The 216997-nt window shown below is 35.7% G+C and overlaps 3 protein-coding genes, 2 non-coding genes and 1 pseudogene across 7 annotated transcripts; 3 read left to right on the top strand and 3 right to left on the bottom strand.

Annotated features, from left to right (window-relative positions):
• Positions 1-7040: 7040 nt before the first annotated feature.
• On the top strand, positions 7041-72691 carry Cltc (clathrin heavy chain). 2 transcript variants are annotated; one of them, XM_076871215.1, is made up of 33 exons: positions 7041-7466; positions 28353-28560; positions 31688-31956; positions 32959-33120; positions 35862-35975; positions 36401-36574; positions 37864-38061; positions 39886-40086; positions 43278-43430; positions 44081-44203; positions 45020-45157; positions 45367-45531; positions 45647-45827; positions 47610-47773; positions 52847-52972; positions 53618-53760; positions 55290-55524; positions 57592-57714; positions 59234-59379; positions 59632-59815; positions 60003-60195; positions 60838-60995; positions 61213-61377; positions 61498-61605; positions 61887-62054; positions 62200-62349; positions 62566-62697; positions 62813-62923; positions 64153-64323; positions 64636-64857; positions 66041-66061; positions 69728-69803; positions 71657-72691. In XM_076871215.1, the coding sequence occupies exons 1-33, from the start codon at positions 7425-7427 to the stop codon at positions 71779-71781; spliced, it is 5049 nt and encodes a 1682-aa protein (XP_076727330.1). In that variant the 5' UTR covers positions 7041-7424; the 3' UTR covers positions 71782-72691. The 2 variants fall into 2 exon arrangements, with proteins under 2 accessions (XP_076727330.1, XP_076727331.1); XM_076871216.1 differs by lacking the exon at positions 66041-66061 and having other exon boundaries at positions 7042-7466.
• On the bottom strand, positions 15862-15964 carry LOC143411117 (small nucleolar RNA U13). The gene has a single exon (XR_013092825.1). It is a non-coding gene; the product is annotated as a small nucleolar RNA U13 (small nucleolar RNA).
• A 4324-nt stretch (positions 72692-77015) lies between the features above and the next one.
• Positions 77016-84769, bottom strand: Ptrh2 (peptidyl-tRNA hydrolase 2). 2 transcript variants are annotated; one of them, XM_076869372.1, is made up of 3 exons: positions 84522-84769; positions 80178-80226; positions 77016-77702 (listed from the first exon to the last, which is right to left on the bottom strand). In XM_076869372.1, the coding sequence occupies exons 2-3, from the start codon at positions 80223-80225 to the stop codon at positions 77163-77165; spliced, it is 588 nt and encodes a 195-aa protein (XP_076725487.1). In that variant the 5' UTR covers position 80226; positions 84522-84769; the 3' UTR covers positions 77016-77162. The 2 variants fall into 2 exon arrangements, with proteins under 2 accessions (XP_076725487.1, XP_076725489.1); XM_076869374.1 differs by lacking the exon at positions 80178-80226.
• Positions 80203-80309, top strand: LOC143411033 (U6 spliceosomal RNA). The gene has a single exon (XR_013092763.1). It is a non-coding gene; the product is annotated as a U6 spliceosomal RNA (small nuclear RNA).
• On the top strand, positions 84624-201912 carry Vmp1 (vacuole membrane protein 1). Its single transcript, XM_076869371.1, has 12 exons — positions 84624-84898; positions 106009-106110; positions 108092-108227; positions 109194-109284; positions 111383-111493; positions 133423-133590; positions 140703-140834; positions 166704-166784; positions 171008-171124; positions 180123-180184; positions 197897-197999; positions 198958-201912. Exons 2-12 carry the CDS (start codon positions 106035-106037, stop codon positions 199099-199101), a joined length of 1221 nt encoding a protein of 406 aa, XP_076725486.1. The 5' UTR covers positions 84624-84898; positions 106009-106034; the 3' UTR covers positions 199102-201912.
• On the bottom strand, positions 174510-175159 carry LOC143409831 (heterogeneous nuclear ribonucleoprotein A3 pseudogene; annotated as a pseudogene).
• Positions 201913-216997: the final 15085 nt, after the last annotated feature.

The following is a 216997-nucleotide window of genomic DNA, read 5'->3' on the forward strand; positions in this document are numbered from 1 at the left end:
TGCTGAGACTGGCCCCAAACTTGTGATCCTTTTTTCCTTAGTCTCTGAATTGTTGGGATTATAGGCATGATTTTAACTTTGATTATTGGTTAGGTTTTTTTTTTTTCCCCTTCAATCGAGTTACTCTTACAATTCATAAGAATTTGATAGGGTGATACTTTCAAATATGTAAAATATCCTCATAAAATATGAGGATTTTTCATCAATTGCTTGAATCAATTTTATTGTTATGGTTGCCAGTTGGTGTTTATTTCAAAAATTCTATATTTATTTGTTGGTAGTATATTGTAAGGAAGATCCATTCTTTAAAGGATGAATCTCCAGTAAACAGACGGATGCTAGGAACAGAATGGATGAAGAATAAATTGGAAAGATTGGGAGGTATTTAAGAGGGCTGGCAAACAGTCCAGTTTATTTGGTACATAGAAGGGGTAGTAGGCTCAAAATGTCAGTTGAGGTCAAGCCAACCTTTTTGAACTATTCTGTGGGATATATAGATTTGTTAGAGGGAAATTACATCATTACAGTTTTTTGTTTGTTTTCGTTTGTTTTGGGTACTGGGGATCAAACCAGGGGTGCTTCCCCACTGAGCCACTACATCCCATCCCTTATTTTTTATTTTGAAACAGGGTCTCACTAAGTTGTTGATGCTTGCCTCAAACTTGGAATCCTCCTGTCTCAGCCTCCCAGGTTGCTGGGTGGCATGCACCACTGCACTCAGTGTTTTAAATTAATTGTGGCAATTCCCATTTTCATTGAGAATGCTCTAAGAGGAGTAGTATCAAAGGAATGCTTGATCTTATTAAGGCAAAAAGGTGGAAAGAGCCTTGAGAAAGGGTGGTGGTTTTGGAGGAGTTTGTTCTTAAAAGAATGTGAATTCACTTTCAAATGACTAAATCAAAATGAAAAATGTTATAATAGAAAAGCAGACATGGGACTTGGGTTGTAGCTCAATGGTAGAGTGCTGGCCTAGCACGTATGAGGCACTGTGTTTAATCCTCAGCACCACATAAAAATAAAATAAAGGTATTGTGTCCATCTACAACTAAAAAATATTTAAAAAAAAAGCAGACAAAGGACATGTTATTTCATCAAAAAGAAAATACAAATGGGCAGGAAATAAAAAATAATGAACCCTATTAATAATTAGGAAAATACAGATGAACAGTGAGACGCCATTCATTACCATCAGATTGTCAATAGTTAATATTCCTGAAAAGTATTGGTATAGGAGAATAAATTGCCATTATTTCACAGAACACGTTGGTAATATCTAACAAAGTTAAAGATGTGTACAACCTGTGACCCAGTAAGAAAGTGTAGATTTTAAGCTTCTTTATGGACTTATACATACTTTTCCTCATAAAATTTGATTCTTGGAGGTTTAGCATCAACTGTTTTTGTTTTTTGGTGGGTGGGGTACTGGGATTGAACCCAGAAATGCTTTACCACTAAACTACATTCCCAGCCCTTTTTATTTTTATTTTAAGACCTAGTCTTAAAATAAAAATAGGGCTGGGCTTGGTGGCATACACCTCTAATCCCAGTGGCGGAGGCTTAGGCAGGAAGATCTCAAGTTCAAAACCAGCCTCAGCAAAAGCAAGGCACTAAGCAACTCAGTGAGACCCTGTCTCTAAATAAAATACAAAATAGGGCTGGGGATATGGCTTAGTGCCCCAGTGCCCCTGAGTTCAACCCCCAGTACCAAAAACAAAAACAAAAAAGTTGCTTAGGGCCTTGCTAAATTGCCGAGGCTGGCTTCAAATTTATGATCCTTCTGCCTTATCCTCCCAAGTCACTGGGATTACAGGCATGTCTGGCTATAATCAACTGTTGTTATTAAATATAGCATTCATAAAAATGTTAAATATAGAATTCATTAAAATGCTAAGCATACCATTGTTTTTAGTAGTAAAATATTATAATATACATAGACATAATATGTCCACATGGCTAAAATATATAGGTATCAATTGGGAATGGTTGAGTAAATTGTGATAATGTTTTGTACAGCAGGGAAAATAATTTTTGAGGTTCCTGACACCTATTCCTAAACTTCTGCAGAATAGATGAACCAGTTCATATTTTTATGCAGTGTTATAAATGCACTGTACCCTTGAGTTCCCTCATATTCCAATAAGACAAAAAACAGTGCCTTATTGTTATCTTAATTTTCTTATTTAGATATTTAACACTTGTTTCATATGTTAAAACTGTCCATGGGAAATAATAAAATTATCTGGTTAATATTTGATAAAGCCAGATAGTAAATACTTCAGATTTTCAAGCTGTACAATATCTATTGTAACTTCCAGTTATTGTAGTAGGAGAGCAACCATAGACAATGCATAAATGAATGAAAATCACTTCGTTCCAATAACATTTTTATTAGAGAAAATGAAATTCAGATTTCATATAATTTATACATGTCAGGATTTTTTTTTTTTTTTTTTTTTTTTTTTGGTACCAGGGACTGAAACTGGGGCGCTTTACCACTGAGCCACATCCTCAGCTCATTTTTTATTTTTTAATTTTGAGACAGGGTCTTACTATGTTGCTGAGACTGGTCTCAAACTTTTAAATCTTCCTGCCTCAGCCTCCCAGTACCTTGGATTACAGACATATAGCATTGTACCTGGAAATAACCAGGTTTTTGGTTAGTTTTGCTTAATCTACTTTTATCAGTCATGACATGGTGAGGGTATTTTAAAAAATAATTTCTAATGTGTATTAAGTTTGGTACATATTCAGATTGGGCTAGGTTTGTTAGGTGTATTATACAAAAACTGTTCATTGTGAGGAACATGAAGCCTTTAAAATTCAGAATTACTTTTCCCATTATCAATCTGTTTTCTCAAAGCCTTTATAAAAATAATATAATGCCAAGTATTTATTTTTGTATTGTACTACTGAAAAATATTTGTCAAAGGTGCAAATTAGATTATAATTCCTTCAAGCTTTTATTTTTTATTTAGCCAAAACCTTATTTACCCAATGTCAGTCTTCAGCCATTCCAAGGAAAAATTTATTACCATTAATAAAGTATGTGCTTTGCTGTTGACACAACATTCCCAGAGTGTGAGGAGACTTGTTTATGGGTCATGCTTTGCTTTTAATTGGAGATGGAAAAAAAAAAGATAAAAAGTACATATTGAGAAATGGGGGTGGGAGATTAACAATCATTTTCACACTCTTAGCCTCATTGCCTTTTTGCTCTATTAATCTTTCCAGCTTCCCGTGACTTTTGGGATGGGAAAGTGATGTTGCAACTTGGCATCTGACTTCTTACTGGTCAGCAGGGTTAAATGCTTCTGGGTTTTTCTGTCCATATTGCTCTGTGATGACTATATTTGTTTGTTTGTTTGTTTGGGGTACTGGGAATTGAACTCAGGGGTGCTTTACCACTGAGCTGTATCCCCAACCCTTTCTATGTTTTGATACAGGGTCTTGCTATATTTAAACCAACTTTCCATAGATGGCTTTTTAAGGTAATGTCTTGAGCTGTTTCATTCCTCTCCTGGGATGTAATTTAACTTTTAGAAAATATGGGAGGAGCCTGTATAATGTGACCAATTTCCAGTTTGGATTCCCACAGGCTAATCTTGGCTTTTTTGGTTGGAACATGATAAAAAAAACTTGGTATAGTGTCGAAAGCCTGTAATCCTCATTTGGGAGGCTCAGCCAGGAAGATTGCAAGTTCAAGGCCAACCTCAGCAACATAGTGATAGCCTAACTCAAATAAATAAAATGGGCTCCTAGGTTCAATCCCTGGTAACAACAAAAAAAGCAAAATCTCATTAAAACAGAAAGGCCATTAAGGTTTATTCCCTTGCTTTCTAAATGATTCTTTCATTTTTTTCCATACTTTGTTGGGAGGTTGCCTATAATCTGTTTTGTACAGAGCCAAAATAACAGTGGACACTATGTTGACCAAGACCCAATCAATACTCATTTTTTTACTGGTTTATGATAGGCTTGCTGCTCTTTTATCTTGCTTGAAAAGATAAAGACCTAATCTAATTCTGCTGGGATTCCTATCAGTAGCCTTAAGGGGTGCTGAGATGATTCAGAGCTGCTGTTTAAATGGCAAAACCAGTTATCTTTAAATATATTTCTCATGGTTTGACTTGTAATTGCAATTGCAAATATTTGGTATAAAATATTAGTTTTGATGTTCTGCTTTCAGTATTTGATTTTGAATATCCAAGAGAGATGCCTTTGTGATTTTTGCAATGCAGCTAGCTCAAGTTTTGTGTGTATGTGTGTGTGTGTGTGTGTGTTTGTGGTACTGGGGATTGAACCCAGAAGCATTCTACAACTGAGCTGCATTCCCAGCCCACCCCTTCATCTTTTTTTTTTTTTTTTTTTTTTGAGACAGTGTCTCACTAAAGTGCTTGGGGTGGGAACTTGTGATCCTCCTCCTCAGTCTTTGGAGTAGCTGGGATTATCCACATGCATGCAGTTTAAGAGAAGGGGGACCTTGGTGCCAGGGCTTATTTAATATGAACAGCTAAAGAGAAGTCCTATAATAGGATTTTCTTGAGGTGTGAAGTGTCATTCTGTTGGGGATTTATACACATACACAAACACACATAATAGTTCCTGGCATAAAATACAAAATTAGTGGCACAATATAAGTTTCCTTTATAGATTTTGAGAAACTGGTACTCCTGGAAATAACAGACCAAGCAATACAGTTTTTGCTAATGAAACTTGCTGCAACTCACTACAAGGACCTACTGTTGATGAACATTGTGAAAAAAAATAGCTTAAAATTGAAAAAAACCTGACCAATTTATCTTATTAATATGGCTACCTTACTAAAACACTTTCTAAAACCGAAAGCCAAGGTGATTTGCAGCAGTCTGTTAGAAAAAAGTTTCTGGGTAGCAGGATTTGTTTTGTGGTTTATTAAGTTGTCAGAAAAATTCTGTCTTTTAACTTAAGGTAGTGCCTGATAACAATGCCATTCACATATTGCTAAGGAAACAAATTTTAACAGTGCTTCATCCTTTGGGGTATTTAAATCAGAGATTTGACAGCCTTTCTCCTGCCTCTACACTGTTAGCAAGGACAGCATATATCCATAAAAAGCATCTTTTATTACCCCCCTCTCAAGCTATAGATCTTTAATGTGGGGTTTTTAAAATCATCTGAACCTTATTTTTTCCTCTTGAAAAATGTTGCATTAATTGACTTTTAAGGGTACAGTGTTTTAAAATGATTTGGACTATCACAATCTTTTTTTCTTCCTGAATTTCTGAAAACAATGCATTCATTAGATTTCTAATGTGTGATGACACAGCAGGCATTTTAACAGAAACTTAGGGCACTTTTTGGTCAGATATTTCACACCAAATATGTAAGTTAAAATCAATTGCTTTTGGGATTCTAAATGTACTTCCAGTCTGTATGAAAAAGCAAGACACTTAATAATTTTGGGCCCATTCTTGATATAGCTCTTATATCCTAGATTCTGATATTGAAAATTTAAGGTACTGCATTACTCCAATAAACAATAACTCCCTTTGGATTTTAATATAAAGCAGCTATTATTAGACTGATATCAGAAAGGTCCTTCCAAATGTTGTAACACAGGACATCTTCAAGTGTTTGGCTTGACAAAGCAACATGAAATTTTGCAAGCATAACTTCACTCCTACAATATGGTGGCAAGGCTTTTCTTTGTAGAACAGTCTCTGACTGCCTTCTTACCTGCCAGATTGTTCTCAGATCCTCAATCTGAGAGACAGTGTTTGGGGAAAAATACTAAAAGCAACAAAAATGACTAAGCAAACTCCTTAAGGAAAAACTGCTTAACACACAAAATTATTGAATATCCAATAGGGTTTTACGTTCTTTAACTGAAAAAAAATTCTTGTGGACTTGAGTTTTTTTCCTCAAGGGCTTTTCTGGAGAAGAAAAAAAAATCTAATCAAGATGAAGGCACGGAATTAAATTATTTTGTCCTTTATTGGTATTATTATGAAATGTTATTACAGTTTATATTTTATCAAGAAAGAATTGGGAAGATTATTAAGTAATGCTGTAGATACCTTAATGCTGTTGGAAATACGATGATGCTCCGGCTTTGAGGTGCTTAAATTTCACACTGCTAACCTATGGACAGTGTTGAGGTGGTCCCACGGAAATTCACAGTTAATAATCCCTTTCCTTCAGGAAGACATTTCAGTCATCTTTAACCTAATTATATAAATCTGTGAGTTTCAACTTGGTGTAGCTAAAAAATCTGCTACATTTTTGGTGCAATCCTTCCGCGTTATTTTATGACAATTTTATAATAAATATTCTTAAATGCCAAGCTGATCACTAATAAACTAGTCTGATACTAGCCCACCAAAATGTCCGCAGAAAGCTAAGGCCAGCTTGAGATAGCTCACCGATGGCCTTCACTGTCCTTAGAGCTAATTATCTAAGTAACACCGAAGAGAACGCAGGTTCTACTTGGAATCCGCGCGTCAGGTTCTCCAACCGTCAGAAGGGCGTGTGTAAGGGCAGAGAGGATTTTAAACCCCATTTCATTCCCCCTCCCTGGGATGTAAGAAACCACCCACTGCATGAAACTAGGCGGGGGAGGAGTGCTGCACCAGCTGCCAGGGGAGCGCTCTGCGGCGAGGCCGTTTCCCTGAGTCACCGAGAGGGCGGGAGGCAGGGCCCATCTGCCCACGCCACGTCCTCTTCATCAGGGACTCAGTCGAAATATGCAGGGGCTGCAGGACAAGGAAGCAGCACCCGCCATGCCTTAAGGAGGCCGAACAACCACCTCATTCCCAGAAGACGCAGCATTTCGCTAGCACTGGCTCTCCATTCTGGCAGCAGTCAACCAACCCGTCACTGCCAGCATCACATGCACCTGGAAGTGCGTGGGTGGGACCTAAAGCGCCTACGGAAATGACGTCGGTCGCCCCGAGTCGCATGATGTGGCAAAATGCAAAAAAAGTGGGGGGAGGGAAAAACAGCAGACTGGGGAAAGTGATGATTCCAAAAAAGTAGTCCCTCCAGTTCCTCTTGCTCCCTCTTGTCGCATCAGCAAGGGAGGCTTTCGGCGCAGTGCGCCCCGAATTCCTGCGCCTGACAGCGAGGCGGCGCTCCGTGGAGGGGTACATAAATCGGAGAGGGTGAGGTGACTGGGCGGAGTTCAGTCGCGGGATCCTTCCGCAGGGCTCAGCCGTTTCCGGAGTCTGCGCTGCGCCCGGTTCCGCCATTGCGGCTCTCCCGGCCCCTGGAGCCTCCGCCCCCGACCCAAGCTCTTTCGTCTGCCTGCCAGTTTCCTGCGTCCCCGGAGAGTATCCTGCTGAGTCCAGCCTCCCCCTTCCCCCTCTCCTCCTCTCCCTCGGAGAGCCCGGGCAGCTACTGCCCCGCAGCCCCAGTGACAGGAGGAGACCATACCCCCCGACAGCGCCATGGCCCAGATTCTGCCAATTCGTTTTCAGGAGCATCTTCAGGTGCGGTTGGGACCAGGCTGGTGAGGGGTGTGGTGAGGTTGGTAGGAAGAAAGGAGGAAGCTGAAGTCTGGGCCCCAGCAGGATCAGATGGGGGGGGGGTTGGCTTGGCGTAGATGGAGGAAGGAGCACTATCTTTGAAAGCGTAAAGGGTTACGCTTTAGTTGGGCCTTAGTTGGAAATGACGAATCGGGGTGCAGAGGGCGCCGAGGGCAGGCCTGGGTTCCAGGGCCTCTGTCTTGTTTGCTGGATGCCAAGAACTGCGCAGACTAACTTCCCCCTCCCTAATTTACTCGGTTCATTCATTTGAGTTGGGGGGTAAAAGCAGGGGACTTTACTGCGTTTCTTCCGGAGCAAGAATTCTCATCACACTCTGGGCCAGTGCAGGGCTGTCACCTTCCATTGCTCTTTTCTTCCCTTTACCCCATCGTGTCTGCGCTCTGGAGTTGTGTGGCGGGTGGGTTGGGGAGGAACAGCCTTTTTTCTTCCTCCTTCTACGGCTCACAATTGAGAGAGGCACCTTCCCGGGGGAGGAGGGGATGGCTTTGACTTGTCTTTTGCCTTTCCTGAGACAGTAGCAGCAGAAGGTCACGAAAGGAACTGAAGGAGGATAAAATGGGGGAACGCATTTCTCCGGGCGGTGTCAATCTCATGAGTGCGTGGGGTCAAGGTCCCTAAGGGAACTCGCATTTTTTTTTTTTCTCTTTCTTGATTTCTTTGGAGGTGGTGTACCTCTTAACCCCTACTTGATTCTAGAAGGTAGGAAGAGTTATTCGGAAGTTATCTTGGGGCCTTCTGGAGTCTAGCAGGTAGTTGTGGGATTGTGGTATTGAATACTTCTCTCAGGGCTGGGTGAAATTGAACAGAGCCCTGGGGATAGAGCACACCTGCTTGCAGTCTTGCAGGGTTAGTTGATCTGTAACTGGCTTCTTTTTAGTAGGTTCTAGAGTTCTTCCCCAAGGCGTTTTATCCTGGAGACAACATGCCAAAGAACAACCTAGACAGGTGACCATTCCAGAGCTTCACTGAATTAAGCCTCTGCTGAACGTGTGATTTTTCTGGTTTAATCCTGATTTGTACTTTGGCTGGCTTAATTTATTCACATTAATTTGCTCCCACCCCCCACCCGAAATATCCCCTTAAGTCGGCCTGGTGTTGGGTTCAGTCATTTGAAGGACTAATTTCATGTTTGACATGACACGAATATTAACTTATTAGGCACTCTTATCATTGGAGCCATTTTTATTTACTTTTCCCCATTGGTATAACATACATAAAGGATTCTTGCTAATTAAAAGGTTTAATATTCAGTCTGTGAGTAAATAAACTTAGTTCTTTACAGATATTGCCACATTTGCTTGCACAAGCAAGAAGTTATTTTCCTTTAAGACTTGAAATGTAAAAAATATATCTTCACCTATATAATGAATTAAATGCAACTTTTTTCAGTTATCTCTAGTTTTCAAATAACTCATCTGACCTTGGCAAGGAAAACAAAGCTGGGGTTGGATAGCTAGTGTGTTTAGTCCTAGCATTTGGAGGAAGCTGAAACTGGAGGATTACTTGAGCCCAGGGGTTCCAGATCAGCATGGGCAACATAGGGAGATCCCCATCTCAAAAAACAAAGCAAAACAAAAACATTGTTTTGCAAGAATTTAAAAAATATTTAAGGAGTGAGTGAATATGGAGAAGTTATTTTTTGTGCTAAATTCAGGTTTAATTGTGGTTAAAATGGGGTGATGAATGAATGGGGGATTAGGGATTATGAAGGTAACATTTCCTGGATATGAAGGAAAAACACAGGTTTGTCCTCAAACTGAAGTGCATCTGAAGTATATTTCTGCAGACTAATATATGTAAACCATTAAAAAAAAAAGTTCAGCTGCTTTTTCCTTTTTTTTTTCCCCCCTTCAATGCTGGGGCTGGAACCCAGGGGTACTCTGTCACTGTGCTACAATCCCCTCCCTTTTTATTATTCATTTTGAGCAGTCTGGTTAAGTTGCCCAGGCTGGCCTCTAGCTTGCCTTGCCTTCCCTAGTCGCTACTACACTTGGCATAGTTTTTCGTTTCTATTAAAGAGGAGAGAAGAAAATGGTTAAATAGTCCCAAAGATTGGTATCCAGCCTTGTCACTAAATAAAGACAGATTTAACATAGGCCTGATTTTTTTAATTGAGGTTTCTGCAGGTCTTTGAGCAAAGCTATTTGCTATCAAATAATCTGAAGATTTTTAAGTATAAAGCAGCTTTGAACATACATTTGAATTGTGACATCCATTTTTTGGAATGCTAGGTCATTATTAAGCTTAGCTAGTATGACTGTGTGTTCCAGTAGATAGTGATTAATTGCACAGACACCCCCAAATCATCAGCTTCTTCTAGAATAATGCATTTTCTGACTTCACATTTTTATCTCCTCCCTTTTTAGAAATTAATAAGGATTATGTTAATTGGCATTTTAGGTCTTTGACTTCTGAGTCAGTTTGCTAAGAGCAGAAAATGTTCTGAAACACTTAGGACAAAAACTGGAAATAAAGCCTGGCGTGGTGGCACATGCCTGTACAATCTCAGCAGCTCTGGAGCCTGAGGCAGGAGGATCACAAGTTCCAAGTCAGCCTCAGCAAAAGCAAGGCACTAAGCAACTTGGGGAGATCCTGTTGTCAATAAAATACAAAATAGGAATAGGGATGTGGCTCAGTGGTCAAGTGCCAATGAGCTCAATCCCTGGTACCAAAACAACAACAACTATCTGGAAATGAGAAACTTGAGTGTAGATTTAGCTTGTGGAACTTCAAAAAGCAATCTGTAAATGAATTTATTTTTATGCCCTCTACCTACATTATCCAGCTGAAGAATCTATCACCAAGGCCTGAAACTACATTTTATGAATGTTATTTAAGTTATGAAGGAATTTTTTTTCATTAATGGATTTTAGGCAGTCAACAAATAATTGCGTATTTGGGCAAGATATTGCTGGAGTTGCAGATTCTGAACGAATCTTGGCTACATATAAAATATTGTCTGCAATTCTCAATCCTTGGTGTAGTCAGTGTCTTTATTGCCGGTTGACACACTCTGTAGTTCCTAGGCTCTCTTGAGTTTTCAGTTACAAATCTCACTCTTCCTCTTTTTTAAAAAAAGTGTTTTGTAGTTGTAGATGGACAGAATGCCTTTTTTATTTTTATGTGGTGCTAAGGATCAAACCCAGTGCCTCACACATGCTAGGCAAGTGCTCTGCCACTGAGCTACAACCCCAGCCCCTCTACTTTTCCTTTTGATGCATAAATGCAGGCATGAAATGTGTTGTTGGGTTGAATGGTAACGATTTTTGCTAAGATTAATTTAGCTTGCAAAGGGAAAGCAATGTTAAATATTACTGGGGCGTGTTACATGCTTAGCTGGACTGTCTGGAAGAGGCATACCATCTGGAATTATGCTGCAGTCCACCCTGGGAATAGCTTCCAAACTTAAGATACATTTTTCGTAATTTTTTTAATGGTCAGTTCACTCAGCTTAACGGGGTATGGCTGACTTTAGTGAAAGTACTTTCACTCTGATTAGGATGTAATTCAGGAACTGTGTGTGCTATAGGATCAAAGTCTTTTTCCACTTTAGTGTGTAGTGAATTTGATTTTAGGAAGCTTGAAACTTTGCTCTTGGAATAATTATTTCTGACCATAGTTATACCTTGTTTTCAGAGCTTCCATTTATATTTAGTCCTCAGCTTCTTTGTAAAAATTATTTATAAATTCTTATGTTCAACAGTATACAATACCTATTTGAATTAGATGTAACAGATGTATTTTTATCTGTGTTAGTGATGAGGTTCTTTGAAACTTCTGATCATTATTGTCCAGTAGAACTTTCTTTAAGTGATGGAAATGTCTATTAGTTACGTAGGGATATTGTGCACTTGAAATGTGTCTAGTGTTACTGAGAAACTCAATTTTTGCTTTTATTTCTTCATTTAAATTTTAATAGTCGTGTGTGTGTTGACAGCCAACATTGAATTGCACAATTGATGTAGGCCATAATGATGTGTTTTGTAGAACTGGCTACCCATGTTTATATACGTAGAACATTTTTTAGCTTCATCATCCAAGTATTAGTCAAATTCTGTCTCTTTTGGTAAGTGGTAATAATAAATGATTTCTAGTGAATGGGAGAGTTGTAGACTTCTTCATTGTCCTTTTTTTTTTTTTTTTTCCTTTCACAATACTTTTATTTATTTTTATATGATGCTGAGGATTGAACCTAAGGCCCCACACATGCTAGGCAAGCACTGTACCACTGAGTTACAGCCCCAGCCCAGAGCAGTAGCCTGCTGGATGTCTGGGTACTTTCAGATCTTCAATCAGTTCCCCCCAGACACCTTTCTTTTTTCTTTTATTACAATAAAGTTGAACTTTTTTTTGTTTTGTTTTTTAACTGGGGATTGAACTCAGGGACATTTAACCACCAAGCTACATCCCCACCTCTTTTTAAATATTTTATTTAGAGACAGGGTCTCATGGAGTTGTTAAAGTGCCTCCCTAAGTTGCTGAGGCTGGCTTTGAACTTTCGATCTTCCTGCCTTAGCCTCCCAAGCCACTGGGATTACAGGTTTGCGCCACCAAACTGGGTCCAGACACCTTTCTTAACAATTGAAGAAAGTGAGACTCCAAGTAATGTCCAGGGACCATGATATCAGAATGGGATTTGTACATGGGACTTCTAATACAAAATACTTCAAAGAAATGAAATGATTGTTTTTAAGAGACTGTATCCTAGTATGCTGTTTTTCTTTAGGGCTTTGGCCTAGAGACAGGATTCTTTCTGCTTTTTAAAATGTGGTAAATGATGTGATACAGTGGACAGGCCAGGCCAGGGGTTTGTTGAGACCAGTGCTAATAGAAAAATAATGAGAGCCTCATTTGTCATTTTAAATATTCTAGTGGTCACATTAAAAAGTAAAATGCAGGTGAGATTAATATTTTATTTAATTCATTATACCAGAATATCATTTCAATATGTAATCAGTATAAAATTTACTAATGGGCTGTTTTACATTTTTTTTTTTCTTTTGGTACCAGGGATTGATCCCAGGTGTGAGCCACATCCTGAGTCCTTTTGATTTTGTATTTTGAGACAGGGTTTCACCAAGTTGCTTAGGACCTTGCTAAATTGCTGAGGCTGACTTGGAACTTGTGATCTTTACACACACACAACACTCCAGGTGGGATTGCAGGCTTGCACCACTGTACCAGGGCTGTTTTACATTTCTTTTCTTTTTAATATTTTTTTTTTTAGTTGTAGTTGGACACATCATCTTTACTTCACTTATTTATTTTTTTTATGTGGTGCTGAGGATCGAATCCAGGGTCCTGCATATGCGAGGTGAGCACTCTACCGCTGAGCCACAATCCCAGCCCTGTTTTACATTTCTTTATACTAAATTCCAAAATCTGATTTTGTTACACTTAGAGAACATCTCAATTCAAACCCTGTTTTTATTTGAAATAGTTTGTGTTTAGAGCTCATTAAATTTACAGTTGAAAAAGCAGATTTATATGCCTAGGTTATTCCAAACATTTAAGTTTTCCAACAAATTAATCAATTTCTGTTATTTATTTGATTTTAATTAACTTAAAATCAGTCATAGTAGCTGCATTTCAGGTGCTCAGTACCTTGTGACTACATATGAGACAACACAGATTAGGACTTTTTGTTTCTTTTTCTATGTAAAATAGGCATGTTACCTCACAAAGTTAACATGAGGATATGAGATCATAAATGTGAAAGTACTTGGTGTAGTACTTTAGGAACATTAATTTTTAGCTGTATAACTTTTGCCCAATACATTTCATTTAAGCATCTCAATCAGTTGACAGTATTTTGTTTGTGGACCTGGATTAGACTCTAGAGTTAAAGTGGTAAATCAGAGTCTGTCTGCACCTTACTTCATGCTTACATTGATGTCTGATTGTGGATCTTTATGTATTTGAACATTTAATATCATACAAGATTTAATACAAATATTAATGTTTAAATAAATTGATGGCACTCTGAAATTATACTCCCCCAAACAAAATTTTAGTCTTGTATTATATTCCATGAGCTCTCATTGTGTGCCTTTGGTACTTTGTTTTGTTTGGGTGCTGGGAATTGAACCCAGAGGCAGTTTACTACTGAGCTACATTACTAGCCCCTATTTTATTTTACTATATTTTGAGACTGGATCTTGCTAATTTGCAGAGGCTAGCCTTGTACTTGGGATCCTCCTACCTTACCTTTTTGAGTTGCTGGGATTACAGGCATGTGCCACTGTACCTGGCCCTTTGGTACATTTTTAATTAGTATAATTATGTAAATGTTCTTTTAAGGTGGTAAAGTTTTAAGTGAATATTCTCACTTAGATGGGAAATAAATTCATAACTTTGTTTTAGCCCTATATGCTAGTATGAGGCTGTTTTTCTAAATTCATATATATACTGGGCTAAAACTACATAAGATCAACTTGTCTCATGAGCCAGTGCAGAGTGCATAGGTCTAGATGTCATCCACTATCCCCCAACCTATCATAGCTTTGGGATGGTGGGAAACTTGAATCTGAATGCATTATTCAAAACCCATCTGTCAGATGTGGATTTTGTGACTCTCTTATGTTGTGGTAGACATGATTTAAGATATTTTATCCTACTTTCAAGGGAATGACCACCAAATCTTAATTATCCTGAAATCTTTAAAATCAGAGTACATTTACCATTATATCTTTTTGAGTACCTACCGTACTGCTAAAAATAAAACATAAGCATTTTATGTTCATTTCCCATTTAATTAGCAAGAGAACCCCTTTTGGGTATGGTTCACCTTATTTTTTAATGGGGAATCTAAAGTTCATAACAAGTACCTTAAAAGTTAGTGGGTGTTAGGCTTTAATTGTTCTTTTAATTTGGCATAAATGCCTTTTTTGGTATGATCTGTGTAGTTTGAAGTGCAAAATATACCATAATTGTTCGTATCTATTCCATAATATTCCTTGATATACATATGCTATTAGTAGTTTGTTTTTAGGGCAGTATTTTTTATATTATGAGAAAACTGGGGGACAATGAATCAACAATTGACTTTGTTGTATGCCTTGAACAATTATATAGACAGTATCTTTAAAGGGCTTTATCCAAGTTCCCAGGGAAAAAATGTGCAGAATGATTAAGATCAGGTTAATTTGTAACCAGGATTATCTATATTACTCTCATAAGGCTGAACTTCTAGAACTTTTTTACAGACTTTAATGAGAAGAATCATCGTGTTTCATTTGAAGCCACTTGGGAAAGTAGGAATTTGCTTTCTCTTTTACAATTCATGTTTTTATGTTTATACTAATATAAAACTTGAATAGAACTCTGTGGAAGACAGTGAAAGTAGAATATGCTTGCCCAGTTTGAGTACCATGGTGCTAGAGGGGGAAATGGTTGCAAAGTTGGATGGTTGTGCTTGGAGGCATACTTCCAATAATATTAGTACTTCCTCTTCTGAATAACTAGGTAAATAAAGACTTGTCTCTAAAGTCTGAATAAAGGAGATTTTAAAGATGGTTTCTGAAAGAATAGGAAGCAAGTTCATTAAAACCACATTTCATCACATTTAAAAAATCTGTGCAGTGTGCAATTCTGGAAAATGTGTCAGATGTTTAAACTGGACTTTATTTGATTATGTCAAGTTTTTAGCTTGTTTCAGCTTTTTCATTTATTAAAATAGTACTTCTTGGTAGTTGTGTTATTAGTATAGATTTGTGTTTATAGCATAATACTTAGTTCATACAGAAACTTAAGTATTGGTTCATCCCCTCTGTCTTAAGGGAGTCTTCTTTTTTTTAAAATATATCTTTTAGTTTTAATTGGACTCAGTATCTTTATTCTACTTTTATGTGGTGCTGAGGATTGAACACAGTGCCTCAAGCATGCTAGGTGAGCACTCTACCACTGAGCCACAACCCCAGCCCTTGGGGAGTCTTCTTTTATCCGCTCCATGAACATAGATTCCATGCTAAAGGAAAAACCAAAATTAAAGTCTATCCAGTTATTGAAGTCATATTCTTGGAGTTACACCAGATTCTTTCCTCTTTCTCATTTTCTGCATCTAGAACATTCCTGGAGTACACTGGGGGTCCCAAGTAATTGCAGTTTTTGGTGACACTTGTCTCTTGAGACTGGGAATCATAACAAATGAAAAAATAGGAGCTGGTTAAGAGTTGCTTTCATTTATTTCTGATCAGCTGCTCATCTGAGGAAACCACGGAAGTAAAGCCAAAGACAGTTCATGTATGCTTAGCTTAGCAAACAGCTGATTTTGCATATGTCTTTCTGTGCTCTGTATTATTCTAGATTTAGCCATATTGAACTGTCTTTTATTTTTTCACATCACCTGTGTAATGTACTGACATTGTAACAAGATTTAGAGGGAGGCACATCTCACACACAGCATGAACACCCAATCGTCCATTCTTTTTTTTTTTTAATATTTTTTAGTTATACTTCTGCCTCCAAATTTCTGGGATTACAGGCCTGTAATCTTTTTATTTTGATTATTATTTTTTTTTTAATGTGGTGCTGAGGATCAAACCCAGGGTCTCTCATGTGCAAGGCAAGCACTCTACCGCTGAGCCACAACCCCAGCCCATAATCATCCATTCTTATGAACTAAACAGATCTAATAATTTCTTCCTCTGCGTATGGTCTCACATTTGCAACTGTTGGATGTCACAAACATCTTACATATTTCTTGAAAAGCATCTTGTCTCTAAAGTCTGAATAAAGGAGATTTTAAAGATGGTTTCTGAAAGAATAGGAAGCAAGTTCATTAAAACCACATTTCATCACATTTAAAAAATCTGTGCAGTGTGCAATTCTGGAAAATGTGTCAGATGTTTAAACTGGACTTTATTTGATTTATTTTTTTAGGGTATATTTCTGGAAATCATAGTTTATATCAAAAGATGAGTGGGAAAAACGCTCTCCTAATTGCAAATTTGATGCTTATTATAAAATTCCCATGATTACACCAAAATGAGTTTTTTAAAAAGCACTTTGGAATGGAGGTGACATTCTAGTACTAATGAAGACACTAATATAAAAAATGCATATGTAGAGAGTCTTTATTCATTTTCTCTTGCTGTAACTAAATATTTGAGACTGGGTAATAAAGACTAGAAGTTATTTGGCTTCTGTTTGTGGAGGCTGGGACCATGTAGTCATTTACTAGAAGATCATGTAGTCATTTACTCTGTATCTGGTAAGGATCTTCTAGTTGCATCATATCATGATGTAGGGCATCACATGGCAAAATAGAACAATTGAGCTAATTGTGGTCTCTCTCTCTTATAAAGCCACTAATGCCATCATGGGGACCCTACCCTCATGAACTCATTTAATTATTGTTGCCTTTTGAAGACCTCCAAATATTATTAGCATATGAATTTTGGGGGGATTCATCAAATCCCACAGCAAAGAGTTTGAATAAAATGGTTCTGAAACAAGAAAGTGGTTATTAATTTTGTAATTTTAATTGTTTATATAAACCAAGTCAGCTGATTACTTGAATTATAAATTAGCTTATCATGAAATAGACTTAATGATTACCCTAACCATTTGTAGTTTAAAGGATCCAAAAGCCCCCCTTTTCCCCTGTTTTTTAATGCTGGCGGTCAATCCCAGGGCCTCCCCCATGCTAAGCAATAACTCTACCTCTGACTTACCACCCCAAAAGTCTTTTTAATTGAGATAAAATTCATAAAAAAGTTAACCTTATTTATTTATTGATATTGGGCTTGAACCCAAGGGTACTTTATCAATGAGTCACATCCCCAGCCCTTTGTAATATTTATTTTGAGACAAGGTCTTGATCCTCCAGCTTCTGCCTCCAAATTGCTGGGATTATAGGCCTGTGCCACTATATTCAGCAAAATTCACTCCCACTTTAAAGTGAACAACAATTTAGTGTTATTTAGTACATTTACAATGTACCACTATCACCTTTACCTAGTTCCAGAACATTTTCATAGTCTGGAAAGGAAACACCTTACCCTTTGGCAGTCTTTTCATCCTTCTGTATCCTTAACTGATGTACAAATTCTGAATATTTTACATAAATGGAATTATACAACGTTTGACTTTTTGTTTCTAACTTCCTTCACTAAGCATAATTGAGGTTGATCCAGTGTACAGCACATCTTGAGTATAAGTATTATTATAGCTTAATAATACTCCATTGAATATATAGATCACATTTTCTTTTTTCTTTCCTTTCATCAGTTGATGGATATTTGAGTTGTTTCTGCTTTTTAGCTTTTGTGAATAGTGCTACTGTGATTATTTCTGTGCAATATTTTTGTTTGTTTTTGCTTTTGGTGTTGAGACTGAATTCAGGGCCTGGTTTTATGCTAGGCAAGTGCTTTATCACTTAACTACATCCCAGGCCTTTCTGTGTAAGTTCTTGGTTGAATCCTTGTTATTGGGTATTTTGGATCTGTGTGAGGGAGAGGAATTAATTGCTGGGTATATGATATGATAGAAATATCTGTGGCTGTTAATACTATCCATATTATAGCACTTTAAGCATATATAATATATCTCTGCGGCCTTTAGTATTAATGAAATATGATAGAAACAAAAATAACTGTAGAGTTAATGGATTGCAATAATAGAAAGTACAAAAAAAAAATCCTGATGGCAATTAAGAGCGGAATTGTTTCTTCATTGAGCAACATGGAAAGATGATTTAGATGATTTGAAGACTTCGTTTTTTAGATTTTGAATCCAGTGGTAAATCCCAGAGTTAAATGAAACAGAGGATGTGATAGAATATGTTACAAATTTAAGAATTAAAGAAACCAAAATAATTGGAATGGAAGCAATTTTCAGACAGTGGAAGAAAACTGTATTGATAGGAAGGAAGGAAAATTAAAAGGGACAGACTCGGGAAAATTTTAGTGCCATGAATTAAATTGTTAAATTAAATTTTAGTACCATGAATTTTGGATATATTTTGCTCCCTATCAGACATCCAGGGCACCCTGACTGAAAAAATCAAGGTGGTAGTCTTTTTACAACACGAAATTTTAGAGTGAAGCAAGTGTCTACATGATTTTGAAATGAAATGTTTTTTCTCATTTTTTTTAGAGGACATGAGCCACAGTTTGAACACTCTGGGATCCTTTGAACCTAAAACCTATTTTTTTCCCTGTAGATTTTTTTATCAGTAGTAATGACAAAGTTGCAATTTTAAGTTGCCAATAATAGATGCTTAACAGTGTTAATTGAAGACAAAATCATAATCTAATAATTTTAATGTTTATTCGGACTCCCTGAATTGTTAATATTAAATGGTTTTGAGATAGCCAATACCTCTTCATGCTCAGTGTTAATTATGTCATTTATTTGAACTTGAAATTTGTAGCATTTAAGTTCGCAAGAACATATTTCAGTAAGTCAGTTGTAAAATAAGATGGTTTTGATCGTGTAATTAGTAGCAGCTGGAAGGATGATAATGCTTTAAATGAGTAACCCAACTAGAAAAATGAGTGATACAGTAATACACTATCTAATTTCCTAGGAAGTCTGTCAGTATAGGTAGAAAATGCATGACTGTGTGCACCAGTGATAGAGATGAACTTAATGTAACACTAGGCTGTCACTTTAAAGTACAGTTGGGGACTGGGATTGTGGCTCAGTGGTAGAGTGCTTGTCTAACATGTGTGAGGAACTAGGTTCGATTCTTGGCACCACATACAAATAAATAAAATAAAGGTCCATCAACAACTAAAAAAAATAAATAAATAAATAAAAAGTACATCTTGTGCTGGGATTTGTGGCTCAGCCATAGAGCTCTCGTCTAGCATGGGCGGTACCCGGGTTCGATTCTCAGCACCACATAAAAATAAAGGCATTGTGTTGAGTCCATCTACAAAAAAGATATTCATATTCTCTCTCTCTCTCTCTCTCTCTCTCTCAAAAAAAAAAAAAGTACATCTTGGGAAGTTGTGTCATAGAATGAAGTTTCTTTAGGACCTTTAAGCTATAACTATAAGGAAACTGGACAGATATTTTAGTTACTCCTACCAGGAAACCAAGCCCTTGGTGTCTGCCCCAGGAGATTCAGATCATCCTTTGAAGGTCTTTATGTTAAATTAGCACTAAGTATTATAATTTGGAACCACTGAAGTAAGCCTTTTTTCTTTTCTTTTTTTTCCTTTTTTGCTACATTCTGCTCCCTACCACCAATATATAGTTGATTGCAACTCTGGTAGTAGCATTTGGTGGTTTTGTGTCCCCTGAACGGTGTTTATACGAATAAAGGCATAATCTTGGAAAGTCACACCCATCTCTATAGAGATTTGGGGCATAAAAACTTCCGTGTATTTCCCTAGATCGTGTTCAAAATTGATCTAACATTTTGTCTAGTTCTTGTGTTTAAAAAAAAAAAAAGATGTAAAATTTAAAGTTTTAAAAATTTCCAGTCAATAGTAGGTTATGAGTAGGAAAAGTTTTTTAGGTGTTTGAGTCTCCTGGTAGTTTATCAAAGCTAACAGTCTTAGAATCCATGTCTCTGGCTGTGATTTCTTTCTGAAGGGATTGCTTACAGTTTGGAGAGAGTGACAATCAGAAATTCTCTTTAGAGACAGTGATTCCTTCAAGGGCTAACAAGGAGAAGAAACAAATCTGTATGTTTAAGTGTGAGGTCAGCAAAGATTAAAGACATGTTTATTTTTTATGTGAAATCTGTGGTGCCCACAAAAAACAATGGCTGATATCCTGTTGATGGAAGAACTGAAGGAATGCTGCATTCTCAGCTTTTTTCTTCATTTCCTGTAGAATACAGTAACTGCAGTTTTTATTTGACACTCTGCTAAGTTTCCAGGAAGGGCTTAATAAAGTAACTCCAGCTTTTTTTCTTTCATTCTTTTAAAGTTCTAGGGATTGAACCCAGGAGGTACTCTACCACTTAGCTAATGTCCTCAACCCTTTTTATTTTTTATTTTGAGACAAGGTCTCACTGAATTGCACTTGCTGACTTCAAACTTCTGATCTCCTGACAGCCTCCTGAGTTGCTGAGATTACAGGCCTGTACCACCACCACTGCCCCTCTCCCTCATACACATGTACATTATGATTGATACCAGTAAAGGTAGCAGATTTATTTATTTACTTATTTGGTGCTGGGGATTGAACGTGGGCATTTTACCACCAAGCTACATCCTCAGTCCATTTTGGTTTTCATTTTCACTAAGTTGCTGAGGTTGGTCTTGAACTTGCAATCCTGCCTCAGCCTCCCAAGTTGCTACTGGGATTACACATGTGTGCCACCATTCCTCACTCTGTTTTGGAGTTTTTAAAAGACGTTTTGCTTAGGGACTGGGGTTGTAGCTCAGCGTTAGAGTGCTCGCCCATCACATGTGAGGCCCTGGGTTTGATCCTCAGCACCATATAAAAATAAATAAATAAGAAAGTATTGTGTATAACTACAACTAAAAAATAATAAATATTTTTAAAAAAGACGTTTTGCTGAATTAAATACTTGGGATAGGAACTTAAAACAAATCTTGAAGCACATACTTTAAAATTCCTGTATTGGGAGATAAAATTGTTGACCATTCACTGTATTGGTAACACCTATTGAGTTCTTTTGATACAAGAGTCACAGAAAAGATAACTGAAGCAGAACCATGCCTAGAACACTTGCAGAATAGCTTCATCTGAAATTCAGTAGCTTATAAAGACTTCCTTATATTTTTATTATTTGGATGAAACTAGAAGGAAAACTCTGGAAAGTATAAAGCCAAGCACTAAATGTGGAATATAAGTTCTTAGTAATGCTGTCACAAACACAAATTGAATGTATTTTAATTTTCAGTCAGTAGAGCTGGTAAATGAGCTCTTTTCCAAGTGTATTAGTCATTCATTAGGAGGCAAACTTGTATGGTAAACTTGCAGAGAAGCCAGTTTCTGATGAATTTATTTTTGTTTAGTCAGATGTAAGAACTGCTAGAGGAAATTAGTAAGCTGAGAGCAAATCTATCACTCCTTCAATTATGTAGTATTTATAGGTAGAAATACAGTTGTTTTTGATTGAGGTAGAGCCTTTTTGTGAATGGAAAGGTGTCTTTAGTCAGAGAATTGATAATTGAAAGATATTTAATACAATTGTATACATTAAGAAGGGTAAAAAGTTAGACATGGTGGTACACACCTATAATCCCAGCTTCTAGGGAAACTGAGGCAGGAGTGTCCCAAGTTTGAGGCCAGCCTGGGCAATTTTATCAAGACCCTGTCTCAAAAAAATGAAAAGGCCTGGGAATGTAGCTCAGTAGTAAAAACATCTCTGGTTAATATACAATACCCCCCTGCCCCCTTGTCCTAAGAGGAAAAAAAGGAAGTTGGGCAAAAAAATGCTAGCATAAGACAAAACCATATAAAGCCACACTATATTTATGGCCCATTTGGTCTTTTAACAGTATTTTCATAGTTTGATCACTAAGGTATTCTAATACATACTGACTCAGCACCCCTGGGTTTCCTTATTCTCTGGCATATCAGTGTTTTCCCATTCTTTAGGAACACATGAAGAAAGCAAACTAGTATGTATCGCCATACTATAGTCTTGAGTGCTAGATTATGGACAGGACAAAAATCCCTACAGTGCAGAGCAGTTCTGTGCTCCCACACTGATGTGTGTACTTGATGTGTGCCATATCACTTTAACTTTTCATTCAGCATTGAGGCATGACTTTATTCCTCCTCAAGCAAGAATGAACACTTTCCCTTTTCTGTTTACTGTAAATGTGACAGTAAATATTTTTTTTTGAAAATATTAATCTCTTCTTCAGTGAAAGGTCCCTCAATTTGGGCTTGTCTACTAGAACATTGTGATTAGATTCTTGTTATATAATTTTGTCAGGATGGATACCACAAAGTGATATTGTGTTCTTTTTAATGCATTAGTGTTGAGAAGCGCAGGCTGTCAATTTGAGTCATTGCTAGTGATTATAAAACTTTGGTCACTTTCATTGAGAAATTTCTCCACCACAAATTTTCTTTTCCCTTTGTAATAAGTATCTTGGGGCAGGGGGTGAGTGGAGATACCTTGACTGTGTAAGTATCTGTTACTCAAAATTTCATCCATTAGTTTTATTCCATTGATGATTATTTCTTGAAACAATTCTGATTGCCAGATAATGACTTCTTAAAAATTGCATCAGGGGCTGGGGATGTAGCTCAAGCGATAGCGCTCGCGTGGCGTGCGTGCGGCCAGGGTTCGATCTTCAGCACCACATACAAAGAAAGATGTTGTGTCCGCTGAAAACTAAAAAATAAATATTAAAGTTCTCTCTCTCTCTCCTCTCTCCTCTCTTCTCTCCTCTCTCTCTCTCTCAAAAAAAATTGCATCAGTGTTTCACTACTTTTAAGTTGACTTTCTTCTTTATGGGACAACTTTTCCTTCTCACTACTTTTTTCTTTCTGTTATTGGAGACTTATAGATTTTGTCTCTTTTAATTTATAATTGTCCTAAAATTAGTTTAGGGTATAGATTCTGTAAAGGAATGATGTCTTTCTGTGTAAGATGATTCTGGACTATAATTTTAGAAAGGCATGTTAATGATCAGTGTTGGTAGAAAATTTCATCCTTTTAATTTTTATTTGTTCTTTTTAGATATAGACATGTACCACTGTGGGGTATTGAACAGAAGTCTTCAGCTCTTTTGTAAATTGAGAAGAGACATACTGTGCCTGTATTCTATTTTGCCTTCTGTTTCTTGGTCTTGAGCGAAAAGAGAAATTTTGATAATACTGACCTTATCCTATTTGTTTTCATTAACTTCTTCTTCCAGCATAAGTTTTTGGAGACATATTTTCCAAGTTTGTAAAAAAGTTTTAGCAATACTGTTCTATGATGCCTTTCTAAAAATAAGAATTAAGATAGGGTTACTTAGCATGAAAATGGTGCATAGATTTGAAGATTCTGGTCTCACAATTTAATTAAAGAATAGAATTGGAAGTCTTAAAGTGTAATTTTCTCTGCAACTCTCCAAAACAGCATTTCAGTGTGTTGAGTAAGTTAAATTCCTAGAGACCACTAATCTTATATTATCAGTAATTAAAAGCAGTTCCCACCCAGAATTTTAACCAACCTTGTAGACAGCTGAATTAAGCAGATAATGAAATGGAAATGCAAAAAAAAAAAAAAAAAAAAAAAAAAAGGCTAACCTTGAGCTAGCCTAAAAGTACTGATATGTTCAATATCTGTTGAAGCCCTAAAAGTATGTCAGGCACTGTTCTTAGCATTTCACAAATCCTCACAACTTTTGAGAATAAGTCTTGTCACCCAGATATTTTGGATGAGGAAATAGATGCATAGACATATTGATTTGTCCATGGTCATTTTACTGACAAAACAGGGACCATATCCAAACATTTTGTTTCTTATGAGGAATCTACAAAAGCAATTAATTCTAGATGTCACTTGAACTTTATATTCAAAGTTATAAATTGGTACTATAATTGTCTACTTGAATGAAGAAGTTCTGTTTTATGGGCAGTTTGAAATACTATTTCCTAAAATAATCAGAAATGTAGTATATTGCAACCCCTTTCTTTCCTTGCATGTTAATCCAAATTGAGCAGGGAAGGAGAGGAGAGGGAAAAGGTAACATTTTTGTATGATGTGTAAAATGTAACTCCAGGGTACTCCAGAGTTTTGGCTTAGCTGATTAACAATAAATCTGTTTACTTAACCTTTTGGAAGCTAGGTTTATGCTGTCAAGTCCTAAAGTAATGCTACTTGCAGACCAAAATCTATATGGAAGCCAGATTATGTTATAAGGTTTATGTGCTTCTTCATAAAAAGAAGCAGTTGAGAAGCATTATCCTTTTGTGCATTGTAACATTAATGTTTCTTGAAAGGGGAGGATGGAAATACATACTTTTTATGTATTAGAGGATACCACTGATAGTTTTGTCTCTAATTGCTTGATGGAGAGAGAAATATTACTGGAAAGATGGGGTTGGATGGCTTTTCATAGTACTAAACTCATATAGTTTGAATATCTTACCATATGTATGTGGTAACTTTAAAAAAGCAATTTGTTTTCTTGAATTCAGGTTTATTGACTCCATATTCTCAGGACAGCAAAATAAAAGTTCTTTGAAGTTTTTTAAAAAGCTTTATTGTAGAAATTTCCAAGCATATCTCAAAATAGAATATCTCCAGCTTCCACAATAGTAACATTTTTGCCAATTGAGAGGATAAAAAAAGTGACTGTAGTTTGGATATTGTATGGTTTCTGGAAGATAGCTACAAATTTGTGACATACAAATTGCCCTCAAAATTTCAAAACGTGGTTTGTTCCACGTTCTGTAATTAGTTTCTGTGGTATAATTCATGTTCTGTGACACCTTTTTATAATAGACTAAAAGATCTTCATGGTTAGTATAGGCTGTTTGGAATACCAAACCTGTTTAAAAGTATTATGTTGCACTTTTTAAAAAGTTTTAATCAGGGGCTGGGGATGTGGCTCAAGCGGTAGTTTGCTCGCCTGGCATGCGTGCGGCCCAGGTTCGATCCTCAGCACCACATACAAACAAAGATGTTGTGTCTGCTGAAAACTAAAAAATAAAATATTAAAAAATTCTCTCTCTCTCTAAAAAGTTTTAATCAACCTGTGTTTTAATCAACTCTGAGGGTATACCTTAGCCAGAATTGTGATTAAGGATGATGGCTTGTCCTGTTACACTTGTTTTGGCATGTTTCTGTTTTGAATATATCACAGTGAAATATGGGGAGAATGGGTGAATACTCTGTGCATTCTGTCTCAAAATTAATACCAATAAGGGAAAAAGATCTTACCAACCTTATTTGAAGAGATGGAAAAATGTAACTTCCTTTTAACTGACAGGAATTTGAAGTTCCTCTCATTTCCTTTCCTAACAACAGTGGAAGGTTTTTTAGGAAGGAGCAGTTTCCTGTTTAGTTGTGTAGATGGCCATCACTTACATACGCTTTTTAATATGTTTAAACATTTAGTATTGTTTAGAGTTTGCCACTTAGCTCTTGTTTAGTGTTGAGTTTTTTTTTTACAATAAAGTATATTTGTCTATTTCACATAGGGGTGTTTTGAATAGTACTATTACATTCTTAATGGAGAAGACAAAAAAATTACATTTCCATAATTTTTTTTTTTTAATATTTATTTTTTAGTTTTCGGCGGACACAACATCTTTGTTTGTATGTGGTGCTGAGGATCGAACCCGGGCCGCACGCATGCCAGGCGAGCGCGCTACCACTTGAGCCACATCCCCAGCCCACATTTCCATAATTCTCTTGGTAGAATGTGTTTAAAGAGAAAGGAATATATAGATTGCAGAATTATAGGCAGTCCTACTCTATTATAAAATCAAATCTTTGCTTTTTCTGCAAGGAGAACACCTGAGATTAAAGGTCAGTGCTGTTACCACATGTTTTTCTACTGTATTTGTTTTTTTGGGGTTTTTTTGTTTGTTTGTTTTTACTGGGAATGTAGCAGAGAATTGGAAACAGGATGCTCAACTTTCTTTTTCTCTTCACTGGCTTTTTAGTAGTGGTTTCTTAGATTTGCCTTGAGTCTGCCTCTGAAGTTGCGGGTGGGGAATCATTTTTGATTGTAAGAATCATTTTTGAGTACAATTAATAGTATCTGTGGTTTACATTTGTACTTTGAATTTAATTTTGGTTTTTGATTAACACGGCTTTTCCTCTTGTCTTTTTGAACATTATAGGACTTAAGTATTGAAGCTGAAACTCAGAATTGTAGTAGGTGTAAGTTTGGTAGAGACTTTAAAACATACAGTTCTCAGAGTAGTTGAAAAGATAACTTGTTGCTTTTAGGGATATTGCTCTATGAACTCTGAGCCACTGGAATGTTTTCTCTGATTATTGGAAAGGTAACTATTTCCATTAAACCTTCAAGAGTCTAAGAACCCTCTACTCTGAAAAATTCAGGTATATACCTACCCTGAAATTATTCTGACAGCTTGGTTTATGATAGGCCTCCCTAAAGCCCACTGGCTATCTCTTTATATGTTTCGGGAACCATTTACATTTATCATTCTCCATTAGTTCTGGTGCTAAGAGTAAACATAAAATTTTAAGTCAGGAGTAAGTGAAAATTAATTCATAGTATTTTATTGTAACAATTCATTATAAATGATCCATTTCAGCTTATAGTTAGCTTGCATTGTAGCATATACTTAAGTTTGTAAAACTGGTTAATATTCTCCTTTATTACCATCTTTGTATTAATGATTAGACAGTTGTTTGACTCCTTGCGGGTGGAATTAAGTGATTGAGTAACTATACTTTATAACTGCTTAGGCCTATAGTCATTGAGGTCTAAGAGGTAAGTGAAAGTAAATCATAGCCTCTCAGGCTTAAGCTGTATCTTATTCAGATCGATCCTGGCCTGGTTTTTTTTGAGCAGTAATAGCAGAAGAGTTTGTCAAAAGAATTAGACAAAGTACAGTTAACCTTGGCTCAGTCAGTCTAGAGGTGATCTCTAGGGAGGGAAACTATTACTGAGGGACAAAGATGATGCAAAGATTTGATTTTTTTTTTTTTTTGGTATGTGTGCTTTTTCTTTTTTCCTTTTTGTATTTTGTGCCATGTTAATTTATTACCCAATGGAGGAAGGAAGTCTGGCCATGGATAATAAAAATAAAGGCTTCAGGTACCCTCTTTCAGTGGGACTTAATTTGTCCATACCACATTTAATCACCTAGCATATTAATGACCCACTCTGGTAGAGATACCTTCCAGTAATAAGTGAACTTAAGTTCTTACACACTTAGTTGGTTTTCAAAGACCTGCTATTTTTAGATATTTAGTGCCTTTTGAGTATATAAAGTAAATATAATTCCCTTATTTTTTCTTGTTAAAACCATTAAGTAACTCCCTCTGCCCACAGAACAAATTCAGGATTCTTACTGAGGTACTTTTAGTTTCTCAGTCTAGCTCTTGTCTCTTTATTTGCCACAGTCCTTTCATAGTTTACGTTCTTGTTGTGGCAAAAGTACATGTAACTCCCTTAGACACTAGTATCTCTGTGCCTTAGCACATGCTGCTTCTTTTGAGAATTCTCTTTAATTTTCTTCTGTGTCTTCCTTGAAGACATTACCTTAAGCTATGGGGTTATTTTCAAAAGAGCATCCCTTGTTATCTTTGTTTTGGCACTTTTGCACAGTATTGTAACTTGGTGTACTTGTCTACTCTTGGTAATCCAAGTTCCTCTAGATAAGAACTCTTTTAACATTCTAAATCTTTCACTATTCTGTAACTTTATTTACAGATACCTGAAGCCTAATGCAGGTGAAAAAGTAACTGTACTAAATGTTCAGGAAATTAAGAGAAGATAGGTTCTCCTGGGCATGGTGGCACGCTTGTAATTGCAGCAGTTTGGGGTGCTGATGTAGGAGGATTGCAAGTTCAAAGCTAGACTCGGCAACATAGAGAGACCCTAAGCAATTGAATGTGATTCAGTGGTTAAGCACCTGTGGTTTCAATCCCTGTTACTGGGAAAAAGAGTTCAGTAGTTCAAAGAAACATGATAACTTAAAATTCCTTGAGCCACAAATCTTAGAACTTTCTTTTAAAATCATCTCTATTTGTTCTACCTTTGTGTATAACTATGAAGTTATAATGAAACAATTGAATGCCATGTTTATGGGAAGATGTGAAGGTCCATTATTTGTCTATTAATTACCTCACTTAATGAAGTTGTCACCGTGCATTAATGGATAAGTGACGGTTTATAATGATAACAATATGTGAATGTCATTTTTTCTAACTAGTTTGGTAACGTGGTTTATTCATTTTTTTTTTTTTAGCTCCAGAACCTTGGTATCAACCCAGCAAATATTGGCTTCAGTACCCTGACTATGGAGTCAGACAAATTCATCTGCATTAGAGAAAAAGTAGGCGAGCAGGCTCAGGTGGTAATCATTGATATGAATGACCCAAGTAATCCAATTCGAAGACCGATTTCAGCAGACAGTGCCATCATGAATCCAGCTAGCAAAGTAATTGCATTGAAAGGTATAAAAGATTGTGAATTTCTTTCTTAAAACTCTTCCTATATATATTTTATGCAGTACAATAATTGGGGTTTTTTAGATGTATTGAATTAAATAAAAAGATATACAAAGTTAAGGCTAATACTGAACTTTCATGGTTTTTACTTGGGATATTTCTATGAAATGTTTTAGAATAGGTCAATTTGGAATGATTTTAAGTCTTAAATATACTTAAGTTTTATGATATATAAAACTGCTAAAAATATCTCTTTAGAGGAAATAAATTAGTAATATATTCTTTTTTTTTTTTATTAATTTTTATTGTAGGTTGTTCAAAACATTACATAGTTCTTGATAATAGTAATATATTCTAAGTAAAATATCCTTTACTATATTAGGAGCTAAACATTTCAAAATTTATTATGATAATCCGCTTGTTTTTTCATTTTTATATTTCAGAGTTTTGTTTCATTTAGATAATTAAGTTATAAACATGGTTTGAATTTACACTGATTGTTAAGTGTTGTGTATATAGGTAAATATTAAAATTTAGAAATCCAGAATTTGAGATCATTAAGACTAATTTTAGTTGTTACAAAAAGGAAATGTATAACCTATCATTCTAAACAGAGTTCAGTAGTTTTGACTATCTGGGAGCCTCTGTTATGATTAATCTTTTTTCTTTGAATTTTAAAATGAGAATGTACCTGACCCTTTATAATAGAAGTTTTGAAGAAAGTTAGGTCATTGGCATGAACATACTTTATACAAAGATATGAAAAATTGTGCTCTATATGTGTAATAAGAATTGTAATTCATTCCTCTGTCGTATATTTAAAAAAATAAAATCAATTTAAAAAATAAAGAAAGCTAGGTCAAGAACAATTAAATTGACTCCTGAAAAGGCATTTCATTGCTAGTTTTTTTGCTTTGTTGTTTTTCTCTTTGATAGTAGGAAGAATTCAACCATTGAGCCACATTCCCAGACCTTTTGTTTTTATTTTGAGACAAATTCTCAAGGCTTAGGGCCTCACTTAGTTGTTGAAACTGGTCTTGCTTTTTCCTCTACCTTCCAAGTCACTGGGATTTCAGGCATGTGCTATTGTGCCTAGCTTAGAGGTGTTGAACTTTTTATCCAAACTTTTCTTTATGACTTAAACTGTATATTTAGTAACACAGGTTAAGTATCTCTTATCTGAAATGCTCAGGACCAACACTTTCTAAGTTTTTTGAATTTTGGAATATGTTCATATACTTTACTGGTTAAGCATTCCTAATCCTAAATCCAAAATCAGAAATGTATCAAAATCCAAAACTTTCTGAGCTTCATTATGCTCAAAAAATTTCAGATATTGGAGCATTTTAGATTCTCAGATTAGGATGCTCAACCTGTAATACAGTTTTGAGGTAAATGGATAGTGAGAGTGTTCAAATGAGCATATTCAAACTAATAAGTAACCATGTGTATCTAATGCAAGAGTTGATCTCATCTTAAGGAAAGATGGTTCAGCTTTCACCTGGTACCAGAGGTTTTGTGACAGTTATCACTTTTTAATAGAAACAAAATGCTATATTTTACACTTTAAGGTATTAGACTCCCTTCAGTCTCCTTAAAGAATTTAAAGTGCTTAGCAGCTCTCAAAACTATTTTACAAGGCCATTGTTTAAATTTTTTCAATTCTTTACTATTTTTAATGTTACTGTTATCTTATCACATTTCTTAATGCTTTCTTATGTGTGCAGATGGTGAGTTATTTTAAATTAGATTGTATTAGTTATTGTCCTGTTCCATAAAAAGAATAAATTCAAAAGATTTTTAAAGCATTGTGAAATATATTATAGCTTTGTGCCTGTTTGTCCGAATTATGGAGTTGAGCTGTCATCCTTTGCCCCCTTCCTCAAATCATCCCACTTACATATATTTCAACCCCTATCATGTAAAAACAAAAGTCTAATAATGTGGGGGCTGGGGAAGGCAGCAAAAGAAAGTAAATCATTACAAAATACTGTTGTTCTCTGAAGCCAGTTTTAATCCTCATGGTTTCTTTTTATAAACAGGACTATAACTCTTACAATTTTTCAAGTCTGATTGTAATTTACATCTTATGTGGGATGGGAATAATATACTTTGTCTTATAGAAGTTTTTTTTCATATGTAGTAAGAAAAGTTGTGGTACAAAGCTATTACGCTTTGTCCCTTTCCCACCATCCACCTCCCTCCTTGTGTTACAGTTTTTTGTCCTTTAGAAGCCAGATTCTCTGTGGCTCAGGAATGGAGTTTTCCTTGGTCTCTAAGGATGAATCTGGATAGTGTAGTGATAGCTATGGCTTTGACCTCCATTAATTTCAATTAAATCAGTTTTGGGCTGTAATAGATTTTTGGATTACAATGATAAGTCCTTGCTTCTGACTCAGTGGACTTTTTAATACTCAAGGCAAATTTCATCCTCCTCCTTTAACTAAATGCTTGCTGTCTTAACTGGATGAAGCTTGAACTTTGTTCTTCTTACCTCTAGTATATTAACAGAACCTGAAACTTGTCCTCTTTTTGTTTCCCTCTCCTTTTCTCCAGCACCTTTACCTTCCCTTTGTATCTTCAATTAAATGTAGCATGCAATTCTCTTATGTGGTAACAAGGCAGAATTTTGAAGTAGATGCTCTTTTCAAAAATTAGTTCCCTTAAAATATAGTTGGATGAGAGATGACTGCATTTTTAAAAGTAGACATTTTTCTCTTTGTGTTTGTTAGATTTGCTTTGTCTATTATACATACAACTATCTTAGTATCTGTAAAACATACTTAATTACAAGTATGAAGGTTACCACTTTTGTTTTCCATCATTGTTATGAAAGCTGTTTTTTAGAATTGGTTTTAGTTGGGATTTAGAATCCTGTGGAAGTCATGCTTTCTGTTTAAATTGTGTTTTATTAGAGGTAATATAGTTTTTGCTTGAGAAGTAGCTGTAGATTGTTTGCTTAATCTCAGCTATTATCTTTAAAGGTCATTGTTCTATAAATATGACTTCTGTAATTGGTCATTAGTCTTATTATAGAACCACTTTGAAAATTACAGAGCTAGTGAAGCTAGGTATAATTTATCTTGAATGTTATTTTTTTTAAATGATTCATATTTTTTTTTTCTGTGTTTAGCTGGGAAAACTCTTCAGATATTTAACATTGAAATGAAAAGTAAAATGAAGGCCCATACCATGACCGATGATGTCACCTTTTGGAAATGGATTTCTTTGAATACGGTTGCTCTTGTTACGGATAATGCAGTTTATCATTGGAGTATGGAAGGAGAATCTCAACCAGTGAAAATGTTTGATCGCCATTCTAGCCTTGCAGGATGCCAGATTATCAATTATCGCACAGATGCAAAGCAGAAGTGGTTACTTCTAACTGGCATATCTGCACAGGTAACATTTTTCTAGTTTTTGATAAACAAAAGATTTATAGAGAACTATTTTGTCAGATGAAATTTATTTTGAAGTAGGTCTTTTCTACTTAGTCCTGTTAAATTTGACTGAAGACTTTTTTCTCACTTTTTTTTTTCTTTTTTATTGCAAATAGAGGTTGATGGCTTAACTCCTTTATGCTGACAGAATTTCAGAGCTCTTATTGTTTTAGCTCTTACTTGAAGATTAAATAGAAATTGACTTCAGTTAGCATGGCTTGGAACTTACTATAGAGTGAATATATACTCTTCTGCAGAATTAAGTTTTAAATATCTTTTGCATTAAGAGTATAGATCATGGTAAAATATAAGTCATATTTTAAACATATTAAGCTTTAATAAGGTAATATTCAGAGCTGGAGCTTTTTGTTTTGTATCGTACTGGGCATTGAACCCAGGGACACTTAACTTCTGAGGTACATTCCTAGCCCCTTTTTTTTTTTTTTTTTTTGAGAGAGAGAGTGAGGGGGCTGGAGAGAGAGAGAGAGAGAGAGAGAGAGAGAGAGAGAGAGAGAGAGAATATTTCAACATTTTATTTCTCAGCCTTTGGCAGAGACAACGTCTTTGTATGTGGTGCTGAGGATTGAACCCGGGCCGCACGCATGCCAGACGGGCGCGTTACCACTTGAGCCACATTCCCAGCCCTCCTAGCCCTTTTTATTTTTCATTTTGAGATAGGGTTTTGCTAAGTTGCTTAGGGCCTTCCCAAGTTATTGAGGCTGGCCTTGAACTTGTGATCCTCCTGCCTTAACCTTCTGAGTCTTTGAGATTAGACACATGCCACCACCACCTGGCTCTGAGCTGAATTTCAAGTTAAGATATGTTAAATCTACATTCAAAGACTAATAATGAATTATAAATTCTGCTGAAGATGATTTAAGTATTTAATTATTTCACTGTTGATGAATCTGGAACTTACTGATTCATTGGGTCCCCATACTTTATTTTCTTTGGTCTTTTATAGCAAAATCGTGTGGTGGGAGCTATGCAGCTGTATTCTGTAGATAGGAAAGTATCTCAGCCCATTGAAGGACATGCAGCTAGCTTTGCACAGTTTAAAATGGAAGGAAATGCAGAAGAGTCAACTTTATTTTGTTTTGCAGTACGAGGTCAAGCTGGAGGGAAGGTAAGATTTGTTGTTTTTTTTGGGGGGGGGTGGAGGGTGGGGGTTGAACCCAAGGGTGCATAACCACTGAACTACATCCCCAGCTCATATATATATATATATATATATATATATATATATCATACAGACAGACATGCGTATATATATTTTATTTAGAGACATGGTCTTGCTAAGTTGCTTTGTGCCTTGCTAAATTGCTGAGGCTGGCTTTGAACTCGAGATCCTCCTGCCTCAGCCACCCAAGCCGCTGGGATTACAGGCATGTGCCACTGCACCTGGCAAGATTTGTCTTAGCTAATTATTTTAGTGAGTCTTCCTGCTACTAATTGATTAGTCCTCTAAATTCAAAATAATCATCTCCCTTTCTTGTTAATCTGTTATTAATGTTCAGATTTGTGGTGACTTAGTATATCAAATACTTTATCTAGTGATATTTTTCTAAAATAATATTCTTCACAGTTTTTTTCTGTCAGCTGTTCTCATGCTTTATTTTGGTTTCTTTTATATGAAAGGCCTTACATTAGTGTTTGTTGACTTTACTCTGCATAGACTCATTAGGGTTGCTAAAATATTCATGTTTTTTAAACCAGAGTTGATTCCTTAAGTTGTACCCATGATCAGCCTTTTAAAATACCCTATGTGACTTTATAGATGGAATGTGGACCATGTTTTGAGTAACATTGCCTTAAGTTAGAGATTATCAACCTGGGCTATGTATTAGAATCAAATGGAAGTACTTTGTTTGAATTCTTAAGTTATAGAAAGCAGAAACAGGTCTGATTGACAGCACTGAAAATTTAGTAAAAGGATATTGGATACTTGATGGTAGCAAGGATGCCTGTACAACCAAGTTTGAAAAATGAGGAGAAATAAGGAAGAATGGACAGCAGTCAAGGTTCCAACCAAAAATTGTGCCACAGAACTTTAACACTTCTGTTTTTACTATGCCTTCACTGCTGGAACCCTGGAGAATCAGTTTGCCTGCCATTTCCTTTGCCAGAGCAGCAGTTCTAAAGTCTTAATAACTTCATGTCCTGAACTCCCTCTTTGAATTCCAGTGTAAGCAAAGTTACTTGTCTGCCTCTTAGCTCTGAGAAGAGTGGACCAAAAGTTTTGGGTAATTCTGCAAAGGAAGGCTGGCACTATTCGCTGTCCTTTCTGTAGCCAATCAAGAAGATTGTGTAGATTCTTGGCAAACCATAAATTACCTTTAACTTTAACTTTGTTAGAACATATGTCTTTTTCCCTGATTTTTTTAAAGAATTAAGATAGAGATTGCTTAAAATATGATCATCTACAGTCTCTCAATTGGGGAGGAAACAATTCTGCCTAAAATTTCTGAATTGAGGAATAATCCTACCTCAATATAATAAGGATAGAAAGCACTGATATTCAGATAAGAATTGATGGAATTTAAACCAGAAGACAAAATAGGTTTAGAAACTAGTTATTGTCCTTAGGATAGAAGGGTAGGGCATTTTTTTGAAAACTAGTACTGAAAAGTTTCAGTTATCATTTTAAGAATGTCTGGAAACCTATTTCTTGAGCCTGTTTACTTTCTACCTGTTCTATATTAGGAGTCTGCTAAGACTTCTTAAGAGGAGTGTATTGGGGATTGAACCCAGGGGTGCTTTACCACTGAACTATACCCCAGTCCTCTTTAATTTTTATTTTGAGATAGGGTCTTGCTAAGCTGCTGAGGCTGTCCTCAAACAACCTCAGCCTGCCGAGTTGCAGGGATCACGGTTGTGTGCCACCATTACTGGCTCTGCCATGATTTGAAGAGAGACACTAGTTTTTCAATTTGGCTAGTCAAAGATGAGAACTTGTAACTTTCATGTGGCATATCTTGGAAACTGAATTGTTTTTTGTTAGTATATTAAGAAAAACATAAAATAGTATCCTGTTGACATTGTTTTCTTTCTCTTGATGTACAGGATCATGCATTTTAAACCAAAATGTTTTATCTACTTCTATAGGATGTATATGAAGAGAGACCGCTTAGGTATATATTACTCTCCTGTGTTAGAGTAGGTACACAGCAGTAAATTAATAAATTAGATTTCTGTTTGGAAATACTAAATTACAATTGAAAATCATGAGAAAGTGTGTTTGTATGTAATGTATTACCATTCTGTGCCCTTTATTTCAAGGAGATTGAGGTGGGATTATTTCATATATTCAAAGTGTTTACTTTGAAATAATATAGATTCAAAGGGAGCTGCAAAGACAGTGTAGAGAGATACCCTTTGCCCTTTTCCCAGTTTCTTCTAATAGAGTTACATATTGCAAGACTGTAGTACAGTTAAAACAAAATAGGAATTCTACCGGTCTCTTTCATTTCCTCACAAGTAAATTCAAGATACATAGATACATAAATATTCTATCATTATAAAGATTTTCCTCATGACATTATAGTCCCCCTTCTCCCACCATTGCTAACTCGTGGCAAGTTTAATTCATTCTCCATCTATAGTTTTGTTACTTCAAGAATGTTATGTAAAAGGAATCATACAGTATTTGACTTTTTTAGATAGGCTCCCCACCCAGCCATTCACACCCTAGGCATAGTGTCTGTGAGAATTTTGTGTCCTTTTCCTATGGAGGAGTATTCCATGTATGGATGTCTCAATCACAGTTCACCTATAATAGGAAATTTTGGTTGTTTCCAGGTTGGGGCTTCAAGTCTGCTATGATCAACAGCTTAAAGATTTACATGAATTTCATTTTCTTTTGATCAGTTACATATCATTGAAGTTGGAACACCGCCTACAGGGAATCAACCCTTTCCAAAGAAGGCAGTAGATGTTTTCTTTCCTCCAGAAGCACAAAATGACTTTCCTGTTGCAATGCAGGTATCTTAATGTAAAACAAATGGGCTTTTAAAATCTCCCCTCTTACAAGAAATTGTTTAAAATATCATTTCACAGTTGATGCAATGTATGTGATGCTTTATTCTAAAATAAAGTTTATCAGTGAACTTTGTTTAATAAAAAACAAAATAACTTTTCCATGTAATATGTATTAAGTCGGGTTATCAGAATTGTCTTCTTTTTTGTCTTATAGATTTTATACTTGTTCATATGTTTTATGTAAGAGCTTGGGATATCCCACATTTAAATGTGCTATAAAATTGAGGGAAACCTTAAATATTACCTTTTCATTTTTCATATAAGCCTCTCCATTTTGGAGATGGAAGCATCTCCAAAATGGAATTGTACTAAACATTTTTTTTGTTAAATTCATTATTTTACTAAAGGGTTGGTTTTTCTTTTTACAGATCAGTGAAAAGCATGATGTTGTATTCTTGATTACTAAGTATGGTTATATCCACCTCTATGATCTTGAGACTGGTACCTGTATCTACATGAATAGAATCAGTGGAGAAACAATCTTTGTTACTGCACCTCATGAAGCTACAGCTGGAATAATTGGAGTAAACAGAAAGGGGCAGGTAAGGAAACTTTGAAACTTAAGCAATAAATAAAATAATACATTATCATTAGCTTTCTTTTCCCCTCTTGCCAATATTTAATAAGTATTGATGTTGTCAGGCTTCTCATTATAATGACATGAAATGGTACCTCATTGGTTTTTTTCATTTATTTATTTATTCTAATTAGTTATACATGACAATAGAAGAACTAGTTTCTAGAAATTTTCTAAAACAGTCTTGAAGAATAAAAGAGATGAAATTGTGGATTTGATGTTTGGTGAAGACTAAGGTAGTGATCAGTAGAAAGCATGAAGTACAGAGTGTTGAACTGAATTTGTTCTTTTTTTTTTCTTTTTTTTTTTTTTGGTGCTGGGGATTGAAACTAGAACCTTTCCAGTGCTTTGCATCTCTACCTCTAAGTTATACCTCCAAACCTCCTTAATTACTTCCTTTTAACAGTATGTTTTAATATAGAATAGAATGACATGTTGCAGATACAGGATAGCCTAGGTTTGAAGGATGGAGTTCTGACCTATGGAAATGAAAGAATCTCAGAGGTGAAAATGTCTTCATTTTTCTTCAAAGGAATAGTGAAACAGAGAAGACTATTAACCATTTATCTAGTGTACTGAATTCTTAAATATTTTTGACTTCTTGGGAAAGAAATTTCCCGTTTTCATTTATTCAACAGATATAAGGATGTGCTTGTGCTGAACACTGCCTATTGTTAGTAATATGGTTAACCAAAGACAAGCTCCTTTTCTCATGTGGACTACTGACTGAGAAATTGGTAATCAGTGTAATAGTTTGAGAAGAACTTTTAGGGATAGTATAAGTAGTTTATAAACTAGGGTGTGTGTGTAACCAGCTCTGCATTGGGAAGTAGGATGAATGGGCAGGAAAGGACTCTCTTTCTCTAGGGCAATTGACAATAATTTAGCTTTTGGGGCAAGTAGGGTAGTCAGCATTTCTGTGACAGTGGAGTTTTAAGGAAGATCAGGGATGAGTATACTGTTGTTAGGACCGAAGCAATTAGAAATTACATTTACTGATATTGTATTTATTGTGATACTACTATGTGTCTTACATTACGTTAGGTGCTTAAGGAATCTGTGATTCCTTCTCTTGTGCTCTTCCAACCATTGAGTCTAATTTGGCTGCTAGACATGAAAATATAATTTAAAAAATTACTGGAAAAAAATTTTAAACATAAAATTAAAAGGAATATACTTTAAATTTCCTCCCAGTGAGCCCCAGGTTTTATTTATATTCAAGGCTTCTTCAGAGTCATTTTCATTGAATTGCAGGTTCTGTCGGTGTGTGTGGAAGAAGAAAACATAATTCCTTACATCACCAATGTCCTACAAAATCCTGATTTGGCTTTGAGGATGGCTGTACGTAACAATTTAGCAGGTGCTGAAGAACTCTTTGCTCGGAAATTTAATGCTCTTTTTGCCCAGGGAAATTACTCAGAGGCTGCAAAGGTGGCTGCAAATGCACCAAAGGTAAATAGTCATGAGAATGAAATTGTATGATTGGGTTAAAATAAATATCCTATTTTTAATATTGCTAGAAGAGGAATCAGCTTTACACAGAGAAACTACTTTCAGTTTACATTTTCTTTTAGTAGTTAATTGTCAGTGCCTCCAGATTTGATTAGTGTTTTAAAACTCATGTTAGAAGGATTTATAGATCTAGGCAGTTACGATTTACATAGATGTAATAATGTTTAGTACTTATGTTTAATACTGTTTGAACTCAGATGGAAGCTTCTTATTTTATTCCTCAAAGTTGTGCCCTAAGCAGATTCTTTTTAATTTTAGAAGGTAGAGCAATCAGAAATTGGACTGAATGTATTCCAGTCTACCTTTATGTTGGTTTATGTTGGATGTTACCGTCCTGACTAGTATAAATTATGAAATTTGTACTTGATTTAATGTGAGCTTATTTAATAACTATAACTAATTCATGATTATGCTTATTCTTTTATATATTAATGTCATAATTTAGTATATTTCTGATTCTGAATAATTTTGTAACATCAAACCAGAGGTATGATAGACATTGATGTAATCTTTATAACAGTTGGTAAAGATTTGAAATTTAGTTTTAATAGATGAACTCATGCCTTTTTGAGTATTTTTTAATTAATTTTTTTATTATATATAATAGCAGAATGCATTACAATTCTTATTACACATATAGAGCACAATTTTTCATATCTCTGGTTGTATACAAAGTATATTCACACCATTTCGTGACTTCATTCATGTACTTTGGTTAATAATGTCCATCACATTCCACTATCATTTCTTAACCCACTGCTTCCTCCCTTCCCCTCCCACCCCTCTGCCCTATCTAGAGTTCGTCTATTCCTCCCATGATCCCCCTCCCTACCCTACTATGAATCAGCCTCCTTATATCAGAGAAAATATTTCGCATTTGGTTTTTTGGGATTGGCTAACTTCATGTAGCATTGTGTTCTCTGACTCCATCCATTTACCTGCAAATGCCATGATTTTATCCTCTCTTTTTGCCAAGTAATATTCCATTGTATGTATATGCCACATTTTTTTTATCCATTCATCTACTGAAGGGCATTTAGGTTGGTTCCAGTTTAGCATTGTGAATTGTGCTGCTGTAAACATTGATGTGGCTGTGTCCCTGTAGTATGCTGTTTTTTTTTTTTTTTTAGTATGCTGTTTTTATGTCCTTTGGGTATAGACCAAGGAGAGGGATAGCTGGGTCAAATGGTGGTTTTATTCCCAATTTTCCAAGAAATCTCCATACTGCTTTCCATATTGGCTGCACCAATTTGCAGTCCCACCAGCAGTGTATGAGTGTGCCTTTTTCCCCCACATCCTTGCCAACACTTATTGTTGTTTGTATTCATAATAGCTGCCGTTCTGACTGGAGTGAGATGAAATCTTAGAGTAGTTTTGATTTGCATTTATCTAATTGCTAGCAGTGATGAACATTTTTTCATATATTTGTTGATTGTATATCACCTTCTGAGAAGTTTATGTTCAGGTCCTTGGCCCATTTATTGACTGGGTTATTTGGTTTTTTTTGGTGCTTAGCTTTTTGATGAACTCATGCCTTTTAAGATTGACTCTATATAGGGGTCTGTGGCTGTGTCTCAGCACACTTGCCTGGCATGTGTGAGGCACTGGGTTCAATTCTCAGCACCACATATAAATAAACAAAATAAGGGTCTATCAACAAGTAAAAAAAAAAAATTAAAAAAAAAAAGAGAGAGAGAGGGATAGGATTGATTGTGTGTTATTTGAGCCACTTTGAGGTATCCTTAACATTTCTCCTTCTTAAAGGGAATACTTCGTACTCCAGACACCATCCGGCGATTCCAGAGTGTCCCAGCTCAGCCAGGACAGACTTCTCCTCTACTTCAGTACTTTGGAATCCTTTTGGACCAGGGACAGTTAAACAAATATGAATCCTTAGAGTTGTGTAGACCTGTACTTCAGCAAGGTCGGAAACAGCTTCTGGAGAAATGGTTGAAAGAAGATAAGGTATGTTAATTTGTATTGACATATTTCTACTTTGATTGGATTAAGTACAATGTTAACAAGTTAAAATCGTTTATGCTATACACCAAAATGTCTCTTTATTATTTATTGTTATAATAGAATAAGAAAATATATTGCTTAAAGTGCATGTATTTATTTCCTTTGAAAATCTATTTTTATGGATGTTTAGATGAGATATCTTTGTTTAGGTTTATAGTTAGAATTCAAGATTCTTGCTTGGTAGTTAAAATTACTGACCTGGAGTTCTTTGGCTCTAACAAAAGCTTAGGGCAAAATGCTTATTCCAGCATGTAGTCATATTTGTTAATGTATGTGAAATTCTTTTGAACATAGGAATATATTCTTTATCCTACATTCAACAACTGTATTCACAGTAATTCGAGCAATGCAAGTTGTCTTTTCTTTTAGAACTTCCAGAGTGTCATCAAAATTGTGATATTTGCTGCTGGTAAACACATGTAAAGAAAAACTGTTGTATAACGTGCTAGATCATACATATATTAATAAGAGAGCAAACCGATTAGCAATGAGATACTGTTTGATAGTGATTTCATGAAATGTAAATTGGTATTACATGAAAAAATATTTAACTTGGTTTTACATGGGAACTTTTTAAAAAATATTAACTGGCTTTAGGATTCTGTGGGATTTCTCTTTGCCTTTTAGATCTACCCAGTACTTAATTTCTCATTACACAGAGCATGTGAATATACTGTTTTTTAGAACACATTATTTCTTACGTGAAATAGTGACTGAGAAACAGACAACCACTACATGTTACTTATTTGTAAGACACCACACAAATTTAAGCAATCTATTACTACTATTAGTTTTTTTCATAGCACTATACAAAAAGCCTTTCTGCACCAAGTTGTAGTATTAAATTCCATGTTTTATGCCATTGTAGAGAAGTAAAGATAGCACTGTTCAAAACACACAAATAAGTTTAAAATTAATACCTTTCACCATTAGTGTATGTTGGTGGTAGTTTTACATTACTAATTCTAAGTCCTTGTTTCTTGACCCAACTTCTGGCAATCTTAGAGGATACTGGAGGATAGTACTTCAGGGTTGGGATGCTTGGACAAGAGTCTCTGCTGAAGAATAGTTACTAGCCACACTAGCGAGTATTTGAGGTCTGTCCTAATTGTTTAAGATAAGGGAGGATGGGAACAGCCAAGGTAACTGAGTTGACCTATGTAACAGCTTTTTGGGTGTCACTAAGTCTTTTTGTGAACAGTCACACAGGATTCATTTATTCCAAGAGAGCACTGGTCAACTCTTCTTTAGTTAGCATGTTCAGTTAAGATGTACAGACTCTGGTCTGGGCATGTAGCTTGGTGATAAAACACTTGCCTAGCATGCTCAAAGCACTGGGTTTGATTCCCAGTACCAGAGAAAAAGGAAAAGGATATAGGCTCTTATAGGCATTCTAATTTTCAGCAAAACATTTGGTTATGAGAGCTAGCCTCTGAAGTTATCATTAAAAGTAGAAAATCAACTTGCATATAAAACAAAACTTTTAGGAATCTGATTTCTAGATTGGGCAGCTAAGAAAGTTTGAATTATAGATGGGTATCTGGCTGTATATCACCTAAAAATTCTAAATTTTTATCTCTTTGACCTTGTAAAATTAGTGTCTTGCCTTGCAACTTTAAGTCTCCTTTTTTGGTATTAAGGATTTAACCCAGAGTTGTTTTACCACTGAGCTACATCCTCAGCCCTTTTTATTTTTTATTCTGAGACAGGGTCTCATTAAAGTTGATGAGGCTGGCTTTGAACTTGGCAATCCTCCTACCTCAGTGTCCTGAGTTGCTGGGTTTACAGGTGTGCACCACTGCACCCAGCACAGTTTTAATCCTAAATTCAAGAATGTGATGGAATTTAGGTCCTTCAGACATATAGGTTATACTTTAGTTTTAATAATGATCTTTGCAGTGATCTTGTTTTGTTCCTTCAATTTCAAATTTTCATTTGACATTACATTAAAAGTTATATTATTGGGCTGGGATATAGTTCAATGAGAGAATGTTTGCCTAGCATATACTAGGCCCTGGGTTCTATCACTAGCACTGCAGCATATGTGAGGTACTGGGTTCAATTCTCAGCACAACATATAAATAAATAAAGGTTTATCAACAACTAAAATAATTATTTTTTTTTTAAAAAGTTGCATCAGACTGTGGAACCAACCTAGATGCCCTTCAATAGACGAATGGATAAAAAAAATGTGGCATTTATACACAATGGAGTATTACTCTGCATTAAAAAATGACAAAATCATAGAATTTGCAGGGAAATGGATGGCATTAGAGCAGATTATGCTAAGTGAAGCTAGCCAATCCCTTAAAAACAAATGCCAAATGTCTTCTTTGATATAAGGAGAGTAACTAAGAACAGAGTAGGGACGAAGAGCATGAGAAGAAGATTAACATTAAACAGGGATGAGAGGTGGGAGGGAAAGGGAGAGAGAAGGGAAATTGCATGGAAACGGAAGGAGACCCTCAGGGGTATACAAAATTACATACAAGAGGAAGTGAGGGGAAAGGAGGAAAAATATAAGGGGGAGAAATGAATTACAGTAGAGTGGGTAGAGAGAGAAGAGGGGAGGGGAGGGGGGAGGGGGGATAGTAGAGGATAAGAAAGGCAGCAGAATACAACAGACACCAGAATGGCAATATGTAAATCAATGGTTGTGCAACTGATGTGATTCTGCAATCTGTATATGGGGTAAAAATGGGAGTTCATATCCCACTTGAATCAAAGTGTGAAATATGATATATCAAGAACTATGTAATGTTTTGAACAACCTACAATAAAAATTAATTTAAAAAAAAAGTTGCATCATTTTTTAGAAAATTGAGGTCACATAATCTAATTATCCTAATATTCTTAGTAGGTGTAAGGTTCTGTTGAAAGTAAAGTACTTACACTCCTAACAAGGTAGTTGTTAATATCTGTAAGTGTGAAGTTTGATGGGCAGTATTTCTAAGACATTGCTGTGAATGTAATATCAAGAGTGTTACCAGCCATAATCCCTGCATATTTATAATAATTCTAGGAAATTGAGTAATTAAGTCTATCATTAATTATTTATATAGGGAAATAGTATCAACTGTTCATTTATAAAACAGCTCATTGATCACTAACCAATATCTTTTTCCTTTGGACAGCTGGAATGTTCCGAAGAACTGGGTGATCTTGTAAAATCTGTGGACCCTACATTGGCACTTAGTGTGTACCTAAGGGCTAATGTCCCAAATAAAGTCATTCAGTGCTTTGCAGAAACAGGTCAAGTTCAGAAGATTGTTTTGTATGCTAAAAAAGTGAGTTCAATGAAACATTTTCAGCATAAATTCTTGAAATTATTAAGAGAAATCAGCCTATATTCTGTTACTTCAATGGTGAATTTCCTTAAATTTTGAATTACTTGGGAATGTATAAAAATCCTATCTGCAGTCTGATATGTAGAATTTACACTAACTGAAAATGTGAGAAAATGGAGATAATTACTCTTGCATGGCTTGTAAGAATTTAGGATAAGAGGAGTGTGTTTAACATGTCAGAACAAATGTTGCAATGGTCATTTGTTGAAAATGGATAAATGAATTATTAAATTTATAGTTATTCAGATATGTCAAAACCAAAGTTTAATTGAGCATTGTAAGTTATAAATGAATTTGTGCTTTCACTAATAGTTAGCAAGCTTTTGTTGTAGAAAATGCCTTTAAGGGGCTGGGGTTGTAGCTCAGTGGTAGAGCGCTTGCCTCGCATGCCTGAGGCTCTGGGTTTGGTCCCCAGCACCATGTAAAAATAAACAAATAAAAAAAAAATAATAATAAAGATATTGTGTCCATCTGCAACTAAAAAATATTAAAAAAAGAAAATATTAAAGATATTTAAAAATAATTAAAAAAAGAAAAATGCTATAAAAATGAAACTTGGCAGCAGGGTTTAACTCTTTGTCCCTTTTTAGGTTGGATATACTCCAGATTGGATCTTTCTGCTGAGAAATGTAATGCGTATCAGTCCAGATCAGGGACAGCAGTTTGCTCAAATGTTAGTTCAGGATGAAGAGCCTCTTGCTGATATCACACAGGTAATGGCATTCAAATATATTCTGTAGTTGACTGAGATGGAGAGTGAGGGGGGAATCTGACTTACACAACTTTGTAGAAAATGGACTAAATTTTCAGTTTGTGTATCTTAAACTTAATTAAGTATCTTAATAAAACAAAATTGGAGAAGAATAAAAACTCTGATTCAATTTATATGGTTTTAAAACATGCAAAACAAGTACCACTTATTCAGAGATATACTCGTATTTACTATATGATAAAACAGGCGAGTGGCTGCCACTGATCAGCAGGGAAAGAAGTGAGGCATGTAGAAAGTGCAAGTGAGTTCTGCATATTGTTTGTACTCTTGTATGTTTTTGAAATTTATAAAAATTTAAAATTCATTAGTTTGATATTCTGCTATTATATATTTTGAAATATTTCATAGATTAAAAAAAAAAACTAAAAGTAATTGAGTCTCCAAAGGGCAGATTTTATTTATTTATTCTTTTATTTTTTTGAAGAGCAGAGAGGAGAGGACAAAATTTTTTCTTAGAGTGTAATGTTATATTGCTAAATAATATTAAGTTTTTAATTTGAGATGGGGTCTTGCTAAGTGGCTGAGAATGAGCTCTTGGGATTACAGGCATGCACCACCATACTTGACTTAAATATGGTTTTTGTTCTGTGAGATTTTATACATAAAAAAGAGATGATGAACTGGGGATGTAGCTCAGTGCTAGATCACATGACTAAGGCCCTGGGTTCAATTCCCAGCACTGTCAAACTAAGATTGTGTTTAGTTTCATTCATGTTTTGTCAATAGTATCTTAAAGTCTTTTTGTTTTGTTCGGTAGATTGTGGACGTTTTCATGGAATACAATCTAATCCAGCAATGTACTGCATTCTTACTTGATGCTCTAAAGAATAATCGCCCATCTGAAGGTCCTTTACAGACACGATTGCTTGAGATGAACCTTATGCATGCACCTCAAGTATGTGCTTCATGCTATTTAGATGTTTACAACACCGTTTTAGTAATTATTCAGAGATTTATAAATTGTTATTTGAAGCTGTGAAGTACCAAGTCTTTTTCAAGAAAATTCAGCTAATTTTTTTTTTGTACTTTATTTTACCAGTTCACTGTTGAAATTACTAATATAAATGAGGTCTTAAAATGAACTCATCCTGTTTGTTTTTATAGGTTGCAGATGCTATTCTAGGGAATCAGATGTTCACACATTATGATCGGGCTCATATCGCTCAGCTTTGTGAAAAGGCTGGATTACTGCAGCGTGCATTAGAACACTTCACTGATTTATATGATATAAAGCGTGCAGTTGTTCATACTCATCTTCTTAACCCTGAGGTATTTCATTTCTTACCTGTTAATTAGTATGCTAAATATGTGTTTGTAGTACAACATAGTAATTTCATACTGCCTCAAGGTTCAGCATTATTAATTCATTTATTTTGTCTTCTAGTGGTTAGTGAATTACTTTGGGTCCTTATCAGTAGAAGACTCTCTAGAATGTCTCAGAGCCATGCTGTCTGCTAACATTCGTCAGAATCTGCAGATCTGTGTTCAGGTGGCTTCTAAGTATCATGAACAACTATCAACTCAATCTCTGATTGAACTTTTTGAATCTTTCAAAAGTTTTGAAGGTAAGTAGGAGTTTCTTAAAAATCACTTCAGATAGCCAGGAAGCGTTATGTTTATGCTTAAGCCACCTTCTAAATGCTTAATTTTATGGGACATTTTACTATTTAATTTTTATTCCTCTAAATAAATGTCAGATCCTATGGAGTGTGCAAGATTATCTGCCTGGATGCTTTATAGATGAACTAAAGACAGAATTTTAAGATACAAGTATACATTGACTTTGTCCTAACAGGATAAAATGAAAATACTAATGATTACTTATACTAATATTTCATGCTTATTTGTCTGATTCTCATAATAGCAAGTGATTCTAGCCAAGGACATTTTGTGACTTGCTACTACACAGCAAGACCTCTTAATCTTTAGTACTGTAGACATTCTTTGTTTTGTGGGGGCTGTCCTTGTATGTGGGAACATCCTTGGCTTCTACCCACTAGATGCCAGTACTATCGACTCCACCAGTTGTGACAAGCCAGGTAACCCCTAGATGATAACTAGTGCTGTATAGTATTAGTGTAATAACTGTTAGGTGGTTCTTGGTTCATTAGCTAAATTCTGCTCTCCAGTTAGCCTATTCTCTGCCCTCTTTCTAGTATTAGTGCTCTAGACAGAAAGGGTAAGAGTTTTCTTTGCTATCTCAGTTTCTGTATGTTTAATATGTACTAATTTACTCTTGGTACATTAGCCTGTAGCCACATATGGCTATTTAAATTTTGTCATTAACATAAACTTTAGTTTGTTCGTCACTCTAGCTATGCTCATTGGCCACATGGTTTTAGTGGCTACCACGTTGGACACTGGACAGCTTTATTTGTCATTGCAGAAAGTTTTTATGGACAGCACTGAATTAAACTCTTTTCAAACTACTTTTGTATTTTTTTGTTAACTGCGTATGGAAAAACACTTGGTATATGTCACTTCATTCAAAACTTCTCCTATGGATATAATTGGTTTGATAATAAGTAGCTGCCCCTAATACATTTGTAAACTATTAAGAAACATTGACTGGACATGGTGGCACATACCTGTAATCCCAGTGATGCCACAGTCTGAGGGAAGAGTATCACAAGTTTGAAGCCAGTCTCAGCAACTTAGTAAGACTGTCTCAATAAAAAATAAAAAGGACTGGGAATATAGCTTAGTGGTAAAGTTCCCCTGGGAACAATCAATCTATCAATCAATATTAAAATATGGGTGGAATTTTCTGCAGGGATTAAAATAACTGTTCCATTTTATCAAACTGGTAATTGGATTATTAGTGTTCTTACTAAGTTTTTTCCCCCTTTTTTGGGTTTATTTTAGTACTGGGGATTGAACCCAAGGATGCTTTATCACTGAGCCACATCCCCAGTCCTTTTTATTTTTCATTTTGAAATAGGGTCTTGCTAAGTTGCTGAGGTTGGCTTTGAATTTATGGTCTTCCTTCCTCAGCCTCCAAATTGCTGAGGTTACAGGCAAGAGTCATTGTATCTGACCTTATTGAGCTTTTTAAGCAATGGATTTATAGTTGAGTATTTAGCATAACAATGTTCAGAGCTTTATTTTTTATGGTACTAAGGATTCAACCCAGGGCTTCACACATGCTAGGTAAGCACTCTACAAATAAGCTATATCCCTACTCATTTAGTTCTTCATTTTGAAAGTTCCTTCTAATGTCAGGCTGGCTTGGAATGTGTGATCCTTCTTTCTCAAGTACACTATTTTTTTAATAGCTAAAATGTTTTTTAGTTCTGTCATTCTCAAAAATGCTTCTGTGCTTAATTTCAATTATTTGTCTCTTCAAGGTCTGTTTTATTTTCTGGGATCTATTGTTAACTTTAGTCAGGACCCAGATGTGCACTTTAAATATATTCAGGCGGCTTGCAAGACTGGGCAGATCAAAGAAGTTGAAAGAATCTGCAGAGAAAGCAACTGCTATGATCCTGAGAGAGTCAAGAATTTTCTCAAGGTAAGTGGGTTTTTTTTTTTTAGTAATGTGTCTTGTGGTTGTTTTGAAGATCAGCATTTCTACAGGATTTTGGTCATGGCGTTAAAATTCTTCTTTCCTCTAAATGTGAAATTCTTAGCATTGTCAAAATATGTGCTGGGTTATTTTCTAAGCCCTAATGCTCTGTGGTTTCTTTGAAATAGGGAAGGAAATTAGTGAGTGACCATCTGTTGAAAATTTTTTTTAAAAAAAGCATTGTCTCAAAGAACATTTCCTTTTTTTCTTTTTCATTTTTAATTTTTGGAAGAAAATTTTTGAAAAGTGGTTGATTACTTTCAATGTCATTTTAGAAAATCATTTAGGTTTCTTTTCAATATGAAAACCAGCTTGCTCTTGGTATCATTTTGAGGAGCCTCTATTTGTATATAAAAAAATCTGTTTATTTCTAGCTTCAAATCTGCCTGACTCTAGAAAATACAGTATTAATCATGTAATTAATAAATCAAAGGTAAGATCAAACCAAGAAAGCTCAGCTTTGTGACACATGAATTCACTCACAGAAAAGTAAAAACTCACTGCATTAACTCTTTAGAACATATCTAAGGGCAGTCAATTTTGTTTAATATTTAACTTAGCTTTTAGCATTTGTTTTATACCTATCAGTTACTTTGTGGGGGATGTAAAGTTTTAAATTTGGCAATATGTAGCTTTATAGTGTTACGGTTTCTTGGCCATCATGAATTTTATAGGGAATCTGGCAAGTATGATATGTTTGAACCCAGATTTTCTAGTTTCAAAAAAAAAAAAAATACTCCACAAGAAAGATTTTAATGCTTGATTCTTGATTTGTACACCTTAACACCTGTTTGTAAGAAGAGGCTTACTTCCTTTTTTTTTGAGTATCATTACTGTTTATTTTGTCGTTGTTAAAAAAAGAAAGCACTACCAGATGCTTACATGATTTCTTCTTTTTTAAAATGTAGCTCTCTGCTTTTAATGCTTCAATTTTAATTTCTTTAGTCGCTTAATATTTGAGTTATCATATATATTCAAGCAGAACTAAATTAACTATTACCATTTTTAGTTTTTACATTCTCTTTCTCTCCCTCTCCCTCCCTCCCTTCCTCCCTCCCCCTTGCCCCCCCCCCAGGGATTTAACCCAAAGGCACTTAACACAGAGCCACATCCCCAGCCCTATTTTGTACTTTATTTAGAGACAGAGTCTGAGTTGCTTAGCACCTCACTTTTTGCTGAGGCTGGCTTTGAATTCATGATCCTTCTGCCTCAGCCTCCTAAGCTGCTGGGATGGGATTACAGGCTCAGTTGCCTGGCTAGTTTTTACGTTCTTGAACTTCAAAAGAAATGCTTTGGAACTTGGCAGAACCGCCTGAGCCTATAATCAGTTACACTGGAAGCTGAGGCAGGAGGATTGGGAAATTTAGTGAGACCCTGCCTAAAAATAAAAAAGACTAGAGAAATATAGCTCACTGGTAGAGTGCCTTTGGATTCAGGCCCCATTATCATAAGAAAAAAGAAATAAAGAAATGCTCTGGCCTGGAATGGTATGGACCTGTAATCCCAGCTACTTGGGAGGCTGAGAACAGGAGAATTGTGAAATCAAGGCTAAAGAATTGTGAGTTAAAGGCCACTCACAAGAGTTAAAGGCAACACTATAAGACCTCATCTCAAAATGAAAGGAAATAAAACAAACAAAAAAACTGGGATGGGGCAATTTTTTGTTGCGTGGCCCATGAGATCTATTTAAATCAGTATTCCCCATCCACAATTGTGAATTTGGTGTCAGCCTGATATAGTAGGGGACTAAATGTGAATTATGAACCTTTGAACCATTCTGACCTGTTTTAGATTTTGTTTAATTAAGCTTTCTTCATTCAGAGTGTGTCTAGCTGTTCACCCATAAGCTGTAATTTTTCAAGTACCTACTCTAGATGTTTATAGTGATAATCATTATTAATAAACTATGTTGTTGGGCCTTGGAAATAAGATGGGGTCAGCCTACAATATTATTCCTATCTATTGGGTGAGTTTATTTCATTTTTTGTTCTTCCTTGAAAGAATTTTTATCTAGCTGAATTAGAAGTGAATCTAGTATTTTTTAAGTTTAAATAAATTGAGATGGTAGTTCAATGCTACTATTGTATTCAGCTTTACCCCATTAATGAGAATGAACTTAGACCCTTTATTCACTTCTCTTTATTGATCTGTTGTATACAGCTATGGTATCTCTCATTGTTACTATTAACTTAATGTTGGAGGTACCAACTACAGAAGAAATCATGTAAGCATCTGACAATTGGTGTTGTATGTAAACATTCTGTTATCATTAGAAAAATAATTCTCTAAACTTAATCTTAAATATTTGGGTATAAATTATGTGCTAGCCTCCAGGAATACAGAGACTGGTAGAATATAACCTCTCCTTCAATGTATCCTATGAGAACTGGGGCTCTAACTCATTGGTAGAGCACTTGCCTGGCATGTGCAGGGCCCTGGGTTAGATCCCCAGCAAACTGCTCCCCGCCAACCTTACCCCTACCCTGCAAGGTTAAAACACCGTATGAGCAGGACTAGACAGTCATTACCATCATTTGACTCATATCCTAAATTTATGGAACTGTAGCTCTCTTGCAGAAAGCATGGAGCTGTTCTTTAGACTCATTGTCTGCTCCTTGCTACCTTTGATTTATTTTCTACCATTCTTTGTCTCCTGGTTTTGAACGCTTTTCTGCCTCAAGACATTTGCTTTTATGCCCGAAGTCTGTCAAACAGTCTTTGATCTGTTTTTCATTGTAATGCCTGCCATGTGAAATATTCTCTTCTTACTAGAATGTAATTCCCTTGAGGAAACAACTCTGCTTTCATTGTTTATGCTATGTCTGCAGTGCCTAGAACAGAGTTTGGTATATAGCTACTCAGTAAATATTTGTTAATTGAACAAATTCATGTTTAAGAATCTGGATATATTTATATAATTTTTATTTTGATCTTAAAATCATTAACCATTATCAATGGAGATTAACCATTTAGTAGATAATTTTGAATATCAATAATATTACTTCCAGGGGCTGGGATTGTGGCTTAGAGGTATAGCGCTCGCCTAGCACGCGTGAGGCACAGATTTCGATCCTCAGCACCATATAAAAATAAAATAAAGATATGTGTCCATCTATAACTAAAATATAAATATAAAAAAATAATATTACTTCCATGAATTAAATCATGGGCAGATTTAGGCAATTGGGAAATATCCTATTTCTCATCTATTTTTTTTTCAATCTTAAATTTTCTTTTGGAATACAGTTACTTGTCTTTGCCACAGAAATCTATCTATCTATCTCTATCTCTCTCTCTCTCTCTCTCTCTCTCTCTCTCTCTCTCTCTCTCGGCACTGGGGATTGAACTCAGGGGCACTCAACCACTGAGCCACATCCCTAGCCCTATTTTGTATTTTATTTAGAGACAAGGTCTCACTGAGTTGCTTAGTGCCTCACTTTTGCTGGGGCTGGTTTGAACTCATGATCCTCCTGTCTCACTTTCCAAGTCACAGAAGTCTTAAAGACTCATTCACAAGAATAGAATAGCTAAATAATTTTAGATTTCTTGTGTTTTCCCCTAGTGATAAAGTATACAGTATTTCATATGTATATAAACAAGGTAAGGAATAAGACTAATGTGTTGATCCTCTTTTTATTTCCAGTACTTGGGATTAAACCTGGGACCTTGCACATGTTAGGCAAACACTGTACCACTGAGAAATATCCCCATATTGATCCACTTCTTGATGTTCATTTTCTCAGGGAGAACATGACTTAAATTTTTGTTTAGTTAGATGGAAATTCTAAAAATGATTCTTGGAGCTATTACTAGTACAAATTCTATAGTTTTAAACAAGTACTTGGTTTACACTTAATGCGAAAAATCGGTAACTGGACTTCACTTCCATTTATAGACACTTTTATTATTTAATTTTTCTTGGTGTTCTCTGAACACTTTCTAGACTAATTTTCATATAATTTACGATTGGGTGAATGTACCCTAGTCTTAACCACTTAACCTTGGAAATAATCTTAGTGGCTATCATTGGGGAAAGTCCTATCCTGCTTATTAGTTGTTCTACTTCTTGAGTAGACTGTTGTAGAGGAATCATCTATTGAGTAATGTTTCACTGTGTATAAATGAATTCCTGATAAAAACTATTGTTTTTTGTGCTGTTCCTTATATCTGTGGAATATAACAGGACATGTATCAGGTAAATGCCCAGTACAGGTCTTAACCTACCTGTCTATAACATCTTCTGTGTAAGTCTATAAATAGGATTGTAGCTTGATATTTGTAATGGTAAAGCAAATGGCAATTTAAAGATGTTTCTTTAAATGCTCTTTTTCTTTTCTTTTCTTTTCTTTTTTCCTTTTTATTATTATAGCAACATGTGATATACTTAATTCATGGCCTTTACCATCATGCTTCTCCTTGTTGGCTTTATTATAATAGTATTAGAGGCTGGCTATATAGCTTGGGGTTTGGGAGGGGTAAAAAAATAAATCACTGAAACAAATGTGAGCTATTTATGCCGTCTTTGTTTTTGTTTCTGACAGTGTGACTTTAGTGATGAAATCTGCCACCAAATTCAATTTAATTGTTAATTGCCATTAATAAAAGTCCCAGTGTGATGATTTTTATAAGCTGAGTTCCACTGATGGTTCACAAATTTTAATTTGTTGTTGTTGTTAGTATTATTTTGATAGAAGCATATGTGTGGAAAGGACCTGGTATTTTCCTGTGTGACTCTAAGTGTTGCTTAATAAAAATTTTTTGAAACTGGGACATGCACACTCAGCTATTGGGACATTTCCTCCTTCAACAGAAAAGCAACGTTTTTGTGAGCCTTTTCCATCAGCATAGAGCAGATTCTCACATTTACATAGATTTGTAACCTCGTACAAGAAAATTTATGCTTAGCTCAGTGGTAGGGCACTCGCCTAGCATGCGCGAGGCCCTGGGTTTGACCCCAGTACTAAAATTAAAAAGAAAGAAAGAAAGAAATTTTAAGTTTCTTTTTGTTTGTTTTTTCAGGAAGCAAAACTAACAGATCAGTTACCACTTATCATTGTGTGTGATCGATTTGACTTTGTCCATGACTTGGTGCTGTATTTATATAGAAATAATCTTCAAAAGTATATAGAGATATATGTACAGAAGGTAAGTAATACTTAGATAATTTAAAGGTATAATCTTAAAGTAGATTTTCTTTTAGTCTGGAAATCATACTTTTGAAACTTTGGGACCCATAACAACGTCTGCTAAAGTAGTTCTCAACATGTTTTCTCAGTAGAATCTTTTCTTAAAATGCAATTTTTTTGATCAAATTTTGTATATGCATGCCTTTTTAAATTTAAATTTACATACATTCCTCTATGGCTAGGTATCACCATAGAGGATCTAAACTCCAAACACAAGTTTTCAAACCATCTTAAATATAGACATTAGAAACTTTACCTAACTCTAGTAAAAGAAAGGCAGTTTGATATATTTGGAGCCTTTTTATTAGACAGTCTTCTGTTGTCATTCTTTGGCATTAACTTTTCTGTACTTATCATTTGGAGCAATACTTAAGGAGCTAGTTAACTAGGCCAACAGAATAGAAAAAATGCTTCCAGTACTTATTAAATCATAAAGTCTTTTTTAAGCTGGACTTCTTCCTGAATTCCTCTGTTTAATTGTGAAATTAAATTCATAGGTTATTACTGATTTTAAAAACTAAGCTTAAAAGGGGGAGATGGGTTTTAATTTTTTTAACTCATTTTCAATTTGCTTATTAACATGATGACTTTTTTTTAATCATAGGTTAATCCAAGTCGACTTCCTGTGGTTATTGGAGGATTACTTGATGTTGATTGCTCTGAAGATGTTATTAAAAACTTGATTCTTGTTGTGAGAGGTCAGTTCTCTACTGATGAGCTCGTTGCTGAAGTTGAGAAAAGAAACAGGTATAGTACCAATTTTATCCTTTGTAACTGAGATAAATGAGTAGTGTTTATAGCGTAGTATTAGAAATGTAGTTGGTCTGTTGCTTCATAACTACTCAACGACACATGGAGGATAAATCCGTAGAGATACCTAATTTAAAGATAAGCTAGCCAGTCTATTATAGTTGTCATATAGAAAATCTGTTAATTAGTTGGTCCCTTCTTTTTTTTTTTTTATGGTGCTGGGATCCAGCTATATCATTTGATTGTGTGTGTGTGTTTAATGTTAAACCATGTACTAAGCATCCTTTTAGGTAGATATAATGCCAATGTATTAAAAACTTTAGGTAGATATAATACCAATATTAATAACTAATTCTTCACTGATACAGTGTGGTGTTTTGTTTTTTAATATTTTTTTATAGTTGTACATGAACACAATACCTTTATTTTATTTATATGTTTTTATGTGGTACTGAGGATCGAATCCAGTGCCTGACACATGCTAGGCAAGAATTCTACCACTGAGCAACAACCCTAGCCCCAATGTGGTCTTTTTTCCAAGTATAAGACGATTTCAATTATAAAAAGATTTCCCCATGCCATTCTGGGTTTAAATTGATAATTAATACATAATACCTTCCTATAATAATATGAATTACAAAATTTTTTATTTTTTGGTACCAGGGATTGAACCCAGGAGTGCTTAACTACTGAACCACATCCCTAACCCTTTTTTATTTTTTATATTGAGACCAGGTCTCGCTAAATTGCTTAGAGCCTCACTAAGTTGCTGAGGCTGGCTTTGAACTTGGGTTTTTCTGCTTCAGCCTCCCAAGTCACTGGGATTATAGGTGTGTACCACTGCACCCAGTGATTTTTGCCTTTATTAATAGATTAATTATGTGCCTTTACCCTAGTGGTTATGTTCATTATAACTACATGAATTTGATGGCCAAAGTAATGGAACAATGTTTTTTCTCTGGCTGCTTTTAATATTTAAGCAGGACTATTGAAACATAAGGTGTAGCTTAGTGAAACCATGACCCTTGGCTGGAATGAACGTGTGACTGCTATAACTATTAAACCCTGAGATCCTAAATCTACCAGATTTTATTCCTAGTATGTATTTAGGGTACTACCCCCTTTGGCTCTAGGTAATGTTATACATTAATTGTGTTAAAATTGGAAAGAACTTCAGATAATCTGGCCTCCTCCTACAAATCCCCATCTCACCCCCATACTTTTTTTTTCCAAAGTCTATAGATAATTACATATAATACAAAGAAGTATGATTTTATATCCAGATGTAGGTGTATCTCATAGCTGATAGATTTAGGAGAGTGAAAAACAGTTTTATATACCTTTTTGTGCAATCTTGGACAGCTCAACCATTTCTTTAGTCTGAATTTCTCAATTTGTAATAGGATTGTTTAGAATTTAAAATAATGTATATGAAAGTACACTGTAATTCAAGATACTTATAGTCAGCATGTCAAGAGTGTGCTCTTTATATTATAGTATGTGTGGTTTTGTTTTGTTTTTACTAGATTGAAACTGCTTCTTCCTTGGCTTGAGGCCAGAATTCATGAGGGCTGTGAGGAGCCTGCCACTCACAATGCATTAGCCAAAATCTACATCGATAGTAATAACAACCCAGAGAGATTTCTTCGTGAAAATCCCTATTATGATAGTCGTGTTGTTGGAAAGTATTGTGAGAAGAGAGATCCACATCTGGCTTGTGTTGCTTACGAGCGTGGTCAGTGTGATTTGGAACTTATTAATGTGAGTATGGTCAGCTGAATGTGTGCAGAGAAGGCTGCATTCTTTTAACCTGCTACATAATATCACGCTAGCAAATTTGGGGAGTTTTTGGAGGAATTTTAAGTAATACAGAAACATTCTTGGGAGACAGGTAGTTTCTATTCAAACTTCATTTGGAAATTGTGCTGAACCTGAAAGTGCCTAAAATAGTAAAGTTTATATGCCCTTTATTTGTTTGGCTTTTTGATATTTTAACTGTGCTAGCTTTATCATTCATGTTTTAATACACTCGTAACACAGTATATGTATACACACACACACATAATTTCTTTAACAATATGAGAATAAGTTGTATGCATCGTGGCCTTGTACTCTTTTGATTATATTTCCTAAGAATAAGGATAATCTCTTTCACCACCTTGTAGATACTAGCTAGTCAATATGACATTTATAGAACACTTTGAAAAAAATCTGTTTTATTTCAGTTTTGTCAATTGACTAATAATGCCTGTTATCACAGTTTTTTCCTAGAGTTAGGATCACATATTGCATTTAGTTGTCATGTTTGTAAAAACAATAATCTTTTTTTCTAACTATGAACTTTTAAAAATTAATTGATTTTAAAGTGAATAGTAAGTGGCTACTAGTATATTCAGAAATGTTTTTTAATCATTACTTTTATCTAATTCTACCTTTTTATCTCTCAAAAAGAGATCCTGTATTTAGTAATCAGCTTTTCCACATTTCCTCCCTCAACCCCCAAACCCTGAAAGCCACCAAACCACGTTTAGTCTCTTATTTGCCTATTCTGTATGTTTATGTAAACATAAAGTCGTTTTTTAAAAGTAGAATATATTTCTCTCTGAGTTTCTATGATTTCTTGTGATTAAATTGAGATTATGCATTTCCATCCACAATGCTGCTTAAGTGAAGTTCGGTCTTTCTCATGCTGTTGCATCTAAAAGCACATGCTGTCCATTTGTCCCCTTTATGATATTCATTTTCATTAAGTTGTATCATGTCTGTTGTTCTTTTTATCTTGCAGCTTTGCGAGTAGACACTTGAGACTATCCCATTGCTCCCCTCTCCTCCCAATTTATTGTTGATTCTTGCTTAACCCACTCTTAATGTGTTGATTTGCAAAATGTAGATTTGAATTATAGCATTTTCTTCATATTTATATTGATCTTTTTTTATTCATGGACTCATAGATTTCCTGTTTTCTTCAGTGGGTTATAATCCATTAATGCTATTTATGTTGATGCTCAGATTGTCCCTGTTTTGGCCAAAGGAAACCTCTTTAATCTGTCTTCTTTGTTAATCTTTGTGTTATGGTCTCCTTGTTCTTTGAGCACATCCTTAATTTAATTTATTATTATTATTATTATTTTTTTAGTTTTCAGTGGACACAACATCTTTATTATTATTATTTTTTTTGTATGTGGTGCTGAGGATCGAACCCAGGGCCCCGTGCATGCCAGGCGAGAACGCGCTGCCGCTTGAGCCACATCCCCCGCCCCACATCCTTAATTTATGACATATGATACACCAGGCTCATGTAGTACCTTTCCCAGTCCTGGAATTAACCCTTTCTCAAGGAAACCCTCATCTCTTTTAATGGGGAATAGTATTAGAAACTAAGTTCTGGCTGTAGGTATATGTACTTAGGATCTTTCAGTGATTAGAGGTAAGAAATATGTACATTTATACTTGGAAAAATAAGCACATAAGAATAGCTAATAAAACAACTGTAGAGAAAGTATTAAAGGTGATTATCCCTATGAAATATTAGAGCATCTTAGAAAGCCTATGTAAAAAGTGCAGTACTGGTGTCTGCACAGACAGACTGGTAGAATAGAATCCAACAGTAAAGCTGCCAGAAATTATAACTGTTTGTTCTGTTCTTTCTACTGGTGGAATTTTTATAGGAAAAATTTGGGTGTGATTTATTCAAGATTATGTGTAAAAGTAGATTTCTTTTCCTATACAACAATAAAATTGGGTTTAAATTATTAGAAATAACTTTTAAAATCAAGTTTATTCTATAAAAAATCTTTACATTGAAATTAATCTTTCCTATCTCATTAGGTTTGCAACGAGAATTCCCTCTTCAAAAGTCTTTCCCGCTACCTGGTACGTCGAAAGGATCCAGAATTGTGGGGCAGTGTGCTGCTGGAAAGCAATCCTTACAGGAGACCCCTAATTGATCAGGTAAAATTGATAGATGTGGTTGATTTCATTTTTTAACTTTGTATAAAATCTTTTTCCTCATCATATATTCAAATATCGCAGATGGGTCATATTTAACTGTGAGAGAAGGCAATGAAAATAAAAGAAAATTGAACTGGATACAGGGCATGTGCCTATAATCACAGTGATTCAGGAGGCTGAGGAAGGACAATTGCAAATTTGAGACCAACCTCAACAAGTCAGTGAGATCATGTCTCAAAATTAAAGATAAAAAAAGGATGGGGGATGTACTTCAATGGTAGAATGCTTTGAGTTTACTCCCCAGTACTATAACTAAAGAAAAAAAGGGGGGCTGGGGATGTGGCTCAAGCGGTAGCGCGCTCGCCTGGCATGCGTGCAGCCCGGGTTCGATCCTCAGCACCACATACAAACAAAGATGTTGTGTCCACCGAGAACTAAAAAATAAATATTAAAAAATTCTCTCTCTCTCTCTCTCCCCCCCACTCTCTCTTTAAAAAAAAAAAAAGAAAAAAGAAAGAAAATTTAAGTTCTGCTACATATAAATATAAATTGACATAAACATATAATATTATATATGTTAAGAGAAATAAATCTCCAGAGACAAGATTTAATTATATAAAATTCAATTCATTGTAGTTAAAATGAAAATAATAAACATTAATATCTGAAAAGTTACCAAATGTATTGAAAGCATTCAAGACAATGATAGGTTAGCATAGGTTAGGATTGATAATAGAAACTCTGAGTCCCATTGAGTAGATGTTAAATCTCACTTATAATCATTGAAGAGCAAATGGAGCTCCATTATAAAATTCAAAACATTTTTAATGCCCCAATATTGAAGGTTATTATAATGTGTCATAAATTCTTCTGATAGAAGTATAAATATAATATTTTGAAAAAGAATAGAGGCTGTTAATTTTTTATTACTTCCCTAGGACCATTTGTAAGGAACATTCCCAGGTAGATAGAAACCTTCATGGAAAAAAAAAATACTCATTGCAGTATCTAGGTACTTGCAGCTAGCTAGAAATAGATGAATTAGTTACTTTATAATTCAACATCTTTGTAGTTAAATTATATGTAAGCATTAAAGTGATAACGATGAGTGTTAGTGTAGATAATGATTTAATCAGGGAAAAGGTAGAAATTATAAAATTAGGGTTATTTCCCCTGCCCCAGCAAAGTAGAATTATATATCATTCATGTAGGTTTGTTTAGAAAGATCCATGGTGAATTTAAAGGTATTTTCCCTTAATTCTTTCTATTTTACTTTTTCTGGTTAGAGGCCAATTTATTCAGTTTATTCTCTTTTCAATATTTTGTTTTGGTTATAGTTGGACACAATACCTTTTTTTTATTTACATGTGGTGCTGAGGTTTGAACCCAGTGCCTCGCACATACTAGGCAGGCACTGTACTGCTGAGCTCAACCTAACCTCCCCAATTTATTCTTATTAGTTAATATTTTTAATGTCCACCCTGATTTTTAGTATCTATTTTCCATATATTCTTTGTAGGTTGTACAGACAGCCTTATCTGAGACTCAGGACCCTGAAGAAGTATCAGTAACTGTCAAAGCTTTCATGACTGCAGACCTTCCTAATGAACTCATTGAGCTGCTGGAGAAAATTGTCCTTGATAACTCTGTATTCAGTGAACACAGGTATGTGCCTAAAATATAGCCAGGGTTCCACTGGCTATTTCTTTTAGTTTATTTACACCCTGTCCATTTTGGGAAGGAACTTAAAAACAGATGAGAGGAAAGTTGCCTGAATTCTCATTCTCCTGATAGTCTCACCCTTCACACCCTGCATTCTGAGACAGAAACCCTTGTAGAGCTACTGAAATTGTTCTCAATGACTGATAGGCTTTTTATGTAATCTGGGTTAAATCTCTTTTTTTTTTTCCACAAAAGGAATCTTCAAAACCTCCTTATTCTTACTGCAATTAAGGCTGACCGTACACGTGTTATGGAGTATATTAACCGCCTGGATAATTATGATGCCCCAGATATTGCCAATATTGCCATCAGTAATGAGCTCTTTGAAGAAGCATTTGCCATTTTCCGGAAGTTTGATGTCAACACTTCAGCAGTGCAGGTAACTTTTCAGATTGCAATCTCCAAGTTATTAAACATTATACCTTTTCTTGACTCCAAGTATGCATTGTTCTATGAGGGTGGGCTTTGTTTGCTGTGACAAAAGAAGAACATCAAAATGCTGACAGTTTAAATGTAATTGTTTTGGATAACATCCAGCTAACCATAATTCAAAAATGGTAACCTAGGTATTGATTGAACATATTGGAAACTTGGATCGCGCATATGAGTTTGCTGAACGCTGCAATGAACCTGCAGTCTGGAGTCAACTTGCAAAAGCCCAGTTGCAGAAAGGAATGGTGAAAGAAGCCATTGATTCTTACATCAAAGCGGATGATCCTTCATCCTACATGGAAGTTGTTCAGGCAGCCAATACTAGTGGTATGACTTACTATCTTTATGCATTTGATAAGAAATGATCTCAGAAAATGATTAAACTAAGCATTAAAATGTACTTGTCTCTTTTTAATTGTGTAGGAGCTGGGTATGCTTGGTTACTTTGTGAAAGTTTTTAGCCCTCCATCCTATTAGAGATGAACTTAAAACACCCACAGGATTCTGGGCATGGTGGTGCACACCTGTAATCCCAGTGAAGCAGGGGGAATCACAAGTTCAAAGCCAGTCTCAGCAACTTAGTGAGGCCCTAAGCAACTTAGTGAGAACCTGTCTCAAAATAAAATATTTAAAAAAGGCTGGGGATATAGCTTAGTGTGTAAGCACCCCTGGATTCAATCCCTGGTATAAAAAGAAAAAGACCCATGGGGAAGATTAATTTTGTTTCAAAATCTTCAGAAGTTCTAGTTTTATAACTAAGAGAAAGGGGAATTTAGCTGTTCATTTGGTCAGCGATAATATAGAAGTTGTAATAGAATTTTTGCAGTTTTAGATATAATGCACAATTTAGATTTAATCATTTTCTGTTTCCTTGAAAAGGAAATTAATAATAGTTTTCATTTATTTGGTCAAAAAGATAAGCAAGGATGTTAGTGTATGAACTTATTTTTTTTTTCTTTGTATACTTAGGAAACTGGGAAGAACTGGTGAAGTACTTGCAGATGGCCCGTAAGAAAGCTCGGGAATCCTATGTGGAGACAGAATTGATATTTGCACTGGCTAAAACAAACCGCCTTGCAGAGTTAGAAGAGTTCATCAATGGGCCAAATAATGCTCATATCCAGCAAGTGGGTTTCCGGATGAGATTTTTTTTTTTAAACAATGTAAAACTAAATAGTTGAACAACTTTATTAGCTTACTAGAAGAAACATATCATAGCTGAAGAATGCCATGGAAAAATCTTATAGGATAACAAATTGCTTTTCAGTATTAAGATGTGAATTTGGAAAGAGGATTGATATAAAGCTCCTAATGTACTGAAAATTGATTATCTCCCCACCTCAGGTTGGTGACCGTTGTTACGATGAGAAAATGTATGATGCTGCTAAATTGTTGTACAATAATGTTTCTAATTTTGGACGCTTGGCATCTACCCTCGTTCACTTGGGTGAATATCAGGCAGCTGTTGATGGAGCTAGAAAAGCTAATAGTACACGAACATGGAAAGAGGTAATCTAAATACAAGTTTGAAGAGTTAAGATATTATTTGAAAATGCTCTTTATACTGATTAGTTGAAATAACTAGCCATGTTTACATTTGAATTCACATTACATAACTGTTGTTTCTAGGTCTGCTTTGCCTGTGTAGATGGGAAAGAGTTCCGTCTTGCTCAGATGTGTGGGCTTCATATTGTAGTACATGCAGATGAATTAGAAGAACTTATCAACTACTATCAGGTAATGAACAAGATTTGAGGAAGGAGAGTGAGTGCCTAGGGATTGAACCCAGAGGCACTGAATGACTGAGCCACATCCCCAGCCTTTTTTTATTTATTTTTTTTATTTTGAGACAGGGTCTCCCTAAGTTGCGTAAAGCCTCACTAAATTGCTGAAGGTGGCCTTGAACTTGTGATCCTGCCTCAAGCCTCCCTAGTCATTGGGATTACATGAGTTTTTAAATATGAATTGAGACCCTTTGCCACAGACCTTATCTTTAATTGTATGTTTCTCTTGTTTAGGATCGTGGATATTTTGAAGAACTGATAACCATGTTGGAAGCAGCATTGGGACTTGAGCGAGCCCACATGGGCATGTTTACTGAATTAGCTATTCTGTATTCTAAGTTTAAGCCACAGAAAATGAGAGAGCATCTGGAGCTATTTTGGTCCAGAGTGAACATTCCTAAGGTAACCAGTCTTCACCATGGCAATTGTATAGCCAAAACTAATACTTTAAAATACATTTATTTATTTATTTATTTATTTATTTATTTATGGCTGTTGGCTGGAATGAGAGACCAATATTTTAAGCATTTAAGTTTTTCTTATGCAGGTGCTAAGAGCTGCAGAACAAGCTCACCTATGGGCAGAACTGGTGTTTTTGTATGACAAGTATGAAGAATATGATAATGCCATAATTACCATGATGAATCATCCAACAGATGCATGGAAAGAAGGGCAGTTCAAAGATATCATTACCAAGGTGTGTACCTTCTTCAGAGAGTAAAGGCTTCAGAAAGAGAATGATCCTCAGGAAAGAACTCTTACATGTGGATTTTTCCTGTTGTGGAGGGGTGGCAGCGGGGTACCATGATTGAACTCGGGGACACTCAACCACTGAGTCACATCCCCAGCCCTATTTTGTATTTTATTTAGAGACACGGTTTCACTGAGTTGCTTAGCATTTTTCCCGTTGTAGGTTGCCAATGTGGAACTATATTACAGAGCAATACAGTTCTACTTAGAATTCAAGCCTCTATTGTTAAATGATTTGCTGATGGTGCTGTCTCCACGGTTGGATCACACTCGTGCAGTCAATTATTTCAGCAAGGTAATAATTTTAAACCAAACTTCATTATCGGGAATTAAGACATCTGGGTAACTGTTATGCCTAGACTTCAACAATATGCTACCTTTATAGCAGACTTTTTTTTCTTTTCTTAAAGGTTAAACAGCTACCACTAGTGAAACCGTATTTGCGTTCAGTTCAGAACCACAACAACAAATCTGTGAATGAATCACTGAACAACCTCTTTATTACAGAAGAAGATTATCAGGTAAAACCTTTTGATTCTTGTACATACTCTCAAAACTCAGGTTATTATTAGCTTCCACAGTTAAATGCTACAGTGAAAATACTCTTTCTTTAGAATTGTAAACAATGAGTAGGCCTAGGGTCTGAATTTAATAAGGTTTTCAGGACTAATAAATCTGATAATTAAATGCCAAGTTCTCAGAATTAATTTAGATGGATCTTATGTATTTCTTTAGGAGAAAAAATGATTTGGTTACTTCACCTCTAACATCCAGATTACGGGTGTCAAAAAAGTCTGTGATCTCTTAATTACCCCATAAAACGTGTTTTTGGGCTAGGGATGTGGCTCAAGCGGTAATGCGCTCACCTGGCATGCGTGCGGCCTGGGTTTGATCCTCAGCACCATATACAAATAAAGATGTTGTGTCTGCCGAAAACTAAAAAATAAATATTAAAAATTCTCTCTTTCTATCACTCTCGCTCTCTTTAAAAAAAAAAAAGTGTTTGTAATTAATAATTTTTAAGTATTTGTTGCTCTTCTTGCCTAATGACTTATTAATATGTCTTTTTTAAAAATTTGTTTTAGTTGTAGTTGGTAAATAGTATTCTATATTTTGTTTTAATATCCACCTATTTATTTGTTTATTGAGAATTTTTTTAATATTTATTTTTTAGTTTTCAGTGGACACAACATCTTTATATTATTTATTTTTACGTGGTGTTGAAGATCGAACCCAGCGTCTTGCACGTTCTAGGCGAGCGCTCTACTACTGAGCCATAACCAACCCCAACCCCTAGTATGTCTTTTAATAAATTTTCTCCTGTGAAGGATTTCACATAAAATACAATAGGGTTAAGGTTAAATTAGTTTTTTTCTCATAGTTTTAGCATGATTTTCTTTGAGGCTCAGAGCCCATGCTCATCTCTAGCTGAATACCACATTGAGTTGTATCAGGAGTTTCCCTGGAGTATAAGTTCTTCCAAATTACATATTCTTCCTTCTGTATAGACAAATTAGTCTTGATACTGGAAACCCTGGAGAAAATTGCAGTAAATTTGAGGATCTGTTATAAAATTAAATTGAAGAGACTTCATTTCTGTACAAGTTTGTAGTTTGATTCTTGAATCTATGCCATCATATTACATGTTACCATCTAATAGTCTCCATGATAAAGAAGTATGGGGCATGAATGTTAAGCTAAAACACAACATAGATTTGACATGTGTGGCTTTTTTTTTTTTTTTTTAAAGGCTCTGCGAACATCAATAGATGCTTATGACAACTTTGACAATATTTCACTTGCTCAGCGTTTGGAAAAACATGAACTCATTGAGTTCAGAAGAATTGCTGCTTACCTCTTCAAAGGCAACAATCGTTGGAAGCAGAGTGTAGAGCTATGCAAGAAAGACAGCCTTTATAAGGTTGAAAAAGTTGGCGGGTGGGGCTGTTAATCCAACCCTAAAATGGTGTATTACAAGTGATTCTATAAAAGTATTAGTTTTATGCATATGAGATTTGACTTTATACCCCCACTTGAGGAGATGGTAATTAATATTAGTGCATTTCTTGGGTTGAGGGGCTTATTAAGGCCATACTTCTGTTAAAAAAAAAAAAATCAAAAATTTTTTGAGCCTATGCTCTTTCTTAGTTTTTAAGCTTCTATTGTATTACTTGGTTTACCTGTTCCTTATGTTTGGGTTTGATGTTTGACCTTCATTGTTTCCTTTGAATAGGATGCAATGCAGTATGCGTCTGAATCTAAAGATACTGAGTTGGCTGAAGAGCTCCTACAGTGGTTTTTGCAGGAAGAAAAAAGAGAGTGCTTTGGAGCTTGTCTCTTTACCTGTTATGATCTTTTAAGGCCAGATGTTGTCCTGGAAACTGCATGGAGGCACAATATCATGGATTTTGCCATGCCCTATTTCATCCAGGTCATGAAGGAATATTTGACCAAGGTAATGACTCTTAAGTGTATTCAAAACCAATTATCATGAGGATATGTAAAATTGTATGTGCAGGTTTTTCAAAAGTGTTTTGTCTAGTATTAAGTCATTTAGTTGATCATGAATACTCATGTTCTGTGTAATGTTTTTAATAGCTGACAAATGACATTGACTAGAAAGGGAGCCAAAAATTTGTCAGAATGTTTACCTTCAGTGTATTTCTTAGGGTAAATAGTATTCTATATTTTGTTTTAATATTCACTAATTTAAAAAATAGCATATTAAAATGAATTCCTATAACTTAGATGTCCATTAATATTATTATAGATTACCTTTTATTTGATTGATTCCTGACTTTATGTCTGTGCCTGTTTCCTATGAGGAAGGTGCATTTATATTCTTAATATCCTATTAATCTTATTAAAATTTGTATAGTTGAACTCCTAATTTTAAAATATCATAGGCTGGGTGTAATCCTAGCTCCTGGGGAGGCTGATGCAGGAGAATCTCAAATTCCTCAGGCCAGCCTGTCTCAAAATAAAAAAGGATTGAGAACATAGCTCAGTAGTAGAGTACATGCCTAGCATGTGTGTGATCCCCCTGGGTTCAATCCCTAGTACTGCCAAAAAGAAAAGATTTGAAAATAATCAATTTTGCCAAAGTAACACATGCTTAAAATCAAGAGTTTTACCTCTGATCTCTTTGCCTGCCTTATGAAATGGGGAAAAACACTATTAATAATCTATAGTATACTGAATTTTTCCATAGGATACCACCTAATTAGATGCCATTGTATTCAGTTAAATTTTTTAGATTTTTAAAGAATTAACATTTTATACAGAGAAAAAAGTTGCCTAATCTTAGCCAGAGGTGAGAATAGTTTCTTTTCTTATGCATAATGCCAACTTTTGAGACCTGGCTCTAAGCTGCTGTTAACCTAAGTGCTGTAAATTTTACTAGCTGATTAAGCTGCTTTCTTTCACACTTACTTTAGCATAAATTCTTCTGCAGTAAGCTCTGAAGTTAAAAAAGATTCTAAATTTTGCTTCCAGTATGCCCTTTATTTTCACTTTTCTCATACCTTTTTTAGTGATTAGATGTTTCTCCCCTAAACCTTTGTTGCTGATTCTACCTTTTTATGCTCGATATGGAATTTGGTTTTTTTCTAAGCTGCACCTTCTGAATTCCTTTGCAGGTTGATGCAATAAAGGAAAAGGTGAAAGTTGATTCTTTTCCATCTTTAAGTCTGGAGGACTAAGTCTAAGGAATTTGCATGATTTTTTTTCCTTCCTTTTCTACACTGCTGCTGCTGCTTTTTCCCCCCCAATAAATTTTCACTAAAGCCTCTGCAAGTCCCTTGAAACATAACTATAATAGAGCTCTAGGACATTAGTAGATGTTTGCTACTAATCGGCTAATAGGCTTTAGGAAGGGCAGGAGGCTAATCAGTAGTTGGTTCACAGTCTCTCTCTTAAAAATATTATTAAAAACTGAGCCTGGTGAGTTTCCATATTGATTCCAAACTATCAGGAAATTTCTTTTCCCTGTCAGGGTATCTGGGCCATAGTAGGACTTTCTTAATATTTGAAATAAATTAAAAGCAGCCTCTGGTTTTATTTTGTGAGCTTACCTGACAGTTGTTATGTATGTATATACATGCCCTAAAAGGCTTTTGGGTTTTTTGTTTTCTTTTTTGTTTTGGTGGGGGTTTGGTATTGAAGGACTGTGATCCAGTTTCTGATCTCTTGATTCTTACTAATTTTTTTGCTGAAAGTAGATACAAGAGATACTAGCTGCTTCCGAAGAGACTTTCCTCATGTTTCTCCAGGTGTCCAGTTCTATGGTGCTAGTCCATATTTAAGAGGAATCAAAAGCTTTTAATTATGAGCGCCAAGCTTGCTATAAATGTTGCTAAGCAACATGGTTTATTTCTGTTTATAATGAAGCAATATTAACTTCTTTCTATAATATAAAAAGCACACCTAAAGTTAACCTAAAATTTGCTCTCTTACTGATTAGTTGGCTTGTCCAAGAAGGCCAAATTTAGGCACCTTTTGGTTGCTGCTTCCTTCATTGGCTGGTCTCCATCCCAGTATAAACTAAACAAACTTATAAATTGTGGTTGGAAAAGGGTGGGAGAGTAAAGGAGAGTTGAAACAAATTTAAAAGAATTTGGGTGGGGGTAATGCCTTGGGCTTATGTTGAATCAAACTGGAGTCACCACTGGAACTTAGGGCAAACCTGAGTAAAATGCATTGTGTGTGAGACCCTTCAGCAGCTAGTAAGCAAGGCAGTTAGAAAGCGTGTGTGTGAAAAACAGGTAATTGAACTGCAGTGTTATGCATTGTTTTAAATCAAGCATGTATAAGTCATTGCAATTACATCATACTACTTTGAAACTCCTATAGCATTGCTGTGGGCTGTGTGTGTTTCTTGAGAGCCTGTATAGCACCAGTCATCTCCAGACCTCACTTCTTGCTTCAGTACTTTTGCCTTTTTTTCATGCACACATACACCAAAATAACTGACTGCATGTTAACTTTTCCTCTGCAGCATATTGCAGTCTTTGTGGAAAAGCCTTTTACATCTTAGTGAATTTAACAGTAGTGCAGATGGAACTGAATTCAGTGACATGCTTACCCATAATTTTTCTTTTTAAATCCAAGGATCAGAAACTTTTAACAAAAGCTTGTGCTCATAAAAGCCTTCTCTGTTTTTTCTCTTTTGAGCAATCTAAATTGGGTTAATAGAAACAAAAATTGGATGTTCCTGTTCCAGAGGCTGTCCCATTATATACAAAAATCAAATTTTTTGCGTAGCTTATGTTACTTCTTCAGGTCCCCCCCCTTCTTAAACTCCCCCCGTCCCATGCTGAGCTTGCCTATGTCTATGCCTGGACATTGTGATATTGCCATTTCTTCTAAGCCTTCCATGTAGGACCTCTTGCGTTCAGCATCCAACTCCAACACTGACTTTTAAATACGTGTTCACTTTAGATTCTTTCCCTTAAGAGTCTGCAAGTGTACTGATTTTTTTCGGTTGTTTTCTTTTTCTAAGAAGTCACTGATAGACATGCATGCATGTATTTTTCTATAAAAACCTCTGTAGTTCACTCTTGGATAATAATTAGCAAAATAATTAGCAAAAACCCATTTGACCTTTCATGGCACAGAACTGTGCTGTAAACTTTATAACTGAATAATTTTATGGCATTTTTGGATGCCAAACAGTGGATATTTCACATGGTCCTTAATGTTCCATGATTGTTATGAATTTGTCTTATATAAAATTAAAAACTATCATGTAGGCTATAAAATAGAATAATAGCATGCTAAAGCAAACTAATCCATCTTTCTAGGGTAGACAAACCACAGTTCATTTGAAGGACTGTGGAGTCTACTTTAAGCTTGTTTTTCTCAAACTTCCAGTTTGCTGACAAATTGAGATGGGTTAGACCCATATTGTATTTAATATGAAATAATGGAAATAAATATAAAACACTGTAATAACCTGTGACCTGTGTTAAGATTTAGACACTATTTTAATAGTTCCAAATAGACCAGAGTACTGCTTTAACATTTTTAAAACCTGGTTTTTATAACTTTTCCACTGAAGTCTGCATGTCTTTTTATTTATTTAATATTTTTTGGTGAGTGATTTTTTTTCATTATTTGCCTTCCTGTAGAAAATGCAGTGAACATTCATAAAAGTTTTCTCCCTACACTTTGCTCCTGAAGCTCACCTGTCATACTTATGAACTTGAAAACCACTAGTAATATATAACATTGAGATTTGAAATTTAGTGTTAGAGTATAACAACAAATAAACTATATAGCTTTGGTTGAGATACCAATTTTATATTTTAAGCTTTTAAATATAGTTTAAAAGATAAATGTAGTATAGTGTAAAAGACAATGGAAGTTGTATGGTATAGGAGATTCCCTAACTCCAGGTCATACGGTCACTTCTCTTTAGTTCATCACAGAATTACAGAATCAAATTGTGTTAGCCCTTGAAAGGAACTTTGTAGATTTTTTTTTTTTTTAAACCTTCTCATTAGAGAAGGAAACTTAAGAGCCAATGTGGTAATTTGCCAAAATCACAACTAGTAGTAGTTAGTAGAAGAATCTAAGTATTCCAACTCGTGTCTTTCATTGGTGCACTTGGATTCTTCTACAAAATTATTCTTATACTATCCACTTGATGTAGAGTAGCTAGTATGTAATAGCCATTCTTGACTTAATTAAAAGTAAAAATTTTCTTCTCAAAGAGGGGCAAAATCAGGCTATCCTAGTTATTTCTTTGGAAATAGCCATCTAGCATTAAAATGAACAGCCTGACTTTACACCAAAAGATTGAATATGGAGCCACATGAGTCTAAAGCTTCAGTCTGCACCTGTAACCCAAATCAGCAGAAGCTATGTACAATTGGCAAGAAAATAATTTATTCTGCACAAGTACTTGTCTAATCATTAGACAGATTTCACATTTTTGAATACTATGTCCTTTTGGGGAGAGAAGTCTTGCTGGTTCATGCGTTCATTATTATCTTTGATAGGGTATAAACTTCATTTGAAAAAGTGGTTCCTTCCTGTTTTCTCCCTCCCTCAGGCTGCATCCTAGCATGCCCAGTTTTAGCCTGGCGTGAGCTTTTATGGCATTTATAAATCCCTCCTTCCTGAGGGTTTATAATGACAGTGCTGAAAACCACCTTGACTGAAGTATGAACATTGCCATTGAATTTGAGGGGGCCTGAGAATGTTCTTTCTAGTCTGTTTTATTTTGACAGAATTTAACATACTAAGGCTTTTCCACTTTCTGCCATAAATCTAGGTTTATAATATTTTTGAGGTACTAATTGACGTAATCTGTTTTTCTCCAGGTGGATAAATTAGATGCTTCAGAATCACTGAGAAAAGAAGAAGAACAAGCTACAGAGACACAACCCATTGTTTATGGTAATCTTTTTCTTTTTAAGCTCAGAGATATACATTAGACAAACACTTATTCTTTAGAGACACTACTTCAAATAGAAATAAAACAAGCTTCTAACATGTAGAAGTTTTGCTAAGGAAAGGACTGTTTCTCCATACTGCCATTGTTTTTCTGAGGATAGTCTTAAAACAGGCATTAACATTTACTGAATATTTTAATTATACGAAATATCCCCAAAACATCCATTAACTATCATAATCTAGACTTTCCTTTGGCGTAGTTGCTAATTGAATACTTGTTCATGAGTTACTGAGAAAGAAATATGGAATTCAATTTTCAGAGGAGCAAAGGGTGATAGATAGAATGTGTCAAGGCTCTCTTTAATGTGCTTTGCATAAAGCACACATTCTTACTCTAAATTCAAACTGGGACAGTGGATGGGGTAGAGTTTCTCTTTGAGAACTTTCCAGAGATACAGGGTATTCAAAGTATCAAGTGATTATTTAAATCCATTTTAATTTCTTCTTATCCCTGTCTGTCTGGATCACTTCCCCTTTCCATTTCATACTTGGTAAATAGATTAATTTTCCACAATGAATTTGGAGATCTCATGCTACTAAGGAAAATGACTATATACAAATCACCTGGAACATTATTTCTTTTACTATAGATAAAAAAGTTTATGGGAAATTTAGGAGACAAGATAGTTTTGCTTAAGTTGGAAAAAGATAAAGTTAACATGGATTCTTAAGAGATGTTGCACAATGTTTGACAGAGATAGGAAATGACAGTAGGTATAAAAACAGGATGAATGTAATAATTTTGGAGGTACCTATTGAATTTGCCTGGCTTTCATGGTGTTTAAGAAGGCAATTGAAAATGGGTTAGAAAGCCGGGTGGGATGGCTCATGCCTATAATCCCAGCAGCTCGGGAAGCTGAGGCAGGAGGATCCTGAGTTCAAAGCCAGCCTGAATGAAAGCTAGGCCCTATGCAACTCAGTGAGACCCTGTCTCTAAATAAAATATAAAATAGGGCTGGGGATGTGGCTCAGCGGCCAAGTGCCCCTGAGTTCAGTCCCTGGAACCTAAAAAAAGGAAAATGGGTTAGAATTTCAAGATAGCCATCAGTATTAAGGTTAGAAATAAATTTTTGTAAACTGATTTTCAAAAAAAATTTTTTCTCTAAAGATAAACGTTGGTTGTAAACCACAAAAAAGAAAGACCCATTTATACTGTAGGTTTACATTCCAGTGGGAGATTATTTGTTTTGCAGGGGTAGGGAGAGGTGTTATATGTTTACTTAAGGCAAGTTCTTTATAGGTCATATTTTTAAATGTGGTTAACAACTATGTAAACTTCCTAAGAAAGAGTGTTAACACAGTGTTTGATAGAGGGTATATGCTCACATGTGTTTCATACCTAATATGGGTTTGAATGTCTTATTTTTTATTACCACCTCTAAATTAGAACTGGATTTTTTGCTAGAAATTTATTAGGTTTCATTATCAAACATTTTAAATCAGAAATTTAAATTTAACTTAAATTTAAATTTAAAAGTTGTTATGTTAAAATATGCCTGTTAAATTTTCCTATGCTAATTTTGTCACTCAATTTAATGTGCAAGTCTGACCCAATAGTGTCATATGTGCACGTGTATATTGCTTTTAATGATAGGAAGTTCTGACCCTCAGCCCTGCACTACTGGCTTTTCAGGCAGGACGCTTCTTTGGGTGAGATTGAATTCCAAATTATGCCAGTCGAAAGTTCCCCCACATAACTTTTTCTAAGTTGTAATTGTTTTGCTAGGGTGAGGGATATTGTAGTGATGTAGTCTTATAATGCTAAGTTTCTCCTGCTTTCTTTCTTTGCTTCTTAGGTCAGCCCCAGCTGATGCTGACAGCAGGACCCAGTGTTGCAGTCCCTCCCCAGGCACCTTTTGGTTATGGTTATACTGCACCACCATATGGGCAGCCACAGCCTGGTTTTGGATACAGCATGTGAGATGGAAAGCTGATCCTGTAGTCTCCTATTTTCATACTGAAACATCGTCTCTATTCACTTCTCAGTTTATAAATGGGGAAACTGGCAATGTGTTCTTGTAACCTTTATTTCATGAAGGACTACTTTATTTGTTTCTAACTATAAACTATGGATCACCTATGTTAAAACCTTATTTCACATTCCTCATCATTTTAGAATTTATTTTCCAAGGGGAATAGTATTCACGTGGGCTTTTCCCCCCCTCCTCATTCTTTGAAAAACTGCTTAATATTCAATCTATTGTGAAGAACCTGATTTGCACTCTGTAGTGTTTGAAGAAACAAAGAAACTCTAATATTGACTCTCTTAAATTTAGTGTATGTAAACAGCTTACAATATGTATTGTCTAAATGCATTTAAATCTTTTATTCAAAGAAAAGCTAAAGCAAAAAGACTGGTATGTGACCATACCATGCGAGACTGTCAAGGCCAACAAAGACAACACTAATCAGCATATCCTACATTGGATTGCAGTGCTCTCCAAATTATTTGAAAAATGCATACAGCAACTTGCCTGATTTTTTAAATGAGCATAAAGGCCCTTTAACCTATGCAGGTTTCCCCATTATGCATATAGAAAATGCTAGTGTGTTTTGCTCACTTCATATGTAACAGGTGCCCTTATGTTGTGCTGTATCCTGTGCTTTTTCTGTGGGACCATTCCATTCAGGAACAAAGAGCACCATGATTCCAATCTTGTGTGTATTTACTAACCCTTCCCCTGAGGTTTGTGTATGTTGGATATTGTGGTGTTTTAGATCACTGAGTGTACAGAAGAGAGAATTCAAACAAAATATTGCTGTTCTTCAGTTTTGTTTGTGGAATTTGAAATTACTCCAATTTAAAATAAATTACTGGACTGTGGAAATAACATGTAGAATCGCAGTTTTAATTAAATACCTCAAACTAAAAGAATGGTACTTTTTGTAGTGTCATACTGGATACTATGGTGCTGTATAAGAAGGTATAAGAGGAATGAGGGTTGGCAAGCGTGAAGGCATTGTGCATTATGTCATGTGTGTTCCTGGAGTTAATAATGTACGTGTAGTCTAAAGCACCAATCGCTACAATAATGGGCAACATTTCATCTGTCACCAACATTTTAACCAAGTGGCACTCTAGGTTTTTAATCTAAGCATTTCACTTAAGTAAACCACAGGTGTTAAGTTACATTAACTTGAAATAAAACTATATTTTACAAAGTAGTTAACATGCTGTTTCTCATCATGAACTCTTAAGGATTCCCAAATTATGGGTTGCTTGAATTTTTGTTTTTTTAACTGGTGTGTAAATCCAAGCTTTTTGTTTATGGCTGAGGATGTTCCTTTAAGTTTATTTCGTTGTCCCTTAAACTTCAATACTGCCCTCTGCCTAGCCTTGTATTGCTTTTTAACTCTGTTAGACAAATTATCATAAATTACACAGAAGTAAATGTATAGTATGTATTTATATATGCAACTGTGCTGGTGATTGAAATACAGGGCTTCATTCATACCAGGCTAGTGCTCTGTCACTGAGCTACATCCCCAGACAGTATGATTTTTTAAAATGTAAAATCCCGCACCCTCCCTTCTGAGCTCACCACTTCCACCTTTAACTTCCTATAGTAAATTCTAGTTTTGGCTAGTGAAAACATCTTGCTATTCAGTCCTGGCTGTACTAAGTTCCCAAATCTTTTCTTCCTCATTATCAAGACAGGAATAATGTTCCTTAGGATCTTGTTCTTTTTAGTCAAGATTTGTTGTTCTAGACCTTTCCTAAACTTGTGTTAATTGGCTTTTATCAGTGGAATGACTCTGACTCTGCTTTTGCCTTCCCTAACAGAAGAATTGAAAATACTTAGGAATTTTTTTTTCAACAACAACAAAAAGCCTTGCTTTGTGTGCTCTATCCTGATACTTAAACCATCCATAATAGGCTACATTAGAAACAGAAACTACTTTAATGTATGACTATTTAATGTCTAAATCCTCAGCTGAGATTCTGCATTTGTTTCCTTGTCTGTATATTATCACTAAGTACTTTTAAAAATTATTTGGCATACTATATCATAAAATGCCTAGCCCAAGATGACAATTTTAAGTGTATAATAAGTGGTAGGTGAATTGCAAATGAACTGTATTTTAAGCCAAGGATCTTTCCTAATCTTAGTATATCAAAGATGGTTTAGAAAAAAGAAGTGGAAACAATACAAGGGTACTAAAACTATCTCCTCTAAATGAACTTGAACAAGGCGAAACTAATGGGAAACCTCAAGTGGCCAACAAGTTTTCAGTGATCTTGTTTGGTATCCAGATATAGCCACTATTCAAACAAGTCTATGTAATTGTTGATAACTGTTTCAGTGTGGCTATTAATACAATAGCAAGACTGATGATCTTCAAATAGTGCTGCCTGACTTTTTTATAATTTAGTCATGCAGATATTCTAGATCCTTAGTATAATTATACAAATTGTTGAAGATCCAGGAAAAAAAAGTAACTTTGTCAGATCTATAGATATTTACTATTATTAGAAATAAAATAGAATTTTTAAAATATTAGTCTATTTCAATATAAATGTAATAAACTCATTGCATGTTAATATAAAAAAGTTATGCATTGGTTATTTGGAAAATACTGAGGTGTTTTTTTCCCTAATGTTGATATATTGTGAGAAACCCTGATCTCACCAGGAAAGTTTTGTTTTGAGGAAGGGGTTGTTAACTGTTTATACTAGGGACTGAACCTAGGGGTGGTCTGCTACTGAGCTACAGCCCCAGCATTTGTAGATTTTTTGAGACAGGGTCTAAATTGCCAAGTCTGGCCTCAAACTTGAGATCCTTATGCCTCAGCCCTGTGAGTGATTGGGTTTACAGGTACATACCACTATACGTGGCATGGGGCATTTTTTAGCAGTACTAGAGATTGAACCCAGGGCTTTGCACTGCTAGGCAAGGGCTCTACCACTGAACCACTCCTCCACCCTAGAAAGTTTGGGGAAGCTTGAAGGAGAGGCAGATACAAGTTTTTGAAAATACACTTGTTTTTCCTTGAAATGGGATGATTTTAGTGTATAAAGAAAGGTCTGCCCAACACCCAGGTTTAAACGTTTCCTTGTCTGTATATTAACACTAAGTACTTTTCAAAATTATTTGGCAGGTTATGTTTATATCATACAATGCCTAGACCAAGATGGCAATTTAGGCAAGTTGAGACCAGCCTCAGCAACGAGACCCTAAGCAACTTGGGACGTGTCTCAAAATAAAAATGTGGCACAGTGGTAAAGCCCCTCTGGATGTAGTCCCCAGTAGTTCCCTCTAAATCTTATTGCTTTTGTCATTTTCAGTTCAGGGAGAAAGAAAAATGTTTTGAGTATTATGAAAATAGTTTCAGCAAAGTAGACTGAGAACTCAAAGATTATAAGTCCTATAAAATATCTGGTACAGGTGAACTAGATAAGTAGCATGATACCCGATATTGCTAGAATTTCCTTACTGTTCATCCTAGGAATGTGCCGTGATTTATTAAGAGTCAACCTCCACAGGGCATCCTGTTGGGAATGCACTGCTTTCAATTTGAAGCAGAGTCTGAGGCAAGCCTCAGAAATAGCCGGAGCCAGAATCCTGCATTTAAGGATTGAGTTCAACTCCATTACATGTTGTTGCATCACTTTTGACTCTGGTATAAACATTGTTTAGAAACAGTTGCTATTGTGGCATAATTCAGTTGCAGTTTCTCCTGTGCTGTCATATGGTGCTGTAAACTTAAACACACCAAGTATTAGAACTTTGAAAACTGAATGTAATAGTGGAGTTCTGCCCAAAGGCTAGGAGCTGTAGTACACATTTCTAGCCCCAGCTGCTGGGGAAGCTGAGGCAGGAGAACCATCTGAACCTAGGAATTTGAGGACAGCCCAGGCAATGTAGTAAGACTGCATCTCAAAAAGAAGAGTTCTGCCCACATTCTACCAATGATCTTAAAGGTGTGCGGTCATGCTGTTAATGTTAGTTAACAGGGGAGAGGGAACAACTTAACATGGGCTTGTTACCAGAATTCTCCCTGGCATTATAATTTTTATGGATATACTGAATTTAGAAATTAATGGTAGAATCCTCCTGGGCTTTGGGGAAAAATGGGGGAGGGAGCGGCTTTGGAGAGTTGAGAACTTCGTATTTTGGGCAGCCGGTATGATGGTAATTACTAGAATTGTGGTTTAGGTACAAGGTTGAAAAAGGGAGTGGGAGAAATGTGCCCTTAATAACTAGTTGTCTAGATCCTTAAGTTCTAGAAGAAACACTGGGGTAACAAACTACATTTATTTTGCTCCATGAGGTCACTTCACAAGTTACAATGGTTTCACTGTTTGGAGAAAGGGATGGGAGAGTAATTTTACGACTTAGAACTACTGCTGAGAAACTTTGGCTAATATAGTGTGCATTGGGGGTGGGGGGGGTGTGGAGCATGTAACACAGCACAGGTGGGTTATATCAATGCTATAAAATTTCGGCTTCAATTGAAACACAAATTAAAAGTCCAGATGGGATGAGAGAATGTAGCTCAGTGGTAGAGCACTTGCCTAGCATTCGTGAGATCCTGGATTCAATCCCAAGTACCACAAAGCTTCTCTTAGATTCTAATAATTTAGATTTTTTTCTAACTGTGAGACTCTATTATGGGTGGCTATATCATAATATAGAACTAAAACAGGCTGTCAGTCATCCAAAAAGTAATAGCAGGGGAATGCGATTTGAATTCAGTGGAACTGAACTATCCAGCATAGTTTCAGAGAAGTGCTATCAAGACACAAAGAAATCTAACTATTCATAGGTAATGCTATTGCCCTTCCCTCACACCCACTACCCTCCCTCTCCCACACGGGGTAAATCTTATCCATCTGTTTTGTGGAAGGGGTTGGGGTTGGGGTTGGGGATATAACCTAGGACCTTGTGCATATAAGGCAAGCACTCTACCAACTGAGCTTATCCCCAGCCCCCTCATCTATTTTGAGATAATGTCTAAGTTGTCAAGGCTGGCCTTGAACTGGTGATCCTCCTGCCTCAGCCTCCCAAATCACCTTGTGTTACCCCCTTTTAATCTAACTTCATTGTGACCCATTTCTCTCCAATTTTTTTTTAGCACTTACTACTTGAATTATCAAGACCATTTAAACCAACAGTATTTTTTAAGCCCCAAACAATTCTAACTGCCCACTACTTAGCAGAAAAACACAAGAACAAATTTTATTTATTTCCATCTCAATATTTAAATTGGGGAAAGAAATTGAGCTTTTAATTTTAGAATTTGACAGGCTTCTAAAACTCTTGATAGGATCATCATCATCATCATCATGCAAAAGCCCATCTAGTAAAGTTTAAGGTGACCAGTAACTTTGTCAATTAAGTCTGCTGGTCCTGGCCCAATCCCAAGGACAGTTCGGGAACCTGGTTCAATCTGAGTACGTCCAGCATCTTGGATTAAACTTACAGTCAGTCCCAGCATTTTTGCATGGGTCAATAATTCAATCAGGGTTTTTTCATCAGGGGCTTTGACCACCACTTTGGGCTGGCCACAGTATTCCCACTCTTTGAGCATCTCAGGGTTTCTCCTTTGAATTTGCTTGTAGGCAGAAACAGCAGCATGAGAGCATTGGGCAGCAACTTTTCCTTTTCCCATCTTTAAATCATTTCGAACCACAAGAATCATTTTGTATTCCCCAGTCTCTCCCAAGATGCTTGCTTCAGTTCCGGTATCTGTGTGTGTCTGACTCGTTGAGTTTTCAGAGAGCATCCCAAAGCGTACTCGGAGGCCCCAGCCAAGGCAGATGCCACAAGCAACTCCAGCAGCCAGGCTCAGTATACCAGGATGAGCCAAGTATTCCATAACCAAAGATTTAGAGAACATCTTAAGAGAAAGAAAAGAAGTTATCACTACCTAAAGGAGGAAAGTTACATGCTTATTAGATAAACACCTTGGCTATGAGCAGCAAACAATATGTTAGAATTATGAGGTCATCAAGTAGAAAGTCAAAAATATATCTTGAATCTTTTGCATATACCCTGTTTCCACTCATCCCCTGTGTATTAGAAAAGATTCAAGCATATAAGTGAAACAGTTAAGGTCTGATATGAACACTATTTTCTGGTTCAAAAACTCTTGTTAATTCAATTTCCCTAAATCTGATGGAGAAAAGAAATGTTTTATACATTTACACAATATACCCAAAAGAAACCATACAGAACTAACCCCTTTTCTAGGAAGCTGCGCTTATTTGTGTCTTTGTAATACCAATCCCTCGGTGCCCCACTGACACAATACTGTGCCTAAGGTGAAATGCACTACTGATATTTACTGGGTATGTGCAAAGATACTAAAAATTCTGCAAATGGGCTAGGGTTGTAGCTCAGCGGTGGAGCACTTGCCTAGCATGTATGAGGCACTGAGTTCAATCAGCACCACATAAAAATAAAACAAAGGTACTGTGTTCATCTACACCAAAAAAAATTTTTTTTTTAAATCTTGCAAAGGTTAAGAGTTGTACTATCAAGCTGGGAGCACAGGCACACCTGTAATTTCAGCAGCTCAGGAAGCTGAGGCAGGAGGATCATGAGTTTAAAGCCAGCCTCAGCAACTTAGCAAGACCCTGTCTCAAGAGCTGAGGATGTGGCTCAGTGGTTAATCACCTCTTGGTTCAATTCATTATTAAAAAGAGAGTTGTACCATTGGACATTAGTAGAGGTAGATACGCCAGCAAAGCAGTACATCATATTTGAATCACCAAGAAAATAACCTACATCAGACTAAATTTGAAGCTGTTGGGTTCCTAATGCCAACGGTGCATAAGTATGAGCAACCATCAGTTTCTTTTCCTAGCATTTATATATAAGTTACCACATTCAAAATGCTTGAAAATAGTGTCCTTGGAATTATGTAGTACATAATCTACATGGCAAGGATAGCCCTTGAAATACTTATTTTATCATATCACAAAATTTCCTTTTATTCTTCATTTGGTTCAAGTAAGGATATTACATTAATATTTGGTAGAGCTCAGCGGTAGAGCACTTGCCTAGCACGTATGAGGCACTGAGTTCAAACAGCACCACATAAAAATAAAACGAAGGTACAGGGTCCATCTACAACTAAAAAAAAATTTTTTTTTAATCTTGCAAAGATTAAAAGCGTTGTACCATCAGGCCAGGAGCATACCTGTAATCCTGGCAGATTATATAGTATACCAAAGATTTTCATTTCAGGATACTACAGCAAATGTCAAATTATTTTAAAGATATAATTCATATGCCATAAAATTCTCTCTTTATGGGCTGGGGTTGTGGCTCAGTGGTAGAGTGCTTGCCTAGCATGCATGAGGTACTGGGTTCAATCCTCAGCACCACATAAAAAAAAAATAATAAAGATATTGTGTCTACCTGAAATTAAAAATAAATATTTAAAAAATTCACCCTTTGAAATCATACCATTTAGTGGTTTTTAATAAATCCACAAGGTTGTGTTACCATCACTATTTTCAGTGGCCCCCAAAGTAACCCCTTACCCATTAGCAGTCACTTCCTATTTCCCTCTGCCCTTGACAACCTTAGTGTCTTTGACAATCTCCTTTCTGGATTCACTTATTCTGGACATTTTATAAAAATGAAATTATACTATGCCAGGTGTGGTGGCACATACCTATAATCTCTACTATTCAGAAATCAGAAGCAAGAGGATCACAAGTTTGAGGTCAGCCTTAGCAACTTAGTGAGACCTTGTCTCAAAATACAAAATAAAAGGGCTGGGGATGTAACTCCATGGTAGAATGCCCCTGGGTTCAATCCTCAGTACCAAATAAATAAAAAAACAAAATCATGCAATGTATGGCATTTTATTTTGGCTTCTTTCATTTAGCATAACATTTATATTGCTGTATCTATATCTTGCTTTTAAAGGCTGGAGGTAAGGCCAAGGTACACTTAATATAAAAATTAAAACAACCTGATAACCCTGCATGTACAATCTCAAATTCAAACCCTGTTCCTGCAGGAATAAAACTTCCCTGAAATTGCTACTTAATGTTATAAAATGTACAACTATCTGAGTCCATTAGAATCTTCTTCAGATAGCTTCTGAAACATCTACCAAAAATCTTCTATATCCTTTTCTAGATTTACCTTCTTTTTGGGGGGTGGGGGGTGCTGGGGATGGAACCCAGGGCCTCATAAATGCTAGGCAAACACTCTACCACAAAGCTTCATCCCCAACCCTTTTTTATTTTTTATTTTAAGACAGGGTCTCACTAAGTTGGTCCAGGCTAGCCTCAAACTTGTGATCCTCTTGCTTCAGTTGTCCAATTAGCTGGAATTATAGGTATACACTACTTACCCGGTGTTTAAAGTGACTAACTTCTGTGGTCACTTTGGCAGCACACATACTAAAAATGGAACAATACAAAGAAAATTAGTATGGTCTCTATGCAAGGATGACATGCAAATCTGTGAAGTTTTCCATATTTTAAACATAATACCCAACTTCTATAGGCAAGAAAGCAGGAAAAAGAGGAGAATGCAGTGAGGAACCTATCTGCAGAAGAAAGATGTGGTCAATAGCACTTTATTTGACAAAGTAACCAAATATCACATATACCAGAATCAGTTCCTATTTGGAGAAGCAAACTGCTTTACACAGAAGATGGATAACAAACTAAAACCTCTACATCTGTGAAAGTTGTCAGAATCAAAATGAAGTTGCTTTGGTCAAAACTTTAGAAAATAAGCAAGTATAACAGGAACATAATGAAAGGGGAGAGCTCACGTACATATGCCTGATAAGAACCAAAACACAGAGTGCTGAAACAGCAAACCTGCATAAAAAAATACTTCAGCAAGGACATCTGCTCAGTAACTGCCTGTTCAACCTTGGACTGATATTACCCTTGTAGCCAAGAATTTCTGTTTCAAAACAATAATATGTGGGTTGGGGATATAGCTCAGTTGGTAAAGCACAAGGCCCTGGGTTCAATTCCCAGTATCAAAAAAACAAAAAATATATATACTCTCTTCATTTAGCCTCTAAAAATTTTTCCTTGCTTCAACCTCCTTGAATACACCACATGGTTTCCTGTGGCATGCACATTCCAATTGCAATATTCATTTCCAAATAAACACATTAAACTTCATAGAACCTCTTCCCATTATTTCTGCTTTTCCTTTTTGTTTGTTTTTTTGGTACTGGGGATCAAACCCAGGGACTCTGTACCTCTGAGCTACATCCTCAGTCCTTTTTCCTTATTTTGAAATAAGATTTAGGTAAAATACTGAAGCTGGCCTCAAACTCGTGATCCTCCTGCCTTAGTCTCTACAGTGGTTGGGATGATAGGTGTGTGCCACTGCACCCAACCCATTATCTCATTTTTGCTGCCATAAAAATAAAAGGAAGATATAAGCTTCATTTTACAGATGAGAAAAACGAGGATCAGAGAAGTTGCTTATCCACAGCATCTACAACAGGGGCAAAACTATACAACAGTGCCTGATTATAATAAAAAGCTTCTAAGTTGGGCTCCATTTGTGTACAATGTGTTAAAACACATTCTTCTGTCATGTATAACTAATCAGAACAAATTAAAAAAAAAAAACAAAAACTTTTCATCTTCTCAACTTCATCTAAACACACATACCAGTATGAGACAGTGAAAATAGAATGGCAAATATCCTAGAAACTTCCAAGTTTACTGCTTATGACCCACATCTCAATGGGATCTAATTATAAAATTAAGATGTTTTAATCTCTTAACCCAACTACCTCCTCTAAAATGTCTCTTTTTCCAGACACTTACTATGAACACATTAATAAAGCTCAGAACCTGAGACTTTTTTTTTTGTTGTTGTTATTTTTTTTTTTTTTTTTGGAGGGGGGTACCAGGGATTCAACTCAGGGGCACTCAGCACTAAGCCACATCCCCAGCCCTATTTTGTATTTTATTAGAGACAGGGTTTCATTGAGTTGCTTAGTGCCTTGCTTCTGCTAAGGCTGGCTTTGACTTACGATCCTCTTGCCTCAGCCTCCCAAACTGCTGGGATTACATGCATGTACACCATGCCCCGCTTTTTTAAAATATATTTTTTAGTTGTCAGTGAAACTTTTACTTAATTAGGTGCTGAGGATCGAACCCAGTGCCTCATACATGCTAAGCAAGTACTCTGCCATTGAGCTACAACTCCAGTCTGCCTGAAACTATTCTTAAGTCTCACAGATAATCATTAGCAATGACAGCACAGTAAACCAAGTATGCCCTATAAAACCTCCTCTTGGTGCCTTCTAATTACCTTGCCTGACTAAACATGTTCCACTGGTGCTCTTGCTCCCATTACCAAGTGAACCTTGTTCCACCCATTTATCTTACCCCACAGAATAGCATTTGCTAACCTAAAAACAAAAAAGAAAAAAAACCTTCCTGAATCTTCTTTGACCTTTAAACACTTTTCCTCTCTTTATCTCCAAACTTCAGTTTCAGATATCTATTTCTCCAAATCCTTGTACCTGGGAACCTCTCTTGCCCACTATTGAAAATTAGTAGGGGGGCTGGGGATGTGGCTCAAGCGGTAGCGCGCTCGCCTGGCATGTGTGTGGCCTGGGTTGGATCCTCAGCACCACATACAAGCAAAGATGTTGTGTCCGCTGATAACTAAATAAATATTAAAAATTCTCTCTCTCCCTCCCTCTCTCACTCTCTCTTAAAAAAAAAAAAAAGAAAAGAAAAGAAAATTAGTAGGAAACCAGATACTTCCTAATTGTCAAATGTAGTTGCTTCTTTTCAGGGCTCATCTTAAGGTTTCTGCAACTTATTGGTCACTTCTGAAACTTAAAACTTTCCTCCATTGAATTCTTTCACTCTATTATCATCCTACCTCTCAAGACAGCTTTTTTTTTTTTTTTAATGGTATAGAGGATTGAACCCAAGGGTGTTCTACTACTGAGCTATAGCCCCAGCCCTTGCCCTTTTTATTTTTTGAGACAGGGTCTCGCTAAATTGCCCAGGCTGGCTTCAAACTTGAAACCCTCCTACCTCAGCCTCCCAAGTCACTGGGATTACAGGCATGAGCCACCATACCCAGCTTCCTGACAGCTTTTTTGGTCCCCTTCTGAACTCTACATCCTCTGTTTGCTCCTGATATATGTACTGTATTACATAAGTCTACACATTTGGCCTTTTCAGTCTATGTCTCCAACATCCAATATAGAAGCCATTAGCCAAATGTTATTAAGGAAACTTTGATTAATTAAAACTAAATTAAAAATCAGTTCTTTAGTTGCACTAGCCATATTTGAAGTGCTTAATAACAACTTGAAGATGGCTAGTGACTACTCTGACATACAGTGAGTTAACAGAAAAAAAGTCACTGAAAAAAAGTTCTATTTGAATAGCACTGGTTTATATGTTCTCTTTCCATTCAATCCATCAAAATTCACTGAGGATTTACTGTGCTTCAGGCACTGTTCTGAAGCCTGGAGATGGGGGGGGGGGGAGTCCCACTCCTTATGGAGCTAACATTCTGGTGGGAAGGGACAGGCAATAAAGCTTGTCAGATGGAACAATCTCATTTATTCCCAAATCATCCTATGCACAGACTCCTAAAGCGTCTCCTTGGCTTCGAATTTGAACCTCCAATTTCTGCTAGATTTCATCACTTAAAAGACTATGAAATATTCTTTTCTTTATTTTTTTGGTAGTGCTGAGCAGCAAACCCAAGACCTTGTACATCCAAACTTTCTTTTCCTGTAGTCTTGATTTGAGTATCCTGCACTTTTCCTCCTCTTATGGTCCTCCAACATCCAGTCACTGAATCCTGTTTAAAACTTATGTTTTAAATCCATTCCAGGATTTCTACTTACAGTTCCTAATTATCTCTTGTCAAAGGCTTCCAAACTTAGCTTTTCTTGGCTCTTACTCTAGTTCATCCTAGCCCATATACCATTATAAATACACTTCTAAAACATTTTCAAAAATCATCAGCTAACCGCATAGAGAATAAAACAAATTCCTTAGCACCAACTCTTAAGTACTACACAATTCTGGTAACAGTCAACTTTTTCCTTTAACAACTGCTACTATATGTTGTACCATCCAGCAACATCAAATTTTTAAGTCCTTTCAAGGGGCAATCTCTCCCGAAATTATTTTCTAGTCTTCCCCATTTAAAATAAACACGCAAATAAAAATATCCTATTCACCTGGAAAGGCCCAGCTGAAACCACACTGTAAAGTCAGCACCATCCCCCAACCAGACTTAATTATTTCCCCTTCGAAGCTTCTGGGGCACTTATACAGCATGATCAAATACCTCTCCAGACATTATATGATACAGAAGAATAAAACTTTCGATTATATCCTTAGAAATCTTTTCTTTCCACAGCTTGAAACGCGTGAATACATAGCAGAGAGCGTGAGGCTTGCTCGCTATTTTCTCCCATTTGGAGAGAGTGCACCCATACTGCCGGAAACGCGTGGCTCTGTTGGAAAACTAGCAATTCCGGTTCCTAACCCTTCCCGGCATCTTGATTCCTTTTCTTCCAAAGGATGGCTTGCTGAACAGGCTCAGGGATCCAACGATCACCAGACGAAGATGTAAGCGGGTAGTCATGGAGTAACTTGGGATGAAACGTCCCAGCTGAAAAGAGAATGGAGAACGACATCCCCTTGCTTTGCCCTAGGAGGAACCGACCTACCTAAAACACTCTCCTTCACACACGCGCCTTCTTGTTCAATTCTGCGGATCTAACACACTTCTCGCGCGCGAACTACCTCTTCCGGGGCTTCAGGATAACTAGTTCCGGATCAAGAACCAAGAAGGATCAATCATCCTTCTCTCGTCACACCCGCAGGGGTCCGGACACAGAGTCGAACTGAAATACCGCGAGGATCAGCTGAGGTTGCCTAAAGGAGTAGGGAACGTTTCTCTTTAGGAGGCGGTCTCCGCTGGGTACCCGGACCGGAAGTGACGCGAGCGAGTTCCGGTTGGCCGGAGCCCCGCGGCGGGTGTGAGAGTCAGTCGAGAGCCGCTTCCAGGATCCTGAGATCTGTGGAGAAGCAGGAGTCGGAGTGGGTAGGTAAACGAAAGCGGGGAATTGGGCAAGGAAGCTTGAGACTATCCTCAGAGCTTGGCTTCTTCCGGAAGCTCTCCCACTTATTGCAGTTCTGGGGCCCGGCGGTTTTTACTTCCATGAGTGTTTTAGGTCTTGCTGGCTCTGGTTGTCTCAGTCTGGCGGTAGCCGGGTTATTTGGGACACCTCTCCATGGTTGGATACGGGACATTGAAACCAGGCACTGAACTCCCGACCGTTCGCTTTCCTCTCCACCTGGAAGCCATACTCGGCTTGTATGAAGAGCCCTCTTCCTGGGGTGTCCAGCACCCTGGAGTAAATGAAGAGGTTTTCCCTGCTGCCGACAGAGTTGCTTCTCAGGATCTTTCGGCTTGGTTCTTGCCCTCCTCCTCAACCAGTGGTGCATGATGTTAAATCTTTCCGCTCCTAAACAAAATCCAGGCATGCAAGTGCCATCTAAAGCCTTCGTGGTACAAAGTGGCCAAGGGAATGGCCTTCACTTCGTAGAGCCTTTGCTAAGGACCTTCTGAAATCTCCTTTTTCTTTCATGAAAAAATAGTTTTCTGCCTTTTCCAAATCCCTGACCCCCAATGCTTGTATTTCATTACATTGGAAGTACTTGCAGTAAAACATGAAGGTCGAAGATTTAAAGATTTATCTTTAAATCTTTTCTTTAAATCTTTGAGAAGCGTTATGTGGTCCTCTTGTCACACTGCTTTATTACTTAAGAACTTAAATAGATTTTACACAGTCATCTTTTATTTTTCTGCAACTTCATGTAAAAAATCTAATAATGTGCAGACTGGACACTCTTTATATATCTTGGCAACATCTTTTCTTTCCCTGTCTTTCCGTTCTCCTTTGGTGCTTGTCAGATTTTGTAGACAGATGGCATTGATCATTTGGAAATGCTTGTTTTTAAGTATTTCTAGTGTTGTAATGATAGATAATTTAATATTCCAACTGCTACTACCTATTAAATGTATTGACATTACAGTGTAGTTCTGTATTCTCAGCATAAATGATGGGAAGAAGCTACTATTTATTAGGTGGCATTTTATGCATTCTAGATTATGTTTGTATTGGAAAAGAGATGGTGAACCCAGACAAATGTGACCAATTCGTGTAAGTGTGAAATGACTAAAGTAGAAATCTTTCATGTTTTCTTTATCTATATTATATTATTGTAAATCACTAATGGTTTTCTTTTCTTTCTTTCTTTCTTTCTTTCTTTTTTTTTTTTTTTGAGGGATATATACTACTTGAATACACACAATTAATTATATGTTAGATTCCTGTAGCTCATTTTACAGAAGAAAAATACACATATAACCAGGTTTTTGAAGTACTTAAATAAATGGTTTGATGCATTTTTAACAGGTTATCTATACCTATTTTACTCAGTTTATTGTTTAATTCACATGCTGCTCTTATTTTTGAGTTAACAATTTTTTTTTCACAGTTGTCTTTGAAATGAGGTGTCAAGTTTTTTGACAGGTAGAATTATAAAAGTTCAATGTCCAATAAATTTACTTGTTGACTACATAAAGGTAAAATCTGTTCTTATATTCTTTCTGTTCAGTTCAATTGATGATTTGACTTTTCTCACATTACCAACTTCTTCCTGTGTTTGACTTGAATCACTGCTTTTTAGAATCTTGAAGATCAATAAACTTTAAACAAGGAGACCTGAATTGAAGTCTGGACTCCAACACTTATTGGGAAATTGTTGGCAGAATACCTGTCATTCTTAGCTGGCCTGTATTGTGTTAATAAAAGTACAGCTTACTTATTCTCATAGGTCTGTCACAGAATTTAGTGAGATAGTAAATGTGAAATCATGATATAAGTGAAAATATGGTAATACTGTCATTTTACTCAGCTGGAAGTATATCAGTGTAGAATTCTATTCCTTTGAGTAACTTTTAAAGTTGATGACTTGTACTGTGTCCTTTTGTTTATCTGAAAATATTATCACACACTTCTGAGACAATCTTTGCCCTACTTTTGAACAATAAAGCTAGCCAAGAACGGTTTTATACTCTGACCCATTGATTAAGTCATGTTGGTTAATAAGTAGGTGACTGAAAGGTGAGTATAGTTTTGCATTTGGAAGTTTAAATCTGATCTTTCTTGGTCATCCTGTATTGTCATGTGAGAATTTCCAAATACAGAAAAACCTAAAGTTTTTAGTTGCTTATATGTTATTAACTAAAGATTAGAAGTAGTTCCATGTTACTTACATTAAGAAACCTTATTATTTTACTAAAACCAATGTGAACATATAGTTAGATTCTTCACATTTATTTGAGGAGAAAATTAGGGCCTAGAATCAAGTAGCAGTTGGCTTGCCTGAGGTCAGTTGGCATAGGTAATACCAGAACCTGAACTGGGTTTAAGATCCTAAGTGTTCTTTGTATTCTGCTAAGGTTGTCTCCAAGCATCTTGGTATCACTTGGTAAAATTTCCTGGTTTGCAAGAAAATGTTTTCTTTTGTGCATTAAAGGGTACACACATACACATTAAAAAACTTATATTCCTTTTTAACTGGTAGAGTCTTATAAGTTGTAGGAAAACAAAGCTATTTGGCAAGATTTGCAGTGAAACAGATTAAGGAAAGAAAAAAGTACAACTTATTTACTCTCATAGAATACTTCAGAATGATTATTCTGATATTACACTTCGTTACTATCAGGTATTGAAATTTCTTTCTGGCAAGTGGAAATACAAGTCTTTATTGAGTGAATGTTATTAATGAGTCAGGGAAAGCTGTGTTAATTTGTTTGTTCCAGGTAAAAAAATTTCCCCAAGCTGTTGTGATTTTAATATTCCATTATGTTAATTATCTGTTATCTGTAGTCATTTCTGTAGCTATTTTGTTGTAGGTAAATAGCCACTGTAGAAGAGTACATTCTTTGTCTTGCTGGGAACTCTGTGTGGTTTATAGTCTTTCTCCTTTCCTACCCTCATGTCCTGTGTTTCTCTACCACTTTAGTGTAGAAATGAACTCTAGATTAACAAATCATGACAAATAGGATGAATTGAAGTCATAACTTTGTTGTGTTTGTGTTAGGGGCTGGGGATATAGCTCTGTTGGTAGAGTACTTTCCTCACATACACAAGGCCCTGGGTTCAGTCACTAGCACCACCACCAAAAAAAAGAATGGATTATTGTGTTTGTGTTAGGTGATAATCTACTTTCACAAAGATATACAAATATTTTTGAGAGTGAACTTTTGGAGGGGTGCTGGGGATTGAACCCAGAGAGCCTTGTGCTGCTAAGCATGGGCTCTACCACTGAGCCCTAAGAATATACTTTTAAAGAGCATATTGCATCAAGAAACTCCTTTTTTTAGTCTGGGTAAGTAACTTTAGATTAAGTTTGCTGAACTGAAGTGATGTTATGTAAACCCTTATATAAAGCTCATTTTAAAACATTTTGTTCTTAGCTGGGTACTGTAGTGCATGCCTATAATCCCAGCAATTTGGGAGTCTGAGGCAGGAGAACTGAAAATTCAAGGCTAGCCTCAACCTCAGCAATTTAGCAAGGCCTTAAACAATTTAGCAAGACCTGTCTCAAAATAAAACAAAAAGGGCTGGGGGAATGTGGCTCGGTAGTTAAGCAACCCTGGGTTTAATTCCTGGTACTAAAAAAGTAAATAAAACATTATGTTTCTTAAAAATTTGAACAAGGGATATTTTCTGTGTCATATTAAGAGGTCATATTTAAAGTTTTAGGCATATTTAAATTAAGCAAGGGCAATCCATTGAGTAATCCTATCCCAGCTAGTCCACTTAATGTTTATGTTTCTTTCTTTCTTTTTTTTTTTTTTTTTCAGTAGATAATTAAAATGTCTTCTTTTATTCTTGGGATTCTTTCCCTAAAACTTTGATCTTCATAGATGATTTGGAAGGATTCCACAGGTGGTTTTAAGAACTAGGAAGATAAAACCTTGGTTCAAATTCCAGCTCTATTACTGTGTGACTCCTGAGCTGGTTACTTAACCTCTTTCTATTTCAGTACCTTTATTGTTAGGGTTAAATGAATCAATTTAAGTAAAGTGCCTAATACATAGTTAAACATAATTATGATCATTGTCTTCATGTGACCCACTGAGCTGTTGCTAAGAACTCTTTCCCAACCCTATTTTGATAGCATATCTTTATGATGCTGCTTACTTATCCTTTGCTCATTATTAATGAACTTTCAGTAAATAGAGTATACATTTCATTTCATGAATATTTTACAACATATGTGAGATTCTTAACCAAAGGAGGCATTCTTGTAGCCATTCTCTTAACTTTTTTTTTTTTTAATTATCATTAACAGTTGACATTCTCTTTGTAAGCTGTAACAGAATTTGGCAATTGAAACCAATTCTTTGATATTTTATGATATCTTCTAGCACTTTCTTTGCATGGAAAGATCATTTTTTCCAGTGACATCTATTGCCTTATCTGTTCATTCACCCTTGCAATGAAGGAACATCTTGTATCCTAGGGCTTATACCAGGTTCTGGAGAAAACAATAGGAAATAAGAAATGTTATGAAGGAAACAAATAAGGTTTTGAGAGAGAGTTAACAATGTGGCTGTGTGCCTCTTTGGGGCTGGAGCACAAACAGACTTGGAATACAGTGAGACATGAGATAAGAAAGATATGCAGAGGTTATGTCATATCGAACTTTGCAGGTAATGGGAATGAGTTTGCTTTTGATTTTGAGTACAGTGGTAAATCATTCTACAGTTTTAAGTAGAGGAGTAATATGTTTCATAAGAACTTCTGCTCATGTGTGGAGGATGACTTGAAAGAGACAAGAATAGAAATGGAGAGAGAAATTAGGAGTGTACCAAAGTAATCCAAGTGGGAGATGAAAATGTCCTGGACTAGAGAGGTGGCAAAGAAGATGGAGAACAGGGTGTGGATACTAAATATATTTGAAATAGGACTTAGTCCTGGATTAGATGAGTGGTGAGGAAAAGAGAAGAGTCAAGAATGACTAAGCTTCTGGATTTAGTAACTGGGTGGGTGTTTGTGCCAGGTACTGGGAGAGAGAAAATTTGGGGAGAACCATGTTTGTTTGCTTGTTTGTTATAAGAAGGTGTGTAGGTATGTTAAATTTGAGATACTTGGGAATCATTCTAATGGTACTATTTTTTTTTTTTTTAATGGTGCTGGGGATTAACCCAGGGTCTTGTGTATGTGAGGCAAGCACTTTACCAACTGAGTTATATCCCCAGCTCCTCTATTATATACATAAATATCTACATAAATCTACAAATCAGAACCAGAAATACAAACTCAGGATATTTTAAACTGGAAACTGGATGAGTCACTTGGGGGGAGATAGGGAAAAGGAGAAGGCCCCAGTCAGGTAAAGGAAAAGGATCTGAACACAAAAAACTAATAAAGTGGTTACATCTAGTAGGAAGAGTACTGTAAGAGACAGAGGGGAGCAGGATTTTTTTTTCTAAGCTCATGAAAGTTTATATTTGGAATTCTTTTAAGAAATGGTCAGCTTTGTCAACTGCTGCTTTCTGCTCTAAATGAGGACAAAATAAAGTTGAGTAAAGTCAAATCGGTTCATCTGGCAAACCATTTCTTCACTCATTGTTAAGTATAGATCCTTGCAGAAATTTTCAGGATTCCCTTTAGGCAAAAGAATATCCAAGGTTTCCATGCCCTTCATAAATTCTTAAGATCTTTTATAGGAATTATAGTACAGTCATCCATTGATACTCACAGGGATTGGTTCCAGGATCCCCCCAGATACCCAGATGTATGGATGCATACAACCCATTGCATATCCTCCTATATAGTTTAAATAATTCCTAATACCTAATACAGTGTGTTATATGAATAGTTGTTAACCTGTGTTTTTTAGGGGATAATGCAAGAGAAAAAGTTTGTTCATATTCAGTACAGATGCAGGGTTTTTTTAAGGTTATTTTCTCTCTCTCTCTCTCTCTCTCTCTCTCTCTCTCTCTCTCTCCCTCCCTCTCTCTTTTTTTTAAAACTGGGGATTGAACTTGGGGGCACTCAAACACTGGGCCACATCCCCAGCCCTTTGTTTGTATTTTATTTAGAGGCAGGGTCTTACTGAGTTGCTTAGCTCCTCATTTTTACTTTTCATGCCTGTTATATAATGTCATACTTTTGCTGAGTCTGGCTTTGAACTCTCGATCCTCCTGCTTCAGCCTCTCCAGCTGCAGGGATTACAGGTGTGTGCCACCACGCCTGGCAGGATATTTTTAGTCATCAAATGGTTGATGATACAGAACTTGTGGAATAGTAGGACTGATTGTACTGGCTCCACTGGGGCAGAGCAGTGTTCTTCTTCAGTCCTTATGTAATCAGAAAGGGGTGTGGGGTCTCTATAAGATAGGTTTCTATTTTCTATGATTCAATTAATAAAACTTTGTTTAAAAATTATATGTGGGGGCTGGAGATATAGCTCATTGGTGGAATGCTCACCTAGTATGCACAATGCTGTGGGTTCAATCCCTAATACTGCCACCAAAAAAAAAAAGATTATATTCCATTGAAATATAAATATATATGTATTCCAAAATTATTTGTATTGCCTTTGAACTTTATTGTATAAGAAATTTTTATGGATTTTTTTTGTTTACAAAAATGACATCTTACTAAAATTGAAATCAATCTTGTATCTCTGCAAAACCCTAATTTTTAAATATTTAAGTTCATTAGTAACTTGAATAATTATGGGCAAATGAAACATACTAGGCATACTCTTACCTCAAAGTCTTTGCACTTCTTTTTCTACAGTGCTTTTCCCTATTTTTTCATGCCTGTTATATAATTTCAAATTCTCAAAGAGAAAGCTTTTCTGTCTAGTCTGTTGAAGATTACTATAGAAACATACATACACACACATGCACACACATTCATATACACACATTTAGCAACTGTATTTTTTACTGTAGCACTAATCACTATCTGTTTGAATATTTTTTATTTCTGCTGTGTCTCTAGCTCTTCCAAGTATGCCTAACATATAATATGCACTGAGTAAAAATTGCTAAAAGAGTAAAAAATTTTAACTGCTGAATAGTATTTCATTATGGTATGTAGCCATAATTTATTTCTTCTCTTGACAATAAACATTTAGGTGGTTTCTAATGTTTGCTGTTGTTACTTTCTTTCTTTTTTTTTTTTTTTTTTTTGGTACCAGGGATTGAACTCAGGGGCTTTCAACCACTGAGCCACATCCCCAGCCTTTTTTTGTATTTTATTTAGAGACAGTCTCACTGAGTTACCTAGTGCCTTGCTTTTGCTGAGGCTGGCTTTGAACTCGAGATCCTCCTGCCTCAGCCTCCCAAGCCACTGGTATTATAAGCTGTTGTTACTTTCAACTGTTCCGTCCTAAAGGCTGTGGCACTCTGGGCCTTCCGTAAAAGAGGCAGACTTGAGAACTCTGAAATTCTTTTAGGGTCACTTTTCCATTGTCTTGATTAATAGCACCTGGCTTCCTTTACCCTTACAAGTCTCCTTATCAAAAGTTTGCTTGGCCAGTGCAAGGTAATCCCAATTTGGGAGGCTAAGGCTGGAGCCAAGTTCAAGACCCATCTAAATTTAGTGAGGCGCTAAGCAATAAAAAGGACTGGGAATGTAACTTGGTTGTAAAGCTCCTCTGGGTTCAAACCCCAGTACCCTTAACCCCCCCCCCCACACACACACACACAAAAATGTTTGGCCACACTCTTTGTTTTATCTAAATTTTTTTTTAATATTTATTTTTTAGTTGTAGTTGGACAGAATACCTTTGTATTATTTATTTTTATTTTTACGTGGTGCTGAGCATCTAACCCAGGCCTTACATGTGCTAGGTGAGTGCTCTACCTCTGAGCCACAACCCCAGCCCCTTTAAATATGTTTTTTATTATTTTTTCTTCTTTTGGTATTGGGGATTGAACCCAGGGACATTTAACCACTGAACCACATCCCCAGCCCTTTTTATGTTTTATTTTGAGACAGAGTCTTACTAAGTTGCTTAGGGCCTTGCTGGGTTGCTTTGGACCTGCAGTCTTCCTGCCTTAGCCTCCTGAACTGTTGGAATTATAGTCGTGCACCTCCGCATCCAGCTCCCTATTTCTGACATCTTGTTTCTCATTTTCATCTGAGACTTCATCAGAATGGCCTTCACTGTCCAGCTATTCAAAGCCACTTTGGTGATTTCTGAGAAGAATCAGACTTTCTCTATAGCTCTTCTCTTCTGAGCCCTTACCAGAGTCACCCTTAATGTACTGTTCATCACAATCTCGGCTTTTATTTTTTTTTTTTCCTTTGGTACTGGTGATTGAACCCAGGGCCTACTACATACCAGGGAAGTGCTCTACCACTGAGCCATATTCCCAGCCCTTTCTTTGTGGGTGAGATAGCTTGTCATTAAGTTGCTCAGGCTGGCCTTGAACTTGTGATCTTCCTGTCTCAGCCTTGGAAGTATGGATGACGTGCATGTATGACCACACCTGTCCACAATGCAGACTTTTTCTAGTGTTCACTTCAAAACTGTTCCTGTGTCTACCAATTACCCAGTTCAAAAGCCACTTCTGCATTTTTAGGTATTTGTCATAGCGATTTATAAGTCAGTTTTACTGGATAATTTATAAAAAACAGAAATTTGTTTTTCACAGTTCTGAATATTGGGAAGTCCCAGATCTAGTTACACCTCTGTTTCCAAGACAAAAAAATGTGAACATTGTACTGTCAGGAAGGGAGGAATGCTGTGGCATTAACATGGCAGAAGGGCAAAAGTGAGTGGAATTTCTTCCATCGTAGACACCTTTATAAGAGCGAAACCCATTTCACAAGGAAGGAACCCTCATGGCCTAATTACCTCTTAAAACCCCACCTCTTAATACTTTCATATTGGCAGCACTTGAATTTTGAAGGAATAGAATTATATAACTGGGAATAGAATTATTAGCATAGAGTGTGTGCCAGTATTTGGCTTTATGGGTTGTTTCCTTAACTTTGGTATTTTCAATCATATTTCCTACTTTTTGCCAAAGGAATATATGTAAAAATGATGTGGTAGATATTAAAATTGAATGGTGGACTGCAGGATGGCCACAAATTCTTCATGTATTGTTTACATACCTGTTTTCAATGTGATTTTGTTTCTAGTGTCTATTTCTCTATCTGTTGAGTCTGTACTTTGTTACTTGCTTTGGCCAGTGCAGCATTGGCAAGAATGACACAGACACAGGCTCGAATAACATGTGCTTGACTTCTCTTATTGCTCTTTAGAGTGTTGAGCCCATATATAAAAAAAGCCTCAACTAACCAACTGGAAGAGAGGGGACCATGGAAAGCAATCCCAGCCAAGCGAGGTTTGTCAGCTCAAAAGCCAAGCTTGTCCAGACTAGAACCATCTAGCCCAACCCTCTGGGTCATGATAAATATATACTTTTTTTAAGTCACTAAGCCTTAAGACTAAGATGTTATACACTATTGGTACAAATTAATCTCATTGTGATTTTATGTGTATATGTGCAGGGAATTGAACCCAGGGCCTCACACATGCTGGGCAAGTGCTATACTGCTGTGCCACCTCCTCAGCTCCTCATTGTGATCTTGATGTATATTATTTGATTGTCAATGAGGGCAGGTTAGATATCTTAATTATTAGCCATACAGATTTCCTCCCCTATAACATGCTTCTTGAAGCTGGGCAATGGATTATACACACCTGTAATCCCAGCCACTCAGAAGGGTGAGGCAGGACGATAGCAAGTTTGAGGCTAGCCTAGACAATTTAGAAAGACTGTCTAAAAATAAAAAGGTCATGCACACACCTCTATGTCATTTGCCTATTTTAGTTTTATAGTTATTTGTCTTTTCTTAACATTATTGATTATTTAATCTGTTTTTACTTATCTTTTATCAGTAATATATTTCTCTGGTTTATCTTTTCATTTACTTAGGATACTTATGAGGAATTTTAAGTTTTAATTTCAGAGTTTTCCAATTGATCAGTCTTTTCATTTATGGATAACTTTTTGGTGAGTTTGAAGAAATCTTTTTCTGTCCTAAGACAGAAAGTTATTTATTTATTTTCCTACAAATTTTGCTTTAAACTTTTAGTAAATCCTTCACGTATATGAAATTAATTTTTTTTGCATGGTTCAAGTAGGGAATTCAAATTTTCTTACTTGAATAACTCATTTTTCTATGTCGTTTATCAAATAGTCTCTCTTATACCAACTGATCTATCTTGCCATGTCTGTAATATAGAGTTCCAAATACACAGGAACCTTTTTGTAGGCCCTCTTTTCTGATTCTTGGTCAGTTTGTTCTCCTGTATGCTGACACAACACACCCTTCCTTTATTATTATAGCATTGTGTGTATATATTTAAATGCTTTGTTTAAATATGCAAATATTTTCTCTTGTGGTTTGGCTTACCTTTTTAATTATTTTTTTAAAACACTGTATTTCAGAAGGTAAAAGTTTTTAGTTTGGATAAGGTTCAGCTTATCGATTATTTTCTTTTATGTTCATGTGTTTTATATCCTAAGAAATTTTTGTGTACTCCAAGGTTGCAAAGATTTTCCTCCTGTTTTTCTAGAGTCATTATAGTTTTAGTTTTTACCTCTAGGTGTATAATCCCTTTCAAAATAATTATTGTATATAACAAGATAAGGAAGGGCCAATGTTTGTTTTCTAAATAAGACTGGTCAGTTACCGTCTAAATTCCTTTGTACTTTTGTTGAAATTAGTTGTTCCTATATATATGGGTCTGTTTCTCTATTTTCTCTTCTGTTCCATTGATCTATGTCCATCTTTTTACCAAAACCACACCGTGGTGATTACTGTAACTTTATAGCAAGACTTGAAAGCATTTAATACAAATCCTCCAACTTTGTTCCTTATCCAGATTATCTTGGCTGTTCTAAGTTTTTGCATTTTTATATATAAATTTGAACTTACATTTTATTTGAAAGTCTAATCAAGGACATGAAGTGACATACCCAACATTCTTACAATCTCCCGATTCTAGTATTATTTCCACTATCCTAGTTCTTGACCTTACTCTTATTTCTCTCTTTTTGTGAAAACTGCATTGGTTATGAAAAACTGCCTGAGCATTTAGAAGTGGATTTAAGAATAAATGACAAACAGGATTTTCAACATGTAATTTTACAAGATGTATATTTTCTTCATAAAAATAAAATCATGTATTAAAAGAAAAGACAATAAAATGGTATTTTTACATATTGGAATTGGGATGAAGAAACCTTCTCTAAAACCTATCTTCTTTCAAAAAAAGAGATCCTAAAGTTTTCCAGGTTGTGTCTTTTTTTTTTTTTATTGGAATTTTTTTACTTGAAATTTCACTTAATTACAAATTGGGTATATACTTCAGTGGTAGACCATCTGTTAGTGATTAAACCCAGGGCATGTACCAGGCCCTGGGTTTAATCACTAATACCAGAAAACAAACAAACAAAAAACCCTACGTATTTGATCTGGAACAGTAGTCTTTTTAATGATTAGAAGCTTGTGATAAATTGAATGTACTTTACACTTGACTAAATTAAATTGAGGAACAGCTTAGGCCAAAAATATGTAACCTCCTAACCTGCAGACCCAGTTTTGGAAGATTTGTGGAGATTTTGAATCCTTGAAATTGTACCCTAATTTGAGGCTTTAATTTGTCTTAATTCCTCAAGATTTTAAAAAGTTCAAAAAGATTCAAGGAGTTTTTTCATACATTCCCATTCAAATCATCATGAATGCTCAGAAAATTCATTTTTTAACTGGTAAAATCATGTGATAGATACTGGTTTCTGGCTCAGAGTCATATGATCTGATAGCCACTCTGATATTGTGCATTGTGTTTGTGCAATGTGAGGCTGCCTAAAGCCTCATTGGTCAAGATATATTACATAGATTGTTTATTTAGTTTTTAAAAGTAAATTACAATCTTAATATTAATTGTTTTCAGAAAGTCTGGAGCTCTTTTGGAGTAGCAGACTGTACTAAATAAAGGTTACTGAAAAGTGTCATACTTAAGTTGGCTGTCCTTGTATGTCTTGCATGAAAAACAGTGTTATCATTAAGAAATCTGGCTTAATATTTTTATGAGAAAGTAGAATCCATTTGAATAGATTATTTTCTTAAAAGGAGGAATGTTCAGTTTATTTTTGAATGATATTGCCAAAAAAAATGAGAATCAATGGTTTCACTGCTCTTCTTTTTCCTTTCACCTGTTTAGCTCTTCCAACAACTGTTAAATTACTCAGGTAGTTGCTATTATTATGTCATATGTAAATGTTTGTGTTTTGCTTTGGGGAACTGAGTAATTTAGTTTCACATTGTTTTTGCATTACAAGTATGGCTAATGTTTAAAATGAATGGAGTATTATAGTCTTAGCACTGAATGTACAGCTTACAAAGAACCTTTGTGAGATGATTTTAGTAGTGCTTTCTAAGCATTTCTGCCAGAAACAAATAAAAATACCTCATATTTTAATGTTAATCTTTTATTTTAAATGCTTCAGCTCCTTTTAAAATCTGCTAGGTACAGCCTTTTGAAAAAGTATTTCTTGTGACTAGATCTGTGTTCTCGATGAAAATTATTTGATATTTGTGTTATACTTCTGTGCTATTTGTTTTCTCATCTACAAATAATTACAAATAATGTACAGTTTATTTTAACAGCCTATTCTTACAAACCATACATGTACTCTCACAACAAAGTAGGCTCCATTGAAAATTGAGAATAAATGTTAGGGGCTGGGGTTGTGGCTCAGTGGTAGAGCGCTTGCCTAGCATATGAGACGCACCCAGTTCGATCCTCAGCACCACATAAACATAAATAAAGAAAATAAAAATTGTGTCCATCTACAACTAAAAAAAAAGTTTTAAAAATTATATGTTAGATTCCTGTTTGAGTATATTTCATTCTTTTAAACAGACTAGGGATACTTTGGATTTTCTCCCAGATCTAGGAATCTGACCTTTCATGAATTATGTCATTGAATTGTGAAAAGCAGCTCTTCTTAAAAATGATGCTTTTAACTTACCCTAACTATGTAGAGTAGAACCCTTTTACCCTATAGTAATAATTAACAGATTGTCCTTTTGATACATTTCAAAATGTTTAGATGAATGAAAAATAATTCATTTTTATTATCCAATATAACAAACTAAGATTTTTCTGATTTTGTGGCTACATAGGTTGTGGGAACCAGTTATGAAGACTCTTGTATATTATAGAAGTTCAGAGAGCAAGTGACTAGGGCTGGTGATATAGCTCAGTTGGTAGAGTGCTTGCCTCACATAAATAAGACCCTGGGTTCAATCCCCAGCACCACAAAAAAAAAAATAAAAAGAAAGAAAGAAAGAAAAGAAAAAAAAGAAAGCAAGTGCATATCAGTGAACACTCAGAGAAGTATTTATATGATTATTTTGGGGCATTTGTGACAGTCATAAACTGGGCATGGAAAAAGGAACACTAAATGCCTGCCAGGTACTATGTGAGGCACTTATATATTATTTCTCTTGAAGTTGAGAAGCCAAATTACTGACAGTCTCAAAGTAAAACAAAAATACTTAAGGATGACATGAAAATTGTCAAGGAAATAATATGCAAATATGCTGAAATGTAAAAACTTGAATTACTTACCCAAGGAGACATGACTACTTGGTGGTGGTAGGATTTTTTTTTTTTTTTTTTTAATACTGGGGATTGAACTGAGAGGTACTTAATGACTGCGCCACATCCCTGGCCCTTGTTGTTTTTTTACTTTGAAACAGGGTCTAAGTTGATTAGGGCCTTGCTGAGTTGCTGAGGCTGGCTTTGAACTTGTGACCCTCCTGCCTCAACCTCCTAAAACACTGAGATTACAGGCATGCACCAGTGTGCCTAGAGAATTTTTTTAGCTATTAAAAAATTAAACTACTTTGAGCTGTGAAGGCAAATTGAATTAGAATAAGGTGGATGCATTTGGTCCTGAGTGTGGAATACGAGTGAGATACATAGTTAAAATGTGACTTGCCCTGATATGGCCTCAAATCAATTAGGATGTATTAACATTTTGAGGTATCACGTTGTCCCATTTCCCTGTAAAATGGGTCATTTTGTAATGTTGAAGATGATAATGAGATTAATAGTGTGTCAATGTTAGATTAAGTAACCACTTTTGCAATTTGAAAATAGGCAGCAAAGTATATAGTATTTCCTGAATAAAAATGGGCTGGACATGCCATTAAATCCTCCCAGGACATGTGGAACTTGGTATGTCAATTTCAGAGTCTAATCCTTAGTTTTATAGTTTAGAAATTTTAATTAGTAAACCTATAATTTAGTTTTATTGAACAAACTGTAGGATATAGAATTTTTCTAATCAGATTCATAAACCACATACCAGCTTACTAATATTGCAAAGAGAAGCATTCTGTAGATTGATCTTGTCCATTTCAAAATTCTCAGAAAAATTATTATTATTATTATTTGTATTGGAAATTGAACCAAGTGGTCTTCTACCACTGAGCCATATCCCCAGTCTTTTTTATTTTTTATTTTGAGACAGGGTCTCGCTAAGTTGCTTAGGTTCTCACTAAGTTCCTGAGGCTGGCTTTGAACTTGTGATCCTCCTTCCTCAGCCTCTTTAGTAGCTGGGATTACAGGCGTGCCCCACCACACCCAGCCTAAAAATAATATTAAATTTAGTTTTGGGGGAGAATAGTGTCAGTGTCAGCAATAGTTTTCACTATAATTAAGACCATTTGGTATCTGGACCCTGCCTCTAGATTTATCACTAATTTATCTTGTGACATTATCAAAGTCACTTTACCTCTGGGAGTTTATCTATGAATTATAAAGATAAGATAGATTTGAGTATTCCTTAAGATCCTTCCTATGATTCTGATTATTTTTACAGAATAATCAAAAAGCACTGTCCTTAATAAAGCCCTGTCATGTGGAACGTCATCTTGCTTTTGAAAGAAGAGAATTTTATTTCTCTCCATTTCTCTCTAGCAAATTTACTTTCTATTTTTGTTTAGGCCTATTCTGGACATTTCAAATAAGTGGGAATCATAACTTGCTATATTTTGTAACTGAATTTGTTCATGTAGTGTACTGTTTTCAAAATTCAACATTGCTGTAGCATGTGTTAGTACTCAATTTCTCTTTATGGCTAAATAATATTTCACTTTTTGAATATACCAAATTTTCTCTGTGTATTCATCAGTTGAATGGGGGGAATTCAATTCCCAATATAGAGTATTTAAGACTGAGAGAATAATGACATAATTATAACAGAGCGTAAACAGCACAGTAAGGAATCTGGACCAAGCTTTGAGGAACTCCAGGAAGTAGAGCAGGAAGAACTATCAAAGCCAGAGAAATACAAAGATAAACAGGAGAATATTTCAAGGAAAGCATTTCAATAAAATTAAGAGGCTCAGTAAGATGTGTCTTTTGTATTTGGCATTGTGGAAGTCATTAGTTGTTTTGTTGAAATAGAAGTCACATTGGGGCTGGGGTTGAGGTTCATTGGTAGAGTGGTCGCCTAGCAGGGGAGCTAGGTCCTGGGTTCAATCCTCAGGACCACATAAAAATAAATAAATAAAATAGAGATATATTTTTTTAAAAAAAAAAGTCATATTGCAATGGATTGGGTAGAGATTTGGTGATGAGGAAGTGGAGACTGTATATAGGCAACTCTTGAACTGTACCATGAAGGACTGAGAAATGGGAAGTATTAGATAATGCTTATCTTCTGGTGAGACTAAAGGAGGAAAGATACAGAGAGAACTATTTATAAAGAGAACTGAGGAGCTAAGTCCCTGAAAACATGAGAGGGGATGATATACAGAATGTATATTGCCACAATGGCCTTTGAGACATAGAGGACACTGCCATAGCTATAAAGAGAGAAAGAGTGCTAACATGGGTGAAGATATAAATATTTGAGTAGGTTTAGTAGTAAAAGTATTAGAGAATTCTCCTTCTGCTTTTGTGTTTAAAAAAAAAAAAAAGCCATTGGCAACTGAAAGTAAGAAAGGAGAAAATGAGGTAAAATGTTTGCAGATAGAGAACAAGGAGTGCAGTAGTTGTGAGAAAACTTATCAATTCAAAATTGAAATGTGACATCTCAAATAGTAAGTGGCACTTAAAGGGCACTATAGAATGAATAAGTGAAATTTAAATTGATTGTATAGTTGTATGATTTTTTTTTCCTCCAGCTGTGTTTGACTACTCAGACAGATCTACTTGTGAATATAGGTGGTGCCAGCTTGGTGGTGCATACCTGTAATCCCAGCTACTAGGGAGGCTGAGGCAGGAGGATCTTAAGTTTGGGGCCAGCTTTGGCAACTTAGTGAGACCCTGTCTCAAAATAAATAAAAATAAAAATGGCTAGGGCTATAGTTCAGTGACAGAGCACCCCTGGATTCATTTTCCAGTACCAAAGAAGGTGGAGAATGCAGGTGGTTCCAGGAGCACTGCAGTTTTGCAGAGTTTTCCTTTATGTGTGATCCAGGAAGAGGAGGCAATGGAATTACGTTTTCAAAGGAATTAAAAACAAGAAATAAAGTAAAATCCTTTTGGAAATGGTTAAAATGCAAGAGAAGGCAGGGTGTGCTTTTATTAGCTTAACTGTTTAGAACCCTAGTGGTTCTTTTATTTTTGTTTGTTTGACTCATAGTTGGTTCTAACCATCCTCAGTGGTCAAAAATGAAAAAAAATATTTTAATGCCTCCATACACTTAATTGTTCACTACCCCAGCAGTTTTTTCTTTTGCTTGTTTGACTTCATGTTCTAGTTCTTTCTTTTGGGAATTGCAAAAGTTTTTTTAAATTGTGAGTTTATTTCATTGTGAAGAAGTAGACTGATTATTTCTTACAAAATTCCAGACTATTATTTTATGTTTTCTGAGAGAATTTTAGAAAAGGAAATGTCAGTTAGCTGTTCTTTTTTAGTATCTTGTGCAAGAACATATTATTTCCTCAAATAAAAATGCCTGTTAAAATATCTTGAGAACAAAACTTTCAAATAATTGTGCAATACCATTGTTACAAATATGACCTCAAATGGACCCAAGTTGTTTTGGATAAAACTTTTATCTCTTAAAGATGACACTATGGGAAAGAGTAAATAGGAAGAAATGAGGTCAGTATCAGAGTGTTTTGTGGGATGGTAAGGTTTTAGGATATTTTTTCATACTGCAAACCCTTTTGTGCTGTTTTTATCTTTTCACCCCAAATTAATTACGTTTTACTTATTGTGATGTAGGTGAATGTTGTCTGTTCATCTCCAAAAGATATTATCTACAGGGGTTGGTTGTCTTTCTGACCAGACTCTGAGTCTTTTGAGGACAGGTTCTTCATCTTGCTCATTTATAAGCTCACTTCAGTGCCCATTATAGACTCTAGTAGATTGAACAGCAATGGCATCATGGGTATAGTAGCAGTGAGGCATGAGCTGTGAAGTTGTTTTTCTGGTTTAGGTAGTTACCAGGATTATTGTTTTATATATTTTTTACCCTTTTGATGTATTGGCATTTATAGTTACACATGTGTATACACACAAACATACTATAGTACATTGGTACACGCTATTTTATCCAAAATGTTCAAACTTTTAAAATCCTGTAATTATTTACTTCAGGTTAATTGAAACCTATGCTTTATTTCTTGGTGTATAATCACTTTTCAGCATTTTGGCTAAGATCAAGTATATTTTTTATATTTATTTGTATATAGAGAAATAAAGGCAGCAAAATAAAGGTATTCATAAATTGATTGCATCTAAAAGAGGAGACCCTCTTGCAGTGATGAGTGTATGTTCTTTGTTCATTTTTTAGTTTTTCACTTATTTTCCCGTATGAGGCATAAATTTTTGGAAGTATTTATAATTAAATGTTTAGTCAAGGAATAACATAGTAGCAGCTAACAAACCCATTTCTATATCATATTTAGTCAGCTAAATCTAGCATGATACCTAGCTCTTTAGTTATTATTGCTGAATTTAAGGTGTTGGGATGGAGCTTTGTGGTATGGCACTTGCCTAGCATATAGGAGGTCCTGGGTTTGACCCCCTAATACTGGGAGGAGAAATTGCTAAATTAGTAGATGAGCAAACAAAGCTACTCAAGTATCTTATTAAGTGACTTCTTGAGTTTCTTTCTTAATAATAACATCCTTCAAATTCATAAATCTGCCCTTGAATTCAGAACTGTCGCTCAATCAGCTTGTATAATAGGAATTTTTGAGCTAGTTGTTCATGAGAATCCTTTTAAGCGTGGAGCTACTATTAAACATAGAGATAATGAGCTGCTGGAGCTGGAGCTCATTGTAGAGCGCTTGCCACGCAAGTGTGAGGCACTGGGTTTGATCCTTAGCACCACATAAAAATAAACAGAATAAAGGCATTCTGTCCATCTACAACTACAAAAAAAAATTGAATATAGAGATAATGCAAGTTTCATACAAAAGTATACCATTCTTTTCCTATGAATATATCTGAAGATTTCAGTAGTTCCTGTTTATGACTTTTTTTTTCTTATATAGTATCATTGAAACAATTCACACACCATACAATCACTTATTTAAACTGTACATTTTAGGGCATGAGTATGACTCAGTGGTCATGAGAATGTCCTAGCATGCATGAGGCCCTGGATTTAGTCCCCAAAATGACAAAGAATTTAATTAATTGATTAAACTGTACAATTTAGTGGTTGATAACATATTTACCACATTCGATTTTAGGACATTTTTACAACCTCAGAAACTCACAACTTATTAGCAGCCACTTCACATCTCTCTCTCCATGTAATCTTTTTGTTGTGTTTATGCCTATTCTGGACATTTCATGTAAATGGAAATCATAGTGTTGTGTTTTGTTACTGACTTTGTTTACTTAGCATAGTATTCCCAAAGTTCATTATTGCTGTATCATATATTAGTACTTGATTTCTTTTGACAGCTGGATAATGTTTTATTGTTTTGGTGTACCACATTTTTAAAAAAATTTTTTAGTTGTAGATGGGCATAATACCTTTATTTTTTATTTTTACGTGGTTCTGGGGATCGAAACCAGTGCCTCACGTATGCTAGGCAAGCGCCATACCACTGAGCCACAAGCCTGGCCCCAAGTGTACCACATTTTTTTTTTTAAAGAGAGAGAGAGAGAATTTTTTTTTTAATATTTATTTTTTAGTTTTCGGCGGACACAACATCTTTGTTTGTATGTGGTGCTGAGGATCAAACCCAGTGCCGCATGCATGCCAGGCGAGCACGCTACTGCTTGAGCCACATCCCCAGCCCCTGTACCACATTTTTTATTTTATAATTATCAACTGATAATTATTTGGTATTATCCATCTTTTGACTATTCAGAACAATGCTGCTGTGAACATTCATGAACAGTTCGTAGATATAAGTGTTTATTTTACCTGCAAATGGAATCGCTGAGTCATATAGTAATTATTTTTTTTTATCTTTTGAGGAACTGCTAGAGTGTTTTCCAAAGCAACTTATCGTTTTACATTTCCTCCCATAGTGTATGAGGTTCAGAGAGGTTCAGATTTCTCCACATCATCACCAACATTTCTTGTTATCTCCCTTTCTTTCTTTTTTTTTAAATATTTTTTAGTTGTTGATGGACCTTTATTTTATTTATTTATATGTGGTGCTGAAAATTGAACCCAATGCCTCACACATGCTAGGCAAGCACTCTTCCACTGAGCTACAACCCCAGCTCTCCCTTTCTTAATTCTAATAGCAATTCTAACAGCTATCAGGATGTATCTCATTGTGTTTTAATTTGCATTTCCTTGTAGATAAAAGTCTTAGATATTTTTTAATACAGTTATTAACCATTGGCTTATTTTGGGGGGGAATATATATTCATATCCACTATTTTCAGATTGGATTTTTTAATGTTATTGAATTATATGAGTTCATTTTATATTTTCTGTTATTTGTTTGGTTTTTGTGGTATGGGGAATTGAACCAGGGTCTTGGGTTTGCAAGGCTAGAACTCTTCCACTGTCCTCAGCCTTTTCCTTATATATTTTGGATAGACGCTTATAAAATATATGCTTTGCAAATATTGTCTCCCATTCTGTGCATTGTCTTTACATTTTTGTGATGATGTCCTTTGAAGCACAAAAGGTTTAATTTTGATAACTATTGCCTTTAATAAAAATCTGAACAAGTTTTTAAGATTGTGCTAAGGACTTAGCATCATAACCTTTATTGAAGTGAGGTGCTCTTTGAAGGGAAAGATTTGTTTTATTACACCTAAAAATGAATGATACAGTCACAGGCAATTTGGTGTTTTGCATAGAATAATTTACATGTTGAATTACAGTGATTTAAAGTAAAAACACACCTATGATATGAAGTATAATAGAACTAGAGTACATTTTACAATCATAAACATAATTTTTTTAATCTTCTATGCCCATAACAAGTCCAAGATAATTCAGTAAAATTGTTTCTTATATACAACTATCTGTAGTCTTGGATCTATGTGTTAAAATTTGTGATTTGGTGTAATACATTTTATTGAAGTAATGATAAAAGTACTGTGAAAGATTAAATGCAAGAAAGTAAAAATTATGAAAAGGTAAATTTCAAATAATATATGACATTAAGAATTAGAAGGATGTAGACATATAATTTATCAATATTTGATGGTACTAATACTTGATATCCTTATTTGGTGAAAAATCACCTCCAATTTTTTAAAAATATTTTTTAATTATACATGGACACAGTATCTTTACTTATTTTTATGTGGTGCTGAAGATTTAACCCAGTGCCTCACATATATGAGGCAAGCACTCTGCCACTGAGCCCACAACCCCAGCCCTCACCTCCAAATTTTAATCTGGGAAATCACTGGAATAAGTATTTGGAAAAGACTGAAAACTACAACCTTTTATTATAGCTTATTTTAGGATTTCTATACAAATTGTTTAAAATTTTATAAATCTTGGTTGAAAAGGGTAAATAGCAAATGGGTTATTACTGCCTTGTTATTCCTGTATTCAGTTTTATTCTGTCTTGGGTGCAAAGCAAAAGAATATAATATATTGCTGGATTTTATTTTATGTTTATTAGCTCCTCAAGAGTTACTGATCTATGAAATGGCAGAGAATGGAAAAAATTGTGACCAGAGACGTGTAGCAATGAACAAGGAACAACATAATGGGAATTTCACAGGTATAGTATAGATGATGATAATAATGCCAAACCTGTTAATTGAATACTCAGTGTCTAACTCTTCTCAGAACTTTACATGTATTAACTCAATCCTTAAAATGAACCTGAGAAGTAATTTTTATTCCCTATTTTCCAGAAGAGAAAACTGAGGCACAGAATTGTTAACTAACTTGCCCAAGGTTGTATAAATGACAGATGGCAGAGCCTGATTTGTAACCAAGTATTTTGCCTTCAAATTTTGAATTTAAAGTACTTTGGATTATAATATAATGCTAAGTTTATACAATGTCTTCATAGAAAGTGAACTAATTTAGACTTACTCTAGTATGCACAAGAGCAGAAACTTGTATTCTGACAGTAAATAATTGCAGAAATGTTGTTTAGATTGGAACAGAAGCTGGCCAGGTGTGAAAGACTATACCTGTAATCCCAGAAATTTAGGAAGCTGAGGCTGGAGGACCACAAGTTTGAGGCCAGCCCAGGCAACTTAGTGAGACCCTGTCTCAAAATAAAAAATTTTAAAAGGCTAGAAATGTATCTCAGTGGTAGAGTTGCCCCTGGGGTGGGGCGGGGGGTGTGGGTATTAACACAGAAGCACCTAGCCTAAATGTGACACTTCCTAAAATGTTTAGTTCTAGTCCAAATTCAATGTCTGAAATTTTCAGTATGATTTTTTTTTTAAAGAGAGAGTGAGAGAGAGAGAGAGAGAGAGAGAGAGAGAGAGAATTTTTTAATATTTATTTTTTAGTTATTGGCAGACACAACATCTTTGTATGTGGTGCTGAGGATCGAACCCAGGCCAAACGCATGCCGAGCGCGCTACCACTTGAGCCACATCCCCAACCCAGTATGATTTATTTAGGACACCCTCTACTAAAGGTTCCTATATCTGTCAAGGGCTGGGGATGTAGCTTAGTAGTAGCGTGTTTGCCTGCCATGCACAAGGCCATGGATTAAATCCCCAGTATTAAAGAGGAAAAAAACTTTTACTATTTAATCACAGATACTGTCAGGTAGTGGAGTTTGCAAAGGGCAAGTACTTTTCTCACTTCAGTTTTTTTCTAGATAACTGATTAAAAAGTGGCAGCTATGGGTCTAGAGTTGTAGTTCACTGGTAGAACACATGCTTGATGTGCATTGGGTTCAAACCCCACCACCAAAAAGAAGAAAAAAGGCAACTATTATACTTCATCTCCTTTCTGAGCCCCTAGATATTGTTGATATATAGTTGCCATTTCTCAAGATTCTAGGACTTGTCAATGGTTACCTGGGACATGGGAAAAATGTTTTAATCCAATATATTTCCAAGCACTCATACTTTGTACCATTCCTCTTCTAGATGACTTAAAAGAATTTATAACCAATGTGATCCTGCAATCTGTACACGTGGGAAAAATAAGAATTCATACCCCATTTGAATCAAATGTATGATATATGATATGTCAAGATCATTGTATTGTTTTGAGCAACCAAGAAAAAAAAAGAATTTCCTGCAGAATTGCCATTAATCGAAAAAGAAGCGATAGGCAGATAGATACACAGACAAATGAAATGCCATTGAGCTTTAAATCATGGGAATCTACTATGGTCCTTAGCTTTCCTTAACAGCTTTCAGACAAACTCTTAGTGGGGCTACCTATATTAATATTAATTGTGTTCCAGAGGTTGCCTCCTCTAGAGAAGAGTTGGTTTCACCTAAACTGTTTAAATTTGTATGATCCACATGTAAATTACATTGTTTCGACTGTTGAGATTTTGTGGGGTTTGGTTTTTGTTGTTGGTGCTAGGGATGAACCCAGGCCCTCATATAAATTCACATGTGCTAATCTTCCACTGAGCTACATCCTCAGCTGTACTTTTGAGATTTTATGTGCAGTCTTTCAGATGTAGGATGGAGAGCTGGATGAATTTTTTTAAGTGATTCAAATAAGTAAGTATAAATGTTAGAATTTCTGTTTTAATTTCTGCTGTTGTTTTGCAGACCCCTCTTCAATAAATGAAAAGAAGAGGAGGGATCGGGAAGAAAGACAGAATATTGTCCTGTGGAGACAGCCACTCGTTACCTTGCAGTATTTTTTTCTGGAAATCCTTATAATCTTGAAGGAATGGACCTCAAAGTAAAGAGTCTTCTACTTTTTATATAAATGTTATTTTCTAATTTTAGAAATCCTCAATCATCTCCTACTCCCTGCCATCTGCTCCATCAAAATATATTAAGTTAAATTTAGAATATTATCATAAGAACATATTTAGTTCTCCCTTCTATAGTTTGAAGAAAAATAGGGAATTTAGTTTGAAGAAAAATTAGGTGATGAAATCCATTTGCTCAATGTATTACTATAGTTGCCCACTGTCTCATGTTGAGTCTTGCAAGGGAGAACACTGAAAATATTTTGGTTTTACCTTCAAGAGAAAACAGGCCTGTGTGTATTAGATATACTGATTCTAAATCAGGACAAGGTTCAGCGTTTGTGGCACTTTTACTGATAATTTGAGCCAATGAATAAAGACTCTGCCATGAATATATGTTCTATCTTTAAGTTAGTACCTGTAAACACTGCTTTGAGTATCATAGAGAGCAAGTTCAACTTTTACACATCTTATCATTTTCTTGCTTGCCCTTCCAAGTTAGCTGTACTATTATTATCTTACATTTTTATGGTGCTTAGAGTTGATAAAGCACTATAACATTTTTCATCTCATTTAATTCTAACATCAGCTCCATGAAGAAATTAAAATAAGTATATAATTTTGATTTTAAAATAAAAATAAAATTGTATTGGTTAAATGTCTTGCTAAACGTACAACGCTAATCATCTCTAAACCAGGTCCTCATAGCTCTGTTATCCTCAGCTCTATTATGCTTCTCTAAATTAGAAGTTGGGGGTATAAACAAGATCAGGCTTTAGGTAAAGGAAAGGTGGGGTTTATGATAAGAAATTGAGTTCCATGCCCATGTGTCTTCCCTTGACTCCTTTCTGCACCCTACTTCAACAAATTGTTTTAGGAATGATGCATCTGAAAGTAAGATGACTGAGGTTTTTTGTTTGTTTGTTTGTTTGTTTGTTTAATTTGTTTTTAAGATTATGGCATCGTCAAAGCATTGTGGTGTCTTTTTTACTGCTGCTTGCTGTGCTTATAGCTACATATTACATTGAAGGAGCACATCAACAGGTACGAGATTTAGCAATTATTTTTAGTTTACACATTGTCTAATTTCAGAAAATTTCAAAATGGGACTAATGTGGGTTTCGTAGATTTTGTACCCTCAAAATTTAGGTTCAGTTATGTATTTTTAATTTTATCTGATAACATATCTTTTGGGGGGATTGGTATCAGGGATTGAATTCAGAAGCCACTGAGCCACATCCCCAGCCCTGTTTTGTATTTTATTTAGAGACAGGGTCTTACTGAGTTGCTTAGCACCTCGATTTTGCTGAGGCTGGCCTGGAACTTGTAATCCTCCTGCTTCAGCCCCATGAGCTGTTGGGATTATAGGTGTGCATCATTGCACTGGGCCATAACTGATATCTTAATGTCTTAAGATCATAAACTAAAAATATTCTTATATTGTTTCATGGCTGTCAGTATTCTATTTGGTATCTCTGATTCCATATTACCTTCAAATTTTAAATGTATCTTTCCCGACTCTGTTCAGTAAAAGCAACATGAAACCTTTTATCTCTGCCAAAGTTTTTATATCTTCTATAAAACTTTTTATATTTTCTATGAAAGTTTTTTATATGGTTTGGGTTTGTGGCTCAGCAGTAGAGCACTCACCTAGTATGTTTAAGGCCCTGGGTTCGATCCTCTGCACCACATAAAAATAAATAAAATAAAGGTATTGTGACCAACTACAACTAAAAAATAAATATTTTAAAAAAATTTTTGTATAAAACTTTTACAGTCTGTCCAAACAGGCCTTTTCCTAAGTTGAAAGTTAGATTTTATACTTGTAATCCCAGCAGCTCAGGAGGCTGAGGCAGGAGGATTGCAAGTTCAAAGCCAGCCTCAGCAATTTAGCAAGGCCCCAGACAATTTAGACTCTGTTTCCAAAAAAAAAGGAAAGGAAAGGGCTAAGGATGTGGCTCAGTGGTTAAGTGCCATTGGGTTCAATCTCTGGTAACAAAAAAAGAAAGTTAGGTTTTATTTGTTTGGAAAGACAGGTTCCTCAGCCTCTGGTCTGCAGGTACATTACTGATGGGAAAACAGGACATTTTGTTATTAAAATAATAAATTTTATTAAAATAATAAAACATTGTTCAAATAGGAAATGGTCTAAAATGGAATCATTTCATACTTTAAAGCTCTTTACTTCTCAGGGAGTTCTTATAGTTTTAAATGTATTTCTTTAAATAATATTTAATCTTTGCAGTAAACTAGCTTGCTAAATTTTACTTTCCAAAAATGGGTAGATTTCTCTAGAAACAAGTTTGGAATTCTTTCAACAAATATGTCTCCCATTGCACTTTATTTTGTTCTTGTTTGGAAAGCATCTTGGCGGGGCATGATAGCACACACCTGTAATCCCAGTGAGTAGGGAGGCTGAATTAAAAGGATCCCAAATTCAAGGTCAGCCTGAACAGCTTAGTGAGACCCTGTCTTAAATATAAAATGAAAAAGAACTAGAAATGTAGTTCAGTGATGAGAGTGCTTGACTAGTGTGTGCAAGGTCCTGGATTCCATCCCCAGTACCTCAAAAAGAAGGGGAAAAGGCAAAGCATCTTGATCTTAAATACAGAAAATTTATATTACCCACATTTTTACTTGGGTAATCAAAAATGTCTTCTATTCACAAATATTATATAATTGCCTCCCTTTACCATTGTGTATTATGCTTTTTTAAAGTTTTATAAGTTTTCAATAGCTTTAAAATTCTTATTATCTTATTAGTAATTTGCTTTTTCCTTTGTCTTCTCAAAGGAAAAAGAAACAAGAGCTTTATTCCATCCAGATAGATAAAATTTTATTATCTTAGCTATTGCATACTAAAGAAATTAGGCCTCTGAAGAGTTTTTGTCTTAATATTTTCTTCCTAATTGAAACTTTATTGGTTTGCCTTATTGTGGTGGTAGTATATACATACCATATTTCTGTATCAAGAATTCAGATTTTTCCTATATCGTGTACTACCAGAGAAATGAAAAGTTGTTCTCCATTTGTGTACAATGAATCGAAATGAATTCTGCTGTCATGGATGACTAATTAGGACAAATTAAAAATAAATTTTAAAAAATAATTCAGATTTTTCTCCATTCTTTTTGTTTTTCAGTATGTGCAACGTATAGAGAAGCAATTTCTTTTGTATGCCTACTGGATAGGCTTGGGAATTTTGTCTTCTGTGGGACTTGGAACAGGGCTGCATACCTTTCTGCTTTATCTGGTAAGAATAACTTTTTTTAATGAGCAAAAAATGAAAGAGTTTTATCTCTCTTTTTTTTAAAATTATATTTATTTTTGAGTTTTAGGTGGACACAATATTTTATTTTTCTGTGGTGCTGAGGATAGAAACTAGTGCCTCACGTGTGCCAGGTGAGCGCGCTACCACTTGAGCCACATCCCCAGCCCGAGATTTATTGGTACTTTTATTTCAGAAGTTAAAAGTTCTAAGATCTGTATTACCTTTTTTTTTTTTTTTTTTTTTTTTAGCATTTTTATCCTCAAATCATTACTTAAAGATTGATTTGAATTTTGTTTTGAGTTTTCTTTTGAGTCAAGAACTTAAAAAGTGGAAAAAAAAAACACTTAAGCCAATAAAGTTTATTTAAATTAGTTCAGACAATTTTATTCCTTCTGGATTTTGGAATAATGATTCTCATGTCATACCATTAATTGTTGTTCTATTACTTGAAGTTAATTTCCATGTACAAAATTCTGTGTAAGGCCAGGCATGATGGTTCACGCCTGTAATCCCAGCAGCTCAGGAGTCTGAGGCAGGAGGAATGCAAAAGTGAGGCTCTAAGCACTTAGTGAGACCCTGTCTCTAAATAAAATACAAATTAGGGCTAGGAATATGATTCAGTAGCCAAGTCCTCCTGAGTTCAATCCCAGGTTACCCCCCCCCCCCAAAAAAAAAATTCTGTGTAAGAATTAAGATGGATTTGGACAGTTTATTTTCTATATTAATCAGCAACAGAGAGATTATGTCTTTTCTCATATCTTCAAACACCTTATGTACACTTAGACATTATTTTAATATTCTTTTTTAGTGGGGAGGCACCTGGGGATTGAACCCAGGGCCTTGTGCATCAAAGCAAGCACTTTACCAACTGACCTATGTCCCCAGTCCTTATTTTAGTATTCTTACTGAATATAATTGATAAAGTATTACATTTGTAGAACTAAATGCTTTTTAAACCCTTGAACCAAAATATAAAAGTGCCCTGTCTGAAAAAAAAAATTTTTTTCTAATTGAAATTAAACAGAGTAAAGGTAAGTTTTTCTTATCATTCACAAATATGCCAAAAATAATATTAGAACTAGGACTAGTGAGAAAAGAGTGAGCAAGACACCTAGGGCACAAATTTATTCATTTATCCACTTATCTATCTATCTATGTATCCATTCATTCATTCATTCAGGTGGTGCTGGGGATAGAACCCAGGGCTTTGGTGTGACAGGCAAGTGCTCTATTCCTGCACTATATATCCCCAACCCCTAGGGCACAATTAGGCAGGGTTATGCAAGTACAGGGTTGATGTGTAAGTGCCTCATTAAATTTCATGCCCTAGATGCCTTACTTGTTTCACTCTGTTCCTATACCTGAAAAATAAATTTAAAACAATTCCATATTTATAAATAGTTTGATCTTCATTGGGGAAAAACGAGTGAAAGGGTATCATGGTGAGACTGATTGCTGAATAAAGTTCATCACTGCAAACACGTGCAATCTCTAAAACTACAATGAATTCATTTCTGAAACAGGTATGATAAGTGTTAAGGAGTGATTGTTTGTCTGCTTGGTTCAGAAGAGTGCTGAATTAATGATGTGAAGAATACTTTAGAAATTAATCTATAATGATAATTTCTCCAAGTCTATAGGAATTTAAAAACTTGGGATTTTAAGTCAGGCGCAGCTTCACACATCTATTATCTCAACTACTCAGGAGGTTAAGGCAGGATGCTCTTGAGTTTGTGGCCAGTCTCCACAAAATACCAAGACCCCTATCTTAAAAAACTTGGAATTTTAGAATTATGTTCATGTTTGCTTGCTGATTTTAGCTGAAATAGGTACATAAATCCTAAATGACATAATTCATGTCATTGTTTCTTTTATAAGTACTACATTCTTAGTAACATAACATTACATTCATCTTTAGAATTTGTTAAGGGAGAAGCAAAAAGAAGAAATGGCAGATTACAGAATTCCTTTCTGTGCTTGTCTAGACCTGTTCTGAGATTTCTTGGGAAAACCAGATTAAGAAACTCATTTTACTGGGTGCGGTGGCTCACTCCTATCTATAATCCCAGCGGCTCAGGAGGCTGAGACAGGAGAATCCTGAGTTCAAAGCCAGCCTCAGCAATGGCAACGTGCTAAGCAACTCATTGAGACCTTGTTTCTAAATAAAATACAAAATAGGGCAAGGGGTGTGGCTCAGTGGTTCAGTGCCCCTAAGTTTAATCCCCAGTACCAAAAAAAAGAAACTCATTTCAGGGCTGGGAATGTGGTTCAGTGATCGTGTTTGCCTCATATGCATGAAGCCCTAGGCTCAATAATTATTATATATAATATCCATTAACTGTATATAAAATATATTACATATTAAAATATATTAAAATTACATATAAAAGCTTTGTGGTGTTAGCAGTACCAATAGTAAACGGAGATTCAGAATGGTTCAAATTACTTTTTTCATTTTTAGATAAACTGAATATTTTTTATTGTTCTTTCATCAGTAGCATTTTTCTGTGACTAGCATTTAAGATTCTTTCAAATACCCTAAAGTAAAGTGTATATAAAATAACCAAATCTGCATTTTATGGACATTTAATTCTGCCTTTTGTGTAGGAAATAGGTTGATACGTTATTAACTAAAGCCCACAGTTTATATTAGGGTTCACTGTGTTTATAGTTTTTAGGCTTTTGACAAATGAATGGTGTTTTTATGTGTGTATATATATATATATATATATATATATATATATATACATATACATATACATATACTATTATAGTATCATGTAGAATAGTTTAACTGCCCTAAAAATGTCCTGTGTCCCACCTATTTATTTCTACTCTCCTCTACACTCTTACCCCCATCTCCAAACTCCTAGCAAAATGCAGTTTCAATGTTTCATGGCTTGATACCTCATTTCTGGTGGTTTGTTTGGTTTTTTAGTTGTAGATGGACACATACCTTTATTTTATTTATTTAGTGGTGCTGAGGATCAAACCCAGTGCCTTACATATGCCAGGCAAGCACTCTACCACTGAGCCATAACTCCAGCCCCACCTAATTTCTTTTTATTGCTGTTATTCCATTTTGCAAATGTATTACCACAGTTGTTTATCTGTTTAGTTATTGAAGACATCTTGGTTGTTTTCAAGTTTTGGCAGTTATGAATAAAGCTGCTGTAAACATTTATGTGCAGGTTTTGTTTGGAATGATTTTTTTTTTTAACTCATTTGAGTAAATTCCTAGAAGTGTATTGGTGGAGCATGTGCATTCATTGCTGGTATGGAGAGGTTGTCCTTCATGTATTAACCTTATATCTTGCAACCTTATTATAATCATGTGAAAGTTCCAAGATTTTTTGACAGTTTTTTAAGATTTACTATGTAGATAGTCATCCTCTACAAAGACAGTTTTATTTCCTCCTTCTCAGTCTATATAATCTTTATTCCCATTTCTTATCTTGCTATATTAGTTCAGTTTCCAGTATGTTGCGATGGGCAAAAGGTTCGACTTATGCCATCCAGGGGGAGAAATAAAGAATGTCCAGGTGCTTCTGCCGTTGTCAGTGCTTTATTCACTCAAATCACTCAATACAATTTCACTCTATAGGTTCTTAATCAAGAAAATCGACAATCCTTAAATATTAAGCACTGCAATAGACATAATTAATTCACAGCAAACAATTCTAGATTAATTAAGTCTAAGCACTGCAAACACACTTAATCATGACAGGCTAATGACAGACATTTTCTCTGCATGCAAGTGTCAGTTCAAAAGTCTCAAGCCTTAGGCTTTAAGTCCAGCAGATGCATACTCACTCAGACCGTGGTTATCACATCAAGAACAAAAGTAGGCTTTTCCTGGAGTGGAGCTGATGGCCAGCTAAGCCATACAACTGTATATCACCAGGGTCAAGATGTGGCTGTAGAGTTTGAGAGCTGTGAGGACCACACAGAGTATTAGGCAAACGACAAGTGATGGGATGTCAGTACAGGTCTTCATTAGGCTCTCCAGCTTGTGTGCCTCAGTATCAGCTTGCTGAATGTCTGTTAATTTGCTCTATTATTTATATTAAGTTTTGGGGCTTTTGACCCCCCTTTCAATCCTTATCAGCTTCCACCGGATTTCTCAGTGAAATCATTTACCCTGGGGTTAAAAACATCTGATCCCGTGATCCCCACCCTGATTTATTGTGAAGCCAGAGGCTTCACTGTGAGTTTATCAGGGTGGGGGGAAGTGACTTGTTTGTGCCTGAGAGCCACACTGGAGGGTTCCATTAGCCAGCCTGTAAGACTGTAAAAACTGGAGTTTTTAAAATGGAGTTGCTTAGGCTCAGGCCTAAGGACATCCTCACACAGTATGATATTGAATAAGATGAGAGGGGCATCTTGCCTTGTTCTCAATCATAAGAGGAGACCTTCTACTTTCTCACCCTAAAGTATGTTAGCCTATGTTAGGTGAAGGTTTTTGTAGATTTTTTTTTATGAAATTGAGGAAGAACATCTCTATTCCTATTTTGCTGAGTTTCTTTTTTTTTTTTTTTTAATCATGAATCACTGTTGGAATTTGTAAAAAAACAAAACACTTTTCTTAAAAGAAGACTACAGCAATCAGAAGTAGATCAAAAGCCAATAAAGCACAAACAAGAAAATGAGTATATACAATTGGAGAGTAATCTGTTAAACTTCATTTAGTTATATACTGGTTTTGATTTTTCAGTTGATTTGTTGAGATGAAAATCAAATTACAAGAGGTTAACTACTACCAATAACAAAAAGCAGAAGCATCAGTGTCATGCTCTGTTATACTAATACTGCCTGAAGTCAGTTCTATTAATTTTAACCCTTTTCTATTTTTATGGTATCTGACCAATAGGAAGATTTTGTATTCTCACACTTTTGAACTCTAGCCATATTGTTTGCTTTGACCAGTGAAATATGATCATAAGTAATAATTTGCTTGGAATCTTTGGGTTGTTATTGTAGCATTGTCTAGTTTATCCTGGTAGATTAGCTAACATCAATTAAATATTTACTATGTGTTAGGCTCTGTGATCATATCTTTAGCATGAATAATCTCAGTTCTCCCAAAGAGCCAAGATAGTCAGTTAGTAACCAATGGTGTATCGAATAAGGGTAAATTATCAAATGTATGATGTGAATCTTGGCCAAGAATAGAAAAATAGGAAAGTAGAGGCAAAGCAGAGTCAAAGGTTTTAAATTTTTATTTGTGTTATTGCTATTCCAAATAATTTTTGACCAGATGTTTTTAATTTACTATTTTCTAGGTATAAATGGTGGACAGAATTTTATTCTTATAGATCACATTTCTTTTGTTTTATGTCTAGGAAATGTAATTGTATTTGGAAGTCTTAATTCTGCTTTCATTAATATAATCCTCATTTAGGGAAATGTGACAATAACATTCTCATGCCTACTTTTTTGTGCTGATGAAACAGATACCTCTGCCATTTATTCATATAACTCCTCAGTCCAGATACAAGTGACCATGTTAGAATAGTAGTCTGATCAGAAATATAGGCCTCCTTTTGACAATAATTTGAAGTAAAATGTGTGAAAAAGAAACCAGTTTTAACAAAGAGAAGAGATTTAGTCCATTCTTTTTCATGTTTCTCTTTACTGGAAATCATAGCCTTAAAAGTTTTTCATATTTTAAATTCACTGATTCCCCCAGTGTGGAAGTTCTTTTTTGGAAGTATCATTTAGTTAATTATAATTGATCATATACTAAATGGTCACCTACAAGAGTTGTATTTTGCGAGGCACAGTGCTCATGCGTGTAATCCCAGTGGCTTGGAAGGCTAAACCAGAAGGATTGAGAATTCAAAGCCAGGCTTAGCAACTTAGTGAGACCCTGTCTCTAAATAAAACATAAAAATGGGCTGTGGATATGACTTAGTGATTAAGAGAACCCCAGGTTTAGTCCTTGGAATAAAAAAAAAAAACAAGAGTTATATTTTCTGAAATTTTAGATACTTAAAATGGAAAAGTTATCTTGATTTTTCAATTTGTCTATAAAGTTGCACTCATTTTCAAATTTTTTTACAAAGTGTTGGGATTAGGGATTGAATACAGGGATATTATACCACTGAGCTGCATCTTAGTCTTTTTTATTTTTAGTAGGTTCACACTAAATTGCTGAGGCTCACCTCAAATTTGATCTTCCTGCCTCAGCCTCCCAAGCTGTGGGGATTACAGATGTGTGCCACCATTTATATTTTTAGGTATAATTGAAAGTTTGTAATTTGAAATTCAGATGTCCTGAAAGTCCTTATCACTTCTTTGAACATTAAAAGTAAGAATTAGTATTTGTTTGATCTGCATAAAATTTCATGACATCACCTGGCGAAAAATTGCTAGTTTGGACTACCATCAATTTTTTTTTTTTTTTTTTTTTTTTTTAGAAAGAGAGATTTTTTTTTTTTTTTTTTGGTAGATGGCCACAACACAGTGCCTTTTTGTTTATGTGGTGCTGAGAATCGAATCCAGGTCCTGCCCATGCTAGCGAGCGCTCTACCGCTGAGCCACAATCACAGCCCCTGCCATCAGATTTTGTCAGTTGATTTGAAGACAGCATAAATTTGTTTGCAAGACACCAGATATCTAGCCAGAAATGAAAAGTTAAATATTGTTTATGCCTAAATAATGGTTGATAACCAGCAAGAAGGTGACAAAGGGAAAGCAGTGGCTTTCTTTTCTACATTGCTCCAGGGTAGTTAGTTGGACCACTACATATCTGTTAATATTATTGATCAGCAAATGGCTTCAAAAAGTGTGCTAATTCACCTAGACATTATAATTGTTATTGTATGTCTGTGCAAATAAGCAATTTTTCTGGCAGAAAAGGACCTGTGATATTCTTCAGATTTTCCAAAGAGACTGTAATCAATAAAAGATTTAAAAATTACTTTTAGAAATTTTTTCTTCTTTTATCTGTATGTGGCTGCCACTAGGTGGCATTGCTAATATAACCAATATACTGTACTTTATTTGCAAGTTCCTTTCTGGATAAGTATATATTTGTTAGAATAGCTTCATTCAGAAACCAAACCATCAAATGGCTCTTCCTAGTTTGGAGACATATTGTATTATTTTTCTATATTCAACACCTACAAATTTTATGTACATCAGAGCAGTTAATACATGTGAGTGAAAATATTTACATAATAGTTTCCCACATTCATTAATAGTTCAGCAATTATCAGCCTTTTATCTATTGTAACATGTATTTCCACGAAGAACATAACTCGTAGCATGCCAAGACTCACGTATAATGCCAAACTGACTAACTTTCAATTGTGTCACTTTCTTTAAATTAAGAATATGCAAGTAGCCAGGTGCATGCGTGTAATCCCAGTGGCTTGGGAAGTTGATGCATCAGGATTGAAAGTTCAAAGCCAGCCTCAGTAAAATCGAGGCACTAAGCAACTGAGACCCTGTAGGTGCTCCAGAGTTCAATTCCCAGTACCAAAAAAAAAAAGCAATTGATCAAAAGTATTTTTGTGGGACTGGGGTTGTAGCTCAGTGGCAGAGCATTTGCCTCACATTTGTAAGGCACTGCGTTGGATCCTCAGCACCACATAAAAATAAACAAATAAAATAAAGGCATTCTGTTCATCTACAAAACTTTTAAAGAAAAACTATTTTGTTATTAAGCTAAAATCTTTCATTTCTTTCATGAGAGGAAATTGAGCATGTGGATTCACATAACAGGGTTTGAATGTCTACTCCATTATTAGCTTCATGATAGTTGACAGATTTCTTAACTTTTAAACCTCAGTTTATTCAATATAAATGGGGGTAATATTTACCTGAAAAGGTGGATAAAATTGTAAATATATGTTTAAAAGACATCAAAATTTGAAAGAAATTAAAAGAATAGTAAGGCCAATATCTAAGGTCAAAGAGGGTACTGAGAGGAGAGGCTGGCCAGGGATAGACCCTGACAAACCATACGGGCTTTAGATTACAACCCTAAAGGGTTACACTTTAAAAGAAAGGATGAACTAGATATAAATCAGCCGTAGTAAATACTGAAACTCAGGTTTAAATAATCTTATCTGCTTAGAATTGCTAATGGCCCAGACACTCACTAGACACAAACTTAAATCTGGAGGAGAATAAAATCATCCTAGGCTTTACATTATATTTTTTATATATATAGAGTCCCAGCACTCACAAAAAAGTAATCAGATATATAAGGACATAAACTAATTTCATCAAAAACAAAGCAAGAGAAAGGTTGAATGTGCATACATATAATGCCTAATGTTATTGGACATGTGCTTCAATCCAAAATTAGTATGTTCAAGTATTTTTTTTTTTTTTAATTTTTGTACTATTGGGAAGGTTTGATGGGGTTTTATTTGTTTCTTTGTTGGTGCTAGGGATTGAACCCCAGGAGTGCTTTACCACTTAGTTACATCTCCAGATCTTTTTATTTTTTTATTTTGAGACAAGGTCTCGCTAAGTTGCTTAACCAAATTGTTGAGTGTGGCTTTGAATTTGAAATCCTCCTGTTCCAGCCTTCCAAACTGCTGGAATTATAGGTTTGTGCTACCGTGCCTAACAACTTCGGTCATTTTAACAGAAGATTGAAAACTAAAAAAGCCAAGTGGAAGTTTTAGAGTAATGTTTTTTTTTTAAATAACTAAAATTAAGACCCATTTAATGGGCTTTCATTTGACAGAGCTAAGAGAGAAAACTAATAAACTATAAAATGGGCCAGAGAAAAATATCCAGAACAAAAAAGGAAAGATGGCGAAAATGACATGCTATCATTTTGTGGAAGTCATCTAACAGCAGAATGGTATCATTTTTTTTTTAATATTTTTTAAATTGTAGATGGACACAATACCTTTATTTTATTTATTTATTTTTATGTGGTCCTGAGGTTCAAATCCAGTTCCTCATATGTGTGAGGCAAATGCTTTGCTGCTGAGCCACAATCCCAGCCCCGGAATGGGATCTTTAAAGTACTCTTAGAAAATGTCTACTAACAGAGGATTCTACATGTAGTAAATAATCACATCAGTAGTGTAAAATAAAGATATTTTCCTAGCTGGGCATGGTGGTATACACCTTCAATCCCAGCAACTAAAGAGGCTGAGGAAAGAGGATCACAAGTTTGAGGCTAGCCTCAGCAACTTAACAAGACCCTTTCTCAAAATAAGAAATAATAAAGGGCTGGGGATGTAGCTCTGTAGGAGAGCATCCCTGTAGGTTCCATCCCATCCATCCCAGTACTACCAAAAAAAAAAAAAAGATTTTTCCATGAAATGGAAATAGAATTTGTCACCATGCTAATCCAAAAATTTTTTGGATTGGTTCAATCCCCAGTACCATAAAAAAATGAGTAAATAAATAAGTATTTCATAAAATTGTTACTGTACTAACTTATTTCAGTTTTCTTTAAAAACCCTGAACAGGTAACTGGGTTTTTCATACCTCACTGGCAAAGCATGTATGAGGCCCTATTCAATTCCCAGCACTACACACAGGAAAAAAATCACTTTATTATAAAAGGAATTAAACATATAGAACTGAAGAGATGTTTATATAAATACTTATACTGCAGATCATTGTAACAAGTATTATTATAAAATTATTATAGAACCCCTAAAATAGGGAAGAATTTGCTTGGAGAAAGAAATAGGGACACTTCATGAAATGAGTTTGTTGATGGAAAGGCATAGGAGAATGTAGAATTCCTACTCTCTTGTAAATGAGCCCCATGTAAGAAAATGATTCTAAACTATAGAATGCTCTGAAAGTCAGACTAGAGAATTTAGATTTTATACGTCCCCAAAAAGAAAAGAATTAACATTTACATTTTAGAAGCATAACTCTGTCAGCATCATGTAATATATTTTTTGTGGGGAAGAGACTGAAAGTAGACTTCATTTAGAAGGTGCCCAGTTAGAAGACTATGTCCAAGGTAAACTCTAATGAATGCCTGATCTAAAGAAAGACAGTAGGAAAGGTTTCAAATATTGGGGAATGGATAGAGTATGGGAGTACAATTAGCTAAAATAAGAAAAATGTAAGCTTCACTTCTAAAATAAGAGCTCTTTGAGGATCAAGTGGTTTTTTTTTCTTGCTGTTATATTGCAAGTGTCCAGAACAATGCCTGTTGTGTGGTAGGGTGCTCAATAAGTATATGTTGAATAATGTAATTAAACTAAAATCATGAAGCCTACGTAAGGAGGAATAGACAGAATAATTGGACTTCTTTTATTGGCAAAACATTCTATCCTAACATCTGAGCCTTAATTGTGACTATTGATGAAAAACAATCTAGTCTCTATACAACTTTCTCCTAGTTTGCAAGATAGTTTTATATTGAGAATTAGTACATCCTCTTATTGTGTCTCCAACAAATTAAACTATGTCTGTTCCTGCTATGTGAACAATATTTTAATATGCTTTTTGTCTTCAGTTTACTTAAACAGATAACAGGCTCAATGAATGATTTAAAAGGTGATTTTTATCATTTATTCAGGGTATTAATAAGATCTGATTTATCTTTATAGTAAGTTATTCAATAACAAATTAGAAGTTAAATGTAAAGTATGAATTATATTTCTTCTGTTCTTATTGTGTATGCAGGCAGGTTTTCGTTCGTTCTTTGACATCTGTGTGAGCAAATTTTGCCTAGCAAGTAATACACGCTACTGATTTCATTCATTTACTTTACTCATATTTTTACATAGATCACTTTTTTTAAAAAGCTGTGGCTGACAGATTTTTCTAAGCTAACACCTTCTAATCTTCTCTTCACTATTAATTCCTTGAAATTTACTGACAGCTTCATCTTACGCTTAGCAAGCATGCACCAGATTTCCTTTTTGCAAATCCTGTATATGAGAGACAGAAGAATGCATATTTATTCTCTGGTGTCCTGGAAATTATACCCCGAGTAAAAACAATACATTAATATTTGTACAAAGTGGATACATTTGGATGTATGGCCCATTTGGATAAGTCAAAATTTTTACCTTAATAATATTCTACCCTAGAACTAGAATAAGTTCAAGGTCAGCCTCAACAACTTAGAAAAATCCTGTCTTAAAATTTAAAAAAGGCTAGGAATATAACTCAGTGGTAGAGCACTCCTGGATTTAATTCCCAGTACCACACAAAGTAATAATAATAACAACAACAATAATAACCACCCAGGGTGAGGCCCTGGGTTCTAATACATCTCCAGTACTGGGTGAAAAATAAAACATCTGAGAGAAGTAATGAAGTTATTTTAGTAACTAACTTGTAATTATTTGCCATTAACAGAGAAGTATGATTTATAATTCTGTAAACAATTAGATTAACAAAAATAGGAAATTTTGTACATATTAAGAAGTATGTCTCAGATGTGCTTCGTTTTATGCAGATTCATTATGGTTCGTCAGATTACAAGACGATGATTAAAGGGCCATTTTTAAACTTATATGTGCCATTAACGATTTATAAAGTTTTCTATTTAGCAACAACAAAGAATCCATTGGCTTCAACGTACAGTACTGTGTTGTGATGTATGTACAGTTTGACACTAGGTGGAGCAATTTCCTGTGCAAAGATTGAACAAAGTTCTGTATCCTTTTCCGATAAGCTCAGTTTCTAGACTAAGAATTATAAAGACAAGAAAAACTATCAGTGATCTTTTAAAAAAAAAAAAAAAAAACAAGAACATTTATTGGGCAGTTAATCATTGAAACTCTCAAAATGAACTTGATGCCACAATAGCTGCCCTTTCGGGTTTTGTTGTTATTCCTTCACCAAATTCATGCCTGAATCTGCAGGTGCCTTGTTCTACCAGTCCTAGTGGTATTTGGTCTTTTAGCCTTGGCACTCCAGCTGTACTTTCTCTTGCACCTGGCAGGGTAGTCACATTTGCCACAGGCTTCTTGTAAAGGTGGTAGTAGTCCTTAGAGCCATAGTTGTGGCACAACATGTGTGTCTTGTTATGATGCTTTCCAAATGATGTGATGTTTCCTTCATCCCAAAGCCTGAGGACTCCCGTTAGACACCACCACCAATTCCTCTGCTGTTAGAAAGAGCCAAACACTCCCAAACTTCTTCCCTTAGCTCTTACCATAGGCGGAGCTATGTGAGCTTCTCAAAGGTCTAACTGAAGTCAGGCTTCTAGAACAGCTCCAACTCCATGACTGCCTACCAACAGTCATTTCATGATTTTGAAAAGCAGCCAAACATTTAGGATGCAAGGTTAAATGTATTTTGCTGAAAATTTTTCTCTGACATATATTTTAACCACTAGGTTTTCTCACATTGGTAAATCAAAATGGAAGAGTTTTTGCGTGTTTTGCATATTAAAATTCTTTAATATGAATTTAAATTTAATATGAATTTAAATCTAGGGCTGGGGCTGGGGCTCATCGGTAGTGCGCTTACCTGATATGTGTGAAGCACTGGGTTCGGTTCTCAGCACCACATATAAATAAATAAATTAAATAAAGGTCTGCCAATTAATTTAAAAAAAAATCTTTCCTAGAGGTGGCTTGGAAGTAGAAAAGTTTGGAACTATTCAATTTTGTTTTAGAATAGACCAAATTTTATCAGAACCTATATCCTTTGAGTGGTATTTATGAACCATTTGTTTAATATGATTATTTTCATAGAAAAGTTAAACTTGGCTGTTATGAATTAAATATAAGGAAAGATAGTTGTGAGATATTTGCCCTTGTATTAGATTTGGATGCCTATGTCTATTTTAAAGTTTGGGGTTATTTCATTATTAAAACATGTAATAATTGTACCTTTTAAAAATCTGACATCTTGATTGCTTTCTAATTCATGAAAAACTCTGTATAGAGCACCCTGCTTCCTTTAGTGAACAAATACTTTATAGCATTCTATACTGTTAAAGTTATTTTTTTCTTCCTTATACTCTTTTCCTCTTGGCTATTGCTAAAAGTAAATGTTATTTGGAAAACAGCATGGGTATGGATTTAAATGAAATGTGAACTAGTATCAGTAATTGAAATATTGTAGTAATTTTTTTTTTTTTACCATGCAGTAATTCCTTTTAAAAGTTGTTAACCAACTTCTTCAGTTTCATTTCTGCTTGACTTCTGATTATTGCTTCATTGATCACCTGTGTATCCTTCAAGACAGAAAAGGATGAAATTACCAAAAGTTAATGTTCTGGTATGACTCAATATTGCTTTCTATAGGCATAATGACTGTCATTGTAAGAATTCAGTGAATGACTCAAGGCTCTTTCGGGAAGACCAACAGGCCCTTCTTAGAAAAAAGTCTGTTTGCCTTTTGTTTAATTGGGGCATGATGGCTCTTCTCCCTGTCTTCTTTAAGGAATGACTCATATTTTGACCCTTATGAGCATCACCACATCAAAAGAGGAAACCATGGTCTCTAGGATATAGGACTGGGTTTTTGCCAAGCAAAGGGGTATACACAGATTGGATAACTTCCTGCCCTTAAGTCACTATTTATTAATGTGTGCTTAAAGGAAACTTAAGAATATTCAATTAGCTTAAATCTGTTCTATTGGATATAAATTTTAAACAAATTTTTATAGCTCTCTCTATAAGTATGTAATTCATTTCTTCTGACCACTTAAGTCAACTTCATGATGAACAGTTCCTTAGCTTTAATGAAAAAAGTTTAAGATGATGGATAATCTAAATATCTTGAGTTAATCAATATACAACATATAAATATACCAAATATCACACTGAACTCAATAAAGACATAGTTATTAACTATCAATTTAAAAACATTTTAAAGTTGCTTAGATTTAGAGAAGAAATGCTATATATGTCTTAATATAAGGATTAATCCTTCAAAGACAGTACTTACTAATTGGAGCATGAACTAATACTAAAGAACTTATACTATTTTTGTTTTAGCTAACAATTTTATACTTGTACTTTTACAGTACAATCTCATGTTCTTGCCCTAGGTAGCACAAATGTTATTTTATTATTATGCTTTTAAAGGAGCAAGATGACTGTACTTGCTAATTTGCTGACAGATTTAGAAAAACAAAACTCAAATTAACTTATGCCCAAGCTACTACTTTTGGTTATACTATATTGCATTTTACAAAGGACTAGGGACATAACTGGGAGCTTCTTAACAAAAACAACATAAATGGTAGCTAAACTTTTCAGTGCTCATTTAGGATCATTTAGTTTTACACCTTAACTTAGAATTATTTACTGTGGATCATAATTCTAGGTAAATTATTTTCTGACTTTGACGAGAAAAGCAGTGGTTTAAAAAAATTGAGGAGTAGAATTCCTGCTTATGCAAAAGGATTTTTTAAAGTCCCCTAAAAAAAAAAAAAAAAAGGTTTTGCAAGACTGTTTACAGACAACCATTTGTCATCCCCTTTCATTTATTTATCACCCTGATATTCCTAATGAATCACATTCCAGACTAACCACTGACTCCTTTTGTTCCTTAGTGAAGGAGTGTGGCAAACAAATGTTTTCCCAGTGAATCAGCACAGGATTCTTGATTTTATTACCTTTGCCCTGAACTTTCCAGACAAAACTAATTGGAAATTTTGCCTTTGGGATCTCACTTGACTTCTGTGTATAGATGATGGATTAGGCTATGAATTGACATTGCAGAGGTTGTGCAAACAACTCCAGTCTTCAGGAATGTTTTATCAGTTCTAAGGGAGCTGCCTTAAGTGGAAGAATGTCTGACTCCTGTCTGCTTGTCTTCCTTAAGAATACACACACACACACACACACACACACACACACACACACACACTCTCTCTCTCTCTCTCTCTCTCTCTCTCTCTCTGCATTCTTATATTTTATTCTTCATCTTGGTTGATAAAGAGGCTTGGCAAAATTAGGCCCATAACTAACTTATATGACCATTTTAGATTTTAGTTTTTAAAAGATGGCTCTAAAACCCCAAGGTATCCCAATTTCTCTATGGTTTTGAGAATTATATACATTCCTTGATGAAACATAGACATGAATATAACCTAGTCAGGTTCTTAAATGCTATAAGTATGTGAAGGGAGGTACAATTATATTAAATCATCAAAGAACTTGATAAGTTCAAAATCCAGAAAAATTATTTGTTTCAAATGAAGCAGTAATACAAGCAGTTTCATCATTTTCTGAATACAGTTTTTCCCACAAAATAGCATATGAATGAATTAACCCTGCCTAACAAAGACCCTAATTTGTGCCGAGCTTTGTGACACACACCTATAATACCAGCTATTTGGGAGGCTGAGGCAGAAGGATGGTAAGTTTGAGGGCAACCCAGACAACTTAATGAGATACTGTCTTAAATTTTTTTTTTTTTTTTAAAGGGCTGAGCTTAGTGGTAGGGCACTTGTGTAGGATACCCTAAGCTGTTGAAAAGAAAAAAAAAACAAAAAACTGTAATTTGTGCCATCAGTACATTTTCCTCTGGGCTTATATAGGTGCAACACTATTATCAGGACATTACTTAAAACTTCTCTTCCCTGCCAGAGTAAGATATTTTCATTTATTATAATTTTAAGAAGAGTAATTTTGCCTCTTGTAATACCATTTTTTAAATTCTAAATTTGTCCTAATTAGAACTAATATTACTACAACTGAAGCAAAAGTAAAAATTGATTCCATTTGATTGTCTTGAGCTAACATTTTTTTTTTTAAGATAGAGAGGGAGAGAGAGAGAGAGAGAGAGAGAGAGAATTTTTTTAATATTTATTTTTTAGTTTTCGGCGGACACAACATCTTTGTTTGTATGTGGTGCTGAGGATCGAACCCGGGCCCCACGCATGCCAGGCGAGCATGCTACCGCTTGAGCCACATCCTCAGCCCCAAGCTAACATTTTTTTAAACACTAAAACTTACTTTATTATAGTACTTATAAAAGAACATAAACTGTGGAAGTGTAACTTTTAAGTTTATTTAAAAAGAGCTTTAAAAAGTTTAAAAAGTATGCTTTTTCACAAATACCTATGTCTGCTCTTACTGGAAATCTTATCCTTTGATATAACTGGTTTGCTCTTACCCATAGTCTTGCTGGCCAAGTACTATATCTTTTATCCTGGATAAAGCAACATTACTCCATTGGAAAATATAGTATAATACAGCCCATGAGACTAGACATATGGGGTTTTGAAAGGAAACAAAACCAGATGTCCAATATGTCACAAATAGCTAAACTCTCCTGTTGACTGAGAATGACTATACTGAATTACAAAAATATATGTATTTTTTAAAAAGGACTTTTATTTGCCACTTTTCCTTAAGAAATATTCACTGTATTAATCTTTACCTTGCCACTTGGCAGATCCCCTTAAATATGTTAATACTCATGTTACAACACAGCATGTGGTGGTCTCTCTTGGCAAGTATTCTGTGTCTACTTGAAAAAAAAATATGCATTTGGCTATTTTTGCATGGGGTTTTCTATGTTCAAATCTTCTATGTCCACATCAAACATTAGTCTATTCTATGAATTAATGGAAGATTGGTGTTGAAATTTATATCTATAATCAGGGATTTGTTTATTGTCCTGTTTAGTTCTGTCAGTTTTTGCTGTTTGTATTTTACCAATGTGTTATGGAATGTATACACATTTGCCATTGTCTGGCTGGGCGAAATAACCGGGAGATGACAAGCAACTTGAAGGTTGAGGCTGGAACTGAGCGGGAACCCTAGGTAGCAGGCACCTCTTCTCTGCCGGACTGCAGAGGTACATATACCCAACTAATTACACACAGCTTTACTTATTTAACATAAACTAGATACAGCAGTCAGTCATTAAGGAATCCTTATCATCTTAATGGTTCCCTGGCTTTGGCTCAGAAACCACTCCTCCTAGCATACTGCCAGGCGCCATCTTTTCTTGGTTGTGGCCCTCATCACACATTTAAAATTGTAGCTGTGCATAGTGACACTTACCTGTAATGCCAGCAATTCAGGAGGCTGAGGCAGCTCAGGAGGACTCCAAGTTCAAGACTAGCCTGGGTAACTTAGTGAGACCCTGTTTCAAAAGAAAAATAAGATTAAAATTATCCCTTTTGTCATTATGATATGTCCCTATTCATCTCTTAATATATAATATTCTGTGTTCTGAAGTGTACTTTTTCTGATATTAATATAGCCATTCCATCTCTTTAGGATTATTTTTAAATGGTTTATCTTTTTCTGATTCTACTTTTACTTTTCTGGGTCTTGATGTATATGTGTATATATTTCTTGAAGAGAGCATATACAATCCAGTCACAGTCTATGCCTTTTCATACATATGTTTGATCCATTTACAATTAATATAGTTAACAACATGATTGAGTTTAGGTTTACTACCCTCAAACTATTTGTCCCATTTATTTTTATCTTTTCTTGCCCCCTTTTAAATGGAAATTTTTTGTATTTTATTATTTTAAATGGAAACTTTTTGTATTTTATTTTTGGCTTATTTGTTGTACTTTTAAAAAAATCAGTGTTTGCTCTGAGGTTTGCAACACATAGCTTTGACTTACTAAGGTGAATTTCATATTGTTATTTTATTATTTCATGTGTAATGTAACGCCTTATAGTAGTATTCACCATTTTCCTGCCTACATTCTTTATACTTTTCATGCCATATATTTTCCTTGTAAACATGTCATTCATTGGTTTTATTTTGTTTGGGAGGGGCTTTTTTTTTTTTTTTTTTTTTTTTTTTTTTTTTTTTTTTTTTTTTTTTGGTGATTGTTGTTTTCTTTCTTTTTTCTTTTTTGGTCAATACTGGGAATTGAACCTAGGGCCTTCTGCATGCCAGGCAAGCTCTCTCCCACTGAAATACATCCTCAACCCAGTTTTCTCTTATTTTTGAAGAGTATTTTCCCCTACGTTCTAAAGCCACAGGTTCTCTTTCTTTCTTTATATCTTTTTTTAAGCATTTTAGAGAAATAATTCTGTTATCTTTGTTTTACATTATTTCTGATTAAAAAAAAAAATCTTGTTCGTTTTTCCCTGTGGATAATGTGTTATGTTTATACACTCCTGTTGCTTTTAAGATTTTCTCCTTTTCATGTTACAATAATTTGATTATGATTTGACAGTAATGATTTTCAGCAGTTTATGTTTTATTTTACTTTTTATTAATCCTGACTGAGGTATGTTCATTTTCTTAGATCGGAGGTTGATGAGTTAATACTTTTAAGCAACCTGAAAAATGTTTGCCCATTATTTCTTCTAGTATTTTTCTGCAATCCTCTCCCTCAGGAATTTCAATTATGTATATTAAGCTGATGGGCATTAAAACTTTTAAAATTGTTTTGACCAAAATATTGTTTTTAGTTTTTTGTTTGGATTTTTCTGTAAACGCTTTTAAGTTCAAATCGGTTATATTTAGGAATTATTAAATTGTAATGTTTTAAGAACTCATGAAATTCAGCTAATTCACTCTAAAATGTCAAGGTATAGGCTAAACAGACTCTTGAGAATGAACAAAGGACAAGAAACTGAGCTGTTAGTGTGCATTTTGTCTGGGAACCACCACATCTGCTTCTATGGCTGAGTAATCATGACTTAGTTATGGACAGTATATGTCACTTTAGTTAAATGAATTAACAGTCTTCTTTAGGGACAAAATTTTCAAATTGTTAGAAATTCCCTTTTTAGAATCACTAAAAATTTGAACTATGTAAAAGTGATTTATCATTATTAACATGTATTTAATCTATACAGAGACATTTTTAATCTTTAAAAAATAGAAATGAAGTTTTTATCTTCCTGTATATCCCTGAAATATCTTTCTTTAATTACTTTATTTTTTGTGTGTGTGCTGCTGATCATAACCTAGGGCCTTGCTTAAGCTTGCTAAGTGCTCTTCCACTGAGCTATACCTCCAGACCATTTTCTGTTTGGTTTTTATTTTTGTTTTACAGTTCATTTTTAGAGTTCACCTGTAGACTACTGATAGTCAAAGAAAACTTACGTGGGGATAACATGGTCAAACTCTTGAATTTAATTCTTCTTCTTCTTTTTTTTTTTTTTTTTTACTTAGTATCATATGTCTGTTTTGTGTTTCCTAATAGCAAAGATGGAATTTGTGGGGGTGTTACTTTTTTGTTTCTTTAAATTTCATCTAATGGCTATAACTATAAAAGAATTTTGCATTCACTGTGCAGTTATTCTTAATACCACAAACTTTAAACTCAGGCAGAGAAGTGTTTATTTTGTTTTTGTTGTAATTTGTAGGATTGTAAAATAATCCTTTTACCCCAACTGTGAAATCTCTTATGCAGATAATATTCAAAGAAATAAGTTGTAGATTTCATGGTTGATTATAACTTTTCAAAAGCCTGAATACTCAAAAGCATTCTGTCAAAAACCTTTTATAATTATTTTAAAACTTAATATTTAAGCATTTTTTAAGGATTAAAACACAAGAAAAAGAACAAAGAATAAAAACTCACATATTTGGTCCATAGAAAACCTAATAATTCATTGCTAAGTATAGAACTTAATTTCCTAGATTTTTAGAAAATGCCTATTATATTTAGCAATAAGTGTGGCTTGGATTTATGGACATCTTTTGTACATATATTAACATGATATAAAAAATGTTGTTATCTTGGTTATAAGATTTCTTTAATACTTATTTATCCCTGCATGTTATGTACTTGATCTTTGAAACACAAATTCTTCTACCTTGTGGTCTTAAAAGATTAATTTATTAAAGAGACCACTTTTCTTTGATTCTGACTCATTTATGAAAAGTCAGTGAAGAAATATTTAATAGAACCCTTCAGCCCAATCAACAAATGGGCCAAAGACCTGAACAGACACTTCTCAGAGGAGGACATACAATCAATCAACAAGTACATGAAAAAATGCTCACCATCTCTAGCAGTCAGAGAAATGCAAATCAAAACCACCCTAAGATACCATCTCACTCCAGTAAGATTGGCAGCCATTATGAAGTCAAACAACAACAAGTGCTGGCGAGGATGTGGGGAAAGGGTACTCTTGTACATTGCTGGTGGGACTGCAAATTGGTGCGGCCAATATGGAAAGCAGTATGGAGATTCCTGGGAAAGCTGGGAATGGAACCACCATTTGACCCAGCTATTGCCCTTCTCAGACTATTTCCTGAAGACCTTAAAAGAGCGTACTACAAGGATACTGCCACATCGATGTTCATAGCAGCACAATTCACAATAGCTAGACTGTGGAACCAACCCCGATGCCCCTCAATAGATGAATGGATAAAAAAAAAAATGTGGCATTTATACACAATGGAGTACTATGCAGCACTAAGAAATGACAAAATCATGGAATTTGCAGGGAAATGGATGGCATAAGAGCAGATTATGCTAAGTGAAACTAGCCAATCCCTAAAAAACAAATGCCAAATGTCTTCTTTGATATAATGAGAGCAACTAAGAACAGAGCAGGGAGGAAGAGCAGGAGGAAAAGATTAACATTAAACAGAATCATGAGGTGGAAGGGAAAGGGAGAGAAAAGGGAAATTGCGTGGAAATGGAAGGAGACCCTCATTGTTATACAAAATTACATATAAGAGGTTGTGAGGGGAATGGGAAAAAAATAAGGAGAGAAATGAATTACAGTAGATGGGGTAGAGAGAGAAGATGGGAGGGGAGGGGAGGGGGGATAGTAGAGGATAGGAAAGGTAGCAGAATACAACAGTTACTATTATGGCATTATGTAAAAATGTGGATGTGTAACCGATGTGATTCTTCAATCTTTGTAATGTTTTGAATAACCAATAAAAAAAAAGAAACCTTCAGATTCAGAAATAATCAATGTGGTTAGTGACAATATTTCATGTATGTGTGCATTCTTGTAATTCTATACTACAAATAAAGTATTTTTCTTTATAACTGCTAATGGCTATATTTACTATTACTAAAGAGCATCTATCAATCTGCATTTTGGGGATCTAGAAATTTACATTTTTAATCAAGTTGACACTTATACAGACCTTCATCTGGATTTAGGAACCATTTTTAAGACTTTTTCACACTAAATATTAGTACATTTTAATTTAAATGTTATTGTTCATTTGTAATATTTCAAAGTAAGGAATAAAGGAACAAAGCAGTACAAAAGTTTCTGTAGAAAAAAAATTACTTTTAAAAAAAACTTACAGATATTGGTTTTACAATTTTTTTTTAAGTTTTTTGGTTGTACATGGACATAATACCTTTATTTTTATTTATTTATTTTTATGTGGTGCTGAGGATCAAACCCACTGCCTCACATGTCTTTGATGAGCACTCTACCACTGAGCCAAAATCCTAACCCCTTACAAGCTAATATTTATGGTTTCTCTGGAAAAGATAAATGAGATAGTTACTTCCCTAACTATTTTTAAGTAAAGACAAAAAGTGATAGCCTCAAATTGTGCCTAACAAAACAGAGGCTTGGGCAGTCCCCCCCCCCCCACACACACACACAGAGGATAACATTCTGACAAATGAATATAGATAAATAACATAAAAACCAAGTTAAAAATTTCATGAGTGATTGCCATGGGCCAGGATGAGTTTGGGGAGGTTTACTACAAAGGAGCACAAGGGAACTTGTTGCATTGGTGGAAATGTTCTGTATCTTGATTGGTTATAGTTCTATGACTGAAAATATTTGCCATAGTTTACTGAAATGTGGACCTAAAAAGTGTGATTCTTACCATGTGTAAATTAAACCTTAGTTAATTTAAATTGTTTTTAAAATTAAGCTAGCAAGAAATAGCAAGGATTATTTTATCAATTTACTAACTGCATCTTGAAATATTTGTTTAGATACAATTTTGTTCTTCAAAAGCTAAACTTTTCTGATAATATGTGTGGTTAATGTACTATTAAAATAACATGTATTGACAACTCCTTTTTCATTAATATTTCTCAACCAAGGTTTTTTATATTTGTTTTCTAGGGCCCACATATAGCTTCAGTTACATTAGCTGCTTATGAATGCAACTCAGTTAATTTCCCTGAGCCACCTTATCCTGACCAAATTATTTGTCCAGATGAAGAAGACACTGAAGGAGCCATTTCTTTGTGGAGTATCATCTCAAAAGTTAGGATTGAGGCCTGCATGTGGGTAAGATGTGCATTTTCATATTTGTCTGAAAGTAACCTCACTAATTTAATATTGTGTTACACCTTTTGAAGAGGAATCTAAACATTCCTAATCAGTGAAGAATTCATGAAGTTCTCAGCTATCTATTTCCAAGGCAGAAGAGACCTTGTGAAGCTCCTCCTAATTGTGAATACTATTCACAAGAAAGTCAGAAAGCCATATATACCACAAAGTAACTGATGCTGAGTAGACAACATTAAGAGAAATGAGTATAGGTAATAGAACTTTGTAAAATTTGTCATAGTGTTAATATACCTGATAAATACTTAACTAATTCCATATGAATTCTAGAGTGTTAAATGTGATTATGTCTCACTCTAGATTAAAATGTGATGTTTGGAGCCTGGCACAGTGGTGCATGCCTATAATCCCAGCAGCTCGGGAGGCTGAGACAGGAGGATTGCAAGTTCAAAGCCAGCCTCTGCAAAAGGAAGGCGCTAAACAACTCAGTGAGACCCTGTCTCAAATAAAATACAAAATAGGGCTGGGGATGTGGCTCAGTGGTCAAGAGCCACTGAGTTCAGTCCCCAGTAATACTCATCCACCCCGGCCCCCCAACAAAAAAAAATATAGTATTTGGACCTGGAGATATAGCTCAGTGATAGAGTGCTTGCTGAATAAGTACAAAGTTCTGGGTTCAATTGTCAACACCCCCCCAAAAAAAAAATTTATTTTGTTGTTGTTCTTAAAAGACTTGTTTTCTTTTCAGAGTTTGTTATAATGCTACAGTAATTTTAGAAAAAATTTTAGTAATTTTTCTTCATATATACCAAGCTTAATTTTAGTGGTGGTTTCAGACTCTAGGTACATATAGTTATCTTACTTTTATTTGAACTAATTAATTACTCTGTGGTTTGCTTAAATCCATGTTATGAAATTTATTTAACATCATGTCCAATGGCAGGTGTATTTTAATCCCATAAGTTGTTTTGTTTTTATTATATGCCTAAATTTATTCAGGTGCCATCGTTGAGACATCGTTAAAGATTTCTGTTACCATTTGCATTATTTTTTTTAATTCATCATATGGGTTTGTTAAGTTTATATTCCTGTAACATTTTTTTTCCTAGTAATTTCTTATGAAATAAAAGACTCTGGAACACATCATTTAACAAATCTTTTTTTTAAAGCAAAACCATTTATTTATTACATTAAAGACATTATATACAAGATGCTATGAGTAAATATATAGAGTGCATTGATATTACTATTTATTGCATATATTGGACTCCAGGTTATAAATAAGAAATCTTAACTCATTGCAGAGCATAGTGGCCCAGGCCCTTAATCTCAGTAATCCCAAGTGGCTCAGGAAGCAAAGGCTTATTGTGATTTCAAGACCAAGCTCAGCAATTTAGCCAGGCCCGAAGCAACTTAGTGGGACCATGTCTCAAAGTAAAAAATAAAAAGGGGCCAGGGATATAGCTCAGTCAATAGAGTGCTTGCCTCGTATGCACAAGGCCCTGGGTTCAATCCCCAGCACCTCCAAAAAAATAAATAAATAAAAAGTGCTGTGGATGTAGTTCAGTGGTAAAGCATTCCTGGGTTCAATCCCCAGTATCCCCGCCCCCCAAAAAATCTTATTAAAATGACCATGAATACCATGCCCTTACAAGGGCAGAGTTTCAGAAGTTTTATGGTGGTGGTGGTGGTGGTTTTTGTTCGTTTGCAGTACTGAGGATTAAACCCAGACTACATTTCAGCCCTTTTTTAAAAAATTTGAAACAGGCTCTTGGTAAATTACCCAGGCTGGTCTCAAACTTGCAATCCTCCTGTGTCAATCTCCCAAGTTGCGTGCCACTGCACCCAATGAAGAGGCAGAGTTTTAAAACACAGTTAAATGTTATCAATTATGTTTTTATTTAAAAGAATTATGAAGGAAATGCCATACATTGAATTTCTTGAATGTGAAAGACAAGAAAAATTATAGTGTTTCCTGTTACTCTTTTATAAACACTTTATAAACAAATTCATTATAGTAGTTGATTGTTTTATAAATTTATTAACATTTGTCTTTTAATGAAAATTACTATTAAAATAACAGAAGATTCTTGGAACATGCTAGAAATGGGGCTATGTATATAAACCTCAGTTTTTTATTTTTGTTAATATTGTAGTTTTATTCTTTCAAAAATTATTTATGTGGCTAGATTAACAATAATGCTAAGAGAAAAACTTCCATCCAGGCTGGCAGTAATAATTGCCTTCTTAAAACTTCCATAACACATATTGTCTGTAGCGTTTATTTGTCCTGGCTTCATGCATGCCTTATATAGTGGCTTACTGTTCTCCATCAAAAAATTTAGACTCCTAAGAAATATAGACTGTACTTTAATTTTATTGCCGTTAGAGCAGTCAGCATTTAGCTTTGCACATAATAGAGAAATTCAGTAAATACTGAGCAAGTTATCTAATGTTTATTTGCTCTTTTTTCCTTTAGAACTGTTTTTTGTTGTATAAACATAAAGCATACATCAACTTACATTTTAATTGGTCCCTATTATTCTCAGCATTCATAGGGACAGTCTTCCCAACAAATACTGCTAGAAAAACTAAATACATGCTAAAGAATGAAGTTAGACCCTTATCTTACATGATATATATGAATTAGCTCAAAATGCATCGAAACATCTAAAACAATAAAACTCTTAGGAGAAAAAAGGAACATATTTGCATGATGGTGGATTTGGCAATGGCTTTCTCATATATGACAGCAAAAGCACAGACAAAAAGAAAATAATTCTCAGTTGGAGTTCTTCAAATTTCATGTCATCAAAAGATAATAACAATAGAATGAAAAAGCAACCTACAAAATAGGGGAATGTTTACTAATCGTATATCTGATAAGCATTTAATAATCCAAAATATTTAAAGAACTCATACAATTCAACAACAAAAAAAGACAACCCAACTAAAAGAGAGTGTTGGGAGTGTAGCTCAATGATGGTAGAGTGCTTACTTAAGTTTATGCATGAGGCCCTGGGTTTAGTCCTCAGCATTCTCCCCCACTCCCACCTCAAAGAAATTTGAGCAAAGGACTTGAACACACATTTATCCAAAGATAAACAAATGGCCCATAAGCACATTTGAAGACGCTCAACATCATGAATTATTAGAGAAAGCAAATCCAAACCACAGTAGATACCCCTTCATGTGCATTAAGATGTCTAATACTACAAATAATAAAGTGAAAAATAACTGTTGGTGAAAACATGGAGAAATTAGAACCCTAGTATAAATTGATTGTGGGAATAAAAAGTGGCTCAGTTGCTATGAACAATGAATTGGCAGTTTTTCAAATGTTAAATATAGAATGATCGAATGACCCTCTTTGAATTCCACACCTACATAAATACTGAAAAGAAATGAGAACATGGAGTCAGACAGACACTTGTACTTCGATGTTCAGGAGCATTATCACAGTAGCAAAAATGTGGAAACCACTCAGTGTTCCTCAACAGATGAAAAGATAAACAAAACAAGGCATATACATACAATGGAATATTATTCAACCATGAAAAGGAATAGAAATTTTTCTGATAAGCACTACAAAACGAATAAACATTGAAAACATTGCATTAACTGAAATAAGCCAGACATATAAAGGGAAATATTGTATTACTCCACTTACTTGAAATATCTAGAAGCAGCAAAATCATAAATAGAAAAGTAAAAGTTGTTAGGGTGTGAAGAATAAGAAATTAATGCTGAATGGGTAGAGCTTTATTTGATGAAAAGTATTAGATGTAGTGATGATTGTACAGCATTGTGAATATAATAAATGCCAGTGAATTATATGTTCTTAATGGCACTCTTAAAGACCAGCAGTACTGAGGTTGGAAAAACCTGATTTAAGGTGTGTGGTGGCCTTGATTCTTATACTCTACTCTGTAATACTTTTGATCCCGTTTGTATCCACAATCCTGTATGCCCGCCTCCCCCTCCCCCAGCCAATGGAAATAGCTTGCTTAGTTTTAAAAAAATGATATCTTGCTTGAAATTTTTATTTAATTTGTACTTTGCAAATTAGAATATCCTCATAGACTTCACTATCAATAAAAACATATTGAACCAGTAAAATCACTAACATACATAGTATTTCCAATTATAAAATTAAAAAACTCAACCTAAATTTCAATTTATGTAGGCCTTGGAGCACATAGACCTTATTGTTTGATTTTTTTTTTCTTCTTCTTTTGATACCAGCAGTTAAACCCAAGCTTAATTACTATGTCACATTCCCAGCCCTTCTTTTATTTTTTATTTTGAGACAGGGCCTTGCAAAGTTGCTTAGGGCCTCAGCTTCATGAGCAGCTGGGATTACAGGCATGTGCTACTGTGCCCAACTAATTTGACATTTTTAATTCATAGGGTACCTTCATCAGGTTGCATAACAGATACCTGAGATTTTTATTTTGGTTCATAATTTTGCAAGTATCAATCCATGATCAGCTGGCCTCATTTCTTTTGAGCCTGTAGTAAGGAGTATGTCAAGCACAGAATGCAGGTAGTAAACAGTTTACCTCTTGGTAGCTAAGAAGCAGAAAATTAAAGAAGAAAGCAGGGTTCTCCAATCCACCTTGAGGGTATGCCCCCAACAATCTAAGACCTCCTACTAGCTCCACCACTGCCTAATAGCCCCAAGCTGGGGACCGTCCTTCAATTTAGGAATGGTTGGAGGATATTCCAGATCTAAACTATAACAGCGTTTTTTTTGTTTTGTTTTGTTTTCTTGTGGTACTGGGATTGATTCAGGGCCTCTTGAATAGTAGGTGCTCTACAATAAGCTACATCCCTGGCCCTATGTTTAATTTTTACTTTAAGACAGGGTCTTACTGCTGGGCATGGTGGTGCATGCCTGTAATCCCAGCAATTTGGGTGGCTGAGCAGGAAGATCATGAGCTGAAAACCAGCCTCAGCAATGGCAAGGCGCTGAGCAGTCCCAGACTCCTATATTTGAATATTTATAAAGAATTATGAATTTGTTTTGTAAGAATTCTGAAATCATGAAACTTCAGTGTCTGATTTGCAATAACTGACTAAATTTCTGAGTGTAGTATGTAGTGTGTTTTTGGAAACCTGCCTGGATAATTGTGTTCCCTTATACATTCTTGTTTTCTTGTTAATATGGAGAAGCATGAACAGAATTAAATTAGGATATAACCATAACTCTGGTCCAGTAAGAGTATATAGCTCTTGATTTCATGTTAACCAATTATATTACTTCCTTTTTGACTTTAAGGAAATTTGTCATGAGTTTGAATCATATGATTGCTTTCAGAAATGTTGAACATTTGACTTCACATTTCAACTTTACATTTGAACTTAAGAAAAGTTCATGTTGTAAATAAAATATTGTAATGTACTTTTCTTCCTACTTTTTATTATGGGAAACTTCCCCAAATGTGCAGATAATTATAAATGAGTTTAATGTACTTTCACGCCACTTCAACTAATATTAACTTATAGCTAATAGTATTTTATCTCTCTGTCCTCACTTCTCAATTATCTTGAAGCAAATCCTACATGGCATATTACATTATGTGTGTGAATATATTAGACTTAGTGCTTAAAAAACACAATCACTAGAAGTAGTTAGTAGTGTCTTAAACATGTTCCTCTGTTCCCTGTGTTTCCTATGAGTCATAGAGGCTTGTAGCTTTGTTTATTGTTTTTGACAGGAATACATTTCTTAGCCTTTATGTATTTATGTCACAAGGTGCAGTAATGTCTTTTTTGTGATAATCTATTATTATATAAGTCCATTGCTTTATATATTACAAAATAGTGGTATTCCAGTTAACATCATTTTTTTCTTTTGTTATTAGCTAAAATGCTATTTTTGTTTTGGGGGGTGTTTTTGGTTTTGTATTTTTTCGGGGGGTGGGGGAGGCAGCAGATAGAGTCTTGCTATGCCATGCAGGCGGACCTCAAACTCCTGGACTCAAAGAATCCTCCCACTTCAGTCTTCAAGTAGCAGGAATTACAGGCAAGCAGCACTGTGTCCACCTTAAAATACTTTTATAGAGAGACATTTCCTCATCACTAGTTTGATTATCCAAGATTTAGTTCATATAGGAAAGAAAGGATAATTGATTCATTCCCCTTATTTAACAATTTTTAAAGTAAGTTGGTTCTCTAGCATCTTCCAGAACTGTTTCAAATGTTAAAAAAGTACTTTTGGTGACTGTTTATTCTACACATTGAGAACACATAATGTTTGAATTTGATAACATCCCTTAAGGATTGATTTTAGGGCCTTTGGAGGTAGAGCACAGGGCACAGCAAACTGAAAGAGTTAAAATTGCTTGCAAGAACTAGCAAAGTTTTTTCATTCACTGTGTCTCAGAGTAGAAGAGAATGATGTCAGTCTGGCTCAAAGTTGAGAACTTCCCCAGAGACTATGCGCCTGTTGGATTTCGACCTATCCTATATTTAAGCCTTTTATGTTTAAACCAAATTCCAGGTTCATTAAACTTTGTTTTTGTCCTTATGCCCTAAATTAATTAGGAAAAAAAATTCTCTTTGAAAACAAATGTCTATGAAGTAACTGAAACATGAGTCATTCAATGTTGTGAGAAAATTTAACATTTTTCTTTAGTGAAAGTTTATTTATCTATCCTAATTAATTGAGTTTTCAAGGAGTGTCCTGACCACTAAAGTTTTAACTCAACACATACACACACACACACAAACACACACACACACACAAACTTGTATTGTTTTTAAAGTAACATCTAAAATGCCAGATTTCATAGAGAATATAGATGTGACAGCTCTGCTAGTGAATTCTTACTACGAGATCATTTGGATATTTCAAAATGGGGGAAAGACTAAGAAAAATAACAGAACCTAAAGAGAGATGCTAAATTCCTGTCTATACTGTGTCAGGAATTGTCTGAGAGTTTCATGTAGTCAAAATTGGGCAGGATTCAAATTCTTATCCTTTGCTTCCCCCAATACGTTGCATCTCCAAATGCTTTTGGTAATACAGAAAAGTGTAAATTTGATCTGTTAACCATCACTGTGTTTAAAACAAAACCTCACTATAAGTATTTTGGTTTTTCATCTAGGGTATTGGCACAGCAATTGGAGAACTGCCTCCATATTTCATGGCAAGGGCAGCTCGCCTCTCAGGTGCTGAACCAGATGATGAAGAGTATCAGGAATTTGAAGAGATGCTGGAACATGCAGAGACTGCACAAGTAAGAACAGTGGGGAAAAAATAGAACACTCTTCTAATCCCTAAAGAGATTATCATTAAGGTAAAATCGTTAGTAGTTACTCTAAGGAAGAAAACTGCCAAAGTAAAAACAAGATAAAATATGACTTGGGATAGAATATTCAGAAAAGCTGAAAAGTAAAAATGATAAGGGAGCTGGAGGTGTACTTCAGACATCAAGCGCTTGTGTGAGGTGCAAGGTCTGATCCCCAGTAATGCAGAGAAAGAGAGACAGAGAAACAGACTGAGTATGTAGGGTACAAAATAGGTAGACCAGGCTTTAAGCCAAAAACAGAACTTCTGATTGTGTGTGTGTGTGTGTGTGTGTTGGGAATTGAACCCAGAGCTTCATGCATGCTAGACTAGTACTGTACTACATCTCCAGTCCACTTTTTTGTTGTTTTAAGACAAGATCTCACTAAATTGGTCCCTCAAGCTTGGAATCCTCCTGCCTCAGCCTCCCAGATTGCTGGGATTACAGTCGTGCACCACCATGCCTGGCAGGCTGAGATTTTTTTTTAATCTGATTACAATCTGTGTATCAACATATATCTCAGTAGTACACAGTTGTTTTATTCTTCGAAGAGCATTGTTAAGTTATTATCCCTAGAACGCTGTTAAATTAATCTTTAGGAACGACCTTAAAAATTAATGTAGACTTTGTTCTTTGGGAGATAATATGGTTTTTCTTGTCGTTGTTTTTCATTTACATGATTTCTTTTTTGGGGGGAGGTGAGGAGTACTGGGGGTTGAATTTAGGGGTACTAGGCCACTGAACCACATCCCTGGCCATACTTTGTATTTTAGAGAGGGTTTCACTGAGTTGCTTAGCACCTCGCTTTTGCTGGCTTTGAACTGCCATCGTCCTGAACTGGCCTCAGCCTCCTCAGCCGCTGGGATTACAGGCATGCACCACTGCACCCAACTTATTTACAGGATTTCTTTAAATCTCTGGTTTTTCTTCTCTCACTTACACCAGCTCTGAAAAAAACACCTCTTGATATCACTTCCCACTTGGTAGCTTATAAACTTATACACACACACACACACACATTTTGTGTGTGGGATCATTACACTGAAGCCCTCCATGCTCCACTCCTTTTCTTTTGGCCTTCTTCACAGTTGCTCATTTATTGGTTTGAAGGTCCTTTTTTCTTGATTTTCTCTCTCATTTTGGTTGCACATACTTTGCAGTAGCTTCCTGAGAAAAGGTAAATAAATAGAAAGTGTGAGACCATATATCTGAACAAGTGTGTTCTTCATTCACTCTTAAATGATTAACTGAATTTTGGACTCCAGATTGAAAATAATTTTATGAACTTCAAATTTAGAATGCATTATTCACTTGTCTTCAAGCTTATTCTATTGATATTGAGGGGGTTTATTCAATTTGTTTACATGGTGCTGAGAATTGAACCCAGTGCCTCACACATGCTAGGCAAGCGCTCTACCACCGAGCCACAACCCCAGCCCCGTTATAGAGAGGGTTAATGCCCTTCTCAGACCTCTTTAGAGACAGTCTATTTTTGTTTTGGTATTTTCTCAGTAAAAGCTCTTAGATTCATTATCATTATAGGCCTTATTTAAATTTATTCTGCTAGATGCTCAGAAAACTAAAAGTAGAATTCATTAGTTTTAGGAAATGTTCTTAAATTTTTTCTTGAGTTTTGCTTCCTGGAATTCTAGTTACTTTGGTGTTGCCTCCTAGACTCATCCTTTTAACTTTTTTTTTTTTTAATCTCTGCTCCTAATATGTATCTTGGTCAATCTCTCTTCCTTCCTTTTCTTTCTTTCTTTTTTTTCTCCCCTTGTGATACTGGGGATTGAACTTAGTGGTGCTCTACCACAGCGCTACCTCCCCAACCCTTTTTAAATATTTTCTTTTAAGGAAGGGTCTTGCTAGTTGCTAAGAACTTGGGGTCTTCTGGGTCAGCCTCCTAAGTAGCTGGCATTACAAGCCAGTTTGTTTTACTTTCTATGAGATCCCCTCAAGTATATCTTCTAGGTCTTATATTGAAACATTGTTCAGCTATTACATATAGCATGTATTTCCAAGGAAATTTTATCTCATCTTTTTAAAGGTTTTTCAGTTTCTTCATGTTTCCTATTGCTCCAGGCATTGTCTTTTCTGTTTGTTCTGTTTGGAGTTGATATATACTTGTCCATCTACATAAAAGAATAAGACACATGAAAATTATGTGGAAACCAAGTATGAAGGTATTAGGTCTCCCTTATCTTAACAATGGGATCGCAGGCTGGCTTATTTATGCAGAACCTCCATACCCTCTCAGTATATATTGATCTCTCCTTTGGAATAGTTCAAGTTCTCCAGTAACATATTCTTCAGTGTCTTGCCTGGGGACCATAAGCCTTGCTGCTGGTATTCTAATGCTAGGCTGGTGAACAGTGGTTAGAGATCTCCATTTATGTGTAGACTTTCACTTAATCCACTTTGTGTTCAGTCTCTGGATACCTACACAAACTCAAGCACAGATATATCTTGAGCCTAGACCCTCTGTTCACTTTGCCTAGAGACTGTATTTGATGTCATCTAAGGGGCTGACAGAAAAGGTGGCCTGGCTGTGCTAAGTAGAGGTGAGACCTCTGAGTCTACTCCTTATACAACCTCCTTGTTTTCAGCCCTGCCCCACCCTTTCTGTAGTTCTGCTGAAGAGCCTTTTTAGGGCTTTTGGGGGGATATTATTTGACTTCTCTGCAGTATCCTCCACTGTAGCCTCTCAGGTATAGTATTTTCTTCCATCTGTCCCTGTCTTCTTTTAATAATATTTGTTTATTAATATTTTTAGTTTAGTTTTTATTTTTGTTTTCTACATTTTGGTGTTATTTTTAAGATACAAGGATGTCTTATTATCAGTTATCTGTTGCTGAATAACAGATCACCCTAATATTTAGTGGTTTAAAACAAGAACACCCATTCATATTGCTCACAGATGTGTAATGAGTACCTTGTCTCTATGTAATATCTTTCAAAGATCCCATCCATAGCACTCCTTACATTGGCTAGAACATCAGACTAGATGACTCATTTCATTCTTTGCAGTTTTTTTTTTTATTTAGGGATTATAAATAATGTATCCCATAAGCTTATTGCCATCTAAAAGCTCAAATCTAAAAACTCAGATCTTCTGGAATTTGATGAAGTAAATCATACTTTTCTTATTCATACAGTTTGAACTTGTATCCAATGTTATAGTTATAATTTTTTTTCTCTAATTCCTCTTTTATGGTTCTGATAATTTTTACTTTTTGACTGAGTCTTCTATAATTCAAATTCATCTGTTTTGAGTCATAGAAAGTAGACTTCACATAGTACTTCTAATGGTTATGAATGTTGGCTGTTTTTATTCTATAAGGCCAATAATTATAACCACTATTTTAGGTTAAACTATACATTTTATTCCTAATTTCATATTACTTGTACTGAAAAACAACTAGGCATAGTGGTGCAAACCTGTAATCCCAGTGGCTTGGAACGTTGAGGCAAGAGGATCATAAATTCAGAGCTAGCCTCAGCAACACAGCAAGGCTCTAAGCAACTTAGTGAGACCCTGTCTTAAAATAAAAAAGGGATAGGGATGTACTCAGTGGTAAAGTGTCTTTGGGTTTAATCTCCATTCAAAAAAAAAAAAATCCAGTAAGTATGATATACACATTGTTTCATCCTTAAAATCAGAAATCATATACTCTTTACAAACATTTTATTTAAAATTTTTACCCCAAAGTGCATTTATATAGACTAATAGACAAACTAGAAATAATTAAATAAAACAATAGGATAAAAAAGAAAAGAAGCCAGACATGCTTGTGAACACCTGTAATCCCAGCAACTTGGGAGACTGAAACAGGAGGATCACAAGTTCACAAGTTTGAGACTAGTCTCAGCAACTTAACAAAGCACTAAGCAACTTGTTAGCAAGACATTGTCTCAAAATAAAAACTAAAAAGGACTGGGGATATAATTCAGTGGTAAAGCATCCCTGGGTTCAATATCAGTATCAGGAAAACAACAACAAAAAAACACTTAAATGAATTAACTTAAAAGAAATGCGAAGTTAAAGGTATTATCCCTGGTTTTTTTTTTCTCTCTCTTTCTGATTTTTTTTTTTTTTTTTTAAGTTGAGACAGGGTCTCATTGTACCACTCAGGCTGTACACTCCAGTGATCCTCTTGCCTTAGCCTCCCTAGAAGCTGGAACTACTGGTACACACCAGTAAAGGGTTTTCCCTAATTTGAATAAGGAAACACTCAGGGAACACTGGTAGTCAATTTCAGAGTCAAAACCAACCCAGATTTCTGACTTTTAAGATCAGTACAATGCACCATACTGCAGTTCAGCAATATTTTCATCCAGGTTAATGCAATAAAAAATGCAGAACTAGTTGAAATTTGTTTCTTCTATATTTGATTTGATTTGACTTTTTTTTTTCTATTCATGCTTCTTTCAACCAGATTCCATCAATTTTGTGACTTATTGTAAATTTCAGTGCATGTTAGTATAATTTTTCCTATATTCTTTCTTCCAGCTTTAGGCAAAGGTGTAGGTGGGATTTTGGGGGGGGGGCACCTCATTTATTTTATTTATTTATTTTTATGTGGTGCTGAGGATCGAACCCAGCGCCTTGCATGTGCTAGGCAGGCGCTCTACCGCTGAGCCAAAACTTCAGCCCTTATGTGGGATTTTTAATTTTTATTTATTTCTTTTATGCTTTGTAGTGGAAAGGGTGGAAGAGAGTTATCTGAGAGTACTAAAGTTTTAATTCATTATTCAGTGAAGAGTTCCTTGGGGTGGTTTGTCAAAGAAAACTGTTTTCTTTTTGTTTATTCTTTTCTAACACTGTGGATTATTTACTATATCCAAGTAAGATACATTATATTGCCATTGTATTCACTACTGTTATACATTCATGTTTTTGTTCCTAAGGTTTTTACTATGCACATAAATTTATAAAAATTTAAGAGGTTTATTTATTTATATATTCAATTCTCATTAGGAAGGTACAGAGCTCAGTGTAAAATATTGGGGTAGTTGCCTTTCAGTCTTTTTCTATGGATATTATATCCATTCAAGTAAAATCATGTTCTATTTATGTTTTGTCACTTGATTTGAATATAAAAACATACTGTGGTCAGATATGGTATTAATCCCAGTAACTCAGGAGGTGAAAGCAAAAGGATCGCAAATTTGAGGAAAGGCTGAGCAATTTAGTAAGTTAATTAAAAATTTAAAAAGTATGAAAAGGGTTGGGCATGGCTCTCAGTGGTTAAGTGCCCCTGGATTCAATCCTCAGTATCAAAAACATACTATATGAATATTTTTCCATATCATCAAATATTTTAAACTTTTCATTACAAAGTATATTTATTAAAATAAAGCTCTTGACTAACATGAACAAAAAGGAGAAAGTAAAATTTTCATTTTATTGGTTCATGTATCCATGATTTATATTTAGTATACTTTTTTCTTACTAATTGATATAACTAAGGAGATGCCTTTTGTCACATTCTGCCAGTAGTTTTTTTCTAATTCCTAGTGTGTTTTCCATGTCATTTATTTTACTTTTTAGATAAAAATGTTTTGATTTTTTCTTCATTCCAACATCATAAACTTAAAGATTCAGTCCCTTGTCCACTGTGCCAGACTCTTTTATAAAAATTCCAATTTAATAGGAGCAATAAAATATGGATGAGTTGGTTCAACTAACTAAAAACAGTAAAATGAGTGTGTGTGGTTATTTAAAGATTGCCTAAGAATAAGTTAGAAAAGTGTGTTATTACTTTAAGGTAAATCTCTTAAGGAGGAAAAAAAAAAAAAAACCTTGGCCCTGATTTCTTTGCCATGTGTTCTCTAAGTAGGTTAAAGGGTGCATGTTATTTTATAAGAAAATGTTATTAAGTAACAATTTTAAGGCTATTTTTTGCTTAAATTCCACTTTTACTAATGGTTGAATTTTATACTATAGATGCTTTGAGAGAAAAAAAAATAATGACTAAAACATTCATTTGTATTCTGATTCTTTATGCTACCTGATTTATTTTCATGTGTACTTTATTAAGATGTTGCAGTATTTTTCCACTAAACTGACTTCCTTTTTCTCTTGGCTTTGTATCATGTTTTCACTAGATGTCTGTGGGAGGTAGGCATTAATAAATGTAGCTTCCTATGTCCTTGAGCAATTCCAGTATCATTTATAAAAGTTAGGTCTAGATAGCTATCTATGTGCTTTGTGGATATTTCATACAAGGTTTGGTTGTTCTCTTTGTGATCTTTTTCTCCTTTGTTCCTAAATTCTGTTAATGGTCTCACCATCCTCACTATTACTTCCAGTTAAATTTGAGTTGTCTTTAGTTTTAATCCTCTACACCAAAATAAATAAATAAAATTCAAGTCATCTAATTTCTCTGCTTGCCTCCTATATCTGGTCATTTTTCAGGGCCTGTTGATTCTGCCTATATGGTGTCTTCATCATCGTCACCCTCTCCTTTTCTTCTATGCTACTGGTTCAAACCTTTGTCAGCCCTTATTTGAACATTTCTAGTGATTTCCTAATTGTTCTACTCTTTACTAATTTTCTCCCCAATCTTTGCCTACATAAAGTAACAAAAGTACATTTCTGAAAACACCTCTGCTTATCCTGGGGATGGCAACTCAGGCATGTAATCACAGCTCTTTAGGAGGCTGAGGCAGGAGGATCACGAATTTGAGACCAACCCCAGCAATTTAGGGAGGCCCTGAGCAATTTACTTAGACTCTGTCTTTTCAAAAGAGGGATATAATTCAGGATAGCAAGGCCCCTGGGTTCAATCCCCATGAAACCACCCCACTCAAAAAAAAAGACATCAAGTTAAATGACTTGCAAATTTTAATTCACATCAAGTAAAACAAACTTCTATAAAATATCATACTTCAGGAAAAAGTACAGATGTAGGATATAGCTCAGTGGTAGAATATGTAAGTATGCACCAGACCCTGGGTTTAATCACTAGCATCATCAAAAGAGAGAGAGAGACAGAGAGACAGAGACAGAAAACAAATGAAGATTCTTGTGGTAAATTTGTTTTTTCTGTGAACTGCATAACCAAAGAAAAAGGAAAAATTAAAGACACATTAGGACTTTGAAAAATACAGTAACTTATTTAAAAGATTAGTGCAGCCAATATTACTGATGGGATGGGAATCTGAGGGTGGTTGTGGAATTTTTAAATTTAAAGCTAACACAATAGAGTAGGGATGTTGTACATTGGGAGACTGTTTTTGAATAAGATTGTTATCTGACTGCCAAATGCCATCTGTCCAAATTACTTGCTGCTTCTATTGTTTTCTCATAGTGTTAGGTTGCTGTGTGAAATTTACTGTTTCTTATTATTATTGCTATCAGAATTAGAAGTTGAAATCAGAAATTTAAGACTCTTCAAACTTTACCCTTTAGAAGAATTCTGCTTCTTCTCCGTATTCATTTTGGTTAGCTATAAACTATTTTAGGATGAGCATTTCCTCAAAGGCCATTTTGTAGTTTCTGGGATTAATTTTTTTTTTTCTTTTCTTTTCTTTGGGTACCAGGTATTGAATTCAGGGACTTTCAGCCACTGAGCCACATCCCCAACCCTATTTTGTATTTTATTTAGAGACAGGGTCTCTCTGAGTTGCTTAGAGCCTCACTGTTGCTGAGGCTGACTTTGAACTCACGATCCTCCTCCTCAACCTCCCAAACCGCTGGAATTACAGGCATGTACCACCATGCCTGTTAATTAATCTTATTTTAAATGAGCATTTTTAGGTTCTGTTTAGGATAGTATTTAATTAATATCTGCCACTTAATCTGTATATTGAGAGTAAATTCCCAGATTAGGTTTAAATTTTTCCCAACTAGTTTGTATTAAATTTAAGTAAAAAAATATATATATATATATATTTAACTTAATAGGATCCTTATCCTATTCAGAAATTTCAAGTTATTTACCTTATCTTATTTATAATATCAAAAGAAATTCATCATTTATGGGGGTTCTTAGCTCCTTTTTATCTAGATATTTAGATATTAAAGTTCTTTTGATAAAAATAAAATGTGTGTTGATCATTTGAGTTTAGAGCATTTGATAATGATTATTTATATACTCAAATGCTTTAGTATTTCATTTGTTATTTATTTTTTAAGCACATTTTCTTTCTTTTTTTTTTTTTTTAAAGAGAGAGCGAGAGAGAATTTTTTTAATATTTATTTTTTAGTTTTCAGTGGACACAACATCTTTCTTTATATGTGGTGCTGAGGATCGAACCCGGGCCGCACGCATGCCAGGCAAGCGCGCTACCGCTCGAGCCACATCCCCAGCCCCATAAGCACATTTTCTTATGAAGTGTTTGCAGTTGCTTATACCATGTTAATGCTTGCTGGATTTTCCCCCTCTGAAATATCTGTTCCTTTACGTACACAGATTTATCAAAGAGCTTATGGTATGGGTGATCTGAAACCAAAGGGGACTCATTTTCATATGCTTTACTGCCATTTGAACACTCTTAAGTGTCAGTTGTTGCTGGGACCTGTTTTTGACTCTGTTGAACCTTAGCTGATTGTGGTTTGTCTGGCCATCACATGACTTCTCTGAAAATTCCCCCTCCCCTTCATTTCCAGTAAACTGTTTGAGCAGGAGTGAGTCAGAGTGAAACCAGCTTCCCTGTAACCACAGGGCTTGTTAAAGAATTTGTCAACGTGGACTCTAGAGGGTTTGCATTAAGCTTTGTAGTAACTGCTATGGTTTGTGTTTGGTCAGGAGTTCCACAGAAAAGCTTCCTGCTCTCAGGATCTCTGCTTGTTTGCATAGAGTTAAACTGATGAATTTTATCAAAATGAACATTAGAGACATGTTAAACACATTGCTTTATCATTAAGCTGTTGTCACAGCTACCAAGGTTTACTGTAATTTCTCCTTTCAGAATCAACCAACCACACCCAATAACGCTTAGTTTTTGAAAAGACAGCCTGCTAGATCTTTCAAAGCTGGCTCATGATTTTACCACAAAGTACCATCAAGATTAAGCAATTTTAAGTGGTCTCTTGATGGATTCTTTTGCAGAATATTTCAACTATTAGTTCAGTTAGGTTTGGTATCAAAGGTCACTTTCTTGCATTTTGTTCAGCAAGAAAAGGTAGCACTTAGAATGTTCAGTAATTGTTGTTTTTCAGCACACTTAGCAAGATTTACAGTGGAATTCTCCATGCTTCTTTTTTATTTGCTTTCTCAGGAAGCTCTCACTTTATTCTGAACTTTTCACTTGCCACCCCACTTTCAGACTTGAATCTTTTCTTTTCTGGTTCTTTTAATTCTTTAACCCATTCCTATAGTATTAAACAACTGAACTAGAAAGATCTAATGCAAGCTGCTTAAATGAGTAGTTACTAGGAAACTTATCTGCTAATTGTGCATTTTTCCAAGTTAATTTGTTTTTATGTGTGCATTTCTGTAACCTTATCAATTTTGGCTAGGCTTGCTTACTTAAAAAATAAATTCGGGGCTGGGGTTATGGCTCAGTGGTAGAGTGCTCGCCTAGCACTTGTGAGGCACTGGGTTTGATCCTCAGGACCGCATAAAAATAAATAAATAAAGGCTAAATAAATAAATAAATAGACTCAGTGAAAACATTTATATCAGACCTCCTAAATTTTTTTATTCTGTTTACTTTTTTTGTAACAAAATATAGGAAAAGAAAAAAGTTCTAGAAAATCTTGAGCTAGTTATTCCACACAAGAAAACTACAGAAGGCTGGGGGGTGTAGGTCAGTGGTAGAGCACTTGCCTAGCACATGTGAAGTTCTGGGTCAATCCCCAGTGCTGTTTAAAAAAAAAAAAAAAAAAAAAAACCGATGGAAGTTAAAAATTGTTTATATTTTAGCCATACTCCTTAACTCTCAATGATTAAATCAGAATAGAAGAAGCGTATTTGTTTTGATGATGAAACAATTTTAATTGAAACCAGACTATTTTTCAAGTGAGAATAAGAGGTTAATATAGCCCAATCAATAAAAAACCCAATGAGAAATACATATTTAAGGGTTTTCTTCTTAGTTTGCTTTGGACATTAAAGTATCAGTTTGTGTCTGCTTTGTTCTTTTCTTCTCCACACACTGTTTACAGATATGAAAAAAATAAGCAGTGGGTAAGCATTAGGTTATCTTTGTTAAACTAATTTAAAGGCGCTATATTCAGTTATGTTTCAAAAACCTTTTGTAAAATGCCTTTAGAAAGTTCTCTTTCATTGAAACTTGGACCAATAGATTATTTCTGCTTCTATGTTTTTGCTCATGGGTTTGAAAATTGGTAGCATATTAAATACAAACCTACTCTCTCTCATAACTACAGAATACTCACAGGTGATCTGGTCCTAGACCAGAGTTTAATGGAAAAAACATGGACAACAGAATAACTATTAATGCTCATTTTCCATTACAAAAGTGTTGTATTTCTAATTAGCCGAGGTGTTACCATATTTCCTGTATTGGATCTTTTATGTAAAAATATGGCTGTCCTGATTTTAAACTAAAGTGTAGAGATCTCTGAAAATGGGCATGATCATTATTAATGCAGTGCTTCTCTCAAAAATAGGGATATTAATCTGGGAGTATAGGTAGAATATATGCTTAACATGTGTGAAACCCTGGGTTCATTCCCTAACACACATATGCCAAACAAGCGTAGTACCGTTATGTGCCACATCTTCAGTAAACAGAACATACAACAATTGTCTCATAAGATTTTATCATCTAGTGATGCCACAGCTGTTATAGTTGTGTCAGTACACTGCGTGGCGTTCATCCAAAGACAAAACTACATATCTGTAATCCCTCTACTCAGGAGGATTTAAGGTTAAGGTCAGCAACTCAGGAGGCTAAGGCAGGAGGATTGTGAGTTCAAAGCCAGTCTCAGCAGATTAGCAAGGCACTTAGCAATTCAGTGAGACCCTGTCTCTAAATAAAATGTTAAAAAGGGTTGAGGATGTGGTTCAGTGGTTAAACACCCCTCAGTTCAATCCACAGTAACAAAATAAATAAATAAATAACTTGCCTACATTTTATATGAAATTGTTAACAAATGCTGGTGGCTTCCCACCACCCCCACTAAGCTTCCTGGAACCATCTCTCTTCTCTTCTCTTCTTCCTCCTCCTCTCCCTTTCCTCCACCCCTACCTTGTACTGGAATTGAACACACTTTATCACTGAGCTATATCTCTAGATTAATTTTTTTTTTTTTTAGATAGTCTCACAATTGCTCAGACTTGCCATCCTCCTACCTCAGCCTCCCAAGTGCTGGCATTACAGGCATGTGTCACCACACCCAGCATGGAACCCCCTTTCTTTTATCCCTTCTTTCCTTTTAGGCTATACAAGAAATATTTTATGTCTAATGGGTTATTAGTGAGGTTTTATTGTTTCATTTGCAGTAGTAGGGATGTGAAGTTTTTGTTGTTGTTGTTGTTTGTGTTTTTTAGAGAGAGAGAGAATTTTAATATTTATTTTTTGGCGGATGCGACATCTTTGTTTGTATGTGGTGCGAGGATCGAACCCGGGCCGCACGCGTGCCAGGCGAGTGCGCTACCACTTGAGCCACGTCCCCAGCCCCAGGGATGTGAGTTTTAAGATTAGTAGTTGGGGCTAGAGGTGTGGCTCAGTGGCAAAGCACTTGCCCTGGATTCAATCTCTAGAACCAAGGGGGAAAATGATAGTTGTGGTGAGGTAACCATTACAGTTGTAAATAACTAAATAATTTCTTATTTTTCTGAAACAAGAATATGGCACTTCAGAACCAACATTTCGCTGGATGTTGTGGTACATACCTATAATCCCAGTGATTTGGGAAGCTAAGACAAGGGGATCACAAGCTCAAAGCGAGCCTCGACAATTTAGCAATACATTGTTTCAAAATAAAAAGGGCTAGGGATGTGATTCATAGGTTAAGCACCCCTGGGTTCAATCCCTGGTAACAAAAAAAAAACAAACAGCATTTCAAGAAAAGTAATTTCATCTGGATGCAGTGGCACAGGTCTATAATCCCAGCAATGCAGAAGACTGAGGCAAGAGGATCACAGGTTCAAGGCCAGCCTCAGAAATTTAGTGAGATCCTGACTTAAAATTTAAAATTAAAAGGGCCTGAGGTTATAGCTTAGTGGATAAGTGCCCTGGGTTCAATAACTAGTACAAAAATAAATTTTATTTATTTAAAACCAAAAACCTCTTGTTTTAATTCTGAGGTTGCCTCCCAAAACTTTGCTCATGATTGTTCTGAAAACTCAGACAAGATATTTTGTTTCACTGAGTATCATTTTGACATTCATTGTCTTTTGACATTTACTAAGCAATGTAACTTCAGTCTAAGCAATTTGTCTCTTAATTGCTTTTCTCTCATGTCACTCATGATAAAATAGATATTATTACCAGAATTTTTAGAAAAGATGAACAAATTGGCTTATGAAGATTAAAAGATTTATTAATGCTGTTTGTACCATTTTGATGTCATAGAAAACTATAATTATTAGATTTTATATTCTGTTTCTCTCTATAGCACTCTCCATCTTCTTTGTTTTCTGATCTCTCTTTTACAACCACATTGTATGTTTCATCCATCATCGCTCTCTCTTTCCTCTTCTTTTTTTTTTGCCTACTGCACCCCCCCACCCCCACTTTAGGTTATTGATCCCTTGAGGGAAATCTTGCTGGAACTTTCTTCACCTAGGCTTTCAGCATGATTTACTTCCTTACCTCCTTGAAATTTTTGATCAGATTTCTTTCTTTTCTTTTCCTTTCTCTCTTCTCCCCCCCCCCTTTTCTTTCTGCTGGGCTCAAAACCAGGGCCACATTATGCATGCTAGGCAAGTGCTATCACTGAGCTACATCCCTAACCCTTGATCAAATTTCTTAAATCACCTTTTCTGAGAGACCTTCTCTGACTATCCTATTTAAAACTGCATCTTCCTTGCCACTGTTTTCCAGGTTTATTTCCTACTTACTGCTTTTCGCTTCTAATGTGTTATAATTGTTTTATTTTTTATAGTTTAATGTTGGTCTCCTTCCACTAGAGTGTAAGCTCCATGAAGTTTGATTGAGTGTTGTACCTCTTGCTCCTTCGGTATCATTTGTCATGTAGTAAGCACTTCATAAACACTTATTAAATGAATGCATGAACAAACCACCATGTCCTCATCTTTGGATTTTTTATTACCTTGCACATTTTAATTACCAGATTCATTTAGTTGAATTTCATTGCATTTATTTGTTTGTTTGTTTGTTTGGCACAGGTGATAGAACCCAGGGGCACTTTAACGCTAAGCTATATCCCCAGCCCATTTTATTCTATTCTACTTTATTTGTTTGCTTATTTGGTAGCAGGGATTAAACCCAGGTATGCTTAACTACTGAGCTACATCTTCAGCCCTTTTTATTTTTTATTTTGAGACAAGTTTTGTTAAATTGAAGGGTTTCACTGTATTGCTAAGGTTGGCCTCCAACTTGCAATCTTCCTGCCTTAGCCTCCTGAATTACTGAAATCACAGGTATGTGCCACAGGGCCCAAATAAGAATTCTGCTGACTGTGAAAATGAATACATGGATATAACAAATAAGAATTTTTAAAAAATGAATACATAGGCCAGAGGGAGAGGTGCCCTCAGCTATATTCCCCATGGATCTGTCTGTTATGTGATGGGTATTTATAGGAGGGTTTGACAGAAAAATTAACTACTAAAGATATCTTAAAAAGGCCTGAGAAAATCTGGTTAAAATGTATAACCTTGGGCTGGGGATGTGGCTCAAGTGGTAGCGCGCTCGCCTGGCATGTGTGCGACCTGGGTTCGATCCTCACCACCACATACAAACAAAGATGTTGTGTCTGCCGAAAACTAAAAAATAAATATTAAAAAATTCTCTCTCTCTATCTCTCCCTCTCACTCTCTCTTTAAAAATAAAATAAAATAAAATAAAATAAAATGTATAACCTTGGACTGGGGTTGTAGCTCAGTGGTAGAGCGCTTGCCTAGCATGTGTGAAGCACTGGGTTCAATTCTCAGCACCACATATAAATAAGTGAATAAAATAATGGTCCATCAACATCCTAAAAAAATATTTTTAAAAAACGATAAAATGTGGGCTGGGGTTGTGGCTCAGTGGTAGAGTGCTTGCCTAGCATGAATGAAGCACTGGGTTCAATCCTCAGCACCACATAAAAATAAAAATTAAAAGATATTGTGTCCACCTTAAAAAAAAAAACCTAGAAAATAAATTTAAAAAAAAAAATAAAGTTACTTTAAAAAAAAGATAAAATGTATAACTTTGTATTGCTACTAATGGGAGTAGTCATTTTTTAGTATTTTTTAAAAATAATTAAAAGGTTCTGTTGAAAAAGAATTCTTGCTGGATGCTGTACCACATGCCTATAATCTTAATGATTGAGAAGACTGAAGCAGGATGATTACAACTTTGAGGCCAGCTTCTGCAATTTAGCAAGACCCTATCTCAAAATTTGAAGGGATAAAAACAAGATAGGGAGGCTAGGCTTGTGGTTCAATGGTAGAACACTCACCCAGCACTCGCGTGGCACTGGGTTTGATCCTCAGCACCAAATAGGAAGGAAGGGAGGGAGGGAAGAAGGAAGGAAGGAAGGAATGAATGAATTAAAAAAACAGGCTAGGGATGTAGCTTAGTGGTAGAATACCCCTGGGTTCAATTTCTAGTACTGCAATAAATAAATAAATAAAGTGATTTCTACTTTCAGAAAAAAAAAATTATTAAAGTGGTTTTACCAAACTTAGCATTTAAAACATATAAAACTTTTCTTTTTCTCCAATGTAATTGTTTTGGTTTATTCAGTTTCCACATGTTTAACATAACGAAGCTGTTAATTATTACAAACAGCCAGGCGTGGTGGTGCATGTTTGTAATCCTATCGGCTTGGGAGGCTGAGGCAGGAGGATTTTGAGATCAAAGCCAGCCTCAGCAAAAAGCAAGGTGCCAAACAACTCACGTGAGACCCTGTCTCTAAATAATACAAAATAGGGCTGGGAATGTGGCTCAGTGGTCAAGTGCCCTTGGGTCCAATCTCTGGTGTGTGTGTGTGTGTGTGTGTGTGTGTGTGTGTGTGTGTGTGTCAATCACAAACACTGTTTTGAACCATCTTAAAAAGAGGAAACCCCTTTTAGATCCTTTTCCACTGAGATTTATTGTCAGTTGGCATCACAGAAACAATATTTTTTTAAAAAAATGTTTTTAGTTATACATGGACACAAGATCTTTATTTTGTTTGTTTATTTTTATGTGGTGCTGGGGATCGAATCCGGTGCCTCACATGTGCAAGGCAAGCACTCTGCCACTGAGCCACAACCCCAACCCCCAGAAGCAATATTAAGAGTAATTTAGATTTGGGCTGGGGTTGTGGCTCAGCGGGTAGACCATTCACTTGGGACGTGCAAGGCCCTGGGTTCGATCCTCGGTGCCACATGGGAATAAATAGATAAGGTGAGGGTATTGTGTACAACTACAAGTAGAAAAAAAATTTTTTTAAAAAAGAGTAATTTAGATTAGAATTACTTTCAAAAATTGGTAATATCCACTAATTTTCTTGAATATTTATTTTTTAGTTGTAGTTGGACATAATACCTTTATTTATTTATTTATTTTAGAATTTTGATATTTATTTTTTAGTTTTCGGCGGACACAACATCTTTGTTTTTATGTGGTGCTGAGGAACGAACCCAGGCCACACGCATGCCAGGCGCACTCGCTGAGTGCTGAGCACTCTACCATTGAGCTACAAACACAACCCCAATATCCACTAATATTAAACATACACATTTCATTCCATTTGCAGGGCTATATCTACCAGAAAGTTGTGCCAAAAGACTTGTACAGTAGCTTTCATAGCAGTATTGTTTATAGTAGCCCCAAATTGGAAACAATGCTGATGTGTATCAACAGTAGAATAAGTTGTGGTGTATCCATATAATAGCATAACATACACAATGAGAACAGATTGGTTACTGCTACATGCAGCAGTATGTTTGAATCAACTGGACATAATGTTGAGCCATAAGAAGCCAGGCATAAAAGAGGACAAACTGGGCTGGGCACCACATAAAAATAAATAAATAAAAATAAAAAAGAGGACATACTATATAACTCCATTTATATAAAGTTCAAAAATAGGAAAAGCTAAAACTGTAGTAACAAGTCGATCATAGTGGTTATTCTGGGGGAAGAAATAATTACTAGGAATGCTACCAATGGGGTTTCTGGGGTTATGGTCATGTATTGTCTCTAGATCTCAGTGGTAGTTACATGGGTGTATTCTTTGTAAAAATCCCATCAAGATGTACATTTTACATTTGTATACTGCATATATGTTGTACCTATATAGTTTGAAAAATACTTGTACTACTCCCCACCCCACATACAAATAAATAAATACATCTGTACATACGGAAATCCTTGTAAGCCTGATCTTAATGCAGAAATAGTTAATGGCTTCTTCTTAGCACAGTATTGTGAAGTGTGTGTTGTCCAAAATAAATTACTTGGTTTTTATACTGGGGATTGAACCCGGAATGCTTTACCACTGAGCTATATCACCCAGACCTTTTTATTTTTTTATTTTGAAAGAAGATCCCACTAAGTTGCTAAACCTGGCCAATCCTTCTGTCTCAGCCTCCTGACTCACAGGGATTGCAGGTATGCACCAACATGCCTCACCTTCATATATTTTTTAAGAGAAAAAAACATACTGATCAGGCTGGGCACAGGAGCGCACATCTGTAATCCCAGCAACTCAGAAAGCTGAGACAGGAGGATCCAGAGTTCAAAGACAGCCTGAGCAATGGCAAGACGCGTAAGCAACTCAGTGAGACCCTGTCTCTAAATAAAATACAAAATAGAACTGGGGATGTGGCTCAGTGGCCTAGTGTCCCTGGGTTCAATCCCTGGCACCTACTACCCCCCCCCCAAAAAAAAAATATATATATACTGATCAGTTCTTTTTATTTTTTAAATCTGTCTATTTCTTGTGGTGCTAGGGATCAAACCCAGGGCCCTGCATATATAGGCAAGCACTCTGCCATGGTGCTACATCCCAGCCCTGTTCTCATATAACTTTTGAAGTACCATGAATTATACTTTTGGTCATTACTTTTAGTCAGTGACTTTGGGGTGGTGTTTGGTTTTTTAACTATAGACCATGGTACAAAATATATTGTACTCACGTTGTAGAATCCATGGGTTTGTGTAACTGAAATAAAATACTCTAATAAATAGTATTTTAGACTGTTTTCTCCTTCCATAACAGACTGCCACAAAGTGGGTAAATATAAATAATACAAGTTTATTTGTCTCTTGATTCTGATCTCCAACTTATGATCCTTCTGCCTCTGTCTTCCGAGTAGCTGAAATTAAGGAATGCACCACCATGCTGGGTCAGGGACAGAAATAATAAGTTATTATTTCAGAGTTGTTCACCGTGCTGAAACAGTTTATAATATTAAATCATTACTGTTTAATTCCATTTCTGCTTAATAGAGTTTTAGTTGCTTGGCACACATACTTAATTAACTAGGACATAGGAACCATCGAGCAATTTCAAGGTGGCACAAGAATATCACAAATGAGGTGTATTTTAACATAAACTTATTCACAAAGAATTATTGAAACAGTTGCTCTGTGATTTTTAATATTGCCTTTAGAGCCACTTTGGGACCAAATCCAAGAACATTATTAGGTCAGCAGAAATTTTAACATATAATGAGTTATGAAGGTAGGCAATTTAAACTTCTGTAAGATATTAAATGAACACATTTTTTTTCCAGAAGTGATTTTTAGTGATTTTTTGTGCTTTTAAAGAGGACTTTTCGTGTGGTAATCATCATGAATAAGATTTGTTGTTGCCATTTGAAGATAATTGTTATTTTATATATTTAGATTAAGCTGACATTAGATTCATAGATTAGCATTTGGAAACTCATATAATTACTAGCCTTGTTATTTCTCTTCTCTCTCAATCATAAATATCTTTCTAAGGTAAAGTAAAAAATATAGCTGGAATCCATGGCACATGCTGGTAATCCCAGTGACTCAGAAAGATTGTAAGACCAGCCTTAGCAATTTAGCCAGACCCTGTCTCAAAAAATAAAAAAGAGCTGGGCATGTGGATCAGTGGTTAAGTGCCCTGGGTTCAATCCCTGGTACCAATAAATAAATATATTAACATTTTATTTGATTTTAAAATTTACAAAAAAAAGAACTGGTATATCGCTCAGTGATTAAGCACCCCTGGGTTCAATCCCTGGCACTAAAAAATAAAAAGGAATGGGGATGTACCTTAGTGGTAAAAAAATCCCTGGGTTTAGTCCTCAGTATTGTGGTGGGGGTTAAGGAGAAATAGAATTTGTTATATACAGTCACTGTTCGTATGGTGATAAAAGTAATTTTATTTACCTATAAGTTATTTATTTCTTTGAAAAAAGTAGAAAATGATACATTTTATATGTTATTTATTTAAGAATATTTAGAGAATGAAAATCTTCTTTCAGGCACTTAAAATTGTGAAATAAGCAAAAGTTGTGAAATGTAAATACAGAGAAATGAAACTATTAAAAGGAATTTGTTTTTAGTTGTACAGATTTTTTTGAAAAAAATGAAGAATGACAGTTGAGGAAGTAACCAAATTTTGCTACATTGTTCCCATGTACACTACAAAACTATAAAATTAAACATTAATTTTTTTGTTATTTAACTTGATGTGTTGAATACCTAACATACCAATTTTTTAGTAATCTTTTCTATTTTTCCTCAAAAATATTGTTTATTTTTGGTACATATTTTGACTTGGATTATTTTTAGACAAAAACAAAACAGTTAATTTTGTTCAGTTTGTTAAATGGTTCTGTTAAACTGTAGTAAAAGGAGGGGGGGTTTGCCAGATATGGTGATACATACCTGTAATCCCATCAATTTGGGAGGCTGAGACAGGAGGATCACAAATTTGAGGCCAACCTCAGCAATTTAGTGAGGCCCTAAGCAAGTTAGGGAGACACGATCTTGATTAAAAAAAAAAAAAAAATTAAAATGGCTGGGGATGTGGCTTAGTGGTTAAGTGCCATTGGATTCAATACCTAGTACCAAAAAAAAAAGATATTTCCAGGTGGTAATATAGCTCAGTAGAAAATCAAGTAGTTGGCATAAAACCTTAAAAAAAAAACAAGACTTTTTTTGGTGACATTCAGTAGTGGATGTGAGTAAAGTCAAGTTTATTGGCAAATAATATACATATGTTAAAATCTCCTTCTTTATATATTTCTTAAAAAACATTTATTTTTTAGGTGTAGATGGACACAACACAATGCCTTTATTTTTATGTGGTGCTGAGGATCGAACCCGGGTCCCTCCAGTGCTAGGTGAACTCTCTACCACTGAGCCACAATCCCAGCTCCTCCCTCTTTATATTTTAAAGTCACATAGGAATATATGTATTTTAATTCATGAGCAATATTATTATGAAATCAACATGAAAAGAGCTGTCAAATTATATACATAATGAAAAAGTACTGAAATGGCTTTAAGAAAATAAAGAACTTTTAAAACTATAATTCAACAAGAAAAGTAAAATTATGTTTAACATGTAGAATATTTTGGATAATCAACAATGTTTCAGTGAATTGAAATTGATGAATTGAGCTGCTATAAAAATTTGTAGGGCTGGGAGTGTTTCAGTGATAGAGCACTTCAAGGCATGAATTCAATCTACCCGCCCCCAATTTTTTTTTTTTAAATAAAGCCTTTAATATATATGAAGGGGCTGGGGTTGTGACTCAGTGTAGAGCACTTTCCTAGCATGTGTGAGGCACTAGGTTGGATTCTCAGCACAACGTATAAATAAATAAAATAAAGGTCCATTGACAACTAAAAAATATTTTTTAAAAAATGAGTAAGCTTTACTTATATGACCTCAATATTAAAATAAATTTAAAATTAAAAAACAAAATATAATTATTTATGAAATCTAAGCATGAGTTACTGTAAAATATTTTAGATTTGGTACAAATATTAACAATGTTTCTCTTGAGTTTTTGTTTGTTTTTATTGTTATACTGGCAAGTAAAAATATCCCATCAAACTGCATATTCAGCTATTGTTTATCTCTTGTGATGAAAACTGTAGATTTCATATTAGTTTAATTTCAGTTAATGTTTATAGATTATTTGGTATGTAATTTTATTTCTGAGAATATTGTGAAAGACTGGGGAAAAAATTATAGGAACTGAAAGTACCATGGTCACTATGTGTGTTAAATACAAGATAAAATTTATGAGATCCATTTTTAGTAGATGACTTTCACCATTTCTAAAAAGTAAAAATCCCTATTAAAAAGGCACTTTGCTAGCTTTTGTCATAATACAAAGCAGTCTCAAATTAAAAAAAAAAAAAAAAAAGGTTAAAGGAAGTTTCTACTTATTTAAATAAATTAACTCTTTTCACTGACATAAAGATTCTTGAAGCACCCTTAAGGATAACTGATGGTGGGCACTCAGGCATCTAAAAGAACAGGGAGTCTGTTTTCCTTTGTTCTTGCCTAATTTCTCTTAACAACATGTTTCTTACCAGTGCAGTAGGGCACACCTGTAAAATCTGAGCTGAGGCAGGAACATGATGAGTTCAAGGCCATCCTGGAAAAGGTAGTGAAACCGCCATCTCAAAAAAATTTTAAAAATTGACAAAAGGAAACATGTTTCTTTAAACTTCTGTAGCCTGAAGTATCTTTTTTTGTAGAAGCAAAGAAAAAAAAGGTAGATAAGGTAGGCCAATATTAGTATATTGGGTGATGTGTATAATATTGAATCATTTTTTCTTTATACAGATTGCACAAAGAGTATGATTATATCTCCTTGCTGATCTAAATTTGTTTTATGTATCTCTATAGTAGAAGAATGGTGGTACTATTTTTCATTTTCAAATGGTGGTACTATTAATCACTCGATTTAAATAAGTATAAGATTCTAGGGCTGGTGATATAGCTTAAGTGATAGAGTGCTCACCTAGTTCATATGAGGAAAACTATTCTCCCATACATCTGACTTGGAAAACTCATTTACTAAAAAATAGGTTGTCAGGAAGGGGATGTAGCTGAATGGTAGAGTGCTTACCTAGTAAGCACCAGGATCCAAGGTTGGTTCCCTAGCACCAAAAATAAATAGAGAGAGAGAAAGAGGAAAAACTTTATAATCATCTTAAGTTAGAAATTTGAATAAAAGTAGAAAATGCCCTTTGCTGCAGTCATTAAATTGTTTAAAAATTAAACCTGAGTAATATTCCATTGTGTGTGTGTGTGTGTGTGTGTGTGTGTGTGTGTGTGTATATATATATATATATATATATATATATATATATATATATATACTACAGTTTCTTTTTTTATTTTTTATTAGTTGCTTGAGACAATACAATGATCTTGACATATCATACATTTGATTCAAGTGGGTACTACAGTTTCTTTATTCATTCATCTCTTAAAGGGCATCTAGGTTGCTTCCACAGTGTAGCTATTGTGAATTGAGCTGCTATAAACATTGATTGGCTGCATTACTATAGTATGCTGATTTTAAGTACTTTGGGTATAGACCAAGGAGTGAGATAGATAGCTGGGTCAAATGGTGGTTCCATTCCAAGTTTTCTAAGATTGGTTTCCAGATTGGTTGCACCAATTTGTAGTTCCACCAGCAATGAATGAGTGTATCTTTTCCCCCATATCCTTGCCAACATTTATACATTATCTGTATTCTGGATAACTGCCATTCTGACTGGCATGAGATGACATCTTAATTTTGATTTGTGTTTCTCTAATTACTAGAGACGTTGAACTTTTTTATATATATTTGTTGATTGAATGTATATCTTTTGAGAAGTGTCTCTTCAGCTCCTTAGCCCATTTATTGATTAGATTGTTTATTTTTTTGATGTTAAGTTTTTTTGAGTTCTTTATATATCCTGGAGATTAACGCTATATCTGATGTACATGTGGCAAAAAAATGGTTCCAAAATATAGGCTTTCTCTTAAAAGAGAAAAAAAATTATGGAATTTGTAGGTAAATGGATGGACTAGAGAATATCATGCTAAGTGAAGTAAGCCAATTCCTAAAAACCAAAGGCCAGATGTTCTCTCGAATAAGTGAATGCAGATCCATGATGGGGGGAACATGTGAAAAATGGAGGAATTTTGATGGGGCAAAGGGAGGGAGATACGTGGAGGGGATATGGGGTAGGAAAGATGGTGGAATGAGATGGACATCATTATCCTAGGTACATGTATGACTACACATATGGTGCGACACTACATCATGTACAACCATAGAACTGTAAAGTTGTGCTGCAGTTGTGTACAATGAATCAAAATGCATTCTGCTGTCATATATCTAATTAAAATAAATTTAAAAATAAGTTGAAACAAACATAGCTAATTTTATGAAATTTTGGTGACATGATCTTACAGGTGAAAAAAATTAGTCCAATAGTTTCCGTATTGTCAAAGCAATATATAAGGTCAAAGTAAATGAAAACAAACATTAAACTTAACTCAGTTTTATTATTACCTTGATAGATTATCTACTTCATGTGCAATTTTCCACATGTGTATAAAGAAAATAAGCAATTATGTTAATATTACATGGGAAATACGCTTTTCATGAAATGATAAAAACCTTAGATGTAAATTGAATAAAAAATATATATAGATATTAAACCTGACATAATTGACTTACTGAAAAAGTAAACCTGAGCTGGGATTGTGGCTTAGTGGTAGAGTGCTTGCTAGCATATGTGAGGCATGGGATCTATTCTCAGCATCATATTGAAATTAATAAAATAAAATCGATTGAAAATTTAAAAAAACAAACCTGGGACTGGAGTTGGGGCTTAGTGGTAGAGCGCCTGCCTCGCACATGTGAGATGCTGGGTTTGATCCTCAGCACCACATAAAAATAAATAAAAGATATTGTGTCCATCTACAATGAAAAAAAAAAAACCTTTTAAAAGTAAGCCTAATATCAAAAAACAAATGAAGGGCTGGGAATGTGGCTCAAGTGGTAACGCGCCTGCCTGGCATGCATGGGGTGCTGGGTTCGATCCTCAGCACCACATACAAATAAAATAAAGATGTTGTGTCCACCGAAAAGATAAATATTAAAAAAATTCTCCCCCTCTCCCCCTCTCCCTCTTTCTTTAAAAAAAAAAAAAAATGAATTTTAGGCAAGGGTAGTGGCACACACCTGTAATCCCAGCAATTCAGGAAGCTGAGAAAGGAGGACCCCGAATCCAAAGCCAGCCTCAGCAACTTAGGGAGGCCTTAAGCATTTCGGTGAGACCCCATCTCAAGATAAAAAAATTGAAGGGACTGGGGATGTAGCACAGTGGTTAAGCATTCCAGGGTTCAATACCCTACCCCTACACACACCAAAAAAAAAAAAAAAAAAAAAAAAATCTCTCTGGAAAGAAATATATAAATTGCAAAATTTTGTTGTGGAATTGAGTTCATGTTTAACTTTGAAAACATATAAATGTGAATTTGAAAGTGTTTATAATATCTTCTTAAATACAGTTTATTTAATTTTTTTCCATCCCCAGTAAATAGGAGATTTTTTTCCCTAAATTTCGGTAATGATTATGTTAACTTGGTAGGGATATTCTACGTAATATTATCTATCAAAGTATTTTTTTAATTGGGAATACATTAAACTGTGTGGAGTAGAGAAGTATATCTTCAACTAGTTTGCTTTGCTAGTTTTAGATCTTCTACCAAGATGTGAAATAGCCTTCTAGCATCTGTATTGCCACCTTTTATATCCCTTTTTTTTTTTTTTTTTAATTTTTAATATTTATTTTTTAGTATTTGGCAGACACAACATCTTTGTCTGTATGTGGTGCTGAGGATCAAACCCGGGCCGCATGCATGCCAGGTGATCGAGCTACGGCTTGAGCCACATCCCCAGCCCACCTTTTATATCCTTAACTAGGTTCTATAAAGTGAAGACTATTTTTTTTTTATTGTTATTATTTTTTTTTTTTTTTATTTTTTTATTTTTTAGTTATCGGCGGACACAACATCTTTGCTTGTACGTGGTGCTGAGAATCAAACCCGGGCCGCATGCATGCCAGGCAAGGGCGCTACCACTTGAGCCACATCCCCAGCCCGTGAAGACTATTTTAAATGGACATTTGCAGGGCTGGGTTTATAGCTCGATGGTAGAGTGCTCACCTAGCATCAGTGAGGCACTGGGTTCAATCCTCAGCACCACATAAAAATAAATAAATAAATGTCCTGTGTCTGCCTGTAACTAAAAAGATATTTTTAAAAAATGGACATTTGGGAGGGCTGAGGCTGTAGCTCACTGGTAAAGCGGTTGCCTCGCATGCATGAGGCACTAAGTTCAATCCTCAACACCATGTAAAAATAAATAATGATACTGTGTGTTCATCTACAACTAAAAAATATATATTAAAAAAATTTAAATGGACATTTGGGGCTGGGGTTGTAGCTCAGTAGAGCACTTGCTTAGCATGTATGAGGCAGTGAGTTCAATCCTTGGAATCACGTAAAACTCAATTAAAAAAAACAAAAATATTATGTCCATTGTCTACAAAAAAAATTTTAAACGGACATTTATGTATTAGCTAATTTTTTCAATCATATAAACTTGTTGGAATTTGCATTAGAGTATATGCTATTTTAAAACAAAAAAAAAGATTAGAATCCAATTTAAGACTGAGATTTCTATGAAGAAAAAACATGATAGAAATAGATATAAATAAGTGTGCCATCAATATATTGAAAGAAGAAAATCATGGAAATAAATTAGCCAGTTCAATACAGGTTTCAGCTTAGAAAAGCATAATAAAATAAAAAGCACAGAGCTGGGGATCTAGCTCAGTTGGCAGAGTGCTTGCCTCACATGCACAAGGCCCTGGGTTCAGTCCCCAGTATCTATCTCTCTCTCTCTCTCTCTCTCTCTCTCTCTCTCTCTCTCTCTCTCTCACATACACACACACACACACACACCACACCACAAACAAACCCACAGATTTCAGAGTCTAAAGATTGAATCAGTTCTCATCTTTTTCCCTTACTAATTTTACATCTTGAGCCCTAAACTTTTATGGGCTGTATAAAGGTTATGGTTTTTGTGGTTTATAAGTTGGCTATAATTCTGTCTCCTCTACTTACACCCCAAAATTGTTGAAAGGCTCAAGTAAAATGTTTGTGAAAACAGTTTATAAAACAATGAAAGCTGTGCAAATGTAAGGCATTATCTTGCTTTTCAAATAATGAATGCTTAGTTATTGCCACATAACCATTATTTCCCTCTTCTGATTAATGATTAGCTTAGATGTTTTCATTGAATGTCTTGAAAAATCCTGATTTTCTACCCTAACATCAATTAAGTGTTACATCTGGCAAATTGTAGAAGGAAAAATAAAAAGATGTGTCAGCCATTATTTGCAACAGAATGAGTTGATATGTGGTTCGTTTGCGATATTTTGTTCATCCCTAGAAAATTCAGAGAGAATCCTAAAACTAGAATGATGGTGTTTGGATTTATTCTTGAATATGCTGAGTTGAAGGATGTAATATTTTGTCAAGATTTTATTTGCATATTTTCCAGCGAACAGCCTGCTGTGATGCTATTAATTATTTATCTTACCCATTAAATGAACCAATTATTATTAAATTGTGAGATACTCAGTACAATAAATTTTATAAAGAGCTCTCTTTCCTTTCTTTTTGAAGCTTACATTAATATTTTAAAATCCTTCTTTTTACAGGACTTTGCCTCGCGGGCTAAACTGGCAGTTCAAAACCTAGTACAGAAGGTTGGATTTTTTGGAATTTTGGCCTGTGCTTCAGTAAGTGAATTGTATTAAAAGTGAGACATTTTACTAAATGCTATCATTTTATTGCATATGAATTTTGTGAATCATTGAATGAATGTGTACCTATATGTTGGATAAATTCACAACCTTGTTTATTGGCTTTTAAGTATATTATAGCACAGTGATGGCTTCAGACATAAAAGACTTTGTTCAGTAAGAACAAATGAGACAATGTTTGGGGGCTGGGGTTGTGACTCAGTGGTAGAGCGCTTGCCTAGCTCGCGTGAGGCACTGGATTCGATCCTCAGCATATATATATATAAAAGAGAGAGAGAATATTGGGTTGAGGATGTAGCTCAGTGGTAGAATAAAGTTCCAAGTATTAATTTCAAGGAAGAATTCATATAAAATCTGTTTTAAGTAATCTTAACACCTAGCTAGGAAAAAATCTGTGGCAGGTTAAGGAACTCTTCAGCTATAGTGAACTAAGAAGCCATTTTTGTTTAAAAATTAATTTTTCCTTCCTCCCTCCCTCCCTCCCTTCCTTCCTTCTCTCTATCCCCTTGCTACTGGGGATTAAACCCAGGGCCTTCTGCATACTTGGCAAGCTGTCTTCCACAGACTGTATCATCATCCCTTTTTCTTTTTTTCCTTCCTAATTTTACTTTGGACATGGTCTAGTAAAGTTGCCCAAGTTCAGCCAGACACAGGCCTCTAATCCCAGGTACTTGGGAGGCAGAGACAAGAGGATTGAAAGTTCAAGGCCAGCCTCAGCAACATAATGAAATCCTCAGCAACTTGGCTAGACCCTGTCTCAAATTATTTCAGAAGTGAAAAGAACAAGGAATGTAGCTCAGTGGTAAATACCCTGGGTTCAATTTTCAGTACCCGCTTTCCAAAAACGGTTGCTCAGGCTGGCCTCATACCTGGCAATTTAATGTTGTAAATGTCTTAAATTTGTGAAATTGACATTCCTTGATGAGTTAGTATTTATCCTGGTCCTTTTCTAACATAATAGAAACAGTTGTTTTTGAAATGAAGCTCTGAGCTTGTATATAATTGTTGGTAGTTCATTGGTGGATTTGGCCAGAATAACTAGACATCTGGTTGGTATGATATAAATAAAATTAAAAACCATTATTGTCTGCTGATATAGAGCTGCTTTATCCATTATATACTAGAACATGAAAACTGCATGATATGTTATCATCATCATAGAGATATTTTAAGATATATATATATATATGCCTAAATTACTATCTTTTTATCTGGGCAATACTAGAAATATTGAGGATTTAAGATACTATATATAGGTTGGGCATGGTAGCTTACACAAATAATCCCATAGATCAGGAGGCTGAGGCAGGAGGATCATAGTTTCAGAGCCAGCTTTAGCAATTTAGGGAGGCTGTAAGCAACTTAGCAAGACCCTGTCTCAAAATTTAAAATAAAGGTGGGGGCGGGATGGCTGGGAATGTGGCTCGGTGAGTAAGAACCCTTGCGTTCAATCCCTAGCAAAAAAAAACCCGATAATAATATAACAAATTCAGTGCCAAGCACATAATGTTCACCCATTTTTTGTTGTGATTTATAAGCTTTTTATCAACCCCTGAATTCTGGGAGTAAGAAATAAAACATGGACTGGGGACTTAGTTCAGTGGTAGAATGTTCACCTTGCATCTACAACCTGCATTTGATCCCTTGCACTATATTAAGAAAAAGAGAAGGTGGGAGGAAGGGGAAAAAAAAGTAAAAATTACATTCCCTCTCCTGAAGGAGGATCCTTAATCTAGTGAGAAAGACCATTGAAATACATGGAAAGATACTATGGAAACCAGAAGAATGAGATTAAGTTAAGATCCCTATTATAATGTTTTTAATTTAAGGGCCATTTGCCTGAGACATTGCTTAGTATTTAAATTGTCTCAGTATTTAAATATTTAAAATGGGTATGATTATATCACATACTATTGTGGCGGGTTAATGTGTTAAAGATGTAAACTCTTTATAATAGTACTTAACAAATCAGTATACATAGTCGATGTAAAGAAGAGAGTTAACTTTCATTATTCTTAGGGAAAATGCAAGTCCCTTTGATTTATTAAAGCAGAAGATACTTATTCTTTGTCATTCATCAATACCTGTTGTTACTGCTGAACATCCACTTCTTAGCCACTCTTATTTTTTGGGAGGGTACTGGGGATTGAACTCAGGGCCACTCAACCACTGAGCCACATCCCTGTCCTATTTTGTGTTTTATTTAGAGACAGGGTCTCACTGAGTTGCTTAGCATGTCACTTTTGCTGAGGCTGGCTTTGAACTCACGATCCTCCTGCTTTAGCCTCCCTAGCTTCTGGCCTAGCCACTCTTCTTTATATTTAATTACATGTACGTAATTACATGTTAAAGTAATTACATTACTTTAACATAAATTTAAAAGATCAATACGGTTCTCCAAGAATTTTTTCTAGTTTGTTTTTGTTTTGTTTTTGAGACAGGGTCTCACTAAGTTGCTTAGTGCCTCACTAAGTTGGTAAGGCTGGCCTTGAACTTGCAATCCTCCTGCCTCAACCTCCTGAGCTGCTGGGATTACAGGTGTGCACCACTATGCCTGGCTCTAGGATATTTTTAATACTTACATTTCTACATGTAATTTTTAATACTTACATTTCTACAAGTAAAAAAGAGTTTATTAATTATTTTGTTGACAACATTTAAGCTAAAATAAAACTTCTAGTTGAAGGAAAATTTCAAAGCAACTCCATGGTTCTTTTAATTCTAATTTTCCTTTCAGTTTATTTACCTAACACTTGAATAAAGTTAATTGGCTTATAAATGGTTTAGCCAACAACCACAAGGACTGTAGGAGAAAATAGCTTGTGGTTTCTCTGAATTTTTACATAAAATTGTCTTTTATCATTCTTAAAATGTGGGAATGTTTGGAAAGGTATTTATTGTGAATCACTTTTTTCTCTGGGAATGAATATTCAAATCATCTGAATCTGTGTGCTCTGATATTTCCATACATGATTTTTTTTTCTAAAATATACCTGGGTACGTGGCATTGTAGAGCACACCCGTAATCCCAGGGGCTCGGGAGCCTGAGGCAGGAAGATCACAAGTTCAAAACCAGCCTCAACAAAAGTAAGGTGCTAAGCAACTCAGTGAGACCCTGCCTCTAAATAAAATACAAAATAGGACTGGGGATGTGGCTCAGTGGTTGAGTGCCCCTGAGTTCAATCTCTGGTAACAACCCCCTCCCAAAAAAAAAAAAAAAATGTCACCTGGCTCCACAGCCTTGAGCTTTCTTAAAATAAAATATAAATAATAAATTTTTAAATGTTGAGAATACGAGCACATCTACCTATAAATATATTTGTGAATTTACTAGAATGTTTGTGAATGGTGTAAGTACTTCTAGATAATATTTGTAGTTCAGGCTAAAGCTTTTTGTTTTTTTATTTTTTATTTTTGGGTACCAGGGATTAAACCTAGGGGTGCTTAACCACTGAGTCACATCCCCAGCCCATTTTTTTATTTTTTATTTTGAGACAGAGTTTCACTAAGTTGCTTAGGGTTTCACTGAGTTGCTGAGGCCGGTTTTGAACTTGTAATCCTCCTGCCTGAACCTCCTGAGCTACTGGGATTCAAGCCTACATTACCATTCCTGGTTCAGACTAAAGATTTTTAGAACCCTAGTCACTACTGAAATAATCTTAAGGCTTCACTCATACCTTATCACAGAAAACAGCCAGCAGACCACCAAGAGTCTACTGAATGAGATTGAATTCCCATACATCATGGGCTTCATCTACTCCTCAGGTGATGAAGGAATAGAGTATGGGGTGTTTACCATAAGTAATAAAAACAAAAGGACAGCTTAGTTTGCTGTAAGCATACTAAACAACAAAACAGCCCTGGGGTGAATAAGTGACCCAGGTTAGAGACACATTAGAATACTTGCCTAACCTTCTGAACAATGTGGTATTCTGACCAGGGAACCTAAGAACCCATACCTGTTTTGTATATAAGCAAGATTTACAGCAACAACCACAAAAATGGGAAGTTACACTCCATGTATGTATGGTATGTCAAAATACATTCTACAGTCTACTAAAAAGAACGAATTTTTTAAAAGTAAAAAAAAAAAAAAGACAGCAAAATATCACATACCAGTGGGTGATAAAAATTAAATTGTTCTTTGGATTATATTTGGAAGTCCTTCTTTCTCTCTCTCTCTCTCTCTCTGTTGATAGATCCCAAATCCTCTGTTTGATCTGGCTGGAATAACATGTGGACATTTTCTTGTACCTTTTTGGACCTTCTTCGGTGCAACTCTGATTGGAAAAGCAATAATTAAAATGCATATCCAGGTAATTATACTTGAGATTCACTATCTATTGATGATAACCACATTAGAGGGTACTGAAACAGACTCCTAAGTAACTTAAGTTGCTAATTCTTCTTTTGTTTGGTAGCTTATTTAAATAATAAAGCTTGTAAATGTCATTTGGAGGTAAGTGAATCCCCTTGTCTTCTTTCTTCCTCCTCTTCCTTCTTTCTTTCTATCCTTCTGTTATTTTTGCTCCGTGAAACTATTTTAAGACTTTTGGGCTGGGTATGTGCCTCAAGCGGTAATGCGCTCACCTGGCATGCACAGGGCACTGGGTTCGATCCTCAGCACCACATAAAATAAAATGAAGATGTTGTGTCCACCGAAAACTGAAAAATAAATATTAAAAAAAAATTATCTCTCTCTCTCTCTCTTAAAAAAAAAAAAGACCTTATCAAATAAAAGTAGTGTTCCTATGTAAGAGAATGTACATCATATTCATATGCATGGTCCAAAGATTATGGTTTCTTTAGTAACCACAACCTGAGAGAATATTGCCTTTCACTAATTCTTATTTTCTTTCACTAATTCTTATTTTCTTTCACATACTTACATAGCACTTCCTCTCTTAGCACTAATATCCTTTACTAAAAACCAGCCAGATGTTAGTATGGAAGAGAATGGGGAAGAAAGGGTTGCTGAAAAGGCAAGGCAATGTGGGTTGTGGTTAGAGAAGTGAGATCTGCTAGTCCTCAAAGCCAATCTTAGCAAAATCTTTAGATTGTACGCTCGCGTGCGCACACACACACCAAGAACTTAAATAAGGGAGAAATGGATATGTGTTTCTAAAACTATGACATGAATTGTTTCTTTCTTTTTTTTTTTTATCATTTCCTTCTAAAAACAAGGAAAGAATTTGTTTTTAATCAATATGATTTGTAACAAAGAGAAATATTTACCAAAATAAAAGCAAAAATAGTGAAGTAATAATGCCTCTGTCTGCAAATTATTTCATAATAATTAAAAATAATTAAAAATATATCTATCTGGGCTGGTGTTGTAGCTCAGTGGTAGCATGCTCGCCTAGCAAGCACGAGGCCCTGGGTTCAATCCTTAGCACCACATACAAACAAATAAAGGTATTGTGTTCAACTACAACTAAAAAAAAAAAAAATATATATATATATATATATATATATATATCCATCCATTTGGCGGTATAGCTTAGTGGTAGAGAGTGTGTTTATCATGTGTTAGGACCTGTGTCAGCCCCCAACATCAAAAAAAAAATACACACACACACACACACACACACACACACACACACACACATATATATATATATCCCCAGTGATTTTTCCTGATACCTCTCTGCCTTTCATTCTTAGAAGAGAAGAATAGAACAGGAAAATTTCAGCAGCTTCTAATCTTGGGTTTTAACATTGGGAAGAGTTTTTTGAATCTGTCTTCTAGTCTTGCCATAATAACCACTCAAAATCTCAAAGACTTTTAGGGATCATTTCTATAGTTTGTGACTCAAAAAGTTGTTTAGTGGACCAACCTTTTTATGATAGAGGCAGGTATTAGGGATTGAACCCTGAATCACTTTATTACTGAACTACATCTCCCCCCTTTCTTTTTTCTTTTCCTTCCTTCCTTCCTTCCTTTCTTTCTTTCTTTTTTTTTTTTTTTTTTTGACAGGGTCTCCCTACATGGCTAATTGTCTAAGTTGCTGAGGAGGCTGTTCTTGAAATGGTAATCTTGCTGCCTGAGCCTGCCAAGTCACTGGGATTACCAGTGTACACCACTACATAAGATTTTTAACATCATAGGGCTACTCACTTAAAATTTAAAATACCATAATAAGCTGGATGTACATGCCTATAATCCCAGTGACTCTGGGGGCTAAAGCAGGAGGATCACAAATGCAAGCCAGTCTCAGCAATTTAGCAACACCCCAAGCAATTCAAAATAAAAAATAAAAATGGCTAGAGATGTGGCTCAGATGTAGTTCAGTGTCCCAGGTTCAATCCCTGGCACCCCAAAATATGTATACTTAAATACCATAGTCGAATTTTTTAACTAATAAAATATTATGTTAAATAATAAATTATTTTGATTAATTTGCAATGTATCTGCAATTACCTTTTGGAATCTTTAATACTAATTAACATTGGATTGTAACAGTTTATCTAGTAATCCATAAAATTTTATGTATTCGCTTTTACTCTCTTGAATTTGATAATTTTCTGTGAATTTTTGCAAAATTTATCATACAATAAGTACCCTATCTGTAGTGATTGATATACAACTTATCAGACCTTTTATTTCATAAAGATTCAAATCTAGCATGTTTTTAAACATTGTAAGTAGATTTTTCAAGTTACAGTAATTCATGTTTTTTATGAAGTACTTTACACTTTTAAGTGTTTAATGTAGTCCTAGAATAGAGGGATTACTGCGCCCATTTTGTAATTGTCACAGTTACGATTGTAATTAAATATTAGTTGCAGGGACTAGGGTTGTGGCTCACCTTACACGTGTGGAACCCCAGGTTCGATCCTCAGCACCACATAAAAATAAATAAGTGAAATAAAGGTACTATGTCCAACTGCATCTAAGAAATAAATATTTTTTAAAAAATTAGTTGCTTACATACCTTATATACAATCAGAGACATGATAAATTGTGGTAAAATTAAGAATTGTAATGCAAAAAATAAAAAATAAATTTTAAAAAAATTTAAAAATTAAATAAAAAGAAATACATCTTCTAATCAAATAAGCCAGCCCTATAATGTTGCTATGGATAAAGAGGGCAAGGTCAAAAAGAAATTCCTTGACTAACATTTGAATGGTCCTTTACAGTTCACTAAGAGTTTTAACCCATATTATCTCATTTGATCTTGACCAGGAGGTGAAGTAAGTACATTGAGTCGGGTCTCAGGTTACATGTAAGTAGCTTGCCTAGAATTGGAAGCCAGGGTTCCCTCTGTATGCTGCAGTGCCTTCCAACATGATATATCCAATGTGCTCCCAGAACAGCCCCTCAAATCCTCCTTCACTGTACTTATCATACAGAGTTGTAAATATATATAGTTTGTTCTCCTTTCCCATCATTTTCCTGTTTCTGATAGCTTGTGGAATCCTTAAGTGTGAGAACCAGGTCTTTCAAGCCCATGTCCCTACCTTATGGACACGCACACAGTAATTACTTTACAAATATGTTTAACTGATGGGTGCATATGGACACCAACACAGAGCTCACCCAGGGCAGAGGCAGAGGGAAGAGTTGGATGAACATTGAGGCATTTCTGAAGTATCTGCATCATTCATTGGATTGTAAGTTCTTTGAGGCCAGTGTCCATGTCTGATTTCAATTTGTACTTCTCCTGATATGACACATAATAGGTAGTCAACATGCTTTTAAGAATTCACTTGTACAGACCCAGCAGACTGCAGCTCTTGTTTAGAAAGGGCCTTTTTCACTTCACAGTTATGCCCATTAATAGTGTGGTATTTCTGAACAACAATTTTGTCAACTGTATCATGATCATCAAAAGTTACAAAAGCAAATCCTCTCTTTTTCCCACTCTGTCTTCCATAACTTCTATGGTTTCAATCTTGCCATACTTTTCAAAGTAATCTCTCAAATTATATTCTTCTGTATCTTCTTTAATACCACCAACAAAAATTTTCTTCACTGTTAGATGGGCACCAGGCTTTACAGAATCCTCTCTAGAAACAGCTCTCTTTGGTTCCACTACACGCCCATCAACCTTGTGTGGCCGAGCACACATTGCTGCATCCACCTCTTCAACACAAGAGTAAGTCACAAAACCAAAGCCCCTGGAACGTTTTGTTTGGGGGTCTGTCATTACCACACAATCTGTGAGTGTGCCCCATTTCTCAAAATGTTCTCTTAAACTATCATCTGTAGTTTCAAAGCTCAGACCACCAATAAACAGCTTCCTCAATTGCTCTGGTTCCTTTGGATCGTGGCCCTCCTCCCCCTGGCGGCGGCGGCGACGGCCGGAGTCGGGCTGGGGGCGACCGGGCTGCGGTTTTACCTCCATTTTTATACATTGATTTTATTTATTCTTATATGGTACTGAGGATCTAACCCAGTGCCAAATGCATGCTAGGCAAGTGCTCTGCCACTGAGCCTCAACCCCACCCCTTTAATATTTTTTTAGTTGTAGATGAAAACACAGTATCTTTATTTATTTTTATGTGGTGCTGAGGATCAAACCCAGTGCCTGACACATGCAAGGCAAGTGCTCTACTGCTAAGCCACAACCCCAGCCCCTCTTCTCCTTTTGTTAAATTAGACATTCAAACAAGATAAAGCTGTAGCTCAGTCATAGAGTGCTTGCCTGGCTTGTGAGAAGCCCTGGATTTGATCCCCAGCACTACAAAATAAATAAATAATTTAATTAATTAATTAAAGTCCAAACAGACACAAATGTACATATTGTTATTTACCAAGAAAATTATCAGGCTTTGGTATACTTTAAGTAAGTTGCTACATTTGGCTTATTAAAAATTATGGGATGTTTTTTCCAGCTATCTCTTGTCTATGACAATAAACATTATAAAACAGAGCTAGAGACCAAATCTCACCATCTGTCATAATTGTGTTCTGGGCTTCTTTTGTTGTTTGTTTCTTAGTTTGTGGTACTGGGGATTGAACCCAGGGGCACTTTACCACTGAGCTACCCCTTCACCCTTGGTTTTTTTTTTTTTTTTTTTTTTTTTTTTGGTTTTCCTTCAAGACTCTTAAAACACCCTGTTGCAGAGGCCTGGCCTAACTTTGAAATCCCCCTGCCTCAATCTCTCAAATTGCTGGAATGATAGGCATGCACCACTGCACCACGCTTGTTCTGGGTTTCTTAACTGCAACTTAAAATATCGTTTTTCAGACATTATGATTGCTGTATGTATATAGGTGACTCTATAACCAGTGTGATTCTGCAATCTGTACAATCAAAAAAATGAGAAATTCTACCCCAATGATTCAAATGTATGAATTGCCAAGATCATTGTAATGTCATGTGTAGCTAATAAAAAAATATCGTTTTTCAAAAAAAAAATAATAATAATAATTCACTTGTACAATCACCTGTTTATGTAGGAACCATGGAGGAGATGGAGCAGGAGAGTGGTTATCTGCCCAGGTTCGATCCTCAGCACCACATACAAACAAAGATGTTGTGTCCGCCGAAAACTAAAAAATAAATATTAAAAATTTTTAAAATAAAATAAATAAATAAATAACAGCTAGAATTTGAACTGAAGTCTTTTGGCTTTAAGTTCAGTATTCTTCCCAGTGTTCTTTCTTTTTCATTGCCTTCTTAACTATAAAATATTTATGTAACTAAAGAAAATCATTTAAAGCCTGCTGTTTATCAGGACCTGTGTGGAGTAATTTGCATTGGTTATCTCACTGTCAGGACAATCCTAAGAGGTAGTTATTAGGTACATTGCACAAAGAAGGAAAGCATATTAGAGAAGATAAAATACTTGTTTAAGGCCCTGCAATTCAACCAAAGCTCTGTAAAGTCAAAGCTATTTCCCTGTGCCTGATATGTGGAATGGAAAAAAAAAAAGTCTAAAATCTATTTATCTTTCCGAAAGGAAACAATCTGAGTTCCTTCACTAAACCAAGATGTGGGATATGTTTGCTATGTTCCATTGTATCATAGTGACATACTTTATAAAGGCATGTTACTTGATGTACATCCAGATGTAGCTTAAGGGGTAACAAGCATTTTTCATTCCTTGGGTAAACAATATTAGTGAGTAATAATATAAATATTTTAGCTGTTACTGAAATAGGGGAAACATCCCCACACAAATTTTTCTGTACTCTAATAGTAATTCTATCTCCTCATGGTTTTCTTTCAGATTATCCTTCTTGATAAATGTTGTTGTTTTCATTGATGTCTTACTATCTGTTAATCTTCCCTGAAATTTTTCAAATCAGTCCACCTGTAATGTTAGATCAGGATTTTCCCTTCCACCAGATAGGTTCAACTCTTCTGCCTATAGAAGGATCCTTAGATATGTTGACTTTCTCCTAACATTAACATACTTTGTCTATATTACTTTGTGTACCACGTAACTTACTTAACATGAGTGTTGTCTATTGTCTCTTTACCATCCCATCCACCAGCACACAAATGTATGTGGAATTATAAGCTTCAGGTCAGAAATTTTTGTCTTTTGGTTCACTGAGTTATTTTAATGCCTTAAAATGGTATCTGGCATATAGTAGGCACTTGTTAATTTTTAATAACTGAATCTAAGGTACTTCTTTCTATTTATCTTTCTGAAAGGAAAAAATCCTTAAAGAATCTTTCTTTAACAATTTCTTCTTTGTTCATTTTGGTACCATTAGTTCCTTCTACTCTCTCGTCTTCCTGCTGTGCCCTTTCCCTTGTTTCGTCTGTGTACATGGTTGATAGGGCTGTTTGGTGATCTGCACCTTTTGCTTATTTGGTAGAACTCCACTCAGACCTCCAGTCTGGAAGACTCTAAAACATGTTCTTAAATGTCTGACACATTTTATGTCTTACCCAGCAGAGTGAATTTTAAAGCTGTTACGTATAAAAAGAAAATCTTGTTTTGTTTTTCAAGCAATGAAATTGTGAAATTATCTGGGTTGGCTTGTTTTGCCTGTTAGGAAATGATGGTAGGGAAAGCTGATGGTGGTGAAATCACTGAAAGTCAAAACCATTAGTTCTATTAATTAGTAAAATATTTATAGTGCCAAATAACTGGATTTTTATATGAACCTCCATTTTTAATGCTTTTCTTGCTAAGCTATCTATCCATAATAATTGTCCTGTTAGCTTCATAATAATCATACACCATTTGTATAACATTGCCTTATTCTACCTGAATATGCTTTAGTCTAAACCTACCTACTTCCTCGGATTTATAATGGGTGGATATAAGGACTGTTGTTATTCTTATTTTATCCCTAGTAAGTATTTCACATTAACATTTGTTCAATTGAGCTGAGAATATAGTAAATATCTAACACATTTTATGTGTCAATGTAACCCCTTGGTTACATTGGCTAAAGTAATTTTTTATACACAGTAACAGAACACTAAAGAGTTTGTTATCGGGAATTTGGAGAGAATCCAGAATTATGCATATTTAGTTGAAGAAATATTATCCATCCCTGAAAGCCAAAGTTAAATCTAACACCTTCCTGAATCCCTAATTAATTACACCACTATGACCTTTCCTTTCTTTGAGCTATAATACATTGTTGTTCTTTTACCACTGCCTGCATTTATAGCTGTATGTTTGTTGTGTATGTGTGTGTGTGTGTGTGTATTGTTTTTTGTTTGTGTGTTTTGTTACTGAGGATTGAAATTGAACCCAGGGGGTAGCTCAACCACTAAGCCACATCCCCAGTCCCCTCCCCCCCCCTTTTTTTTTTTGGTACCAGGGGTTGAACTCAGGGACACTCAACCACTGAGTCACATCCCCAGCCCTATTTTGTATTTTATTTAGAGACAGGGTCTCACTGAGTTGCTTAGTGCCTCACTTTTGTTGAGGCTGCCTTTGAACTCACGATCCTCCTGCCTTAGCCCTCCAAGCCACTGTGATTACAGGTGTGCACCACCATGCCCAGCTCCCCAGCCACCCCCCCCCCTTTTTTGTGTGTGATGCTGGGGATTGAACCCAGAGCCTTATGCGAGCAAGGCAAACACTCTACCCTCTGCCCTTTATATATATATATATATATATATTTTTTTTTTTTTTTTTTTTTTTTTGTAAGTGGACACAAGACCTTTATTTTATTTATTTATACGTGGTGCTGAGACATGTTCTTAAATGTCTAACACATTTTATGTGGGTCTCACACATGCCAGGTGAGCACTCCACTGTTGAGCCACGACCCCAGCACCCCTGCAATCCCTTTTTTTATATTTTATTTAGAGACAGTGTCTCACTAGATCGTTTAGGGCCTTGCTAAATTGCTGCAGCTGGCCTTGAACTTGCGATCTTGCTGCCTCAGCCTCCCCAGCTGCTGGGATTACAGGCATGCACCACCATACCGGACAATGTGTATTGTATTTCTATACTTACCATCTTTCTACTGTTTGTAGAAAGATTAGGAAACTTTAGGGTTTTGAAAAAGTCTCCTTCTAAACTTTGTGTTCCCTGAAAACCCTTAACAGTGCCTTATTTTATCCCTAGTAAGTATTTCATATTAACATTTGTTCAGTTGAGCTGAGAATATCTGTTAGTTGTTACCCTGAAGGCATCTTTTCTTGTATTAGTATCAGTGTCTTTAATTTATCATTTAAAAAAAAATTTTTTTTAATTATAGATGCACACGATATCTTATTTATTTTCATGTGGTGCTGAGAATCAAACCCAGTGCCTCACTCTTATGAGACAAGCGCTGTACCACTGAACCACAGCCGCAGATTCCAGTGTCTTTAATTTAATGGAAAGAAAGTACTTCATCAACACCAAACTGAAAATGTCCTAGATCTTTTAACCCTAAACCTGAAAGGCCATGGCTAATTCAGGATCTAGAAATGGAATGTTCATAGTGCTTATACAAAAACCATCTATGAAAGGTGGATAGATAATCTTTTCAAGATCCTCTGGATCAGTTTTAGTCCAGACTCCTGTTGGAGTAATCAGTTTTGATTTCAGTAGTAGGGCTACATGAGAACCTGTGACTTCTGTTGTATACAGGGTTCTGAGATACATAAAACAAGCAAATGCCCAGTATTCCCTCCCAGTCTTGGGTTTCATGACTCATATTTTCCCTCACACTGTCATGTATCCTAGTAAGACTAAAGCCGTGCTTAAGGAAAAGCATCTTTAAAATACAAAGTGGGTAGCATTTGAATTAAATGGTGTCTTTTCTTTTGTTTCTAAAGAAATTTTTAAATTGCATTTAGATGCAGGTCCTCACCTTTTTAACACTGTTATCAGAATTGTGAATTTATATTGGTTATCTTAATGACTAAGTATTTATTTAAACTACTGTTTTCTTTACAGAAAATCTTCGTTATAATAACATTCAGCAAGCACATAGTGGAGCAGATGGTGGCTTTCATTGGGTGAGTAATTCTTCTAAGGACTAATATTAATTTCAGTTTTTGAAGTAAATGAATTGGAATAGAATTTTTGAGATGGCTCTTTATTTTGAAGCTTTTGCATTTGAATGTGCAACCCCTCCAAGTAAATAAGAAATTCTCTTTACATAAGACATGTGTATCATTACAGTTTAATAGTGCTTTTGAACACACTATGACTTTAAGCCAAAATTAAATGCCAGATACACAGCTGCATTTAATTTAAATATAAATCTTACATAAAATTTTAATATTTCATTAAATAAGGCACAGTAGGATGATATATTACTGAAATATATCAGGTTATGAGTATATTGTTTCTCTCAAAAAATTGGGCTATAAATCAAATGCTTTTATCTTTTGTTTAGTTTTAAGAAGTGAATATGACCACTTTTAACATGTCACAATATTATAGCGTTCTCTCTGATAAAACAGTAAAGAAATAACCTGTTTTGTTTGGTTAATCAAATTAACCTTTGTCTGGAGTATGAATGCTATCATGTATTAAATTGAGATACAACCAAAATTTGTTGGGTTTTTGGTTGTATCTTTCATATAATTTCTTTTTTTTTAATTCACTGCTTACAGGGTAGATGTTCTTTTCATTTAAAAATATAGTTGCCCCATGGCAGAAGAGTGTCCTGTTGAAGTACAGTTTGATCAGTTTGATGAGGTTTTTTTTGTTGTTTTTGTTTTTGTTTTTGTTTTTTAAAGAGAGAGAGAGAGAATTTTTTAATATTTATTTATTTTAGTTCTCGACGGACACAACATCTTTGTTTGTATGTGGTGCTGAGGATCGAACCCGGGCTGCACACATGCCAGGCGAGCGCGCTACCGCTTGAGCCACATCCCCAGCCCCGAGTTTTAATATAAATCTTCATCTTTTAAAAACTACTTATATAACAAAACATTATGGAAATTTTAGTTATTTAAATTTATATTGGATTTTGTTTTATTTTACATTTCTGGGAATTGAACCCAAGGGCATACAACCACTGAGCTATATCCCAAGCCTCCCCCTTTTTTTTTGAGACACAGTCTTGCTAAGTTGTTGAGTCTGGACTTCAGTTTGCAGTCCTCCTGCCTCAGCCTCCTGAGTAAGTGGAATCACATGCTTGTGTTACTATACCCAGCTGGTTTTAGTATATTCACTCTTATATATGATGTTATTTTTTATTTTTATGACATATTTTATATATAAGATATATTTAACAATATTTTATAGCTCATCTTTAGTAATTAAGGAAAAATATGTTCTTGTGAGTATACTCAATTGAGCCAGACACTGATTCTAAATTTCTGATTATATGTGGATTATAACTTATACATTAAAATTTAATTACTCCAATTTTTTTGCTGCCCGAACCCTTACAGATAAAATGTTTTATATGTTGTCATACATCATATTTGAAGAAAAAGAAGGAATATTATTGCCCCTTATTTTTTAAATACTAGGAGAACATTTCATCCACTCTTAGAGATTACTGCTCCACTTTGGAGAATTCTAAAAGAACACTACCCATACATTGTAGAGTGACCATGCACAAGGCACCCACTTTCTTTGATTTTCCTTTTTCCAGACAGAACATTTATAGAAGGAAGTTTTTTAGCTACTTCTGTATCCTCAGCACTATCACCTTCTGTTTCTCCAGGCTTTAGGGTTTTTAAGAAGTTATGTTACTGAACTTCCTATCTGATTTACACATCCAGTTTTACTCTTTTCCAATTTGTTCACTGTACTATAATCACTAACTTTAAAATTTTAGTTTAAAAGCTTCTGCTACCACTATCTTCATCCCTCAGCTCTGCTTCTTGATACCCTTCACTTGTTTTCCCTTAATTCTTAAGATGGTGCTAAAACTCCTTGACAAGATTTATAAACCCTATTATCATCTCTCTCCTCTGCTGAAACCATTTTGGCAATACTTGAGTCTCCATCACTGATCATTCTTTGCCCCCTTGCTTTTTTTATTTGCCTAGTTCAAGATTTTACAGCTTTGGCACTGTTTACATTTTAGGCCAGATATTTAGTAGCGTCTTTGTCCTAGATGTCCACAGTATATCTAGTATATCTACTGGTACCGTCCAATCCTAACAATCAGAAATGATTCAGCCAAGCACAGTGACACACCACTTATAATCCCAAGAATTTAGGAGGTTGAAGCAGGATGACCACAAGTTCAAGGCCAGCCTCAGCAATTTAGACTGAGGTCTCAAAATAAAAAAATAGAAGGGACTGGGGACATAGCTCAGTAGTAAAGCACACCTAAGTATACTCCCTGTGTGTGTGTATGTATGTATGTGTGTGTGTGTGTGTGTGTGTGTGTGTATATATATATATATATATATATTTTTTTTTTAAAGATGATTCTGGGAGTTAAGTAGTAGATTAGTAGTACAATACATCCTAGCATGAGGCCTTGAGTTCAGTGTCCAGCACCTAAAATTTAAAAAGAAAAAACAACAACAACAAAGCAATTCCAGACATTACCAAGTATTATGTGGCCACTAAACCTGTCTACCCTCATTAAAAATTACTGACCTAGATATTGTCCTTTAGTTTCAACTATTGCCTTATCAGAAAACCTTCCCTGACTTGATCAAATACTCCTTTACCAGGGATCTCTCTGTACCACAGCATGTACTATTAGTTACAATTTTACATTTATGTTTGTGGGTGTATTAACACTGTCTTTACTCCTAACTTATAATAGTTTCTTAATGCCAGAGACCTTGTCTATTTTTGTTCTCTATTATGTTCATGGCACCTGTCATCTTGATTTACACATAGCAGGTGCTCAGAAATTATCTGCTGAATAAATGAACACATGCTGTCCAAATAAAGATCTAGCCAATAAAAATTAATAAGTCCTTTGTATAATCTGGATTCCTTTGTTTACCCAGCTTTAGGAATTTCTAAGAAATTATATTATTAGTCCACAGTAAATAGAAATTAAAGTGCCTTTAATTTTAGGGCAATAGTTAAGTTAGAACATGTTATATTTTTTGAAACACAAGTTCCTTTTTAAAAATTTTTCCTAATATTGTCCCTCAGAAAATTCCAGTGATTCTTTTCTCTGAAAGATGACTTTCCATAAAGTTGTTCTAATATATTCTAGACCTACTGGATTCAGATTTTTACTGAATTAGAGGATTGGTGTCATGTTGTTGGGTTTTTTTTTTGGACTAGGGATTGAACCTAGAGCTACTTTACCTCTAAGCTACATCCCCAGCCCTTTTTGATTTTTACTTAAAAGAGGATTTTGCTAAGTTGCTTAGGTTCTCATCGAATTACTGAGGCTGGGCTCATACTGGCTCAGCCTCCCGAGTTGCTGGGATTGCAGGGGTGCACCCATTTTGATGTCTAGTCTTTAATCATTTTCAGAAGGCGTGTTATAATGTCCTAATAACCTCATCTTTTTCCTAGTATTGTCTGCTGGGTTTATCTCAGCTTTTTTTCTAGATAATATATTAAACAGTATAAATAATCAAAAATGGCCAGGCATGTGGTAATCCCAGCAACTTGGGAAGCTGAGCCAGGAGGATTGCAAATTTGAGGCAGTACTCAACAACTTAGTGAGACCCTTGGAATTTAGCAAGACTCTGTCTCAAAATTTTAAAAATGATGGGAGTGTATCTTACCAGTAACACAGCCCTGGGTTCAATCTCCAGTACCATAAAAAAAAAATTAATTAACAAGGTTGGGGTTGTAGCTCAGTGATAAAACACCCTGGGTTCAATCCCTGGTACTACAAAATAATAATAATCAGACTTGGCAAGTGATAGTAATACTTTATGATCAAATGCCAAAAGGTATTTTTTTTATATTGTAATAATATTATCTGTTAATCATAATCTGAAATTGAACATGACATTATTTGTTTTCCTACATTTAGAAATAGGAAATGCTTTTAAATACAAGGATTTAAATGAAAATAAAAAATTAAGGCTATGGGGCTGGGGTTGTGACTCGGTAGTAGAATGCTTGTCCAGCATGTGCAAGGCCCTGGGTTCAATCTTCAGCACCAAATATAAATTAAGGTATTATGTGCAACTACAACTAAAAAATAAACAAATATTTTAAAAGAAACAAGGCTATGGGTGTAGCTCTGTGGCAGTATTTGCCTATCATGTGTGAGTTTCTGGGCCAGATCCCTATTACCACTAAATCAATCAATCAATCATTTAATTCAGCTGTCTCTCCCTATGGAGATGGCCCATATTCTTCCTCAAGTGTGTCTCTGCTTTCCTAAATAAACCTTTGTCTGTTTATCTAAGTGGCAAATAATAAGTAAAATAATAAATACATAAGTATAGACATAAATAAATGTACTCATCAAACCTAAAATGAATGTTAACTTTTAAAGAGAATTCTTTTCTCTCTCTCTCTCTCTCTCTCTCTCTCTCTCTCTCTCTCTCTCTCTCTCTCTCTTTCTCTTTTTTTTTTTTTTTTTTGTTTTGTTTTGTTTTGTTTTTGAGACATTGTTTTCAGTGTGATGCTTAGACTGGTAAGACTGGCCCTGAAATCCTGGTCCTCCTACCTCAATCTCCTGAGTACCTCATACCCAGGCATGGACCACCATGCCCAGCACCAAGAATGATTTTTTAATAGACCTAAATCTGTTATTTTATATCACAATAAATATATCAGCAACTCATTTCAGAAAAGAGAATATTTGGATTGAATCAATGGATCCATTGTTGGGCTAGGGACATAACTCAGTGGTAGAATACTTGCCTCGAATGTGTGAAGCCCTGGGTTCGATGCCCAGCACCACAGGAAAAAAAAAAGAGAGAGAGAGAGTGAAAAGATCCATTGTTGACCTGAGCTGAAAGTGCTGCCTCTAACTTACTGTAGAAACTTCTTTGTTTGTTCTCCCCTTTACACTGTTAAAACTCCAAATAGCATAGCATAATCATCAAACTAAACTAGTAAAATTTGGAATGTGGTCTTTTGAAGAATATTTAAAAATATGTGACCACAATTAAGGGAGTGATAAATGGTGGAGAAAAAAAATCAAAAGATAAGCAAGAAAAAGGTTAGTATCAGTTCAAATTTAAAATAAAAGTAAGATATTAAGGCAAGGAAGAATAAAAAATGAGGGGGCTGGGGATGTGGCTCAAGTGGTAGCGCGCTCACCTAGCATGCGTGCGGCCTGGGTTCGATCCTCAGCACCACATACAAATAAAGATGTTGTGTCAGCCAAAAACTAAAAAAAAAATAAATAAAATAAAATTCTCCCTTTCTCTCCTCCCTCTTTAAAAAAAAAAGAAGAAGAAGAAGAAGAATAAAAAATGAGTCCCAAGAGTAAGGACAGCTAGAGAGTGGTATAATGAAAAGAGCATAGACTTTGGACCAAAAAAAAAAGAATCTAGATTTGAATTTGAACTCTGCCATAGGCCAGTTATTTAACTTCTTTTTTTTTTTTTTTTTTTTTTTTTTAAAGAGAGAGTGTGAGAGGGAGAGAGAATTTTTTTTAATATTTATTTTTTAGTTATCGGTAGGCACAACATCTTTGTTTGTATGTGGTGCTGAGAATCGAACCCGGGCCGCACGCATGCCAGGCGAGCGCGCTACCACTTGAGCCACATCCCCAGCCCCTTAACTTCTTTCTGTATATGCTTCTAGTTGCTGTTCTTTCAAGCATGTTTCTTTGAGTACCATTTCTTCTCCAATTCCGAAGGCCACTGACAACATTTCCAGCTCCAGTCACAATTTTAAATGTCTGGAACCAAATATTTTACAGTTTAGTTGAAACACACTCATATCAAGTGAGTTAACATTCCACAGCATGATTTTTAAAATGCCTTTTGTCACAAATTTGATATTGCCTGTGTTCACAAAGTCTCATTTTCCAAAGTTTCTATTTATTGTCACCTAGAAGATTGAGGGAAAGCCTATCTCTCCTTGTTAGTTTACTTTTTAATCACTAAAATGTCCTTAATCTGGACAGTCTTTCAGCAGAGATTATGTAAATAATTCTTGAACATAGTGGGCCCTTTGTAATTATTATCTTATTTGTTTACTTCTAATTAAAGATTGGCTCAGAGAGGTTTGTTTTGTTTTGTTGTTGTTATTCCTAGGGCTTGAACTCTGGATTTCTTTGCCACTTTATCCCCAGTCCTTATTATTTTTTATTTTGACACAGGATCTTGCCAAGTTGCTGAGGCTGGCCTCAAACTTGCAATCCTCCTGCTTTAGCCTCCCAATTTGTGCACCATCACACCCAAGATCCTATGAGCGTTACTTACTGCAGTATGAATGAGGGCATAGGAAAGAACCTAGGAGAATGATGAAAGCAACAACTCAGAAGAGGAAAAGATGAATAAAACGAGACATTGAAGGCTGGGGTTATGGCTCAGCGGTAGAGTACTTGTCTGGCATGTGCAAGGCCCTGGGTTCAATTCTTAGCACCACATAAAAATAAATAAATAAAGTTCTTGTGTTCAACTACAACTAAAAAATAAATATTTGTTAAAAAAAGAGAGAGAGAGAGAGAGAGAGAGAGAGAGATTGAAATAAGACATAGGATATACCCTATTTCTTACTTTTGTCTAGGGCCAAATTTGGGCAAACTAATCCCTCAGGTGTGCCTGCAGCCTGCTAGGCCAGCCTGTTCTCCTCCACCCCATTCCACCCCTGACCCCAAGTAACATGGAAGGGTACTGTTGATAGTTATATCTCTGGTAATTAGGTATAGATTCAAGTGCTATGTTGACAAATATCCCTAAGGGCTTCTGTTCTCAATGTGTGTATGGAGTGGCCTACCTAAATATGATACCCTAAGCATGCCTTTAGTTTATGGTATTTTTAGCATAATATATCATTCATTGCTTTACAATCCTAATATTCCAGAGTTTGAATATAGGCCTTCTCCCAATTAGAAATAATTAAGAGATATATTTTTTTGGATAGTTCTAAAAAGTAGTTGCTAGTATAGATTTAAGGGAAGGTGTCCTTATTATTTTTATATATCAAAGGATTGATCTAATTATACATGTAAATCTGAAGAATGTAATAAATCAGTTATATATTCTGAAAGAGGTTTTAGATATTAGCCTTCTGGTTTATGGTATGTTTAGAAGGTAGATAGAGAAAATGCTCTGTAAAATCTAATTTTTAATCTAACTTAAATCTAATTTTTAATTTTAGACTTCCTCCATTGGGAGACGTGCAGATAGTTCTTAAAGAATATAACCAAATCTAACTTTAAAAATTATAATTAAAATGACATGTTCCAGTTTTCTCACCACATACAGGATGAGAATTCCCAGAAAATAACATTAAGCATGTGACTCGCAACAAAACATATGCAGAACATTGGCTCATTGTCAGGTTGCCAGGATCTTATTGGAAGACAAAGTCCCCAGTTTTACCACACAAGAAAAGTTTCCATAACTCAATCATTGAACTGAAGGGATGGGGGATGGGGTTGGCTAGAACAGGAACTTTTACCAAGATACAGAATGTTCCATGCTCTTCTTTGCTGTCTCCTATTTCTGAGTTAACTTGATGTTTGACCTCAGAGTAGTGCTTGCCCGTGGTAAGAGAGATCATTTCAACCAGTGAGTAATTAAGTGCTTTAATCTGAATGTTGTTTCATTTTCCTTACTACTATGAAGAGCAGTCAGAATGAGCTTTGTGAGCCTGGACTTTTTCTCCTACAAAAAGAAAATATATCCTTTCATTTTAAAATATAAAATGCTTCATGTACCTGATTCTCTGACATGGATCATTATGAAATAATCAGAAAAGTTATGGAAGTGTGAAACCCAAACATTTGTATTATCTAATAAAAGGATACTAAGGGCTTTAAAATCCCAACTGCTGGGACTTAAATTATGTACTCTAATTTTAACAGTTTGTACGTGGTGCTGAGAATCGAACCCGGGCCACACGCATGCCAGGCGAGCGCGCTACCACTTGAGCCACATCCCCAGCCCAGTGCTCTGGGTTTCAATGCATTTTCTTTCTTTCTCCTAGCACCTTCGAGATTGATGTTCCTTCAAAGCAAAGAACTGGAACTTTAGCTCAAACTCCAACCTCCAACGGGGACAGATAGCCCAGTTTAGGAAAATTTCTTGTCTTTCACATCCATGATAGTTTATGTGTCCTTCTCCTTTGATACTTAGTCCTTCTATGTTTTTGTCATAGATATTTAAAGTTAGCATAATTTGACAGTTAGATGAGAGAGAAGTAGACATTGAATTAGGAAGTTACTGTTGACCATAATTAGAGCATTTCAGAATGATCAAAACTAAAACACATTTATATTGGATTACAAAACTGTGGAGTAAAGGAAGAGGTAGGCCAAGGTTATTCTTGTCACATTTTGATTGTTCTATAAATATTTGTTGACTAAATGCATTTATTCATTTGTTAACAGGGGAGAAACCACTGTGTGTTTTAGGCCGAGGGAAAGACTAGCAAAAAGCTAGAGATAGAAAATACAAATGGAAAAAAAAAAAGTAAGGAAAGAAGGATATGGAAAGCAAATTAATGTTTAGTAAGTCCCCCTGTACCAGATGCCTTATTAATTTTTTTAATTGAATATGCATAACAAAACCTGTGAGGTATGACTTCTGGGTAGTAGAGGGAACCAAGGCACAGAGAAGTTAATTTTATATAAATGGTAAGAGGCGAATGAAGAGAGAATGAAAAACCATGTGGGTTGATTATCCTCTTTAATCAGTTCATCCTTGAAAACTGAAAGTGAAAATTCTACGATGTAGAATGGAGAAGGAAGACATAGAGGCAGTGCTACAGAAGGCAGTGGGCTACCTGTCCCCGTTGGAGGTTGGAGTTTGAGCTAAAGTTCCAGTCTCAGACAGCAGCTATTTGAATTTGATAACATATTCTTTCTACACCCTTTTTGACATTTATCAGCCTAGGCACTGCTGTGGCTGATCACTGCTTCTGTTACAGTTAGTGCTCTGGGTTTCTTCTTTTTTTTTTTTTTTTTTAAGAGAGAGTGAGCGAGGAGGGGAGAGAGAGAGAGAAGAGAAGAGAAGAGAAGTTTTTTTTTTAATATTTATTTTTTTTAGTTATCGGTGGACACAACATCTTTGTTTGTACGTGGTGCTGAGAATCGAATGCGGGCCGCAGGCATGCCAGGCGAGCGTGCTACCACTTGAGCCACATCCCCAGCCCAGTGCTCTGGGTTTCAATGCATTTTCTTTCTTTCTCCTAGCACCTTCGAGATTGATGTTCCTTCAAAGCAAAGAACACAAACTTTTTCCCCCTAGTTTTCTACTTGCAGGTAGTGATTTTCTGCCTTTCCAATATTTCCAATAATTAATCTTAGGTTGAATTCCAGACATTACTGTTACTTTTCAGGGTACACTTATCATCATCCCATTTTCAGTGATCTCAAGGCCAGTAAACACTCATTACTGTCTCATCTTAAACTTAAAATTGTGAAAACTCTGATGTTTTGGTTATTGTTATTGTTTGGATGATTTGTTTTGTTTTGTTTGAGACAGGGCTTGCTAAATTGTGTAGGCTGGCCTCAAATGTGTGATCCACCTGTCTCAGCCTCCTTAGTTGCTGGAAGTGAAATCAGTCGACTTTGAACAGGGTTTTGCTTTTGTCAGTCCATCAGTTTTACTTGGGTCTTACAGAATGCTCCTTTAGCTCTGGCCTCATTCATTAACACCAGTGCCTGCTTGACTCCTGCTGCACAGGTCTGCATTCTAAAACAAGGTTCTGTTTTCTGGAGCTGCTATTTAATGATAGCTTATTTCAAAGAGTAGTTGCTAATTATAAAGAGGTCTTAAATTCATTCTGATTATAGAAAACAATTTGAAATGTTCAAAAACAAGGGAGATTGCAGATTCTTTTGTGATCAAAATTTGTTGTGAGGCAGTAATAATCATACACCTGATGTTTCTGGATAAAGCAGTGGTCTTCCTTCTACCTAGCCATGAGGAAACAGATGGTATCATGTTTATAATACCACTCTGCACACAGTGGACTAAATTGAGTACAAAAGAGGTTTTAATCATTTAAAGGGGCACAGATGCAAAAATGAAATTCAAGATGTTTTAATCTCAAATCCTGAGGTTGAATCACAAAGAATTTTAGAAGGTGCCAGAGACTACCAACATATATAAGAAGCTCCTAGATTTTCCACTGTAGTACATAATATAGTATATAATTTTGATCCTGAATATATTTTATGTTGGGGTGCTCCAAGGATATAAAGGAACTTGATTTGAATAGGCTATCAGCTTCAAAGATTCATATTCTGTATTAAATTAAATGGTAATGACACTTTCATTCCAGTCACACAGAATTATTAGATCTTATTTTTAATAGGTTAACGTATAGGTTGATTTTCAGTTAGCACCAGTTCATGTTCTTATTCCTGGATTGATTAGGTAACAGTTGTCTTCCCCTCCTGTCCCCGTTAAGTTCTAAGGGAAAGATGGGTAGTCTATAAATATTAATGAGAGTTGGTATGAGGTGACCTTTGGCTTTTTCAGAGAATTGCACCATAAACTACCCCCACCCTTCCTGAACTGTCCAATTTAGGAGGAAGACATTTTCATGTAGAGGATAATCTATCATTGTTGAGTCAGGCCAGGAGTCTGAGGTCCGTTCTGAGTCATTATGAGCAGAGCTCTAGGATTGGTTGGTCCCCAGAGAAACTGGTGGTTAAATACTGTGAGAATCTTTATCAGACAGGAAATGACAACTCATTAAAATACTAACCGTTAAGCCTGTTTAGATCACTGCCTGGAGTGTGGGGAGGAAAATTTAACTCTACAATGTTTGACTAAAATACACATTTCTAAAAAAAAAAAAGAGAATTATATACCAGACTGTTACCAACAAACAGAATTGCTACTTCATCTTGTTGCTGAACTTTTGCCACACTGTGATCACCTCTTTTGCACAGAAGGCATATCAGCATGTGATGAGAGTAGGATGGGGAAGGGTTTTTATTTCATCCCTGAAAATACATCCCACTGTAACCTAAATGTAAAATTCTCTTCAGGACAATAGTCTTTTGGTTTCAGTTGGAAGAGAAACATTTTCTGTTTAGGGTTTTATTTCTATGTTCCTCGGCCAGATCTCAAATGACAGAATTCACTGGAGCCAGAGGATAAATTTGATTTATTGATTTACATACAGGGGCCCTCATTCAATCGAGGAAATTCTTAAAGCCCTGATATTTATTCAGAACATAATTAAAAGTTTTAGCTGTGGACACAAAATTCTAGTCTCTTGAGGTTTGACTCTCCAGACTGTAAAGGCTCATTAGAAGAATGAGAAAAAAGTAGACCATTTTTGTAGAAATAGCTGTTTCCCCTCTGTTATATTACTTAATAGTCTGCTAGCTAAGCCTTAAGATGATTTTTACCTTTTGGGAACAGGGTATAATGTTTACACCTGTTGTAGTTTAGCTTCATGATCTAAACCAATGGTCACTACTGTCAGATGATAATAAAATAATAGATGTTCTTTTTATTTTCATTTATGTTATTTTCTTTTTTTGTATATTTTTGTAATGCATATAACTTTATTGTGGTAATAATACATTAAAACATTATATGACTATACGTACATTGAGGATGTCTTATGGGCACTCCCTCAGTCCAAGTGTTGGAAGATCACGTGTCATGGGGAGTACAAAGATACTTCAGGGCAAGAATTCTTTCCACAGTACAAAAGGGGCTTACTGTGAGTCCTTCTCTTTCTTTGTTCACTTTTAGCATATTGCAGTTTATTGTGTTTTCTATACTCTATCAATCAGATTTATAGGTTATCATTCCTAGTTTTAACTAACCTTCACAAAACAGACATAGGCTTGAAAATGTGCATACTAAGACATAATAGAGGGGCTAGGGATGTGGCTCAAGCGGTAGCGCACTCGCCTGTCATGCATGCGGCCCGGGTTCGATCCTCAGCACCACATACAAACAAAGATGTTGTGTCTGCCAAAAACTAAAAAATAAATATTAAAAAATTCTCTCTCTCTCTCTCTCTCCTCTCGCTCTCTCTCTCTAAAAAAAAAAGACATAATAGAAGGGGCTGGGGATGTGGCCCAAGTGGTAGTGCGCTCGCCTGCCATGCGCAGGGCGCTGGGTTCAATCCTTAGCACCACGTAAAAATAAAGATGTTGTGTCTGCCGAGAACTAAAAAAAAAAAATATATATATATATATTGAAAATTTAAAAAATACATAATAGAATGAAGATAATACTAATAATGCATTCAAAAGAAACAGCAAAGAAGTTGAAACATTGACATTCATTCATTCCTTATATTAGCTCTTTAGTAATCACATTCAAAAGATAAAAAAGAAAGGCCAGGCACAGTGACCCCTGTAATCCCAGAGGCTTGGGAGACTGAGGCAGGAGCATCACAAGTTCAAAGCTAGCCTCAGCAATTTATGGAAACCCTGTCTCTAAAAAAAAAAAAAAAAAAGCTGGGGATTTAGCTCAGTGATTAAGCACCTGTGGGTTTAATCCTCAGTACCAAAAAAATAAAATAAAATTAAGTACATCACCTAGTTTCATGAAGATAAATTAACACAGAACACATCTGACTAGAAAAATCCCAACAGAATCATGACCAGTTTAAGGAAAATTTCAGCTATTTTCTAATAACAAAACCTAGTTTGATGATACTCTCCTGATGGAAAGGAGATTAAAAGTAAATCAAATGTTGTTTTTTTATATGTGGTGAACTAACATGTTTAAGACACAATTTGAAAGGAGTCCCTTACAAAACAGGAATAATGATGATCAATAAACTCTATGCATGCTTAGAATGAGTGTGTGTGTTCCATATTAACCAATAAATAAAAACTGATAGATTATGAAAAACAGTTATCCTTCCACCCAGTGTCTGTACACCCTCTGCCAATTGTGTTACTTCCTTGAGAAGATGTTTTGGCATTTGTGAGTACAGAGAATAATGCAGACTTCCCTAAGGAAGAAATTATAGATTTCTTATAATTTATATCAGTGATTTCCAGAAGCAGAGTAATGTATATATTTAAAATTGTAGAAAAATAAGAGATTTTGTTTGCAAATTATTTAGTGCTGACAGAATTTTGCCCAAATGTTATTTTGAATGGATTTTTTTTTTTTTAGAGAGAGAGAATTTTTAATATTTATTTTTTAGTTTTCAGCGGACACATCTTTGTTTGTATGTGGTGCTGAGGGTCGAACCCGGGCCGCATGCACGCCAGGTGAGCGGGCTACCACTTGAGCCACATTCCCAGCCCCGAATGGATTTTTTTAAACAATAATTAAATTTGCAAAGTAGTTTGTCTTGAGTCTGTTCTAACAGACACTTAAATATGTGAGCATGGTAAACAGTTGTGCCCATGAAACTGATTTTTGAACTCTAAATGGATTTGGAATTTTGTAATTTGTCTGCCTGTCTTTCCCCCCCCCCCCACCACCACCACCTTTTTACCATTTCTAGGGTTTTTTTTTTTTTTTTTTTTTTTTTTTTAAATTATTCTTTAATCAGTAACCAGATTGTAAGAACTGTCACTAGAATAATTTGTTGGAAATTTGGTTTTTGATATTATATTTGCTTTTGGTTTCTGCCAAGAATAAAAATACCAAGATGCCACCTGCTACCCACAAATATTTTTTTACCCACCAAGTTGGAGATCTACAAGGAAAATCAGAGATCAATTTTTTTTCCTTTTTTGTTTTTCTTTATCACATTCTCACCTAGAGTAAGTAGATATTTAAGAGGCTCTTTATGTATGTTTTAGTTCAGTTGCTGACTGCAAAATAGCTCTTCCTGTGTTTGTTCTCCAACTGCACATTTCCTATATCACAAAGCCTCCATTCTTCGAACTTAATCAAAACCAAATGGCAATGGCAAATAGGACTTTACTCACTCACTGAGACATGAGAGTTCTTAGACAAATGCACAGAATTGCTATGAATTTAATGGCTTTTAGAGCATGACATTTAGGTTGTTTCCTAAACCAAATGTAAAAAGCCAGTGAACTGTGATATAGGTGTGTTCCTTCCCCACCCTGCCCCTATATATGTACTTTTAAAGTTAATCTTCAGTGCCAGAATGGACTCTTGTTTCTGGACTGCTGCTTGAAAACAACTTGAGGGACGAGGTTACAAACTGTTATTTTTCACATTATATGCATATTAAGATTGACAGCTGTAATTCTAATTTTTGTCTGCTCCATTATTGAAATAGTTTTAATGATTATTAAGAAAATTTCAGTATAAAAATGTTTTGTGTAAACTGAGCCCTTAGTAACTTACACCGTTGTTTTTAGAGATGGAGAAATTAAATTAGAACTAAAGTTTTGATGAATACATAATAAAAGACTGAGAGATTGACAAATAATTGGATTTATAGCACTTAAGACCTAAATTTCCAGATGTGTTAACTTTTAGATTAATTCAGATCATTTATTTGTTCATGATAGTCTTAGTTTTAATATGTTGCTACTAAAACTGTGGGGTTTTGCAGTGGTAGCACATGCCTATAATTCCTATAATCCTCGGGAGGCTGAGGCAGGAGGAGTGTGAATTCAAAACCAGCCTTAGCAATTTAGCAAAGCCCTAAGCAACTCAGGGAGACCCTGTCTCTAAATAAAATTTAAAAAGGGCTAGGGTGTGGCTCAATGCTTAAGCACTCCTGGGTTCAAAACCCAGTACCACACAGAAACAGAAAAAACTGGGTTGTTTGTTTCTGTTTTTTGTTAAACCCAGAGGGAATTAACCACTGATCCCATAGCCCCAGTCCTTTTCATTTTTTAATTTTGAGATTGGGCCTCACTCCTCCTGCCTTAGCTGTAATTACAGATATGCCCCACCACACCCAGCTGTTTTTTGTTTTTGAGATAGGGCCTCTCTATGTTGCCCAAACTGGTCTCAAACTTGTGATACTCCATCTCAGCTGGGATTACAGTTGTATGCCACCACTCTCAACTAAAACTTATTTATTTTCAGTTGTTTTCCTAGTCTCTTGTAGAAATCTGTGTATGTCCCCTACACTAACAAAACATCCAAAGCATATAAAACATAGCATTTTGGTAAATGTATCTCAGCATCAGCCCCAGAATAATTATTTGAAACTTGCACATCATGTGATTGAACAGTGGCCTATAAAAGAACAGCTCAAGTGTATTTCTTACACTTACAATGGACTTAAAATGGCAAATCATTTATCTCTTCAAATTACTTTCTTTTTTTTTTAAGAGAGAGAGAGAGAGAGAATTTTTTTTTAATATTTATTTTTTGGTTTTCGACGGACACAACATCTTTGTTTGTATGTGGTGCTGAGGATTGAACCCGGGCCACATGCATGACAGGGGAGCCCGATAGCGCTTGAGCCACATCCCCAGCCCTCTTCAAATTATTTTCAAGGGAATCTGGAATGATTGTTACCAGTCCCTTCCTCACTAGGCTCAACAACAACAAATTAGAATCTTTCTAATGTTGAGATCTTAACTTTTACTTTCTCTAAATTACTTAACTGTAGCTATCCTTTTGTTTGTTTGTTTTTTGAGAATTTTTAGTTGTAGAAGGACACAATACCTTATTTTATTTATTTATTCACTTATTTTTATGTGGTGCTGAGGATTGAACCCAGTGCCTCACATGTGCTAGGCAAGTGCTCTGCCACTGAACTACAACCCCAGCCCTCATTGGTAGTTGAAAATGATGACATAGAGTATTAATGTTAAGATGAATGAATTGACTTGTGAAAAAAATAGTTCATATACATCTGCTGGTTTTGAAACCAATCTTTTTATGCCTGTATTTTGCTGGAGTTTAACTACTTTTATTTACTTATTATTTTTATTGTTATTAATGGGCCTTAATTTTTTATTTATCTGTGCTGAGAATTGAACCCAGTGCCTTACACATGCTAGGCAAGCACTCTGCCACTGAGCCAGAACCCCAGCCCCATCTGGTTCATTTCTAGTATAAATGGTTGAGCTATTTGCATCCCTGGTATATATTACATAAGGAAATGTTGAACTACTAAGGTAAATCTTTCCTGTAAAAAAGATTTATCCTATCCTTGCCTTTCGTAGTTAGAAACATTGATGATATACAACACAGCTCTTCTGGCCTACCACCTTGAGATCATAATGCCATTTAGAGGTCACTTAGAGACCAAGATGGAGATGGAGACTTGTCCATCTTTGATATTTATCATAGCTCTTCTGGCCTCTTCCTTCACCTTTACTGTAAATGTCTGTTCAGTCCTTTTCCACACCTCCTTCAATACTTACTTTTGGACCACTCCATCCCATACTGTTCTGTCCTTTCTCCTTCCAATTCTTTAACATATAACTAATTTCTGTATCAGATATTTAGTATTACACATCTTTTGTTTGTGGATCTGTAATTGGTGTGTGTGTGTGTGTGTGTGTGAGAGAGAGAGAGAGAGAGAGGGAGGATTTTGAATTCTCATAGTAATTTTAAGTTTCTTGTGGGCATAGACTATTTCTTGTACTTTCTTTTTATTTTTTCCATAACATGGAGTCTAAACACTCCTTTGAGTGTTTGGTGGTGGAGATAATAGGATCAAAGAAAAAAAATAGCCAAGAGTTAAGAATTTGTTAGCATCTGGTAAATACACTTGCTGGAGAAAAAAAGTTTTTTTCTTTAATTCCTCTGCTTTTTATTTATTTATTTTTAAATAAAAATACAGCAACTGTATTTTTCTAGAAAATAGATGAAGTTAATGTAATTCAGTATACTTTTAGGGAGAATATTATGCACTGTTAGAAGTATATATTAGAATACCCTTTTAATGGCCCTAGAAAAGAGATTGGGCTTATTTGCTTCTTAGCTATAGTGTGACAGATGAGAAAAATAAAGGATACAGAAAATAATGATGTTTGATTTTCTAAGCTGCCCCAAGTTACCATTTTAAAAATGCCTGTGAGCTTGTCTAAAACAGGATCTGCAGTTGCCAAACCGGTTTAACAGCACTGCCTCCGCATATTCTGGGTGAGAGGGAGCTCGGAGTACAGAGCTTTATCAGAGATTGCTATCCCAGTCATCTCAGAACAAGTTGTTTAGTAATGTACAGGAGTTTCTGTGCAATCCGTCCACCATAAACCACAAAATGATTCAAGGTTCATAGTTCCTTCTTTGTTCCTTTGTTAATCACTGACTTCTGACTAGGGGGAGGTGCCTCCCAAATTTGCTAATGCATTCTTTTTGGATAAGGATGACGCATGCACGGATTGTCCTAATAAGGACTTAGATTGAGAAAGTACCGCCCACTCTGAGAAGATGGGACAAGTCAGAGAGGGGGCGGGCAGTTTCTTTTTTAACTGGGGATGACACAAGCATAAGTCATTTCCTTATTAATCGGTTCAAACCAGTTCTTACAGGAACTGGTGGTGATAAATGTGGGACTTCTCAGAAGTCATTCATTTTATTCTTTGTACCATACCAGTGTGCAGTATCAGCTGAGCTGGCCTCACTGTGAGGACTCTTGGTTTCTCCAAGACATGTTAAGAGATTTTTCTACCTTAAAGAGTTGTTTGAAGGAAGAATTTTTATCCACTAAAAGAGTTCACAAGATTTTGGCAACTGATTATTGTATTTTGTTCCTTTTTTAATCTAATCCCTGCTTTTTGAGTCCAGGCGGTAAGTGGAATTTCTTTAACATCTCTCTTGCTTTTCTTCCCAAATGTATCTTTGCCTTGGGCTTCTGTACCCTGCTTCCAGTGCTGTCCCCGGCATAGGTCCTTCTCTGCAGAAGCCATTCCAGGAATACCTGGAAGCTCAGCGGCAGAAGCTTCACCACAAAAGTGAAATGGGCACACCACAGGTGAGAATTTATTCGGGGTTCTTCTCCCTCTTGCAGTTTCAGGCCAAAATTAGATTCACAGTTCTCACATTTTTCGACAGAGTGAGGTTTGCTTGCCAGTTTCCTTTACAGAAGTTGAATTACCATGTACTTTCTCCTGGGAAATAGTCTTTGTTTTAAATCAGACAAAAAAAAATATAACTACTTCTTGGGCATCTTCCAAAAACAAGCATAGGGCTAATAGAAAATAATGGTTCAGTTATGTAGAATCAGTTGTTGCCTTGATCTTAAATGACTTATTAGGTATATACCTCTCTACTGGATTAAAAAGTTAAAATTTACAGCATAACAAAGTATTAGACTTAAGTGAGGTAACTTAAATGTCTACCTGCTGTTTTTCATTTCAGTCATGAGAAAATGATTTTTTAAAAATAAACCAAGGTTTTTAACATAGATGAACTTGAAGACATTAACTTAAACTAAGCCTGCCTTTTCTGTAAATAGTTCTGAAGCAAGGGGAAATGACTAGAAGAGGATGAGTAAGCAATAACCTGAAATGGGAAATTGCAAGGAAGAGCGCTTGTTTTTTCATGTGGCCCTTTGCTGCCCTCAATTGTCCAAGCATGAGTTAAATTTATATCTTAAAAACAGCACCCATTCCCAGAACAAAACTCTTTTTAACCATCTTGACAGTACTCAGCAAGTGTCTGCATGGCAGCTTTAGGGAACAGAAGGCAATTATTCAAGATCATTCTAAACTGTATAAATCAACATTGACTTCATCCAACAAAGCAAAATCTATGTGGCCAAGTGTAAAAAGCCCTGGTTGAAGTATAGAGTACAAGGTAGCTGTTTAGGCTTTATAAGTTATAAGCTTCAAGTTCTCATCATTTTGCTTAAAATATGGTAGATGATCCCCTTTTTACTGTTAAACAAATGAAGCCTTTGTCACGTGAATCCTTCTGCATTTCTTCTTTAGGGAGAAAACTGGTTGTCCTGGATGTTCGAGAAGTTGGTCGTGGTGATGGTGTGTTACTTTATCCTGTCTATCATTAACTCCATGGCACAAAGTTATGCCAAACGAATCCAGCAGCGGTTGAACTCAGAGGAGAAAACTAAATAAGCAGAGAAAGTTTTTAACTGCACAAATTAGAATGGATGGGTTCTGCTTTAAATTGAGAGGACTCCAAACCAGGAAGGGAAATTCCCTTTTCCAACCTGTATCAATTTTAAAAACTTTTTTCCTGAAAGCAGTTTAGTCCATATTTTGCACTGTCATACTTTTCCTTTATGTGTTAAGGTATCCACCCTCAATCCAGTTCGCATTATTCTTTTATTAGGGTGGAATTCGATGGTCAGCCGCAAACCTAACAGAAACTGGCCTTCTATTTGTTACTTTCTAAAGGCCCACATGGTACGATTAGAGAATTCCCTCCACACAAACAGTTCCTAAGGATGTTAAATATGTCAAGCTTTTTAGGCTTGTCAGAAATGATTGCTTTGTTTTTCTAAGTCATCAACATGTATGTAAATTATATAGATTGGATAACAGTCTTGCATGTCTATCATGGTACAATTTAATATGCCATCCTGCCCAAACTTCCTCTCCCACCCTCAAAAAGGCCATTTTATGATGCATTGCACACCCCCTGGGGATATTGATCTTTAAATTTTGAGACAGTATAAAAGAAAATCTGGTTGGTGTCTCATGAATGGGCTGACACCATTTTTTATCCTGTATATTTAGAATGAAGTCATGGAAAAACTTTATAAAGACATCTTTGATCATTCCAAAATTGTGTCCATTTTTTGAGCGTTTTGATTTTTTACTTCCTTTTAGCTTCTTCCAACTGACAGCCTTGCCAAATCCACCACAACCAGAATTTCAGAGTCTTCACTTATTTACATGAAAGAGCCACCACCGTGGTATCTTTTGTTATGCTGGAATCAGCAGCTACACTCTGCTAAATGGCACCTATGGGATTGCCCTAGTCTGGGGATTTCATGCTTTGAAAATAGGACAGGAAAGGTGATTAAGTATTAAGTCAAAGAAAGGATCCTGGAGAGGGCTGGGGTACAGGCCTGCCTTGTGCAAGGCATTGGGTTCCATCTTCAGCAGCACCAAAAAAAAAAAAAAAAAAAGGGTACCAGAAAGAGAAATTACTCTTTTGTTTCTCATTATCTGTTCATTTTAGCTGCCATGTACTCTAGTTTTAACAGACAGAAATTTACTTTTACGTGTAACCCGGTTTCCTTTCTGTATTTTATTCTTAATGTAATTTTCTTTGGGGATGTTTCTGATTGAACCTGTTTATTTGTTTTACTTAGGAAGAAAATAAACAGTTTTATTTTTTTCCTTTAGGAAAAATGATACTAATGTTGTGTCAAAATAGAATAGAATTGGGGTTAAATCCCAACAAGCCAGAAATGCTTGATTTGCTTTATCAAATCCCACCTGAATGTCTGCTTGTTTTGCCTACCGTCGTGACATCTCCATGGCTGTACCACCTTGTCGGGTAGCTTATCAGACTGATGTTGACTGTTGAATCTTATGGCAACACCAGTCGATGGGCTGTCTGACATTTTGGTATCTTTCATCTGACCATCCATATCACATGTTCTCATTCAAACATTACCCAGCATCATGGTTTTCAAAAACTGGTCCTTTTGTCTAATGGCACTTTTGAGTTCCTTTATACCATGATATTGCAGTAGTATTGAGAGAATCTGTGGGAAATTGGGATAGTCTTCAGGACCACACCTAAATAAATAAAGGATGAAGTTACCTACCTGTGGGTTTTGAAAAGGTTATTATTAACAACCTTTTTATTGTTTTATTTTTCAGCGACGTTCTAGCAGTTTGACTCTTACTTGACCTTGCTTGAATAGCAATGTCCATACACTTCTAAATAGATTCTGGTTAGCTAATGTCAGGGTTCCTAAATCAGCTTCCTGTGTGTTTCATACCGTCCACCTTCATCTTATTTGGTGTTTGTTTAAAGAAAGAAAAGAGGAAAACAAATAGGAATTGTAATGTCTGTACTAAATCTTTAGGGCTTATTGATAAGTTTGTTTTAGGATAGTGTACTAAAAAAAGAAATACTTTGTTTCTTAGGTGAAACGTCTAAAAGACTAATACATTCAGTTTTTGATGATCACTTATTCCCTGTTTCAAATTAATTTGCTTTAAAAACAAATGAAGAGGGGCCAGGTTGTCATAGAGCAATCGCCTAGCATGCATGAGGCACTGGGTTCAATCCCTGGCACCACATAAAAATAAACAAATAAAAGTATTGTATCCATCTACAACTGAAAAAATATTTTTAAAAAATTAAAAATGAAGAGTAGCTTTCCTTCTTTCCTCTAAGTGTTCAGGTGTGATATGCCCAGATGTTCCTGTTGCATTCGAGTTGAGCTGGAGCAGTATGATACCCTTCTGCTCCAGGATTGATTTGCTCCTTTTCTTCTATCCACTGACATGGATACAACTGCATGATCCCAAAGATAAGCCTACCTAATTTCAGTTGGTGGGAAACCAGAAAGCATGCCAAGTGGATGGTTTGATATTACTGTAAATAAAAGAGGACTGGGGAATTCTAATTCCTTCTTTCCTTTATGTCTCATTTCATGCCTTATACATCTACAATGTTTTACCATGTCTCAGCTCAGTGACTGTCTAGCAGTTCAGTACATTAGCAGTTTATGCATGTAATCACTAATGTGGACATGAGCACAATATCCAGTTTTCCATAATTTTCTGTAGTCTCTGCATGTATGTGCATAATCTGGATTGTGGAGTTTGGAAGAAAAAAATATTTTTACTTTTGCTTGGAATGTTGGTGCATTCCTGTAATCCCAGGTACTCAGGAGGCTGAGGCAGGAGGATCACAAGTTCAAGGCCAGCCTGGACCAACTTAGGGATATTGTGTCTCAAAATAATTTGAGGGGCTGGGGTTGTAGCTCAGTGGTAGAGTACTTGCCTAGCATGCATGAGACACTGGCTTCAATCCCCAGCACCACATAAACAAATGAAATAAAGGTATTGTGTCCATCTACACCTAAAAAAAAAAAAAAAAAAAAAAAAAATTAAATAATTTGAAAAGGGGATGTGAATGTAGTTAAGTGGTATAGCACTTGACTAACATACTAAAAAACTATACATTCCATCCCCAGTACCAAAAAAAAAGAAAGACCCTAGATATTCTGCTTAAGAATTGACAAAACACAGATACACAAAATTTACTATGACATAATTAAAAATGTTTAAGCTTTCCCATCTTCAATTGTTGATGTTTTCTAATTTTGATTATGAAAATGTTAGAGCTGGGGTGGGGTTGTGACTCAGCAGTAGAGTTCTTGCCTAGCCCGTGTGAGACCCTGGGTTTGATCCTCAGCACCACATAAAAATAAGTAAATAAAATAAAGGTATTGTGTCCAACTATAATTAAAAAATAATTGTCTTTTTAGAAAAAGAAAATGTTAGCGCTGGCTCAGTAGTAGAGTGTTTGCATAGCATACATTGGACCTGAACCCTGGGTTCACTCACCAACACCACCAAAAAAAAAAAAAAAAGTGTTGCTACTTAGAAATATCAAACTGTACCCCATAAATATGTACAATTATTTCTCAATTAAAATTTTTTAAATAAGGTGAATGTGGTGCACTCCCATAATCCCAGCATCAGCGTCTCAACTCCAGAGGCTTAGGCAGGAAGATCACCAGTTCAAAGCCAGCTGCCAGTCTCCAGCAACTTAGCAAGGCCCTGTCCAAAGGGCTAGGGATGTAGCTCAATGGTAAAGTACCCTGAATTCAATTCCTAGTACTAAAAAAAAAAAAAGTTTAAGTATTGTGGCATATCTGTTGTCCCAGTACTGAAGAGGCAGAGGTGGGAAAATAGCTTCAGCCAGGAGTTAAAGATTTTAAGTCTAGACAATATATCAAACCCCATCTCCAAGAGAAAGAAATCTTTTTTTCTTGTTTAAAGAAGAAATGATAGGCTGGGCACAGTGGCACATGCCTATAATCCCAGGAAGGCGGGAGGCAAAGGCAGAAGGATCTCAAGTTTGAGACAAGCATCAGCAATTTAATGAGACTCTGTCTCAAAATTTTATAAGGACTGGGGAGGGTTGGGGATGGAGCTCAGCAGTTAGAGCACTTGCCTAGCTTGCATGAGGCCCTGGAGGTGTTGGAACGAGCCTGGGCAGTATGACCCCCAAAAAATGTTCCCTGGACCTGGTGGTGCACACCTGCAATCCCAGCAACTCCAGCCTGAGGCAGGAGAATCACATGTTCAAATAGCCTCAGTAACTTGGTGAGGCCTTAAGCAGTTTAGCAAGGGAGGAGAGGGGGTTCTGGGGATGTGGCTCAGGGGATGAGCACCCCTGGGTTCAATCCCCAGAACCAAAAGGAAAAGTAAGTTAAAGGTCAACCTCATCTATTTAGCAAGTACTATAAGGGAATGGGGGAAAAGGGATATTGATTTTTAATCCTTTTTAGGAAAAGCTCAGAAAGTTAGAGCTGGGGCTGGGGTTGTGGCTCAGCAGTAGAGTACTCGCTGGGTAAATAGGTTGGGTTTTTGTTCTGTTTGTGATGCAGGGGATTAAACCCAAGGGAGCTCTACCTAAGCTACATCCCAGTCCATTTTATTCTGAGATAGTCTCCCTAGGTTACCCATGCCAGCCTCAAACCTGTAATCCTCCTGCCTCAGCCTTCTGAGTTACTGAGATTACAGGTATGGGCCACCAAGCCCAGCATAATAGCAATTTTAAAAAGCTAAGTAATGTTCCATCTCTAATGTAGATCAAAGCTTCTCTGTTCAAATATATTGTTCACCAAAATATAAATGACATAATACACAAAACCATTGCATATGAAGAGTTCTCCTTTATTCTCAGACAAGAAAGCACATATGTACTTTAAACTACAAGCAATTGAAGAGTCATTATGGCTAGTTGGGCCTTCCTCAACAAGGCTTGAGTTCACCTGAGGTAATGTGCTTGCCTTGGAGGTGAGGCCTTGAATTGCAGCAAATAAGCTACATGTATTTGCATATTAACCAGTACTCTAGGGACTTTGCAAAAACCTGCCCTAGGCAGCTGCTTGCTCGTTGCCTTTGGAATTGCAGGGTGCTGGGATAGGCAGGTGCCAACTGTTCCTTCATATTCTGACCCACTAGCCTTGCACAGTTTGCTGTGTGGGTGTTGATACTAAGAAATTAAAAGTGGGGGGAATTGTTTAGATAGCCCCTGCTTTCCACCAAAACATCCTGGATTCATTTGAGATCTGGAATTCTAATTCTGTAGTCAGGAGACTGGCCCAAACTGGGGCCCAGAGAAAATGAGTCAGTTGCAAGTGGCTGGCTGACTCTATGGGAACAGAAATGAAATGCAGCTTTGAGGATTTGTTAGCCAAATCCACAAATGTGTGGCTTTTTGAAACGTTGGACATCTGTTCCTCCTAATTGGAAATAAACTCTTAAAAACACAAAGTTGCTTGGCTCCTTGTTCTTTGTGTCAGCACCAGTTGCTGCTCTAACTTAGAAAGACTGGGTCAGATTGAGAAAATTTGGAGTATTCAGGGCACACTTCAGTCTAGAGGGTGGAACTGAATTGCTCAGGGAAGGGAAGAAGATTTTACACTACAGGGTTTATGTGGAAATCCCCTTCCTGGTAGTCAGCCCAGGTGTCCAACCTGTTTGTTAACCATTTCCAAATGACTCAAAGGACATAGAGGAAGTGCTTGAACACATTCCAGCATTATTTCTACAGTTTAGTCTATTTACATTGGAAACTACGTTCCAGAATTCTTAAGGGGAATGCTCTGGCCTACTCTGGGCATCTTAGGATCCCGGAGCTACCTATCTAAGCTAACCTTCACAGTCCACTCACTGCTTTTGAATGTTCCCAACTTCCTTTGATGACCTCCCCTCCAAAGCACTTTGAAGAACATGCAATGAGGCCTTTGAGGACACTTTTCCCTCCCCCCACCTAATCCCAAACGTGGCATTTCCTTTTGTTGCCTTTTGGGGACAGAACTAGCAGCTTCTTTCTTCTTGCCTCTTAACTGACCCATCCGGACAGCATTACTTAATTCTGTTCTAGTCTGTTTCCAGTGAGGTGGGGGAGGGGAAGAATTCTTTGCAGGGAGTGAAGCAGTTAAGGGATTTCAGAAAAGGGATGGTCTGCCTTTCCCTGAAGGTGGGGAACGGCTGTTAGATCACTGTTGCCTGCCTTTGACTCCTCACCATGTGGTGTTGGACACACAGAGCAGCTCAGGTTCACTCCTCTTGGCAGCAGCATGAAGCCTGGCTCACCATGTCCCCTGAGAATCATGTTTTTCTCAACTTTTTTTCATTAGTTAAAAAGATTAAGTCTAAGAATAAAGAGCAGAGATCTTCTGCCTGGCTTTTTCTGGGGAGGTGGGTAGGCTGGGATTGGGGCTCAAATCCAGGGTCTGGGGCAGCCTAGACGGGAGCTCTAACCACTTGGCTGCATTCCCGACCCTACCTTTCACTCTTTAGTGCTCCTCATAGTCACTTGTGGGTAAAGACTGCTAAACCTCACAGCAACCACTTTCCTAACCTCACATTGTTTCTTCACCCTCTTAAAGCCTCTTCAGACACCTCTGCTCCACTCCAACCATTGCACCAGCCTCATCCTGCTCCTATGTCCCCTCCCTGGTATTTTTTTTTGTATACAACCACACTGCACAGTAGCAAAGATTAGCTCTCAGGAAACTCTGACGTGCCCTGTACAAGGAAGCTGTGGATTACTGGAACTTTGATATGGATGGCTTGCTTCGTACCAGGCACTGTTTTCACTGCTGTTTCCTATGTATTGTGCTTAGCCATTTAATCCTTGCAGGAACCCCATAAGGACTTGAAGGCAGGGAGCTTCAGTAATTTGTCTGAGGGTGGGAGGGTGGGGACAAGGAAGTAGACTAGCCTAGACCTTGGCATTGTGGCTCTTAACCACTGTTCTGTAGAAATCAGTGTAGAAGTCCAAGCTTCAGCATATTGGTTTCATCTTGTGATCATGAAGTAGCTGATGGAGAAAGAAAGACAACAAAATCAAGGGCACAACCTGCAAAGTTGTGTAGCCTTTGCACTTCCCTATATCACAGGGTTAGAAAAGCCGCTCCTCGCCTTCCTGTGTGGGAAGGTTCCCAGAGTGCTGCTGTTTGCTGTAATTATGATTACAGAGCAATTTCTATTTATACAGGCCTCCTCCACACACTGAGGACCAAACCTGTCTTTTGTTTGTTTATATTCGTAACAGTCCTTTGAAATCATTAAGTCCCCACTAGTGGTGTTAACTACATTTTTTTAATAAAGTTATAGATGGACACAATACCTTTATTTTTTATTTGTTTATTTTTATGTGGTGCTGAGGATCGAACCCAGTGCCTCACACATGGTAGGAAAGTAAGTGCTCTACCACTGAACTACAGCCCCAGCCCCTAAAATATACTTTTTAAAAAAAAAAAAAATATTCACTCCTTAAATCTCTTCTGATTTAATGACAGACTAACCTATGATCTCTTAACTCAGGAGTTTTACAGGGTTTTGTTTGTTTGGGTACTGGGACTCGAAACCAAGGGTACTTGGCCACTGAACTACATTCCCAGCCCTATTTGTTTTATCTTTTGAGGCAGGGTCTCACCAGGTAAAGGAAAGCTGCTCATTTATGACAGTCAGGAAGGGGAGAGAGAGGAGGAGTGGGGCAGGCTACAGTTTTCTTAAGAGTATGATATAGAATGAGGCAAATGCCATAAGAAAGGAAATGAAAAAAGAAAGAATTGCTGACCAGGGAGGATCAGAAAAACGTTACCTGAGGGGTCAGCATTTGAATTGACAGGATAGGAGTAGTAAGAAGAAAGGTATTCTTACCAAGGAAAACCAGGAAAGAATAGGGGAGCTAAGAGTAAGGTGGGTAGAAGAGGCAAGACCAGTGAGCCAACTAAAATTTATCTTTCTACCCAAGTACTTTGTTAGTTTTTGCTCTAGCTCCCTGTTTATTTTCCTTAAAGGTACCTACCTACCTACCTACAGGCCTGTAATCCCAGCGACTTGGGAGGCTGAGGCAGGAAGATCAGGAGTTTGAGGCTAACCTCAGCAATTTAGGGAGACCCTGTCTCAAAATAAAAAATAAAAGGGCTGGGGTGTAACTCAGTGGTAAAATGCCCCTGAATTTGATCCCTAGTAGCAAAAGAAAAAAAAAAAAAAAACAAGACTATTCTGTTTTGAAAACAGGTAAAACAGGAGAGCCTGTAATGAATGGGTCTCTATCTCAGGTTTCCTAACTCCTCCTAGTGAATGTGCTCTCCACAGACCACCCTGTAATTTATGTGAGTGAATAAGCTGGATTTTGTCAGAGAATCCTCTACGGTATTATGTCCTTTGTACTTCCTCATAAATGACCAACTAAACCTTAACTTGTTATGTAGCACTACTGTTGAAGAGATGGCACTGTAACTGGGCCTTGGAGTCATAGGAAACTGAAGTTCCATTCCTTGGTTGTATCCTGCTGGCTTAACCAGCTACTCCTCCCTGTGACACTGGGAAGATAGTAATTCCTGGATAGATTGTCTTTATAAGGAGAAAAGTTTGGCACTGTGATTTCCTGTGTTTCTTCCACTGCAGTCCAAGATTCTGGCCGGGCTCGCCTAGACAGCAGTGCAGCCACCTAGAACCCAGATGTCCTGAGTGTTCCAAATTCAGAGGGAGGGCATCATCCCAACTGCCTTTGCCAAACCAAATGGCAGAATCACAGCTTTATTACACCTTCTAGAGCATGTGGTCATGGCAACTTTCCATTTGGCTGCTTTGGTGCTAGGGTTGTTTATATGTTTCAGTAAATGAGTTATTGCTTATTGAAGTTGGCTGAGGAGGCGCTCAGAGTAAAGGACACATGACCGTAATTACACCACTCTGCAGGAGCACCAGAGTTCAGCAGGAGAGACTTGTGTAACAATCCTGGGTTGGAGAAGAGAGGTAGAAAACAGAGATTCCACACTTAGGTGTGTGCACAGTTTTCAAAGACTGGAAGGATGTCACTGTTCCTGGCATCCTGGAATCAGCATACTTTGATGACTGGTAAAAGTTGTGATCAAGAGTGCTTTGCACAATTTCAGAAAAAAATAGGGAGATAGCTGAGTAACAGTGCTTTTAAACAATGTAGAGATAAAAGAAATCCTCAATTGGTCTACATTTTCTTCTTCAAGTGCAAAAACATCCATTGGAGCATAAAAGATATCCCTGGTCTCTGCAGGAGGAAGCAAAAAGTTCTTTCATATACAAGTTTTCCTCTTTTATGCACTTCTTTTAGACTGTTCCTAGATTATGTCTGTGTGTGTGTGTGTGTGTGTGTGTGTGTGTGTGTGTGTAATATTCACTGGTCTTCCCTGGAGTAGGCGGTGTTCACATTAAGACCCCAAAGTCAGTCTTTAATTTCTCCCTTCCCCTGCTTCCTGGATGAACCCAGAGCATTCAGTAGTTCTTGCATCTGATAGTTTACAACAAAGATGCTTCTTAACTTCTTCCACCCCTGTAACTGCCTTCTGACTCACTAGTTTTATGCCACTATTCTTCAAACTGTTCCAAGGTGGGTGTTAACATCCTTTAAAAAAAAATCATTTTAGTTGAGTGCAATGTCGTACACCAATCGTTCAGGCAAGAAGATTGCTTGGGCTCAAGAGTTTGGAGTCAGCCTGGGCATGTGCTGAGTCAGGGAAGGACTGTGGATATAGCTCACTAGTAAAGCACCCCTGGGTTCAATCCTCAGTACCAAAAAAATTAAAAAGTGCACAAAGTGGGCTGGGGCTCTACCTGTGGCAGAGCGCTTGCGTGGCACGTGTGAGGCATTGGATTTGATCCTTAGCACCACATAAAAATAAAATAAGCAGGGAACAGTAATGCAGGCCTGTAATCCCAATGACTCAGGAGGCTGAGACAGGAGGATGGCAAGTTCAAAGCCAGCCTCAGCAAAAGCAAGGTGCTAAGCAATTCAGTGAGACTCTGTCTCTAAATAAAATACAAACAGGGTTGGGGATATGGCTCAGTAGTCGAGTGCCTGGTAACCAATAAATAAATACATTTTAAAAATAAACAAAGCTATTCTGTCCATCTAAAACTACCCCCCCCAAAAAAATTTTTTTTTTTTTAAAGTGCACAGCACAAAGTGCTGGGCACATGTAATAATCTCAGTGAGCTGGGAGGCTGAGGCAGGAGGATCTCAAGTTCAAGATCAGGCTCAGCGGGATGGGGATATAGCTCAGTTGGTAGAGTGCTTGCCTCAAATGCACAATGCCCTGGGTTCAATCCCTAGCACAACCACCCAAAAAAAAAAAAAAAGATCAGCCTCAGCAACTTTGCAAGACCCTGTCTTAAGATTTTAAAAAAAAATAAAAAGCACTGGGGATGTAACTTAGTGGTAAAGCACCTCCTGCTGAGAAATCTGCTTCTCATAAGGAATTACTGTGAGGGGCTGGGGATGTGGCTCAAGCGGTAGCGCGCTCGCCTGGCATGCGTGTGGCCCGGGTTCGATTCTCAGCACCATGTACAAAGATGTTGTGTCCGCCGATAACTAAAAAATAAAAAAATAAATATTAAAATTCTCTCTCCTCTCTCACTCTCTCTTTAAAAAAAAAAAATTACTGTGAAAACCAGTAGATTTTTAAATTTTCTTATTGTTTTTACCATGTGGAAGATTAAACCCAGAGCCTCACACATGCCAGATAAGCACTGTACCACTGAGACACAGTCCCAGCTGGTATATATCCTGATAAAAAATGCTGTGACCCCCTGCCCCTCATTCTTGTTCTTGGGAAACCTCATAGGGCAAAGCAGAAACTGGTAAGATCAGTGGTGCCTGCCATCTTCATCTTCAGGGCAATGATAGACTGTTCTTTCCCAGTTTTTCCTAAAATAAGTCATCATCATCTAGACAAATCCATGTTTTCATGATGACATTTCAGCAGCCATTTCTGTATGCCTCCATTACTGTTGCATACATAAAGGGGAACAGTAGGAGATGGAGGAGTGGCCAAACTTTAGAAGACTCTGAATTCCAGGACAGGAGTTTAGGTTTCAGTCAAAAACAGGCAAGAAATGGCAATTCTTCATTTCTTTTAATATATTGTCTTAAATGGCTTCTATTAGGCACCAGATATAATTTTTTTTTTTTTTTGTATCAGGGATTGAACTCAGGGGCACTCGACCCCTGAGCCATATTCCCAGCCCTATTTTGTATTTTATTTAGAGACAGGGTCTCACTGAGTTGCTTAGTGTCTCACTTTTTTTTTGCTGAGGCTGGCTTTGAACTCACTCTTGCCTTAGCCTTCCAAGCTGCTGGGATTAAAGGCATGCACCACTGTGCCCAGGAAATATAAAATATTTTTAAATATTTTTTCAGATCCCTAAATTTCATCTAATGGCTGTGCAATCTGTTGCTAATAACATGAGCTTTAACAGGCTTCCCTGTGTGCCTGTAGTCAGGCAGCTCTTCTAAAGTTTTGGACATTAGTTTAATAAACATGGTGTCTGTATCATAAGCCTGGCATATGCTTGGCAGCAAAGAGTATACCAAGTGGTGACCTCCCTGAACACAAGGGCCAGGTTTAACTTATTTCTGTCACCCTGTCTTAGCACAATGTCTTTCCTTGCAGGTGTTCAGTGGATGTTTGTTGAATTAAACTCACATCCTGCCTCTCGCATACTGATCTCATGAGTCGAACTTAAGCAAAGGCCTCTGTTTTTCAAAAAGGAAACTCCCATCTTTTGACTTATGTCATGTTTCTTACTATCATATTCCCATGCCCTCTCACCTAATAAGGAAAAGCTTTGTTCAACTCCAGTCCCTACAATTCCTAGGGCTTTGCTCCTAAAATGTTTACAACAGCTCTGTCCCATAAATATATAATGTACACCATATATTTAATTTAAAATTTTTTAGTGGGTGCAATTTGAAAAGTGAAAAGAAAAAAAGTAAATTAATTTGAATAATTTAACCTAATATGTCAAAAAAGTATCCAATAATTGCTTTGAATTATTAATATCTTTCATCCTTGCATTCATACTGTCTTTGAAGGCCAATGTATGTTTTACATGTACAGCACTAACCACATGTGGTTAATGGCTAACTTTTTGGATCACATGGGTATAACAGAATCTTCGAATTTTTGTGTACTCACCACATAAATAATTAAATTCAAATAGAATGAGAAAGCCACAGAAGTATCCATCATTGGCAAAGGAGAGAAATTCAGTCAATGGGCTGGGGTTGTACTCAGTGATAGAGCACTTGCCTGGCAGGCGTAAGGCCCTGGGTTCGATCCCCAGCACCATATAAAAAAATAAACAAATAAAAATAAGGATATTGTGTCCATCTACAACTAAAAAAAATTTTAAAAAAAGACAGAAATACTTGCTAAGTGATATGTAATCTCATTCTTTCTTTTTATTAAGATATTTCACCATAGGTGGGCACTTGCTGTAATCCCAGCAACTCCAGAAGTGAGGCAGGAGGAATCACAAGTTCAAAGCCAGTCTCAACAACTTGTTGAGAAGTTGTTTCTCAAAATTAAAAATAAAATGGGCTGGGGATGTGGCTCAGTGATTAAGCACCCCTGAGTACAATCCCCAGTACAAAAAAACAAAACAAAACAAAAAACGCACCATTAGGTAAACCTGCAATTAAAAATCATATAGTTGCCAGGTGCAGTGGCACACACCTGTAATCCCAGCAGTTCTGGAGGCTGAGGCAGGAGGATCATGAGTTCAAAGCCAGCCTTAGAAAGGGTGAGGGGCTAAGCAACTCAGAGAGACCCTGTCTCTAAATAAAACACAAAATAGTCTGCAGATGTGGCTCAGTAGTTGAGAGCCCCAGAGTTCAATCCCTGATACAAAAAAAAAAAAAAAAAAATCAAGTTTTTTGGAAATGCTTGTTAAGTCATTAGCAGTTCTTTGCAGGCCTCATCCATTTCCCCCTACCTTTCTTTTCATTTCTATCTTTCCCCACTCTCCCTCACTTTTCCATAGCTTGATTTCATATTTTCTCCTACTCTGAACTGACAGTTTCCCAGAAACTTGAAATATTTACATTGTTTATCTGAACTCCTGGTGCAAGCATTCCTGCTTGCAGACGCGGGATTCCATCTGTTAATAAGGCTGACATTGCATCATCCAAGTCATTTCAGAGTGTAGGAGTAAGAAGTTATTCAATTAAAAATATAAAGCCAGATATATATATATATTTTTTAGCTCACATTCCTGAAACCCACAGGGAAAAAAAAATGTGGGGCTGAGGTTATGGCTCAGTGGTAGAGTGCTTGCCTTGCACATGCAAAGCCCTGGATTCAATCCTCAGCACCACATAAAAATAAATAAAATAAAATAAAATTATATTTAAAAAAATGTAATTGATGCATATGAGAAAGTGTCTCTTAAATAATTGTTTGCCAAAAATGACAAGTTAGTATTTAGTATGTAGGTGGCAGAATAAAAAAGGGTTGACTGCCAAACTTGGGCTCATGGGGAGAGAAAAGTAGGATAAGGCCATATGGAGCATGTTTTAAAACAAAATGTTGAACAAGAACTCAAGTGTGATAAACATGGTGGTCAGAAGAATGGCTGGTATGCACACTGCAAAATAGAGTCTACAGAGTGAGGAGACATTTCAACATTTTAAAAGCCTAGCCCACAGCTCCCTATTCATTGTTCTTTTTTGGACCACATTTTCCCATAAAAATTCTGAATACAGCTAGGCATGGTGGCACATGCTTATAATCCAAGAGACTCAGGAGGCTGAGATAGGAGGATCACAAGTTTGAGGCCAGCCTCAGCAATTCAGCAAGATCCTGTCTCAAAATAAAAAAATAATGACTGGGAATGTGGCTCAGTGGTAGCTCACTTGGAATGCATGAAACCTAGTATCCATCTCTAGCACTGCACAAAAATAAACATAAAGGCTGGGAATATAGGTCGTGGTAATGAGCCCCCGAGTTCAATTGCTGATACTGGAAACCAAAAAAAAAAAAAAAAAGAGAGAGAGAGAGAAGAATATATGCAAAGGCAAGATAATAAGCAATAAAAGGCAAGATAATAAGCAATAAAAGAATTGTAGCACTATACATCCAAAGAAACTCAACTATGTGGTAAGCTTCTTCACATAGACCATGTGGTATTGGTCCCTGCATCCTTAACTTCTTGCTCAATGCCTGCACTGAATAGATAGTAGTTGAATGAATGAATGAATTGGGTGGGAACAGTGAGCTGCTGACAGTGGGTTCCAAGTGATGGGTGAAATAAAGGAGAAAGATGCTGCAAATTGACTGAATCCTTTAGGGAGGAGGGGAGCCCAAAGCTGGAAAAGTGAAATGTACAGGAAGAAATAGGTTCTACAAGCTTAGAGTAAAAAGCTCTCAGGCTGAGAGGATGGTTCAGCAGTAGAACACTTGCCTAGCAATGCACAAGGCCCCAGGTTTAATCCCCAGCACCAGGGAAATAGAAGGGGGGAAGGGGGCACAGATAGAGATAAAAGAGTGAAAAAGGTTTGAAAATAAGGAATTACTCTGCAAACCATAGGAGTACCTCCTGGCTCTGCAAGATAATGTTTGATTGATGACATGATACCAACTAACCAGTTTATACACACACATACACACACACAGATACCCTGTTGTCATCCAGTTATGGATAAAACCCAGGCCCTAATTCATTCTAGGCAAAAGCTCTATCACTTGGGCTATATCCCCAGCTCCAAAAATTACATCTTCAACATTTTCTGGATCTGTACCCAGTAGTATATGATTCTGATGTTTTCCTGGCTGACTAGTAATTTTCTCCACATACATCAAAAATACATTTCCAGTGCCACCCTATATCTTGAAGCTTTGAAATTAGCTTCCCTGTGGGTTTTGTTTTCTTTCTGAGATGGGGTCTTGCTATGTTGTGGGGTGTCCTGGAAACTCCTGGGCTCAGGTGATCCTCCTGCCTCAACCGCCCCCATAAGCTGATACTGCAGATACATACCACCACATCGGTCCCATCTGTTAAAATCGTAACTCTAAAAGCAAAAAAATTTGCTTTCCAAAAACACAAGAAAAAAAATTCCTATGTAAATGTGTAAAACAGGCTTAAAAATATTTAGATACCCACATATGACAAATAATGGAGTGGTTGATAATAAAAAAGGGTCAACTCAATTCAGGCACAGTGGTATACACCTGTAATACCAGCTATTTAGGAAGGTTGAAGCAGGATTGCAAGTTTGAGGCCAGCCTGGATAATTAAGCAAGACCCTACCTTAAAATAAAATTAAGAAAAAGGGTCAACTCATATAAGTGAATGGTCCCAGAGCTTTGTCTAGTTGAAGTTTACTGTTTTGTTTGCAATACTGGTACTGAACCCAGGGCTGCTGAGCTATACCCCCAGCTCTTTTAAATTTTTTTTGTGATACTGAGGATTGAATTCAGGTTCAATCACACGTGCTATGCAAAGCCCTCTACCATAAAGCAGTATCCCCAGCCGTCTTTTTATTTTTCATTTTATTTTGAGATAGAAAGGATCTCCCTAAGTTGCTGAGGCTGTCCTCAAACTTGTGATCCTCCTGCCTCAGCCTCCTGAGTTGCTGGGATTATAGGTATGCACCACCACACCAGGCTGGAGTTTACTACTAATATTCACTTGCTAATGATTCCATGAATTGCCAAGTTAGAAATATACTTGCCCCATTCCTGCCTCATAAACTCCTTTCTCAAATATCAAGTGATTCCAACCTAAGACTTTATGCTTAATGTCTAGCAAGATTTCTCAGAATCAGCTTAACCCCTTGTGAGATCATTTAGTTACACATCTTCATTAAAGCTTGTCTCATCTGGGCAATTGTTTTAAGTCTCTGGATCTCCTCATTGCGAAGCAATTGTTTTAACTTTGTTTTGTAACAATTGTGATCTAATTATTTTTCAAATATACTTGGGTTAGCAAAATTCAGCAGTGGGTGTGCCTTTCAGTAGGGAACAGACCACTTTTTACATTCTTTAGAACTAAGATATAGTCCAGTATTTTAAACCATAGCAACAGTTGATAAGAAAAACAGTGAAAAGGTAATCATTTCCACATGGAAAGAAAGGGGAGAAATCAGTGAAGCTGTGAACTGTCATTTTTCCATATAAAAATAAAAGTCACTACTTGTCGATTTGGCAGAAAGGGCACATGTCCCTGTGTCTTCCCCATTTTACATTGGTTAATCATTGCATGTGATGTTTTTTTCAAAATACACAATTCCCCCTCAAACTCAAATTGCCAATTTCCAAGTGAATTTTGTTCTCCTGAGTGAAACCCAAAACTGTGGGTGTTACATTCAGCAAGTACTATATTGCCTTGGTGATAATTCTCAATTTAGTGAAAAATTGGGGTGTAAGTGCTAACCCCTTTGACTAGAAAGCATATAATGCACCAGACCCTGGGTTCAACCCCCAGGACCACAAAAAGAAAAGCAAATAAGAATCTGACCCAATGTTCTCATGTCCAAAAAGTTTAAGAAAAGCAAACAAGCTAGATGTGGTGGTTGACACAGAAGGACGGCAAGTTCGAGGTCACCCTGGACCCTGTCTCAAAAAAATAAATAAATAAAAAGGGTTGGGGTGTAACTCATTGGTAAAGTTCAAACCCCTGTATGAAAAAGAAAAGTACACATTTAATTGTATATTTTTTGTATTCAAGCATGATAAACATTTGTTGCCAAAACCTTGGTATTTGTTTATTTGTTTTGGTGCACATTGAACCTAGGGCCTCATGCACATTGGGCAAGTGCTTTACAACCGAGCTACATCCCTAACCCTAACTTTTTATTTTATTTATTTTATTGTACAGGGGATTGAACCCAAGGGTGCTTTACCACTGAGCCATATCCTCAGCCCTTTTTTATATTTTTTATTTTGAGACAGGGTCTCACTAAGTTGCTCAGGGCCTTGCTAGATTGTTGAGGCTGGCTTTGAACCTTCAATCCTCCTATCAACCTCCCAAACTGCTGGGATTAGAGGCGTGCACCACCATGCCTGGAAAATTTGGGGGTTTGAGACAGAATTTCACTATGTTGCCCAGGGTAGTCTAAAGTCATGGGCTCAAGTGCTCCTTCTGTCTCAGCCTCCAGAGCACTGGGACTACAGGCCTGCACCAACCACACTCCACTCATCCTGATATTTATTTTTACTTTTTAATTAATTTATTTATTTTTGGCTCAGGGGATTTAACACAAGCCCACTTTACCACTGAGCTACATCCCCAACCCTTTTTACTTTTTGAGACAAGGTCTCTCTAAATTGCTGAGACTCGCCTCCAATTTGTGATCCTCTTGCCTCAGCCTCGTGAGTCGCTGAGATTACAAGCATGCACCATCAAGCCTGGCCTATTTATTCTTAAATAGCTACTTAAAGTAGAAAAATCTTAGTTTGTTATGAAATATTCAAAATAGATGATCACGCTATAGAATATGACAACATCTCCCTCTTGTGGTTCAAAGCATTAATTTCAAAGATGAATGTAAGTACAGAATTGCTTTTTTTTTTTTTTTTTGCTACTGGGGATTGAACCCAGGGGTGCTTACCCTCTGAGCCATATCCCCAGCTCTAAATTGCTAAGGCTGGCTTTGAACTTGTGATCTTCCTGCCTCAGCCTCCCTAGTCACTGGGATTATAAGTGTGTGCCATTGCACCCAGTTATCCCTAGTCCTTTTTATTTTTTATTTTGAGACAGGGTATCACTAAGTTGCTGAGGGTCTTCCTAAATTGCCAAGGCTGGCCTCAAACTTGCAATCTTCTTGTCTCACCCTCCCAAGTCACTGGGATTACAGGCATGCACCACTACACCTGGCTTAGAACTGTAAATTCTTAGTTTACAATTGTGCTGTAAATGTTTAGCTCATGTTTATTGAATCTTTTTTGGAGTAAAGAAGGACAATAGAATATTCCTTTTTCATAGATACTTTCAGAGTTCCAACATCTCAGCAGAGCGTTTCCAAAGT

Source organism: Callospermophilus lateralis, chromosome 11, assembly GCF_048772815.1.
Source record: "Callospermophilus lateralis isolate mCalLat2 chromosome 11, mCalLat2.hap1, whole genome shotgun sequence".
In the NCBI taxonomy this organism is placed as follows: domain Eukaryota; kingdom Metazoa; phylum Chordata; class Mammalia; order Rodentia; family Sciuridae; genus Callospermophilus; species Callospermophilus lateralis.

Excerpts from the sequence above, each read along its gene's own strand:
- Cltc (XM_076871215.1), top strand. The coding sequence starts at position 7,425 with ATGGCCCAGATTCTGCCAATTCGTTTTCAGGAGCATCTTCAG. Across the intron at positions 61,378-61,497 it reads GTACACGAACATGGAAAGAG|GTCTGCTTTGCCTGTGTAGA; the intron begins GTAATCTAAATA and ends TGTTGTTTCTAG. Across the intron at positions 64,324-64,635 it reads AGAAAGACAGCCTTTATAAG|GATGCAATGCAGTATGCGTC; the intron begins GTTGAAAAAGTT and ends TCCTTTGAATAG.
- Ptrh2 (XM_076869372.1), bottom strand. The coding sequence starts at position 80,225 with ATGTGTGCTGCCAAAGTGACCACAGAAGTTAGTCACTTTAAACACCGG. Across the intron at positions 77,703-80,177 it reads TTAGTCACTTTAAACACCGG|ATGTTCTCTAAATCTTTGGT; the intron begins GTAAGTAGTGTA and ends CTTTCTCTTAAG.
- Vmp1 (XM_076869371.1), top strand. The coding sequence starts at position 106,035 with ATGGCAGAGAATGGAAAAAATTGTGACCAGAGACGTGTAGCAATGAAC. Across the intron at positions 140,835-166,703 it reads AACATGCAGAGACTGCACAA|GACTTTGCCTCGCGGGCTAA; the intron begins GTAAGAACAGTG and ends TTCTTTTTACAG. Across the intron at positions 198,000-198,957 it reads GTGAAATGGGCACACCACAG|GGAGAAAACTGGTTGTCCTG; the intron begins GTGAGAATTTAT and ends TTTCTTCTTTAG.